This window comes from Pongo abelii, chromosome 4, assembly GCF_028885655.2.
Source record: "Pongo abelii isolate AG06213 chromosome 4, NHGRI_mPonAbe1-v2.0_pri, whole genome shotgun sequence".
NCBI classification, from domain to species: Eukaryota; Metazoa; Chordata; class Mammalia; order Primates; family Hominidae; genus Pongo; species Pongo abelii.
The window spans coordinates 65,914,704-66,203,061 of NC_071989.2; the positions used below are offsets into that span (position 1 = coordinate 65,914,704).

At 39.7% G+C, this 288,358-nt stretch overlaps 3 protein-coding genes, 1 long non-coding RNA gene and 2 pseudogenes across 12 annotated transcripts; 3 read left to right on the top strand and 3 right to left on the bottom strand.

The window, feature by feature from the left end:
- The first annotated feature begins 23,069 nt into the window (after positions 1-23,069).
- On the top strand, positions 23,070-104,568 carry MAP3K1 (mitogen-activated protein kinase kinase kinase 1). The gene is made up of 20 exons (XM_002815575.5): positions 23,070-23,576; positions 65,175-65,325; positions 68,292-68,492; positions 73,302-73,502; positions 73,908-74,024; positions 74,400-74,548; positions 80,500-80,621; positions 81,236-81,317; positions 81,429-81,612; positions 83,631-83,909; positions 87,585-87,706; positions 89,318-89,409; positions 89,690-89,879; positions 90,190-91,471; positions 92,131-92,283; positions 93,255-93,417; positions 94,525-94,656; positions 95,971-96,113; positions 96,815-96,946; positions 102,094-104,568. The coding sequence occupies exons 1-20, from the start codon at positions 23,095-23,097 to the stop codon at positions 102,241-102,243; spliced, it is 4,527 nt and encodes a 1,508-aa protein (XP_002815621.2). The 5' UTR covers positions 23,070-23,094; the 3' UTR covers positions 102,244-104,568.
- On the top strand, positions 65,715-65,826 carry LOC112133659 (small nucleolar RNA U13; annotated as a pseudogene).
- On the bottom strand, positions 82,073-118,992 carry LOC129059407 (uncharacterized). Its single transcript, XR_008525274.1, has 3 exons — positions 118,833-118,992; positions 106,789-106,835; positions 82,073-82,271 (listed from the first exon to the last, which is right to left on the bottom strand). It is a non-coding gene; the product is annotated as an uncharacterized LOC129059407 (long non-coding RNA).
- SETD9 (SET domain containing 9) lies at positions 117,737-125,983 on the top strand. Of its 7 annotated transcripts, none has more exons than XM_009240717.4 (6): positions 117,737-118,371; positions 119,818-120,185; positions 121,662-121,785; positions 122,522-122,637; positions 123,515-123,620; positions 125,462-125,830. In XM_009240717.4, the coding sequence occupies exons 1-6, from the start codon at positions 118,274-118,276 to the stop codon at positions 125,547-125,549; spliced, it is 900 nt and encodes a 299-aa protein (XP_009238992.1). In that variant the 5' UTR covers positions 117,737-118,273; the 3' UTR covers positions 125,550-125,830.
- A 2,263-nt stretch (positions 125,984-128,246) lies between these two features.
- MIER3 (MIER family member 3) lies at positions 128,247-166,165 on the bottom strand. Of its 3 annotated transcripts, none has more exons than XM_002815576.6 (13): positions 166,081-166,165; positions 164,613-164,637; positions 160,907-161,052; positions 152,890-153,024; positions 151,587-151,707; positions 149,676-149,761; positions 149,438-149,510; positions 147,270-147,421; positions 144,669-144,750; positions 142,767-142,861; positions 132,554-132,681; positions 132,330-132,472; positions 128,247-132,224 (listed from the first exon to the last, which is right to left on the bottom strand). In XM_002815576.6, the coding sequence occupies exons 1-13, from the start codon at positions 166,087-166,089 to the stop codon at positions 131,767-131,769; spliced, it is 1,653 nt and encodes a 550-aa protein (XP_002815622.2). In that variant the 5' UTR covers positions 166,090-166,165; the 3' UTR covers positions 128,247-131,766. The 3 variants fall into 3 exon arrangements, with proteins under 3 accessions (XP_002815622.2, XP_054411553.1, XP_054411555.1); XM_054555578.2 differs by lacking the exon at positions 166,081-166,165 and adding an exon at positions 165,343-165,809; XM_054555580.2 differs by lacking the exons at positions 164,613-164,637; positions 166,081-166,165 and adding an exon at positions 164,556-164,574.
- A 23,320-nt stretch (positions 166,166-189,485) lies between these two features.
- On the bottom strand, positions 189,486-190,106 carry LOC112133485 (U2 small nuclear ribonucleoprotein B''-like; annotated as a pseudogene).
- Positions 190,107-288,358: the final 98,252 nt, after the last annotated feature.

A 288,358-nucleotide genomic window follows, 5' to 3' on the forward strand; every position in this document is an offset into this window, starting at 1 on the left:
ACTACTCTTGTGCTTTGGGGCCATTATGAAGTAAAATAAAGGTGACTTGAACACAAGAAGCACTGTAATACTGAAACAGCGGATCTGATCAATGAAACAGCTCCTGACTAATGGGTGGGCCTCTACAGGCGAAACATCCCTCATAAGATAGAGCAGGACAGCTTGAGATTTCATCGTGATACTCAGAATGGTATGCAAGTGAAAACCTGTGAATGGTTTCTGGTATTTTTCATTTAATATTTTTGGACTGCAGTTTACTGTGGATTAAAAAAACACACACACAGAAAGCAAAGCACAGATGAGAAGGAACTACTGTATATGAAAAGAATCATGACAGTTACCGAGGAGAATATATATATATATATATATATCTATATATATATATATATTTTTTTTTTTTTTGAGATGGAGTTTCACTCTTGTTGCCCAGGCTGGAGTGCCATGGCATGATCTCGGCTCACCACAACTTTGGCCTCCCGGTTTCAAGCGATTCTCCTGCCTCAGCCTCCCAAGTAACTGGGATTATAGGCATGCACCACCATGCCCAGCTAATTTTTTGTATTTTTAGTAGAGATGGGGTTTCTCCATGTTGGTCAGGCTGGTCTCGAACTCCCGACCTCAGGCGGTCCACCTGCCTTGGCCTCCCAAAGTGCTGGGATTACAGGCGTGAATCACCACACCCAGCTCAGTAGAATATTAAAAAGCATAAGGTATAGGTTTTGCCCTTAGTTTGTAATTTGGTCAGCAAGAAATGCTTAAGTACATTAAAACATAAATTGCAACATAGAAAAGCAACACAAAAGCAGACAGAAGAAATGGATGACCAGTGGTCAAATCAGTAATATAAACACTAAGTAAACATAATGTGGCCGGGCATGGTGGTTCAGGCCTATAATCCCAGCACTTTGGGAGGCTGAGGCAGGCGGATCTCTTGATCTCAGGAGTTTGAGACCAGGCCGGGCAACATGATGAAACCCTGTCTCTACAAAAAATACAAAAATTAGCTGGGCGTGGTGGCATGTGCCTATATTCCCAGCTCCTTGGGAGGTTGAGTGGGGAGGATCGCTTGAATCCAGGAGGTCGAGGTTGCAGTAAGCAGAGACTGTGCCTACACACTCCAGCCTGGGTGACAGAGTAAGACCCTGTCTCAAAAACAAAGAAGCAAAAATAATGCTTTCAGAAGAGAAATCATTGCAGAGCAAAACTGTGTATGTGAAAGTTTCATTATTTAACCAAGAAACACTGAAAGAGGCAACACAGCAGCCTCACAACAGTTTGGCAAGAGTGTTCCCTTGCTCCAATGTTATGGCCAAATTTGTAGTCAAAACTATTGGGTATTTACACGTCTTTCAGATAGCGAATTAAGATCATGAATTGAAGAATGATTGGGGTAAACAAGCTATGCTTGAAAAACCAAAATGCAGAGAGCACCTTGCACACCTTCCTGAGAACAGGAGATGGGAGGAAGAAGAACAGAGATGAAAACTTAGAGCAGATTAAGGGGTACATCAGAGGATCAGTTTCTGGGAAACCTAAAATATCTATCATTTGAAATATTGACAATATGGTGCCATTGAACTCAATATGTTAAATTTATTTCCTCGCTTTTTAAATACAGGTGTCAAGAGCTGAGCTAATCATGCACCTCAGCTCACCACACAGTCCTCAGACAGTGGAAGAGCCCTTGTTTCTCTGTATTCATTTACTTATTCCCTTTTATCCCCATGTGTCACTCACTTTTCCCCCTTTCCTCATGGACAGCCATTCTACCGTGTTTAATGTGTATGGTGACATTTCCATGTTCTTACAAAATGCATATTATTGTTTTGCCTGTATTTTTTTGTAGCAGCTTCATGAAGATATCATTTACATACTACCTAATTCACTCATTTAAAGTGTACAGTTCAGGCCAGGCATGCTCACCTGTAATCCCAGCACTTTGGGAGGCCAAGGTATGAAGCTCACTTGAGCCCAGGAGTTTGAGACCACCCTGGGCAAAAGAGCAAGCAGCCATCTTTAAAAAAAAAAAAAATTAGCCAGGTATAGTGGTGGGTGCCTGTAGTTCCAGATACTCAAGAGGCTAAGGAGGGAAGATCCTTTGACCCCAGGAGGTCAAGGTTGCAGTAAGCTGTGATCGAGCCACTGCACTCTAGCCTGGGTGACAGAGTGAGACCCTGTTTCCCAAATTAAATTAAGTTAAATTAAAAAGTGTAAAATTCAGTACAGTTTAATTAAATTAAATTAAAAAGTGTACAATTCAGTATTCCCAGAATTGCACAACCATCACCACAATCAATTTTACAATATTTATATCATCGCAAAAAAAACCCTTGTGTTCACTAAGGAGCCACTCCCCATTCCCCCCTCTGCCTAAACTCTGGCAACCACTAATCTGCTTTCTGGCTCTATGGATTTGCTTATTCTGGACATTTCATATCAGTGGAATCATATATCATGTGGCCTTTTCTGTCTGTCTCCTTTCACTTAGCAAGTTTGCAAGGTTAATCCATGTTATAGCATTTATTAGTACTTCATTCCTTTTTATGGCTGAATAATATTTTATTGTATATATTTATCATATTTTACTTTATCCATTCATCAGTTAATGGACATTTGAGTTGTTTTACCTTTGGACTATTATGAATAATGCTTCTATTAACATTCATATACGAGTTTTTGTGTAGGCATATGTTTTCAGTTCTCATGGGTGTATACCTAGGAGTGGAAATTCTGGGCAATATGGTAACTCTATATTTAATAATTTGAGTAATCATCAAACTGTTTTCCAAAGTGGCTAGATGATTTACACCAGCAATTTCTTTACAATCTCACTGAGATGGACACTTACTATCTGTCCATTTTTTTCTAGCCATCATAGTGGGTATGGAATGGTATTGCATTGTGCTTTTGGTTTGTATTTGCCTGATAGGTAACAATGTCGGGCATCTTTTCACGTGCTCATTTCCATTTGTACATCTTCTTTGGAAAAATGTCCATTTCAATCTTTTGCCCATTTATAAATTTAGTTTGTATCTTTTTATTATTGAGTTGTAAGAATTCTTCGTATATTCTAGATAGAAGTCTTTTATCAGGATTGTCTTTTCAATCTCCAAATAGTGTCCTTTGAAACACAAATTATTAAAATTTTGATGAAGTCTAATTTGTCTATTTTGTTGTTATTGCTTGTGGCTTTAGTGTCAGATATAGGTTTATTTCTGGATTCCCAATTCTATTGATCTATATGTCTGTTTTTATGCCAGTACCACCCTGTCTTAATTACTGCTTTGAAAGATTGTAAGATTTGAAATCAGAAAGTGTGAGTCTTCCACTTTTTTCTTCTTTTTCAAGATAGTTTGGGTGCATATATTTTGATTTATAACATACTTTATTTTTTAACCACATGTCCTTTTTACAGTTGATTTAAATCAAAGTCCCTGTAATAATTGTATTTAAAAACTGCCTTTTCTTCTTTGTAGAGATATTCTGGCCATTTTCTTTTTGGGATTGACATAGACCCGAAGGTCCCCTTGCTAGAGCTGACTGAGGCAACACTCTTGAACAAACCCTTTCTGCAATGGTGGCAGTTCTTCCTTCTTCCTCAAAGTCTATTCTTAAACCAGGTCCCTTCTCTTGGCATTGTTTTTTTTTACTTTTAATTTTTTAAAATCTTAGACATAGAATTTTGTTAAACCTCTTGAGAGCTTCAGGACAATTGCTGTGTCTCTGATCATTCCATTTGAACTGCTCAAACTGAAACTCAGTGAATGCCTTAATAATAGACTTTTTTGGAATATATTAAAATTATATGTATATATGGCCAGGCATGGTGGCTCATGACTGTAATCCAAGCACTTTGGGAGGCCAAGGCGGGCGGATCGCTTGAGGCCAGGAGTTTGAGACCAGGCTGGGCAACATGGCGAAACCCCATGTTTCCAAAATACATGGAAATTACCCAGTCATGGTGGTGCTTGCCTGTAATCCCAGCTGCTCAGGAGGCTGAGGGACGAGAATCACTTGAACCCAGGAGACAGAGGTTGCAGTGAGCTGAGATCTTGGCACTGCACTCCAGCCTGGGTGAAAGAGAGAGACTCTGTCTCAAAAAAAAAAATTTATATATATATATACATATAATGCACACAGAGACAAGAGCACAAATCATGATATTGCTATGTACATATATATTTAATTTATGCAAATAATATTGTGAGAGACATAAATATATATATGTGTGTATATGTGTTTTCCACATACAACTCCTTTCATAACTGGCAAAATATAAATTTGATTTTGATCCCCCACAGAGTGTACATTTTAATTCCAAACAAACAGTCCCTTACCTGTTTTTTGGCACTAGGCTATCTCTGTTGACTATTTTTGTGTCTTGCGGAGCACAGGTTCCCTGGTGCTACCACAAGGGCTATGCCACCAACCCTGAGACTAGTGGCCAGCTGTTGCCTGGTACCATTTGTGATTGTCAGCTAAAATTCTGAAAGCAAAGTAACGTGTGGTGAGTGGATTTACCCAGAATGAGAGACTTTGTTGTTTTCTAAAATTTTTAACTATCCGATATATATCTCAAGAAATTATGTTTTTAAAAAATAGTAAAAATACTTTCCAAAAAACTGAAAAAAAGTGAGTAACACTTTGCTCACATAAAAATTGTGGTGTTTGGAGAGGCTCCCTCTGCCTATTTTGAACAGAGTAACAGTGTCAATGCAAGTCACCTCTATCTTTGGTGAATGGGAGTGGCCAAGGCTCTTCAGGTAACAGTGACAGAAAACTGACATGACATGACAACAGTCTAAACAAGAGACATGCTATTTATGCCCATAATAAATCACTTGCCTTATACCACTTATGAATGCCCTTCTAGTATTTTGAAAATAAATTGAGGTATTCAGTTTTTATTAGTATAACATTGATTTTTTTTTTTTCACATGCTCACTAGATGAGCATTGACCAAATATTTAGATAATACCTGTTGGGAAAGTGCTGAATTACTAGCCTGCCTGAGAATCCCACACATTTCAGTCCAAGATAACCTTCCCAAATTTTCCATCTCCCATCAGAGGAGTTGCAAAAGGGTCTGAAGAAGTTTGGATAGGGAGCCAGTGTGAACACAAGCCGAGATTTTCAGAAGGTAGCCACCGAGGCATGTTGTGGAGAGCAGTTGTTCCAGGTCTATGGAAGGGCCAAGAAGAGCACATTCAAGGGGTTGTCTGATGGCAGGGCCATTGTGATTTGCAAAGCACCCCATAGGTTTCACCAATGGACAAAGAAGGACATTTACAGATATAGACCACCTGGGAATTCTGAGTGTACAAATGCACAGATGAAGTCACTGACTTACTTGACACTTTAGAACAGTGTAAAGTGCCAGTCATGAATATTGGAAAGGATATGTTATGATACAGGGGTAATCTTGATAAATACACATTCCCAAGAACAAAACTCCTGCTGTGTATAGAGGGGTTAGGAATAAACCCTGGGCTTCTAAGGAGTGAATTAATAACCACAGAGGAGCAGAACTGGATGAAGACATTTAGAAATTGAAAACAGCAATATCACAGCTAACACTTTAGGGAAAAAAAATTGTTTTGATGGATGAATAGTGGCCATAAACATGTAAACGCTGATCCCTTACGCAACTCAAATTACAATTTAATTCTACTGGGAGGATGGGGGTAATATCTTGAGGAGGGAGGGAGGGAGGGAGGAAAGGGGACTAGATCCTCTTCTACTCTAGTGAGAAGACAACAGAGAATGACTGGAATGAAATTTAAGTGGTAACACAGTACATTAATAGACACGTAAAGATAAACATTAAAAATAAGCAGCCAAAGGAGAACAGATGACAGCGGTCATCTCTTTGGTAGGGGTGTGAGGTGGGAATGTGGGAAGGGAAGCAGAAGACCACTACTTTTTATATCAAAACTTACAGAACTATTTGAGTTCTTAAACTACTTTTATTGATAAAACTTTTTAAAAGGAGAAGGAGGAAGAACAAGAGGGGAGGGGAGAGGAATTGAGACAACAAATGAGTAAACTATCTGAATAATCCAGAAACAACTAAACTCTGGTAAAAGGATGGAATGGGGAAAAATGGAATTGAAAAGAGTTTCTTAGGAAACATGGAAAAGATTTAGTGCTTGAATGTGGAGGAGAGATGCTGAGATGGTTGAAGTCTCAAGCCAGTTTATGGGGAGAATAGGATATATTCAGAGAAAAATAAACTAACATATCACACACATTGACAATCTCATGCAATTAGTGCATCATATACTACATTGTTTTCTAATTGTGTAACTGTAGAATTTAGCACTTTATTTGTACAGGGCTATCATTTTCATGAACTACATCATAAACATGATCATTATGTAATATCCATAATTGGCGAATAGCACAGCATACCACAATGGACAGTGCAGTTCAGAGAGAGAATGTGAACGGGATTAGAAAAGAGTCAATATGAATGAAAATGATTGGGAAATAATTCCAAAGGAAAGAGAATATGAGCAGGCAATAGGTCTGTTTAACAGTCAATTTATAAAATAATCAATTTGCCAAATGACAAATTTGCTAAAATTTGTCAGAAAATTCATTTGTAGCAGTGTCACCCCAAGAGACATCCACATAGCCAGGAGCAGAAAGGGACACAGGTGTCTAAACTGTGAGATTGGTAGCCCAAATTGATAGATATTTGAGGAGTCTAACAAATCTCTAGCTACAGTGCTATAATAAAGCTTTAAGGAAACTAAAATGTGGGGAAAGTCTCCACTTAATGTGATAAATTGATGCCTCAGCAAATCAGTTTGTGGAACTGATTTTTGGTAAACTGGCTTGTGGCAAACTCACTGCGAATGAATTAATTTTTGCTATGTGGGCCTGCTTCAACATCTAGAACTGAAATGTGTAAACACTGATTCCATTCTGCAGCCCCCAACCCAATGATCTCGAAACCTTTTTTACTGCAACCTGCAGTAAGGAATACACTTTACACCATAACTACGCACACATGCACGCGTGTGCACACACACACACACGAAACAAAAGACTCACATTGTCCTTACTTCAGACAATGCACTCTGATACTTTCTATTGTATTTCTTTTCTTCTTCTCTTAAAAAAAAATACTGGCTTAAACCTGCAGTTTAGAAAACCTTATAACAGCAAACCTGTTTAAACTTTATTATAGAGTGGAAGGCCAATATTCCTATAGAACAAAACACATATGTTTAACACTTTTGGAGAAAATAATGATTGCAATTCCAATTTCGTGTTCTGTGATACAATTCTCCACTGCAATGTGCTGCGCTGCTCTAAATTCTGCTGTGGGACTGTGGGGAGATCTTGCAGCTCCAGATCCCTGGTATGCCTGCCATGGCCCGACGGGTGGCTGGTTAAGGAGCTAGGAGGGACATACCTTGATCCTAAGATACCTCACTAATTGTCCTTTTCCTTTTCTACCAAATCTACCTGTTTCACTCTCCACTGCTAAAACTTGCTATCTGCCACCTTTAGGAGCTGCACTTTTCCTTATTGGACTAATAAACCAAACACCATCTTAAGCTTCTCACTTCCTCTCCTATCCTGGAATCAAGTCACCAATCCTTTGAGGTTTCTTAAATTTTTTGCTGTATTTGCATTATCCCCTTTTTCCCCCTGGGACCCTGGAGGAAAAGATAGAATTGCACATGGATTCTGATGGTGGGTTTTCAAGTGCTGTAAAGTTGATTCATCATCATTTCAAGAAAAGCCAGACTTGGGATGTACTGACTTGGCTTTCGGGTCATCTGGTTAAAACCACTATTTTATGATGTAATTTCTAATTCAGTGACATGTTAAGTATCTGAGGGGAAAATGATTTAAAAAACATATGCCAAGTGCTATTGTATATCTCTCCATTTCACCATGCATTTAAACAAATTAGATACTGATTGTACTTCAAGTGTAAAATGCTGAAGGCCTATTCTGTCCTTTTGAGTTCAATTAAATTTTTAATTACTCAGTAAAAGGAGACACATGGGGAAGGAGAGGTGACATTTCACCAAGGATTTTCCCAAAATTAAGAGTAAGAACAATGAGATTTTCATCTGCTACTGTTCACTAATGATGAAACAATGCTTTTTTATGAGCTCATTTTGTTCCCATATTTTTTCAGTTTTGACCATTTGTCCATCTCCAAAGGACTTGTATCAGCCCTACTGGAAACTAATAGCAAAGATTAGCATCAAAGACAAAGAATAAGTAAAACCCTTGCCTGTTTTCAGGTATTCACAATTTCTGGGATTATATCCTTTGCAGCTGGAGCTCTCCATATTGGAGTCAGCCCAAAATTTAATTTAGGGAGAAAGTTTGATTAACATTCCTTCAGTTACAAGGGCTTTATAAAGCAAAGTGTTTTCTTGGCACTTTTGTTAGATTTTTTTTTTCCTTCCTTATCCATGCAAGTATTTTTAGAAGAAGGAGGAGGAAAGGATGGAGCCAAACTTTGAAACAGATTTACTAAGAAGGTGAATGTGAAGAACTTAGTTTGCAAAGCTGAGAAAATATAAAAGTGAAAGTATTATATCAGTATTTGAGTACCCTGAATACCCACTATGCATGTTGAATAATTCTAGTGAAATAGGTAAAAATCTGTGTTGAAATGCCAGTGCCCTGTTAAAACATAATTCTAATGAGGAGAGATGGCAGTTGTGCTCCCTGTTTCAGTTATTCAGGATCATTCAGAGAAATTCACTTTTGCCACCAACTAACCTTCTAATCCTAGCAAACTGCTGGGAAATTTTATGCTACTCCTTGAAATAGGACTGGTTGAAGACTGTGAGTGATTACTACACTATCGCTATTCAAAAGACCTTCAACTGCATGGTACCTGATAGGCACTTGATAAATATTTATTGACTGATTAAGCAGTGACTGATTATAGTACAAAGGATATATTTATTCCTCCTGGAAGCAGCAGCATGTAGTGACAAATACTGAATTTAGAATTAGAAGCCTATCCTACCAATTTGCCAGCTAAGTGATTTGGGAAAATATTTTTAAAACCTAAGGTTCTATTTTCAAGTCTGTAAAATGGGAAGAATTATGTCTACCTTGAAGAAGAGTTGTGGGAGAATTAAATGGGGTGACAGTATGCAAAATGCCTGACACACAGGAGTTCTCAGCAAATGCTAGTTGAATTGAATTCTAGATTACTCATTCTCGGGAAGGAGTTCGTCTCTAACTTTAGTGTTTCCATCAATAAGTTTGATACGTTTATTTTGTTTTCTGGATTATTGAGTAGTCCTCCTCCCTTCAAAAATAATCAACTCATTTTGGGCAAAGTACAGAAGCAAGTAAGAATAAAAGGAATATTAAATATTGCAATGGCAATAAAAAGAATTAAAATCTTTGTGATATGAATAAGCTCACAGAGCAGCCCAGACTTTTTGGTGTACATTGTCAAGGAAGGCAGTGAATCCAATAATGTTAATAACTTCCCTATGTAAGGGCAACTGCAGACTTTCAGAGAGAACCCAACCGATTGTAATTTTATGCCATCCTCTTATTGAGAATGGCCTCTTGAAAGTTACCTAAGCTCATATTATCATCCTTGATTAAATTAATATGAGAAGGATGACAAGTGCTGAGATACTTCCCTTCAAATAAGATGAAAACAGCATCCAAGGAATAAGGAAAAAATACAAGTGAAGAGGTCAAAAATCAGCTGAGTTAGCAGGGGCCACTCTAAACAGATGCTCAGCCTCTCAGGAGACTGACAGCTCCAGTATGTGATGGGCCAGGCAGTTTGGGAGCTGCCCCTTCCTTCTGCCAGACCAGATGATGATTAGCAACTGACACATGAATAGGAATAGCTGGGCCTGGGCCTGAAACTGCAGGGAGGGGCACTGGTTCCAGCCAACAAGCCTGCAAAGCAGTTGGAGAATAGAAAAATGCAAATGTCCTAGGTCTCCTCAGCCATCAATTCAGAATCTAAGTACTGGTATATAGTTAGCTGTTTCAGGAAGATAAAGAACTGCTTTTAGAAAAAGATAGCCATTTAAAAATCAGCTTAGGATTGTTCTTATATTTCAGAAGGTTTTTATTTCCAATAACATTCCTACAGAATATCACCCCTGAACATGTTAATATTTGAAAAAATTTTAAAAACCTAAATCTTCCTGGAATTAGGTTCTACTCATTTTGCCAATATCCTATTTCTAATGGAGGAGGTGAATCATTAAGACAAAATTTAGGGAACCTCTGAGATATCAAAAGTGATTTAAAATAACATGAAAAATTGCATTTCCATGGTCTTACTTTGCCTAACCCAATGGTTTCTTCCCTTTAAATGAGTTTGCATCCCAATGTTTTCACATATACTAATGAGCTAACAACAATACTCATGGATTTTATACTAATCTATTTAGAAATAAAGAAGATAGCCTTGTGATTTTACCAGCATTTGAAGCACTCCTCAAAGAAAAATAATTCTTAGTTTATTTTGCCTCTCTCAGACTGGGATAGGATATGACTTGCTCTGTAGTCCACGAAACAGAGTGAAGAGCTTCTGTCTCAGCTTCCACAGATTACCATGTTCTACTACAGTTGGCCCAGCAGATTCTCTGCCCACTAAATCATCTGAAGCAACAGATGGATCTCACAATTGCCAATAAATATTTGTGAAGGGGGAGGCTCTCTGCAGAGATTTCCTGTGTTTTAGAGCTTTTGCTGCAATGATTCTTTTAGTTTTTCATCTTAGAAATTATTTTTCTTTGTAATTTGAGATGGAAGTCAATGATGAGTATCATCTTAGGATGTGCAGAGCAGTACTAAATTAAAACCAAAAACCAAGATTCTCTCATCTCATGTGTTGTTTTCAGTTTGTTTTTTGAGCTTAGCACCTCACATCTTCTTGGTCTACCTTTTACTTCTGCTCTGGCGCCAGCTCGCTGTGGCCCCACAGCATCTCACTCTAGCCCCACCCTGTTATGTCTCACTTCTGCCCCAGGTGAAGGTGCCAGTGGTAAGCCGATTACCTTCTGTACAGGCACAAAGCTTGAAATGTGGAAGGGTAACACCTCCTGGCCCAGAGCTTGTCCACTGAAGACAGGAGCTGATGGGTAAATGTTACCCTACCCTCTCCCATTTCTCCAGTGTATAATGTGAGGCACCTTCCACACAGTTCCCCAGATGGGCCCAGAGGGACGGAGCCCCAACTGTCCATGACGGTGGAAATCAACTGGATAAGGCCCCCCAGGCCTGGTTTTCACCTCCCTCACTCCTGTTTCCTCATCTCAGGATTTGCTTTCAAGGGACACAGATTAAACTCCTACCAATGGTGACTGTTTCTTTTTGTCCTTAGCAAATACCAGACATTATCCACTTTTAAAAGTGTTTTCAGTCTGGCAGGAAATAAATCTCACTGTTTTCATTTGCATGTGTGACTATTAGTAAGTGAAAGAGAAAACACTTTTAAAAATCACAAGTAAACCACAATAAAAAATCACAAGTAAACCACAATAAAAATCTAAGATAAAAACCAACACTTTGTTGCCTCTTCCCCCAACCCAGATGAAGGTATTACTTTCTGATTTTCACACCACAAATATGATGCCAAGGAAACAACATACCAGAAGTCTTTTCCTACTACCTTATAGCTCTTGAAATGTTAAGACAGGACCAGGAAATGATGGGTATTATTTGAATTTGGGCCATTGTCTATATGTGACAGACTTTCATAAACTGTTAGAGATGGACTAGATGTTAAATATCACCAAGTTGAGTATCCCGGCTTAGAAAAATGGAGACACTAAGACCCAGTGAAGAGAAGTAATGGAGAGACTTGCCACCTGTGACACAGATAAGGGTAGCCCCGGCCTGGAACTCCTGACTCTTTGGTCCATTTCCTGCTAAGTCATGTTGTCCTTTCTTCAGAAATTGATCATTTGGCTTTCCCACAACATCCTCATTCGTGGTATCTTCTAAGACCACCTTTACTATTGAAATAAGAAATGTTATAATTTCACCATAAAGGCATCACAAAGAACGATTTTTTAAAGAAAAATATCCAGAGACATGATATCTTTGTAGGAAACATTATTACGGTGAGCTCCGAAGAGAGCTTTCTGAAGTGTCCCAAACTGCAATTTATTACTGGAATACTGGGATCCTAGTTCAAAGGTGACATAAAATATGAAGTCAGCATGAGTATCTAAAATACACAAAACAAAACTGAGAGTTGCTAACACAAAATCAAGACCAATAAATAGGCCAGGCACAGTGGCTCATTTCTGTAATCCCAGCACTTTGGGAGGCCGAGGCAGCAGATCACTTGAGATCAAGAGTTCAAGACCAGCTTGGCCAACATGGTGAAACCCCACCTCTACTAAAAATACAAAAATGATCTGGGTGTGGTGGCGTACGCTTGTAATCCCAGCTATTTGGGGGGCTGAGGCATGAGAACAGCTTGAACCCGGGAAGCGGAGATTGCAGTGAGCCAAGATCCCACCACTGCATTCCAGCTTGGGTGACAGAGTGAGACTCCATCTCAAAAAAAAAAAAAAAAATCAATTAATAAAAAGTGTCAGAGATCTTAAATTTTTTAGAAGCCTATACCTACCAGCAGCATAAGGGAGCCTGGACATCTAGATCTCACAAGACTACATTACAGAGTTAACTTTGTCTCTTTGGATATGTTAGAGATTTACCTTAAGTTTTCACATGTACAGTTTTTACTTATTATAATAAAACTGTTTAAAATAATGAAAGTTAAAAGTCATTGAAGGTGATTCATATATTTAGGACAAGTGCATAATTTTAAATGCATAATTTAAATTCCTATTATGGTTAGTTAACCTATAATAACTCTGTTGAGTTTGTTTCAGCCATATATTATTTCAGCTAGAGAAGAGCTAATATTTGCAAGGAACCTACTAAATTCTATGAATTTTAGATATTTTCAACTTTATTTATTGCTATCCCCTGTCCTACTTTGAGTTCCTCCAAAAGGGGACCTTCAGATGGGATTCCAGTTCAAATAGTTGACTCAGGAGGTGAAGGAAACACTGCATGGAAATGGGAAAGTGAGACAGAGAAGGCAGCCAGTAAAGGTGTTTTTCCAAACTGGCTACTACTGTGGGCGACTAGAGCCTAACCCTGCTGGAAAATAAAATCCAGAAGCTGTTGTAGAACACACCCGAGTTGTCCTACCCAAAGGGCAAGAGAGGTAGTATGTTGATCAGTTTTTAGCAGCCAGCTCTGGAAGAAGATGGGAGAGCTCTGATTTGTAGCATTTGCCAGTTTCTGTAGTGTAAATGCTCCCACCATGGCCAATTTCAAGCACCAATGAGACATCATTGAACTTAGAGTTTGGAAGAGGTATGCACTCTAGGCTCTCAAGTTGATGCAAGCCACCTCCAGCATACCATCTGCAATTCGCATCATTGGCTAAGGACTGCTTAGGATCAGGAGCAGAGCCCACTTCTAGCCGGCCATATACTCAGCAAATTGAGTGTCACAAGCCAGACAGATACAGGTGCTGCCGTGGAAATCTGGCTTATGTGCACCAAGGTAGTGGTAAGGTGAAAGGAAAAGGGCGAAGCCCCAACGGTGACTACTACATCCCTGTATTAATGATGACTGAAGTGTGTACAACTTGCCAAAAGTCACACAATCATGGAAGAGCTGAGATTCAAACACAGACCTGGCTGATAGCAAAGCCTTCTAGTCTGTGTCATGCTGTTCCTCCTATAGAAAGCTGTATATCTCACAATGCCTTAGTGAACAAATAAAACTGTATTATGTTACTTAGGGTCAATTAGTCCGCTCTAACAAGTAGATCTAAATAGGCAATGGCTTAAGACAAAGGAATTATATTTGTGGGTGGGAACTCCAGTTATCTAGGGGACTGTCCTCCATCCAGTCATTCGGGGACCCTTTCACTCTGTTTCTCTGCCATTCTCTGGGCCATGATAGTCATCTGTATTCAGCTGTGCCATTTCTTGAAATCTATGGCTCACATGCTGTTGATGAGAACTAGTCGCATGGCCATATCTAGCTGCAAGGCAGGCTGGAAAACTTAGCCACTGGCAAGGCAAGTGCTTCCCCACTACAGCTGCATGGCAATGGCTGGGGAGAAGGACTTTGGTTGGCAGCTAATCATCTCTATCACAGTTTCCCATAGAGTCTTTAGGATATTATCGTTGTCCATTTGTTTGTATAATGAATTTTAATATCTGTAGTAATTCAAAGGTAAATTTTTATGTCTAGTTTATGAAGATTTTTCAAAAATAAAATTTGAAACAGCTTGCTACTTTGGGTTACAAAAATAATGCAGAGTGTAGTATCCCTTTCTCCATTCAAAGGCGTTATGTATTGGTGAAGACCTTCATGATAATATTTTCACTTGAGAAGCTTAAGGCATTAGAGAATGAAAGCTGTATTGAAGCAAGAACACTGAAAGAACTCATAAATAGGTTTCTCACTAAGAAAATAGCAGCTAACCATAGAAAAACAACAAAGATATTTTACATATATTATGTTATCATAATGGATACACATTGCAGCTTTGAGGTTAAAAGAATGCGCTGTGGGCCCAGAATATCTAAGTTCAAATCTCACCCCACTGACTCTGAATAGTCTTGGTTAAGTTACCTAACCTCTCTGCTTCAGTTTCTTTACCTGGAAAATGGCGATGACGACAGTGCCTACCTCACAGGGTTATTGTGTTGATGAAATAAGTTAATATACATGAAGCACTTATCACTGTAATGGCACATAGTAATGTTTAATACATGTTTATATTTAATGATAATTTTAAACACCTTTTGTTCTCCAGAAACTTCCAGGATCCTCTTCCCCAAACCTTTCAGGTTTGTTTTGTGTTGCAGGTGGTACACGCACCTAGAGACATTTTTCTTTCTTTTTATGGGCTTCTATCCTAATATTCAATGCCTTTCAATTGTATGACCCCCAGCTCCACCTTGACCACTTCTCAATGGTCCACCTCTTCCCTCACTCTACCAACAATCCCTTCTCCTCACAGAGGCCCCTGAAGTGCACTTTTAAGACCTGAGTTTACTACCCCTCATTTTCTTTAAACTTTCCTGAGTCTTCATTGCAAAACTTTCTGCTTCTTTTCTGCCATTCTATTTTTCTGCCTTTTAGATTCCCAGTTTCCCTGATCCCCTATTCCCGCCAATTGCCCCCAGTAAGAGACTCAGAATATAGATAGAGATAAATTCTTACCTTTTCCTAAAACGAATGCACAATTGAATTCACAGATGAGGTAGTTTTATTTCAAGGAAGGGGAACTCCCTGTTAGGGAGAGAGTGTTGTGATTAAAGGTCAGATCCTAAGAACTCTTAGACAGTTGGTGTTTCGTAACCATCTAAATCAACTCCTGTTCACTGAGCATCTACTGCATGCGAGGCACCGAGGTAGGGACCCTGTGGAGGTGAGATGATGAAAACGAAATGGTCTCTGCTTCAGGGTCTCATAGGAATTGGAAAATGTGCACACAGACACAAGTGGCTCCAATGCAAGGCAGGCTTTGTAAATATCCGGAGGAAAAGGGCATTGTCTTGTTTTCTCTGCTCCCAGCACCTCTTATTCCTCCCAGAAAAGGGCCTGCCCCTTAGCAGGTGCTTAGCAGTACCTCCCTCGGACCTGGGCAGGAGACTACCCCTGGCCCTGTGTTTTAGAGTGTATGATGTGTCACAAATTTGGAAAGAGAAATTGACTCAAGAACACACAGCTGCCCTGATCACTGGGATCTAGTGCACAGTGATGGCTGGGCAAACATCTGCTCTGGAGATCAACACTAGTGAGCCCCAGGGAAGCGCAGCTTCACATGCTTTGCCCCAGGGCCTTCAAATGTCAAAAAGTTTTGTGGATGTTGATGCTGCCACTGATGTCGGAAACAACACCACTTTGGACACAGGGAGGACCTCACTAATAGAAGTGTTCAGTAAGAGAAGACAGAAATCCTCTAACTTGTCAAATGTCTTCCCTCACATAACAGAAACGCAATGGATTCCTGAATAACATGTCACGTCCTGGTTGTCTGAGAGTCCATGTTCTTGTTTCCCTTTGTGTTCCATTTCATGGATCCCTAACTACTCACAATATATGGGCAATATTAACAATATTTGCACACAAACACTAAGGAATATTTTGCAGTATTAAGCATTATGTGTGACTTAAGATTTGTGTTTATATAGATTTGACAAAACATTTAAAGTATGTTGTCCATACATTAGCAACTATGTGGCTCTTGAATGCTAGAAGTTCAAATAGTTTTATTTTAATAAAATATTTGATAATCAAATTTTCAAAAGTTTTAGAAGTTCAGCTTTATTTAAATCATTTTATTTAAAATTTTGATGTTTGTCAAATTTGTATTTTGAATTGATTTTTACCTTTTAATAACGATAGATCATTGGATTGTTTCAAGTGACTGAACGCAAATTATGTGAAATATCTTAATATAACAACATAATTAGTAATTTTGTTGAAATTAAAGCTAGAAAATTAATTTCATAAAAAAATTGCAAATTACGTGTCTTTATTCCTCATCCAAACATTGTCAGCCCATTGGGCTGCAATTAAATACAACTGTCTTTGATATTTTGTCATATCAGTCATATAAAACCCATAACTTTACATATAATATACAATTTTGTCTTTATAAAAGTATACTTATCAAAGTGGGAACCTAGAACATATTTTACTTGCTGTTGGCTTACATTTTAACTTTTAAATAATTAAAAATGTTGTAAGGGGCCTCTATCTGTATTCTCACCCTAACCCTGAAAACGTTAGGAAAGGGATTGGCCCAGGGATGGTTTAGTGAGGGTTTTAGGGGTGAAGTGGATCTAAGGAAGTGTTTTCAGGAGAAGAGGAAAGAGCACGATATATTCCTAACTAGGGGCAACAGATATTTGTGGCTGGAGCCCAGGCCTCAGGATAGGATGTACTATGGTGAGAATTGAACTGTCAATGGTGGAAAGTAAGGGAGATGATAGACTGGGAGTTCCACGAGGGTAAAAGTCATATCTACTTTGATCTCTAGGGTATGCACAGTGTCTAGCACATAGGAGGTAATGCACTTGATATTTGTTGAATGAATCAAAGAATGTAGATTCATACTGTATGCAATGTGGAACCATTAAAGGGTTTGAGGAGAGAGGACAGAATCAGAAATGTAGTTGAGAAAGGTAACTCCAACAATAGTGGCGAAAAGGTAGCTAGGAGAGGTGGAAAGACTAATTTTCTTAGTTATACGTTACTACAGTCATGTATCACTTAATGACTGGGATACATTTGATACATTCCCAGAAATGCATCATTAGGTGATTTTGTCATTGTGTGAACATCATAGAGTGTATGAACACAAATCTGGATAGTATAGCCTACTACACACATAAGTTATATGGTATAGCTTACTGCTCCTAGGCTACAAACCTATATAGCATGTGACTGTGCTGAATACTGTAGGCAGTGTAGCACAATGGTAGGTATTTGGGTATCCAAATATATCTAAACATAGAAAATGTACAGTAAAAATATGGCATTATAATCTTCTGGGACCACCATCATATATGTGGTCCATCATTATGCAGCACATGACTATAATTTATATCCACTGCATTTCTTCTTTATTTCCTGAACATATACATGTGGATTATTTTTCTTATTTATTAATCCTGACCTAATCAAACATTTAACAATCCATAAAACTCATTGGTGTTAGGTACTATAGTTCTAGGTCTGCACCGTCCAATACGTCAGCTACCCGTGGCCTTTGAGCACTCAAAATGTGGCTAGTCTGAATTAAGATGTTAGAAATAGTCAGTGTAAAACACACACCAGATTTCAAAGCGCCAAAAAAGAGAAACTATCTCATTCGTAATATGTTATACATTGATTACTCGTGGAAATAATTTTTTGGATACGTTATGTAAGATAAAATATATGATTGAAATTAATTTCACCTGGTTTTAAATGTATCTACTAGAAAATTTAATATTATATATGTGGCTTGCACTATATTTTGTTAGACAGCATTCTTCTAGTGCATGATAATTTTTGAAAATTTGTATTTATTTATTTATTTTTAGAGACAGGGTGTTGCTCTGTGGCCCAGGCTGGAGTGCAGTGGTGTGATTATGGTTCATTGCAGTCTGGAACTCCAGGGCATAATCCATCGTCCCATCTCAGCCTCCTGAGTACCTGAGACTACAGGCGTGTGCCACCATGCCCAGCTAATTTTTTTTTTAATTTTTGTAGCGATGAGGGTCTCACTATGTCACCCAGGCTGGCCTCAAACTCCAGGCCTCAAGTAATCCTACTGTCTCGGCCTTCCAAAGTGCTGGGATTACAGGCGTGAGCCACTGTGCCCAGCCCCATGCCAACTTTGTATACCTCTTTATAGCAGCTTTGGCCACAAAACAATGGAAATCAATTGCAAAGTGAAGGTGCAAATGTTGCAAAAGATGCAGAAGTGAACAGAGCCAGTGAAAGTGGTCCTGAACTGCTCAGGTCACATGCAAAGCCTTGTGAATGCAGGATTCAGCAGAGTTGGACCAGGAAGTTGGTAAAAGGAAGAAAAAACTGACAAGGACACTAGTCTAAAGAAAGCAATTGAGTATTACAGGAGGATCTTGGGGAAATGTATGAACCCTTCAAATATTGTTTGCAAAAATGATAGCCCTGACTAAGCCACAAAGGTCAAATGCAAAAAGAGTATCTCAGCATGCATCAAAAAACAGCAACCACGATGGCCATTCAAAGAATTCAAAGATTCAGTGCAAGATTCTAAAGTGAGAAGAATTTTGCTTACTCTGAGGCAAATTAAATTTAATAAGTTGTAGTTGTGTTCTTAAATATAAAATCCCAAGTACTTTTCATTATTTATTACAAAAATTAATTTCTGATTTTAAGAACATGCAAATACATGCAAAATGTTTAGAAGGTTTATTAATAAAAGGGAATCATATATATCTCTTAAGTATTTTACTTTAGCTTAAAACATATAAACAACGGTGTTTTGTTTTGGTTGGTTTGGGGTTTTTTTGGTCAATATTTGGCTGTAGGGCTTTAGTCTTTAGAATGTGGATTCACCGTTTAGAGTTCCATGTATCTTCACATTGTCTACAATTTTCAGTTTTAGTTTCTTTAAAGCAAAGTGACTACTGATAGATACCTGCAAAGTAAATTCTTCCCAATCTTTCACAATGGTCATACCCACAACTAATCTGACAGATTTTTTCAGTGCCTCGCCTCAATTACTTCCTATTAACATATGGTAAAGGAAGAACACCTTTTCAATTAAGCATGTCCTCTGATTATTTTTCTCTTAAAAAATCAGTGTGTCCATATGCAAATGCATAATGACAACCTGAATATTCACATAAGTGATTAAAATAAAAATGACTAGAAGCATCAAAAACTATTGGAAAGACCAGCACTTAGGTTTCCCCGTGGTGATATGTGGTGGCTGGGAAGAAGTTAGAGAATTGTTAACTAGTTGATAGTGTTGCACTGGGTACCGCCTCACTTTGATCCCCAGTTTCAATCATTTTTCTCTCAAAGCATTTCACTTCATTTTCACTGGAACAACTTTCTTTTTGCACACACATACTCATGTTTTATTAATTTAATAATCAATTGTGTAATATTTAATTAAATTTCACAAGGAACATTGTAATAGGTGGAATCAAGTTTGGGAACAAGTACAATGGATTCTCATGGGACCCATAACTCACCTAGTGGGAACAGAAGTATGCAGGTGCACACCAGCCGCTGGCCTGAGCATTTATTGTGCTGTATCACCCCTCTGCATGTTGTACATCACACAGTAATGGCTGGTATCTGTTACTGGATGAGTCAGCTAAATGGAGGCTGGTTAAGAGAACTTCTACTATAATGTCATTTACAGTGCCCTTGTAGGGAACCAATTATCCCACTGATGACAGGATTTTCTGACTTAGAACATCTGAAAACACCTGGGAAGTATGTTGTCTGGAAAGAGCAGGCAGAAACCAAATTCTAGCCCCAGCACTCCTGCAAGTATTCCATAATAAATATTTGTAAGCTTGAAAGAACACCAGCTTTTACCCTATTCTCAAGGTTATATTATTATTTTATGTTTATCTGAGGTATAGATCTCACAAACAGCCATGAATATGTGAATACATTCACATACTGATGATCTGGAATTCTACCAGTCAGCCTGATAAAACCCACTAATAAAAATATCTGTAGATCAGAATATTTTATTCATTTTTGTAGAAATGAAAAACAACAAACAATATCCTCAGAGGAGAAAAATTCCTGCATATGCACAGTAGGTGCTTACTAAATATATGATGAATGATGTACACGCTGAAATATTTCTCCCAATGTATATTATGTCTGCTCATTCTAATATTTGTGATACTTATGTACAGTGAGGAAATGCCCAGTGTCAAAGTGGATCCTCAATGTGAATATGCTGTAGGAACTGAAGTGTGATGTAGGCAGTTTCCAGAAGCACTACGTGGAGGCAGTGATCTGTAATGCACTGGTATTAAGGTTACTGAAATTGTCATGAAATTGCATGAGTGAAATCGTTGCAAGGTTTACGTCCCAGTGAGGATGGAAATGAAGAGCTTGGAAACAGGAATTGGAGCTTTCAGTCTAGAAGCAACCTTGGAAGAAATACAGGTCCCCTGAATGTTATTAAATAAATCATATTAAGAGAATTCAGAGCCTACAGTACTTGATATTTGACATCCACCTCTCTGCAGTAACATAGAGCAGGACTGAACAGCACCAAACCAGAGCTAGAGTCTTAATCACGCATAAGACTCAGAAACTTCTATTCACATATGGCAGAGAGCGAACACCCTTTTCAGTTAAGCATGTCCTTTGATTCTCTCTTTAAGAAATCAGTGTGTCCGTATGCAGATGCATAATGACAACCTGAATATTTACGTAAACAGAAAAAAAAATGACTCAAAGCAACAAAAACTGTGGGAAAATACCAACACTTAGGTTTCTCCATGGTAATATGTGGTGGATGGAGGAAGTTAGAGAATTGTAGCTAGTTGATAGTGCTGCGCTGGGTAGCCTTCTCCCTTTGATCCCCAGTTTCAACCACTGTACAAACAGTCAAAAATCAGTGTTGCTGGAATCTCCTTTTTACTTTGCTACTCTGGTTAAAGTCTTCCACTTACTTTTCTCACTTACAGGTACCTGAATATGTGCGTGCAAATTTAAGTCTTTAGATCAAAATAGGAACAATGAAAGTTTATCCGTTTCAGTTTAGGATTTGGTGGGTGTGGCAATCCGGGAAGACCTGGGAAATAACTACTGTTTGGTTTGAATGATACATTTGACTGCCATTAAAAGAGCATATAATTATAGCCTAAATGTAGACTTAATTTTTTAACAGATTCATCTGAACTTTCAAAATTTGTACCGTGGGGTGTAACGATCTAAATATATCTTATGGGAGATGTTACAGCAGTTTTCAAATCATTGAGCTAATATGAAATCTGAACTTTTTAAAACCCCTCTGATCTAACCTGGTTACGCAGTTAACATTGTATCTGGGAAAGGGGCTTTCATTTTACCTAGTCTCCAGAAGTCAATGGAATTATTCTGTAAATAGTTCAGGCTTTTGTCTAAATATGTGAAGACTGCCAAGATTATCTCCGTGAGAATCCGCACCCCCCCAACCCAACCTTCCCCCTCCTTAATCATGTTCCATAAAGTAATCTACAGACGCTCCTCCTGGGTTTTGGGAGATTCCCCATCCTAAACAAACCAGCTGGAGGAAAGAAAAGGAAGCAAGAAATAAACGCAACACAGAAGTTCTCAGGTGACAAAAGGTCAAAAATCATGAACGTGTAAATGTTGCTTTTTCCATCCCAAAGCACTTTCTCACGTAGAGTCCAGGGACTAGGAGGACTCACAACGCCGCGATAGGCAGCCGGGCCCTGCAGGAGTGGGGACAGAGGGAACCCGGCCGGTGGCCCGACCCCGCAGGGAAGAAGGACGTGCGGCGAGAAGCATCGGATTCGGGGGAGGGCCGGGACCTGGCCGAGGGTGACATTACCGAGCACTTCCTGGCACAGCGCTGGTCCCCTCCCCAAACGCGCTATATGTGGTCCTGCATGGGACTGCCTTTCCCAAAGACAGCCAAGGAAAAACTAAAGATCGACGGGGACACCCGCCTCCCTTTCTCGCCCCCACGGTTTCTCACAGGCTGTGGGGACATGGTGCGGGTAGGGGGGTAGTTGTCCCAAATCAGCAGCTTCAGGATGTAAGGTATTACAGAAACTTTGAAGTTTTGTTATATGTAGCAGAGGGACAGGGGTGGGACAATAGAGAAAAAATGTTTTCTTTTCAAAAGAAAACACAAACAAAACTTTATTTTTCTGGTTCGCGGCAGCCTGTCTGCTGAACGTTGACTTGCTTTCGCTTTGCAGCAGGCGACGGTCCCGGGCGCCACCTGCGCGTCGGTGGGAGGCTGGTCCACGCCCGGGTCCCCCGACGCCCACTGCAAAAGGCAGTGCGAATGACAGACTGTAAGCCCTCTTGCCTGCGTCCCCTTCAAGCACCAGAAACCCAAGTTGGAACCAATTCTTTCTTTCGGAAGCTGCAACTCCCCTCCGGCGAGCTCCCGCGGAGCCGCGCCGAGATTGCACAGAGGAAGCGGCGCAGCGCTGCCGCCAAGGCTCCTTCTGTCGCCGGTGCGGCGGGGACTACCTGGCGGCGCGGCGCGTGCAGCGCGCAGAGTCCAGAGCGCTCGAGCCCGAGCCCGCACCCCCGCCCTCTCCGCCTCCCAGTCCACCTCGCCCACCCGCCCTCTCGCCCGGCGGAGAGCACAGCCCACTCCCTCCCACCTGCGGCCGCGGGGCCGCCCTCCTCCCGCACCTCTGCCGCAGGCCGGACCCAGTGCGCCCGCCCGTCGGTCAGTCCAGGCCAGGCGCCCGGCGGGCCGCGCTCACGCAGTTGGCGCAGGAGGCCTTACGCTGGCGGCGCAGTGCCCGCCCCCTGCGCTCACCCCGCCCCCTCCCTCCCTCGCAGGGGCCGAGCGAATGTAGCCCGCGAGAGAAAATGGCGGCGGCGGCGGGGAATCGCGCCTCGTCGTCGGGATTCCCGGGCGCCGGGGCTGCGAGCCCTGAGGCGGGCGGTGGCGGAGGAGCCCTCAAGGCGAGCAGCGCGCCCGCGGCGGCCACGGGACTGCTGCGGGAGGCGGGCAGCGGGGGCCGCGAGCGGGCGGACTGGCGGCGGCGGCAGCTGCGCAAAGTGCGGAGTGTGGAGCTGGACCAGCTGCCTGAGCAGCCGCTCTTCCTTGCCGCCTCACCGCCGTCCTCCTCGACTTCCCCGTCGCCGGATCCCGCGGACGCAGCGCGGAGTGGGACCGGCTTCCAGCCTGTGGCGGTGCCGCCGCCCCACGGAGCCGCGAGCCGCGGCGGCGCCCACCTTGCCGAGTCGGTGGCGGCGCCGGACAGCGGCGCCTCGAGTCCCGCAGCGGCCGAGCCCGGGGAGAAGCGGGCGCCCGCCGCCGAGCCGTCTCCTGCAGCGGCCCCCGCCGGGTGAGCAGCGCGGCCGGGGTCGCGGCGGGGACTTGGAGAGCGGGCAGAGGGCAATGAATGAACCCCGGGCACCATGCACGGCGTCCCGGGGCTCAGCGCAGCTAGGCTACGCGCCGCTCGCCGGGACCCACGCCCCTGAGAACCCCTCGACCCCTTCGGAGTCGGGCGGCGCCCCGGACCCAGCCTGGGGGACCGGACGGGGACGTGCAGAAGAGTTTGTTATTGTTTGCAGACATGTGACAGGCGTGCGAGCCTCTCTGCGGGGAACCGTTGCGAAAAGGTGTAGGGGGCTACGGCTGGCTTTGTGGGACTCCTGGAATCGGGGCTCTCCGAGGAGCCCGGGGGCGAGGCACGGCCCTGCGGCGGCGGCCCCGGACGGGTGTCCCCGGGGCAAAGGCACTGGGGGGCGAGGCCCGAGCCTGAGGCGGGCGGTGGTCGGAAGAGGGGCGGGGTGGGTGGGAAGCCCGAGGTCGGGTGGGAGACTGAGAGGGCCGAAGAGAAAGTAGCAGGTCTCAGCGGCCGTGACAGGCAGAGCCCCTCGGCCCGCCTGGGACTCGAGTCCCTAGGCAGGTACCGCGGGCTGGGCCCGGACGCAGGCGGCGCGCCCCCAGCGCCGGCCGCAGTGCTCTAGGAGGACGGCTCGGTAACGCCTGTCAAAGCGGTGCGGCGGAAGGCTGCACACTCGCGGAGACTTGCAGTCTTTTAGGAAGTGCGGTTTGTCTAATTGCAGCCCCCAAGGGGCTCTGAGTGTTCCTGGGAATGCGAACTGCACTGCTAAGTCACTTGAGTGACTTCTGTTTGGAGTTTGAATTTGGCCTTTGAAGTTTGCATTTGGCGGAGTGGTGTAAGAGCCAGGACCGGATGTGTCAGCCATTCAGTTTCAAAGCGGTGGTGACTGCTCCCCGCAGCCCCTCCGGCTTGGCCCGGGGACCGCGGCGCGGGTGCAGTGCTTCCTGCTCGGTGCCCTGGCGCGGGCCGCCCGCTGAATTCCAGGGGCCACAGTGCGGTGGGCTTTGGCTCAGATGAGTCTTCTGGTGCATATGAAGTACAGTATGTGTAAGATAATTTAGACCAGCGGTTTATTGGCCTCGCCCATTTTTGGCTACTGGAAATTTTTATGTTAAAGGAAATTCTTTTAAGTGTGACAGCTACATCCTTGTTTGTTTGTTTTTTGAAAACCTGATTAACGTATGCAAAGCACAAAGTCTTGATGGGTATTTTGAGTTGCTGGAAATGTTTTTGTGATAGTCCCTCGTGGCCCTGTAGAATTCCCTGACCTTTATTATGAGAATAAAGCGTGTCATTTTGTGAGACGAATTTGACAGTAGGAGTCCTTGGTTTGGATTAATTATCTAAAGTGAGCTGGCATTTTTGGTGCACTTGATTATTTGCTTAAAATCACGATCCATTTAATATTTGGAAGTCCCCTTCCTCCCCCCAAGAACTAAAAAATATGCTTCGCACTGTACCATGGCACTACTGAGACCAAAGGAGATTTGTGACTGATACAGTTTTGTGTGCACTTGTACATGTAATTTATTCTTTCAAGAGTTATGTACCTCTATAGTTTTCCTGTTTCTGTGCAGATTGTGTTAAAACTTAACTAGAATAATTCTTTGAAGGCAACTTCTACTTTAAATGAATTCCAGATAAAAATTTTTAACCCCAAATTTAAGAAATTGTATCTATTCTTATGAGACCTTTTTGGATACAATAAATAATTTAGCAAACGTCAGCATTCTAGTCTTCTTAATGAGCTGTGAATATAGTAGAAGAGCATCCACTGTAAAAATAACGTACTGAAATTGTTTAATGTTGTCTCTTGACACAAAATAAGAGGACTAAGGTGGAGGCAGATAGAATTTAGGGACTAAGTAATCCATGCTTAGTATTTGCGTTTTATAACCGAGGTTTTTTCCCCTTTGCTTAAGGTGTAGATTATAATTGCACAGTATAAGAAAATAATGGGCTAGTAAGGATAATCTTTTTTAAAGAAATTATTTTTACTAGTCAGAATGCTGTTGGTTTATCCCAAATGTCATACGTAAAGATTTCATTTATAGTAAAATGTTGATTCCCTAACCTTATGAAATATAGTGCATTTTTTTTTCTTAACAATTGGGTTGAAATTCATTAGAATCTATTGCTATAAAACTTTGTGGGGAAAGGGCTTGTATCTTATTTGGGTGTGTATATTTTGTGTTGCATGTTGGTTATGCTACATTATTACTTACCATTTAAATTAAAGTTTTAGAAAAAACCCTTAATTATAGCCAACTCAATAAAATATCAATTGAACTTTACGTTTTACTTTTTTTTGACAGTTAAGTGACATTCATACTTCCAAGAGGCAATCTAAGATTTTGAAATATTTGAGAGTAGTTCTGTGATCTTTTTTAATTTTAGAATTTCCTTCTGATCTTTGAATGTAGAAAATATACTTTGAATTAGAAGTTATATAAATAAATAATACTCGTATTTAAATAGAAGATTTTAAGTTTGTCCCTCTTTTTCAGGATAATAGTTGAAATCAGTGAAAGTGCCTGTAAGTGGCGCCCAAGGGTTTGGAATTTTTCCTTATATTACAGAATTTAGGGGCTTTTTCTTCCTATTTACTGTCTTTGAAGAAAAATTACAGTGTTACTCTCCATTGAACAGGCTATTGTGAGTTTGGTAGATATAATTACCCCATCCTATTTTTGTAACTTAAAAAACCAAACTATCAATTTGATGGCCCCGTGAAAGAACAAGATATGCTGTACTTGTTAATGTTAGTTTTTGTTTAAAACTAAAGATATTTCACAGGCTGCTTTTATATCCTCATATAGCCCTCAGATTTCACTTCCTTTTTAAAGCTATTAGGCTAAAAATATAATTTAGTGACCTTTTACTAAAGAGGAGGTATAAGAGCATTATTACCTAAAAATTACTCTTAAAATGTTAAGTGAGTGACTTTATAAAAATAAGGGTAGTCACATAAGTTAGTCTTCCATGAATTTGTAAGTTTTTAGTTAAGGATGGTCTCAGTTTCATTTTAAATCAGGTAAGAAAATTAATGCATTCTTCAAAGATGAACCTTAATATAATTCTGGAAGAGAAATATCAGAGCTAGAATTGTTGCCAACTTTTATTTTCTTTTCATATCTGATTTTGGCAAGAGTGACTGGTTAACCAACATTCCTTAATATACGATTTCCAATACACTATAACTCCATTTTGTTAGATACGAAAAACAGGAAGTAGCCCTGTTCATTGATATTCTTTTACAACTTCCATGGCACCTCGAGCATAATATGTTGCATGTTTTAGAAATGGCCACTGACTTGTCAACTTGGAGATTTCAAAATGTGGGAAGAAAGGAGTGTTCTTTTGCTTTTAGCAAGAGCAAAAAAAAACCAGCTACAGCTTGCCTAGGCTGAGTCGGCTAATCAGTCCTTGACACTGGCTGTGTGCATCTGAAAGGAAGAAATGAGGGGGTGGCAAGGTAGTTAATGGGGAATGGATTACCATGAGGAAAAATATGGGGCATTCAGAAATGCTCTTAGGTAGAAAGCACAACTTTTGCATTTTGCACTCCAGTCATCTTGGGTTGAGGGCTGTCGGTTATACAGAAGGCGATGGGAAAATGTGTCATGGAAAAGTAGTAGTCTCTAGAGGCTGCTTAGGAACTGCATGTATATTACACCTCTAATCTTGGAATTCTTTGCTTCTATCAAATATATCAAGTATAGACTTGGTTGTTTTCCATAGTCCTGGCCTCTTTCTATATCCTAAGTTAAAAGCTAAAGCAACTTAAACATGTAAATGGTAGACTGTTAATGTGAGGAAATGGGTAAGATTAGGAGTAACCCCAAAGTTGTCTTTAAGAAATTATTTAAGAACATGTTTAATCATGAAAGAAATAATCAGGGCCGGAATTAGTAAATGGTTCATTGCAAAGCATGAGATTAGTCAGATGCTCTTTTCAGTTTGCAAAAATATATTAGGATTTTATCTGTGGCTTAAAACATACTCATTGAGCATATAGATATGCCTAGATACCTTATATATATAATCAACTTTTTCGCCTTCTGTGTGTGTGTATGATATCTATTATATGTATTATATATATGTTTATATATAATCTCATTTAATCATCACTGCAGCCCCCTAAGATAGTGTAATTTCTGTTTTCTGGAGATGCAAACTCATCTGAGATGGTAAAGCCTCATGATTACACAACTAGAAGACAGCGAGGATTCAATCCCAAGTCAGTCTGACTCCACAGTACATTTCTTTCGACTACTCTGCTTCTTCCATTTTCTTTTTCAAATTAATAATCAAATTAATTGATTATTTTTAAGGAGAAATTTGTTTTGCAGGCATTCTAATAGACCATGAGCTAGGTCTCTACTCTGTGCTAAGTTTGCCTGTTAATATGTATGATAGGTATGTTTCTGTAACCTGGCCTTGTATATGTGATACAAGTAAACTGTATTTGGATCACCCTATCATGTCAGCCAAAGAGGATTAGTCATTAGTGTTGAATGTTTCTTAGATTTATTGATTTGTGCTGTATTAAATCATAAGTGAAAGGAGATAAAGAAGCTGAAATTAACATGGTTCATTCATGGTACTCACACAGGAAGAGAAACTTTTAGTATTGCTAGACCCTACCCCTTTGTTATTGTTTTAGATTTCATCCATTCAACATTTATGAACTTCTGCAAGGTGGTGGTCTTGGGTGGTGGAGAAAAAGATCATGAGTGCACAAGCTGTTTCTGTCGATAGGTTGTGGTATGAACATGTGTCACAATACTGTGTTAAGTGCTGTAAGAGAAATGGGGATACAGAGGGGATACAACATATTAGTTTCAAACTATTTCTGCCTACTATTTTCTCATAAGAAGAATATATACAAAACTGCATGTTCAGGCATGATTTTTTTTTTTCTTCGAAGAGAAAATTAAAGAGGAGATATGGGGAGCAAGAAATTCAATATCTGCTAGTTCTGAAATTCTGTCTTTATCATTAGTAACAGCAACTCTACTAGTAACGAAAACAACATGGAGAAATATAAAATATTCTTTAGGGCATAAGATGATCAAGAAGATAGCCTTGTCTTTATTTACTCTATGTCATGTCATAGGTGATTGAGTTATGTTTGGTATGGAAGGGAGTTCTGTATTGTTAGTGATTGAGTCCTTTGGAATACCAGGCTGGTTTGATGCAGATGTTAATTTGATCGAGATGTTGTAGAATACTAAGGGGAATTGTTAAAACTCACCAAGTGTATAATTCTGCAAGTACACGTCTGTCACCTGGGAATTACTAAGCCATCGGACCTCTTGAAGACTGGAGAAAGTGCCTGGAGCCACATGGTACAGCCTACACAGTACTGTAGTTAGTGCGTTAACTAAGTTCATCACCTGTAAGCATAATGATGGATAGATGTGGAGTGAGAAGAGGGTCAGTACTGGGGTGTAGGTGGAAGCTTTGCTCTTGATAGATGTTATCATTACTTTTCTTTTTTTATTTTTAAATTAGAAATGGGTTCTCACTGTGTTGCCCAGGCTGGAACCGAACTCCTGGGCTCAGGTGATCTTTCCACATAGCTGGAACTATGGGTGCAAACCACTGTGTCTGGTTTTACTTTTATTCATGGCCTAAACAATAATTTAAGTTATATGTTATCACATAATCTTCAAACTGGTGTTATGGCATTCTGAATACTAAACATCAGTCGTTAACAGACCAGGAATTTTATCTGATTCTTTGCACTATCTCCCAGCATCTAGATTAGTGTCTGGCACCCATGAATATTAGGTGCCCAGAAATGTTAACATGAATTAATTTTCCGAAAGTGGTTAAATTAGTATATCTGAAGATTAACTTAGTGTAGTGTGATTTTAATCATGATCTAGCTTAAGACAGGTTTTGAAGGCAAGAACTGTCTTTTTTTTTTTTTTTTTTAGGAGTTTTTGTATATCGTTTGGTATTTATTTATTTGTTTTTGAGACGGAGTCTTGCTCTGTTGCCCATGCTGGAGTGCAGTGGCACAATCTCTGCTCACTGCAGCCTCTGCCTCCTAGGTTCAAGCAGTTCTCCTGTCTAGCCTCCCGAGTAGCTTGCTGGGATTACAGGCATGCCCCACTATGCCCAGTTAATTTTTGTATTTTTTTGTAGAGACAGGGTTTCACCATGTTGGCCAGGCTGGTCTTGAACTCCTGACCTCAAGTGATCCACCCACCTTGGCCTCCCAAAGTGCTGGGATTACAGGAATGAGCCACTGTGCCCAGACCATTGCGTGATGTTTAAAAGCAGTAGTTGGCATTTAGCAAGCAGTCATTCATAATATTGACCAATTTTATATAATGTGAGCCTTCTAATAATTAGTGTAGTTACAAAATAATTGGAGCCATGCTCAAACTGTCAAATATTGAGAAAATTGAATTCCTGGTATTTGAAAGTGTCTAATTATTTGAGTTAATTGGTAAGCCCTCCTGATTTTTTACTTAACCATGACACTTCTTCCATGGCGCCCATCTTCATCCTCTTGAACATTGATACTAGAAGATTCCCAGGGTGGTCCTAGGCCTTCTCTCATTCTGTCTTGTCCATCCCCACCCCAGTCTTATTAATGCCTTTAGATCAGTTATGGACCATTTACAAATGATTGCAGAGTTTATTGTCCTAACCATGACCTCTCCTAAAGTCCAGACCTACACCTGGCTACATGACACCTGCGCAGTCAGATGTCTAAAACCAAATTAAAGATCTTCCCTAAACCATCTCCTAACATGTTCCCTGCTCATTAAATGGCAGAACCAGAACCCAGGAGTCACCCTTGACACCTCCTCCTGTCACCTCCTCAGATTCAGTCCATCCTTAGGTGCTGGCAGGTTGACCTGTTATCACACCCCTAGCCAGGTGCCCGTTGTCTCTCGTTTCCACTGAGTAGCCTCCTTGCCTGATCCCTGTGTCCTTTCTCCTTTGCTGTCCGTTCCAATCTGTTCTCTATATTAGGTGGCCAGAGTGATCATTTCCAAATGTAAATCTGATCATAACTTCCTCCCTCCAGAAAAGTAAATGTAATTTAATTTTAAGATGTTCAGATGCCTTCCATTTGGATAAAGACCAGGAAATCTTTAACATGCCTGACCGAGTCCCTGCCCGGTCGGGCCCCTGTCTGCTTCTCCAGGCCCATCTCAGCTCACACTTGCCCTTGTTCCATGGCAGGGTTGCGTGCTTTCATTTCCTCAGACTCACTCACTGCCTTCTGCTATAGGGCCCTCACATGCTCCCTCTGCCAGGAACACTGTTTCTCCATAAAGTCAGCTCTTCATTGTTAAAATCTTAACTCATTGACACTTCCTCAGGGAAGCTTTCCCTGATCCGCCCAGATTAGCTTTGTAGCAAGGTGTCCCTACTGTCAGTGTTGTGCTTTTACATTTGTTAGCTCATTTGATGAATGACTGCCTTCCCTCTAGCACCTAGCAAGATGCCTGGCAGAGGGTAGACACTGCATAAATATTTGTTGAATAAATGAATGAGAGGGATAATGGCATGGCATGTTCAAATTAGTGGATCCACTGTTTTTCCTGTTTAGTCAGACGTAGTTTAGGACATAGCTGAAAAGGTGTTAAATGGCAAAAGTCTAGACTATTGGTGTTTCAACCCTGTAGATTTGTGATAGACTCATTCAGAGGTACCTGGACTTGTAGACGTGCCTAGTGGCTCGAGTGAAATAGGACAGCTTAATGTAGTAGAGAGCAAATAGCTATACTGCATGACAACTTTATAGGTAAGAAGAGTCTGCTATGTGTATATAATTATTCTGTACTTAATAGGGAGTTAAGAATGTGTGTGTATATATATGCATTTATATATTCACACATACATCTGTGTGAATAAATATACACATAAAGGCGTCATGCATTAGTATAATTCTTATTTTTAAAGTTCTCAGAATGTCATCTAAACTTAAGATATCATTTTTAGAATTCTTGTCTGATAACCCTACTTCATCCAGAATTCATTAATTTGGTCATAATTCAACTTGGGATAAATAAAATTTCACATTTCCATTGAAGAAAATATTTGTTAGGCAAGTACTCCATGAGATTGCAGAAGCCAAGAACCCATGTAACAGAAAACATTTTAAAATTTACTGTTGGTAAGTAAACCCAGAAGCCTCTCTTATCTAGAACATGGGTTAGCACTAAGAAGTAAGAAAAAATGCTCTAAGCAGCCAAAGGACCTGTAACAAAATATGTGCTTTGAAGCACTTTGATTTTACACTTAGAAGAGTTCCCAGGGCATTTGCCCAGGATTGATACTTATTTCAGATGTTGTTCATGCAGTCTTGTTCATGTGGTGTTCCTAACATGTAGCAATTAGAAGCAGCCAGTTAGAAGGGGTGGCAGTGTGAGTCCTGCAAGAGGCAGGTTCCCCAGAGGCAGCAGTGTTGGCACACCTGACAGTGAGAGGAGAGAGGGAGAATAGGACTCAAAACATTGCAATGGGGGGCTACCTAGCACTGGTACAATTAGTTCCACCTAGGGTAGCCTCTACCATTTAAAAATATACTCAGTGAAGTGAAATTGGAAAGCTTGTGTATAGATTAAGGAAAATTACTATCCAAGATAGTTACAGAAAGTGTCTTGATCTTTGAAGTGGTAAACCTCTAACTTTTCTGTAAGATGTAGTTCTGTAGCCTTGATGATACTGAATAAATATGTACTTTAGAATTACATAAAAATGGATGCTGCTTACCAAATGTCTTATCGATTATCTGTGTGGAAAAATCTTTTTTGTTATTGTTGACCTGAGTCATTTTATACCCTGCAGTTTCTTTAAAATGCTTAATAATCACCACTACCACTAATATACTGATCTTTTCCTTTTTATTTTTTATTATTATTTTTTTTTGAGACGGAGTCTTAAAGATATTTTTCTTGCTCCAAGGGTCTAGATTCTTCTTCTTCTTCTTTTTTTTTTTGAGATGACGTTTCGCTCTTGTTGCCCAGGCTGGAGTGCAATAGCACAATCTCGGCTCACCACAACCTCCGCCTCCTGGGTTCAGGCGATTCTTCTGCCTCAGCCTCCTGAGTAGCTGGGATTACAGGCCCCTGCCACCACTTCCAACTTTCTAAATTTTTGTATTTTTAGTAGAGACAGGCTTTCACCATGTTGGCCAGGCTGGTCTTGAACTCCCGACCTCAGATGATCCACCCGCCTCAGCTTCCCAAAGTGCTGGGATTACAGGTGTGAGCCACCACGCCCGACCAGGTCTAGATTCTTAAATAACCAAATTTCAAGTTTTGTACAAAGATTGAAGGAAAGCTAGTCTTTAACCAGAAAGAAAAGGGTTTGTCAGGAGATTATCAGCCGTATCTTTGCTGACTCATTGATATTGTGGTGCCTGAGACATCTTGGCTTTTGTGACAGAATCCTGCATACAACTTTCTCCAGGATAGTTCCTCCAGGAGGGACCCCTCTGCCAGGCACTGCGGCAGTCACATGTCCGGGCTGCATCTCTGCCCTGCTCAGCCTCTTCATCCTTGCATTCAGATCTCCATGTGGTTTAGGGTGCCCATCAGGGTAAACACTGCCATTGTCTCTTTAATTGCTGTGCTCTTACTCTTCTGGCTTTCACACCTTCAGCTTCCAATCAGTCACCAGTTCTTGTTATTAACACTCTCCTAGTAGCCTGAGAATCCATCCAACTTTCTCCACTGCCATGACTGCTAACCCAGGGTCAGGTCACTGTCAACCCACTGTCAACCTTTTCTTCACCCTCAGAATGAAGTCCAGACTCCGTAACGCAGTTCAGAAACCCTTAGCACTCAGGCCTCTGCTCACCCTCAGAATGGTCTGCTCCTGTCATTCGGCATCGTGCTCATAGTTTTAGTCCCTCAACTGACCCTTCTTTTTTTTTTTTAAGAAAACAATTTTTATTTAAAAATTTGTTTTATAAAAAGTATTGGCATGAATACATAGATAAGGCATTTGAAATGGCTTCTCTGGTTGGACTGTTGACCAGCTGAATTCCAGCTCTGTCCTGCAGCTGATTACCCTTCTTTCTCGGCGTGCCCAATGCTCCTACCTCTATCTAGAATACTCCTTCCAGCTCCGTGGTGAGGTTTTGTTTTGTTTTGTTTTTATTCTCTTTGCAATAAAGAATTATTGGTATTCCACTAAAAAATAAATGTGGCTTTGTAGAAATCAGTGCTATACTGTGAATTCTGCTGAACTCTGGTTTAATGTTCCTCAATATCTGAGTTAGATTTGCTACTTTTAAGCCTTTTTAGTTTTTTTTTTCTATCATTCTACATGTAGTCAGGTCTTTCTGAATGACAGTGTTTACAAAGAGATGTTTGTAAAGCACACATTATTGTAAAGTGAATCAGATTTTCTTATTTTGTGTTGAAAGTTCAGAGGTGTGGTCTCAGTGAAAAAATGTTGCTGCCAACCTACATATTACTGTCCTTGAGAATAATCCGAGGCCTTCACAGGTCAGACAACAGATATGTTTAGATACTTCAAGCAGAGAGCTTGATGACGATGTAAGCATCACAAGGTTTATGTCAGCTGCTGGACCTCCACAGACAGGGTCCCAGCAAGCTGACAGGTTGTAGGTGAGCAAGCACGTTAGATGTGCAGGTCACTCAACATCCCTTTTTGTCGGATCTATGGATGGTCTTTCCTGAGAAATGAAAGGGCAGATCAGTAAGCATGCTAGAGCGTGTGTCTTCAGTCCTGCTATCACTCCTGAGGAGGAGATGTCCATGTTTTCAGGAAACACTCAGAGCTGCCAGCCAGGCACCAAGGTGCTGGGGACACAGCAGGAGGGAAGTCTCCATCACTTGCCTGTGGAGGAGCTTACCTGATGACAGACAGTGCAGACCCCAGTCCACTGTGAGTCGGGGAGGCATCAGGCGCCTTTTTTGGGAAATGTGAGGTGGAGCATCAAGCCAAGTCCCGATAAATGTGGAGGAATGAACCAGGTGAAAGGAACTTGCATGGAGGTTTTGTAGCCTAGGGGTGGGTGGAGAACACACAGGCCCAGAAGTCAGCAGTCTTAGGATGGCATGGAGGACTGAAAATATAGTTCAGGTAAATCGGTCAGAGTGGAGGCAGGGTGCAGGGACCAAGCTGGGACACGATTTCTGGCTCTGGCCAGAGAGAGAGCCACGCAGAGCTCTCTGCCTCATATTGCCCCCACTGGCCAATCCTTGAATCTCAGCACTTAGGACAAAATAAAAAAGCCTTTATAATTCGACAGGTAACCACAGAGTGCTAGGAAGTGGATCAGGAGGCCCCAAGAAAGATTTACATCAGAGCTGGGACAAGACAGTCTGGAGTCACAAATCTGGGAGCTGTGGCTTTTGTACTTTAGTAGCTTCATGTAGTTTCAGAGCTTCACAGATTGGGAAGTGTTCTCATGGCAAAATGAATTCCATCCACTGTGGTCCTGAATTTGGTTTTGGGACTACATGTTTCCATTTCAGAGACCATGCACTGTAGTGATTAAGAACCTGGGCCTTGCTGGGCGCCGTGGCTCACGCCTGTAATCCCAGAACTTTGGGAGGCTGAGGCGGGTGGATCACCTGAAGTCAAGAGTTCGAGACCAGCCAGGCCAACATGGTGAAACCCTGTCTCTACTAAAAATACAAAAATTAGCTGGGCGTGGTGGCATGTGCCTGTGATCCCAGCTTCTCGGGAGGCTGAGGTAGGAGAATCACTTGAAACTGGAAGGCAGAGGTTGCAGTGAGCTGAGTTCGCGCCACTGCACTCCAGCCTGAGTGACATGACGAAAACTCCGTCTCAAAAAAAAAAAGAACCTGGGCACTAGGAATTAGACCTGTTAGCTACTTGGACCCCAGGGAAGTCACTTCTCTGAACCTTGAATTTCTTGTCTCTAAAATGGGGTCGTTGGTGGTATAATGAAGCACCATTCTTGATCCAGAAAAGTATTCAGTTAATACTAACTATAGATAATACTCTCGCAAGTAACTATCTATGCTCACTACTTAAACCTTTAACCTTTTAGGGTGAGGTTAAGAGCCTCCCCCAAGGTTGCTGTGCTACTTGTCACTAGATTAGCAAAGGCAGTTTGTGTAGATAATGCATCATCTTGATGACAATACATTTTCCCCTGTTATTTTGAAATGATTTACTAGAAAAATAGAAAATGGCAACTTTCAAAATTCTGTGATACGGGATAAAGCATCTCCTCAGGGTTCTCATCTCTGTGACCTAATGCAGGTTTCTTGGTCTTGTTTTCTCATCTGTGAAAAGAAAAGATTGGTTTACATAATCTCTCAGTTCCCTTCAAGCTCTAGCCACTCTCCAAAAATTTAACTTGGAAATTACTTCTTGTGGCTAAATTTAGCTGTAATTATTGAAACAACAATTAGTTTTTTGAATTTACTCTTGGAATTTTAAACCTGGGTGACAACTATGAAGAGAAATGCAAATGAGAAGCAACAAAGGCTTAGAAAAAAGAAATATTTGTCAGGCAACATTAAGTGATGAGAAAATATGTTTTTAAAAAAGCTTAATAACTGCTAGGAGAATATTATTTTGCAAATTGGAGAAAATAAATTAGGTCAAAGTCATTAGCATGTTTGTGTTTAGCAAATACTACCTTACTTAGGGGGCGATTTTTAAAGTAACTTTAATTTTTTGACAACTTTGCTATTAAAAGCTATGTTTTACTTCTCAATGTTAATTGTATAAAGAAGGGACATTCTTGGATATAACCTCTAAAAAAGCTTCTTCTTTGACTTCTTCCTATGTTTATAAAGACCTTTTTGTAAATAAACATATGTCTGCATCTTTTTTTCAAGTTAAAAATGCATCGCTTGGTAACAGTCATTGCTTCCTAATTGTGAAAATTTACATTTAATTATATTTTGGGGGTTTTTTTCATGTAATTTGGATAGAGTTGATAGCTACTAGAAAATGCAAATGCATTTCACTATTAATCCTATTATTTTGGGCTTAAGTTCTAAAAAATTATGACTTTAAAATAGACTTGGAATAAGACTAACTGATTTAATCATTGTAATTGCACCAACTTGAATCGTATTCACAGAAACCACCTTGCCTGTTGCTGTTTTTCTTCTTTTTTTTTTCCCCCCCTTTTTTCTGAGACAGGGTCTCACTCCTTCACCCAGGCTGAAATGCAGTGACATGATCATGACTCACTGCAGCTTCAGCCTTAGCGGGCTCAGTTGATCCTCTCACTTCAGCCTCTCGCGTAGCTGGGACCACAGGCGCATGCCACCATGCCCGGCAAAAATTTTTTTTGTAGTGACGGGGTTTCGCCATGTTGCCTAAGCTGGTCTCCAACTCCTGGGCTCACGCAATCCACCCGTCTTGGCCTCCCAGAATGCCAGGATTACAGGTGTGAGCCACCATGCCAAGCCCGCATTGCTGTTTTTTATACACAGAACTGAAACTGTTCATAATTCATTGCAGAGCACACAGACATTCAGCAGTAATTACTTTTTGTCTTGGATTCCTGGTAGTAAAGAATGCTTGATCCTTCCTGCTTCTACCCCAGCCCGTGCTAGTTCTTATCATTGTGATCAGTTATTAGATATTTATTTGGGGCACTTACTCTGTGCTGCTAGCACGTGATTTCCAGATAAGGCTGTGATCAGGAATAGAGCAAATCTTTTGAATCTTGGTCACCTCAGCACCATTCTCTAGCTAGTTGTGACTGATGGTGATAACTGGCTGTAGGTTTTGTTACCAGTAAATAAGGCAGCTAAGCTGTCATCTGCACAATGCAAACTGAAATTGTCCTGCAGTTTTTTAAGTGGATAGTAGGACATTCCCTCCATTGCAAGATGATTTGCTAGGAGAGTTTTAAATAGTGCTGAAGACACATGAGAACAAAGCCTTCCCTTTTTGGGCTCAGGTCCAGAAAAGCAGTTTTGGCATTAAAGAGAAAAGGTTTATGCTCAAGAATTTCTTGCTTTTTCTTCTCCCTCTTACTTCTTGGACCAAGTGTTGGTGATAAGATACAAAACCGTTAGTGTCTGAAGTACCTCTGAATCCAGCAGCCTTCTAAAGAAATGTGATCAGAATTATATTGTGTAATATAATGCTTTCTTCTTGTTGAAGATGCCCCCATAATACTGATAGATATCACAGATTTTGCAGATTTTAATTGTGAATTTAAAATTTAAAATGTCATAGATTTTCTTATCTGAGTAGAAGATACTGTTGGCCATACTCTAATCCAAAATGAAATTTTTTTTCCCCAAGTTCTGTCTCCGTTTCTTGTTTTACTTTCCCTCTCTCTTTCTTAAACACATACATATACTACCTACCCCACCCCCATACATATACAGGTCTTGCTAAATTACTGCCTTTTCACTCCACATGGCCAAGTTGTTTTGGGACTTGGTGTTCCAGGATCTTCAGTAAGCCTCTTACACTGGGTTCTGTGCTATAGAAAAGTTGCTATAGTGCTGGTACACACACATTTTCCTGTAAATTTCTCAGTTCTTTATTTAAAAATAAATATTTTATAAATCATTTATTGAGCATTGATAGGGTTTGTGTTTGTAATCAAATGCTGTCCTTCTGCTTTATACTTTGGATTACCTGCACTGTACTTTTTACACCTAGTCTGACTTCCTCTCCTTATACTATTGGGTTACTTCTGCCCCAGCTATATCATTTTGTGTGTATTTAGAGCACATGAGCTAAATCTTATATTGATTAAAGAGTTTAAAAATCTGTCACAAAATTTAGCCCAAAGACACGGCAAATTTTATGTTGTCATTTACTGGTTTTTTTTTTAAATACGTAATCTAGGATTGATTTTTTTTTTTTTTGTAATGCACTATGAGAGATTGCCTACATTAAAAGCATTGGTAACAGCACTTAAATGTTTTGTAAGAAGTTTCTGTGTAAGGAATATTATATATTTAAAATGTTAATTCATTCTTTCCCATATGCTTAGGTAGCCATGTGTGTCAGGTCTTTTCAAGTACAGTATTCTTGCATTAAAATAGCCTAGAAATGTTATTTCTGCATTCCAGTTCTGTCTTCTATAACTTTTTTTTAACCCGTGAAAATGTTGGGTTTTTTTTTTAGGATCATGTATGTGAATTTGAGGTTCAGAGACTGCAGTCACTGCAGAGACCTGAAAGCCATTACTATCTCTCCTCTGTGATTATATGTGTCCCCTGTGATTCCCACCTGCAGGATTAGGAATGGGAGGGAGAGCAGGGGGTAGAAAAGGGAAGGTGGCAGAATCCGTCGCAAACCAGTGAACTCCAAAACCTAATCAGGCTTCTTTCTAGGCAGATTCTATGAGAGAGGAAGACAGACCACAGAAAACCTAGCCCTAATTTTTTTTAACCCATGATTTCTAATGTTTATCTATTTGTTCATTTTGTAATTCGAGTTTGATCAGACCAACTATCAGGCAGACATTTAGTTTGCACTTTCAAAAATGGAAACTTACGCATTTATTAAATGATATCCAGAATCATTTCCTTTTTCTTTTAGAACATTAAACGTTAATCCTTTTGAATATTCTCATGTGTTTCAAGATACTTATGATTGCTTATGTAGGACTAATGCAAAAATTAAATGAATTCCATGAGAATTCTTTTTTGACCTCACAAGAGTTAAGGAGACCTACTTTATGTGAAAGTGAGATTTTTATAGATAATACTTTGAAAACCAAAATTACTCTGATACTAAACAGTTTACTGTGTCTGTTAAAGTAAAAAACCTAATTGAATTGCAGTTGAAATTCAAGAGTCTAGACATTCCTTGTGGGTATATTTGATTTCCTCTTTCCCCTTTTAGCTGTTGGAGAGGGAATTGCCAGGTGTCTTTAGTGGAAAGATATTTAACCTGCTGTCTGACTGCTTATTGTGGTAGATGAAGTGTTAGCACTGGCTCAGGCTTGTGAGACCGTTCTCCATTACTGTCCTAACACTTTGGCGGGATTTTGAGTAAAGTTACTTTATTTAACCTCTTTTGAGTTTGACCTCATCTATGAATTAGAAATAATGATACCCTTCGTACTTACAGAATTTGGGAAGAGCAAATGAGATGATGAATATAAAAACCTACCCTTTCAGAAGGGTAAAAATAAAATACTAGGATTTATGGTCATAGCATTTTAGAATTCAGAAGGACAACCTCCTGACTCTAAGCAGTAAAAGTGGCAAGGAAAAGGGGTTCAGCCGTTGTTGAGAGGTTTCCTACTTCAGTAGAGTGCTGGGTCTGGGACCCAGCCTCAATCATCCTAGTTCATTGTCACTCTCCTACTGTACTTATCTGAAATGGCAATAATAGTTAACTTCCTCTGTGCTTGGTACACTGGATGCCTTATATAGATTGTCTCATTTAAGTCTTACATCATCCTCGTGAATTTTGATTCCCATTTTACATATGAGAAATCAGAGACTGTGAGAGGTGAGGTATCCTGGCAAGGTGGTAGCACAGCTAGTGGGTGGCAAAGCCTGAAACTGATACCTTAGCAGTTTGACTTCAAGCCTGCATTCTTAACCTTTGTGACCATCTTTGCATTTTTTTAAATCAAGAGATAATTTTGTTTAATCAGAACACAAATTTTATTATCTTGGAAAAATTATTCATTTCTTTGTCTTAGCTTTTATTCATTCTTCACATAGTGTATTATGAAGTCAAAATCATATGTAGTGATGACTTTTTAAATTAAATTATCTATTTAGGTCTTCCAGAAATACAGAAAACATTAGTGAAGCATTTTAAGTTGTTTTTTTTTTTGTTTTTGTTTGTTTGTTTTTGAGACAGAGTCTCGCTTTGTCACCAGGCTGGAGTGCAGTGGGGCTGTCTCAGCTCACTGAAACCTCCACTCCCGGGTTCAAGTGATTCTCCTGCCTCAGCCTCCCTAGTAGCTGGGATTACAGGCATGCACCACCGCACCCAGATAATTTTTGTATTTTTAGTAGAGATGGGGTTTCACCATGTTGGCCAGGATGGTCTTGATCTCCTGACCTCTTGATCCGCCTGCCTCAGCCTCCCAAAGTGCTGGGATTACAGGTGTGAGCCACCGCGCTCTGCCATCATTTTTTTGTTTTTATATGAAGTTCTTCTAAAATAAAGCAAGTTATAAACACAAATACATTTAGATTCAGTGTTTTTACTATGCCAGGGAAGAGACGCGGCTTCAGGGAAAGATATGGTTGAACTTTGTTAATACATACATTTTTTGCCAGCAAAATTGGAGATATGCTTGGTGTGCACATACATTAAAAGCAATAATTGTTAACACTTTTGGAGTACTTCACAGAGTGCCTGCCCAGACTGTCTGACATGCTTCACATTTGGTGCCTACGCAGCCTTGCACAGTAGTAAGGAGAGAGTGAACACTCATGACCTCCTGCGGTCTATGCACACACTCCCTCCCCAACAGTGCCTCAGCTCACACCTGAGTATCTCTGTGCATGCTCCCAGGGAGCTTCCTGCAGTACCTTAGGCATTCTGAAATGTATGTCTTTACAACAAGACACACTTGTTAAAGCTCTTTACAAATGGGCCTTGGCGGGGGCGGGGAAAGCTGGTTTTCATTTCCAGTTATTTTAAATTTAGGCTTATTTCACACTTCAGCATTCTTTTAATTAATGTGTTTTAATTAAAAGAATTAATTATTCTTGGTAATTATTCTTGGTTGATAATGCCCTTTTATTAATTTGAGTAAAGATGATATCTAAGACCAGCATCTAGTATTAAATTATGCCTAGATGGACTTCTGTTCATTTATTCTGTTACTAGTGGTTGGTTGTTCTTTACTAGTGAAATAAGTTAACGAATGCCTGCCTGCCTGTCACGTGGGGCCTTTATTTTGTGTTCAGCAGGCACCTTCTTTGATAATTATAAAGGAGCTTAGTGGCTCTGAGAGAATTCAGTAATCTTCATGACCCCTATGCCTTCCCAACAAAGGAGATTATCTTTTAGTTTATAGAAAGGTCACTCAGGTAAAACTGAAATCTCCTTCAAGGCAAGATGAATATCTTTATCCTTAACTGTGTCTCTGACATGCCATTATTTTTTCTTCAATAATAATAGTTTGCTGGCCCATAAGTCTTTTATGTGAACTGCTTATGGTTGGAAACTTAAACACTCACTTCAGCTCCGTACGTGTTTATTGACATACTTTCCTATGTGTATGTACTGTGCTAGGAACTGAGTGAGCCCTAGGTAAATGCTGGAGCCAGGGGAGATAAAAAGAGAATTTAATTCTTGTGTTCTCTAGCTAGTTATTGATTAATTGTAGCTAATTTCATAAGAAACTCTTGGAGGAAACTGAAGGGTAGTTGTAGGTTCTACCTGGATATGACGGGATTCTATGTGTATGCCCAGATATGAGGACAGCTTGTTGAATACTGCCTGTTAGTTTGCTTTTGGGTGAATCACGAGGTCAGGAGTTCCAGACCAGCCTGGCCAACATGGTAAAACCCTGTCTGTACTGTACAAAAAATTAGCTGGGCATGGTGGCAGGTGCCTGTAATCCCAGCTACTCGGGAGGCTGAGGCAGAATAATCACTTGAACCCGGGAGGCGGAGGTTGCAGTGAGCTGAGATGATGCCACTGCACTCCAGCCTGGGCAACAGAGCAAGACTCCATCTCAAAACAAAGAAAGAAAAAAGATGAGAGAAATATTGTTGTGCTTTAAGAAAGCCTTTTAAATTAAAATGTGAGTTGACACCCCAGCCAGAATAAGGGTGATGGTGTCAGGCTCCTGAAAATGATTTTATTGTGTATATTTTACTTATATACAGCTTTTGAGAGAATAACTTGTATAAAATAAGATACTTAATTTTAGATATTATTACAATAATAAGTCTTACAAGTAATAAGATATAAAATTAAATATCTTATTTTATGGAAGTTAATTACTTATTAGTGGTAATTCCACCTGCAGGCTTGAAGTTTCATGGCCTCCAATGTTTCTCTCCAATGGAACCTTTGCTCCATTGAACCTTGGATGGCTTAGAATCTGGCACAGATGTTAAGGGTTGAGAAGTGAATGATAGTTCTATTGGCAATCTTAATTCCTTGATAGGCAGGCCCAGGCTCATATCCATACCTTAGAAAGGGTAGCAGGGAAATACTAGCTCAGCTTCCTCCCTGAAGAGTGCCAGTATTTCCTGGAAAAGAGCTGAAGAGGATCCTATGGAGGAGCCTGAGACCACTGCAGGTTAGGAGACAGGAAGGCAGGGAAGAGGAGACAGGGAGGCAGGGAAGAGAAGACAGGAAGGCAGGGAAGAGGAGACAGGGAGGCAGGGAAGAGGAGACAGGGAGGCAGGGAAGAGGAGACAGGGAGGCAGGGAAGAGGAGACAGGGAGGCAGGGAAGAGGAGACAGGGAGGCAGGGAAGAGGAGACAGGGAGGCAGGGAAGAGGAGACAGGGAGGCAGGGAAGAGGAGACAGGGAGGCAGGGAAGAGGAGACAGGGAGGCAGGGAAGAGGAGACAGGGAGGCAGGGAAGAGGAGACAGGGAGGCAGGGAAGAGGAGACAGGGAGGCAGGGAAGAGGAGACAGGGAGGCAGGGAAGAGGAGACAGGGAGGCAGCGAAGAGGAGACAGGGAGGCAGCGAAGAGGAGACAGGGAGGCAGGGAAGAGGAGACAGGGAGGCAGGGAAGAGGAGACAGGGAGGCAGCGAAGAGGAGACAGGGAGGCAGCGAAGAGGAGACAGGGAGGCAGCGAAGAGGAGACAGGGAGGCAGCGAAGAGGAGACAGGGAGGCAGGGAAGAGGAGACAGGGAGGCAGGGAAGAGGAGACAGGGAGGCAGGGAAGAGGAGACAGGGAGGCAGGGAAGAGGAGACAGGGAGGCAGGGAAGAGGAGACAGGGAGGCAGGGAAGAGGAGACAGGGAGGCAGCGAAGAGGAGACAGGGAGGCAGCGAAGAGGAGACAGGGAGGCAGCGAAGAGGAGACAGGGAGGCAGGGAAGAGGAGACAGGGAGGCAGGGAAGAGGAGACAGGGAGGCAGGGAAGAGGAGACAGGGAGGCAGGGAAGAGGAGACAGGGAGGCAGGGAAGAGGAGACAGGGAGGCAGGGAAGAGGAGACAGGGAGGCAGGGAAGAGGAGACAGGGAGGCAGGGAAGAGGAGACAGGGAGGCAGGGAAGAGGAGACAGGGAGGCAGGGAAGAGGAGACAGGGAGGCAGGGAAGAGGAGACAGGGAGGCAGGGAAGAGGAGACAGGGAGGCAGGGAAGAGGAGACAGGGAGGCAGGGAAGAGGAGACAGGGAGGCAGGGAAGAGTTGACAGGGAGGCAGGGAAGAGGAGACAAGGAGGCGGGGAAGAGGAGACAGGAAGGTAGGAAGAGGACTTTTTCCAAGGAACCAGTGGTCCGCAGTAGCGATGCTGCTGGTTGAGGGCTACAGAGGATGTGGGTTAGTGGAGTGATGGGAGTGGGACTTACTTTACTGAGGGATGAAGGGGGAGGTACGGAAGCATAGGCTACTTTGGAGAAACCTGGAGAAGGAGGGAGATGGGAGAGAAGTAGAAGCTAGAATGTTTGCAAAGATGAAGCATTTTGGGGTTTGGTGGTTGTTTTAAGATAAAAAGGGGAGGAATTTTACAAGCTGAAGAGATGGCACAGAGAGGAAAAAGTTTTATTTGTGGTTAAAGTAGTGAGCATGCTTTTCTGAAACGTCATTTCTCAAGGAGATGGCGGCTTGGAGGGGGTCAATTGATGGTTAATAGGAAGCCAATCTAATGAAAAGCTAGCTATACCTTTGAAATAGGAAATTTGTAGATAGAAATGTTTGTGTTCTCTTTGTTTAAATTGTAGCTTGTGGTATAACAAAACATTCACTCAACAAATTTTGTAAAGAATTGGCTATATGCAGATACTAGGAAGACGGCAGTGATGAAACAGACACAAATCCCTGCTCTCAGATAATATTCTAACAAAAACGTGTTTGTAAGTGTGCTCAGAACCCATTTCATGATTTCTGCTTGGTTTGTGGACTCGACTGAGGTTGATGTGAGCAGTTCCTGTAAAGGACCATCCCTATCCCAGGTTGTTCAGAGAATTGTTTTCTGTCCGAGCCCTCGGAGTGGCTCTTGTGTTTGTCTACCCTCTTCCTAATTGTCGCTTTTAAATACCTTGTAGAAATACTCTCTCTCCATATTTCAGCTTGGTCAGCATGTGTACCTGACTAGCAGCCAGTCAAATTTTGGTGTTGATGACATGGGTGTGGCAGTGCACGTGGGAAGGTAATTCAGGTATTACCTTTTTTTTGGTGATAGTGTCAGAGTGTTAAAGTGATTAGTTTTTAGAGAAATAATTTCGGACCTATTTAGAAATACCCATATAGATATTACTTATTCTGTTGCATACTGATAGGCTTTCTTGGATGGGGAAGGTGGTAGAGATGTGATTAATGCTTTGGCATTTGTGCGGTTTATCTTGTCTCTGCTTCAGGTCAGGGGCGACTTGTTACTGTTTACATATGGCTAGTTGTGTGGCACTCCCTAAACAGTTTATTGAAGTTTTGTCTTGTGTGTGTGACTGTCATATTATGATGGCAGAGTTGTTGAGAACAGCTGCTTCAGCCTATTGTCAAACATTTTGGCCCCATCCACCCAGCATACTTCTTTTAGGGGACTGAAGGAAAGGGACCCAGGAGTGTCCGCGCAGACTGTCATCCTAGTAATGCTTACTTGGAACAGTGAACAAAATCGATTCAAGTCTCAAGTCTTTTGATTTACCTTAATCCATTTGAATTTTGTATTTTAGCCACCTTTGTATCTTTGACATAAAACCATCACAGGGTACTCCTCTCAGAAATCTTGGAATAAAATGGACACTCTAGAAAATAGATGCTCCATTTTTTATGCTTATGCTGTGGTTTCAAATGTATCTTGCCAGCAGTATCCCCCCACCTTAAGCTAGGAGAATCTAGGTGTGAGGAATTTGGATTCGGAATTCCAGCACTGCCCCCCAGACATGCCCATTCACTGACCCCCTGAGCTAGTTCCCTTTCTTCCTCTTAGGTTGCTTCCGTAATAGGATGCACTTCATGGCTTTTGCATCTCCCCTCCCAGCCACAAGATCTTTGAATCTCTGAGGGTTTTCTTCAAGGCATTTTATTCCTACTAACCACAGGAAAAATCAACAGCCATCAACAAAATTATAGACATGGGTAAGTTCCTAAGTTAGGTTTTCACTGAAATATATATGAGTCTAGACTCACGGTTCTCAGCTTCTTTACTGACCGTCTCTTAGTCTTTTCCTGGGGTTGAAAGCTGTCATTTTTCCCAAGAGTGGTGTGGGAGCTCTTCTCTCTTTCTGCAGTGGCCCAGGACTAACAGTGGATACTTTGCATACACAAAGGCCTCAGTGAAGCTTATTTACATCTTGGAGATCTTTCTGGTGTAGAAGCTCATATTGGAAAGGCATTGCTTCCTCACAGCCTCCTATGTACAAATACTGGGCATTTGGGAGTCTGGATGAAAGATGAGTAAGACAAAGGCTTTGTTCTCAAGTAAAAGTCCAAGGGGAAAAGATTAGTCCATTATTTTATTCAGTACATATTTATTGACTACCACCCTTGTGCCAAGCTTTCTGCTGGGGCAGGAGACGTAAACTTGAGACCAATTTCTGTCCTCACGGATCTCAAAGTCAAGAGTGGGAAACAGATAAGAGGCCATTATAGCAGTGCTCTTTGCTGAGTGAGGACTGAGGAAGATTTCTTCACACTGTGTTTTAGGGGATGTGGCCAGTGGGGGAGGCTGAAGGCAGCACCTGGGATGGTTTCTCCAAGGGGACCGTAGAGCTTCAGTAATGAGGTGGACCCTACAGAGTACTGACACCAAGAAATATGCCTAGGGAAGACTAGATAAACTGGGATTTTATTTTTATTTTTTGCTGCTTCTGTATGCTAGGCAAACTCACATTTTATTTGCTGTCAGTCTGTTTTCATTTTTCAGTTTAAAAGTTTTCAGGTTGATAACTTTGGTCCAGTATCAGAGTGATGATGAATTGAGTCAAAGCTGTTCTTTTAAAAAGAATATTCATATGCATGCTTATGAAAAAGAGCTGTCTTGTTTTAAAATGGAGTAATACAATTTCTGTGTTACAAGTACAGTTCTTTGCCCCATTTCCATTCAAATTGTCATTTATATCTGAAATCATTAAAATTAGAAAACAGTTATGATGAATGTCTTTTGAAGCATATAGCAGGAAAAGTCATAAGTCAAAACCTGCCAGTTTAAAGTAAATGCAATTATTTGGTTCTATGAAATTGTAGCTTTTGCTATAGTGAAAAGAAATTGGCATATTTATGAACAACTCCAGGATCTCATTGAAATAAGGAAGACATTATTTAGGAAGACAGTAATGATTCAGACTATATTTAGGACAGGATGTTGGAGTTAATGTGCCTTCTCTTTCAAGTGATTAGTGGGCAGATGACATCTTTGATATTAATGATTGCCTGCGTTAACATTTTTAAGGAAAGAGTGCCACCTACCGAATGAAGAGCTTTTGTTTTCTTCCATTCAATTCCAAGAATCTTGTTTCACTTTGAATCCTCAGTGGGTGGCATTTGCTGGGCAGTGATCCCGTCTTCCAGTGGATTGACTAGGGTAGCTAGGATTCTTAGAGGGAGTTTATGCCCCCAAAACCAGGTGTAGAAACAAAACCTAAGCATAAACATGATTCAGCACTTGGCAAGTCTCAAAGCCTTACCATCATGTTAATGTACTTACTGGCCCAGAAGGTTTTTTGTTTTGTTTTGTTTTGAGCTAGGAGCAAATGGCTGGGAGGAGATGAACTATTCCAAAAAATAATTGAAGGGGATTGAAGAGCATATGACATTGGTCGAGATCTTCTGGGGAGACTTCATTTTCCTAGGGAATAATATTAGTATAGAGATTGCTTGATCACAACTTGGCCATAGGTCAATGGAGGGATTCCTGAGGTCAAGTTGCGAATCCAAAGGCCTACTTCAAAGTAATCCATATGGTACTCTTTTTGTAGTTCCTAACAATAATAGCTCATCAGTGAAAGGTGGAGTACATGAACAGCAGCAAACACACCAGTATCAGAATTAAAGGACATCATTTGAGAATTTCACATAGTCATTGTTTTTAGTATATTGGGACATTTTTGATGTTGTGGCTTAATTGACTACTAGACATCAGCCATCTCCAGCTTTTTCCACTTGTCGATTGGCTTATGCAAGTAATGAGTGATATTTAAAGGAGGTGGACTGTATGCTAAATTGATTTATCCTTGCTTATGTGTACAGATTAATTGTATAATCCATGAGGGGTGATTGATTAAGATCCTAAAGTGAAAAAATATATATATAGTATCAGGTATTAGCATTTATTCCACATAAAATTTTATGCTTTCTAAGCCAAATATGTCAAGTTTGTGTCCTAAACACTAGATGTTATTAACCAATGGTTAGTTGCCTTTTATTTTTCCAGTTTAGAGTATAGCAGATCCTTCAATAATGTCATTTAGTTGAACATTTTGGACAATTTTGCTAAAAAGTTGATGAGGAAAAAAAATCTCTTCTGGCAGAGGCTACTGTCAGTATGGAGTTTGTATATTCCCCCCATCTCTGGGTGGATTTTCTCTGAGTATTCTGGTTTCCCCCTGACACCCCAAAGATGTGCACGTTAGGTTCATTGGCATGTCTGCAAGGACCCAGACTGAGAGAATGTGGGTGTTTGTTAATGCACCCTGCAACGGGATGACATCCTACACAGGGCTAGTTCAAGTCTGACACCCTGAATTGTTGGGACAGGCTGTGGCCACCTGTGACCCTGAACTGGAATAAGTGGGTAAATAATCATCTTGTTATTAATGTTTCTTAAATGTATGTTATAGCTCACATTTTTTCAGTGTTTAGTGTTAGAAGTGTTTGGGGTCTCTCGAAGTTTGGTGATGTTTTTGTGACCAGAAATATGCCATAGGAACTTTCCCACTTGTTTACATCAATTGGCCTATGGTAAAGTTGGTTTTAAAGTCAAAGTTTCTCTTATTGTGTAACTTGCCATTGACATCTACTCATGTTACTTAAGTAAGGGTTTTGTTTGTTTGTTTTTGTTTGTTTGTTTTTTGTTTTTTTGAGATGGAGTCTTACTCTGTCACCCAGGCCGGAGTACGGTGCCCTGATCTCGGCTCACTGCAACCTCCACCTCCCAAGTTCAAACGATTCTCCTGCCTCAGCCTCCCAGGTAGCTGGGATTACAGGCACGTGCCACCACGCCTGGCTAATTTTTGTATTTTTAGTAGAGGCAGGGTTTCACCATGTTGGCCAGGCTGGTCTTAAACTCCAGACTTGAGGTGTTCTACCTGCTTCGGCCTCCTAAAGTGCTGGGATTACAGGCATGAGCCACCGCACCCAGCCACTCATTATTAATACAAATAATGAGTATTAATTGGCTGAATAGCAAGTATTCTCTGAAAACCTTGTTTAATAATACAAAACTTTTAGTAATACAAAAGCAAAAATATTTTAGCAATAACTGTGTTTTCAGATTTGCACTCAAAAAACTAGTATGACTTTTAATATGGTATCCCAGCTTTTCTCCTTTTTAAAAACAGAAAACCCTAACTTCTGTAACTTGACCCAGATTAAGCATATCTGATACCATTATTCCAGATTATGAGAAAAGTCAGCTGTGTGGCTACAGAGAGCTCTGGCCTGAAGTAGTTATTAATAGAATTCACATTGGGACGTAAAAACAACTGGAACTGAAACTTGGTCTGAGAGCCGCCATGTTTCATGTCTCATTTCAGGCTACTACTTTGCATCTTTTTGACTTATAGCACTTAAATATGCAAATGCAAAATTGTTAAGGTTTTTTTTTTTTTTTTTTTTTCATTTTTTAAAGATGGAGTCTCATTCTGTCTGTCACCCAGGCTGGAGTGCAGTGGCGCGTTCTCAGCTCGCTGTAACCTCCGCTTCCCGAGTTCAAGCAATTCTCCTGCCTCAGCCTCCAGAGTAGCTGGGATTACAGGCATGCACCACCATGCCCAGCTAATTTGTATGTGTTTAGTAGAGATGGGGTTTTGCCATATTGGCTGGGCACGGTGTTTCACACCTGTAATCCCAGCCCTTTGGGAGGCTGAGGCAGGCGGATCATCTGAGGTCAAAATTGTTAAGCCTTTTAAGGAAGAGAAATGTATGGCTTATTCATTTAAAAAAAAAAACAACTAGAGGGGTTAATATTTTTCATGTAAAACAATCTTAAAATCTTTGTGCTCTCTACTTTCTTGAATGTTCTGCTTGACAGTTGTCTGAACTTTCTGAGAGCTTTGATAGAGTCTTATACATAATACCTGCCTGTCTTAGTAATAAAGTTTGAATTGCTATGATAGTGAATATTGGAGGAGTCTAAAAGTTCGTAACAGTATGTCCCCCATACTGACATACTGCCTGAGTTAGTACAAGGGGTCTGCAGATCCACTTAGCTACCACATAGGTGGTAATGATGCCTTAAGAAAGGATTTTCACATTTGAAAACATGGAGAGCCACTGGATTATAGAATGACAAAGAATATTTTACTCAAAAAAATTTTGGGAAGTACTCTCCAGATTTAACAATTAAAAGGAATTTGTGGTCCTACTGAGCTTTCTATCTTCTGATGGTGTCTATCTACCTGACAGGAATAATATTGATGTGGCAGTGGTGATAAATGAATTGTATGTTCACACTGAATGACCCTAAGCTATCATCTTGTAGTCTGATCTGATTTCATAGGTTCTTAAGTTCCAAAAAGGTTGTGAATTTCTTAAGAGCATGTCATGGCTAATGGCACAATCAGGACTTGATTATGAATTTCCAGATCCCTGAATCCTGTCATTTTCCTTTAGTTCCGTGAAGCTTCCCACAGTGTGGAGTAGTAGTTCAGTGGTGCATGTTTATTTTTAAGGAAATATTTCAAGCATACGGAAAAATACAGATGGAATACATTAGATAATAGTATAATAAACAGCCAGAAAACCTTCATCTGTATTTAATAAATGTTAATATATTATTGTACTTGATGCAGTGCAGTTGGATGTGTATTTTTTAAAGGAACTAATATTAAAGAAACAGTTGAAGCCTCCTTTGTCTTCTGGCTAGAGCTTCTTCCCTCCCTCCCTACCAGCAGAAGCAGCCTTGTACAGCAGTCTTCATATTCTAGATGTTGCTAGTCAACATTGTTACCTTCTGAAACCAGAAAAAAAGTTTTATTTTGCTACTGTCATCTGTTTTTCAAATAACTTGTTAAAAGAAGTTACAATAACAGCATAGTGGAGGAGGAGGACAGGACTTTGAAGCCGTAGAGAGCTGGTTTTGAAACTCAGAATTGTCACTTACTATGTAGAGTTAATCAAACTACTTAATCTTTCTGCAGGTTTCTTTATCTGCCCAATGAAGATGAGGAGTCTTACCTTGTAGCTTTGGTGAGATGTAAAGCCACCGTATGGACAATACCTAGCGTAGTACTTAGAACGGAGGAGGCACTGCAGAGGCTAGCTTTAATAGTAGTAGTAGTAATAGTAGTAATTCAGTTTATTGTGGGCTACCATGCACTTGGTGCCATTGTAAGTACTTCATCCATGTTCAGTTAAAAAGTTGAGGTAAGAATTAACTATATGTAAAAGACTTAGAACAGGGTGTGGCAGGTAGTAGGTGGGTCATAAGTGTTAGCTATTATTGTTATCCCCATTTATAGTAGAATAAATTAATGGGAGGAACTCTAAGAAGTTAACTTTCTTCTAAGTACTTTACATATATATTAATTTGTTTAATCCTGGTAGCTACTTTATATGGTAGATACTATTATCCCCATTTTATAGTGAGGAAATTGAGGCACAAAGAAGCACTTCTACCAAGATTGCACAGCTAGTGTCAGAGCTTATATCTTACTTAACCCAGGCAGTCTCGCTCCAGAACTCATGCCCCTGATCACTGTGCCATACTTCTTGTGTATGTGGTATGGCTTCTTACCTTATCTATCCAATCCTAGGAACATATCTTTCAGGTGGTATGATCTCTGTTGACTAAGAAGTCCTTCCTGGTTTTGTTGTAGATGCAACACATTTCCTCATGTGACCCCAGCCTGTTAAAATGGGGTCATTTTGATAGAAGCTACCCAGATTTGATTCGTTTGGGTGGCTGTTGCTCCGTAAGTACCTTTAACAGTCTCTTCACCCCCCCACCCACCAATTCTTCCTGAAGTCCCCAGTGTGGGTCTTACATGTGCTGAATTTGGCCAGTGACCCAGTAGCCGTCTCTGGTCAGCACTGCTTTCTGGCCATTGCCGTCATCTCCTTCAGCCACATTGGCCTCGCCCCCTCGGACCTGCTTCACCCACCAGTCCTGCCAGTAACACCACCATCAGTGCTGAAGATGCACAGTGTTCCCACTGTGCAGAGCTCCAGGGTCTTTGCAATGAAATGAGAATCATTCCCCAGGCCCATTTATTTTGTTTTGTATTCTGGGACTTACTTGTAACCATATAGAGACCTTTAGAGAAAATAAATTATCAAGGTTTTTTGGTTTTGTTTTGTTTTGTTTCTCATGGCTTTTTTGCTTTCACCCCAGACCTAAGAGCTTGGCAGAGAATGAGTGGACTGGACCATGGGCAAATCTTTGTGACAGACTCTGGCCTCTGCTAGTGGTTGGATTGGGCCAGGCTTGAATTTCTGATGCCCTCTTCTCTTAGGATGGGTTCGTACAAGGAGACTACCCATCTCGCTGGCTGTCTAAATAATCTTTTCTCCCTATATTCATTTTGAATTATTGGAGCCTTAATTGCACTACAGACATGCTAAATTTTGTGATAGCTTAAGAAGTATTAAGACATTAAGATTCCTGGTGTTAGTTTTTTCTCTGCAGTTTTCTTAGAAATATTGACTTACTGGAGCCAGAGGGTCTGTAGAGATGAGCCAGTACAGGTTTCTTAGAGTATGTTCCAAGGAACACTGCGCTATCAAAGATGCTCTGCAAAAAAGGACTTCTATGGCAAGTGAATGTGAGGAATGCTACATACCTTGTTTTTCCCCTTGGAGATTAATGACACATGTAGGTCTTATTAGAGGCTCTGTGCTGTCCTGTGATAAATAAAGCCAACTAACTTGTTTTTATCAAGTGTTCCCTGATCTGCAGAATCATTAGATGTTTTGTATTATAGGATTTTTTTTTTTTTTTTTTTTGAGACGGAGTCTCGCTCTGTCGCCCAGGCTGGAGTGCAGTGGCGCGATCTCAGCTCACTGCAAGCTCCGCCTCCCAGGTTCACGCCATTCTCCAGCCTCAGCCTCCCGAGTAGCTGGGACTACAGGTGCCCGCCACCATGCCCGGCTATTTTTTTGTATGTTTAGTAGAGACGGGGCTTCACCGTGTTAGCCAGGATGGTCTTGATCTCCTGACCTCGTGATCCGCCTGCCTTGGCCTCCCAAAGTGTTGGGATTACAGGCGTGAGCCACCGTGCCCGGCCTAGGATATTATTTTGCCAAAGCTATGTCTTCTGTTTAGAACATCTTCTGGACTTCACCAACTCTATCTGCCAGTTCTGTTCTTTAAAATTATTCAGGCATCACCTCCTCTGTGGATCTTTTCAGGACTCTCCTAGATAAAATTAAGGATGGAGATCACTCCACCTTCACAACTGTTTATGAGATGTTAAATACTTTTATTACAGCAGAGATGACATTGTGTTTTCTTGCTTCTGCGAGACAGAACGATTGGAGGAACATAGACCCTGTTTTATTATCTTTCGTCTTTTAATTTTTCTTCTTCGCTGCCTGGCCAGTGCTTATCTGTGGTAGGTGTGCCAGCATTCATTGAATGGAGTGGTTTGCTAGCATTCAAAGCATAAAGAAGAAAAGCTGCATTTGTCAGGAAGTCATTCTTTCTCATTCTGAGCATCCCAGTTAACATGCCTTTCTACCAGCTGGAAGGAAATAGTATAGTACTAGCTGTTCTGTAGAATTTTGAAAGAAATCCTTCTCCTAGCAAAGACTAAGAGGGCTTTGTATGCTAATTCGGGGTTATCCCCTCTTCTCCATTAATCTCAGAGCATTAAAAACAATTAAGGGCTTTTTTTAAAAATAGAAGGTATTCACTCAAAATATTACATCTCTAAAACTTCTTCTTAAAATACAGAAGCTTTAAATTTTGTTAGTGGGCTAAGAATTACAGCAAGTTGTATTATGCCATAACCTACATATACTAACAGACCACTTTCGTAAGTATGTACTAGCCCTGTTGAGTTAACCACTTAGAAGTATACTCAAACTACCTTGCCGCATTTCCCCAAAGATAACAAGTAAACATAGGAGAAAACATACACTGCAGCCTTCATGTAACACTGACTTGGGATCTTTTTAATGAAAACCCAAATGGTGAAGGAACAGAGGTTTTCATTTCACTGTGCCATGCATTCTGTACCAGTGCCCCCAGATAAGGGCAGGATGCATGGCCTTGCTGAGAACACCCCTCCCCCCACCACTCCAACCTACTTCTCTAGTGTAACATCTCGCTAGGTTTATGCATCAGTTGTCTTGTAGACATTCCCAGCCCTAGATTTGTCAAGTAGCAAGGGGGGATTCTTAAAAGGAAATACACGTTTAGCCAAAAACTGTTTTGTTTTGTTTTTAAAAACATCCTTCTTACTTACTGATCTGTGTTCAACAATTAGGAAAGAGGATACTCACAATGTTTCATTTTCCCCCAAAGGTTTCTAAAGGTTTTTCCTCAAGTACCAAGGACACAACAAAGGAAAGAATAAACAGTGGAATTTTTAGCGCAGAATATCAAAAGAATACAAGCTTTTGTGGGTTTTTGTTGGAAAGGAACAAGTGGGAAATGGGACCGTATTAATTTTAAACTCCCTCTGTTGGGTGCTCAGAAAATAGTTTACATTAAGCCTGATAGATGTTCTCAGTTTCTCCCCCCAGGAAGATGGGTGAAAGAGTCCTAGTATTTAGAAGTACTGTTACAAAGCTGATTACTCTGATGAGTGATAGAAGTGTTTTAAAGCAATATTTAGTCTAAGTAGTAAATATTCCTAAGACAGACAGTAACTTTACAATTCATTTGTTTTGTCTGTCTTAAATAGCAGAACAATGTTGTTTTTCTGTCACTAACGTTTTTATATGTTTTCTAAGATGATGAATTATACAGAATCACCAAACTCATATTTCTGTTCAGGTCTGACCATTTTTACAATTTTCACTTGCCTGTGTAAATATTACCCACACATTATAGTTCATAATTTGTGATATGTCAGCAGATTTCATTGAACTTGAGTCTTAGGTCACAATAGAACTAACAAAATATTGGCTTCATTCTAGTCCAGTTTCTTTTCTTTTATGCCTATACACCAGGGGTGTTCGCTTGAAAACAAGTCTTCCTTTACCTCCTGCTTTTTCTTCTCACCTGCTCTTTAAAAAATAATTGTACCTGACTCAAATTGCTAGTCTTCTAGAATTTTCATTTGCTACCAAGTTAACTTGCTTACTAACTTGATTTGTCTTATCTCTTTTAGATTTATTTAAAATCTCTACCAATTTTAAGAGTCATTGCATGTTCTTGATTGTCTCTGCATGGCTATTTCTCCACGTCCCCCTCTCTGAATTCTGATGTATATTTGACTTGTCTGGATTATATTTCCTCCTGGCAAGTTTTGACTTCTGTTGCAGTTTGACGTTTTCTTTACCTGTCAGTGCTCGTGATGGTTTCCATGGCTTAACAAAGTGTACATATTTAGTTTCATTATTGTATAAATTTGTTCATTTTTCTGTTCATCTATTCACACATTTAGAAGGAAGAGCTGTTCTTTTTCCAAATTTGGACAGAACATCTCAATTCTGTTAGAGATGTGCTTAGTAATGTGTATTGGATTGATTTATTGTGGTACATTAATAACTTCAATGTGGTAGTTTTTGATGGAATCTACCAGCTACATTTCTGAGAGACATGAGTGTGCCAAAGAAACACCATAACCAAGCTTTTACACTGCTGCCTTATTTTCTTTCTGGAACTAGGCAGGTGTAAAGAGATGATTTAGAAAAGCTTTTTGCATTTTATCTTTTTCTTAGTATTTATCTGGGTTTCAGCTGCAAGGAATATAGCCCCTTTCGTTTGATGATATTTATCCGTATATACACATGGCCACCTGAAAGTTTAGCCTTAGTGTTTTACCTTAAATATGTCAGTGACTTTAGAGACTGTTGAAGTACATCCATAATGTTTGTATGTTAGTTTAAAAGTAAAAAAGACTTGGTCGGGCATGGTGGCTCATGCCTGTAATCCCAGTACTTTGGGAGGCCGAAGTGGGTGGATCACTTGAGGTCAGGAGTTTGAGACCAGCCTGGCCAACATGGTGAAACCCCATCTCTACTAAAAAATACAAAAATTAGCTGGGCGTTGTGTTGGGCGTCTGTAATCCCAGATACTAGGGAGGCTGAGGCTGCAGAATCGCTTGAACTTGGGAGGTGGAAGCTGCAGTGAGCTGAGATCCTGCCACTATACTCCAGCCTGGGTGACAGAGTAACACTGGGTCTCAACAAAAAAAGTAAAAAACACTTTTCCTGCAAGGCAGTTTTCTCAAATTCATATTTGAATATTCTTATGACTATTTGTGGTCAAGAAAGATGCCTTTTAATCATAAAATAATCTTGAATAGAGTTTTTAAAAAATGTACCTCATGCAAGAAGACAAATGAGAATCTTTTCGTTCACTTAATAATGTATTCTCTGCTCATAATAATGCCCTGGTCTACAGTTGTCAGTATTTTATGCAGACGTTATTTTATATGTTCCAGTGGTGTCTGAAATTTATAGCACACTGAGTTTGAGTTACCAGTAATAATTTACTTAGAAATCCCTTCAAGTTTATTCAGTATTCGGTAGAGGATCAGTTGCTTTAAATATATTCATACATTTTGAGCATGTAAGAATATTTAGTATAAGAGAACTGTACAGTTAATATACATTTTTCTTTTTGATTCACTTTTCTTCTCTAAAGGGAGATTTGGGCATGTACTTTATAGACTAAGTCAAAGGTAATTGACTGCAAAAAAAAAAAAATACAGAGTTGCCACTTTTAAGAATGATTTGATACTGGCTAGTAGCTCTCTGCCTTTTGTAAATTCCCTCTTATTATAGTTAGTTGCCTGACGATTGTTACAAATTTACTAATTTGGAAGTAATAAAAACTTTCGAATGTTCTTCCTTTTCTCATTGAAGTTCTTTACCTTTTCTCTTTGAAGTTACTTACATGTCCCTAGAGGCACTAATTTATGGTAGAAGTTGTTAAGGGCTATGTTTGTCCATTGTGAATGATGGTGTAACATCTGCATGGTGTTACTTCTTAGATCTTTGTTGATTAGAAGTGATAATCAGCGACTCTGACTCTGAATCAGGGAGTGTTTATCAAGCCCATGACATCTGTTGTTCTGGGTGCTTTGTTCTAGCTGCAGGACAAGGAAAAGGCCCTGCCCTCAAAGAATTTACCCTTTCCTTGTCTAGTTCAGCCAGTGATTGTGTGTTTATAGTATGATTATCTATTAATACATTGTCTTATTTTAATTTTGGTGAATTTTATATGTATTTTATGTTTCTATACTGTGTTCTGGTTTTCAAAATCCTATAATTGTGCTGGAGAATACTTTTAATTTTAAAACTCAAATGGAGTGGTGTTTTGATGGAAACTAATCCATGATTTAGGGTAAATGGATTTGTTGTGCATGACCATGTGGAATATGTTATAAATATGAGTCAATCAGAATCACTAAGGTGGTATTAAACTGCTTATATGTATTGTTTATAATTAGTTGTGTTATTGTCTTTGTTACTTGACTTCCATATTACTTAACTGTTGATGTGGTCAATCAGAACATGAGCTTTTTGAGGGTGAATTCTATGCCCATATCTCTCAAAGGCCTAAATAAGAAGATTTGCACACAATACTTAAAATAGTTTTTCCACTAATAAAGATTTCTGATATAGATTCAACATACTATAAAACTGATTTCAACCGGGTGCAGTGGCTCATGCCTGTAATTCTAGCACTTTGGGAGGCCAGGGCAGGCAGATTGCTTTGAGCTCAGGAGTTCAAGACCAGCCCGGACAACATGGAGAAACCCCATCTGTACAAAAAGTACAAAAAAATGAGCCAGGCATGGTGGCTTGTGCCTGTGGTCCCAGCTACTCGGGAGGCTGACGCTGGAGGATTGCTTGAGTTGGGAAGTGGAGGTTGTAGTGAGCCAAGATTGCGCCACTGCACTCCAGCCTGGGCGTCAGAGCCAAACCCTCTCTGTCTTTTTAAAAAAAAAAAAAAAAAAAAAAAAAGGAAAGAATCAATCCTTTATTGTGCTAAAGAGAGGATATTTACCCTATGGGGGGATAAAAGTAGTAGTGCCTGTTTCTTGTTATAAATAAATAGCAGTTGTGCCGTCTTTAGTCCTCGGGGTCAAACTTTACTGAATAAAATCTGGAATAAAATCTTGTGGGAACTAATTTTCAGAATGTGAGCCATTTTTATACATTGTTACTTCTTATGTAAACATACCTATGTTATAAATGGTGTGTCATATAAAGATGGAAGATTCGCCCTTCCAATGGTTTATTTAATCCTCCTTGCTTAGAAGGAATAGGCCAACAGTTGGCAAAGACAGTATGTCTCTGGAGAAACTATCTTACTGGAAAGTAGAATTGTCCTAGTATTGAGATAAAGATGGTTTGGTTTTGGTTTTGGTTTTGTTTGCAAATGCCTCAGATCTAGGTCAACAGATTGAAAGTACTTGTAGATATTCATTTTCCTTTTGTTCTTAGAAGACACAGACTGTGAAGTCACTCTCATCTGAGTGTAAGTCATAGTGTTTTTTACATATAGACTTTATCACCTTAAACATGTAACCGAACCTCCCGTATCCTTTGTCTCATCTGTAAAATGGAGTAGTAAGAGCCGCGTCTCAAGAGAATTGACTGAGTAACCCATGTGGCTGTTAGCCCTATCCATGGGAAGGAATTGTCAGCCTTTCTGTTTCATTATGCTCTCCCTATCCTCAGTTAAGTCATTTCTGTTCTTGCCTTTTACCTGGAACCTTACACTTTAAGTGTCCCACAATGGACTAGGATTGTTTTGGAAGGTCGTTCCTCCCTTGCTCTCCTCTTCCTCAGTAATAATGGCTTATGAGTTTGGTAGTGTGTGAATTTCTTCTGCTAGGAAGGCTTCACAGGTGGACCTTAATTAGTTAGCTCTGAATTGTGCCTGTCCCAAATAATGTATTTTCCTAGAGTTCCTTGAAGTTCCTTGGACACCAAGAGAATCAAGATACGGAAATCTTAATTTATACCTAAGGTTAAATCTCATTAATTTCCACAAAGGTTTTCTACGATTGTTACCGTCTTAGTTACCTCTATTGCAGTGAAATGCTCTAATAATGAAGAGAATTAATATGCTTCTTTAATTATTATAATTAATCAAATAGTCACTGTTGTAAAAACTTACAAAACTTGTTTGTATTATTATCAAATAGGTATCAGCACAGGTGCTGACTTCTTGTAAAAACAAACTCAGATTGGGCAGTGAACACTCATAGCAGCAAAGAGCACAGCTCTTGAATCAAACCTGTGGGGGTTTGAATCTGGCCCTGCCACTCACTTGCAAACTGTGTTACCCTGGGCATAACCCAGCCTCCCCAAGCCTCCGATGGAAAAGACCTCACAAGGTTGCTGGAAGGGTGCAGTAAATTCATACATGTAAAGCACCTAATCCATTGTCTGGCATGTAATATAATTTTTCTGTAATGACACTCTGGCAGTTATTTCTCCATATCGCTGGTTGTTGACAAACATATTTCCTTCCTAAAGATGAGCATTTAATAAATAACTTAAAAATTACAGTAGACTGGTAGGATTCTTTTTGTTTATTTTTTTGGACATGGAGTTTTGCTCTTGTTGCCCAGGCTGGAGTGCAATGGCGTGATCTCGGCTCACTGCAACCTCAGCCTCCTGGGTTCCTGCCTCAACCTCCCTAGTAGCTGGGATTACAGGCATGCGCCACTATGCCCGGCTAATTTTGTATTTTTAGTAGAGATGGGGTTTCTCCATGTTAGTCAGGCTGGTCTCGAACTCCCAACCTCAGTTGATCTGCCTGCCTCGGCCTCTCAAAGTGCTGGGATTACAGGCGGGAGCCACCGCACCCGGCCAAGATTCTGTTTTTGAGTGTTTATGAAATGTCCCCTGTGTGCCAGGCATTGTGCAGAACTAGAGTTTTAGTCAGACTCTTTGAGGTTGCAGGGAACAGAGATGGGTTAAAATTTATTTCATTCCAAATTAATCCACCAAGAAGTTTCCTCCATTGCAGCATGTACACTTAGCCCCTGGAGAACTAATTATTCATTATCCAGGGGTGGTATAAAAGTGGCTGTCATCATCTTAACAGCTTATCAAGGGACCTGTGTACAACTTGTTAGGTTGACTTTTGTTGCTTCTGCATCCCTGTCTTTCTTCTAATTTCTGTCTGTTCTCCCTTATTTCTGTCTCAATGTTTCTACTTATTACCTTGCTCTGTTTCCGTGTTAAGTGCCACTCTTCCTGCAGTGACACTATTTGTATGTTTTACTTTCAAACTCTGAGAGAGAGAGCTGACTCAGGCATAGTCAGTATAGAAGGTCATTGGACCAAGGAACATTCCTGGACCGGGCAGCTGTGGAAGGTGGGATGGATTCAAATGTATAAAGCACCTTAAGCATTAGCCACCACCCTTAGGGCTGGGCAGACCCTTGGCTTCCCAGAAAGGGGCAGTGCATCAGGTCACTGGGCAGTGTGATAGAACAATGAATAAGAGGTAACTTGTCCTGGAAGAGCTCACAGTGTGGAGAGGGAAGCAGATACTTAAACATATACTTAATTTTATGATATATTATAGTTAATATTTACCATGCAGGGGAGAGCAGCTAACTGCCATTAGAATGGTGGTAGGACATTCTTCACTGAAGCCATATTGAGATGGCAAAGGGTATTCCTGGCAGGGGGAAAAAAAAAGTGATCTGCAGAGACGGGAGTAAAATATCATGGTATATTTATGAAGTTTTTTTGCGCTATGAGAAGAGGGCCGTAGTTGGTATTTAAGGGGCTCCAGGAAGAAGATCTAATTTACGGTACTGATGAAGATGATTAGACACAGAACTAGGAGAAAAAGACCTCATAGAAGAGTAGAGGAGAGACCTACAAGAGAGTTAGTACAATCAACAGTGGCTGACACCACATTATAAAGGGAGGACTGACTACAGTTTCCCTGAGAATGGACCCTTTGAAGCATCTTGGTTTTTAGCAGGTGAGTTTTGTAGGTCTAGGAAGAGTCTAGGACTAGAAACCTAACCTCAGGGAGTAAGCATTCTTGAAGTTCTATGTCAGTCACAAATTCATTCTTAGGAATGTCTAGAAACCAAAACCAAGAAACCTCATGTTTCCTAAGTAAACAGGAAATGAAGATAAAGCTTGATCTGTAATAGTGCTTAAGTTTCTCTTATTTTTCTGACCACAATTTTATTTATTTTTAAGTCTTCAAGGTAGTTTCTCAAAATACATTGCTTGGCTAAAATCTGTTATTTTTTTTAAGGTCAAAAGTATATACACTATTATTTAAAATAGGTATGTTTCTGGGTAATGTTTGGCAAAAATAACTCCCCGAAACATTCATGTTTAATCAACATGAATTGGAGATGGCTCTCATCTCCCAGTGACTTCACAGCTATCTGTTTAGATTAGCTTTGGTTAAAAAAAGATTTTTTTCCTGCTATGGCTGTGATATATTAATTGCATGATAAATCACTGCTATATACATACATACATACACACACACTCATCTAGTAAAAATAAAAACCCTATATATGCCTGGTTTATGGAAGATTATATGTTAGGATTATAACAAAAACAATACAAGTATGTAAAAAAATTTTTCACAGTTTGGTTCTGTTTCAGAGAGAAATTAAACAGAGTAGATGTGATTTATTCATGGCAAATATAATAGGATTTACTATATACTTCATTGATTCAAAGATCCCAGTGGGTATAAGTTGTACCATTATTTTATATACTGTGAAGGAAATAACACCTGCCAGTTAAATTATAATAACTTTTGATTGCAAGAAGCATTCAGATTTCAGATATTAAAATGTGAAAAAATACACATTTTAGAATTAATGACATGTAATTATTACGAAAAGACTAGGAAAAACACTTTGGTTTATATTTGCAGGTTAATTTAGGAACAGTGAAAATTGTTCTGAACAACATCTAAATTGCAAATTTAGTCTTAATTAAATACAGAATTATAAAAAAAGTTAAGAATAGTCATTAAAATTTAAAACTGGAAAGGCTGTAGGACTGCCAGAGTTAATAAGTGATCATTCACTTAATATATGTTCATACTTACTATTTGAGCCAGACATGCTTAGATGTTAGGTGTATAGATGGAGATAACACGTGGTCCCCTCACTCATGGAGCTTACAGTTCATAAGAGAGGAACAGTTTGCAAACTGCATTAACCATGTTAAAGGAAAAATACAAGTGCTGTTAAAGGAAAAATACAAGTGCTGTGAAAGAATGGAACTGGGAGTTCTTAATTGAAATTGGGAAAGTCTGAGGAGTTGAGGAAAATCTAGAGAGTGGGTAGAAATTAGGTAAAAAGTAGACAGAGAAGGAAGCAGCCTGTCCAGAAGCCCTGAGTAGGAAAGATCTTGGGGTTATTGAGGCAGTGAAGAAGGGGAGGTGCAGGTCTGGTGACAGGAATTGAGGTGAGACCACATGGTGCAGGGCCACTTAGGTTGGGCTAAACATTTTGTATTTTAGTCTAAGCCCGGGGGGAACCACTAGAGGATTTTAATGGAGGAAGTAACCCTGGCTGCACTGTGAAATCTGGGTAAGATTCAAAGTTAGAGAAGCCTCATTAGGAGCCTGTTGCTAGTTCAGACCAGGTTTAAGCGCAGCTTGACCTGGATGGGAGTGTGAATGGAAGACATATTTTTTAGAAGATTATTTGCCAATATTATCAAAAGTCTTCATTTGTGTACATTTTTTACCCAGCATTTCCATTTCTGGGTGTTTATTCTAAAGAAATAATTTAGGCCGAACGTGGTGTAATCCCAGCACTTTGGGAGGCCGAGGTGGGTGGATCACCTGAGGTCAGGAGTTCGAGACTAGCCTGACCAACATGGTGAAATCTCATCTCTACTAAAAACACACAATTAGCCAGGCGTGGTGGCACATGCCTGTAATACTAGCTACTTGGAAGGCTGAGGCAGGAGAATCACTTAAACCTGGGAGGCGGAGGTTGCAGTGAGCCTATTGCGCCATTGCACTCTAGTCTGGGCAACAAGAGCTAAACTCCATCTCAAAAACAAAAGAAAAAAGAAAAAAATAATCTCATAGTCCTTAAACATAAATAAGGTAAAACGAAATTTAAAAATGAATCTCAGATGTATGTAAAAGTTCAGCTACTAGAATGCTCATCCCTATTATTTATGATAAAAGAAATTGGTCTAAAAGATGATAGTATTTTCAAACAAGTGGAAAGGAAAGAGACAAATTAAACTTTAAGGAGGCCATGCCATCCAGGAAGATTTGTGTAGACAAGGAACGTCCTTTGTGTGTGTGACTCGGGGCCAGGAACAGAAACTGAAAATCCATAGCAGAGAAGAGATACTCCTGAAACAGATTTGGGGGAAGAGAGATAGCTAGGACCAGAGGAAAGACGATCAAGCACCTTGGTCCAGGAGTGCAGGAGTTTCTGGTATAAAAATGCACTGCAGTTCCACTGTGAGGCTTATTTTTTGGAACTAGCCTGGGAACCAAACCACCTCTTGCAACATTGTTACTGGAGGGGGAAAGTGCTTTTAATACTAAAGACTTGGAAGTGAATTTTTAGTATGCAGTCACCACATAAATTCAGTTGCCTACAAAGCTGAGCCTCCTGGAATACCAACTAAGCAGGATGGATTTTTTGGAAGACACTTTATCCCCAGTGTTCTTCACCCCTACCTCTCTTTCTCTGCCTTCCTCTCCCTCCTCCTTTTTCTCCTCCTCCTTTCTTCTCTGCCTTCTTCCCTTCTCTCCATCCTCCCTTCCTCTTTCCTTCTTTCTCCTCCCTCTCTTACTTTCTTCTACACATCCCCTAACATTTATATTTTATAATCAGCATAAAAAGCAGCCAAGCACATATAAGTAAATTAGATAATCCTCCTTTTTTCATACTTTTTGAAAATCTCATGTTGCTTCTATATAACAGTATTTGTGTGTGTGTGTGTGTGTGTGTGTGTGTGTGTGTGTGTGTGTGTGTGTGTGTGTGTGTGTGTGTGTATGTGTGTGTGTGTGTGTGTGTGTGTAAGGAAATATTTTACTCTGTGGTCTTAATGCCTATTTGCAAGTTTCAAACCAAACCTTATGTATTCTTTGTATTTCTAAAAATGTCTAGGCCAGTCGCTGATACAAAGGTGTTTAATATGTTGCCTTCTACTTTCCTCACGGTCTTGATGCTTCAGTGAAACGGGTTAACCGTTTCCTTTCTAGTGAATATTTATTTTTAAGTAGTTTCTTCTTCCTTTGGCTGATTCTCTGAAGATCGTACTTCATAGTTGTGATTAGCTGGAAAATTCCTAGAGGAGTTTGAATTTGTCTTTTTAGTAAACTTGAGGTTCTTGTCTTTGGTATTTCCTTGAGTATTTCCTTTTCCTATCAGTGTATAAAAACTGTTCTCTAGCTTTATAGACTTTTCAAAATAGTTACTGAAATTAGCTTAGTATTTTTAAAGTTGTTACTAATCCCAAGGTGCAGTTGCTTTAACTGCATCCTTATAAATCAGGTTTTCAAATCTATGCATATCGTGTATGTGTGTATGCTTATGTGGATGTGGGTATATTTTAAAATTAGTGATTTTCGTGAGCTTGATCCTTTGCGTGTTAGGCTTTGTAGAGTTAATTCTCAAACGTTCTTAGTTTAGAGATTGTTTTATTCTGGTAAATCCACACTATTTTATGGAGTAAAGATCAAACGTTTGTACTGGGTAATTTTTATTCTTTATAGAGTTCCCCAAGTGCTTTGTCATGAAGTCACTGTTCTATGAAAATAAAAATTTAATCGTGTAGGCTATGAAAAATTGTTTTGGGATCATAGATGATGTAGTTAAGTTTCACTTCACTTATTAAATATTTATTGAGATTATTTCAGGTAAATCAGCATATCCACCAGATTCTATCTGTATTGATTTAATTTATTGGAAATCCTGGGATAAAAGTGTAGTAATACACCCTTCTAAATATTTGTTATATACTTGGGTGGTAGAATTGAAAACAATGCAGTCTTAGTGAATGTATTTGTTAATACAGTGCTTAATGTCTTGGGATTCATTTTGTTAACTACAGTGGAACATAGGTCTGCATGATATGTGTCAGTAGTATATAATTCAGAATCTTTTCAAGCTTTAAGTCATTTGGGGTTTTTAGCAGTTATCTTTTTTATTACATGTCAGTTGGAAGTATAAAATAGAACCATCCATTCTGTTTGTTCTTGGAAATTATTTTTCATATATAAATTTCTCATTTTCTTTGTTTCTCCCTGCATTTTAGTCGTGAAATGGAGAATAAAGAAACTCTCAAAGGGTTGCACAAGATGGACGATCGTCCAGAGGAACGAATGATCAGGGAGAAACTGAAGGCAACCTGTATGCCAGCCTGGAAGCACGAATGGTTGGAAAGGAGAAATAGGCGAGGGCCTGTGGTAAGTGGCTATGGGTTACCAGCTATAAGGAAGAAAGCATAGGAGGAAATGGAAAAGTAAGCATAAATAAATCCTCTTGTAAGCTTTTCTTCTTCATTTTAAATGTAGTAGTTTTATTTACTTGATATTGTGGTCATTTGGAAGAAACCATAATTAAAACTATGCTCATTAAACAACTTAAACTGTTCTGGGAACTTAACTGTTGCGTTTGGTGGAGGGGTAAATGCTTAAACCAAGACTGCCCTCTCATGTCAGTATCTAAAATCCTTTCATTGGAGTTTTATACTGTACTTGTAAATTTTAAAAAGAATTTTTCCAGTTTATTTTAGATGTTTTATCTCTAAGACAGGATCCAAGGATCTTAATTTCAGAAATCTTCTAGGAAAGAAAACATTTAATTGCAGTAATTCATAAGTGTAATGATTGGGTTTTCACATGCATGCATAAAATGTGCGTTTCTCCAACTTTGTTACAATGTCAGCATGTTATCCTCATTTGACATGAAAAAAATGTTTAATAGACCTGTGGGGATTAAGATATTTTAAAAATGTGTGGGGTTTGATGAAAGAAAATCTAGAGTCCTAGATTTTAAAAAGCAGGGATACTCTGTCCTTTGCTATAGGTATAAGAATATATATTCTTATAAGAATACCATCATGAAATGTGTGTCTTCATTCTTACAAAGGAAGAAGTATTACAGTATCCTAGCACTAATCTCTCTCAGCAAGTTTTTATTTTGTTCTTTTAAAACAGATAACGGCAACTTAAAATTCATCTAAGCTTTGACAAGGGTCTAAATATACCCCTGCCAAATGACTGTCTGCCCTACATTCATCCCATATGCCTATTTAAGCTTACATTTAAATTAATTAGATGTAAATAAAAGTAAAAATTTAGTTTCTCAGTCTTACCAACTACATTTCAAATGCTCAGTAACCGCATGTGGCCAATGGCTACCTTTTAGGCAGTGCAGTTTTAGCACATTTTCACTGCCTCAGAAAGCTCTCTTAGATGTGTAGTACTGACTCCTGTCTGACTTAAATAACTCAATAATCCCTGTGGCTTTCGATACCCTCATCACTGAGCTGTAGTCTGTCAGGAATATTTTACCCACTGGTTCTAATTCTAACCGATGGAATTATACAGAATAAATCTAATTGTTCCTTTCCATACCAACACTTAAGTTATTATGGGCCTATGAGTCCTTGTCTTTACAGCTAAGTTTCTATATTTCTTCCATCTATTACTCACGTGAGATGGTATGGTGGGAACCCCTCACCATTTTAGTTATTCGTGCCAGAAGATGAATATGAAGAAATTAAGGATTTATCTTAGAGAAGAGAAAGTGCTATTGAAACGTCTTGTAGAAGGTTGGCAGTTAAAAGGGCATATTATTACTCAATCAATATAAACTTTTGAACAAACAGAGCCATCTGAAGTTTGAATGTCCTGCTTTCTGAGCTCCTTTAGATGGAGGTGTTCAAACAGAGCCTAAATCTTTTGAGAATACCGTAGGGCATAAATCACAACTTTTTAAAAACGAGCCAGCCATTTGTTCTTTATTACACATGAACTAAGAATATCCAGTTCTCTAAGACAAAATTTTGGTTTTTATACTGTTCACTTTCTACCAAGTACCAAAGTACCTTGTCTGTATATAAGACATGAGTGAAGAGGGAGGAGATGTGTGGAATAAGATGCATAACACATAGTCCTTAAGCTTAATTATGCCACCCTACATTTTATGGTTTACGGATTTCATATTATCCTTAAGAAGTTTACTATTTACTTGGGAGGTCTGATTTTGTTTGTTTTTATACTTTAAGTAAGTTGTGTCAAATCATTCTTGAAACATAAAGTGTAAATATCTCCAAATGGGAAAATTAGACTTATACATAATAAATAGAGTAATACATGAAATATCACAAAGCAACTTGTGACTAGGTGCCAAATATGTGGGATGGGCAGAAGAGCAATAGGGACTTAGGAAAGAGAAAGAATGTCATGCTGGTAGACTTCAGGGAAGTTTCATAAAAGGAAGAATTTTAACTGAGCCTAGGAAGATGGGTAAGTTTTCCTCATGTGAAGGTGTACTGCCTGGGGTGCTGCAGGCTGGAGATGAGTATTAAATTAGGAGGAGAGTGAGTGAAAGCACAGGAGGAGGAAGGGTCAGGCAAGTTTGGTAACACAGCAACTAGCTATAGAACAGGAGCAGTGGGAGAAAGTCCAGAAAGGTCTGCTGAGCTTCAGTTGTACAAGGCTGTGGAGTTTGGCCTTTGGTCATGGCTAGATTAGGTCTGAAAGCCTTAATTTAAAAAAAAAAAAAAAAAAAAAAAAGGCAGGTCTTGTAAACTGCATTTCTGCTTAAGAAATTGATCTTTAAATTTGTAGTCTCTTTTGGTTTTCTGAGATACATGTCTAACCTATTATTGTAATATAACGTTGTAAAGAAACACACACACACAAAAGCAGGGTAAAATGATTGCATAGTCATCAAACTATTTGAAATTATGCCCAGTGTTGTTTCAAGGTCCTACATTTTATCAAAACAAATAAAAACATACCTAGATCTTTGATCTAGTAGTTGAATAAGTTGACTATAGAAGTTATGAGTGCTTATTTTTCACATTTGTTTAATCACCTTTGATTGTTGCTTTTGAGTGTTAAATGAGTTAGGGTATATAATAACAAATAATACCGTTTCTACAGTTTTGTATGCATTACAAAATTGTGATGGAGGAGGTTGCATTTTAACTAGTGTTAAATCCTAAATGACTGAAATTTGTGCAGGTAAAAATAGTCTTTTACATTAATAAAGTAATAATAAAAGTTGATATATTGTCTGGCATACTGGTATAATATTTCATAACAAAAACTCATTAAGTTTATTTCCTAGTCTATGATATTTACATTTACTTACCTTTTATATTTTTAAGTAATCAAAATATTGGAATACTTTGATTCAGGTGGTAAAACCAATCCCAGTTAAAGGAGATGGATCTGAAATGAATCACTTAGCAGCTGAGTCTCCAGGAGAGGCCCAGGCAAGTGCGGCTTCACCAGCTTCCAAAGGCCGACGCAGTCCTTCTCCTGGCAACTCCCCATCAGGTCGCACAGTGAAATCAGAATCTCCAGGAGTAAGGAGAAAAAGAGTTTCCCCAGTGCCTGTAAGTTAATGTTACAACAAATATGTTAGTTTTTATAATTTTTAGATTCATTTATAACAAAAGACTGGCCAGCCATCTGTTAGAACATCAGTTTTCAAAATATGATCTGCAGACCCCTGAGGATGCGGGGGTGGTTCCTAAGACCCTTTTTGGGGTCTATTAGGTCAAAACTAGTTTTGTGATAAAACTGGAATGTTGTTTGCCTCTTTCCCGCGTTGATATTTGCAGTGGTGGGTAAAGCTACTGGTGCCTTTTCCCAATTTAAGGCTACAACTGTAGAAACTATATTCATTATTGCTATGTATCAGCCATTAAAGAAAAAAATGCCAGTTACACTTGATAATGCCTTCGACAAGGAAATATAAATTAATTTTATTAAATCTTGACTCTTAGTAAATACATGCCTTTGTAATGTTGTGTGTGATGAAATGGGATGCATGCATAAAGCACTTCTACATACCAAAATCCAGTAGTTTCTAAAGGAGAAGTATTTGTGCAGTTGTTAGAGTTGCAAGCTGAACTAGTTATTTCTTTCATGAAACATGAAATGAGTGACCAACAAACTATGATTATTTAGATTTGGGTATTTGGAAGACATTTTTCTTAAGGTGAATTAAATGAGACTGTCACTTCAAGAAAAGCAACTTAAGGCTGGGAGTGGTGGCTCACACCTATAATCCCACCACTTTGGGAGGCCGAGGTGGGCGTATCACCTGAGGTCAGGAGTTCGAGACCAGCTTGGCCAACATGGTGAAACCTCATCTCTACTAAAAATACAAAAGTTAGCCAGGCATGGTGGCAGATGCCTGTAATCCCAGCTACTCGGGGGGCTGAGGCAGGAGAATTGCTTGAACCCAGGAGGCAGAGGTTGCAGTGAGCCTAGATTACACCATTGCACTCTAGCCTGGGTGACAACAGTGAAACTCCATCTCAAAAAAAAAGAAAAAAAGAAAAGCAACTTAAGTATTTTTTCACCAGTGTTAAAAGTTGAGATGTCAAAACAAAAATTAGAATTGTAGAAAGCTGCTATCCACCACTATGAGCTTGACAGCCTCCCAGTGCTTAGACATTTCTGATAAGATTGGTGATAACAAATGTGATTATTTTCATGCTGTATAATGAAATATGTGAACATTTGGAAGATCTGCGTAACTTAAGGAACCAATATTTTCCACATGATCAGTGTATGATAATAACAAAATCATTCATAGGTAAAAGATACATTCAAAGTGTAAAATACACCATTTGGATTTTTAATGTGCCAGTAGGAAAAGTTTGTTGATGTGGTTTCAGATTCCACATTACAACTGCCTTTAAGAAACCGTTTTTTGAGCTTTAGTATAGTACCAAAGAATATTCATCATTATTTGAACAGGCAGTGGCTCACACCTATAATCCTAGCACTTTGGGAGGCCAAGGTGGGCGGATCACTGGAGGTCAGGAGTTCAAGACCAGCCTGGCCAACATGGCGAAACCCCGTCTCTACTAAAAATATAAAAATTAGCCAGGCGTGGTGGCAGGCACCTGTAATCCCAGCTACTTTGGAGGCTGAAGCAGAGAGAATTGCTTGAACCTGGGAGGCAGAGGTTGCAGTGAGCCGAGATCATGCCACTGCACTCCAGCCTGGGCGACAGAGTGAGACTCCTAAAAAAAAAAAAAAAAAAAAGGCTATTAAAATACTCCTTCCTTTTATATCTACATATCTGCATGAGGCCAAACTTTCTTTCATATACTTTAATCAAAACATCATATCACAGCAGATTGAATGCAGAAGCAGCTATGAGAATCTTAGCTGTCTTCTATATTAAGCTAAACATCAAAAGAAATTTGCGAAAAGATAGGTGGTAAATTCATGTGAGAGAGAGACTTCTAGTGGTGGAAATGCATGTTAAGACTCACTTTCTAACTTTGAAGAACAAATGATTGAATGGAAAAATGGTTGAGATAGTGACCACAAGAGGAATTTGGGTTTTTTTAAAGATCTGGAGTTATTAAGGTACATAAATTCGTTAAAAAGTACATTTAAAGCAAAAACATTTTACAGTAAAACCTGGTGCCCAACAGTAGTTGTTGGCTCTATGTTAAAATACCTTTAAATTAGCTATTAATTTTTGTTAACTTAAAACAATAATCAGTTACTAGCTCACGAATCTGCAGATTGGGCAGGGCTCAGCAGGGGTGGCTTATCTCTGTTCCTCGTGACATCCTCTGAAGATGAAATGTCCAAGACTGCTTCTTCACTCACATGCCTATTGCTTCAGCTGGGATACTAGAACACTTGGGGGCCTGTTGGCATCTCTTCCTCCTAGCACGAAGACTGGGTTGCAATGAGTATTGTTTCGAGAGGCAGGTCTCAACATGCAAGCTCTTCTCAAGCCTCCACTTCATTGTGTTTGCTAATGCCTTATTGCCCAAAGCTAGTTACATGCCCAAACCCAGAATTGATGTGATAGGGAACTACACAAGAATGTAAATACTGGGCGGTATGGTTCATGGGGGCCATCAAAATGAAAGTTTACAACAAGTATAAACAGAACTGTCTTCCTTCCCCACACTCCACCCCCAAAACCTACTTTGGGCATGTATGTAGACAAAGTTACCCCCTCATTCTTTTTAACAGTTACATAGCCTTTCATTAGCTGGATAAATCATGGTTTATTTAATGAATGATATACTAATGAACATTTATAATCCTTTTAACCTTTTGTTACTGAAAACAGTGCTTCAAAAGTATTTTTATACGTGTGTCATCTTGTACATCTGTGAGCATGTATCTGTGAACATATCCATAGGCTGGATACCTAGCAGGTCAAAATGACGTGTGCATGTATAATTGGCTTTTTTTGTTTTTACTTTTTAGTAACTGCTTTTTAAAAAATAATGGCTTTATTGATGTGTAATTCATCTACTGTACAATTCACCTGTTTAGATTGTATAATTCAGTGTTTTCTAGTATATTCGCAGGGTTGTGTAGCCATTATTATGGTTGGTTTTTAAACATCTTTATCACCCCAATAAGATATCCTAGACCTATTAGCAGTATTAAAGCAAAATAGGTAGTAAGCCATTAGCCTGGGGTTGTTTCTACACCTGGAAATGAAACCAAGCTTTAGCCAATCACAAACAGCCAGCCAGCCTATTTGTTATATAACTAGGGACTTTGCATAATGCCATGCCCAAATAAGGCAAACACCTAGCTGTAGCCAATCAGCTAATTCCTTTGCTTTGCTTTGCTTTGCTTTGCGTTCAGCCTATAAAAGCTGGCTGTTCAAGGTGCTAGATCAGAGATCTCTGAACTTCTTGAGGTTTTGAGTGCCACTTGGTTCATGAATCATTCTTTGCTCAAATAAACTCTGTTAAATTTATTTTGTCTAAAGTTTTCCATTTAACAACAGTCTCTCCCAACCCTAGGCAACCACTAATCTATTTTCTCTATATATATAATTTGCCTATTCTGGACATTTCATATAAATGGGATCACTTAATAGGTGATCTTTTATGACTGGCTTCTTTCACGTAGTATCATATTTTCAAGGTTTATCCACGCTATGGCATGTGTTAGTACTCCATTTTTAATTGCAGAGCGATATTGTATGGATATACCACATTTTGTTTATCTGTTAGTTGATGGACATTTGAGCTGCTCCTATTTGGTGGCTATTATGAATAATGCTACTGTGAACATTTGTGTACAAGTTTTTATGTGGACATATATTCTCATTTCTCTTGAGTTTATACCTAGGAATGGAATTGCTGGGTAATATGTTTAACATTTTGAGGAACTGCTATACTGTTTTCCAAACCAGCTGCACATTTTACATTCTGCCAGCACTATATGAGAATTCTAATTGCTTTGTGGTCTTGCCAACATTTATTACCCTTAACTATTTAATTAGGGATCCAAAAAAACTGGAGTTTCCACTGGACATTGATGGAAAGACCAAGTTTTAGGAAAATTAGTATAGTGAGAGTGTTATATATTACCCTCACCCTAGGAGCGTTTTTGTCAGCTTCCACTAATTTGTTTTTATTGAGGAAGAGTCTGCAGAGTGTACGTTGGGAGGCATTCCACGGCAGCATTTGTAAATTTCTTGTTAAAGAAGATTAATAAAGCCTTCAATAGATCCCAGGAAGTTGGATTTTTAATTTTTACTACTAGACACAGCATTCTGCCTGCTTATGATATATACTTTTTATGCTTTTTGTTTTGGTTTATATTAGATGTTTCGAAGAACTCAAATGTTTATAGGATAATTTATAAAATTACCACATGGTTGTCTCTCTCAGCCAGATATTTATCAACATTTATGGGGATGACTGAGATTTTAAAAGTTCACCTGAGATGAGTATGTCAGACAAAATCATTTAGCCTTTGTTCCATAATATTTTAAATCTGACATTTTTTCAGACTATAATCTGCCGCATGACTGTCTTGTATGATCATCTTTGGATAATAGTTTCTTTTTTTTTTGAGACGGAGCCTCGCTCTGTTGCCCAGGCTGGAGTGCAGTGGCACAATCTTGGCTCACTGCAACCTCCATCCCAGGTTCAAGTGATTCTCCTGTCTCAGCCTCCGAGTAGCTGGGATTACAGGCATGTGCCATCACACCCAGCTGATTTTTTGTATTTTTAGTAGAGACGGGTTTCACCATGTTAACTCAGATGGTCTGGATCTCCTGACCTCGTGATCCGCCCTCCTCGGCCTCCCAAAGTGCTGGGATTACAGGCGTGAGCCACCATGCCTGACCGGATAATAGTTTCTTAATTAAGAAATGAGAAACGTACCTAATAAAAAAAAATGTTGTGAAGTTTCAGAGTGGCAGAATCACACCACCCCGAAGAGCCCCTTCACCAGATGGCTTCTCACCATATAGCCCTGAGGAAACAAACCGCCGTGTTAACAAAGTGATGCGGGCCAGACTGTACTTACTGCAGCAGATAGGGCCCAACTCTTTCCTGATTGGAGGAGACAGCCCAGACAATAAATACCGGGTGTTTATTGGGCCTCAGGTAGGACTCGACACCATTTTATATTTTATTAGTAGTAGTATATGGTACTACCTCAAATTTATATACTATAATGTTCTTAAATTTAGATCAGTTAATTCCCTATAGTAAACAAAAGTAAACTTAAAATGTATTTTAGGCTAATATTTTTCTTTAATGTATTTATGAGGTTATACTATCTTAATATACCATAGAATAGAAATTTGATCTGGTTAATAAATTCAGTGAAAATGAGAGATTAAATCATGGAAATAGCTGTAGATTTTTCTTATATACAAAGATAATGAAGAATATGAATTAATAGAAACTTTAGTATAAAAAGTTGGAAATATTGTAAAAGTGATAAATTTAGAAGTTCTTGTGAACCACAGATGTATTAACCTATAGGTTTTCTTTTTAACTCTTTAGAACTGCAGCTGTGCACGTGGAACATTCTGTATTCATCTGCTATTTGTGATGCTCCGGGTGTTTCAACTAGAACCTTCAGACCCAATGTTATGGAGAAAAACTTTAAAGAATTTTGAGGTAGTTTTTAATAAATGCTTAGAGTAAAATTGTTAGCATATTCTTATGATATATTCTTAAAATTTATCCTTCATTAAATTTAGGCAGTGACCATTTTAAAGGTGTGAAGGTATGTAAGAATTAGTTGATGCTTATAAATAGTTCTCACGAGATATTTACTAAACTTTTTTTTCTGGCTTGAAAAAAACAATAAACACTGACCTGCTGTAAGAATGTTGTCCTTAGTAAAAACTATAATGTGTTCTTATTTTTGAAGCTCTTAAATCAACTTTATAAAAAACATGCAAATAAAAGATAAATAATTCAGCCTCTAGAACTCTTCATATGTATAATTATGGCACAAATATCATTGTTACTGTCTTTTTCCAATGTTAGGTTGAGAGTTTGTTCCAGAAATATCACAGTAGGCGTAGCTCAAGGATCAAAGCTCCATCTCGTAACACCATCCAGAAGTTTGTTTCACGCATGTCAAATTCTCATACATTGTCATCATCTAGTACTTCTACGTCTAGTTCAGAAAACAGGTTAGTACTTTTTAAGGATTTCAAAGCATTAATCCAGTGTTACTTTTAATTTTAGGGGTAATTTTTTATATCTACTTGTTAAGTTGCTCTAAAATGATTTAATTATTGAATCTTGGCTTTCAAGTTAAAATCAAGGGTGAAGATACTAAAGGTTCTCTGGACATGGTGGCTCGTGCCTGTAATCCCAGCACCTTGGGAGACTGAGGCAGAAGGATTGCCTGAGCCCAGGAGTTCAAGACCAGCCTGGGCAACATAGGGATACCCCATCTCTACAGAAGTAAAATAATTAGCTGGGAGTGGTGATACCTGTAGTCCCAATTACTTGAGAGGCCAAGGCAGGAGGATCGCTTGAACCCAGGAGTTCAAGGCTCCAGTGACCTATGATCGCACCACTGCACTCCAGCCTAGATGACAGAATAAGACCCTGTCTCTTAAAAAATATGTGGGTGTGTGTATATATGTATGTTGTTAAAGATCATGTGAGAGTGTGTGTTTGTATATGGACATTTTGTGCTAAAAACTACAGTATTCATGTGAATCTTCTTTCTATTCTGTATATTGCTTTATTGGTTTTAGTGTAAAAATTAGATTTTTAAAAATTAATCCACAAAGGAGTGCTGCTTCTCTTACCAGGGCACCTTCTATATTATTCCCGAAGTGCCCAGTTTGAGAAGCATTGTTCTGAGTGGTTAAATCCTGTCTTCATCCTATTAATCTGTTAAGTATTGTTAACTACCTCAAAATTCATGAAGAATGAAAAAGTGACAGGGTCGTAACAAGGGTGCAGTGAAGAGAAGAGAGGTTCTCTTCATCTGTGGGAAAAGTAAATGTTTGAATTTTCTTAATTTTGATTAAATGAAATAATTTTAGAATCCTAGAGTTTTATGAGTTTTTAGACATTGAAGATTTTCTAGTTGGCATGTCTCAGTGACACAGCGATAAGTGAAGCCAAGAGGTTATGCAGCTCATTTGAGGAAAGGTATAACCAGAACCTGGGTATCTTTGTTTTACCCCTCATCTCTTCTAAATAAAATGAAAAAAAATAAGCTTTATTTCTCCAGCCTCCTGAACTCCTAGCCCCAAGCATTCCTCCCACCTCAGCATCCCAAAGTGCTGTGATTACAGGTGTGAGCCACCACACCCAGCTCCTTTTTCCTTTTGAGTGACATTTCTGTAACTTTTTACTGTGGAGAAAAATAACAGATGCTTAAAACCAAGTAGCCAAAATTAAAACATAAAGTTTCTCTCTGAGGTTAAATATATATATTTGGATTTGCATATCCATGGGGGGAACCACAAAAGTTATCTTGGTTATGAGATTGTACTATATATAGATAGATAGATTTTTGTTTCGTATAACCACTATTTTTGTATCTAAGATCAATAAAAAGAAAATACAGAGGAAATTTATCTGGAGATCTGATTACATACAATTTTAAATGTTATGCCCAAAACAATAATAAAATAATTAGGATAAACAAATTTAAAATTCAATTGAAAATGAAGGGCATAAAGAGAATATCCACCAAAAAAGAATTTTAAGGGGCTAAGAAACACAAAAACTGTTCAGTCAACCTAATAACCAAAGAAATGTTCATTTTTTAAAAAAAGATACCAGTTTTTATTTACCGAAATAATGGAGACTTTTTAAATGATGCAATTCAGTTATTGTAAGGATATGCTTGATCGTATGTAAAGCTGTATAGCCTTTTGAAGAAAAAAGTAATATGGCTTTTAAAAACATTTATATTCATTGATCCAGTAAATGTTCTTCTTAAGTAAAAGTTTAATCTGAGAAATGCAAAAGCCTCACATGTATCATATATGACTGTTTCTCATAGTATTATGGTGGAAAAGTAGAAACAGTTTAAATATCCAACAGCAATTGAATGATTAAATTAGCATATGCCCATGTTACGAATGTCATGTAGGCATTAAAATTATGCTTTTGGAGAACATTGAATGGCCTGGGAAAATGTCGATAAGTAAAACCAAATCTAGGTTATAATAATATATTATGCATGAACCCAGTTTTATATAGAAAAGGTATTACAAGTATGTAAACATTGGAAGGAATAAAAATTTCAGTGGTTATTAATAGGAGGTGCTATTATGGGTAACTTTTTTTAAACTTTAAATATTTTGTGGTCCATTTGGTCTCTGTTAAAACTACTCAGCTCTGCCCTTATAGCCTGAAAGTAGCCAAAGACGATATATAAATGAATGGGGATGGCTGTGTTCAGTAAAACTGTATTTACACAAGTAGTCCACAGGCTGATTTGTTTTCCTTATAAGTTCATTACTCCCTGCTCTATACTCGTAATTTTGCTTCAGAAAAACTATGCTAAAAAATATCTGAAACGTCAAAAAAAATGAGTACAAAGATGTTCGTAATGGTTTCTTTTTTTTTTTTTTTTTAGATGGAGTCTCTCTCTGTCACCCAGGCTGGAGTGCAGTGGCGTGATCTTGGCTCACTGCAAGCTCTGCCTCCCGGGTTCATGCCATTCTCCTGCCTCAGCCTCCCAGGTAGCTGGGACTGCAGGCGCCCGCCGCCATGCCCAGCTAATTTTTTGTATTTTTAGTAGTGACAGGGTTTTACCATGTTAACCAGGATAGTCTCCTGACCTCATGATCTGCCTGTCTCAGCCTCCCAAAGTGCTGGGATTACAGGCCTGAGCCACCGCTCCCGGCTGTAATGGTTTCTTAAAATGTAAAAATATGGAAACAGCTTATATGTCCAACATTAATGGATACTTAAAACAGGATCTATCTAGTCAGTGGAAAATTATGATGGCATTAAAAATTATGTGGTGGAAGCAACCCAGGTGTCCATCAGTAGATGAATGGATAAAATGTGGTGTATACACATAGTGGAATATTACTCAGCTTTACAAAGGAAGGAAGTGTGCTACAACATGGATGAACCTTTAGGACATTATGCTAAGCAAAATAAGCCAGTCACAAAAAGACAAATACTGTATAATTGCCCTTACATGAGATACTTAGTCAAAACCATAGAGACGGAAAGTAGAATGAGCCTAGGTGGGAGGATTACTTGATCCCAGGAGTTCTGACCAGCCTGGGCAACATAGTGTGACCCTGTCTCTACCAAAAAAAAAAAAAAAACAAAGGGAAAAGAAAGAAAAGAAAAATTAGCCAGGCATGGGTGGCATGCCCCCGTGGTCCCAGCTACTCAGGAGGCTGAGGCAGGAGGATCTCTTGAGCCCAGAAGTTCAAGGCTGCAGTGAGCTATACTTGTGTTGCTGTACTACAGTCTGGGTGACAGAGCAAGATCCTGTCTGAAAAATATGTAGAATGGTGGTTGCCAGAGGCTGGAGGAAGGAGATCGTGGAGAATAGTGTTTAACGGGTATAGGGTTTCAGTATTACAAGATGAAAACAATACTGGAGACACATAGTGGTGATGGTTGCACGGTTGCACAGCATGAAGGCATTTAATACCACTGAACTGTACACTTAAAAATGGTTAAGATGGTAAATTTTATGTTATGCATATGTTGCCACAACAAAAAAAAGAATTATGTATATGAAGAGTTTAAGTGCAATTTTATAATAAAAATTTTTAAAATATGAAATAGTGCATATATATACATAAATGATCTGAACAATGCTTACAAAATATGTACTTGGAAAAAAGATGGGCAGGAAATACCCCAGAATGGTATTCTTTTTGTTGCCAGAGAAGTATTTAATAAGTTGCACTTATAATTTGACTAAATTGTGAAACTTTATTTTCATCTATGAATAAGCTTAATTTTGATGTAATTATTTGAAGGGTTAGTTGACCTTGGATTATTTTTGCCATGAATATTTTTATTATAGATAGTTGTATACATCATTTCTGTAATGCTGCTGTTAATTCTTTGTTACTAATGCATGCATAGTCTGACAGTTTTTCCCCATCCTAAGTAGCTCCATAATTAGGAAAAGAGATAGGACAGGTACATCAGGAGGGACAGACTAGTGAGTGTGCCTTCATCACAGGAATCACGCATTATGACTTTGCTGACTTGTTTGACTAGCTTTTTGGAAAGCTTTTTGTGCATTTGGGGAACTGGTTATTTTGCTGGTAGTTACTCAGATCTGTTTTTCAGGGAAAAGTAATTGCCATTTTTGCCATTACTTCTAATGGCAAAATTAGAATTAAAAAAATTAGAAGTAATGGCAAAAACCGCAATTACTTTTGCACCAACCTAATAGTTTAAGATAGTAGAAGTGCAATATTGGGCCTAGCTTAGCAGACTCTGAAATTTATAGACGTTGTAAGTTTATGGCATATTCTTCTCAGATAAAAGTGTAATGGTAGATCTGTCACAAACTGATTTTGTGATTTGAGGCAACTTATTTAACATCCCAGAGCCTTGTCTTTATATTATAATGGAAATACGGCTATTGATTTTAAAAGCCATCCCTCACATCATGAAGGTTTAAATAAAAACATTTATGAAATAGAAAACTAAAGCCCTCTTTAGCCTGGCTGCACACGAAATAACTACTGTTAACTATTTAATACAACTTTTAAAAATTACATAAATCAGGGAATGAAACTCTTCTTTGCACACTCCGTACTTCAGCAAACACATGCACGCACGTTCCCCCATCCATGTTTCTCTCAACTTTCTTACTGTTTTTAAACAAATACAAAGTCATGCCATGTGTTCTGGTGTGCAATTTTCTTTTACTTTTACTTTATATATCAAGAATATTTTTCCACATCATTACCAAATTACATACTTTTTTCTTTTCATGGCTGTATAAGATTATGTTGGTACACCATAATTTATTTAGCCATTGCCTTAATTATTGTACATTAAGTACACCTCCAGTTTTTGTTTACATACTTAAAATATGTAGCAATAACATCCTAGAAAATAGGATTTTTAGGTCATGAATATATACATGTAGTATTTTAAGAAATACTAACAAAATTTCCTTCCAGAGATTTTAGTTTTTACTCCTACCAGTGGTCTATATGAGAACCTGGTTTTCTGTGCCATTGTCAGGGCCAGATGTTACCAATCTATTATTTTTTATTCCAATTGCCTTTTTATTTCCTTTGTCCATTGTACTGTTTATTAGTATTTTTCTTACTGATTTTTAAAAGTACTTTGTATATTAGAAATACTCAAGTATATGCAATATAATTAACCATTATGTTGCAATTTTGCCATAAATGGAATCATTCTATACATGGTAGTTTTATTTTGACCTCATTTATGGATCCCTCTGTTCCTTTTTAAAGGCTTCAAGGTGTCTGGGTTTGCCATAATTTGTTTAGCCTCTTTTTGGCATTCGTTTGGTTGTTTTGATTTCTTTTCGTTATTCTAAATAATACTGCAGTGGACATTTTCATACATATATCTCTATATATTTATCTTTTTATTTTCTTACGATACATTCCTAGAAGTCTAGGTGAAAGACTGTGTACACTTAAAATGTGATGTGTTCCTAGATTCGTTTCTAGGAAAGTTGGACCAGTTCATACTGCCACCAGAAATTTCTGAAATAGGCATTTAAATTTAGGATGTGGAATCTTTGAGCTCTAAGGTACGCCAGTACTTAAAATCTTGAAACTGGTACCATGTAGTATATTTTTGTACATAGTCAAACCTGTTGGTCTATTCAAAAGGTACAGTAGCAGAATTTGGGGGATACAAATGTTTCTTTCTAAGATTGCAGTCTGTGTATTGAATTGTTTTCATAGCAAAGAAGGTTAACTCACACCTACAATCTATAAGTACTCATGTGTTAATCTGATTTTAAATTACTGTATATTAATAGCGTAAATATGTGTCTCTTAGTTATACAAGATGCTCTTAAGCAAGAATTTCTAATGTATTTATATTCTAAGCAAGCAGAAAGTGTTTTTAGCATATCAGTTCTACTTTATATTCTTTAATGCTTAATACTTTTTCTTCCCCTTTTCTATAGCATAAAGGATGAAGAGGAACAGATGTGTCCTATTTGCTTATTGGGCATGCTTGATGAAGAAAGTCTTACAGTGTGTGAAGACGGCTGCAGGAACAAGCTGCACCACCACTGCATGTCAATTTGTATGTGGCTCTTTTTCTCCCTATGCTTACTCAACACAGTTGCTCTCTGAGCTGACTGTGTTATTTAAGAGTGTAACATGGCTTGAGGGGAAATTGGTGAGAGAATAAAAAAAGTATATCTAAGTCCTAAGTCCTGTGTGAAAAGTTTTCAACAAATGGGAATGTAGGATCTTTAGGTGATGACCTGTGTGAGCAAAGAAATGCAATAAAGTGTGTGTGACATATGTGATAATGGAAGAAGTGCACAGAATTAGAAACAGTTTCAATCTGGAAGGTATACGTGAAGGGAAGGAGGTGGAAGAAGACCTGAGCAGGCATTACAGAAAGGCTAGCATCAAAGTAAGGTTTGGAAGGACCTTACCCAGTAGTCAAACAGGGCAGAATGTTTTGAAAAATAGTGAGCAGAGTACATGTTATCAGAATGAATAAAACAGCATTTGCAAATCAAAATCATTTAACCTGCTGTGTTTACTTGCTTTCAGATAAATATTTAATTAGATTATTTTTGAGGTTCCTTCTATATAAATTCTATAAACTAATTATAAACAGTTATGAAATAAAAATAATGTTAAACATTTACATTTTTGTAAGATTTTGTTTCTGTAATTTTTCAGGGGCAGAAGAGTGTAGAAGAAATAGAGAACCTTTAATATGTCCCCTTTGTAGATCTAAGTGGAGATCTCATGATTTCTACAGGTAATAATTTTGAAATAATGATACATATATGTTTAATTTTTAAAAATTTCTCAAAGTGTGGTTTAAGTCTGTTAATTTTTTTAAAGCAAGTTTTGTTATTTTTCATTTTAGCCACGAGTTGTCAAGTCCTGTGGATTCCCCTTCTTCCGTCAGAGCTGCACAGCAGCAAACTGTACAGCAGCAGCCTTTGGCTGGATCACAAAGAAGGAATCAAGAGAGCAATTTTAACCTTACTCATTATGGAACTCAGCAAATCCCTCCTGCTTACAAAGATTTAGCTGAGCCATGGATTCAGGTAAGTAGTTCTTTGTTTTTCATTTCTCAAAGAAATATTTATAGATCAATTAATGTATTTGTCTCCTTCCCTCAGTTGTTTATAATTTAAAAAAACACTTTTACTTGCCTCCATCATGACCTTTATTCCACTGGAAATTTTAATGTTACTTTTCGTATTAATACTGTACTGCTTATTGTACAGTTTCAACTTCAAAACTTCTTGTGGTTTCACTTCACATAGCTAGAAACATCTCTTCCTGAACTAACAGACATACAGGATTATTCAAGGATAGAAGGATAGAAACCATAACCCTTCAATGCTAACTTTTCCCAATGTTTAATCCCCATGCCTGCCAAGAATTTTTATCGTGTTTCTTATTTGCTGCCATTTAAAATTAATTTCTCCTTTCATATCCTAATGGCATACAAATGGGTGCTTAATAATTGCAGAGGAGATGAATAAGAAAAAAATATGTGATGGTTACCTTGAGTTCATCATTTTTATTTGTAAGAACAGTTTCCCATCCCTTTACCATCTCTTCTGATTGAATGTTTTTTCATCCGCAGTAAGTAGGGCTTTTTTGTCGGTTGGTTTGTAATGATTTTCTTGGTTGTTGAATGCTCAGTCTATTATTTTTTAAATGTAGGATCTAAAACCAGACGGGTCTCCAGTAGACACTAATGAAGTAAAATAATTATTTTCAGTAATCTGTTAAATTCTGTTGAATTAAATTTGTGAACAGATGCATTAACACATTAAGCTTATATATCATGATTTGTTTCATTTTTCTTTTGTGACCATTACAGTCCTGCAGTTTTGGAATTCTCTTAGCATATTAGCAACCCATTTATGCATCTAATAAAATCTGCAAAAATATTAAACACATATTCTTGTACCTAGTTCATTAATGAAATTTAATGAACTATTAATGAACATAGGCCCTCACCTGCCCTTTCATGACCCATCAAAGAATTCTCAAGTTGATTCTGAGCTGTTAGATTTCATTCTTTCAAGCATATGGTCTAGTTTGTTTTGCCTAAGCTTTAGGTCAGACTAGGCTGTACATTCCTAGCTTTTTATTAAGCATGTTAGGTAAGACAGTTAAAACATAGGTAGTGGTACACTACTTAACAGTACCAGAAGCTCACTATATTCTAGTTGGTTCATTCTCCCATAATATCCCTTTATAACAAAACACATGTAAATAAGTATGTTATGATCTGTTTTTCCAAAAATTGTGTTTATTCATCTTTAATATTTAGACATTTTTCACATAATGAATTATCTTAGGTATTAAGCTTACTTTTAGCTAATTGGCCCATAATGTCAAGACCATTCACCCTTTCCTCACTGTAGGGACTCTGGCTTTTGGGGCATGGTATTGACGACGGTAACAGCATATACTATAATTCTACGTCTACAATTACCCTTTGCTTACTCGAACACAAGCATTTTTTCTTCAGTTGTTCGTTTTGTCCACTCCATTCATTTTACAGTCCTACCTGTTTTGTCTAGTTTTTTAAACCTTTTTGTACAGACAAAAACCAATTAAATGCGTTTTGCTTATTGCTCTTGGCTGTAAGAGAAATACTCTATGTCTCTTGAAACCTTCTCCTGGTGCCTTTTTTGATTTGTTTTTTGTTTGTTTGTTTTCTTAATCTTGCTCCAGTTTTTCTTTTTAAACTACCTTAATATGAATACAGAGTTGAGGTTTTCACAGTTTTTTGGCGTTTTGGTAAGCATGTGGGACATTAGAGGCATAGAATGTATGTATAGCCTTCTAATGACTTAATGGAGCTTATTATTAATTTTACCTGAGCTAATATTAGTGACTTTGGATAATTACCAGTTAAACTTGAGTATAAAATTCTTCCTTATGATGCTTAAGTGGCTGGATATATTTGAAGTTGTGAAGGATGGTAAAGATTTAAGAAATGTCCAGTTTTTATGTAGTAAACAAAACGATGCTGAACTGAAAATACTCTGGGTCCGTAAGCTTTTCTTTACATTGAATTCATTGTGTGTGTTTGATACAGGTGTTTGGAATGGAACTCGTTGGCTGCTTATTTTCTAGAAACTGGAATGTGAGAGAGATGGCCCTCAGGCGTCTTTCCCATGATGTCAGTGGGGCCCTGCTGTTGGCAAATGGGGAGAGCACTGGAAATTCTGGGGGCAGCAGTGGAAGCAGCCCGAGTGGGGGAGCCACCAGTGGGTCTTCCCAGACCAGTATCTCAGGAGATGTGGTGGAGGCGTGCTGCAACGTTCTGTCAATGGTCTGTGCTGACCCTGTCTACAAAGTGTACGTTGCTGCTTTAGTAAGTAGCTTTATTCCATAATCATATCATTATGGGTTTGGGGTTTTTTGATGGTTCGTAGATAGTGTTTTTAAGATACAATAAAGCTACTTTACCTAATTTTGGAAAATCCAAATTTTATTTTTATTCCATAATTCCAGGAAATTACACTTTTTCTTTTGTTTATTTGAATTTTACTGATTTTTATGATGTCCAAGATTTCTTATATAACTTTTACTTTTTAGTTTCATTGTTTTACAGGCTTTGCAGGGGTATCCAAGGGAGAGAATATAGTCATGGTTTCTTAGTTTCTGTTTCTGTTTGGGCCAGTAAAGCTCCTTCCTCATCCTCCTTTTCCACTTACCACTAGAGACAGACTAAAAACCATGGCTTCAGGCTGCTAAAGCCTAAAACAAAACAAAACAGAACAATAACAAATAGGGCGAGCTAGACAAGCTTGCTGATTTTTAAAGATTTTTTTAATGTCTTGCTGTTCATGTCTTTACATTTTTCTGAGCAGATACCTTATACATGACCTAATTCAAAATGCTTTTTGGGATGGCAGAGTCATCAACGTTATTCTGATTTTTTAAAAAAATGTATCAGATATTAAGGAAGATATGTTTTTAATAAACATTTTGATTGATTTTTAATAAACATTGTCATGTGGAGATTCAAAAGCCTATTCAAAGAAAAGGGTTCCATGACATAGATCATTGAGTTGCTTTTCCAGTTTAACCTGTTAAAAGTTCTTTCATGGGTGGAATAGAGTGACAAGGAGATAATTTAGGAGACTAACTGGACTTTCTCCATTCTGCGTATGTCTCTTTAGGGCTTCTCAACCTCAGTACTATTAACATTTGTTAGATAATTGTTTGTTGGAGGGTGGGGGGAGGGCCAGGGATGTTGTCCTGTGTGTACTGTGGCAGCATCGCTGGCCTCTACCCATTAGATACCAGGAGCAAACCCAACCCCACCCGATCATGCCTCCAGTTATGACAACCAAGAATGTCTCCAGGCATTGCCAAATGGCTCCAGTGGTCAAAACTGCCCCCAGTTGAGAATCACTACTTTAATTCTTATCTAGTCTGTTTTTAAAATTCATGAGCAGTCTGTAGGCTTCCTCCCTCAGTCTTTTTCTAATGCATCCTCTACCGATTGGGCCTAATGAATCTTCTTCTTGACAGGTAATACAGCATGACAGTTATGAACATGGGTTTGGAGTCACAATTGAGTGATCTCATAATTTATCATTCCAACCACAATGCTTGCATAATGTGCTGGTTAAAGTTGGACTAGCCTAGGCAATCTGGACACGTGATCAAGATCATAGAGACAGACCTGGATTCAAATTCTGGTTCTCCCTTTTACTAGCACAGTGGCTTTACAAAGGTTAATTAACCTCTCAAATAAACTTCAGTTTTCTCTCCCATAAAATAATGAAAATACCTCTTAGATTTGAAATTAGATTATGTAGAAACTTTCAACCATATGCCTAGCACATTGTAAGAACATTTAGTATTATGTAATAGTTATCATTATTTCTTAAACACAACTTGGATTATCCCCCAACTCATTTAGAAACCTTTAGAGGTTTCTGTTTCTTTGACATTCCTAAAGCATATTCTGTGGAAGTTTGGCAGGGTGGTGAAAAGTTCCCTGAAGAAAGAATCCTGTATTCAGTTAAGATTGGTGAACACTGGATTACACAAGGATAACTAGGTCTGTTGACTGAAAGCCTTCTGGGATCCTTCAGTAAGCTAATGTACATTGTGAACCTAAAGGGTCAAAGGATAGAATGCATTGTTTCCAGAGTTATTTTGCTACACCCTGTTTTTTCATGTAGCATCTGGAGGGACCAGCATACTATAGAATAAAGACCAATTGGCCCAATATTTTGCCTCTTACTATTTTCCAACACAAACCTTCAGGCATACTTGACTAAATAAAATCCTCTTTTTGCTAGTTCCTTTTCTGCAAAGCCTTTGCTGTGTTACTCTTTCTGTACACACCGTAACTGCCTTACTGTCGTGGTTGTTTCTTCTTAAGTTCAGACTGTTTCCCAACTAGCTTATGAGTTCCTAGAGCACAAAGATTGTATAAAGGATACCAGGCTCCATGGAGGTAGAAATGGCTCCTTCTGTTAAAGCTTACCCTTTCCCTTTCCCTTATCTCCCCTTCCTCTGTCTCTTCCTTTTTTTCCTCTCCCTCCCTTTGCATATATATTTTTTTTTTTTTTTTTTTTTGCTGAACCATTTGAGTTTTTTTTGCAGGCATCATGACACTTAAATATGTGTCTCTTAAAACCAAATACATAATTCCATTTATTCTTCCATATACAGTCAGCACATTAACATTAATCACAGTACTGTTTTGTACTATAAAGTTCATACTCAAATCTCTTCAGTTGCCCAACAGTGCCCTTCAGCTATGGCTAAACTGCAGACTTTATTCAGATTTCACCAGTTTTTCTGCTGTTGTCTTTTTTCTGTTCCAGGATCCAATCCAGGATCCCACAGTGCATTTAGTCACCATGTCCCCTTAATGTCTTCTCATCCATGACAGTTCCTCGGCCTTTCCTAGTTTTTAATGACCTTGACAGATACTTTCAAAGTATACTGGCCAGTTATTTTGTAGAATATCCCTCAGTTTGGGTTTATCTGATGTTTTCTCATGATTAGATTGAAGTTATGTATTTTTCACAAGAATGTCACAGAGGTGACAGGCCTTTCTCAGTGCATCATATCAGTGGGTACATATGCCCATGGCTTTTATTATTGGTGATGCTGTCAGTTAAGGTGATGTCTACCAAGTTTCCCTGCTGTAAAGTTAATATTCTTAAATATCTTGTGAGAGTTACTTTGAGATTATGCAAATATCCTGTTTCACCTCAAAGTTTTGTCCACTGATTTTAAAAGCATTTGTGGATCTTGCCTATAGCAGTTATTACTACACCATTGAAAATGGTGCTCTCTTGGGCACAGGGAGGGGAGCATCACACACCGGGGTCTGTTGGGGGTCGAGGGGTAGGGGAGGGATAGCATTACGAGAAATACCTAATGTAGATGATAGGTTGATGGATGCAGCAAACCACCATGGCATGTGTGTACCTATGTAACAAACCTGCATGTTCTGCACATGTATCCCAGAACTTAAAGTATAATAAAAAAAATGGTGTTCTAGTAGTGATTTTCTATTTTCCTCGTTCCTTCTACATTAATTAATTGGAATTATTCTATAAAGAAGAGCTTCTCCGTTTATATACCTATTCAATTTTTAATTTGTATTGGTGTAGGCTCCTGGGTATTCATTTTGTTCTGTGGGTTGCAACCCAATACTACCATCATTTGTTTTGTTGCTCTAATTATTCCAGCCTTGACCATTGGGAGCTCTTTCAGGTTGGCCCCTGTTCTCATTTTTCTTTTTTAAAATAATTTTTTTAACTTTTCGTCTTGAAATGAATTCAGAGTTTTAAAAATTGCAGAGAAAAGAGTTCAGAAAATTCCTTCCTGCCCCATTCATTTATTTTGTTAGTTAGTTGTATCATTACAGAAGCATGGAATTCTTATGTTATTCTATGGGTTATAATCCATTCCTGTCTTTACTTATTTTGTTGCTCAAATTGTCTCAAATTAGGCCATTATTTCTGATGCTTTTTAAGTGTACATAAACTGACCTTCAGATTTTTTTCCTTAGAAAACATTGAGAGCCATGCTGGTATATACTCCTTGCCACAGTTTAGCAGAAAGAATCAAACTTCAGAGACTTCTCCAGCCAGTTGTAGACACCATCCTAGTCAAATGTGCAGATGCCAATAGGTAAGGCTTTATTGATGAACCACTTCAAACCCTCTTGTCTTAAAAGTGCCTTGCAGCAAGCCTCACACCTAGTGTGAATATCTGATACATTTTATTAAATGAGTCTTTGAACATTGTCTTTTAATGTGAGATTTAAAATGAAAATGCAGCACTTAAAGCTCTTAAGGTCTGGCGGAAAGAACTACTGGCAAGTAAAAGCCAGGCAAACAAACTGCATGGATCTCCACATTATTGTATTGTGATTTACTCTCTTTAATAACATTCATAATCTGAAGTCCAGTCGATAAGAACAGTAGTTGACATTTATATCTATAAGTTATAATCTCATTTTAGAGTATGGGTTACACAGGATAGGAACCAGTAAGATCATTACACCTGCATATGCCTTGTTATCAGCATAAAAAATTAACAAATCCATCTCATTTTCAGTGTAATGGAATTTTACTCTACTTATGACAGTTTTGTCAAAAAATTTTTAGATTTTATATATTCCTGCAATATCCTTAAAAATTGACAGGGAACAAGAATAACCCTAACTGGAAAGAAAAATATGAAGTAGAGAATTGAGGTACAGTGACAGTAAAGATGAGTACAAGCCATGCTTTTTTCAGACCAATGGTTCTCTTTTATTTTCCCCTTCCATAAAATAGGAGGAAAAGATCAATTTTCATTTAATAATCACAGCTACCATGAACAGTTATTTGGTAGTTCCTATTTCTTTCTATCCTAGCAGGTCTTGGTTAGCAAGAAGTGTTGAATCTCCCTTCTGTTGCCTCTTCCATTTCACCCATTTAGAGCTCTCTCAGTACAACCTTTCTCTTCCTCTGCAAGTCATAATGACTTAGTTTGCACAGGATCTCAAAACTTAGGTACCTACCTTTAACGAATTTCTCATCTCATGAAGTCTGTCTTTTGCCTCTATTGTTTTCTCTATAGATTGAAAATATTGGATGTTTTCTTGTTGCTTAGAGAAAACATTGTATATCTGTAAAATATTGCAAATTAACAAGTAATTTGCAAAATGCATAGGAAAAATGTCATTTTTAAATATTAGAATACGTATATTTCTGAGAATTCAGTGTTCTCATGGTATTTGTTTTGCTGCTCACTTTTTGAAACTCTAAACTTAGGTTGTTTACCTGGTCACCTGAATGACTGAACATAAGAAATACTGTAGAGAGATTTTATAATATTCAGACCTCATTTTGGCTATGTAAGGAAATGGAGGGTTTTTGGATAGGAAGGTTTTGTTTTTAATTCAAGAGCTTCTTAGTGAAAGTTCAGAAATCAAAATATCAAGGTCCTTGTTTTTTCTTTTAACAAAATATAAGACTTTTATCTGATTTGGTATTTAAATCAATACTTGCTAAGAGCCATTGTTGAAGATTCTGTGCTTAACATAGAGGATATGTTAAATTTACGAAATTAGACCTAATAAATGAATATTACTATTTATGGTGACATTGTTAATGTGATTTTAGTGGTGGAAAAGTAAACACTCCTGAAAACATTATTTCTCCACTTTTTCACAAGGCATTGCATTACTCCTCTAATATCGTATAGTATTTTAGCCAAGATCCAGGATTGATGTTGCTTTTCCTTTGCTTTTAGCCGCACAAGTCAGCTGTCCATATCAACACTGTTGGAGCTGTGCAAAGGCCAAGCAGGAGAGTTGGCAGTTGGCAGAGAAATACTAAAAGCTGGTAATAACTTTTCACTTAAAATGAATATAGCATATTTTATCATGTTCCTGAGCAGCCTTGTCTGATCTCATAATCTCTCATGAGGCAGTTTACAGGATTTTGAAGTAATTTTATAAATTGATTCACTGTGTTACAGTTAGAAATGTGAATTACTCTGAGAGAGAAATTCTTTAAAATAGTTCAGAATATTTTTGTTGGCCTTACACCATTTAATCATGTCTTGTTTTAGATTTTAATATCACTATTTTTTAATCATTAATTTTTACTTTCCTTTTTGTAGGATCCATTGGTATTGGTGGTGTTGATTATGTCTTAAATTGTATTCTTGGAAACCAAACTGAATCAAACAATTGGCAAGAACTTCTTGGCCGCCTTTGTCTTATAGATAGACTGTTGTTGGAATTTCCTGCTGAATTTTATCCTCATATTGTCAGTACTGATGTTTCACAAGCTGAGCCTGTTGAAATCAGGTAATTTTTCTTCTGAAAATGTATTACTTGTATCTTCCTGCCCTCCTGTAATACACCCTCCTCAAGAATGACACATTTTAGATTTTTGAAAGACTCAGAAAATACAGAGCATGAATAGGTTGCTGATACCTTAATATTTGATTGACGTATGAAAACCCAAAGTCTGGGCTGTTTAATTAAAAATTTATAGATACTTTATGCTGAAATGGTTTTTGAAGTATACATGCTGTATATTACTACCATTTTTTAAGTTTCCATGTATTTTTCAGTAATTGGAACTTATATGGTAATGAATGTTTTTTTCTTTCAGGTATAAGAAGCTGCTGTCCCTCTTAACCTTTGCTTTGCAGTCCATTGATAATTCCCACTCAATGGTTGGCAAACTTTCCAGAAGGATCTACTTGAGTTCTGCAAGAATGGTTACTACAGTACCCCATGTGTTCTCAAAACTGTTAGAAATGCTGAGTGTTTCCAGTTCCACTCACTTCACCAGGATGCGTCGCCGTTTGATGGCTATTGCAGATGAGGTGGAGATTGCCGAAGCCATCCAGTTGGGTGTAGAAGACACTTTGGATGGTCAACAGGACAGCTTCTTGCAGGCATCTGTTCCCAGCAACTATCCGGAAACCACAGAGAACAATTCCCTTGAGTGCACAATCCGTTTAGAGAAAACTGGAAAAGGATTATGTGCTACAAAATTGAGTGCCAGTTCAGAGGAAATTTCTGAGAGACTGGCCAGCATTTCAGTAGGACCTTCTAGTTCAACAACAACAGAGCAACCAAAGCCAATGGTTCAAACAAAAGGCAGACCCCACAGTCAGTGTTTGAACTCCTCTCCTTTATCTCATCATTCCCAATTAATGTTTCCAGCCTTGTCAACCCCTTCTTCTTCGGCCCCATCTGTACCAGCTGGCACTGCAACAGATGTCTCTAAGCAGAGACTTCAGGGATTCGTTCCCTGCAGAATACCTTCTGCATCTCCTCAAACACAGCGCAAGTTTTCTCTACAATTCCACAGAAACTGTCCTGAAAACAAAGACTCAGATAAACTTTCCCCAGTCTTTACTCAGTCAAGACCCTTGCCCTCCAGTAACATACACAGGCCAAAGCCATCTCGACCTACCCCAGGTAATACAAGTAAACAGGGAGATCCCTCAAAAAATAGCATGACACTTGATCTGAACAGTAGTTCCAAATGTGATGACAGCTTTGGCTGTAGCAGCAATAGTAGTAATGCTGTTATACCCAGTGACGAGACAGTGTTCACCCCAGTAGAGGAGAAATGCAGATTAGATGTCAATACAGAGCTCAACTCCAGTATTGAGGACCTTCTTGAAGCATCTATGCCTTCAAGTGATACAACAGTAACTTTTAAGTCAGAAGTTGCTGTCCTGTCTCCTGAAAAGGCTGAAAACGATGATACCTACAAAGATGATGTGAATCATAATCAAAAGTGCAAAGAAAAGATGGAAGCTGAAGAAGAAGAAGCTTTAGCAATTGCCATGGCAATGTCAGCGTCTCAGGATGCCCTCCCCATAGTTCCTCAGCTGCAGGTTGAAAATGGAGAAGATATCATCATTATTCAACAGGATGTAAGTATAGATTCTTTAAGAGGTTAGAAAACTTCCTTGGGGCTGGGCACAGTGACTCATACCTGTAATTCCAGCACTTTGGGAGGCTGAGGCCGAAGGATTTCTTGAGCACAGAAGTTCGAAACTAGCCTGGTCAACAAAGCAAGACCCTGTCTCTACAAAAAATTTTAAAAATTAGCCAGGCATGATAGTGCACACCTGGGGTCCCAGCTACTCAGGAGGCTGAGGTGGGGAGGGTCACTTGAACTGGGAGTTTGAGGCTACAGTGAGCTGTGATTACACCATTGTACTCTAGCCTGAATGACAGAGCAAGACACTGTCTCACAGAGAGCTTCCTTGGACCATACTAAAATAAACCTAATTCAGAAATGCTGCTTCTGACATTTAGAAGCAGAGTTTTCCACATAAAATTACTACTTATACAACAGTAATGTTTGTACTGTTTAAACAGCAATAATTCTTGCCTGTGGGCATTTCCGGTTAATTGTATAATGGTGATCACTTTTGCATTTGCAGTCGGTCACAAATACCTTCCATTCAGAGGTCACATTTATAGGTGGTTTGGGAAGCCAGACTGAATAAGAATAATATCTTGCAGACTAATTTCACAAAATCTTACTCCTTTAACAGTAAAAAGATTGCTTTCGTTTAATATGTAGACACCAGAGACTCTCCCAGGACATACCAAAGCAAAACAACCGTATAGAGAAGACACTGAATGGCTGAAAGGTCAACAGATAGGCCTTGGAGCATTTTCTTCTTGTTATCAGGCTCAAGATGTGGGAACTGGGACTTTAATGGCTGTTAAACAGGTAAATATCTAGTGAGCATATAAATGAAATGATTCAAATCACAAAATGAAGCATGTTCAGTAAAAAGAATAAAGGATATGTCCACGTGTGTGTACTTCAGTTCTTTAAACTTTTAGAAACTTACGTTTCAAAGTAGATGTTTCTAAAGCACCAGAAACATCATGAATTCTGTTATTACTAAAAGTTGAGGCCACGCGTAATCCCAGCACTTCGGGAGGCCAAGGTGGTTGGATCATTTGATGTCAGGAGTTCAAGACCAGCCTGGCCAGCATGGTGAAACCCTACCTCTACTAAAAATACAAAAATTGGCCGGGCGTGGTGGTAGGCATCTGTAGTCTCAGCTACTCAGGAGGCTGAGACAGAAGAATTGCTTGAACTCAGGAGGTAGAGGTTGCAGTGAGCCGCGATCGCACCACTGTACTCCAGCCTGAGCGACAGAGCAAGACTGTCTCAAAAAAAATAAATAAAATAAAAGTTGAAGTATGATTATTGTAAGACTACAATATCAAGATGGGCCTTACAAAGGTTTTTTGGTTTTGCTTTTTGTAGGTAGTAGAGGTGTGGTTTTCAGGTACTACTTTCAACAGTGTACGGGTGCAGTGCCATCTTGGGGTTTCAGTGGTTTACTTTTTATAATGAGCATACTTAATCAGGATAGGAAAATTATTAAACTTTCATTTTTAAATCATCTTGATTCTTCTCCCATATTTGGGCTTTTCTCATCTTTACTCTGAGACTATTGGAATATTGACTATATCCCAATATTTTTGTCATTTTTCTGATGTTTACTGCTGCTTAAGCTAGATTCTTAGTGTTTAAAAGAGTTTGACTTGGGTTTTTTTAAAGTACATTGCATCCATGAGCATAAATGCCATCTGTTGCTAATAAAATGCTAGTTTGCATTTGTTAATTTTAGATCAGATTGCTAGTGAAAATATGCAAAACTTTGTGAACGTGTTTATTTGAAACAGGTGACTTATGTCAGAAACACATCTTCTGAGCAAGAAGAAGTAGTAGAAGCATTAAGAGAAGAGATAAGAATGATGAGCCATCTGAATCATCCAAACATCATTAGGATGTTGGGAGCCACGTGTGAGAAGAGCAATTACAATCTCTTCATTGAATGGATGGCAGGTATGTTAATGTTTTAAATTACAAAATAGTAGTACATGGATTTAACTTTCTGCAATTAAATTTAGGAAAAATCGGTTTAATTAAAATTTATTTTTATCAAATAGTTTGGGTTTCTAAAAACAAATCACCCCAGTATATTAGTATGAACCACAAATACTTCGTTTTGTATTTCATTTAATATAAATGAAATACTGACTACCTCTACCTTTTAAATTTTTCCAGTGTATTTTTAAATGATTGTGTAGCATTGTTGTTTTTAATACCTGATAGTATAAGATATGTCTATTTCCAGGTAGCCATGATAAATTGGACAGATGAGGAAGTGTTTTAACATAACAATATAAAAACAAAATTAACATATAACTTGAAAACTTATTACAAGTAAATGAGCACTGAAACATAAAGTTGAACCTTGTCATCTGCTGAAATAAATGAAGACTGAGTTTTATTTTGTATTATACAATGTATACAATAAAATTAATGACCTGATGTGATGAACAGGTTGTTTGGTTTAACTTCTTAGATTTGTGTGTGTATTTAAGAGTGCATTTCTCTTTACCAGTCAGTTCTTAAGTACATTATCTGTTGTTGGTCTTAATAAAGATTTACACTACAGTTGATAGGTTGACTACTATAAACACTTTTAAAAGCGGCTAAATTTGAGACATGTTCCAGGTCAGAGCTAGTAAATGGTAGGATATGAAGCCTAACTCTGGGTTTTCTGTTCCTCCTCCCATTCTTTCCACCTTTACTACGTAATATGTTAACATTGTTTACTTTAGTCGTTAATAAAGTTGTTTTGTGTATTTTGAGAAGACAGAGAAGTGAATTGTACATTTCAGAAATAGTTTAATCCAAAACTGTTACACTTTTACAGCTTTCTGAAATCTTGACTCTCCAATAAACTGGTTCCCTGTGGGTTCCATGAAAATGTCTCCTAATTAGTAGGTTTTTGAGATGATACAGGAATATGTTAGTTTTGAAATGTTTTTCTTCTGTTTCAGATGTGAATGTGAGTTCATGCAGTGAAAACTTTAGAAACCAAAGTGTAATAAATACTTTTAATTCCGTCTTAAGTTTATGATAATTATTTCTATTGTCTTATAGGGGGATCGGTGGCTCATTTGCTGAGTAAATATGGAGCCTTCAAAGAATCAGTAGTTATTAACTACACTGAACAGTTACTTCGTGGCCTTTCATATCTCCATGAAAACCAAATCATTCACAGAGATGTCAAAGGTGGGAATTCTTTTAATTATTATCTAATGACAATAAAAAAATTAATTTTAAAATTTGGGGCCAGGCGCAGTGGCTCACACCTGTAATCCCAGTACTTTGGGAGGTGAAGGCAGGTGGATCACTTGAGGTCAGGAGTTCGAGACCAGCCTGGCCAACATGGTGAAACCCCGTCTGTACTAAAAATACAAAAAGTAACAGGGTAAGGTGGCGCATGCCTGTAATCCTGGCTATTTGGGAGGCTGAGACAGGAGAATCGCTTGAACCCAGAAGGCAGAGGTTGAAGTGAGCCGAGATCACACCACTGCACTCTAGCCTCGGTGACAGAGCGAGACTCTGTCTCAAAGAAGAAAAAAAAAATGGACCTTTGTTGATAGTTTCTAACTATGGGATTTTTTTTCTCTCAGTAATTCAGAATATTAGAACTGAAATGAGCCTTAGGGGTCATTTAATCTGCCTTCCTCGTTTAATAGAAAAGTACATTGAATACAAGAGAGGCTGTACCTTTTCTACAGTTTTATTGCTAGTTAATGGCAGAAAGTATACAATACAGGTCTCCAGATTCCCTGTCTTGGCCTTATGATACACTGACTCCCAGAAAGTTCCTTTTCCTGGTTTTATTTAGAATAATTGGGATATTGGGATATCATCAACTTCTTTTAAGAAAAATTCCTTCAAATCCTTTGTAGTTCCCATTCTTTTTCTTATCCTTTTCTTTTTTTTGGAGACAGGTTCTCTGTCACTCAGGCTGGAGTGTAGTGTTGCAAACTTGGCACACTGTAACTTTCATTTCCTGGGCTCAAGTGATCCTCCCACCTCAGCCTCCCAAGTAGCTAGGACAACAGGTGTGCACCACCATGCCTGGCTAATTTTTTATATTTTTTGTAGAGATGGGGTTTTGCCATGTTGCCCCCAGGCTAGTCTTGAACTCCTGGGCTCAAGCGATCCGCTTGCCTCAGCCTCCCACAGTGCTGAGATTACAGGCATGAGCCACCGTACCTGGCCTCAGTTTATTTTTCTCAAGAGCAAATTTGGTTTTCTGTCATTAGTCTTTTTAGCTAGTATTTGACATAATGTGTTGAAGTAATTTTATAACGTTTTAAATTAAGCTCTAATTATGAATTTAGCGTACGCTAGAGAGAGCTGTGTGCCTTTAGCAAGAATGAAGTGAAAGGAAAAGAGAATAACTGCACCTCTGACATGTAGTTCACTTCTTTCTTTTGTCATTGTCCTAGTTCATTAGTATTGTACTGGGTTTTTTATCTGTCCTTATTTTTGTTTTTAACATACAAGGTCATTTGCTGTGTTTGTTGACAGGTGCCAATTTGCTAATTGACAGCACTGGTCAGAGACTAAGAATTGCAGATTTTGGAGCTGCAGCCAGGTTGGCATCTAAAGGAACTGGTGCAGGGGAGTTTCAGGGACAATTACTGGGGACAATTGCATTTATGGCACCTGAGGTGAGAAGCATCTTTGAATGTGATGAAAGAAAATATTTTGGAGTTCTGTGTAACAGCATTATACTAAATTATCTTGCAGGTATCCAGTATGTACTTACCAACTAGAAGTCCATGGCCCTTAAAATACGGTTTTAATAATATCTTTCAGACCCTTATTCCCGACCTTTCTTTGCCTTGGCAATATTCAAAAAATAGGTTTTAATAGATTTGCTTAAGGGCTGTTACTAATAAAGGATTTTGGGGTAATTTATAGCAGTTGTTTTGTAAAACTCAAAGTGCCCATAACAAATTTTTAAAAATATTCTCTCTCTCTTCTAAAAGGAGATGAGCATACAGAGGCAGGTCCTGTCTGTAGTGGAAGGAGTTTAAGCATTGTTCTTCTGACTCAGCCTCTTCTGTCGTGTTCATAATGCTTCATGTTCATATGTAGTAATGATTTGTTGTCCTCTTGCCACATAGTTTGCTAAGAGCAAAATTCTGTGATGTGACTCTGCTTCAGAATCTCACAATTCTCCAAAATATTTTTGTGCTACCTGGAAAATTAAGCTCATTAATGAAATAAATTAGATATTAGGTAGTCCACAGAATTGCTGTTTGTACCAGTTTTCTCCCTAAAGTAAGAAAGTAGAATCTATAACTACAAAATGGCCTTCTCTTTTTCAAATGAGTCCTATTTCCAAATTAACTCTGATTTATTTTAGGTACTAAGAGGTCAACAGTATGGAAGGAGCTGTGATGTATGGAGTGTTGGCTGTGCTATTATAGAAATGGCTTGCGCAAAACCACCATGGAATGCAGAAAAACACTCCAATCATCTTGCTTTGATATTTAAGGTAATTGTGAGATAAAAATTACTTCTTTGTGCTAAAAGGAGTACAGCAGAATTTGGCAGGAGGCAAATTTTGATGGGTTCTCCCTAACAATCTAGCATGAAGGTAAATAAGTAGTCTGTATGTTTATTCAGAGAGGACTTGATATACAAGTTTTTTACTTTAAGATGGTGCAAAAGCAATACAAATTTGGTAAAAACCATACTTTGAATTTTGATTTTTTTCTGAGCTAGCAATATGTGCTATGATACACTCTGATGATGCCAGGCAGTGGCAGCGAGTCACAGCTCCCAGTCAGCCACACAGTCATGAGAGTAAACAACCAATACTCCATAGTGGACTGTGTTGTCAGATGATTTTGCTGAACAGTAGGCTAATGTAGGTATTACAAGCACATTCAAGGTAGGCCAGACTAAGCTATAATGTTTGGTAGGTTAGGTGTATTAACTGCATTTTCAACTTAAAATATCATCAACTTAAAAGGGGTTTATCACGACATAACCTCAGCATAAGTTGAAGAGCATCTGTGTATGTGTGTATTTCCAGGAGTTGATAACGTCAGTGGTGTTGTCAGTGTTAGTGACATACATAGTCACTTCTTGTTATTTGAGGTAGTTATGCTCTGTTAAGTTGCTACAAATATTGAGTTAGCAAATACTAAAACACTGCTCCTAGAAGAAATATGTAGTGCATTTTATATGTATATGTATGTGTGTATATATATCCATCCATCACTTTAAAAACGTGAAATTCTTCATGCATTTTACATAATTCAAAAATTTTAAAATCTAATTTGCCATTTTCTTTTTGTTTGTTTTTTGTTTTTGTTTTTGAGACAGAGTCTCGCTGCAGTGCCCAGGCTGGAGTGCAATGGCACGATCTCAGCTCACTGTAGCCTCCGTTTCCCAGGTTCAGGCAATTCTCCTGCCTCAGCCTCCTGGGTAGCTGAGACTACAGGCACGCACCACCATGCCCAGCTAATTTTTGTATTTTTAGTAGAGACGGAGTTTCACCATATTGGCCAGGCTGGTCTCGAACTCCTGACCTCAAGCCCATCTCAGCCTCCCAAAGTACTGGGATTACAGGCATGAGCCACCACACCTGGCCTAATTTACTATTTTGTATATTTTAAAAATTCACACCCAAGTCAGTTCAGTCCTGTCTACCTTTCCTACCTTTTTATAACTCACAAATCCATTCTCTCCTTTTCCACCATAGAATAGGTAATGGTTGAGATTCTTAGCTTTTCAGTAGATGTGATGGTTGAAATCATGGGCTTTGGAGTCACACTGACCTAGTTTTAAACCCCGGCTCTACCCCTTAATGGCCATGTGATCATAGGAAAATTATTTTTTGTGTCTACCCTCCATTTTCTCATATGTAAAATTGGTGCAAGAACCCCATGAAGCATGTACTTCGTGGGATTACTATGAAGATAAACAAAATTACACCTAGGCCTTAGTCAAGCACTCAGCCCACACAGTCAGCTCCACCTGCTGTAACCTCCTCCAGTGCTCCCCACACTTATTATATAACCTCCTCAGTCACCTCTCTGACAATACCTGTTTCGCATTATCACCTCATTTCCTCTATTCTTTCAGACGTCCCATGTCCGTTCTCTATGTGGTTCAAATTCTTATTCTCTTTAAGGCCCACATTTTGTGCTTCTCCTGCTTGGACACCCCCTTTTTACTCCTTCCAGATTCTCATAGCATTTTAGTACATAGTTGTTTCTGACACTTTGTTTCTTGTCTGCTAGTTGTGTTCCTATCTTGCCTCCTTTTTCAAACTAAGTCTCCTTGAGGTCCATTCACATCTGATTCATTTTTTTCTTCCCAGAGTCTTATACAGAAGTTGCTCAATAAATACTCATGGCTAGGATCAATTTGAAAGTTCGATGTTATTTTAAGAGTTTTGGTGAGACCCTGGAAACAATTGTAAATAATTTTCAAATTGGCACAGTTCATATTTTAACAGATTTCATTGCATTCTCTTTCCTAGGTAGAGTTTAAAGAGAATTGTACTGTAACATTTTCAGTTTCCTTAACTTGGAGTAAATACTTTGAGGTCTTTGGAAGCACCCCAAAGCTTTCTCAAACACTTCCATACCCTGTTTATGGTAGTAAAATTGCTGTAGTGTGTTTTTTTAGAGAGTGATTTGGCAATATCTGCCAGAATTTTTAATGCACTTATTCTTTGACTCAGCTATGCCCATTGTTAGGAATTTACTCAAGATTACCTCTAGAAGTACCAAGTGCCAAGTTCAGGATTATTCACTCTACTCAAGAAAGTAATTAAATTATCCACACTATACAGAAATTAAACGAATATAAAGCTGTTGGTGTTGATTTACGAAGTGCTACAAGATACATTAATAAGTGAAAAGAGCAAGGTATATAAAGTGATCTTGGCCAAGCACAGTGGCTCATGCCTGTAATCCCAGCACTTTGGGAGGCTGAGGTGAGAACAAAACTTGAACCCAGGAGTTGGAGAGCAGCCTGGGCATAGCGAGAACCCATCTCTACCAAAAAAAAAAAAAAAATTAGCTGGGCATAGTGGCACACATCTGTGCTCCAAGGTAATCAGGAGGCTGAGGTGGGAGGATCTCTTGAGCCCAGGAGGTCAAAGCTGCAGTAAGCCATGTTCATACCACTGCACTTCAGCCTGGGTGACAGAGTGAGAGAGAGACCCTGTCTCTAAATTAAGTTTTCTCTTTTGTAGACATTTTAGAAAATCTTAAGTCTGTGAATATATTGGCCTTTTTTTCTCTCCACAAAACACACACACACACACACACAAATTGTCATCAGTAAGTTACATTTGGGGAGAAGGAAGAGGGACTTTCATTTTTTGTTTTGTATTTTTCCTTTTTGTGGTGTGTAAGATGTGTCTGTATCAGCTGAGTATATCATGATACAGGATCACAGACCTTAGAGGATTTTTCTTTATTTTACTTTGCATTTTTTAACCCAAAGCATTTATGAAATTACTGGGGTGGGGAAAAGAAAGAGTTTTCTTGTGATTAGGAGTGGGTAGGTGAGTTTAAAGTATTCAGACTTGATATTAGCCCTTTGTCAGATGAGTAGATTGCAAAAATTTTCTCCCATTCTGTAGGTTGCCTGTTCACTCTGATGGTAGTTTCTTTTGCTGTGCAGAAGCGCTTTAGTTTAATGAGATTCCATCTGTCAATTTTGGCTTTTGTTGCCATTGCTTTTGGTGTTTTAGACATGAAGTCCTTGCCCATGCCTATGTCCTGAATGGTATTGCCTAGGTTTTTTCTAGGGTTTTTATGGTTTTAGGTCTAACATTTAAGTCTTTAATCCATCTTGAATTAATTTTTGTATAAGGTGTAAGGAAGGGATCCAGTTTCAGCTTTCTACATATGGCTAGCCAGTTTTCCCAGCACCATTTCTTAAATAGGGAATCCTTTCCCCATTTCTTGTTTTTCTCAGGTTTGTCAAAGATCAGATGGTTGTAGATGTGTGGGATTATTTCTGAGGGCTCTATTCTGTTCCATTGGTCTATATTTCTGTTTTGGCACCATGCTGTTTTGGTTACTGTAGCCTTGAAGTATAGTTTGAAGTCAGGTAGCGTGATGCCTCCAGCTTTGTTCTTTTGGCTTGGGATTGACTTGGCAATATGGGCTTTTTTTTGGTTCCATATGAACTTAAGTAGTTTTTTCCAATTCTGTGAAGAAAGTCATTGGTAGCTTGATGGGGATAGCATTGAATGTATAAATTATCTTCGGCAGTGTGGCCATTTTCATGATATCGATTCTTCCTATCCATGAGCATGGAATGTTCTTCCATTTGTTTGTGTCCTCTTTTATTTCTTTGAGCAGTGGTTCTTGAAGAGGTCCTTCACATCCCTTGTAAGTTGGAATCCTAGGTATTTTATTCTCTTTTGAAGCAATTGTGAATGGGAGTTCACTCATGATTTGGCTCTCTGTCTGTTATTGGTGTATAAGAATGCTTGTGATTTTTGCACATTGATTTTGTATCCTGAGACTTTGCTGAAGTTGCTTATCAGCTTAATGAAACTGAAGAATGCTAAAGACAAGAAGTAACCAAAGAGAAAAGACAAATTACAAGAAAAAAAATTGATAACAATTGTATAGATGACAGAATACAGCAGCAACAAGAGAATTCAAAAGACAAATTGTACCTTCTAGTGACTGAAATAAAATAACAGTTAACCTAGGATTTCATAGCTAGCTAAATGATCATCAAAAAATAAGAATGAAATAGAGATATTTTCAGACACATGAGAATTGTGGAAGTTTACCTTCATCAGACACTCACCGAAAAATATTATTTTTAGGAATGCATTTCAAGAAGAAGAAAATTGATTCCACAAATAGGCAGATATGCAAGAAAGACACTGTCTGTGCCTGGAGTCAGCTCTGATTCATAATGGGTGCTCAAAAATTGTTTGTTAGAAAACTAATACATTATTTTTATATATGACTTGAAATTAAAATATGGTTATTGCAGCACAAATTTTAGAATGTAAAGAGTGTATCACAATTTAAAAATAATTATCAGATTTTGAATTTTTTTAGAAAAACTACAAATAAGACAAAATAAAATTTTTTTTCCAAAAAAAAAGTATTCAGACTTAAAACTTTTTCATAAAAAAGTCATTCTTCATAGTGTATTTGATACTAAGTATCAGAATTTGTCCAACATGGAAGGGAAAAAACAATGCAGTTGTGTTTTCTGTGTATTAAATTGACTGTTCAGTTTTATTCTTTCTTAATCTAAATAGCTCTCTATGCTGAAGAAATAGAAAACGTGCAGTAAGAACAAACCATCTCGGAGACTGAATATGAGGACAGCAGAATTCATTTGAGTGAATACTTTATCTTCCTGAACATTTTGATGTACTTAGCCTTGTTGATGTAAATAATAAGGAATAGGATATATTTGATCAAATCCTAAAATCCTAAAATTTGAAAGATTGTTAGAGAAAACCATCCAGTGGATGAATTTTTTCATAGACTTTTTGATAGCAGAAAATCCTCCCACTTCTGCTTCAGTTCCTCTGTGTTCAGGATGTAAATGTAAGGGTTATGAGGTCTATGCACATGTGTTTCTGTATCAGAAATTCCAGTTGTGCAAAGCTTCAACACTCTGGCTTTTTCTCCACAGATTGCTAGCGCAACTACTGCTCCATCGATCCCTTCACATTTGTCTCCTGGTTTACGAGATGTGGCTCTTCGTTGTTTAGAACTTCAACCTCAGGACAGACCTCCATCAAGAGAGCTACTGAAGCATCCAGTCTTTCGTACTATGTGGTAGCCAATTATGCAGATCAACTACAATAGAAACAGGATGCTCAACAAGACAAAAAAACTTGTGGGGAACCACATTGATATTCTACTGGCCATGATGCCACTGAACAGCTATGAACGAGGCCAGTGGGGAACCCTTACCTAAGTATGTGGTTGACAAATCATGATCTGTACCTAAGCTCAGTATGCAAAAGCCCACAACTAGTGCAGAAACTGTAAACCGTGCCTTTCAAAGAACTGGCCCTAGGTGAACAGGAAAACAATGAAGTTTGCATGACTAAATTGCAGAAGCATAATTTTATTTTTTTGGAGCACTTTTTCAGCAATATTAGCGGCTGAGGGGCTCAGGATCTATTTTAATATTTCAATTATTCTTCCATTTCATATAGTGATCACAAGCAGGGGGTTCTGCAATTCCGTTCAAATTTTTTGTCACTGGCTATAAAATCAGTATCTGCCTCTTTTAGGTCAGAGTATGCTATGAGTAGCAATACATACATATATTTTTAAAAGTTGATACTTCTTTATGACCCACAGTTGACCTTTATTTTCTTAAATACCAGGGCAATTGTGGCTCATTGTGCATTTTACTGTTGGCCCATTCATTTCGTTTTTAGAAATTATGGTTTTGTATTTTCATTTTTATTTACATTCATTTTTGTTTTTTCAGGGAAAGGTGATCTTTTTTTCAAACCAGAAAAAAAAAGAACTAGATATGAAGTAGAGTTCATTAAATATCTTGCTACTGTCAGAGTTTTTAAAATACAGACTTAATTTTGTTTTTTTAAATTGGAATACAATAAAGTACTACCTACATTTGGGTCAGTCACCACTCTTATTGTGCAGGTTAAGTACAAGTTAACTAAAAATTAACTGTCCTCTCTGATGCAACTCACAACCAAGATCAAGATTACCTTAAAATTTATTTGAATTTTTTAGATGTTTTGGTTGTCAAACTGTAGGAAACTTCACAACATTTAAGTCTTACTCTGTATGTAACAATCCATCATTCACCTTCACTACTGGTAATAACATATAGCTGCCATTTTCCTTTTACCATGCATCATCTCTTTACAGTAGGCCTGGCAGATCACTTTTTAAAAAGATTATTCAACTACCAATCAGTAATGTTTTTAAACAGTACATTTGCTTTGAACTTGGAAAATGTGTTCAGAAAGAAAAATAGAATTGAATTTCATTTATACACTATTTCCTTGGAGTTTGCAGTTACCTAACAGTTTTAGTCTGGAGTTAAATTCAGATGCATGGAATCCTGAAGGAAAATGGTAGCTTTTTAATCTTTGTGTGTGTGTGAGTCTTTTAAATCAAGTACTGATTAACTATCAAATACAACTTTGAGATTTTAGTTTTAACTCTTCAGAAGCCAGTGTGAAATAGAATTGGTTATTCTCAAAGACTCAGGATAAACTAAATAAGCTATATAGAGTACATTTAAAATGTACAACACAAATTGGAAATAAAATAAGTTACAAGATAAGTTTACAGGGATATATTGCTTATAATTTTTAAAAGGCAGTTTGTTTTTTATGTGAATATGTTTCTTAGTGAAATTTTACATTCCTTTGTTTTGAAGATTGGCGATATTTGAAGAGTTAAAAATAGTACAGAAATGTGAAGTTTGGTAGCTCTAAATGTGTCGTACTTGACTTTCTTTATTTTGGTTTTTTTTTTTTTTTTTTTTGATTACTTAGAATTTTCACAATTCTAATAAGATTGTTTCCAAGTCTCTCATGTGCAAGCTTTAAAGGATGCACTCTTGCCATTTTATGTACTGGAAGATCATTGGTCAGATGAATACTGTGTCTGACAAAAATGTAAACTGTATAAACTGAGGAACCTCAGCTAATCAGTATTACTTTGTAGATCACCATGCCCACCACATTTCAAACTCAAACTATCTGTAGATTTCAAAATCCATTGTGTTTGAGTTTGTTTGCAGTTCCCTCAGCTTGCTGGTAATTGTGGTGTTTTGTTTTTTGTTTTGTTTTCAATGCAAATGTGATGTAATATTCTTATTTTCTTTGGATCAAAGCTGGACTGGAAATTGTATCGTGTAATTATTTTTGTGTTCTTAATGTTATTTGGTACTCAAGTTGTAAATAACGTCTACTACTGTTTATTCCAGTTTCTACTACCTCAGGTGTCTTATAGATTTTTCTTCTACCAAAGTTCACTTTCACAATGAAATTATATTTGCTGTGTGACTATGATTCCTAAGATTTCCAGGGCTTAAGGGCTAACTTCTATTAGCACCTTACTGTGTAAGCAAATGTTACAAAAAAAAAAAAAATCTCTGGGTTAAGAAAATTTGGCTTAAATGTATCCTTTGTTATTTTAAATATATTGAGATATTTTAATTAAAATTTTTACCCCATTGAACCGATTTTATAGTATTTGTACCTATTTTGGTGTTTTTGTCTTTATAGTAAATAAAAGTTTTTGAACAAATGTTGTTACTTTTATTTATTTTGAAATAATTTCATACTTATATAAAAGTTGCAAGAATACCACAGAGAACTTCTGTATACCCTTCACTCAAAGACCCCAGTCAGGTTTCGCCAGCTGCCCATTTATGTCCTTTATAGCAAGAGGATTCAAACCAGGATCACAAGTTGCTCTCAGTTGTCATGTTTCTTCAGTCTCATTGAATAGTTCTTCCTTGACCTTAATGGCCTTAATTTTTTAAAGATTTCAGATTATTGTTTTATAGAAGCCCCTCAAATTGAGTTTGTGTGGTGCTGCTTCTTGATTAGATTCAGAGTATGCAGTTTTGGCAGGAACATCACAGAGGTGATGCTGTGCTCCTCTCGGTGTGTCATGTCAGGAGGCATACAGGTCGTTTGCCCCGTCACTGGTGATAACTGATAGTAACACTGTATAGTTACTCTTTCCTTTTATAATTAAAATCCACCTTTATAATTGAAAGTATTCTTTGGGGGTGATATTTGAGACTACATAAATATGATGTTTCTTGCCCAGTTTTAACTCTCTGCTCTTAGCTTTTTTGCCTGAATATATTACTTTGATGGTTGCCAAATGCTGATGTAGTTCCTTCACTTTTTCTTTGCAACATTTTGCTGTAAAGAAGAGCTTTCCCTTCTCCCATTTATTTATCATGTATTACCATATATTCGCTCAACTTGTTGCGGATTTGCCCAGTGGGAATGTCTGAGAGCTAGCTTCTCTATCCTTGGCAAGCCACCGTTATTTTTTGAACACTTCCATACTTTCAGCCCCGTCTAACGCAATGTCTGCTTTGGCCCTGGGATCAGCCATTTTCCCAAAGAGCCCTGATTCCTTTGATCGAGAGTGGTATTTTTAAAACCAACATCTGGGTGCTAGATAGGCTCAATTCTACTGGGTATCACCGTCCCTTGGCTCTCTTGGTAGAGCTAGAATGTATATATGAATATGCACAGTTCTGTGCACACTTGGAAAATATGCATACGTATACCTACCTACATACACACATAAAAACCATGAGCTCACACCAACCTTCCAATTGCAATCCAACACCAACAGGGTTCATTCAAGCTTTCCCTTTATCCAAATTTGTAACTTTCTTCTCAGGCAGTGAGAATCTTGACTCCGATTATTCCCAACATATTGATTTACTTGCTTAATTCTTCCTCATCTCCCTCCCCCATGTAACCAATCTCCATGCAAGATGGTTAATGTTGCTGAGTTCAGAAGCCATTTTGTTTCTCTACATTGGTTTCAAGTTTCTGTATAATTTGATTTGTTTTGTTGTTGTTTTTTTTTTTTTTTTGAGACAGTCTAGCTCTGTTGTCCACGTTGAAGTGCAGTGGCACAATCTCAGCTCACTAAAGGCTCTGCCTCCCAGGTTCAAAGGTTTCTCCTGCCTCAGCCTCCCGAGTAGCTGGGATTACAGGTGGATACCACCATGCCTGTCTAATTTTTGTATTTTTAGTAGAGACAAGTTTTCACCATGTTGGCCAGGCTGGTCTCGAATTCCTGACCTCAGGTGAACCACCTGCCTCGGCCTCCCAAAGTATAATTTGATTTTAAATGTACGTCTTTTAAATAGGTTTTGGGTAGTTTTGCAAAAGGGTACATTTCTGTCACTTAAGAAAAATATTAAGTTGGAGAAAAGTTTTTTTTCCAGATGAAGTAATAGAATCAATTCTATTGCTCCTTAATTCTATTTAAATGATATTAATAATTTTATAAAATGGGTGACAGTCTTCATGTCAGAAACCAGAAAAATGTTGGGGTATTGTGCTCATAAAATGCCGATGATTGCATTTATGAGCTGATATAAGTCATTTGTTAGAAAACAATGCATGAAATAACTACAGTGAGGGAAAACTGACTAATGGAAACTTATACAAATTGCTGTCTTTCTATGTCATGACATGGTTTGGCCGTCCTAAATTATACTATAAGCATAAATGCCAGGTTGAGCTGTGATTAAAAAGGAAAGGATGGGCCTCTTAAAGTAGGTAATGATGGATGCAGTGACTACAGGACCTGAGATACAACCTGGGTTAAATCTGGTTCTGCCACTTACCTGCTACGTGACCCCCATTTTGACTTTCTGAACCTCCATTTCTGCATCTATAAAATGAAAGTGACAGTGTCGTGAGAAGTAAGAGCCTATATAAATGGCCTAGAATAGGACCTGGCATGTAGTGAATGCACAATGTGTTTTTGTGAATGAATGACCCAAAGGTCACAGACTCAAACCACCCATGGGACTAGATCCCCAGCAAGGCTTGTGGCAGACCTAAGAGTTTGCGTCAAGTTCATGTTCAAGGGAGGTCATAGTTATCATGTCAGAATGAAAGCCCAGTATTGTCAAATCCTCTAAATTTTCAAGAGAAGCTGGAAATCTGGATTTTAGGTGCAATTCCCTGATGTTTAAACATTAAAAACTAATTTAAATCCTTATTAAGAACTATAAAAACTATTTGGGCTAGACTACTGGCCTGTGGCTGACTACCTTTTGACCTCTGATCTGTGCCCAGGCTTAGAAAACAAAAAACGTAGAAAATTAGACGGGAATCTCAGCTTTGGGAAATTGGATCTAAGACTTTTGTCTTTTTTTTTTTTTTTTTGAGACAGAGTCTCACTCTGTGACCAGGCTGGAGTGCAGTGGTGTGATCTCGGCTCACTGCAACCTCCAACTCCCTGGTTTAAGTGATTTTCCTGTCTCGGCCTCCCAAGTAGCTGGGATTACAGGCACGCGCCACCACGCCCAGCTAATTTTTTTGTATTTTTAGTAGAGACGGGGTTTCACCATGTTGGCCAGGATGGTCTCGATCTCCTGAAGTCGTGATCTGCCCACTTCAGCCTCCCAAAGTGCTGGGGTTATAGGCGTGAGCCACCATTCCTGGCCAAGAGTTTTGTCTTCTAAGATGTGAGATGAACAAAAGTGGAGATGCTGATTATAGATGCTAGAGAGCTTACCTCTGAAGAGAAAATTAATGTCTTAACTACACACACTAATGTGAAATGCTTAACCACTACAGCTCAAGTATCATGTTACAAAATATTAATATGCATATGTAGCATTCAAATATGTTATCAATGTTAGAGTTAACTTTGTAGGTTTTATTTTGCAATAGATAACTGTCTGCACAATCTGTTACCAAAAGAACTCCATCGATGACTGAAGCCAGTCTCATTAGTTGGTATGCAACCTGACATCTCTATACCCCATGCCTCATGGCCCTAGGTTGTAACTTATCAGATCTGTAGAGGTAAAACCAGCCTAAGTTGATGTGGCAAGGGATAAATCCTTCATGCCCCAAAATTCTTTTTCCCACAATGCTGAGATTCCTGTTAGAGTTTATTTTTGAGATAACTAAGTGATAGCTTCCCTTAAGGTCAATTTGCTTAATAAGATTTCTCAACATCTATGTAGACATACTGAGAGGATGAGGGTTGTAACTAGGGTGAAATGGAGAGAAAGGATAGGAGGAGAAATAAAAAGATGGGGAGATAATGAAAAATCTTTGGCAGAGAGTGGCATGACGATATTTGTGCGTTAGAAAGAGCACCCTTGCAGTATCTTGAAGAAAGAATTACATGGGCCAATACAAAAGGCAGGGAGAAAGTCAGAAGGCAATTGCAGTATCCAGAACCTAGGTGAAGGTAGCATCATGGGAATGAGGATGAAGAGACAAATCTGAGCGATATTAAACAGCAGAATTGAAAGATTGTAGAAATGATCTTGGGGGAAGGGTATGCGGAGGATGGAGAATGACATCGAGGATGCGTCTGCTATCCAGGCTTGGTCACCTGTGTGAACGCTGGTGCCATTACTGATACAAGGAAATCACAGGGGGAGTAGATTGGAGGACAAGATGTGCTTTGGACATGTTAAGATATTTGAGTTGCCTGGAGGATATCCAAGTACAAGTTTCCAGTAATACTGTATATGCACATCAGTACCTCCAGAGATACTTTGGTTGCAAATAATAAATGTGCAAGCTATTGACATACAAATGGTCACTGAAGCGATTGATATATCATTTAGGGTTGTACTCAGCTGCATGTAAAAGTGACTGGATTACATAGCCTACAAATGAGAGAAGGTAAGCAGGTCAGGGCTGGTGTATTAGGCCTAGGGTGTCATCGATGTTGCCATGCTTTATCTTTCCGCTCCACTCTTCTTAGCATGAGGCTTTCATCCTCAGGCTCCAACTCTGATCTCCAATCTACAATCAGGGAAAGAAAAAGGAGAATAAAAAGGCAGTGCCTGTGTCAGGAAGACACAAACTTTCCTAAAAATGCTTACGAGATTTTCACTCACATTTCATTTGACTAGAACTCCCTAGCTATAAGGAAGTCTGAGAAGAATGGACATCAAGCAGGCAACTCTACAGCATCTACCACAATGAGTCACAAGGGAAACGGGGGAGAATACTCAGGAGAATATGTTCAGTGAGAAAAAACCAAGACCAGAACCCCGATGAAGACCAAGATTTAAGGCATAGACAAGAAGCAGAATAGATAAAGGAGACAAGAGCTCATCTTCAGAAACTAGAAATGCACAGGGTCAGGGAAATCAAGAGAGGAGAATGTTTTAAAGAAAGGTCAGTAATTTCAAAAGCCACAGACGTCAGGTAAGATGAGAACTTAAGTCTCACAAGGTGAATGTCAAGGACCATTCCAGTGAAGCCGACTGGAAGGAAACATGATCGTAGCTGGGCAAGCATGGTCATGGAGATGATGTGCATAACCTACTTTGTCCAGAAGTCTGTCTAGGAGCAAAAGTGAAGGGAACAACGTGGAAGAATTATTTGGCCAATTATGCAACATCCAGAAGAGGGCAGCAGAGTAAAACTTTTCTTTAATTTGCACTGACTGCCAGATATCTGAAAATCAAAGTTTATCTCACCCCTTCCTCAGGAATAGAGCAGAAATCTCAGTGTTCCCCCTTAGAATACTGAAAAAAAAACTGAAAACAATCACTAAGAGTTGCATTTTTCCATTCTAAAACCTAGATTCTATGCTTATCTATTGCATAACAGGGTGTTCCTAGTCCTTCTACCCCCTTCTAACAGTCTACAACAAAAGGAGAGGCTGTAGCAAGATACTTGATGCCCTTTCCTGGTCTCTTGTTCTCAGAACCACTCTACACTCAGCTGTCAGGGTCATCCATCCATTCATCCATCCATCCATCCATCTATCCGTCCATCCATCCATCCATATCCATCCATGCATCTATCCATCCATGCATCCTGCCAACTACTGTTCCTCTGAGCTTTTCAAACTCTATTTCCAGCTAGTACTCTGCTACTAGAACATTCAATGACTACTGCTGACTACCTCAAATGTCCATGTTTTTTAATGGTCTGACGTTATTCTGCCTAAATCTTTATTTCTTACTATCCGTAATACAAAATTTCTGTTCCTCTGAGCTTTTCAAACTCTATTTCCAGCTAGTACTCTGCTACTAGAACATTCAACGACTACTGCTGACTACCTCAAATGTCCATGTTTTTTAATGGTCTGACCTTATTCTGCCTAAATCTTTATTTCTTACTATCCGTAATACAAAATTTCTGTTCTACTCCTTTCATTACATTCCTGCTCTCTGAATCCATTGTGTTCCACCCCACCTCTGCACCTTCCCTCACACCAGTGGTTTTCAAACTTTTTGTTCTCAGAGCAGTCAAGAAGTGCTGCCACAGAATCTTCCAGTTGATTCCCAAGACTGCCAAAACTAGCTGGTGTACTACATACCTATATGGGGCATGCTGCACAGTATAGTCCTAATAGATTTGTATATTTATTACATTTTTTTACAGTCGATGGCAGTAAAGTGGCCAAAGGAAAAGGTGCCTTTTGCTAATTCATACAAAGACTAGCAGAGATCATTTTCTCCTCCCTTTTATGCAATATTTTAGGTCCTGCAGCACAAAATTATTTTAAAATACTTTGTCTAATATCACCAATATGTAACATACTATTATAATTCATAGAATTGGTATTAACTACAACATTCAATGAAGTGTCACATACTTCTCAAAATTTTGAATCACAATATGTGGTTCTAACACTCAATCTCCCAAATATTTTTGTCTTCAGACCCCACTACACTTTTAAAAATGATCAGAAGCCCCCAAGGACCTTTTGTTCATGTGGTTAATAGCTGCTATTTACTGTATCAATATTAAAATTGATAAATATATAAAAATGCATTAATTCACTAGAAATAACTATTAAAACTTATTACATGTTAAATCATATAACATATCTTTATGAAAAATAGCTATACTTCCCCCCAAAAAAATAGGAGAGTGGCATGTTTTATATTTTTTAAAAATCTATATAATTTTTTTTTTTTGAGAGGGAGTCTCACTCTGTCACCCGGACAAGAGTGCAGTGGCGCCATCTCAGCTCACTGCAACCTCTGCCTCGCAGGTTCAAGCAATTCTCATGCCTCAGCCTCCCGAGTAGCTGGGATTACAGGCACCCACCACCACGCCCAGCTAATTTTTATATTTTTAATAGTGACAGGTTTTCACCATGTTGGCCAGGCTGGTCTCGAACTCCTGACCTCAAGGGATTCACCTGCCTTGGCCTCCCAAAGTGCTGGGATTACAGGCATGAGCCACTGTGCCTGGCCAAATCTATATAATTTCTAACTTAATAAAAGGCAGTTGGATCCTCATATCTGTTTGTGCATTCAATCTGTTGTTTTATCACACATCATGTAACCTCTGGAAACTCCACTGTACCCTCAAGAAAGAATGAGAGTAAAGACAAATACATCTTAGTATGATTAAGAAAATAATTTTGACCTCATAGAGCCCAGAAAAAATCCTAGGGACCCCCAGGGTCCCCAGGCCACATTTGAGAATTGCTGGCTTCTGTTAATCCCTTCCACTTCTCTTCTACTTATTTCTCCTTGAAGCACTCTCCAACTCCAGTAGCTCACACTGAAATTCTATAGTAATTAATATTTAATTTTTAGAAATTATATGTTTTCCCAAATAGACTGTAATCTTTTAAAGTTGTACCTAGGCATACAGTTTTCAATGAATAAATATTTGCCAGGTATGTTACCCACATTAGACTACATAGCTATTCAAATAGCCTACAGAATATCTGCTATCTCTAAATATTATCTCTCTTCCAGCACAGAATTGTGAAATCAAAGTTGTGTCTGCTACTTCCTCTGTCCCCCGACACCCAGTAAACACACACACACACACACACCACATTTCCTTCTCTGTGTTGGGTCATTCCCATCAACACACAAATATGCTATGAGATCTTTTATCTTACTGAATTATTCTCTGCCTTTGGCTCCATTTCTCTTCCTCTCTTTCCATAAAATTTACTGAAAGAGACACACACACTTGTTTCCCATTCCTTGCCTCACATTTGCTTCTCAACGCACTCAAACACACTCAAACCTATCACCAAAACTGCTTTTGACCAAGTTATGAGGGGTCTGCATTTATTGACAGGTGACTTCATGGTCACTGCACAATCTCTGTTCTTTGACATCTCCCTTTTCTTCCTAGGTGATCTCATCCAGTGCTCTGGCTAAAGACTCTATCATCAGCTATGGCTTCGGAGCTCCAGATGTGAGAATATTCAGCTAGATACTTGACATTTCTTGGAGGCATTTCAAAACTTCACCTTCCCATATCCAATCCATTGGCAAGTCCTGTGAGTTCCTCCAAAATAGAATCCTAATCCATCCACCCTCTCCATCTCCACAGTTACCATTCTAGTCTAAGCTACCATCATCTCTGCCTAAACTACTGTATTCGCCTCCTAATTGGCCTTACCGGTGTGGTGATTGCCCACCTTTTCACCACATGATATCCAAAGTGATCTTTTTAAAACATGAATCAGATCCTATTACCCTCCTGCTTAAAACCCTCCAGTGGCTTCCCATTACACTAAGAATCCCAACTCCTCACCAGGACCTACAGGACTTGGCATCTTCTCTTTCTCCCTGACTTCATCTTTCCCTTTTTCTTACTTACCCTGTTCCATAACCTTATTTTCCCTGCTTGAACATGTGAAGCTCCTCCCCACCCATGCTTGTCCATTTGCATTGCAATAAGGAATACCTGAGGCTGAATAATTTATAAAGAAAAGAGGTTTATTTTGCCTCACAGTTCTGCCAACTGTATGAAAAGTGTGGCGCTGGAGCATCTGCTCCTGGTGAGGCCTCAGGAAGCTTCCAATCATAGCCAAAGGCAAAGGGGGAGCTGGTGTATCACATACAGAGAGACAGAGCAAGGGAGAGAGGAGATGCCAGGCTCTTTTCAACAACCAGCTCTCGCATGAACTCACACAGCAAGAATTCACTCATTGAGGTGAGGACAGCACCAGGCCATAGGTGAGGGATCTGCCCTCATGACCCAAACACCTCCCACTAGGCACATCTCCAACACTGGAGGTCACATTTTAACATGAGATTTGGAGGGAAAAAAACATCCAAACCATATCACTACCTCAGTGCCTTTGCATTTCCCATTGGGAGAATCTCCCCATGGATATTTTCAAGTTTGTTGCCTTCTTATCATTCAGGTCTCAGCCATTCATGTCATCACCCTATCAAAAATTGATACCCCTAATCCCACACCATGTGACCCACATAAAGAGAGTGGGGTCCCAGCAGGAAACAGATAACACATGCAAATTAAGACATTTGAAAATAATTGTGTAACAGCATGGATGGAATGAAGGGAAACCACAAGGATATTATATAGAACTGTGGAGTTGGCAATAATAGGGTGCTGTTACCATCCATAGGCCTGAATGAAACCCGGAAACACAGAAGACTACATGGAGAGGACCTTAGGTTGGAATACAGCCAGTACACAGAGACCAGCACCTCACTCTCCTCTCTCCTTGCAGTTTCCTGCCAGTGCTCTCCACTGGTTGAATCCACTTGGAAGCAGGAAGATGAGGGACCTTGTTGATGTGCAAGCCAGTCAATACCCCAGGGTGTGGACAGTGGATCTGGACAGGCTACGTAAGATATCCAGCCCACTCTCTTCTCATTATCCTGCCTTATTTTCTTTATGGCATTAATCACTGTCTGACATTATTTATGTGTTTACTTAGTATCTGCCTCCTGCACTAGAGCTCGGGACATAATAGAAGTTCAATAAATTATTTAAAAATCAAGTTAATCTCATTTTGAACTCTGGAAGTTACAATCTGTCCAGGCATACATGCCTTATTTATACATATTTAGGACACTGATGTTAAAGATGATTTTACCAGCCAGGTGCAGTGCCTCACGTCTGTAATCTCAGCACTTTGGGAGGCCAACACAGGAGGACTGATTGAGCTCAGGAGTTCAAGACAAGCCTGGGCAACATAGTGAGACCCCATCTCTACAAAATTAAAAATTAAAAAATTAGCCAGGCATGGTGGTGCATGCCTGTAATCCTGGCTACTTGGGGAGGATAAGGAGGGAGGATTGCTTGAACCCAAGAGTTTGGAGGCTGCAGTGAGCTATACCCTGTCTCAAAAAAGAACATTTTTCCTACACAGTAGTTTTGTGATTTATAGCATAAATGGGTTTTAAATGGAAAACACAGCACATACATTCTTATATTCAATTGGGTAGAGTATTTGGGGAAACTGGAAACAACAGGAAGTGGGAAAAAGAGTCAGAAGAAGAGGGTAATTTTGGATAGCAGCATATCTCCGTGCCCATCATGGCCAATCTTTTGCTTGCTATCTATGATATATTATAAAACTGTCTGTCAAATTGTCATTCTTCATTCATCTGTATTTAAAATGTTATGTAAATCAATAAAGACAGATGATTTAAAAGACACTATGAACCAATGACCTACTTAATATTTATAGAACACTAAACCCAACAACTACAGAATACACATTCCTTTCAACTGAACATGGTATATTCACCAAGATAGAGTGCATGCTGGGACATAAAACAAGTCAATAAATTTAAAAGAATTGAAATCATTCATGTTTTCTGACACAACAGAATTAAACTAAACACCAGTTACAATAAGATATCTAGAAATCCAAAATATTTGGAAATTAAAAACACATTTCTAAATATTTCATGGATTAAAAACATAAATCACAAAGAAATTTAAAAAATATTTTGTATTGAATGATAATGAAAACACAACATATCAAAATTCCTGAGATTTGGCTATAGTAATGTTTGGAAGGATAGTTATAACTTTAGATGCTTCTATAGAAATGAAGGAAAGACCAAAATCAGTGACCTAATATTCTATTCTAAGAAACCAGAAAAAGAAGAGAAAAATAAACCCACTGTAAGTAGAAAACATAAAATAATAAAGATAAAAATATGACTGGTCAGGGTGACTTATGCCTGTAATTCCAATGATTTGGGAGGCATAGGCAGTTGGGTCACTTGGGGACCAGTTCAGGCAACATAGTGAGACCCCATCACTAAAAATAAAAAAAGAGAGAAAAAAGATAAGAACAGAGGTCAACAAAATAAAAAATAAGCAGAGAAAAGTAATAAAGCCAAAAGCTGTTTCTTTGAAAAGATTGACAAACCCTCAATTACAATGACGAAGAAGAGAACACAAATCACCAAAATCAGGAACAAAAATGGGCTATTACAACAGATCATACGGACATTAAAAGGCTAGTAAGACAGTATTTATAAACAACTTTATATCAAGATATTTGACAACTTAGACAAAATGAACAAATTCCATAAAAATATAACTTACCAAACAACACAAGATGAAACAGACATTATGAATAGCCCTATATCTTTAAAATAAGTTGAACTTATTATCAAAGAAAATTACAAGCCCAGATGTTTTCACAGGCAAATTCTATCTAAAACATTTTAGAACATACCTCAAAATAAATGTGGGATGACAATAGCATATATTAAAACCTACAGGATCTGACCAAAGAGGTACTCATAACTGAGTAGTTATGTCAGAAATCCAACGACGGGTCAACATTTGACAATGTGTCATCATTCACTACATGAATAAATGAATAGAAAATATATGGTCATCTCAATAAATAGAGAAAAGCATTTGATATTTATCATTCATTTAAAATTTAAAACAAAAATTTTTGGAAAGTCAAAAATAGAACTTTAAAAAACTTCATAAAGTATACCTACTAGAAAATTACAGTACATATTAAACTTGAAGGCAAAACCTCAAAAATAGAAGAATGCAGTAGACTTACACAAACCAATATGGGTAGATCTTCAAGATGCATTTTTGAGGAAATCAAAGTTGTGGATCCTTATAGTATTTTAACAATACTCACACAAAATACTATGTATTTTCTATAAAAACATACGCAGATATGTAAATACATAAAAATAAAACTGGCAGAAAACACACCCATCTGATAACTTCTGAGAAGCACCAAGGACCAGGATTGGTGGAAGTACAAGGTACAGTGTTTGGTTAAGGGTGACTTGAGCTTTAGCTACCATGTTTCTATTTGTATAACTTTAGATGCTTCCATTAGAAAAGAAGAAAAGATTAAAATTAGTGACCTAATAACCTACTTTAAGAAACTAGAAAAAGAAGGTTTTCATGAATTACTTAGCTAATCAAAATTTAATTTTAATACCATAAATATAAAAAACCCTGTAAAAATATACAAAAACTGATTTTTTTTCCTTTTTTTAGACAAGTACATTACCATAGGTAAAGATTAAACTAGTTCTTTTGGGTTCTTTGTTAAGTTTGGAGACTATAACGAAACTTTCTTCTATGCCACTTATTAATACATCCTGGAACTGAATTGACTCCATTTAGCAAGTCAGGTAAATCTAGATTATGCCAAATTATCAAACAAACACAGAGTCTGAGAGAAAAGCCTCCAGAGTTTGCTAACATTCTATATGATATGAATGAAATAGAGACATTGGTAGATACTCTGTCTTTATTTCTTTCAGAATAGAACAAATTAGTCCTGCAGCTACGGGCGATTGGCTGATTTTTTTTTTCTTTTTTTTTTGAGACGGAATCTCACTCTGTCACCCAGGCTGGAGTGCAGTGGCGGATCTCGGCTCACTGCAACCTCCGTCTCCCGGGTTCAAGCGATTCTTCTGCCTCAGCTTCCTGAGTAGCTGGGACTACAGGTACGTGCCACCAACGCCCGGCTAATTTTTGTATTTTTTTTTTTTAGTAGAGACCGGGTTTCGCCATGTTGGCCAGATTGGTCCCGAACTCCTGACCTCAGGTGATCCACCCGCCTCGGCCTCCCAAAGTGTTGGAATTACAGGCGTGAGCCACTGCGCCCGGCCTTGGCTGAGTTTTTATTAGATCTGAGCCGTTCAATTTCAACAGTTTAGGATCCAACCTCACTCTCAGGCAAAGAATAGAGGAAATGATACCAACGTATTTATCTGTCAATAAACACTTGGTGATTTGAATACGGTTAAGGGATTCCTGTAGTTTGCCCCCCTTAAAACTGAACTTTGTCCAAACCTGTTCTAAATATGTGTGTGCGTGTGCATGCATCTGGGTGTTTGGGAGGAGCAGTCGTAAAGGTCCTTTTAAATTTCACCTATAGGGGGACTACTTCCCACCTCATCCTATGAAGTCAACATTAGCCTAAATACCAAAGCCAGATTAAGACACTACAAGAAAACTACAGAACAATATCTCTCACGAACACAGATGCAGAACTTCTAGACAAAACTTTTCCAAATTGAATCCAAGAACATATTAAAAGGACAAAAGCATCTCAGTGGTTGCTTGGGGACTGGGGGAGGGGCTGGATCCCTATCTTGGTTGTGGTGTCGAAAACCTATCAAATTGTTCACTTTAAATATGTGCAGTTTATTGTATCCCAACCATTCCTCAACAAAGCTGTTTTTCAGAAACATTTGTCCATGTAGTTTTGCCTTTGAATGGTTGGGTCAATGAAGAGAAAAACGAGTGAAAACAGGGAATCATGACATTTTGTTTTTTTACGTGTAAATATTCGCAAAACGCCCCAACTGGTAACTTTGGGAACACGGGTTCACGCAGAAGGGCTGCTGTCTGGGGAGGACTGAAACTCGGGTTCCCGAAGTCGGGCTGCTCTGGGGCCACGGAGAGAGGGGGAGAGAACGTCGAGGAAGAGGCAGAGCTCAAGTGGACAGACGATGGAACACAGAGCGCGGCCGGGACAAAGGGGCAGGCCAGACCGCCGTGACAGAGAAACTAGGCGGTCCGCTCCTGGGACGCGGTCTCGGGGGCGGGTTCGCCTCTGAGGCCCGGTGACCCTTCGCCCGCAACCAGGGCTAGCGCGTGTGTGCGCCCACGGAAGCACCCGACCGACTGGAGAAAGAAAAAGGGGTCAAGGGGGCCTCCTTCCAGCTCTACGCGCCTCTCATTCAGAGAGGTGAGGTCAGGAAACGGGAAGGACGAAGCCCCAGAGCAACAGAAGTCAGGCGGTGCCAGGAACACCGAGGGCGGAGCCAGGGGAAGGCGGCCGAGCGCGGCCCCCTCTCCTCCCGGGCCGGGGCGGGCCCGAGGCCTGGATCCGCCTTCCCCGCGCGGTCTTGGTCACGGCCCCGCGGGGCAGCCATGCCTGGCCGTCTGCTGCGGGGCCTGTGGCAGCGATGGCGCCGTTACAAGTACCGCTTCGTTCCCTGGATCGCACTGAACCTAAGCCACAACCCGAGGTGAGAGGGCGGGACGGCAGAACGAAGAGCGCCGGCCTTCAGTTCCCAGACGCCACCACGGCGGCGGGACGCGAGGCGGAGAGCCTGAAGCGGAGAGCCTGAAGCGGAGAGCCTGAGGCGGACTGCCGGCCTGAGATGGGCTGGCCCGGGTGGGCAGGGACTGAGGTGGGCGGGCCGGGTGGGCGGGGACTGAGGCCGCGGAGGGGTTTATGGAACGCGGGCCAGAGGCGGGCGGGTCGGAGGTTGGTGGAGTCCGAGGCCAGCTGGAAGCCTGAAGTGGGCGGTGGCTTCAGGTGGGCGGGGCCTATGGCCTCTTTCCCAGTGTTCGCTGCGCTGCCCGGCCCGCGAGGCCGAGCTCGCCAGTCGGAGGTGTCACCTGTTCTTCCCTGTTGCGTTCGGCACTGACTGGGGAGTTTGTATCTGGGCAAAAAATGGAAACTTTTTAAAAAGACTGCTCTTACCGCGTGAGAGTGAGTGACTTTTTCTCCACCAGGGCTTAATTAGGTGCTTGAAGTTCCTCAGAAAAGCCAAGCCAGGGTTTATTTTCAGAGTTCATACAAGTACTTCACGTGGTTAAAGAAGCCCATCCCGGCTGTGAGAATAGCGTGGAGTAGCTTGCGCGTTAAGAACGGGCAGAACGCCACTCAAAAGCACGTCGGGATGGTGGGTTTCGGATTGGGGTGAGTCCCGCCGGCGTTATTAAGGGCGCACCAGTGATCAGCTCAACACCGTGCTCACCAAAGAGGCCAACCGGGCCTCCCTGAAGTCAGTGTCCGAAAAATAGGGAAACAAAGCGCTTTCCTGAAGGTTGCATGCTAGGGAAACAGGAGATCAGTTGTATCATGACTACGGAACCGTGAGGCGGGAATTACAACCTTTTTGTTGAAGTAAAAATAAGCAGTTAGTACAAAAAGATAATGATTATGGAAATAAGAGATGCAGTCATTGAAGACGTTAGTAGTCCTGGAGAGAGTGTCACAAAGTATATGATGTTGAATTTGTCTTTGAAACTACAAGGCCATTTTTAAAAAGCCATTGAATGTGAGGTCATTCATTCTCATTGTGATGACATTCAGCTTGGCTGTTGGGTGTAGTACCGGAAAGAGCTGAACTTCGTTTCTGCCTCTGGCTCTCCCACTTATTGGCTTTGGGACCTTGAGCAAGTTACCTAACAACTTTGCTTTCCTTGTCTGCAAAAATGGAATAATGTAAGGACCCCACAGCATGCGGTATAGAATGGGCCTTTCATAAGTACTGACTACTTGGGTGGGAAGTGTTGGGAGTTAGCTAACTAGAACTCCCTCAAACAATTCTTTTCTAAACTTAGTGTCCAGCCCTCCACACACAAGCTTATAGTTCCTTAAGGCCAGGAACCCAGAAGGTGTGCAGGTAAGTTTGGCTTTTATCAGTTGAAGGGTAGTGAATAGAAACTTTTCCCATTTTCAGGACCCTCCGATATGTTCCAGAGGAATCCAAAGACAAAGTTACCTCAGATGAAGATGTCCTAGGAACATTACTGAAAGTTTTCCAGGCTCTATTCTTAAATGATTTCAATAAACAATCAGAAATCTTGACTATGCTTCCAGAATCTGTTAAATCAAAATATCAAGACCTACTGGCAGTTGAACATCAAGGGGTGAAACTGCTTGAAAACAGACATCAACAGCAAAGTACCTTTAAACCAGAAGAAATTCTTTACAAGACTTTGGGTTTCAGTGTTGCCCAAGCAACTAGCTCATTGATTTCTGCTGGAAAAGGGGTCTTCGTTACTAAAGGACTGGTACCAAAAGGCGCAGTCGTATCTATGTATCCTGGTAACAGCACGATTAATATTATACTTTGCCAAGCTTCTTACGTATTGATAAACATAAGTTCAGTAAAATACCCAGCCTTGCAATCCTTAGAGTAAGGGATTAAATTGGAAACTCGAGTTTCCATAGATTTTTGCAATTCTAATTTGGAAATTAACTGTTTGTAAATTGTTTTGTGTTAGAAAGTATCCTGGAGTATTTGTTGGGATAAATGCACTTTTTCTTTCAAGGAAAGCTTTCCTGTCAATGTTTAAATTTAGAATATAGTATGACCCACTTTGACAAATTACTTAAAAAGCACTAGAGAAACATGTCAGTTTGGTTTAATTGATAGCTAAAGATAAAAATGGTATGGATAGGCTCACGCCTGTAATCCCAGCACTTTGGGAGGCCGAGGCGGGCAGATCGCAAGGGGTTCGAGACCAGTCTGGCCAACATAGTGAAACCCTGTCTCTACTGAAAATACAAGAAATTAGCCAGGTGTGGTGGTGTGCACCTGTAATCCCAGCTATTCAGGAGGCTGAGGCAGGAGAATGGCGTGAACCTGGGAGGCAGAGGTTGCAGTGAGCCGAGATTGTGCCATTGCACTCCAGCCCGGGCGACAGTGCTAGGCTCCATCTCAAAAAAAAAAAAAAAAAAAAAAAAAAAGGGTACAGATCAAAACATAAAAGATAGCATTTAAACCCATAAGTCACCGAATAAAGACCTTCCTGCCCTTTCTACACTTGGAAAGTAAGGCAATTTCTTGGCACAAGATCATTGACTAGAATGCTAAATAGACTACGTTATGTGTTAAACTAACATTATATTATTTGGTATGGTGGAAAGTGTGTGTGTGAATATTTGAGTCAGATAGACCCAGGTTTTTAAAAATTCATTCTCCTGTTTTCTAATTTTACATCCCCAAGCAAGGGAGTTTCAGTTTCCTGCTGTACAAGTACCCTAATTTTGTAAAGACTAAATAGAATAAATAAATTAATACTAAAAGAAGTTTAATAAATAGATTAACATGCCTGGAACATAGGAAGCACCCGGTAAATATTTTCTCATTTCCTCTTTTGCCAGTGAAAGGAGAAACAGCCTTAATGTCAGACTCATCTATTCCCATATGTGTCTATATTATTTAATTATTAGCAAAATAAATTTCTTCAAACTCTTTAGATGTTAAATCACATTCTACTTAAATATATATGTGTGTGTATATATATATATACACATATACATATAAATATATATATATATGACTTTGTAAAACTGAGCCTAAAATGTGATGTTCATATTATCATTAACCAAGATAGTCATATTCTGTTTTGCTGTGTGGATGAATTGGTTCTGTGCTCCATCTGCTATTGGGCGTTCACTCTTTAAAAGGGGGAAGTAACTAAAGAGAATGTGATTATATTCCAAAGAAGGGTTCTTATCGCAGTGTTTATGATTTTTCATGTTGTTATAATATTTCTTTGTCTTGTTGTGTAATAGGTACAGTATATCAGAAGTATGAGCCGATCTTTTTCCAGTCCATTGGAAATCCATTTATTTTTAGATGCCTGGATGGGGTACTCATTGATGGGAATGACAAAGGGATATCAAAAGTTGTGTACAGGTAAGTGATGCCCATGTTCAAATTTAATTATAGGAGACAGAACCGCACTTACCACAATGATTATGACTAATAGCATTTGTACTTTATTTTTTATATAAAGAGATGGGGTCTTGCTATGTTGTCCAGGCTGGTTTTGAACTCCTGGCCTCAAGCAACCCTCCCATCTCGGCCTTCCAAAGTGCTGGGATTACAGGCTTGAGCCACCACACCCAGCTCAGCATTTATGCTTCATTTTATTATTTTTTTTACTTTTTTTTGTTTTTTTGAGACAGAATCTCGCTCTGTTGCCCAGGCTGGAGTGCATCAGTGCGATCTCTGCTCACTGCAACCTCTGCCTCCCGGGTTCAAGTGATTTTCCTGCCTCAGCCTCCCAAGTAGCTGGGATTACAGGCGTGCGCCACCAGGCCCAGATAATTTTTGTATTTTTAGTAGAGATGGGGTTTCACCATGTTGGCCAAGCTGGTCTCGAACTCCAGACCTCAAGTGATCTGCCTGCCTCAGCCTCCCAAAGTGTTGGGATTACAGGCGTGAGCCACTGCGCCTGGCCAGCATTTATACTTTGAATAAAATTCGGTTTAGATAGCTGCTGTGTGACAACTCAATTGCCCTACTGATTATACAAAAGTCTTTTTTTTTTTAAGAAGAAATGCACTTGTGTAATTCTAGGGTTAATTTTGTATTTTAGAATTCTATTTTAAGATACAGATCCATTAGCTAATGCTTTCACCTGTTTCAGATCTTGCAACGGGAGGGATCGACTCGGCCCTTTAAAAATGAGTGATAGTACATGGTTAACATCAGAAATTCATAACCCTCTGGCTGTGGGACAGTATGTCAACAATTGTTCCAATGGTAAGAAGGCATCATGGGGCTGTGAGATGAGATACAGCAATGGCTAATTCTACTCCTTTGTCATATGACTGAGTGCCAAGGGCAGCTGAGTATGACATATAATAAGCTAGTCAAGTCCTTAAGCAACTCTCACTTTTGGGGGATGATATCAGAGAGAATTAGGGGAAATCATGATATACATTATTTAGAATTGTTTAATTTACTATTTTTCTTCTGATTTTGCAGTGAATACAGGCAATTGATAACTGCCCTTTGATCATTATTATTTTAGCATTTTAAAAATAGAAATTATTATGTCAGTGCTTCAATATAGCCTTATAGATTAATGGCTAGACTAGTATCTGCTTTCTGTTGCTAAGTCTGTGAGTCCCTACCTATATCTTCTTTAGGAGTTGACTTTCCCATAGGTAAAAGTTTGATTGTTTGACTACATTTAACATGGGCTTTGGCGTTAGTGAGAAACGAAGTCCAAGCCTGACTCTTTTATTAATATTTAACCTTTAACATTTCTGAGCCTCTATTTCCTGATATATAAAAAGTAAACAATAAAACATACATATATGTTTATTATGTATGTTGGTATATATTATCTAAACATATATGTTATTATATATGTTGCTTATGCAAAAAGTAAATAAACATGTTTTATATATATATCTTACTTTTTGAATATTTTATTTTATATATTTATGATTTACCATATATATCTGCAAATATATATAAGTAAATAAACTCTAACAGTGCCTGGAACATAGTAGTAATTATTTTGAGCATGTTTTGATAATTTAGAAAAACAGACATTAAGTGTCATAATTCAATTCTGTTTTCCATGACCTTGTATAATGGCTTTTTCTAAAAATGATGTACTTGTTCCTAGACAGAGCAGCTAACGTCTGTTATCAGGAATTTGATGTGCCTGCAGTTTTCCCTATAGAACTGAAGCAGTACCTTCCAAACATTGCCTACAGCTATGACAAACATAGGTTCGTTTGCTAAAAGAGCATTTCATATCTTCTGCTTATGCTGTACTTAAAAAATATAGAAGAAAAAGCTATATAGAATTAGGGGTAAAATTTTTTTTTTTTAGTGAAAAATTATAACTCAGATTTTTATGTTCACACCATAACGTGTTAATGTAGGCTTATTTGAAATTTAAAATTTTCCTTTAACCTAGCTCATTCTGTTTATTTTTACCCATTTTTATTCTATGGCAATACTTCATAAGTATCCACCTTAAAGTTTTTTCAAATGATTCTGTTGTTTTTCCTACCTACAAAATCTTCAAATATATCTTTACTTTAATCATTTATAATATCATGTTCTCTACCTTATAAGAAAGCATCCAATTGAAGAAAGAGGCCAAATTACACTGTGATTCCTTTGCCAATTTCACTATTAGGTTCTTAATAACGAACCTAAATAAAAAAGGAGTGTATTCAGAAGACACATATTTTAACGTAGCATTTATTTTCTGTTCATTCAGTGGAAAGTCTACTGAGAATATTCAAATAACAATTTTAAAATATAGGTAATTCTGGAGAGCTAAGAGTTCTTTCCTAACAGTGCTGTAGGAAGATACAATCTTTGTATTATTTTGTTGAGTTGCTAGCAAACTTTATTTTATATAGGACCTATTAAATTGTCCTTCTAAGATGAATGACATTTAAAACATGAACTATTCTTTATACTTAAAACTTGAGGCCAGACATGGTAACTCAAGCCTGTAATCTCAGCACTTTGGGAGGCCAAGGTGGGTGGATTGCTTGAGCACAGGAATTCGAAACCAGCCCAGACAACATGACAAAACCCCTTCTCTACAAAAAATACAAAAATTAGCTGGGTGTGGTGGTGTGCACCTGTAGTCCCAGCTACTTGGGAAGCTGAGGTGGGAGGATCCTTGACCTTGGGAGGTGTAGGTTGCATTGAGCTGAGATGGCACCACTGCACTGCAGCCTGGGTGACAGAGCCAGATCCTGTCCCAAAACAAGAAAAAAACAAAAACCAAAAACTTGATAACTTTTGCTTCTCTGCATGTGTATGTTTGTGTGTTTAACACTTAGCTTTTCTTAGCCATATACTCCGGGGCATGATGTTATTAGAACTTTGAATGTGTATATATAACAATATCTAGGCTGGGTGTGGTGGCTCATGCCTGTAATCCCAGCACTTTGGGAGGCCGAGGCGGGTGGATCACAAGGTCAGGAGTTTGAGACCAGCCTGGCCAACATGGTGAAACCTCATCTCTACTAAAAATACAAAAATTAGTCAGGCGTGGTGGCGCACACCTGTAATCCCAGCTACTCAGGAGGCTGAGGCAGGAGAATCGCTTGAACCCGGGAGGCAGAGGTTGCAGTGAGCCAAGATCACGCCACTGCACTCCAGCCTGGGTGACAGAGTGAGACTCCATCTCAAAAAAAACAATATCTTATGATGTCCAGAAAAAAGCATTTTTTTTTAAACTCCAACTAATTTTAAGTAATGTTTTCATTTTTCAGAATGTAAGATACAAATGAATACAAGAAAAACTATAATGTCATTTTAAAATCCTTTTTGTGATACTAGTTTTGGGGGCCTAAACTTAGAAACAGTGTTTTCAGAAGAAGTAGTCAGTTGTATAAACATTGATTTGTGATTTTTTAAATGATATACTCTTTAGAATACCCTCATCAGGGATAAGAACTATTTCCTCATGGAAATCAAATGCATAAACTAAAATGGAAGGAACCTGAGTAAAGTTACCTCTATAAAAGCCATGTTGGGTATATTAAAAATATCAGCTTATATTTGTTAATGCTCTACCTTTTGTATATCTTTCTCTTTTCAGCCCACTTCGATGTGTTGTTCTTGTCGCACTTAGGGACATCAATCAAGGAGAAGAGCTTTTTTCAAACTACTACACAATTGTCAGCTAACTGTGAATCAGAAATTATTAGGTTTTCTACTCAGCTATTAATTCTAAGTGTTTTTTGTTAATCACTTCTCTGAGTTATACCTGTAAAACAAATATTTTGAGACTTAATTGGAATAGGAATTTCTTATGTTTTTGTTGATATTATATTTATGTTCCAATTTCATGATAAAAGCTACTTGCTTCATTACAATTTCAAATTTGTAATGCAATTCCAATTTTAATTGGTTTTCACCTAAATACACAATAGCTTATTAAATTAAAACCTACTCTTTGAACTTATAATTTCAATTTTTCTTTTGTTTATTTTGTAAGCTTTGTGGTGATTTATAAAATTGTAGCCAGGCATCAGCAGTTCTTGTAGTACTGCTGATGTGTACAAACTTCTGTAAAAACTTTATTTTTACAGAATTGAGTAAAAAATATCTATTGTGTTGCCATGAGTAAATTGGTGTGTCTATGTATAATGTAAAGATTGCTCTAGCTGGGTAAGGGGAAAATGTGAGGTCATTATTACTATTTTCTTTACTCTTTGAACATTTTCACACCAAAGAAAAGGTGGAAAAAAAGTGCAAGATAGTGTTAGTGGGAGGAACACTTATTCCCCGTGTCTCATGTCTTCATGTGGAGGGCTTCCACTGGTAATGTTCCTAGTCTCTCCCTCCACCCACTGGAGGGAGAGTGACTCCCTGATTATGTTTGGAGAATAACTAGGCACCCATGTCCTATATACCCTTCTAGTTCCTTCCCTGTGGACTCTGGCTGCCAATAGAAAGAATGTGTCCTGGCAGTTCTCTGCCTTGTGCAGAGAATAGCCTGTAGCCAGCCCAGCCAGTGACAGAGTGAGTCCAGAGGTGTAATATATTGGCAGGCCAACCTGGCTGCAGTCCTGAAGCTACCTTCCCCAGTTTTATTAGCAATAGTTACTTTGACCTCCATCGACCTGACTCCAGCTCTCTCAGTTCCAAACTTGGATAGGAAGGAGGGTGTTCTTTACTGGACCCCTAAAAAATTCATGGAACCTATATGACCAGATTCTGATCACCTTCACTTCCTTACCACCAGCTTTACTCACCTAGTTTATTGCAATTTCAGTAGCCTCTCAATTGCCTTCCTTGTTTCCACTCCTGTCCCCCTTACAGAACATATCACCAAGTGTGATTCTTTTAAATGAAAGTCAGGTATTGAAATACCTCTGCTCAAAACCCTCTCCCTATCATGGAGTAAATGCTGAAGTCCTTCACATGCATAATCTGCTCATGACCTCAAGAGCTCCTCTCCTTTCTCCCCTTGCTCACTCCACCCCAACTCACACCTGCCTCCTGGCCACTCCCCAAACCTGCCAGGCACATTCCCACCCAAGGACTTTTGCACTTAGGTTCTCTCTGCCTGTAAACATCTTCCCCCAGACAGCCACACAGCTTGTTCTCTCCCTTCCTGTCACCTCACTGAGGAGCGTTGCCTCATCACCCCATTGAAATTTACAATCCCTCACTGCTCCCACCCCTGACATATTCCTCTTTCTCTTTAGCACTTACCACCAGCAAGCTCAAAAAGCATACCATAGATGGAAATTATGGCCAAAATGACTTCTAGTAACACAGATGTACTAGAGATTATCCTGCTTCCACAGGCTTTTCCGTCTCCTAAAGCCTGAAAATACTCTGAGCTCTCACATGGTGCATTGTTGCATTCTTGCTGTATTCAGAATATGTGTGCTTGTCCCTGCTCTGAAGGCACTTCTGTGCATGTGTCCACCACAGAGCCCTATGTGCTAAGGTCCTTTCGTGGCTGAGAAGGAAGGGATGTGGTTTTAGTCAAGTAACCAAAGCAGAGGAGTCAAGGTTTTTGCTTTCCTTTTATCCCCTTCTTGGCCTTGTACAAACTTTGGATATTATGGGCAATCTGATCACTGCATCTTAAAAATGGAACTACATAAAGCTCTGGTCAGAGAAAATGAAATATGGGGACAAACTTGTGAAATAAGGCCAAGATAGGAGCTTTAGCTTAAAAAGATGTTTAGCAAAGATATGACTAGGGTCAATCAAACTATGAATCGTATGGATAAGGAAGACTAGTTGACCATAAATGTAGTCTGTCAAGTAATATTTGACCAAATTTCAGATCTGTCTTCCTAAAGACAGACAGTTACCTAGAACAGCGTTTGAAACATAATAAATGTTTCCTGAATTAAACTAAAAGTATAATCCTTACTTTGGGACTTCTTTTTTTTTTTTTTTTGAGATGGATTCTCAAGTTTGTTGTCCAGGCTGGAGTGCAATGGCGGGATCTCAGCTCACTGCAACCACCACCCCCAGGGTTCATGCAATTCTCCTGCCTCAGCCTCCTGAGTAGCTGGGGTTACAGGCATGCGCCACCTCGCTCAGCTAATTTTTGTATTTTTAGTAGAGACGGGGTTTCACTATGTTGGTCAGGCTAGTCTTGAACTCCTGACCTCATGATCTGCCCGCCTCTGCCTCCCACAGTGCTGGGATTACAGGGGGACTTTTATTATAGATGGAAATTATAGAGGATTTAAGGAAAATATTTAATCTACCAACTTCACTATCTATCATATATCTTATTTACTGCATCTAAAACCAATTGGTAACAGTGGTATAATATCTACCTATTTGCTGTAGCTTAAGAGTCATTAAATAAAATATCTATTTTTGGCAAATATTCACACAAGCCAAGAAAAAAAGATTCCCAGATTTTTATTTCTGGAACTGTACACCAGGTATTAAAGTACAACAAATACAAAATAATGCTCAAAAAAATCAGCGTTTATGTACAAATATTAAAATCAATGCAATAGCAACTTCCTCTTGAACATCTGATACTGAAACTTGTTCTGATTGTCACTAATTTATCTCATACTCACAGGGTACTTATTTCAAACTGGGACAACTGGAATCACTGGTCGTCTAAGAGGAATATTAATATCTACCATATTTAACAATAAAACTAATAGTTTCCTCCATTTAGTGAAAAAATTAGGAACTTTTTAAAAAACATAGTAATGTCAATATTTTATAAATTATTTCAATTTCCATTTGTAGACAATGTGCTTTGAAACTCTGGGCAAACAATCTCCTTGGTGGTCAGGTTTATTCGTTAGTTTACATTCAAAGTTGAAATATTCACTAGAGACTTTGGTTAAATTAAATAGTATCACTATGCTCTATTAGATCTGATGTTCTCAAATATTTATGACCCTCAACATTTTAAAAATTAAAAAGGAAATGATTGCACAATTCTTTGACCTAATTGTACAAATTTTAGTATTTTTTAAACAGTATTCTACATCCTTCAAGTAAATTCAGCAGCTGACCATGACAAGAGGAAAACTAAACATTTAAAAAGCTAGCATGAAAAAGATGAAGTACAACTAACAAATGTATTGCTATAATCACAGCACCAGTTACACTTCTAAATGAATCCACTGTCCTTTTCAAATTCCCTGTACATAAAAGATATATCAGCCAACACTGCAACTGCTCACCATGAATTTTTGGTTTGTTCATAAGAAAATAATGTGGCAAAGGAAAAAAAAACAAAAAGAATTTATCACAGTTTGTTATAAGAATTGTGCTTAACACTTGATAATAAAGGCATTATTGTTGCTTCATATGATTGCAAATCAGGTTGTTTTCTTGCTTCCAAATGCAATTCTTTTAATAAACAGTAACAAATTCTCTGTTAAGATGTTTAAACTGAGAAAAAAAAACAGTAAATCCAGCTTTTAAAAGAAAATTCAATAAATAGCTATTTTACATGGATAAAGTCATAGTGGTACAATTTATGAATGTCACATCAAGCATGCACAAAAATGGTATTATACATGGCAGAAGTAGTCAGAAAATATTGAATTAGATCTAAAAAGATATGAAGAATTTACACTTATATACAAAAATCTTGCAAATTATTGCCTCATTTTAACAAGGAATTAAAAGTAAACATTACCAGCTAGTTAGCACTCTCTAAGAGGCTAAAATCAGATTGACATTTAAAAATCTATTAAACTAGCTGGAATTTATTTTTCTCTCATACCATTTTCTGGATTTTGGTCAAAAATCTTTATTTAAATAACTAAAGTGTCCATTCAACTTGCTGATAATCAAAACTTTAGATAAGAAACACTGTTTCCATCTTATATCAAGACCCCAGCAATGCATAGATAAACTGAATATATTACTGCATCAGCTACTGAGAATGGGCATGTTCATTTAAGTGCAACTGGTATTAGCATTCAGTCATCTTTGTGTAAATTATTTATACAGACCAGCCACTGTAAACCCAGAGTGAAAATTAAGGTTATAACAATGGAAGATTATGGCCAGTATCTTACTAAATTATAGAAAGTGTACTGATTTTTAATAAAAGAAATAAAGTTCAAAGTTTAGCACAACAACACAGCAATAAGAAGCTGACAACTTGGATAAAAATATAAGAAAGTAACACAGAGCCCAGGCTACCCATTATTTACTGTGTGCATACAGGAATGCTATACTTCAGATGCATAAATTAGAGACTGATTTTAAGTTATTACTTTAACTACTTTTTGTCCACTGTGCTAAACTAAATTTTATACTAATATGCTACTGCGTAAACACTTCAAAGCAATCTTCATTAAAATGCTGCAAAGAAAAACAAGAATACACATCATCCAAAACTAAGGATGTCATTGCAGTTCACAGTTTGTATAATAAATACCCTCCCTTTCAATCACTAGTTAAGATCACTACATCCTATCTACTCATCAGCACAACCTTGAAGCAACTTATACTTACAAATATTAGCAATGCAGCCAAACATTTGTTTTTTGCAAAGCAACTAGTAAAAATCAAAAATTTTAATTAAGACGGTGCAAAAAAGGTAATTCTCTATTTTAACAGTACTACAAAAGCAAAGATTACATCCTAATACTGTATTACATATTGTTTGATTCACCTTATAACTTAAAAATGCATGTTTATAGCACAAAAATGGCCAAAGTTTAGGACAATGGCTTCTCATTCACAATATTTGGAATAAAAATAAAACTGAGTTTGAGATACATCTGAACATCTATCAATTTTTAAAACTTAAAGTGGTAATGTACCATTCTATTTCAGATAGGAACTCACATTATTCTTGCCAACTGTTCAAGCTTAACAAAAAAGCTTAAATATACTTCAAGGTTCTACTGCATTAGGTATAAAATCTAGAAGTCCCTCTAAATATTAACACTTTGAACTGCAGTGCTACAAACAACTTAAAAGATGTCCCAAAATGTAAACCATTGAGTGGCAATATCCTAGGCTTTGTAGACTGTGCCTCTGCAAGTCAACTGCCTCAGGATAAACTAAATTATCGATGACTGGTATAATTTTTAAGATTACAATCTTGACAATGGTGGACAAAACCCCATCTGAGTACCACATCTTCAAATGCCAAATTTGTAGCCAATAAATGAAGTTACACAGAAATCTCCTGGCAGTAACATGACCAATTCTGTGTAAGGTAGCCCTGGTCTAGAATTTTGAAACAGGATCCAAGCAAGCGTCTTCATTATTTGCACACAGTTCCTCGTGCTGGCTTCCATAAAGATGGACTTGCTGTTTTGTAAACTGAAGTGCTCTAGTTGAATAACATGAGAGAAGTTTCCATTTTTAAAAAATCCTTGCATGTTTGTGCAGTTTAAAGAAACCTACCCCTGCTTTTATTAAGAAAATAAAACCAAAAAAATGCTACATTGAGCAGGGATCGGGATCGGTACCTGTAAACATTGTTATTCCACTGCATCCATTACGGCAAAAGGAATTTACACAAAAAGAGGCCACACCATTCAGTTCAGAACATCTGTGCTGGTTTTGAGCTGGTGGCCTCTGTCTACAGGTTTTAAAACTGGGAGTGAGGGCAGTGGGGAACAGAAAAGAATAGAAAAAGAAGGGAGTGGGGAAGAGGTATTGGGAGATGAGGAAGAGAGAAGCAGAGCTTAAAGCTGCACCACAGAGTTCAATCTTAGTTCCCAACTCTGCTGATCATAGTTCATTTCCACATTTATGGATTGAAAAATGAAAATACTCTTGATAAATCAAGATATAGTTCTATACATACTGACATCACTGATGTCATAGTGAGAAAGGTTCAAACTTCCAGTGAAAGACTATGCAAACCTGATAGCTCCCCTCAAGTTTACTGGTGCTGCACACGCAGTTCCGGGCTCCTCACTCAGGTCACTCAGAGTGTAGGGCCGCGTGCTGATGCAGAGCATGGGCACTGATGAAACCATTGGTCTCGTTGGCAGAGAGACTGCCAAAGTCAGCCACAGAAACAGCCATTTTGGCACTGGTGATGTGATGTGTGTGATTTTCAAAGTCCACACCCAGGTTATTTACAGAAACTTCATTCATAAAGGATTCAGGGACGGCAATGCCCATTTTCAATCTTTTTGCTGGTCTCTCTGACTCTTCACTGCACATGTTCATAGGGTTTAGCTCCGAGTGATAAAATCCAGTCTCAAATAAATTAAAACAATCACTTTCCCCATTGCTGGGCAGGGTGAGTAACTCTTCTGTTACAACAGGCACATGATTAACTTGTCCACGGGGTGTGTTGCCCAGTGGAGGAAAGCTATCATCCAAACAATTCACATCTGTGGGGTCGCAGACGGTTGCTACACTGTTGGTCAAAGCTAAAAAGGAATGGAAAATTGTTTAAGTAAGTGGTCCTATGACATGAAACACAGGACACAATTTTGCAACAAACTGTACTAAACACAGAAAGGTCTTCATTTTACCTGTCAAGTCACTGGCAGTGAAGGAGTTGAGAATGTTTAGCTGTTGATCAGGAATAGGCTCAGGCCGGTTAGAAGTTAAGGCTGAAGCATTTACCGTCCCACCCAAAGCTTCTGTTTCATCTACTAAACGATCCATATAGTCCCTGAAAAACACACTCCAGTAATTTTATGACTGTATATCACAGTTAAAAGTAAGTCTTTGAAGTCAAGGCCACAGTACTTACGTAACTCCAGGGTGATGGTTATATCGTTTTTTCCCAAATCTTGTCTGTTGAGCAAAGTAATCATAACGTTCAGATTTCTTCCACATATAGTAGAATGCTACACACTCAGCAACTGTCCTAGTTCTCACCTAATGAAAAAGTTGAATTTTTAAAAAACCAACAAACTCAACCATTTTTTTAAGCAACTTTTCCACAACACTACAACTTCAATCCATGGGTCTTATTTTCCCATTATATAGTTCTGAACACTTTTAATAAATTATAAAGTTCTGAACACTTTGATTAGTGGAATGCCTTTACATTTAATAATGAGGCCATTTTCAAAAGCCCAAGATTTTTTTTTTTTAAATCAGAATGTATTAGTTTATAAAACAAGTGTGTATCCAGAAATTATCTTACACCTTTACTGAAAATCTTAAACACTAGCATTCTTTACTTTTCTTCACTGAGCTCTGTGATTTTGACTACAGTGAGGGTTCTTAACTTTGGATTAACTAACCCCTGAGGGGTCCATAAATGGATTTCATTGAGATCTATTAATTCACAAAATTATATTTAGGTATACTTTTCTGGGGAGAAGGAATGCAGCCTCATCAGATTGAGTTCCACTTTCCAAAAGAGATTAAGAACCCTTGGCAAATGGATCAACGGTCTACAGCATCTGGAATTTAAGATGACTTGCTAGCTAAAGGCAGGGCTTTCTCCCTCCAGTATGTTTGGTTTTTAGATCCAACAGATTTTGGAAACAACAAGAATAAAATTTGAGCCTCACCAACTTGGCTCCACACCCAAACCAGGGTTCCTCTAACCACATACAGCCACAAATATGAATTCAGATGTATGAACAAAATTCTTCATCCTTATCCAATAAACGCTTTCTCCCTTGCTTAATCAGTACCCGATAAAGAAGTTTCAGTATCTTTAACCTGACTCCTGAGTAAGTTGTGATATAAGATTACTAATACGGGAATAAGCTTTTTAAACCAAGAAATACAGTATACCTTTCAATAAACATCATTAACTATAAGTCTTCGCAGAGAATGCAGGCTTCGTGGGGCCACAGACCTTTTCTGTCTTATTCACTGTTGTATCTCTAGTGCCTAAAACAATGTCTGGTAAGTGAAGTGGAAGGACATAACTGTTTACGGAATGAATGGATAGAGTAAATTTCATAAGTCGTTACAAAACTGATGGTTTTTTTTTACTTAAAAGGACAATCCAGACTTCTTTAAAAATGTCTTAAATTATACGCTTTATCTCATCTTTGAGAAACATTAGATTTTCAAACATACAGAAAGTGTGAAATTTTCAACATCAATACTGGAAGGTCTAGCTAATGCAGTAAGACAAGAAAAAGAAATAAAAAGTATACAGATTGGGAAGGAAGAAATAAAACTGTCTCTGTTTACAGGTGACATGACTGTCTACGTAGAAAACTCCAAAGAATCAACAAAAAATCTCCTGTAACTAATAAGCACTTATAGCAAAGTTTCAGGAGACAAGGTTAATATACAAAAGTCAACTGCTTTCCTTTTTTTTTTTTTTTTCTTTTATTATTATTATTATTATTATTATTATACTTTAGGTTTTATGGTACATGTGCGCAATGTGCAGGTAAGTTACATATGTATACATGTGCCATGCTGGTGCGCTGCACCCACCAACTCGTCATCCAGCATTAGGTATATCTCCCAACGCTATCCCTCCCCACTCCCCCCACCCCACAACAGTCCCCAGAGTGTGACGTTCCCCTTCCTGTGTCCATGTGTTCTCATTGTTCAATTCCCACCTATGAGTGAGAATATGCGGTGTTTGGTTTTTTGTTCTTGCGATAGTTTACTGAGAATGATGATTTCCAATTTCATCCATGTCCCTACAAAGGACGTGAACTCATCATTTTTTATGGCTGCATAGTATTCCATGGTGTATATGTGCCACATTTTCTTAATCCAGTCTATCATTGTTGGACATTTGGGTTGGTTCCAAGTCTTTGCTATTGTGAATAATGCGGCAATAAACATACGTGTGCATGTGTCTTTATAGCAGCATGATTTATAGTCCTTTGGGTATATACCCAGTAATGGGATGGCTGGGTCGAATGGAATTTCTAGTTCTAGATCCCTGAGGAATCGCCACACTGACTTCCACAAGGGTTGAACTAGTTTACAGTCCCACCAACAGTGTAAAAGTGTTCCTATTTCTCCACATCCTCTCCAGCACCTGTTGTTTCCTGACTTTTTAATGATTGCCATTCTAACTGGTGTGAGATGGTATCTCATTGTGGTTTTGATTTGCATTTCTCTGATGGCCAGTGATGGTGAGCATTTTTTCATGTGCTTTTTGGCTGCATAAATGTCTTCTTTTGAGAAGTGTCTGTTCATGTCCTTCGCCCACTTTTTGATGGGGTTGTTTGTTTTTTTCTTGTAAATTTGTTGGAGTTCATTGTAGATTCTGGATATTAGCCCTTTGTCAGATGAGTAGGTTGCGAAAATTTTCTCCCATTTTGTAGGTTGCCTGTTCACTATGATGGTAGTTTCTTTTGCTGTGCAGAAGCTCTTGAGTTTAATTAGATCCCATTTGTCAATTTTGGCTTTTGTTGCCATTGCTTTTGGTGTTTTAGACATGAAGTCCTTGCCCATGCCTATGTCCTGAATGGTAATGCCTAGGTTTTCTTCTAGGGTTTTTATGGTTTTAGGTCTAACATTTAAGTCTTTAATCCATCTTGAATTGATTTTTGTATAAGGTGTAAGGAAGGGATCCAGTTTCAGCTTTCTACATATGGCTAGCCAGTTTTCCCAGCACCATTTATTAAATAGGGAATCCTTTCCCCATTTCTTGTTTTTGTCAGGTTTGTCAAAGATCAGATACTTGTAGATATGTGGCATTATTTCTGACGGCTCTGTTCTGTTCCATTGATCTATATCTCTGTTTTGGTACCAGTACCATGCTGTTTTGGTTACTGTAGCCTTGTAGTATAGTTTGAAGTCAGGTAGTGTGATGCCTCCAGCTTTGTTCTTTTGGCTTAGGATTGACTTGGCGATGCGGGCTCTTTTTTGGTTCCATATGAACTTTAAAGTAGTTTTTTCCAATTCTGTGAAGAAAGTCATTGGTAGCTTGATGGGGATGGCACTGAATCTGTAAATTACCTTGGGAAGGATGGCCATTTTCATGATATTGATTCTTCCTACCCATGAGCATGGAATGTTCTTCCATTTGTTTGTATCCTCTTTTATTTCCTTGAGCAGTGGTTTGTAGTTCTCCTTGAAGAGGTCCTTCACATCCCTTGTAAGTTGGATTCCTAGGTATTTTATTCTCTTTGAAGCAATTGTGAATGGGAGTTCACTCATGATTTGGCTCTCTGTTTGTCTGTTATTGATGTATAAGAATGCTTGTGATTTTTGCACATTGATTTTGTATCCTGAGACTTTGCTGAAGTTGCTTATCAGCTTAAGGAGATTTTGGGCTGAGACAATGGGGTTTTCTAGATATACTATCATGTCATCTGCAAACAGGGACAATTTGACTTCCTCTTTTCCTAATTGAATACCCTTGATTTCCTTCTCCTGCCTAATTGCCCTGGCCAGAACTTCCAACACTATGTTGAATAGAAGTGGTGAGAGAGGGCATCCCTGTCTTGTGCCAGTTTTCAAAGGGAAGGCTTCCAGTTTTTGCCCATTCAGTATGATATTGGCTGTGGGTTTGTCATAAATAGCTCTTATTATTTTGAGATACGTCCCATCAATTCCTAATTTATTGAGAGTTTTTAGCATGAAGGGTTGTTGAATTTTGTCAAAGGCCTTTTCTGCATCTATTGAGATAATCATGTGGTTTTTGTCTTTCGTTCTGTTTATATGCTGGATTACATTTATTGATTTGTGTATATTGAACCAGCCTTGCATCCCAGGGATGAAGCCCACTTGATCATGGTGGATAAGCTTTTTGATGTGCTGCTGGATTCTGTTTGCCAGTATTTTATTGAGGATTTTTGCATCAATGTTCATCAAGGATATTGGTCTAAAATTCTCTTTTTTTGTTGTGTCTCTGCCAGGCTTTGGTATCAGGATGATGCTGGCCTCATAAAATGAGTTAGGGAGGATTCCCTCTTTTTCTATTGATTGGAATAGTTTCAGAAGGAATGGTACCAGCTCCTCCTTGTTCCTCTGGTAGAATTCGGCTGTGAATCCATCTGGTCCTGGACTTTTTTTGGTTGGTAAGCTATTGATTATTGCCACAATTTCAGCTCCTGTTATTGGTCTATTCAGAGATTCAACTTCTTCCTGGTTTAGTCTTGGGAGGGTGTATGTGTTGAGGAATTTATCCATTTCTTCTAGATTTTCTAGTTTATTTGCATAGAGGTGTTTGTAATATTCTCTGATGGTAGTTTGTATTTCTGTGGGATCGGTGGTGATATCCCCTTTATCATTTTTTATTGCATCTATTTGATTCTTCTCTCTTTTTTTATTAATCTTGCTAGCGGTCTATCAATTTTGTTGATCCTTTCAAAAAACCAGCTCCTGGATTCATTTATTTTTTGAAGGGTTTTTTGTGTCTCTATTTCCTTCAGTTCTGCTCTGATTTTAGTTATTTCTTGCCTTCTGCTAGCTTTTGAATGTGTTTGCTCTTGCTTTTCTAGTTCTTTTAATTGTGATGTTAGGGTGTCAATTTTGGATCTTTCCTGCTTTCTCTTGTGGGCATTTAGTGCTATAAATTTCCCTCTACACACTGCTTTGAATGCATCCCAGAGATTCTGGTATGTTGTGTCTTGGTTCTCGTTGGTTTCAAAGAACATCTTTATTTCTGCCTTCATTTCGTTATGTACCCAGTAGTCATTCAGGAGCAGGTTGTTCAGTTTCCACGTAGTGGAGCGGTTTTGAGTGAGATTCTTAATCCTGAGTTCTAGCTTGATTGCACTGTGATCTGAGAGACAGTTTGTTATAATTTCTGTTCTTTTACATTTATTGAGGAGAGCTTTACTTCCAAGTATATGTTCAATTTTGGAATAGGTGTGGTGTGGTGCTGAAAAAAATGTATATTCTGTTGATTTGGGGTGGAGAGTTCTGTAGATGTCTATTAGGTCCACTTGGTGCAGAGCTGAGTTCAATTCCTGGGTATCCTTGTTGACTTTCTGTCTCGTTGATCTGTCTAATGTTGATAGTGGGGTGTTAAAGTCTCCCATTATTCATGTGTGGGAGTCTAAGTCTCTTTGTAGGTCACTCAGGACTTGCTTTATGAATCTGGGTGCTCCTGTATTGGGTGCATATATATTTAGGATAGTTAGCTCTTCTTGTTGAATTAATCCCTTTACCATTATGTAATGGCCTTCTTTGTCTCTTTTGATCTTTGTTGGTTTAAAGTCTGTTTTATCAGAGACTAGGATTGCAACCCCTGCCTTTTTTTGTTTTCCATTTGCTTGGTAGATCTTCCTCCATCCTTTTATTTTGAGCCTATGTGTGTCTCTGCACGTGAGATGGGTTTCCTGAATACAGCACACTGATGGGTCTTGAGTCTTTATCCAATTTGCCAGTCTGTGTCTTTTAATTGGAGCATTTAGTCCATTTACATTTAAAGTTAATATTGTTATGTGTGAATTTGATCCTGTCATTATGATGTTAGCTGGATATTTTGCTCGTTAGTTGATGCAGTCTCTTCCTAGTCTCAATGGTCTTTACATTTCGGTATGATTTTGCAGTGGCTGGTACCGGTTGTGCCTTTCCATGTTTAGCGCTTCCTTCAGGAGCTCTTTTAGGGCAGGCCTGGTGGTGACAAAATCTCTCAGCATTTGCTTGTCTGTAAAGTATTTTATTTCTCCTTCACTTATGAAGCTTAGTTTGGCTGGATATGAAATTCTGGGTTGAAAATTCTTTTCTTTAAGAATGTTGAATATTGGCCCCCACTCTCTTCTGGCTTGTAGGGTTTCTGCCAAGAGATCCGCTGTTAGTCTGATGGGCTTCCCTTTGATGGTAACCCGACCTTTCTCTCTGGCTGCCCTTAACGTTTTTTCCTTCATTTCAACTTTGGTGAATCTGACAATTATGTGTCTTGGAGTTGCTCTTCTCGAGGAGTATCTTTGTGGCGTTCTCTGTATTTCCTGAATCTGAATGTTGGCCTGCCTTGCTAGATTGGGGAAGTTCTCCTGGATAATATCCTGCAGAGTGTTTTCCAACTTGTTTCCATTCTCCCCGTCACTTTCAGGTACACCAATCAGACGTAGATTTGGTCTTTTCACATAGTCCCACATTTCTTGGAGGCTTTGCTCGTTTCTTTTTATTCTTTTTTCTCTAAACTTCCCTTCTCGCTTCATTTCATTCATTTCATCTTCCAGGGCTGATACCCTTTCTTCCATTTGATCGCATCAGCTCCTGAGGCTTCTGCATTCTTCACGTAGTTCTCGAGCCTTGGTTTTCAGCTCCATCAGCTCCTTTAAGCACTTCTCTGTATTGGTTATTCTAGTTATACATTCTTCTAAATTTTTTTCAAAGTTTTCAACTTCTTTGACTTTGGTTTGAATATCCTCCCGTAGCTCGGAGTAATTTGATCGTCTGAAGCCTTCTTCTCTCAGCTCGTCAAAGTCATTCTCCGTCCAGCTTTGTTCCGTTGCTGGTGAGGAACTGCGTTCCTTTGGAGGAGGAGAGGTACTCTGGTTTTTAGAGTTTCCAGTTTTTCTGCTCTGTTTTTTCCCCATCTTTGTGGTTTTATCTACTTTTGGTCTTTGATGATGGTGATGTACAGATGGGTTTTTGGTGTGGATGTCCTTTCTGTTAGTTTTCCTTCTAACAGACAGAACCCTCAGCTGCAGGTCTGTTGGAGTACCTGGCCGGCTGTGTGAGGGGTCAGTCTGCCCCTGCTGGGGGGTGCCTCCCAGTTAGGCTGCTCGGGGGTCAGGGGTCAGGGAACTGCTTTCCTATATAACAGCAATGACAATTGAAATTTGAAATTTAAAACACAAGACCATTTACATTAGCACCCCAAAATTAAAATACTTGGGTATAAATATAACAAAATATATGCAAAATCTGTATGAGAAAAACTACCAAACTCTGATTAAAGAAATCAAAGAAGAACTTAACGAAGAAATATTCTACGTTCATGGATAGGAAGACACTTCATTGTTAAGACGTCAGTTCTTCCTAGCTTGACCTACCGATTTAGCGCAAACCCAATCAAAATCCCAGCAAGTGATTTTGTGGGTATCAACAAACTAATTTTATATGGAAAGGCAAAATACCCAGAATAGCCAACATAGTATTACGAAAAGATAAAATCAAAGTACTGACAGTCCCCAACTTCAAGATTTACTATAAAGCTATAGTAATCAAGACAGTATGGTATCGGGGCGGGGGGAGGGGAAGACAAATAGATTAAAGGAACAGAAGAGAGAGCCCAGAAATACACCCCACGGGTACAGTCAACTGATCTTTAACCAAAGAACAAAGGCAATTCCATGGAGGAAGAATGTCTTTTCCACAAATGATGCTAGTACAACTGGACATCCACATAAAAAAAAAGAGAAATGAATCTAGACATAGACCTTACTCCTTTCAAAAATTAACTCAAAATGGATTACAGACCTGAATGTAAATGCAAAACTATAAAGCTCTTAGAAGACAACAGTAGAAAATCTAGGTGACCTTAGGTTTGGCAATGATTTTTTTAAATAAAATGCTAAAAGCGTGAACAATCAGATGAAATTCTAAGTTGGACATCATTAAAATTAAAAACTTTTACTCTGCAAACACACTGGCAAGGGAATAAAAAGACAAGCCTCAAAATGGAAGAAAATATTTGCAAAACATATAGCTGATAAAGGACTAGAATCCAAAATATACAAATAACTCCCTAAACTCAATAAGAATACAAACTACCCAATTAAAATCTGGGCAAAAAATCTGAATGAACACCTGAAAAAAAACACACAAATGGCAAATAAGCATAAGAAAAGATGGTCAACATCATCCTCATGAGGGAATTACAAATTAAAACAATAAAGAGATGGCATTAAAAACTATTACAGTGGTGAAATCCAAAACACTGACACCACCAAATGCTGCTGAAGATGTAGAGCAACAGAACTCATTCATTACTGCTTGGAAGATAGTTTGGCAGTTTCATGCAAAATAAACACATTTTTACCATTCTATCCTGTAATCCTTACTCCTTCGTATTTAGACAAATGAATTGAAAACCTACATCCACATAAAAACCTGCACATGAATATTTATAGCTTTAATGATAATTGCCAAAACTTGGAAGCAACCAAGGTATCCTCTAATAGGTAAGTGAATAAATACACTGGTACATCCATATAATGGAATACTATTCAGTGATAAAAAAAAGAATGAGCTATCAAGCCTCAAAACAAACACAAACAAACCAACAAAAAACCCCATGGTGAAAACTTAAATGCATATTGCTAAGTCAAAGAAGCCAATCTGAAAAGGCTGCATACTGTATAATTCCAACTATATGACATTCTGAAATGGCAGCAGTACAGACAATAAAAAGATCAACGGCTGCTAGAAGTTGTTAGGGAGGAGGGGGAAGGGACAGAGGGAAGAATAAAACATGAGATTTTTAGGTCAGTGAAACTACTCTGTATGATACTATACTGGTGGATATATATCATTATATATTTGCCAAAATCAATGGACTGTACAACATGAAGAGCGAACCTTAATGTAAACTATGGACTTTAAATAATAATAATGTATCAATATTGGCTCATTAATTTTAACAAATGTGCCACACTATTAATAATAAAAGATATAATAATAACTATAGGAGTGGAAGGGACATATGGGAACTCAATACTTTCTGGTTAACTTTGCTGTAAACCTAAACTGCTCTAAAAACTAAAGTCCATTAGTTTTTATAAAAGCATAAAATACTGAGCTACCCACCCAAATGCTTCAGAACCCTGCCTTCCTTTAGGATGAAAAGAGGAAATAAACAGAGCATATTTTAATGAGAATTATTCCAAACTATTCTAATGAACATACCTATGTATTTTGAATACACTTTAGTTTTTAAGAGTAGTTTGAGGTTCACAGCAGAACTGAACAGAAAGTAGAGAGTTCCTATATATCCTGATGTTCTACTTTCAACATCCGACATTGGAATAGTATATCTGTTAAAAAAATCAATGTACCTACACTGACACATCAACACCCAAAGACCATGGTTTACATTAGGGTTTACTCTTGATGATGTACATTCTATGGGTTTTGACAAATGTGTAATTACATGTCTCTATCATTACAGTATCATCATACAGGATAGTTTCATTGCCCTGAAAATGGTCTGTGCTCTGCCTATTCACCTCTCCCTCCTGCCTCGGCCCTGGCACCAGTGATCTTTTTATTGTTTCCATAGTTTTGCTTTTTTCAGAATATCATATATTTGGAAAGCTACAGTATGGAGTCTTTTCAGATTGGCTTCCTTCACTTAATAATATGCATTTAGGATTTCACATGTCTCCTTGTGGCTTGTTAGCTCAATTTTTTTAGTGCTGAATAATAGTACAGTTTTGCAGGTGCCACAGTTTGTTTATCCTTTCACCTCAAAGGACATACAGGTTCCTTCCAAGTTTTAGCAATTATGATGAAAGCTGCTATAAACACTTTTCTGTGGACATAAGTTTTCAACGCATTTGGGTAAATGCCAAGGAACAGGATTACTTAATTATACGGTAAGACTATGGTTGGTATTATAAGAAACTTCCAAGCTATCTTCCAACGTGGCTGTACCACTTTGCATTCCTACAGGCAATGAGTAAGAGTTCCTGTTGCTTCCCATCCTTACCAGCATCTGGTGGTGTTAGAATATGTTTCTAGTTGTTTTAGTAACAATGTTTCTTCCTTCAGCAACAGCTACTCTCACTGCTGAAGACAAATTATTTTGAGGCCACAAACCTCTGAATGGCTTGATAAGAAAGGAAAGTCAAGGAGAAATGAGAGTGAGACTTCCTAAAAAATACAGTGAGTCCACTTTCTGTGTTAACTGTTTATGTGAAAAGATATGTGAATATACTATCAGCCATTCCATAAGCAGGCTGTGGCATCTCTGAGCAAATTAGTCATGTTAGAATGATATCTGAAATGCTAATGGCAAGGGAACATTAATAAGTTGTTCTTTTTTCCTACTTAAGTGACTTATAAATTAGTTGCTTACATTCACTGTAACTAGTAATTTATCTGTACTAATCTGCCTAATTTACCTTATTCTTCTGTATAAGATGAAAATCTTTTCCAAAAAGCATGAGTGCATGTTCAAAGCTTCGGCATTCTTCTTCCGTCCATGCAGTCATTCCCTCTAAAAAAAAATTTAAAATAAAATTCGTGGGCCCCCAAATTCTCTTATGTGAATCACTGATTTTCAGTATGTTTTCCCTATAAAAGGTCATAAACTCTCTCTCTCTCTCTCTCACACACACACACACACACACACACACTCTTTCTCTCTCTCTCTCTCTGTATGCAGGAGATTTCAGTTAGAATTACCAAAAGCATGCATACTACAGTTCAAGTCTAGAATACAAAAATACAAACACTGCTTTTTCTCCACTACATTATGAGATGAGAATTTAACATTTTTCTAAAACATGCCTGTTTTTCTGATTAAAAAAAAATTTTTTTAAACAATGAGCGTATTTTTCAATTAGAAAAAAAAACTCTACCTCCTTTATTGGGGGAAAGAAGCTGTTTTGGTCTTACCTCAAAACCACAAGTTCTAGCCAGATGTGGTGGCTCATGCCTGTAATCCCAGCACTCTGTGGGAAGCCAACGCAGGAGGATCACTTGAGCCCAGGAGTTTGAAATCAGCATGGGCAACATGAAAAAACCCTGTCTCTACAAAAAAACAAACTAGCCAGGCGTGGTGGCAGGCACCTATAGTTCCGGCTACTTGGGAAGCTGAGGTGGGAGGATCACCTGAGCTCAAGAGATCAAGGCTATACTAAGCTGTGATCATGCCACTTCCCTCCAGCCTGGGAGACAGAGTGAGACCCTGTCTCAAAAAAGACAAAAAACAAAACCACAAATTCTTTAATTAGCGACCATAAGTAAAGTATAATCAACACATATTTATTTGAAATTGGTGTGTGGAGTGCTATACTCTGGAAATATAAAGGAAATAAGAAACAGTCCATGCTCTCAAAATAATAAATCCCGTTCAATTTTCCAGCGGATGTTAATGTTGGTGAATTCCATATCTACTTGGGGCAGAGACCTGGAAGGTCTTCAAAAAGTCATAGCCTAGACTTAAGATTAGTTATTACTCATCTGTATCTCTGAAGTGTCTCATTTGACATGGGAGACCAGGTCCCCAAAGCCATTAATAGCAGTCCGTAATAAAGGTGAAAAATAGTTTGAACTAAAGAAGAAACCAGTATTTTGAGTTTTGAGAGCCTAAAATAATTTTTTTTCAAAGAAGCAGCTTTTCTAAGGGAGACATTTTAATAGACTATCTCAATTCATAAGTTTAAATGTATTATTTTTAGTTTTAATACCTTTCCAAGTCATCTAGTAATATTACTAAGTATTATTTTCATTCCACACATATTTAATGAAAGCTATGGTGCATGCAATCCATTTATATAATGAGAAAAAATACTGAAATAGAAGCTAACCATTTTCCTTGACACACACAAAACATAAGAACTATAAAATGTTATTACATGATTACTAAAAATACAATTCTTGAAATAAATTCAGCGGAATATATTATACATGTTTCTTTTTTAATCTTTAATCTCCTTTTCATTTCCTGTCTGGCTAAAAAAAAAAAAAAAAAAAAGGAAAAAAAACTTTTTTTCAATGAAATCATAAAACCATTCTTTTTAATTACTTTGGACATATTGTCATCTCTGGGGTCTGCTTTGTTCTGTAACTATTTCTTCCAGAAAGTAGAGGTGGCAGGGGGGTGACTAATTTGTATTTGAACAATCTCTGATACATCTAAAAATAGAGTGCAAGAAAAGGAAAAATTATTTGCTATGGAGCTGAACCAGATCTTACAAAAGTGTTACAGGATTGCTCTGTCCCTTAGGATACTTTGCTTATTCTGATCCCCAAATGACCATCCCTGTCATGTCCCTCTCTTAAACCCAAGTGTTTCTTACCTTGAGAGGCCTTTCCATTGCAGCAGTATCTTTCAATTGCTTCCTTTATATTGTGGTTACACTTGAGAAGTTCATATAATGCCTGGGATGGATATTCAATAAAAAGTATTAGAAGTTCATACCTAACAGCATTTTAAAAAACAGGTGTAAGAGTTTTGATAAATATTGGAGTCTTGATAAACACTGAAATCCTCTTTAATTTCAGGGCATTTGAAGGTATATTTGCCCAAGCATTTAGTCTATATAACTATCGTGCAGATTGACTCTGGTACCATGTGAGTTTGTTCATCCTCGCGCTACCTCTCAGAAGTCACCTGCCTGTATCATTCTTGACTTTTTTTAAAAACAAACAAACAAAAACACTAGGTCTAAGATTAGAGTTTCCCCTATTTTAGATGTTTCTTTTTCTAGTTTGGAAAAATTAGTTACAGTCTGTCCCTTGATGTCATTTCCTCCCTGTCTCTTTTAGTTTTAATATAAGGGAACAGCAGCAGGCCTGGAATAATAGGCATGGCACTTCAGACTAGGATTATAACAGTCTCAGTTATTTCCATCTACTATGAAAGGTGCCACTTTTTAAAATTAGAATATATTCCTATTAAATCTGCTTGGAATTATGAAGATAATAAACAGGAATAACAGAATTCAATTGAAAGTTAAATAATCTATCTACCTTCCCAAGTAAATTTTAAGGAAGTGAAGATGGTTCAATATTAGGAAAACTTTTAATATAATATATCAATAGCCTACATTTTAAAAAATCATCTCTAAGCTAATTACCCTGATCTGATCACTATACATTATGTGTATCAAGACATCACTGTGTACCTAAATATGTATAATTAAATTTTAATTTAAAAAAATCAAATCAACAGCTGCTTAAAAAGTATCTGATATTCATTTCTAATTTTAAAAAGACAAAAACTATAATAGTTATAAATAGATGGATATTATCTTGCTATAATAAAGACAGTAGAACCAAGGATCAGTATTATTCTTAATGTAAAAACCTTAGATGTATTACTTCCACCAAAAGCAGGCACCAAATCACTGTTATTACCAAATATCTCAGAGTTACAGCTAATGCATTAAGACATAAAGCAGGACTAATAATGTTAAGGAACAAAAGTGTAATTTAATAATGACCCAAAAACCAGAAAACCACTCCATAAATGTATGCAATTATGATGTGTCAAACAAAAATGATATTACCATAAATTTTTTAAAAAGCAAACTAGAAAACCTGAGAAACACCTGAGTCAAGTAGTTTCAACAGTTTAAGATACATTTTTTTAAAAATTGGTATTTCTCAACATCAACAATATACAATTATAAATATAATAAAGGGCCGGGCACGGTGGCTCACGCCTGTAATCCCAACATTTGGGAGGCTGAGGCAGGCAGATCACAAGGTCAAGAGTTTGAGACCAGCCTGGCTTCAAAAATTAGCCAGGCACGGTGGTGCGTGCCTGTAATCCCAGTTACTCGGGAGGCTGAGGCAGAAGAACTGCTTGAACCCAGGAGGTGGAGGTTGCAGTGAGCTGACATCGCGCCACTGCACTCCAGCCTGGGTGACAGAGCAAGACTCCATCTCAGAAAATTACATAAATAAATAAATAAATAAATAAATAAATAAATAAAATAGAGCTCCCCTTTCCAATAGCATTGAATACACACACATATAAAAGATATTGAGGAATTAGTGAGATGCATGTGATATTCAAAAAAGCAAAAACATTTGAGTTTCTAATGTTATAAAGGTTTTAATTCTTCTAAAATTAATATAGACTTGAAATATCAATACAAAAACCCAACGGAATTTCTTTTTGACAGCTAGTATGACTTCCCTATGTTACTTCAGAATTCAAGCTTGTGTCTGCCTACCTCTGAATACTTATTAGTCAGGGTTGGGGATTCTCAGTGATAAAGGCATATGAAAGAAGCAGAATGATGTCAGAGGGGCAAAACTTAGGGGTATTCGAAAAGCTTAATAGGCAACGTTCCCATCCCCCATCCCACATGTGATGAGGAGAGTATTCTGAATCTACAGGTACACAAGCGCTTAACAAACGCTCCTAAGTCAAATTTATACAGTCTTAATAGACATTACTTTTTAATCACTTCCTAAATAAAGTTGAGAATAATTCAAAGAATACACTTATAAAATCTAAAAGTCCAACCACAGAGAATGTTTAAATAAATGAATTACAAGTATAGGATAAGTACACAGTATGTTGAAATTTAGGGAAAATTTTTTTTAAAAAAAGTATAGGACAGACTATACAGACATCAAGAATGAGGTATTAAATAATTCTCAATGGCAAAGGAGAATAAGATTAATTAATTAAAAGGATATAAAATGGCATCTCAAGTAAGACATATGTAAAAGTATTTTTTAAAAGACCAGAAGAAAAGATACAAAACTACAGTGAAGTTATCTCTAGAACTCAAGGTTATGGTTTTTTAAACCAGTATTTTGCACATTTTAAAACTCTATCAGAAAAGATATCTACTTCACATGTTAAAAATATCTGTATCAAATATAAGAAATCAAGAAGATACTGTAAACTGGCTGCTGTTTCAACAGAAGTTGAAGTATACCTGTTCATTGTCCCTTGTGTGTGTTCCTGCAGAAATCCTATCCATTATTTTTTCATTGCCAGTCCTTAATGAAGTCTCAACAAGGTATTCCTTAACTTTGCTCTCCAAAACCACATCAGGACACCAAAGTAACTGGTCTTCGTTTTCATATACTGATAAAGAAAATCCCATTAACATATTAAAAATCACGAATGCACTCAAAGACGTACACAAACAATTCTTTGTCTTCCTCGATAGGCTATCCAGTGGGACAAGTAAATAACTTTGAAGACACCAGTAATCTGATTAGCCATTAAGTAGGGCCTTTCACACACAAGCGAAAATTTAACTTTATTATAGGCCCAGGATTCCAGGGGCCAAAGCAAGTAGCTTTTTTGGTGGTTGGATATACTGACCAATCTGAAGGCTCTCCATGCCTAGTAAAGTCTAATATAAAACCCCATAGTGGTTATCTTATACTCTTCTAATGAAGGGGCAAAAATAACCTGTGTAAATTCTCTAATAACCTCATTGGAATTTTCTCTTGAAATCCCTAAATTGCTCTATGAAATCTCTAGAGGTTCAAAATTGCAAATAAATAAAACCCAAAATATCTGGTAATAAGGAAATAGCTAAGAAAGGTATACTTTTTCTCCCAGCAAGATAACTTTTATTTCAAGGAGAAAGTAGATTAACCAAACCTCCCTAGGGAGGTTTTTGGGAAGAGGGAGAAACAGCAAGAAAAGTAAACTTTCCACAATCTCTTAAAGAGACTGATATATTAATGAACAAAATGTCATTAAAACAAGTTTATGTTTTATTAATGCACTCTGCCACTTTACTCAAAGCTTCTACTTTACACTATAAAGTAATATGAATGGCCCAAGTATTTAGTCCAGTGCTTCAAGTGCAATCCGTTCTTCAAGTACATAATACTGACTATAGCTAATAAAAATAATTTACTGAGAACACACTACCAGGTACCAGGGACCATGATAAGGGCATTATCATCCCAACTGTAGGAGGCAGGCATTGTCATTCCCAGTTAGCAGGAAAGTTAAAAATAAAGTGTGCCTGTGAAGCAGTAAGACTTGACTTTTGAGAGAAGTTCCTAGAACTTTCTTTACTCTTTGGTCACAAGTGAAATAGGTAAAACTATTTGGGTTTATTCCCTCAAAAGATAGAGAAAGTACACCTTCCCTCCAATCTGCAGCACTGACAGAATATCACCTCTACTATGTGTGACCTAAAGACCTACAGTTGCTGAGCATGTACTTGGCTCAAAGGCCAAGTGTTGCATTTGGGTGGTGAGGTGAGAAGGCTGGCACATCTGAACATCATCAGCTATGTTTTGCTTCCCCTGGGACAACTGTCTTTTAACACTTTGAAAGCAGTTTAGGAAAACGGTGTTCCTAGTGGCTGCCATGGCTAACAACCCCAGGGTAACCACTCCTCCCCTCCTTTAAATGGAGGATGACCTGGTATGGAGGAAAGGAAAAAGAAGGACTCAGGAAGTATTGTGTTGGGTGCTGCTTTTGCCCTTGTGACTTCACAGGGATAAATCAACTTAGGGAAAAGGCCAAACACCCATGGAAATATTCCCGAGTTCAACTAAGAAGGTGTACCTATATTTTTATATCCTACCACCTTATCCCCTCCATATTTTGAAAACCAACTACAGTTGGAATGCACCAAAAACATGAGGAAAAACTGATTACACATAATTAGGAGTATACAAGCGAAAGCAGATCCTTACATTTCACTTCCTGCTCTTTTGGGGCTGGGGAAGGAGAACTTCTTCCAGTCTCTTTTTCCCTCAAGAGTTTTCTTTCCAGAAGACTGTATCTTAACATTCTCATTATCTCAGGTGATGAGATCCTACCCACTTCTACTGAAGCAGGATGAAGGCCAAGGCACAGCACTGCGGGAGGCTCTTCACTATTCGAACAGGCACTGAGCACACTGGCTCAGCGTGTGCCTTGGGCGGGGTGGGGGGTGGGGGGAAACTCTGAGTCTAGTGATTAACTTTGATACATTTTTCCTAAGTCAGGCCTAAAAATCCTAACTCCGCATGTTTCCCAAATCTATCTATATATTGCCAAGGCTGGTATAAAGCCAGATATTTAAATAAATGTATCAAGTGGTAACCTTATCTACCAAACATTATCAAAATCAAAAGCTTTCCTTACCTTTCTCATTACCATCGTACTCTCCAAGATAAGGGGGAATCTCTGCCTGATATTGTAAACCAATCATTATTTCCTACAGGAAAATTGAGAGGTAAAAATAACTTATTAAAAAAAAAATACTGAAAAAAAGCCCCAACTCATTAATCAGTTTCTACAGGTCAGAACAACAAAATTATCATAAATCATTTCAGAAATATTTTTAAAAGCCAATTTAGTCCACTATATTAACTCAGCTTACCTTCCTCAAATCTTCAGGTGAATTACCACTGTCTGTTTCAACATCTTCAACCTCTGATTCCTTATCACCATCACATGCAGTATTTGCTTAAAAGACAAAAATTAAAAAGGTTTTTACTGCCTATTTTTGCAGAACCTGGAAGAATGCCTGTTGTATTTTACAAAATGTTGTTAAATATGTGAGATCAGCATAAGTATACTAAACCACCTGCATGTTTCTCACAATCAACATTGGTCAAAATGAGACACTGAAAATCCTAATAAAGTATATAGTATCCTGGCCAGTGCAGTGGCTCTCACGGCTGTAATCCTAGCACTTTGGGAGGCCGAGGTGGGTGGATTGCTTGAGGTCAGGAGTTTAAGACCAGCCTGGCCAACAGGCTCTACTAAAAATACAAAAAAATTAGCTGGGCGTGGTGGAGGGTGCCTGTCATCCCAGCTACTCGGGAGGCTGAGGCAGGAGAATCGCCTGAACCTGGGAGGCAAAGGTGGCAGTGAGCCAAGATCATGCCATTGCACTCCAGCCTGGGCAACAGAGTGAGACTCCATCTCAAAAAAAAAAGTGTATAGTATCCTGATAATTATTATGGTATACTATTAAATAGTTTGGGAGGTAAAAGGAAACCACTGTGGTCACCTTAAAAAGAAAGTAAAACACTGGAGTTCTGATTATACTAATCCAGGAGATACACACACAGAGTTGCATACTAGGTCCATCAAAACTGTTTTTGTACACACACGAATGCATGGATATTTGAACTTATTGACCAAACAGTTCTTCTATCATAAAAATACCTAAAAAAAAAAGTGAGATTGCATCTAAGAAATTATTTTAGTCCAAAACATTTTATTTATTTATTTTTAGAAACAGGGTCTCACTCTGTCACCCAGGCTGGAGAGCAGTAGCCTGATCATGGCTCCCTGTGACCTCAAAGTCCTGAGCTTGAGTGATCCTCCTACCTCAGCCTCCCAAATAGCTGAGACTACATGTGCATGCCACTATACCCAGCTAAGTTTTTTATTTGAAAATTTTTTTGTAGAGACAGGGTCTTGCTATGTTACCCAGGGTGGTCTAGAACTCCTGGCCTAAAGTGATCCTCTTACCTCAGCCTCCCAAAGTGTTGGGATCACACGCCCAACCCCAAAACCTTTTAAATATTACTGATAAACATTAAGAGGTAACACCAAGAACTAATAGGAAAAAGATGAATCATTAAAAGTAAAAATATCTTTTGAGCACTGATAAGTTTTCAAAACTAGGAGAGCAGGAGCCTTTTAATAGAAATTCAAAAAAGGTCTATAAAATTTTGTGGTCAAACTAAGATTGGTTATCATAGCAACAGATGAGTCTTGAGAAGGAAAATGGCCTTGTAAAAATAAAGTCAATATTTCCATTTTTATTTTATATTATTATTATTATTATTATTATCGAGACAGAATCTCTCTCTGTCACCCAGGCTGGAGTGCAGTAGCATGATCTCCAGCTGGCTGTAACCTTCACCCCCAAGGTTCAAGTGATTCTCGTGTCTCAGCCTCCCAAGTAGCTGGGATTACAAGTGCGTGCCACCACACCTGGCTAATTTTTTGTATTTCTAGTAAAGAACAGGTTTCACCACGTTAGGCTGGTCTCAAACTCCTGGCCTCAAGAGATCCGCCTGCCTCGGCCTCCCAAAGTGCTGGGATTACAGGTGTGAGCCACTGCACCTGGCCAAATATTTCAATTTTTAAATGGCATATTAGTTCACCTATACCCCAAAAGAAAGGTTATAATCTTGTTTAAATTATAGAAGTATTTTATCTCAACCACGTAAAATATTTAGAATATTCTGACACAAATTACTGAACACAATAAAATGTACTAAAGCTACAGTATCAATGTTACTATTTATCAGTAATCCACTGGGTTTCTTACATCGTAAAGGCCTAGGGAAGAAATCAGAAGTTTCATGGGAAGTCACAGATGGCGTCAGATCGTCCGCAGAAGACTGAGTTTCCTCGTCATCACCTGACAATAGGTCTTTTGCTATTTCCTCCTGGAAGAATAAGAAGGCAGTGCTAGAGTTAGAAATGATTACATCACATTAATTAAGAAAACTATCTTTTTATAACATATAATTAAGAAGCAGTTGGAACCTTATGAGAGAAATATGAAATTCTCCTATGATTTACTTCATATACATAAATATTTAATATTAGATGTTATATAATATTCAATAATATACTATTAAATGATAATCAGTGCAACTATATACTTAAACAATTGCCTAATTTGTGGGTATGCAGAGAGCTTATCTAAAGCTGTAGGCTAATTTTTAGTGAATTTACAACAAAAACAGTCTGACTTTTAAGTGGTTAACAATTATATTCATTTTCTGTCAATAATAAAACTGAAAAAATGCCTCCAACCTCCACTCTTCCAATAATTTAAAAGTCCGACTAATGAACAGCTGACTACTGACATAATTTTAAAAGAAACAAGTTTGAATTAATTTTTACGTAAGTATACAGTCATCCTTGTGCCTAGCACAAAGTAGCCACTCAATAAATACTTGTTGAATGACTATGGTCATTAAGGTCTGTGGTACATTAATATCACATTGACTTAAAAGTGGGAACAATATAACTCACAGGAAGAGGTTCCAAGATGTGGATTCCTCTCCCTGCCTGAGATCTGAAAGGCAAAGAAAGGTTCCCAGGGATCTGTTAGCAGAGGCCATGGCTGTGTCAATTTTCCTCAGCAGGGACTAGGCCTCCCCACAACCAGCCTATGTTAGAGATGGATCACCGCGGTCTTGGCTGCTGCAGCCGCTGTCACTCCCAGAGCCAAGAAAACAGAACTTCTCTCCAACCACTCCACGCCTAAGCCAGCTTGGTTTGAAGGCTTCTGGGGGATTTATTAATCAAGGCTTTTATGTGTTTATAGGATCAAAAGAAGTTAAGACAAAATCTAAGTTTAGATACAATGTGTCTACACAGGAAAGATGAAAACATTACGGGAGAATATTCAGGCATGCAAAGTACCATGAAGCTGCTATTAATACTACTCTTAACATAGTGTGATCAAAGCCAAACAAAGTTTAAATCAGCCACCGAAATAAGCACAATGGGTCAACAAGAAGTTTACATTTAAGAACTATTAAATAATACTTTAAATGGAAGTAAAAGCAGTCAATGGTAACAGACCCTGAATTTTCCTTTCAAATGCTCACACTTACTTTGTCTAGTGTCATGTCTGGTAGTTCATCTGCCAGTTCACTCGGGGAACTATTTGCACTGGAATTTGCAACTGCTGGAATTGTAGGTTCATAGCCATAGAATGCCAGTAAATCTTCTAGAGGCATGGTTCCTTCCTGTTCAAGCCAGGGCATAAACACGGACTCAGCAGATGTCACAATACTGAACTGCAGGTAAACTGTACTGTCCTTAGGTTCAGAAAGCACATTATCAAAACAGCAGAACAAATCAAAGGCAAGTTTCAGTGTTTCTTTTTGTGCTGTTGTCAGAAAACAGGACCAAACACCTAGAGCTATAATTAATGCATAAACAATAGCCTAACAATTAACACCTTAGTTTTTATTTTCCAGAAGCATTTTACTATTTTAAAAATTCCTCAAATATTTGCTTTAGTGCCTTTTTTTTTTGCTTTCAAGTTAACATAAAGATTTGCCCTGAAAACATTTCCAATTGATCAATCAATAACTTGTAATTCACAGCTTCTTTCCTTGCATTTAACAGCTGACCACTTGCTTTATTCTTCATGTTAATTAGAAGACACCCAGTAGAAAACCTTTGCTGAATGTTTACTAACATCAGCAATATTTATGTTCAAAGCACAATTATCCTTTTATATTCTTACTACATCTCATATTTTTATACCAGTTTTTTTAAAACAACTGTCTGAGGAAGATTATACTGTTATCACCATTTCACAGGTGAGAAAACTGAGGCTTAATTCTGGGTTTGAATCCCAGTTCCCCAAGTTATCTCACTGGCTGCACTGCTTTAATAAAATTACATACCCTGGCTACAGTGCTGCCTATGTTATGAATACCTATGCCATGTCTCATAGTGACACCAAGTCACTGTTTCCCTCTCAGGAATCCATGTGAAAATAAGTGTTACCATGCACTACATAACATTCAGTGCATGCAGACTGCATATACAGCCAGGCTGCATATACAACTGTGGTAGGAATAATATGCTACACCATATAGCCTAGGTGTGTAGTAGGCTACATTAACTGCTTTTGTCTAAGCATACTCTATGATGTTCACACAGCAATGAAACTGCCTAATGACGCCTTTCTCAGAATGTATTCCCTCGTTCAGTGACACATGACTATGTTTTAACTACTAAAGTGTATAGAACTATTTATCATTCAAGGCCGGTCGCAGTGGCTCATGCCTGTAATACTAGCATTTTGGGAGGCCGAGGCAGGCAGATCACTTGACGTCAGGAGTTTGACACAAGCCTAGCCAACATGGTGAAACCCCGTCTCTACTAAAAATACAAAAAAAAAAAAAGAACTATTTATCATTCAAATAAATAACCTCAAAACAATATACTCACGAACTAGTTAATCTGTTAAACATTTTTAAGATTTCTGTATCCATCAATTAAGAGATTTTTAAAATTTGCTTATGGTTTAGTTTTCCCTTTAAAATAACCCATAAAGCAAACAACATGAAAACGCTAAAGCAGAGTGTGCAAAACATGCCCACAGTTGATCACAAAGTGACCAGAGAAGAGCCAGTGATGATTCCTTAGAGGGCCAGCTGGCTGCCCACAGGGGATGCAAAAGTTTGGCCTTCACCTTTGCAGGTATGGAACTTACGTAATTTATTGTGCCTAACTAAAACAGATTTATGCTAAATGAACTTACAATCAGGTATATGATAGAACACTAACTTATAAATTTGCAGTAGTAGACATACGCCTTTCTAATGACCATAAATGATCATGAAAATCTTTTTTAGCTTGGGATTTAAATCAACCAAAACTCCTTTGGGAGCATGGAATCAGCATAAATTGAGTTGGATGGTCAGAACAGGGTGAAGTTCACCTACACCATGGGGAAACTTCAATGAATTATTTTTCTTCCAAACCAAAGAATCCATTGAAGGTAACAAGACTTGGATTTACAGTCTCTCTACAGTCCTATCTTGCTCCTTGCGGAGTCCATGCAGCCCATTCCCTTTGGCTCACATTGGTTCTAATATAAGAGGTGCCTGGGTTGCAGCCTTTGCCAAGCACCTGTCAGTAGTATTTCTTCAGAACCTCACAGTTTCAGACTCTCTCCCTGAAATGGGGAGTGGCAATTTTCACCTTTTATGCACTGATGGTCCACCTTCCCATCATTTACTCAGTTCTAAGTACTTGGCTGAAGGCTACTAGCTACTGGCTACTGGACATACAAATGAAATTTACTGAAGAATCCGTGCTCACAAGGAATTCAGTCTCAGTGGGAGAAACTGATGAGTTAGCCATTATGATACAATGTGATGGCTTCAATATTCAATTGTGAGTATAGAGAAGGGCAGACCTACACCCTAAGAATACTGGTATAGAGTATGGAGGTATGCACAGAGGGTGAAGACTGAGCTAAGTCTTGAAAGATGACAAGGCTTTTGACAATACACAAATATAGGGCTGTCAAGTTTGATGAGTGTAACAAACAAATAGAGCCCTGAGATACAGAGTAACACTCGGGGCCCACTTTCAGAGTAGCAGGGAAAGACAGTCAGCAATCTTCAGCGGAGGCCTGAAGTCTGAGAAGGCCAGTCCCATGAAGAGTATTCCAGGCAAAAAAAAAACAAAAAACGACACATGTGAGGCCTGAAGGTGGTTCCCTGCTAAGCCAAGTGGCCAAAGTTTGGTGAGGAGAATGAAGAATGGCTCAAGAGAATGGAAAGAGAGGCAGGGACAGATCACAAAGGGCCTCCGGGCCAGGGAAAGGAACTTGGACTTCATTCCCAGGGCAATAAGGAGCCATCGGAGACTCATAAAAAGGGAGTACCATGGCGTTATTTCTTCTTAAAATACTGAACACCTGCATGAAGAAAAGTTAAGAAGGGTGGAGAGATACAAGAGAAGCAGGGAAACCACTTAAAAAGCCTCATGCTAGGTGAGGGTACTGACACACAAGAGGAGAGAAGTGAAGAGACATATTCTGAGGTGGAACCAAATGGGTCACTGGACGTGGGAGGGAAAGGGAAGGAGGACTCCCCACTTTTCTATTTGAGCAATTGCCTAGATGGTGGTAACTTCTGCCAAGATAGAGAATACTAAAGGAATAAAACGTTTTTGAAGAAAAAAAAAAAATCACAAGAGTTCTGCAAAGGACACAGTTAAGTTTAAGAGGCTATGAAACATCCAACTAGAAAAGTCAGGTTGGCCAGGAGCCTGGAGCTCAGAGAACCAGGCTGGGCTAAAGATATAAATCTGGCATTCATTAGCATCTAGAAGATATTTAAAGCCACAGAAGTTGATGAGCTCACCCACGGAGAGGGTAGAGAGAAAAGAGGAGGGGATTTATGCTTATCAGAAGAACTTTCAGATGTATTACACTATGGGCAATGGGTATGTCTGAAAATTCTTAAACATGATTTGTATTTTGGAAATAATGTTCTAAGGGAAGTAGAATGAGAGCCTGAACTAAGGAGGGGGATTATTTGAGTGAAATTTAGGGAAAGATCCCTTTCTTAGGTTACTTGATAGAAGGAATGAAAGCAACATAGGAGTCTAAATGGATTGCCAGATTTCTGGCCTGAGAAGTTAGGTAACTACAGCACCACTATGAGACAGAAGCACAAGATAAACTTAAGGACAGGATGGTAACGATGAGTTTAAGGTGAAAGTTAAAGCAGTGGGTTTGAGTGAGAACACCCAGAAAAGGCACACAGAGTGAGAAGATAATAGCCAAAACCCTGGAGAATGTTAATTAAAATGCGGGCAAAGAAAGAAAAGATCATAAAATAAGAAAGAGGGAGAAGCCAGACAAATAGAACCAGGAAAAAGTAGGATTACATAAATTAAGGCAGAAACAAGTATGGATAATCAGGAATGGTCACTTGGGTCAAATTCCAAAAAGAAACTAAGCAAGAGAAAGACAATAAATCTTAGTATCTGGCAATCAGGAATTATTGGTGACCTGGGCCAGGCGCGGTAGCTGCTGCCTGTAATCCCAGCACTTTGGGACGCCAAGGTAGGATCGCTTGAGCCCAGGAGTTGGAGACCAGCCTGGGCATTGCAAGACCCCTTCTCTATAAAAAAAATGTTTTTTTAAATTAGCCAGGGTGGTGGGGTACACCAGTAATCCCTGGGCTTTGGGAGGCTGATGGGGGGGAAATTGCTTAAGCCCAGGAGGTCAAGGCTGCAGTTGGCTATGATGATACCGCTGCACTCTAGCCTGGGTGACAGAGTGAGACCATCTCTAAAAAAGTAATTATTGGTGGCCTTATAGCATGGTGGAAGAAGCCAAGCTAAGAACTGAATGCGAGGGAAGAAACTACATACATGACTTGAGACTTGGCTACAAAAGGAGAGTGACTGAGGGCAACACAAGATCAAAAGAGAATTTCTTCCAAATGTGGGATGTGCACAAGTAGGATTCTTATGTGGAAATTTATAAAAAAAAAAAAGGTAGAAGAATAAATTGAGGGCAGGAGGGATAGAATCTAGAGGTTAGCCTGGGATATCGCAGATACTTTGCAGGACAGGAGGGAAAGAATAATATAAAAGTTTGTACTTGTGAGGGAGACAGGAGGTTCCCAGCATTCACTCAAGAAAACCCCCACTTTTCTATAAAGACACAGGAATGACCATCTGTTGAGGGAGAAGATGACCATCTTTGTAGAAACCTCATTAATAAGTTCAAGGGATGACACTGGTGGCCAGAGGGCTGATGCTAAAACACAAATCATTTGTACCAAAACTTTTAAAGCAAAACTGGAAAAGGTGAATCTAGTCTCTGAGGCACTTCACAAACGAACTCTCTTTGAGAGCCTATTAATAAAGCACTTAAGTCCTTTAAAACATAAAAACAATTTTTTCAAAATTGAATTAGTAAGTCTCAAAGTCTGTAAGGATCTGTGGTAGCTAAATCAGCTTAGAAGTGTGACCCATCACCTTATCCCAGGTATAACGATTTTTCTCTTCCTTTTTTTGGGTATTTTGTTGAGCCTATTTACATTTTAAGGGACACAGCAGTCTAGTCACACTTATAAATGAACTGTTCTGTAAGTCAAAGGATTTATATCAGGAAGAGAACCAGATTTAAGGCAAAAGATCCACTAATTGCTAACCAATATCTTGGACAAATCACCTAATCCCTCTCACCTCCATTTCCTCACATACCATCATTTCCTTGATCCTACGATGCACTCCCTCACATATCAGAATCAGGATGTAGCCTGATACTAAAGTGCAAACTTCATATACAAGTGTTCCTCCACCACCTACACTGTTTGGAAATCAACAGTAGGCTGGGCGCGGTGGCTCACGCCTGTAATCCCAACACTTCGGGAGGCCGAGGCGGGCAGATCACGAGGTCAGGAGATCGAGACCATCCTGGCCAACACGGTGAAACCCCGTCTCTACTAAAAAAAAAAAAATACAAAAATAATTAGCCGGGTGTGGTGGCGGGCACCTATAGTCCCAGCTACTCAGGAAGCTGAGGCAGGAGAATGGCGTGAATCCAGGAGGCAGAGCCTGCAGTGAGCCAAGATTGCGCCACTGCACTCCAGCCTGGGCGACAGAGCAAGACTGTCTCAAAAAAAAAAAAAGAAATCAACGGTACATCCTACAATCAACAAGGCCTCTGAGCCTAGAAAAATAATGCCAGTATTCATCTGACACAACTAATGGCATTGCTGGATGGACCAAATGAGACTGTCTGAGATGCATGTCAATGTTAGTAACTAACGCCTGTCTGATACCTTAAGGCACAGGCTGCGAAACTATATACATATAATTTGTTTAAATGTCTGGTGATCTTTTTTTTTCCCAGACAGGGTCTCAGGCTGTCACATAGTCTGGAATACAGTGGCACAATCATAGCTCACTGCAACCTTGGAACTCCTGGGATGATCAAGTGATCCTCCCACCTCAGCCTCCCAAATAGCTGGGGCTACTAGCATGCACCACCACACCCAGCTAATTTTTAAATTTTTTTGGTAGAAACGGGGTCTCACTATGTGGCCCAGGCTGGTCTCAGACTCCTGGGCTCAAGCGATCGTCCCACTTCAGCCTCCCAAAGTGTTCAGATTACATGTGTGAGCCACTGCCCCCAGCCTAAATGCCTTTTTTTCTTTTAACAAAAAAGGAAAAACCTATACTAAAGTCTAAATGGTAGAAAAAGTGATATTTTACTTTCTCATTAGTGCTTTTCTGAATTTTTGAATTTTTCTCACAGTGAACATCAAGGGGGTAATTATATATTAATGAAAGTAGAAATAAGAACTCTTTAAAAAGTTCTACCAGCCAGGTGTGGTGGCTCATGCTATAATCCCAGCACTTTGGAAGGCCGAGGCAGGTGGACTGCCTGAGGTCAGGAACTCAAGATCAGCCTGGCCAACATGGCAAAACCCCGTCTCTACCAAAAATACAAAAAGTAGCTAGGTGTGGTGGTGGATGCCTGTAATCCCAACTACTCGGGAGGCTGAGGCAGGAGAATCACTTGAACCCAGGAGGCAGAGGCTGCAGTGAGCCGAGATTGTGCCACTGCACTCCAGCCTGCGGGATGGAGCAAGTCTTCGTCTCAAAAAAAAAAAAAAAAAAGTTCTACCTATAAATCTAGGTCTATTAAAAGCTCTCAGATGGCAGTAATATGCATACATTAAAATATATAAAGATATTACATAAACCCTATTTTAGTATGTTTAGTAACTAAAATCTAGCCACATATTCTATACTCAAAGAGCTACTATAAGAAAATTGCTTTAGTACTTACCTTATTTTCCATAACACATGACGTACTAAAAATTTGTAAACACCAAAATACGGGCCACATTACAGTCAACACACAACTGAGTTTATTTACTATGAACATAAAAACTTATAATTCTTGAAAATGAACATTAACATCAATCCCCTAAGACTGTTAACGTGCACCAATACCTAAATCACTATTCCACTAATAAAAGATTAAGAAAATACACTATTTCAAGTGATACAGAAATAATCAAAACATAATTTAAAATTCCTTCTAAAAGCTTGATCCTTACTCTTTATATTTGTGTCTCTACTGTTTCTTTTATTCATTTTCATGTTTCATTAAACATCAATAAAAAGAATAGAGACCACATGTATACAGTTGTACTTTACTACAGATAAGAACAACAGATCAGAGCAAGTGGGCAGTTAAGTCACTCTTCTGTTTCCCTGTGTATTAACATGAAGAAGGAAATAAAATAACACTCCACTCCTGCCTCACAAAGCTACTAAGCAGAGAAGATGATATACATAAGAATGTGCTTGCCCTTTTCAAGAAAAAGAGGTATAAGAAACTCAGGGGATAAGTATCATTTCTGGAAGCTTTTGTTATCCTGGCTGGTAAGAAATGTTCAAATATGGTTAAGTAAGCATAAATCCTACACGTTTTCAAGGTAACCCCTATAGGGACCTCTCTATATACAGTCCTGGTATAAATGCATGAAAATACAGTTCGTTTGAATTTATATTGACTTGGGGCTTAAAAAATTACAAACTACACTCACTCTTGCCAACCTTTTCAAAGATGACTTTTAAAGGAGCAGGGGATGGGATACTACCAATTTATATTTGAAAATACAGTAAATCTTTTTCAATTTTCTTAAAATATTCCACTAGATCATGAGTTATTTGAAGGAAAAGGCTTCTCTCTGTATCTACTACAGTACTTAGCCAAATTCAAGTTTGACCCTCAGCAGAATAGTATGTTACAATGGAAAGAGGGCTAGACTAGGATTCAGAAATAATCTTAGGGCCTATAGTTTTCCGTATCTCAATTTTCTCGTCTGTAAAATGCCTACGTGTACCTACTTCACTGTGCTGATATAAGCTTAAAAATTAAGTTAAGAGATACAAAATAATTTTGAAAAATTAAATGAAAACATACTTATTAGGCTATCCCCCAAAATAAGAGTGAAAAAAAAAAGGATTATGATCCTATTTTTATTTCAGGTAGATTATTTTTAAAATTACAACAGAATTTCAAAATCTTTGTAAGTTTGTATATTAAAGTAAATCTTATACCTTTTCTAAGTCTTCAATTTCCGAACTGAAGTTTTTACCCTCATCCATCATTTCCTCTTCTTCAAGAGTTCTTTCATCATCATAGTCATGGACCAACATCTCAGCAGTGGGGTCAAAATCATGATCCTCAGAAGACAAAGACCCAACTGGAATAAAACAAACTGAATCACTTTATACATTTACAAGGCTATTAACAAAAGAAAATAAAAATTTGTGTTCTTCTGCCAGTCCCTTTTCATGTTTATATGAGGGTTTTACTAAATGAATTTACTATATACTTTATAGGTTATAAATTAAGACCCTATGATTCTGAAAATATGTCTAAATCAGCAAAATAACAAGGCAAAGTTATTCACAAACACTTTTATAAGGGGTCTAGTCCACAAGAAAACATCTTATGATAACAACAAAGTGATTTAAGCAGCATGGTTTTAAAGAAACATTCTAATAGAAAAAGGAGTCAAACTTGCTTATCATTTCATCTAATACATCTGTCTAAAAACAATAGCAAAATATCAGAAGGATTAAATTTCCATGAATGGAAGATTTCACAAGAATCTACTATACACTAAGACGCACACTTCAGGATAATATAAATTTTACTCAAATTCTAACCCTCCAATAAAGACAGAAAACACAACAAAAATCTGTTTTATAAAACAAACACAAGTTTCTGTGAAGCAGTTATACAGCCATTCAGCTTTTAAAAGCATTGTATCACTTTACATGTCTCTAACAGTACTTCAAATTCCCTAGCATTAATCAGACAAGCATTAAACTGTAAGACTTTACTTTGGATTACTAACAAAGTTCTTAGGATTATGTGTAGGGAATACAGAAAATCACATCTGAAGGTTTTGGAAGATATATCCATTGCAAGTTGTTTTGGATAATTCATACTTGTTTATAAAACTATAATATCTTTTAATAGCAAATATGAAGTCAATAGGAAACTCCAAAAACCAAGAGAAGAAATGACTAAAATCCATAATCCCAAAGAAATGAAATCCAATTTATTAAAAAAACAGGATTTTGTCCACTTGTTTTACTCTAGTATCCAATTCAATTAGACCAGTAACCCTCAGAGCAAGGAAGGAAAGTATCAGAAACCGAGGTTGGGGGAAGGAAGAAGTGGATGGAAGCATACTCAGCATAAAAAGTTTAATCTGTTCTTACTCAAGCTACTGAATATTTTAAAATTTCAAACATTTCAGGACAGCGTGAGATCATTACCAAAACACTGAACTAGGCCAAAGATTTTTCACTATGGAAAAACCACACACATAATTCATTATTTTTGATTCTGGGTTCAGAGAACTCTTATCTAATTAGTTCTAAAAATACAATTTCTACAGGACTTAATTTCTTGGCAGGTTTACATTATGTTATCTTCCTTAATGTTGAAAAATATCTGCTCATTTAAAAACCTGTTGATTTACATGTGGTTTAATTTAAAAAGAAATACGGGCCAGGGGTGGTGGCTCATGCCTGTAATCCCAGCACTTTGGGAGGCCGAAGTGGGGGGATCATCTGAGGTCAGGAGTTCCAGACCAGCCTGGTCAACATAGTGAAACCCTGTCTCTACTAACAATACAAAAAAATTAGCCAGGCATGGTGGTGGGCACCTGTAATACCAGCTACGTGGGAGGCTGAGGCAGGAGAATCGCTTGAAGCTGGGAGGTCGAGGCTGTAGTGAGAGCCAAGATCACACCACTGCACTCCAGCCTGAGCAATGGAAAAAGACTCCATCTCAAAAAACAAAAAAGAAATATGAATATTTATTAATTAGCTCACATCCACCATTACAAATATTCTTTTTTTGAGGAATTCTTGGCAAGTTCCATGGCATGCCAAAGAGGCAGAAATGAAATAGATGCTGACTTTTCCACCTCTTTGGTAGCAGAGCTCCTCTGGGCTCTTCTGTTACTCCTCTATCACTTGGCACAACAGGCCTCCCCTTTAACATGGAAGGTATTCAATAAGGGTCAAAAATCGAAGGAGCTGAGGGTCTACTCCCAGCTTTGTCCTTGGCTTTTTGGGACCTAAAGGAAGTCATTTAAACTTTCTAGGTCTAGCTCCTGTCTTCCATTTGCAAAATACATGGGGATGACTGAAAGGACCTCAAAAGTCCCTTCCAGCTCTAAAATTCTCTTTTTAAAAAACTGGCTAATTAATCCCAGCACTTTGGGAGGCCGAAGTGGGCAGATCACTTGAGGTCAGGAGTTCAAGATCAGCCTAGCCAGCACGGTGAAACCCCATCTCTACTAAAAATACAAAAAAATTAGCCGGGTGTGGTGGCACATTCCTGTAGTACCTACCAGCTACCTGGGAGGCTGAGGCAGGAGAACGGCTTGAACCTCGAAGGCGGAGGTTACAGTGAGATTGCGCCATTGCACTCCAGCCTGCGTAACATCTCAAACAAACAAACAAAAAACAAAAGCAGGCTAACTGATTAAAAACAGGTTACACTGTCTTTTGGCTTATTTAGAGTGCAACTTCTTAAAAGAAGTCAGTGATACCAAATGGAAAAATTCCATTAATCCAGCTGTTTGACATCATGTATATATTTTCCTAAAATCAGTTATAACAAAAAAGTTCATCTCAAAATTAACAAAAATTTTTAGAATTTTAAAGATACAGACAGCTATTTTTAAAATAGCTGCAAATTTCTTCTACTTGGTGTTATAATACCTTAAATGACAGTCAAGTGAGGCTCTGAAGGTGGAGCAGATAGAAAAAGTAATAGTGTAAGGAAACTGACTATTCACCCTACGGAAACAAGTTGTAATGGAAGATTTAGGAGCTCATCTGTGCTCCATCACTAACGAAAGTTATTTAAAAGTCTCCTCAACTGTAAAATAATGGAGTTGGACTAGTCCAGAGGTGCCTTTCCTGTAGACTATGAGAGGGAAGAGAGCAAAGAGGTAAGCTAGAAAGGAGATGAGAAACTGAAACAAAGATACCTTACATGATTAGCACATGAGGAAAGGTCCTTATCATGGACCTGCTACAGGGATTCTACAGACCCCAGATTGTGTGTAATTATGTATATGTGCAGAGTTCTGGGACACATTCCTTGCTTTCATTAGATCCTGACAGGGGTTTCTGACCTCAGGAAAGTTAAGAAACACTGTACTAGATGACCTAAGATCATCTCAGCTCAGAAGTCGAAATCACCCTTTTTCTGTGCCAAACTTGGAAGTTCTGTCTTTTTTATTAAGGTAGCTTTACCTCTCAACTTCCAATTTTAACACAATTCACAGACATTTAATTATGAAAAAGAAACAACGTAAGAGGAGATGAAGGGTTACAGTTAGTAAAGTAGTCCCAGAGTTCTTACAAATTACTCAATCTCTAGAAGAAACCGAAGTTAAAATCTAAATTGCTAAAGTTGGTGTCAAGTTAATTTGGGATTAACTGTTTCAGGCTCGGAGGAAAAATAAGATATGCAATAATTAAAGCCATATTACTTAAAAGAACGCTTGTCTTAGCAACTTTGTAACAGTTACTTTTTCAACATGCCAAGAGAAAACAAAGAACAGTATAACTCTTCCTTCCCCAAACTTTACTAAATGCACACTGAAACTTAAAAACCAATGAAGAAAAACCTGCAGTATACATTTCTATGGGGAATCCTTTAGCAACAGACCTTTGAGCCCACATTACCCACTGGGAACCACCGAAGACCTAAGAAAATAGGACAAACCTGGGCTCGAACTTCCAAAAGAAGCCTAGGAGAGAGAGAAGAAAACGTGAGGTTAGATCGCACAGCCGGGGAAAGAGGCAGCGCCGGCAACAGGGCGCAGAGGAGGCGGAGTCGAGCGCTCCTCCGCAGCTGCCAAAAGTGCAAGACGTAGCTTCGCTCGAAATCGCTCCCGGCCCCTTTCGGGCCCCCTCTTGGCTGCCTCGCCTTCCTCCCCGAGTCCCAAGTGTACAAACTCACAGACCCGGGACGAAGCCCGGAGTCTGAGAGGCAACTCCAAGTCGCTTCTTGGAGCTCAGCAAGTTACAAAGCGGAGAAGCAAAACCCAGAGCAGTCGGCTCGCACCATCAGTCCCCCATCCCTGGCATCTCCGGAGTCCTCCAAATCCCACCCGGCTCTCCGAAGCCCCAAACAACTCGAAACGTAACACCCTTTTCTGGAACGAACTCGCGTTCTGAGCACCTGGTTCGCCCCTGGGGACCGGGAGCCCCAACTCCGAAGCCGACCTCTTCCCCTGGAGCGTAGGCCAGCTCGAATTGGACACTCGCCCCCAAACCAAAGCGCGAGCCCCCCCATCCTCTCTCTCGAGTCCAGAGATGCAGCTCCTCTCAGTTCCAGGGATGCTGGCTCCTTCCAGACTGTTCAGTCCCTCCCTGGACCGTCAGCGCGCCCCCCGCCCCAGCGAGCTCCAGCCCAGGGGCTCCTGCCACACTGCCCCCTCCCCCCAGCTCACCAGTCCCGGGGGACATGGCCGGGGCAGCTTCGCTCGCCCAGCCTTCCTTCCTCCAGCCCAGAGAAAACTGGAGCTATCAAGCCGCTCTCCTGGAGAGGGCGTCGAGGGTCTCGGTCTGCCCTTTAACCCCAGGGGCTCCAACACCTCCCGGGCTGCGGGGTGGGGAGTCCCGCTCTTCTGCGAAGCCCGGTGGCCCCGCATCCCGCTCTTCTCCGCGCCCCCAGCAAAGTGAAGCGTGCGGCTCCTTCGCGCCGCAGCCCGGGCCCGGTGGGCCGGGGGCACAGCGCACGACTCCCGCAGGGCAGTGGCGCAGCCCGCTCCCCTCTTTGCGATCCGGCCGCGGAGGGGGGGCTCGGCCGGTTTCCACCCACCCGGGCCCCGGGAAGAGGCGCGGAGGCGCCGGCGGCCCGCGTCAGCGACCGGGGACACGGCACTGTCCCGTCCCTGGGGCAGGGCTCACTGCAGCCGGCCGCCACCTCCGTCCAGCTCGGTCGCCCGGCCCGACAGGGGCCGGAGCCGCCGCGGCCTAGTCCCGGAGGGAGACCGCTCCCGCGCCCGCTCCCGCCCCCCGGCCAGCCCCGCCACGGCCAGTCCCCGCCCCGCGACCCCCGCGTCGCCACGCCGCCCCTCATGGGGCCGCGGAAAGAGCCCCGGATCCCCCAGGCTGGCTCGGGGGTCGCGGGGAGCCGCTGGGCGCCCGCTCCAGCCCGGCTGCTCCTGCCCGGTTTCCCTGCTCACCTCCGCCATATTGGTACCTTTAGGGCGAACGAGCAGCGCCGAGCCCAGTCCCCGGATGGGGCGCCTGAGCCAATCGCAGCCGCCGCCGCCACCGCCGCGGTCCGCCCGGCACCCGCCCGGCGGCGGAGGCGGCACGGCCCCTTATAGGGCAGGGCGGCCCGCGACGCCCCCGGCCCGTTCGCACGCCGACGCCGCCCGGTGCCCCTCGCCACCCCGGCGCCGGCCACAGCCGACCAGACCCGCACACGCGCGCACCGTCCTTCTCCTCCTGGCTGGTGTAAAGTTACTGCCGAATTGGAGGCAAGTGGGGGACGGACGGACGCGCGGGCGCGGGACAGACCCACGTCCAGCCAGTGGAGGCCCAAGAGCCGGCGGGCGCGTCTGGGGACCGACCCACAGACACCGCGGCGCGGGAGGGCGTGCGGGAGGCGGGCAGGAGACTTGGACTGGCAGGCGATGTGCAGGGGAACTCGACAGACTCAACTTCCCTAAGAGGAGGAGGCGATCGATGAAACAGACAGATGTGGGAGGAAGCCCTGGGAAATGGGAGAAGAGGCTGGTGGATGGCAGTCAGTCCAGAATGAGAGGTCTACAGTCAGGCACTTTGCCGTTTCCACGAAGAGACCTGCAGGAATGGGAGATGGAGACCGGTGTACACTGGCTCACGGAGTGGACAATAGAAGTAGACATTTGCCAAACAGGTTATTGACAGCACAGAAGAAAAGACAAAAGATCGACAGGGCAGAGAAATGATGTTGAATATACTTGTACAGTTCAAGAAGATGCCCAAAAAATATAAACTGTGCTGTTATCAAAAAAAAAATTAGACCAGTTCTAGGAATTGTTCATCACCAATGTGTCTTAGGGGATGACCCAGAGGTACTTGATACATCTGTTGAAGGACAGGAACAGCATATCAAAGGCCCTGAACTGAGTCTCAAAAATTCTACCCCTCACTTCTCCAAAAAGGCCAAACATTTGGGTAGGATCATAAAAGGAACCTAGTCCGCTGTGCAAGAGGATGGGTGAAAGACGGAGCATAAGGCTTAACAGGAATACCTGCTCCTACATGTTCCTTATGACCATTTGCTCTTCATTGAGGGAGATTACTCTCCGGAAGGTCCACATCCGCACTGAAAGACCTTGAGCCAAGTACACAAAAATATACACTAACGACTGATTGGAGAGTTATGTCCTGCAAGAAGTTAAAGTAAGGTATGGAGTTGCCCTGGCAAATTTGGAGGACACATTGTCCTAAAGTGGGAGGCCAGTTCTATCTGTGGAAAAGAAAGTCGGCTGTAAGGTACATGGATAAGTGAGATGCAAATACAATCAGGAATTATAGCAGGACCCCACAGGAATTTGGAGAGAGTGATTTCAGACACCAGAGCTCTTCTCTCAGCTTTTTTCTAAAACATACGTAATATTAAATGATAAAGACAAGTTTTTAGAAGCTAAAACTTTCCATACTTCATACTTTTAATCCAAACATGAAAGATCTTGATTTTAACCTGGGGTCCCTCCAATTCCTTATTGCTGGAGTGCATACTGAGTTTGAGGCTGGAGACTGGAGGTAGGGAGAGGGTTATTTTCAAATTTTTTGCCAAGGCATCTCAAAATCAAGCTTATACTACTGGTAAAAGTTATTTATGTATGGAAATTTTAGGGAAAAATCATTCCAACTATTTCTAAACATCATAAAGACATGGAAGATTACACTTTCCCTTCTGTGAAAGATATCTTTCGACGTTTTATCCAGTCAGATAACTCAAAAACAGCTAAACTTTGAAACCAGACCTTGGCACACATTGTATGTACTGTCCTCAATGAGGCGTTCAGAGTTTTGAAAGTAAAAAAAATGGCTTGAAATTAAGTACAAGTGAATAACTTTAGAAATGAGGCGGTGAGCACGCGCTGTGGACAGAGCCATGAAACAGTGCCCTGAGCAGCTGGACCACAGTCTGAGCCACGTGAAGAAAGTGTCTCCAACAACCTGCCTCATACATTACACTGGGAAAAACATTTTCTTCCCAGCAAACTTGGCTAATCCAAACTATAAATGTAGTCTTAGATTATATGTTTTGCCATGACTGAAATATACACAGATTTATTCACTTGCATTAATCTAGTAATGTTTCTGTAGACTTTCTTTATATTCAGTTGTAAAGATTTTGTATAGGCATTTGTAATTTTGATGCTTGTATGCTCCCTATTATAGTACATCGTGTAGGGAGTGTGAGTCCATGGTGTTAAATAAGGATTCAGACAAAGATAAATGAAGCTAAATTTATTAGCAGTTAAAGGAAGCAGAGCTACTTTCCCCCACCTGATCACTAAAGAAAGTTTACCACTCAGTCTTACATAACACATTCTTTTATGATAAAGTGTGTAAAGTCTACTTTATGTAGATGGAGCTCTCATTCTTTCTGATTGACGAGACTTTCATGAGTCAGTACAAATTAAAAATCCTTTTGACCCAAGGAGTTTAAATTAAAATACTATTACTTTTTACTTTTATTATCCTGTAACTATGCAATAGAGGGCATTATATAGAAAGTGCTAGATGCTAGGCACTGTGGGACCACCATAAAAATGTCCTTGTCCCCCAAAAGCTTACAATCTAAGTAATTTCCGTAGGCGGTAAATGGATAGGTGAGCAAGGAAAACTAAAAACCATAGTAACCTCCTAAGGAGAACCAAAATGTCATAGATCCTCCAGCCATCTTTAAAAAGGAAATAAATCAAGAGAGGTTTATTTATAAACATGTAATTTTAGAGGCTTCCAGTAAAATAATACAATAAAATAAAAAAGTATAAATATAAAAAAATGAGGACCAACGAAACTAACTAGACTAGGAGGTTAACACCAAAGAAAAAGTAAGGACAAGGATATGCAGGTTATGAGGTATTAACACAATACAATAGTTAAGCCATAAATGTAGAGCTTTCTGGCAGCCAAAGCAAAAAAGGTGAATGTAATCAGTTGCTTGCTTCTCATTGGAGAAGCATACAAATGTAGGAGAAATATACAAATTCTTTTGGTAACTGTCTATGAAAGTTGAGAGCACAATATGAATGACCTACTGAAAGCAGTTAATGGGGCCACAGTAATGCAACATAGATATTTAGGCTTCCGCAGATTCCATCTAACCCATGGGAAAATAATAAACTAACCAAAGTTAATGTCTCAATCTCAAATGCCCATAGTAGTCAAGCAGGCATAATGAATGAGTGAAGCAGGCTAGTGTAGACAAACGCAGGAGTAATAGCAAATTTGGAGACATGTGTCCTACTTAAACAGGGAAGCCACTACACACTACTTGGGTCAGTTTCAGCTTACTGGCCCAATGTTTCCAGTTTCAATTTTCCAAGAACAGCTGGCAAACTGAATTTTTATGTGAAACCTCCTGGTTGTAAAATTTTGTCAACTAGTTTTTTAAAAATTTAAACAGTGTAGATCAAATAAATCATGTTAAGTAAATCATGTTTAACCTGGGAGCTTCCAGTTTGCGAACTCTGATCTAGAACATCATCTTAGCATTACTTCTCAGCATAGCTTATAAGACTGTAATGCCAACAGTTAGACCTAGCATCAGGCCAAACTACTTGCATTTTTCTAAATTTATCCACTTCTCCTGTGTGATATTCAATTAAATATTTTTTGTTGGAATGAATGGCCACTCTCTGAGAAAGCTAACTGGTCATACATAGTAAGTTTTGCCTAAACAAAGATTGTTAACAAAAGAAAGATGATCTGCATGGTAACTTTAAAAAAGAGAGAGTTCTCACAGTTCAAAAAAGGTTTCAGTTAGTTTCTAAGAAGGGAACTTGGTCCATATACGTGAACATATATCCAGCCCGTGAGTCAGGGCCATTCTTAAAATGAGATGGATGCATCAGGCTGACATAGCTGTGCAAGCATACCCAATTGGAACTTCCAGTTCAATGGCTTTAAATTGCAGGAACATCCTCAAAAGAATTTGTAATAACTATATCCCTTCTTATGTATTCTAATTGACTTCTAATTTTGTCATTATAAATTTAAATAGCTGCAAAGGATATACTAACCTTTCGTAATGATGGTCATTTAAAAATAAAACCATTATATAACACTTAAAATGTATGCAATGGAATCTAAATACTATAACAATTTGATATTTCATTATTCTTTTAAAAAGACATAAACATGTTTCTTTAATGGTATGAAATTTTACGTGATTCATTTTTCTCCTTGAACTCATATTCCCATTCTACTTTCTCCAAAGAAGTGTAATATGCTTTATGCTTAGAAGTCTTTTGTTGATACCCTACAATCTTTATCTGCAACAAAAATATCCTTGTAAATTGATAGTAAAGAGAAATAATTTTCCTCCACATTGAATTATCAGTACAATTACTACTAATTTACATTTGATCTAAACAATATACATGTATTAGAAGTTTTGAGTAAAGCTTTTTGAACAAAAATTGCATTGGAAATCAATCTATTGATAAGATGAATACGATCTTTAAAAATTAATTCATGTACCCATGGATGAATATTACTTAATGCTAGAATGGGAGTTTAACATCAATTTTATTCTTAGTCTTTATTTGTATGGAAGTAAGGTTTGAGAAACCATATTCATACACAAGTAGATAGAAATGGAAGGGTTTTGTTACTAAACCATCACTCAATTTGTTGATCTCCTTAGTAATACATCATGTTATGATCTTCTATCAAACATTATTTTTAATAATCTATACACTGATGTTTTAAATGTGTTCCTTCAACTTTGTTGAAAGCTAAGAGTTAAAAGCTACCTGACTTGAAAAAGGATTTTTTACAAAGCTATTATAGCTCATCCCTATAATTCACTTCAATTTTGATGAAGATTACCAAAAAAGCCTTTGCCAAGACTTATCAAATGACTGTTAATTGTACTGTTTCACGTAGAGGCAATTATTTAACTCAACAGGCTCAGAAAAGGGAAGGAAAATGGGAGCAGTGTTAATTTTAAGACTCTCTTACAAATACAGTTTTGTTAAATAAAATGTTTATATCTTATCACACGTTTTAAATACATTTTTGTCAAAACCTTGGACTGGAGCCCTAAATCTTTCACTTGTGGAAGATGTCTGCCACATAACCTAACAAGCAAACCCTGTCCCCTTTGTCAAACCAAACTGCCAAGTCTGACTTGAAAAGTCTGATTTCATTTTTCAGTTCTAAGAAGCATATTAATTCTTATTTTGAGACATATTTGAAACCACTGAGAAATAAATTACAAAACATGTATTATAAGATAGATTACTAAAAGCATGCAATTCAAGATTAAAATGATGTCAGATCTAACCGAATTAATTTTTTCATTTTACAAGTTATAAAAAGAGTAATCAATACGCAGTTCATCACTTAGCTTGTTATAATACAATGTAGCATGTGGCTACAAGTAATGTTATGTATATTGCAAAGAATATGATAAAAGGCATGGTATTTCTTTGGTAAACAAGTGTTACAGACTGAATATTTATGTTCTCCCCAAATTCATATGTAGAAGCCCTAACCCCCAGTGTGGCTATATTTGGAGATGGGGCCTCTAAGGAAGTAATTAAGATCTCCATGCTACCTTCTTGGACTTTGCTGCTCCCATTATATTCAAACTTTGGCCACTTTCTTGGCCCCTGCTTCCTGGGTTGTCTTTGTTTTCTGGCTCTCAGCTCCCTCCTAAGTGGTAGCTGGTGCTTTGGGGGCTTAACTGTGCAAACGTTCAGCACCTTGAACTTGCCTTTCCCAGACATCTTGCCCACTGCTTCTTGAGTACTGCAAACAACACCTGCCATTAACTCTGAAGTTTGGACAGGCTTTCCAGGATGCCAGGGGCCAGAGCAGAGCAGGAAAAGGGTGACCTTGGTCCACTAGGATTAGTGTCCTTATAAGAAGGGACACTAGAAAGCTTGCTCTCTCATAGGTGCACATTGTCCCTCTCTCTCTTTCTCTGCGTACATGCATCAAGGAAAACCTGTGTGAGGACACAGTGAGAAGACAACTGTCTGCAAGCCAGGAAAAGAACCCTCACCAGAAACTGACTCTGCCGGACCTTGATCATGGACTTCTCGCCTCCAGAACTATGAGAAAATAAACGTCTGTTGTTTAAGTCACTCAGTTTGTGATTTTTTTTTATGGAAGCCCACGCAGACTAAGACAACATGTGTGCAGTATTTGCTTTTGAATCTGGTATTGCTGAACATCTGATATTTGCTTTGGAATAAAAAGAATTATGAGTAAAAATTCAGAAATACTTCATTAATTGTATTTATGTTCAAACTTTTCTTATATACACGTATCGGATGATAGTAAAATGAATATGCTGCTGCTAAAGATAATCAGTCCAGGAGTTGGCCTATCATTTTATTTTTATAAGAAGTGGAAAAATATTAATATTACAAGAGAAATCATGTAAGGATATTTATTTGTGGCTTCTATCCAGTGTTCATGGAAATGTGAAAGTCTGAAAACATTTCAAAACTATGGCCTATGGATGAGTGTGAAGACTAGTTGAAAATACTTGCTTAGATTTCAATAGTGATTAGTATTTCTTACCAATGCTGGGTTCTTCACTTTGTTCTTTCCAAACCCTTCTTCAAGAGCAATGTATTATTTGACAAAGGCTAAGAAGAAGTCATTAAATGAAAAGTGCTATCCTCTTTACTACCTTTATGACTCAATATAATATATCTGATATTGGAAAATCTCAACAAGAACTAAAATACCCCATTCCTCACACCATGCTTAACCTTTGACTAAAATATATGTAAGACAGAAAGATTTAACATGTATTAAATATGGCCTAAAACCTTACTATATTTCCTTGATTTCAAAGTGTATTTGCAAACAGCTTCTCTAAGGATTTCTTCTTATATCTCATTAACTCTAATGGTAAAAAAAGATTTACTTCTCTAAGATTGACCAAAAAGCTTGAGCCAAACAACTGTAAAAACTGACAATTACTTCATAGTTCTGTGTTGTACTGTATTAGAATGGAAGCTAGAGAGAATTTGGGAAAAGCTTCACTTGACAATTTAAGAATTTAGCACAAAGAAACTGGGGGCAACAAACACAGGTTACTGGGTTTGAGTTGGGGTATAAAGGGCAAGGATAAACAGGGAGTTCTCTCAATGAAAGATTATTAGTACCTCCAAGGCAACTATTAGCAGAACTAGACTTATTTTATGGCTGTTTAAATTATCTGGAAGAAAGAATGCACAACTTACGGGATGCCAGTGCCTCTGTTCTCCATTCCATTCAAAGAATATGCTCCAGGTTTAGCTTGAGATGGGAGACTTCAATCTTCTGTACTCTTGTTTGGCTTCTCCTAGTGTGAACATCTTGCTGCGTTGAGTGTAACTCTGGTGTTTAAAGATACACATTTTTTTTTTTTTTTGGTACAGCATGGTCTGTAAATACAAGCCAACTTCATCATCTGGTGTTCAACTAAAGAAACACCCAATACTGAAGGAAAATTGGCTGCATCAGACTTTTTGGGAGGCTGTATATTCACTTTCAATGTGGCACTTTCCTAAGGCATTTTTTAAAGTTTCATTTTTTTAAAAAATTATTATTATGAAATATTTCAGGAATAGCAAAAAGTATGCCATTTTTCTTTGTTTTTCATTTAATTTGCACAAACTAAACATAAATACAATATAATTCCATGTTATAAGTATTTATTGAGTACCTATTAAATGCATATTATTTCCTATCTCCCAGCTAGCTTGCAAGGTGAATGTTATTCTCTCCATTTTACAGATAAGGAAACTAAGCCTCAAAAGTAAAATTTAAAATTTAAAATTTACCCAGTTTAAAAATGATGAAGCTGAATTTGGACCCAAGTCTGCTTAAATTTAAAACCTGGACTCTTCTCTTAATATCAAGATGCTAATGAGTAAAACAGGAATCATTATAAAACAAAAAGATAGCATTTAAGTGAAATCTTGATTATGAATGAGAAAAAGCAATCTCATTTGGAGGAAAAATGTGCTAAACTAAAGATCCTAACTTTTGGAATAAACTGTGAAACTGGATTTTAAAAAATGTGTATCAGATAAACTTTATTGTAACAACAATACATTTAGGAAAAATAATCGGAGTTATACAGTACTTGAAAGATGGTAAGCAGAGGGAGCTATCTCAGTCCCTCCTTGCATACACTTGACCCAGCACAGTGCTTGGCAAATGTTTGTTGAATGAATGCATCAGGCTCTAGTTCAACAGCGGTCACTTCCTTGGAGAGAAATAACCCAAGGTATGGATGATGAGGACAGGCAGTGCTTCCTAATGCATCCTTAGGGAGAGTGTTATACAGGAGCAATCATCCACTTATTAATCCATTTAGAAATAATTCCTCTCCTTGGCCTTTTGTTCGGTTAGGTCTGCCCATGTGATACACGTACCAGGAAGCCTAGCCATGGATACTAGTCCTCTGGCTTCAGTGGGCAGTCAGCCCTGCTGCTCACCTCTTCTGACTTGCTCTCATCCCCTTCTCCCTCCACCTCCGATGCCTAACTCTGCTTGATGTTGCTTCACAGAGCAGTGCCCCTTGGTGCCCCCTTACTTGTCTGACTCACTAGGACACACTTCTTAGGCTTTCACTCTCAGCATTTTCTCTGGGAAATGCTTGGGTCACTTCTAACATCTCCACTCACCCCCAGCTGCAGGTTTTGCTTGGTCCACACAAGATCCATGTTGGCCACCTCAGCTCTACCTGGCCTTTCCATCTGGGATAGAAAGGGACATATTGTGCTCACTATGCTGGGATCTGTACGGGAATATATCATGCAGCCATGCTGCAAGGCAGCTCTCCTCACTCACCAACTTCTGTGACAGCTTTTGAAATAACGAAACCCCAACATTTATATGTTCATACAAATAAACCCACCCCACCACCGGGTGGATTTCTCTCCAAAATTATGATGTCAAAGTTGTATAAGAACAGGCCAATCCTTTGGAAGAACCTCTGTACATAGAAAGAAGGAATTTCAGGAACTGTTTATCTCAGAAACAACCTTTGTGCTGTACTAGTTTTCTTGGACTACCATAACAAAATACCACGCTGGGTGTCATGAACAGCAAAAATTCATTTTCTGACAGCTTTGGAGGGTAGAAGTCCAAGATGAAGGTGTCAGCAGGTCTGGATTCCTCTGAGGCCTCTCTCCTTGGCTTGCAGGCGGCTGCCCTCTTACTGCGTCTTCACATGGTCTTTTCCTCTGTGTCTGCATCTTTTGTGTCTCTTTGCGTGCCTGAATTTCCTCTTCTGATAGGACATCAGTCAGATTGGATTAGGACCCATCTTAATTTTAACCTCATTTTAACTTAATAACGTTTTTAAACACCTTCCTCCAAATAAAGTGACATTCTGAGGTACCAGGGGTTTGGACTTCAACATATGAATTTGGGGGGACAGAATTCCAGCCATAACATGTGCCCCCTCAGATTCCTTCCATCCAAACTGCCTCCCAGACTTGCAGCCTCCACCATGGATGACAGCTCTGTCCAGGCAGCTGTGTCCTAGAGTCTGGCTTCTCCTGCCTCTTCTGTACTCACACAGTATGCCAGCCTGCCAAGCATAGTACCAGGCTTCCTGAGTGACTGTCTGAAAGGGTTGGATGCTATAAGAGAAATGTGAAGACATTAACACTCTCCGAGGCAAACTTTGATGATGAGGGAAATGGAGACCGAGGGGTGCAGGTGGTTAAATTCCTTGGATCGATGACTCTGAGGCACTGTGTCTCCACACAGCCTGTCCTGAGATAGTGTAGGGGAGCAGATGTACCTGCTGAGAGACCAGCTGTCACCTGTGGCTTTGTGGTGAAGCAATGATCGGTGTGGGTAAGCATCACCTTGCATGGTTTCCCATCTTCCCCTGTTTAACTTCCCTTTTCCCTTGTGCTTGCTGCCCTGACTTTGTACCTCCCAAATACTCCCAGATACAACATCATCACTCAGTCCTTGCTTCACGCTCTACTTTCTAGGGAACCCAGGCTAGAACATTGGCATAACTGCTAACTGGAAAATAAAATTTTTTAAAAATGGAAACACCTTATTCATTACAGACAAACACTGGCAAGCAATTTTGGGGCTGATTCTGAGCTATCACTTCATCAATGACATACTCCTGCATTATGTATAATCAGATCAGAGGAATCATCATCACTCTGTGAAATACAGCACTAGACAATGTATCAGTCAGTTCCAACTAGAAAAACCAAAACCATCCTAAGAATTTAAAACAAAGGAAATTAATCCATGAATTGCCTACACAGGTCATGAAAGAGCTGAGATGCCAAACAGAGGACTGTGAAGCAATCCAGAGATTTGTAAAAGCAGAAAGTTGCTACCGCCCCTAAGCTGGAGAGATAACAGGAGGAATCAGTGTTACCAGCGGCCGGAGCCACTGGGGGAAGTTGCAACAAACCATCAAATGCCTGACTAGGTAGACCTGAAGCTATAGCTATGCTAGAGATGCAACTGGAGACACAGAGAGAGGGAGAAATATTCTGACTTCTCTCTTCTTCCCTCCAGTTTCTTGCCAGCATCTCCCATTGCCTGAACACAGAAAGAAGCTGGTTGATCTAGGAGCCTGGGAAATGCAGCCTACAGGAGTTGGCACCTCTGTCACTCAGAGCACTTCAGGGGAAGGATATTGAAAGGAATAGCACAGACTGAAGATTGGTCCAAAAAACAAGATAGGCTAACTTGGAGAAACTGTTAGATAGTCAATAACAGATAGTCAATAACAGATAGTCAAAGAAATGTACAGTGGGAGAAAAAATAGCACAGTTACAGCACAGCAGGCATCAGGATAAAACAGACCTGAGTTGAAATGGAAGATTTCCCTATTTATTGGCCATGTGACCTTAGATAAGTCATTTAATTTATCTGAACCTCAGTTTCCTTTCCTCAATCTGTGTTGTAAAGATTATATGAGATTACTTATGTAAAGTGCTTAGCATATTAGCTGGTATCTAATAAGTAATCAATGAAAGACAACTCATAATAACAAGAGACCAATATCTAGTTGGCTTAGTCTGTGATATGGTTTGACTCTGTGTCCCCACCCAAATCTCATCTCGAATTATAATCCCCATGTATCGAGAGAGGGAGGGAGGTGATTGGATCACAAGATAATTTCCCCCATGCTGTTCTTGTGATAGTGAGTTCTCACAAGATCTGATGGTTTTATAAGCATCTGGCATTTCCCCTGCTTGCACTTCTCTCTCTCCTGCCGCCATGTGAAGAAGTTCCTTGCTTCCCCTTCCACGATGATTGTCGGTTTCCTGAGGCCTTATTGGCCATGTGGACCTGTGAGTCAATTAAACCTCTTTTCTTTATAAATAACCCAGTCTCGTGTATTTCTTTATAGTAGTGTGAAAATTGACTAATACAGTCTGGTTCTTCAAAGAGCAAAGATTTGGATGAAGTAGTTTATTTGGAAGATGATCCCATTGCAAGGGAGTAGGAAACTGAAACAGAGAAGGAAGAAAGCCAACAAATGGTGTATTAATAAGAGAGTACCACTGTGGGCAACAAGGGTTCAGTCCCACAGAGGACCATCTTAGGGAATGGTGTGTAATGCCTTTGAATTGTAAAGTTTTTAAAAGGGGTGAGGTAGCTGGAATTTTAGCTACTAATTCCCATTCACAGTAAAAGCTGCTCCTGGCATTAACTCCTGGGCACTTTCGGCCTGCCCTTCATGAGGGCTAAGCCTACTGTCTCAGCCAGAGCACACCCTTAGGTAATAAGATGCAAGAACCAGGTGTGTACAGGTGCCACCCACAGGGTACCTGGGCAAACTGAGGAATATAGATTAATTATTGCTAGTTGCTACTGCTGCTGTATAGCTGAAAAAGATGTGGGATCATAGTGGGCTATGATCCCACCTAAAATCAGTACAGTTGTACTTCCGTGTTTTCCTAGACCAATACTTTTCAAACTTTTCTGACCAATATCCACAGTTAGAAATATATTTTTACATTGTGACACAGTACACATGAATGTTTATATAGTGCACATTTATACCAAAAGTTTTCTAAAATAATATTCTTTTGAAATAGCATGCACCCTAATATCTTTCTATGTCACTAGGTTTTTTAAAACAAAGATTGAAATTTCCAAAACTGATTTCAAGACCCTCTAAAAACCCTCAGTTTATTGTCCTAGCTACTGCAAGTGTGTACTGCTGCAGTGATAAGGAGCTTGAGCAAGACTGTAAATAAATGATGTCACTATGCCCTAAAGTCATTAAGTACTAAACTAATTTCAGCTGACTTTTTTTTTTATAGCAAGACATTCTCAATGAAGGAAGCAGTATGTTGATTGGTATTTTAGCACTAGGTCTTTAGTCAGAGACGGGAAACAGTTAACAAACACACACTTTGAGTAGCACTGCCCTAGACCGTACTTGAATGGGGTTTTAAAAATGGGCTTAAGACTAAAAATGGATTTTTCTAATGCTTGCCCTTCTCTGTTGTTAAAAGATCCCTAGCCTTCCACAGTCTTATTTAGTATTTCTTGGGGTCTCATAGGGTTATCTCTGATGAAGTTGCCAAACCATATTTACAGAAGGTTCCTACCTTCTCCTTAGCTTCAAAGGCTAGAATGAAAGATGAAGACCACTGCCCCCACTCTGCTCACCCCTGCAAGGAGGACCACTCAGCCCTTACTCCTGTGCTTCCTGCCTTTCCACTCCTGCTGCTGCCAGCATACTGGGAAATAAGGTTCAGGTGCCACTTCTGTGGACTAACAAAAGAAGGGAAACTGGGTCCTACACTGCAATTGTGGGCCCCCGTCCCAGGTCACAGAGGAGCTCTGTGATGCTGCTATCTTCTAGGGCAACAGTCCTCAAACTGGAGTACCCTAGGATGCTCAACCCAGGGCAGTTTTGCTCCCCCAGGTGACATTGGCAATGTCTGAAGACATTTTTGTTGTCACAACTTGAGTGGAGGAATGCTACTGACTTCTGGTAAATAGAGGTCAGAGATGTTGCTAAATATCCTACAATGCACAGACCAGCCCTCACGACAAAGAAATATTTGACCCAAAAGGTCAATAGTGCCAAGGTTGAGAAAACCTGCACTAAGGGTACACGTAGGCTTCCCAGGGACAAGTGGGCACTGGTCACTTTAAGCTGATTGGTTAACCTATCTTCCATTTCCATTTGCACCATCTCCTAAATTTGGTTTACCACACTCTGCAAGTTCTACTTTCCCACCTCCTTTTCACAGTGACCTCTCTTCCAAACCCCAAATATACTATCTGGGTATAAAAATCTTGCAGGGCAGCCGGTCGTGGTGGCTCATGCCTATAATCCCAGCACTTTGGGAGGCCAAGGCAGGCAGATTACGAAATCAGGAGATCGAGACCATCTTGGCCTGTTAACATGGTGAAACTCCGTCTCTACTAAAATAGAAAAAATTAGCCAGGTGTGGTGGTGTGTGCCTGTAACCCCAGCTACCTGGGAGGCTGAGGCATGGGAATCACTTGAACCTGGGAGGCGGTGGTTGCAGTGAGCTGAGATCGCACCACTGCTGCACTGCAGACTGGCAACAGAGCAAGACTCCATCTCAAAAAAAAAAAAAAAAATCTTGTAGGGCAAGCCAGGTGTGGTGGTGCATGCCTGTAGTCCCTGCTACTCAGGAGGCTGAGGTAGGAGGATAATTTTGAGTCTAGAGGTTCTAGATTACCATGAGCTCTGATTGTGCCATTGTATTCTAGCCTGGGTGACAGAGTGGAATCTTGCCTCTTAGGGAAAAAAAAAAAGATTTATGCCAGACATTTCTATAAACTAAATTGGATAAATCTTCAGGGCAAGGTATAATATATAAAATATGACAGGGAGTACATCCTTTGCAACTGTTTACATTTATAATAGAAATCTTTACATGTTAACTTTTTTTTTTGAGACAGAGTCTGGCTCTGTTGCCCATGCTGTAGTGCAGTGGCACAGTCTCGGCTCATTGCAACTCTGCCTCCTGGGTTTAAGCAATTCTCATGCCTTAGCCTCTCAAGTAGCTGGGATTACAGGCGCCTGCCACTGTGCCCAGCTAATTTTTGTATTTTTAGTAGAGATAGGGTTTTGCCATGTTGGCCAGGCTGGCTTCAAACTCCTGACCTAAAGTGATCTGCCCACCTCGGCCTCCCAAACTGTTGGGATTACAGGCGTGAACCACTGCACTCAGCCCTACATGTTAACATAAAAATGTAAGAGATGGAAATACATGTCAGAATAGTGGTTACCTGTGGGAAGGAGAGAGCAGGTATCAACAAGAAGGGAGCATGAAGGAACCTCTCAAGCAGCTGGAAGTGTTCTATACCTTAATCTTGGTGGTGGTAACATGCATGTATAAATATATGAAAGTTCACTAAGCCTTACACTGAAGATTTGTGTACTTTACATAAGTTATATTTCAATTTTTTAAAAGTGAGAGGGTTTTTCAAAATTATTTTGGGATAATAATCAAGCAAAAATATTTGAAGACCACTGTTCTAGGAGACTGAGAGGACTAAGTCTTCCTAGCCTTATGTCCTTGCTTTCTGGCAGCCGTGGTTTAAAACTTGTCTCTCCAGTCCTCTATCTTCAGGGCTTCCTCTTCCTAGGATGGCTCACTTTCCTCCCAGTCATGCCACCAAAGCCTCAGAAGTCAGACTCTGTGCTGGAGATTGAATGTTTGTATTCCCCCAAAATTTGTATTTGGAAACTTAATCCTCTAGGTGATAGATAGCATTAGGAGGCAAAGTTGTTGGGAGATGACTGGATCCTAAGGATAGATCCCTCATGAATGGGATTTGTGCCCTTAGAAAAGAGACCCCTGGCCGGGCATGGTGGCTCATGACTGAAATCTCAGCAATTTGGGAGGCCAAGGTAGGAGGATTCCTTGAGGCCAGGAGTTCGAGACCAGCCTGGTCAACACAGCAAGAGCCCATCTCTATTATAAAGAAAAGAAAAGAGACTGGAGAGAACTCCCTTGTCCCTTCTACCATGTGAGGACACAGGGAGAAGGTGGCCATCTGTGAACCAGGAAAAGGGCCCTCACCAAACACTGGATCTACCAGCGGCTTGATCTTGGACTTCCTAGACTCTAGAACTGTAAGAAATAAATGTTTATTTTTAAAGCTACCCAATCCATGGTCTTTCTGTTATAGTCACCCAAACAAGGACACTCTGTGATCAGTATGCCCCTTACATCTTGGACCTCTTCCCTGGGCATTTTCCTCCACCACCTGCCTTAATTGAAATCTGCCTCTTCTCCTTGATGCCCTAGGACACCATCCTTTCAGACTGCACAAGCCTCAGGCTCAGGAGGAAGGGTCTGTGTCTTGCTCCTTTGATACTAAGTCAGGATGCTTCATCTGCTAAGAATCCTAGCATTCTCTCATCCTACCTCGACTCCTGATCACTATCACTTAATGACTGCCTGGCCTGTGCCCTTCATCAATCAGAAACTTAATACCTGGATTACACACAGCCTTCTCTACTCTAAGCTCTGTTATTCAGTTAAAGTAATACTTAAAGAAAAAAAGATTTTAATTTTCATGAAGTTCAATGTATCAGTGTTTTTTCTTTTAAGGTTTCTTTTTGTAGCCTATGTATAATAATTTTTTCTTAATCCAATTTTTCAAAGATTTTTATCCTACATCTTTGTGATGGTTAATTTTAGGTGTCAAGTTGACTGGATTAAGGGATGCCTAGATAGCTAGTAAGGCATTATTTCTGGGTGCATCTGTGAGGGTGTTTCTGGAAGAGATTATCATATGAATCAGTGGACTGAACAAGGAAGATCACCCTCACCCAATCTGAGGATGGGCAGGCATTATTCAATTGGTTGAGGGCAAATATAGAATAAAAAGGCAGAAGAAAAAATGAATTCACTGTCTCTTCTGAAGCTAAGATATCCATCTGCTTCTGCTCTTGGACATCAGAACTCCAGATTCTCTGGCCTTTGGACTTAGTGACTTGTATCAAGCAGCCCCCAGGTTCTCAGGCCTTTGGCCTGAAACCAAGAGTTACACCATTGGTTCCCCAGGTTCTTAAGCCTTTAGACAGGGACTAAGCCACCTGCTCCCCTAGTTCTCCAGCTTTCAGATGGTCTATCATGGGACTTCTCAGCCTCCGTAATCATGTGAGCCCATCCTCATAATAAATTGCTTCTTATATCTGTATCTATATCTCTCCTATTGGTTCTGTTTCTCTGAAGAACCCTGACTAATACAATCTTTTTTAAGATATGCTATAGTTTTGGCAGGGGATGGTGGCTCACACCTGTAGTCCTAGCGCACTGAGAGGCCGAGGCAGGAGGATTGCTTGAGCCCAGGAATTTGAGATCAGCCTTGGTAACATAGTGAGAGTCCCATCTCTACAATACATAAATAAATAAAGTTAAATTTAAAAAGATATGTTACAGTTTTAACTTTACCATTTAGGTCTATGATCTATTTTGAATTATTAATAATTTTTATATATAGTATTAGTTAAGAGTCAAGCTTCATTTTTTCCATATAGACATACAGTCGTTCCAGCACCATTTGTTGAAAAACTTTCTCCATTAAGAAAACTCGATGCCTTTGTCAAAAATAATATATAAATTTTATTATCATATTTTAAATTTTATATTATATACATATATTTGGGGAATCCTTATTTTGTTTTATGACTCTATATGTCTGTCCATAAAACAATTCCACACTGTCTTGATGACTGTAGATTTATAATAAACCTTGAGATCAAGTGGCAAAAACCCTTCAACTTTGTTCTTTTTCAAAATTATTTTGGCTTTTTAACATCTTCATTATTTCCATATGAATTTTAGGTGAATCAGCTCATCAGTTCTATAAAATGCTTGTGGGTATTTTGATTCAGACTGCTGAATCTATAGATCCTTCTTTGTTCTGATCTTCCTGGGGAAACACATTCCATCTTTCACATTGTGGTAGTTTCGAAATACATGCATAATTTATCTAATATTCCTCCCTCAAAAAGTGGAGCCTAATTCCCCTCTTCTTGAATGCGGGCTGTAGTTAGCAACTTGCTTCTAACGAATATACTCTAGTGGAAATGATGGTATATGATCTCCAAAGACTAGATGATAAAAGGCACTGTGGCTTCCTCCTTGCTTTTTCTTTCTTTTGGATCACTTATTCTGGGGGAAGCCATGTGCCAAGCCATGAGGACACGCGAGAAACCTTATGAAAAGATCTATATGGTAAGGACAAGAGGCTTCCTACAAATAACAATTAAGGAACTGAGGCCTTCCTCCAACAGCTATGTGAATGAGCAATCTCGGAAGTAAATCTTCCAGCCCCACTCATGCCTTCAGATGACTGTGGCCCTAGCTGACATTTTGATTGCAACCTCATGAGATAACTTCAGTCAGACTCACCCAGTTAAGTGGCTCTCAAATTCCTAATCCCCAGAAATTGTGAGATGATGAGTGCTTCTTGTTTAAGCTGCTAAATTTTGGGGTAATTTGTTGCATAGCAATTGATAACCAATGCAACTATTAAGTATCATATCTCCTGTAGAAGCCCTTGTCATATTGAGAACACTCCCTTCTATTACTAGTTTGCTGAGAGTATTCATCATTAATGGGTGCTAAATTTTGTCAAGTAACTCTTCTAAATACATTGCGGTGATTATATGCTTTTTCACCTGTATTCTGGTCATATAGTGAATTATAATTATTGATTTTCAACGTTAAACCAAGCTTTCATTCCTGGGGTAAACTTTATCCTTGTGGTATATCCATGCAATGAGATAATACTGAGTAATAAAAAGGAAAAAAAAAACTGATACATGCAACAACATGGATGAATTTCAAAAACAATCTGGTTCCATTTATATTAAATTCTTGAAATGACAAAACTAATCTAGTAACAAAAGTATATTAGTGGCTGCCTGGGGCCAGAAAATAGGTAGGGATTGACAGCAAAAGGTAGAAGAAAAGGGTGATAGATATGTTTTATATCTTGATTATGATAGTAGTTACACAAATGCATAGCTCATTAATCAGTACCCTTAAAACAGGGGCACTTAAATGTATATGAATTACAATTAACAAGAGAATTCATGTTTTGAGGCCAGGCGTGATGGCTCATGCCTGTAATTCCAACACTTTGAGAGGCCAAGTTGGGTGGATCACTTGAGGTTAGGAGTTTGAGACCAGCCTGGCCAACATAGTGAAACCCCATCTCTATTAAAAATACAAAAATTAGCCAGGCGTAGTAGTGGGTACCTGTAATCCCAGCTACTTGGGAGGCTGAGGCTGGAGAATCACTTGGGCCCGGGAAGTGGAGGTTGCAGTAAGCCAAGATCGTGCCACTGCACTCCAGCCTGGGCGACAGAAAAAGACTCCATCTCAAAAAAAAAAAAAAAAGAGAATTTATGTTTTGAGGCCAGATGCGGTAGCTCATGCCTTTAATCCCAGCACTTTGGGAGGCCAAGGCGGGTGGATCACTTGAGGTTAGGCATTTGAGACCAGCATGGTCAACATAGCGAAACCCTATTTCTACTAAAAATCCAAAAAAAACCGGGCATGGTGGCACACACCTGTAATCCCAACTACTCAGGAAGCTGAGGCAGGAGAATTACTTGAACCCAGGAGGCAGAGGTTGCAGTGAACTGCGATCATGCCACTGCACTCCAGCCTGGGCAACAGAGTGAGACCCTGTCTAAAAGTAAAAAAAAAAATAAAAAGAATTTATGCTTTGAAAGTTTATACTTAAACTCTGTAAAACTAAATATTGAAAATTAGTCTTCTAGTAATGTCTGTTGAAATAAAAATGCTAAAACAATAGGTCTAGGGTGTCTTTAAATAGTTATCTGAGTTCCAACTAAAGCTAGCAATTTGGTTAATGACCACAGTAAGGGGGAAGACACTGGCCTAGTTAATGGGTTTAATCTATTCCCAAGTTTAAATGATTGTTAAGTAAAGGCTCTGCCATGCATAGAATCATTAGTTAGGAAAACATCATCACTGAGCCTGCTTTCCTGGGGTGAAATTCAAATACACTTGAGAAATCCAAACTCAAGTCAACTGTCCAAAGGAATAAACCTCTACTTAAATGATCCCAGCCTTCCAGCCTCAAAATGGAGGGTTAAAAAGAAACACAATCCATAACTTTTCTGATTTTTTTTCCTCAGCGATGACAGCATTTCTCCTTTAGCCGTGGTAATCTTCAAATCTGTCTCACCCTGAACTAGGACCCTTCAGCCTGAAACACATAGAAATGGTACAACTGCCAAGAGTTGTTACTAAATAAACAGCCATAAAAATGATGTCGTTGATAACAGAAGCAATTAATATTATCAACTGTAAATTACTGTCAGTAAAAACAGAGATTTATTCATTATTACCATGCCCAATGCTGACCCTTCTTTCTCTTATTTTTGCATTTGCAGAAAATGAAAAGATTTAAGGAAATGAGAGTCTACCTCTAAATTAGTAATTGCTGTGGTTGTGCTGTCATTCTTGTCACTTTCAGGTTGGAATTCCAGAATTGCTGCTGTCCCTAGGTCAGACCCTCCTGGATTCCTCAGCTTGTCATTCTAGCAACTAGAGCTGAAGAAAAAGAAAAGGGCTCTATTAATCAGAGTTCTCCATAAAAATAGAACCAAGAGGAGATAGATAGATAGATAGATAGATAGATAGATAGATAATAGAGATAAAGATGAGATTTATTATGGGAATTGGCTTATGCAATTATGGAGGTCAAAAAGTCCCATGATCTGCTGTCTGGGAGCTGGAGATACCGAAAAGCCAGTGATGCAACTCAGTCCAAGTACAAAGACCTGAGAACCAGGAGCTACAATGTTTGCAGGCAGTAGAAGATAGATGTTCCAGCTGCAGAAGAGAGAGATAATTCACCCTTTCTCTGCCTTTTTGTTTTATTTGGCCCTCAGTGGATTGGATGATGGCTGCCCACGTTGGAAAGGGTGAACATTTACTCAGTCTACAGACTCAAATGCCAATCTCTTCTGGAAACTCCTTATAGACACACCCAAAAATAATGTTTTACGTCCTAACTGGGCACCCCTTCTGTCAAGTTGATATATAAAACTAACTACCACAAGGGCTAAGGTAGCTGTCAGCTACATTAAGCTTTCCCCGTTCTCTATTCTTTTATTTTGGGGGTAGAATCTGAGAACCCCATTATCTGCAACCCCTATTTTCTAGTGGAGGAACCCAAGGGCTAATTCTGCCAGTGTAGTGAAAGATGACTTTCACAGGGAATCCTGAAGAGCACTGAAGCCAAGGAAGATGCCAAGTGCGTTCAGGTCGGCTAAGGTCAGCGAGTTCAGGAGGAGCTGGGAGCCAATGGCAAAAACCAAAGGATCCTAATCAAAAGGACAGATGATAACAAGAGTAGGTGAAGATATGGAATAATTGGAACCCTCATGCACTGCTGGTGGGAACGCAAAATGATCCAGCTGCTTTGGAAAACAGTCTGATAGTTTCTCAAAAGGTTAAAAGTAGAGTTAGTATACAACCCGAATATTCCATTCCTTATTATACACCCAAGATAAATGAAAACATATGTCTACACAAAAACATATACACAAATTTCATAGCAGCATTATTCATAGTCACCAAAAAATGGTAACAACCCAAATGTCCATCAACTAAAGAATGGATGAAGAAAGTATGGACCTCGTAGCTCACACCTGTAATCCCAACACTTTGGGAAGGAGGATTGCTTGAATCCAGGAGTTTGTGACCAGCCTTGGCAATATAGTGAGACCCCGTTTCTTCAAAAAAAATTTAAAAATTAGCTAAGTGTGGTGGCACACACCTGTAGTCCCAGCTACTAAAGAGGCTGAGGTGGGAAGATTGCTTAGGCCTGGGAGGTTGAGAGGTTGAGGCTACAGTGAGCCATGGTTACATCACTACACTCCAGCCTGGGTAACAGTGAGACCTTTTCTTTAAAAAAGAGAAAAAGATACATCGCTACAATGGAATATTCAACCCTAAAAAGGATACATATTACAAGATAGATAAATCTCAAAAACATTAGGCTACATGAAAGAAGCCTGTCACAAAGAACCACTTATTGTATGATTCCATTTCTATGAAATGTCCAGAATAGGCAAATCTATAGAGACAAAAAGTAGATTAGTGATTGCCTGGAACTGGGGGGTGGGGGAGGCATGGAGGGACTAGGGGTTGATGGATAAGGAGTACAATGTTTCTTTTGAGGGTGATGAAAATATTCTGAAATGGTGGCTATGCAATTATAGGAAAAGCTATTGAATTGCACACTTTAAATGTGTGAATTGTATGGCATGTGAATTATATTTCAATAAAGCCATTATGAAAACAAACAATAGAACTAGGGGACCAAGGCAGGAATGGAGAACCCAGACGTTAGCTGGAAGGCGGAAGTTGAGAGAGAGAGCAGGCAGGCAGGCAGCTTGAGGCGGTTCCTAGGCTAGCTGTTTTGTGCTGCTGCTGTGCTGGGTCTGCGCTGTGCAAAGTGAGGCACTGATAGGGCCAGCTGAATTTAAAGGGGCAGGGATAGCGTAGACATCTACTATGCAAAGAGCTGCTGTTTTTACAACAGAAGGCTGCTTTTATAGTTGCTGCTATTAAAGAATTCCAGAGAGGCTGCTCCTGCGTCATGACTATGGGGGAAGCATGAGGTGAGCACTATGTTGATTTGTTTATTTAGACCCTCAGAGTCAAGAGATTGAGTTACTCAGGCTCAGTTCAAGTCCTTTTTTTGTATATTCCTTTATTTAGTCCTTTTTACCTCCATATTCCACCTTAGCAACCATTCTAATGGGCACAGTGGTAGTCTTTTGATTTATATGTGTAGGCTTGAATATTGAGTGTTACCATTTTGTATGCATGTATATGTATCTCACATTTAGGAAATATTATTATATTGGATATCCCATTCTGTTTCTTCCTTTTTCACTCTATACTTTGTTTTAAAGACCCATCTGTGCTGTTAGGTATACATCTGCTTCTTTGCTTCTGACTGCTCACTGGTGGTGTCTACTGCACATTATCTATCCACAATCCCTGTGATTGGCATACACGTTGCCTTCCTGTCCCTGTACTCCAAATAACATGTGGAACCCATGAGACTATGCCTCATAGACCTCCAATTGCAGGAATGTAATTGACCTAAGGCTTAGCTCTGAGCTCTGAAATCTATCTCTGGGTTTCACCTGAGGCCTTGCTTCCTGTGGGCTGCTCCTAGCCAGTGACTGAGCACAGCCGGGCGACTAAGACAGGCTCATTCTTGGGAGACAGGGGACTCCTCCCATGGCTGATTAGGGCTTGAGGACTTCCTGATGGATTTGGAGAACCTTCCACCAGGTTCTTAGGATGCTTCCACCAACCTTCCTTCCCTCTCCTTCACTTGGGGTCAGACTTCATTGTGGTATGAGTTCTCCCATCCATCCCTATTTTCTCTCACAGGTATTCCCTCTAAGAAAATCTTTGTACGTTTAATTGGTTTAATCTGCATCTTGGCATCTGTTTCTTAGACGACCCATGCTAACCCTAATGCTATACCAAACATCTTTGTACATATCCCCTGAGGAGGATGTATAAAGGTTTCTTGGGGATGTACACCTAGGAGGGAAATTGCTGGGTCATAGGGTGGGGCCAGGTTGCCCCTGGAGTGGCTGCTCCCACCTGGATTCTCACCAGCAGTGCATGGGGTTCCTACATCTTTGCATCTGTGCCTATTCATGGCATTATGCTGCTAATTTATGCCTGCCTAAGAGGCATAGAGTGCCTCTTAGTTGTTTCAAATTCCTTTTCTTTGATTACTAAAATTATTGATCACTTCTTATACATATTAGTCTTTAGGGATTCCTTTTCTGTCAAAAGGAATTGCCTACTATGCACTTCAGTCATTTTTATGTTTGCATTCCTTTCTTTTACTTTTCAGTTTTAGGAATTTTTTGTATATTCTACATACAAGAGCCACAGTATCTACCACATGGCCAAACTGAGAAAACAGGGTGTGGAGGAATCTCTTCAATTCTTCTTTTTCAATTTTGTATGATCCCTTGTTGTTTTTAGATGTTGCAGGCATCTCCCAATTTGCCATCTAACAACTTTGTTCAGGATGGCTTTGAACAGAAATTCTTAGTTTTAGCGTAATTGACAGCATCATTGCGCTGGAGGAGTGGGTTGTTTGTGCATCACATTGTGGTCCAGAGCTTGAACCACGGCCAGGCACACCCAGACTTCACTCCTGGCTCACCGTGTCCTAGATGTTACCTAGTTCAGTCACTTCTCTATTTTTGTTCACTTTGACTTTCCCCATCCCTAACTATTAGAATGACCTGACCAAATGTTACTAAAACAAACACCATAAATAATATTGAGTCCTTTAATGATGACTATCCCCAGTATTACTTCTTGACACAGGTGATTTTCATGGTATGGGACAAAGTGACCTTAAATCCTTGTAAAGCTGCCCTGACAGCTCCAGCCTACTTACCGTTTTCAAATTCAACCAGAGCAATACCATGCTTCCCAGGTACAAAACGTACTTTCTTGAAACCAGGGAGTGGATTAAATAGCACAGATAACATCATCTCATGAGTCTCTGCTGGTAAATTAACTTAAAAATAAAACAGAATTCAGAGGGTAGTAAGAACCTGAGGATTTGAGTATCAGCTGAATTCAGTGTTTCCTGACCAGGCGGTTGTTGCTACCTGTTCCACAGTTTGGGCTTTTTTCTTTTCTTTTGTCAGCAAAAGTGTCACACATCTTAGAAATTATATCAGAATCTGTTTTTGCATACTGGATTTGAATTGGTTTATCATACAATGGAAATCGTTGTAACTGTCTCAAGGCATTTGTGGATGAGCCCAGTGTCCCACACCCATCTTCGTGGTCTTTAGAGGCACAATACTTACCACATGGCCAAAATGAGAAAACAGGGCATGTGGGAATCTCTTCAATCCTTCTTCTTTAATTTTGTCATTCATATTGTTGATATAAATTAAGTGATTTGGTCTGATATCCATGTTTTGGATTCAATTGTTCAAATAGCCTGAGGCCTGCACCATCTCCAGTAAGCGCTCAGTAAGTTCCCTCTCTTTGAACTTTTCATCTCAAAAACAAGGACAATATCAGAGAATCCTACTCATCTAAAGCAACTGGGAAGACAGGTAGTTGACTGATAAAAATAATCATTAAATACCATACATATATTAAACATTTTCTTTCAACTTAAAACATACAAAAATATTCACTTATTTATACATCGTTATGTAGGGCATAGGTCTTTTTTTTTGAGAATGGTCCGCTTACTGTACTTCACACTTTGTCTCTTACTTAATTTAGATTAATAGTACATTGGTGACAATTTTCAGTTTGGGATTCTTTATTTTTTAATTTTCTATTTTTTTAGAGATGAAGTTGCTCAGGCTGGTTTTAAACTCTCAGGCTCAAGCGATCCTCCTGCTTCTGCCTCCTGAGTAGCTGGGACTACTACAATAGGCATGCCCCACCATGCCTGTCCTGTTTGGTATTCATTAAAGTGTAACAAAGCTGCGCAGGATGGTGCATGCCTGTAGTTCCAGTTACTCAGGAGGCTGAGGTGGGAGGACTGCTTGAGCCCAGGAGGTTGAGGCTGCAGTAAGCTGTGATCATGTCACTGCACTCCAGCCTGGGTGACAGAGTGAGACCCCATCTCTACAAATAATGATAAAATGTAGCAAGACCTTACATCTTCTAGATTTTTATAATTTTTTCTGCCTTTTTACAGTTGTTCTTATTCAGATTTAATTGAACATAAAGTTTTTTTGATTATATCTTTCCAAAGCATTGCACTTAATTTTCTTAGGAACAACTATTTACACTTATGTTTAATCAGTTTATGTACTCTTTAATTAAATTGTACAACTATAACAAGTACAATAGGCTCAAAGCGTTTGGTAACAAACACAATTTTTTCTCATAAGCATATGACTCAACATACTCAACATGTGTTATGTTGAACAGAAGCACCCAGGCAAACCAGAGCACTTGGCTGCAAATGGTCCACACGCCCTTGGAGCTGGTCGCTATGGTTGTGGAGGAAATGGAGAGCCTTGGAGAATCTGGTGAAATGTTTAAGTAGGGCCTGCTGAGAGTTTCCATTATCAACATTTTGGCTGGTTGTGTCAAACTCTGTGCCTGGCACTTAGTAAATGCTTAGTAATTGTTAATCATTATTAACACTAGACCAGTGATTCCTAACATTGATGTCATCTGTCCTTTCCTGTGCCCCCACACCTTGGGGACATTTGGCAATGCCTGGAGACATTTTTGGTTGTCACAACTGGAGAGGTGGAAGTAGTATCTAGTGGGAAGAGGCCTATCCTAAACATCCGCCAGTACTCAGGACAGTCCCCTCATCAGAATGTCACTAGTGCCCAGGTGGAAAACCCTGCACTAGTCTAAGTGCTTCTGAACATGAACCTTATTCGTGCCTATTCATAACTGCACCTCTCGCACCTAATGCATCTCATGGTTCATAATAAAACCTCAATAAGTCTGTGTTGATGCATGCATGCACACTGACTAAATGAGTGGAAGGCCTCTGAGACAAGAGTGGCACATCTGCAGAGTGAGGCCCGGAACTTCAAAGGGGTTCAAATGAACCCTTCACAGAAAATTGATCCAGACCACTCTGTGCCTGAGCCTGTCTCCCATGTGTTACAGCTGGTCAACTGCAATTGGCTGGATCCTGATCTGTTTATACTGTTGTTGCCTGTCGTATTTACCCACTCAGAATTTTTTAATTCTTTTAATAACTGATCTCTGGCTTTGTCCCTGAACTTTGCTCCCACCCTGCAATTCCCCTGGGCCCACTGCTCTGTGCAGCCTGGCCCTCCACCCATCCACTAGTGTTCAGCTCCTCACTCTCCTGCCTGGCACCCAAGTGCTTGCTTCAGCTTCACCCCTGGCATAGAGGTGATTAGACATCTCTAAATGGGGGTTAGAGCTGGTTAGAGAGAGACTCCAAGTGAAGAGGACAAAAGAAGCCTAGCCCAGGGAAGCAGAAGAAGCAGAACTGGCTTCTCACCCTTGTTCTACTGTTTATCAGCAGTATCTTAGGTAAAATCCCATATTTGCCTTTTCTTAACCTCTGTTTTCTCATCCATAGAATGAAAACAATAATGCTTTTCAACCTATTCCACAAACTGGTTTGTAATAAAATGATAATATAAGGGTGATTTTCAGGAAGGTTTACAAATAAACAAATATCTTTGGTGATGAAGAAAAATGTTGAAGAAAACAACTTTATATATCTTTAAGACTATTGTACTCTAACAGCCATATCTGACATTTGTGTAATGCTTAAAGTTCATAAAAGGCTTTATCTTTTGATCTTCACCACCTTACAAGACAGGTAGAGAAATGCTACTCCTACGTCCCAGATGGGAAAACTGCAACCCACAAAGGTTAGTATTTTGCATGGCTTAAATAGCTAGTACATTTTAGAGAGACAAGGACCACGACCCAACCCTGTGCTCTTTTCACTATGATCTCCTGCTACTAAGTGGGTCCTTTGAAGACACATAAAAATGATTTAAATAATAATAACACGGAATAATCACATTATAAGGAAGTTTGGCATAAAGGGGAGCTGCAGAGCATATGCCTTAAGGATATTTTAATAGTCACGTTCCAGAAGGTAAAATTGGGAAATAGTAAAACTAGACAATATTTTGTCTTTTCCTTTTTAAAACATTTCACTTGGAGAGAATTTGCATGTGGCCCTGAAATTTCTCTGCTCATTCAAGTTTTGTCTCTTCCTTCTGTGGCGTGAATCTACGGAACAGCAAATGCCATAACTTCTGATTCACACATGACTGTTGCCTGTGCCACTCTGGGATTCAGCCAGGCTTAGAGATACAGAAGGGGAGGAGACACCAAGACTTGGAAGTGTCTCTGTCCCCAGAGGTAAAACTCAAGGGAGAGAGAAGGAACCACGCAGCTGCAGCTACAGTTAATTCTGGTTTGGTGCATGGTACAGGGCAAGTGCAATTGCAGAAGATTTGAGTAAGCAGTTGAGGGAGAAAAAGAGTTCCAGGAAGTATATGTAGCACAGGAATGGGGCATTCGAGGTGGATCACCCTTAAGAGTCCAGGTTGCCAAGCCAGAAGTCTGTTAAGAGTAGAGATAGTGGCCTGGCATGGTGGCTCACGCCTGTAATCCTAGCACATTGGGAGGCCGAGGTGGGAGAATCACTTGAGGTCAGGAGTTCAAGACCAGCCTGGCCAATATGGTGAAACGCTGTCTCTACTAGAAATACAAAAATTAGCCGGGTTTGGTGGTGTGCACCTGTAATCCCAGTTACTTGGGAGGCTGAGTCAGGAGAATTGCTTGAGCCCAGGAGGTGGAGGTTGCAGTGAGCTGAGATCACACCACTGCACTCCAGCCTGAGCGACAGAGCAAGACTCCGTCTCAAAAAAAAAAAAAAAAAAAAAAAAAGGAGTGGAGATAGTGGAACCAGAAAAGTTCCCTTGTCTCCCTCGCAGGGCGTGTGATGGGGGTGTGGCTCACTTCTTCAGGGCCCCACTGCTCAAACCTCTAGGGGAGCATACAGACAGGGCGCCTGTGGGGCTCCGACCCCACGGCAGTGTCTAGGGGGTATGTTTACTGCTTCTGAAGCCCCAGTGGGCATGTGTTACAGGGTGCACTTTTAGTTTTGCTCTTTAATTCTGCTGTCTACAGGTGGCTTGTATTAACCCGCTCAGTTAGACCCTCCATCTTGTCACAAGGACAGAGGGCTTTCTGTATCCCGGGTTCTTGCCTTGGTGTACCGAAGAATCAGATCACACCTGGGCTTGGAGAATGAGTGCAAGGTTTTGTTGAGTGGAAGTAGCTCTCAGCAGATGGGGGAGCCAGAAGGGAGGTGGTTTTCCCCTGGAATCCAGCTGCTCAGCAGCCCGGGCTCTCCTCTTACTGTCCCTGCCAAACTCCGTGTCGTTCTGCCGGTTGATGGCCTGCAGGCCTCTGTCGGTGTGCTCTTCCGCTAGCGTGCTCCCTTTGATGTCCCGACGTCCTCTTGCCATCCAGCCTTTTGTGTTTTCTTCCAGCTGATGTGTTCCTCTTGCCGTCCAGCAGCTTCTGTCTCTGCCTTGCTAGGGTCTCGGGTTTTTATTAGCCCAGGGTGGGGGTGCGGTGAGCCAGGGCGGTCTTGGAAAATGCAACCTTTGGGCCCAAAGGCAGAAGTGCCTGACCTCATCTATGTCCATGGGGGTAGAGCCCTAACCAGGGACCATGCAGTCCTCTACCCAGCACTTCCCTTCCTTGGTTCTGTATCATTTAAAGGGACCATGCTCTTCCCTTCCCAGCACTCCCGTATCAATAGTTGTGGGTCTGGTCCCTGGGAGCGAGACTGGCAAGACAAAGGCAGGCTCCTGTTCGAAGAGGATATGGGGACACCTTCCAGGTTAATAATGGGGATAGGCTCAAAGACTGAAGCCCAGATGCAAGAAATGAGACATGGGAAAGAAGACTGAGACTTCAAAAACAAAGTAGGCTTTGCTTAAGGATCTCTATGAGAGTCGGCTGTAGCTGAGCTGGAACCGAAAGACTTTTCTGTGGGAAAAGGAAAATAAAGAACCATGTTCCAGACAGGACAAAAAAGGCAGTGGACTAACAATGGTCAGTGTGCTGGTCAGTGGACTGTGGGATCCTTGATTGTTTCTGTGGCCCCAGAATGATCACAGTACCAGGCATGCTGTAATCCTTGGGCTCTGGAACATTCTCTTCCTGTGTGCTGCTCCTGGAGTAACCTCATAGGTGGTATCAGAGAGCTACTATTAGAGAGGTAAAGGAAAATTTGGAAAACTCTCTGGGTTGAGATTCTAAATATTTATAGTATTCTCAGCAACTGATCTTTAGTCAACTTCTTTTGCTCCCTGGTACCACTTGGCACCTGTCACCCACCCACAGAGGTCTTTCTAGGCAGCCAGCCCCGACCTCCTATGCTGGTGAAGTCTCCTTGAACACAGCCCATCAGGGACATCAAAGTGGGAGGGAGGACGGGAGGAAAAGAATATGGGAGGGAAAGAATCGGCTCTAATAGAGGTCTCAATTGGAAGGACACAGATGTAGTTTAGATATTTGTCCCCATCCAAATCTCATGTTGAGTTGTAATCCCCAATGCTGGAAGTCCGGCCTGGTGAAAGGTGTTTGCATCATGGAGGTGGATCCCCCATGGCTTGGTGCTGTCTTCACAATAGTGAGTTCTTGGGAGATACAGTCATTTAAAAGTGTGTGGAACTTCCCCCGCAACACACTCTCTCTTTCTTGCTCCTGCTTGTGCCATGCCAAGTGCCTGCTCCTGCTTCACCTTTTGCCATGAATAAAAGTTCCCTGAGGCCTCCCCAGAAGCAGATGCTGTTATGCTTTCTGTACAGCCTTCAGAACCATGAGCCAATTAAACCTCTTTTCTTATAAATCATCCAGTCTCAGATATTTCTTTATAGTAATGCAAGAACGGCGTAACACAGACACTGAAAATGAAGTGGCATAGAGAGAAAATACAGGAGACTGTCCAAGGCATTTTATGTTAGGATTGAGTCACTGTTGTGTATAAATCTTTTCAGCACCAGTCTACAAAGGAATGAATAAGTAAATGAATGGCTGAATGAACAAATCAGTGAATGATCAAAGAATCAATGGACTGAAAGATGAATTAACAATGAGGATAGTAAAATGACAATGTACCATCATCAGTTCACAGGTATAATGAGTGTGTGCCTGTGTGTGTATGAAAGAGGAAGAGCCAAAGGATTGATGGGTGTAATAGGTATACAGAGTGTTACTCCTGGCTCTTACAGAGGAATTGGTGACAAACTAAGGAGGAGTCACAATCCCCAAAGTGCCTCAGAAGCCCTCATCCCTAGAATGGCAACAGACTTGTGTAGCAGCTGCACCCTCACAGCTGACAGCTGTCATGTTTAACCCTCCCCTTCCCCCCTCCAACCACAGGGTATGGAGTAAGAAGGTCCCAAGTCAAAGGATGTTTCACTCAACCAGCCCTTTCTCTGAGAAGTCTCAATGTTTACTCTCTGACACTACGAAAGAGTCACTCACAGAGTATATAACTAATGCATTAATGCAGATGAAATCCTGTGCCTCTGAAAGACTAGGGACCCAGAATTGGCTAAAATAATACTTTATATGCACTGTACGGTGGAGTTGCAAAACTGTGGCTATACAGAATTGGGTGACCTCCGCTTGATTTCATCTAGCCAATTGATATGGTTTGGCTCTGTGTCTCCACCCAGATCTCACCTTGAATTGTAATAATACCCACGTGTCAAGGGTGGGACCAGGTGGAGGTAATTGGATCATGGGGGTGGTTTCCCCCATGCTGTTCTTGTGATAATGAGTGACTCTTACAAGATTTGATGGTTTTATAAGCATCTGGCATTTCCCCTGCTTGCACTCATTCTCTCTCCTCTCGCCCTGTGAAGAGATGCCTTCCACCATGATTGTAAGTTTCCTGAGGGCTCCCCAGCCATGTAGAACTGGGTGTTAATTAAACCTCTTTTCTTTATAAATTACCTAGTCTTGGGTAGTTCTTCATAGCAGCATGAGAAGGGACTAATGCACCAATCTATGGGAGGAAAATGTTTCCCAATGGCCTGTTGTGACTGACCTCTTCTGAGTGAATATCAAGTTCTCAAGTGATGGAGGGAAGCAAGTACCAGGATCACATAGGGAGATTTGTAGAATCTCACATGATCCAGGCATTCCAGTGCTAGAGTGGTTGGCATAAAATTATAAATTAATCAGTAAAAATAATTGTTTTCTACAAAGGGCAAAACAGCAATTTTAGGAAATTCGTCACACAATCTGATTGAAAGGAAAAGAAAAAACATGCTAAAATCACACTGTTAGGGGGTATGGGCCATGAATCTGTCCCATTGGGTTTCTGCCATCCCCATTCTGAAAAGCCCTACAGCCTACTAAGCCTTGTCTCACAACCTTAAGCTTACAAAGTGTACTAGATGTGCATGGTTTATCATAGAGGTATCATCTCCTTAGTAGGAGAAAAGGAACCAACATTGAGTGCCAGCTCAGTGCCAGGTGCTTCAAAGATTCTGGGAAAGATGTTCATTGATCAGGAAGGATTGAGATGAGATTCTGTTTTGAAACATACAATCCCAATGATGAAGACTCTCAGGACTATTATAACATCTTTTCACGCAGTAACAGCAAAGTGTCATGAACACGGCTACCAATTTTAGGGGAAAAGCTGCCTGTTACTATTGTCAAGATCCAATAAATAATTCATCATGGAAGCAGTGACATCATTTTCATTGGGCAAAGTCCAAAATAAAAACCTTGCAGGTAAGTTCTTTATAATACATCACACTCTGAAGATATATAAATAAATCGATTTGGCTTTCAGCTGTTAGAAAGTAGATTGCTGTTTTAAATGAACAAACAAATTATATACCTTTCCTACCAAGAGTAATACTTTCTATGTGGCCACAAAGAGACCTCCTAGAGAAGATACTGATGAGGCATAATCATCTTCTCACACCGTGCTTTGGTAGTTGCACAACTGGAAGGGAAATCTGATGTGGAGGGAGTGCAACTTTATCAAACAAATGACCCAGTCATTTTGTTACCCTTTTGATAGTAAAAGCCCTTTATGAAACTGGGCCTCATGAATTACTTAAATGATCTGTCTTCAGACTCTATCCCTCCATCCAAATGGCTTTAACTAAAATCATTACCATATAGACTATTTTGAAAATATTTATGTGTAATCCTGATAAAAAGTGTTTAGAGCAGCATGTTCTTAGCCACAGTATTTCCAAAAATATCTCTTGCAGATGCCAACAAATCAGTGCATAACCTGTATTATCTGTGCCTTCAACCATCTGCACTGTTCTTCATCTTTGAAGCCAGCTGTTGATAGGCATTAATCACCAGGTTATGCCCCATCCAAAGAGGATTGTTTGACAATGGCATACACAGTCATCCATGAGTTGGGCTGGTCTAATCACACTCAATACAACACACATTGCTGATAGAAGGTAAGAGTCTTTGCAACTGTGTGTGGCCTGCACAGTTGCACAATGTCAGTGAGGCCAAAAGGTGCTACCACGAGAGTAGAGAGTTGTTTTCAAAATGAAAAAATGTAAACTACTGCCTTGTTTGCCCTAAGATAGCTGATATATGAAATCTACCAGTCTGCTAAGATTTTAAAACCTTCAAATAGCAAAACTTGCAGTATACATTCTATGAGTTTATCATAAATAAATAAAATCATACCTGATCCTTCACATTCTTATCTAACTCTGGTGTTAGTTGAAATAATCAAATTTTTAGGAGGTTTTTTTTTTTTAACCAAATAATTACTCACGCAAACCTGAAAATAAAAGGCCTCTTTACCAGAGTGGTTTCTACAGAATGTTAAATGCAACTCTTAGGTTAATCTGTATCTCAGTGTGAAACCACATCCTGCCCTGCAGACCTCAGACATGGAAAAGTGTGGAAAAACAGCAATGGGCCTGTCTGCCCCAGGATGGGCTTACATCTATCTCACTCTCTAAGGAATTTCAGTTGTAACAAACTTTGGAAGAAACTTTTATTTCAAGAGACTGTGATTCAAGTTATGAGGCCTGACATTTTCTTCCTCAATTGCCTGTCATATAATGACAAATGTTAGCAAATCCTTCCTTAGGCTCACTTACAATCTATGAAATTGAAAGATGGCTGTGGTTTTGGTCAAGGCCAATGGAACCAGGCAACCCTGCACTAGTTATAAGAATAAAATGTCAGGCTGGGCGTGGTGGCTCACGCCTGTAATCCCAGCACTTTGGGAGGCCAAGGCAGGAGGATCACAAGGTCAAGAGACTGAGACCATCCTGGCCAACATGGTGAAACCCTGTCTCTGCTAAAAAAACAAAAATTAGCTGGACGTGGTGGCGTGTGCCTGTAGTACCAGCTACTTGGCAGGCTGAGTCAGGAGAATCGCTTGAACCCAGGAGGTGGAGGTTGCAATGAGCCGAGATCACACCATTGCACTCCAGCCTGGCAACAGACTGAGAGTCCACCTCAAAAAAAAAAAAAAAGAAAGAAAAGAATAAAATGTCAAATTAGCAATTCCACTTCAATAAATTTATCTTAAGAGAATAAAGATGGGAGCAAAGATTAATATACAGAGAAATTCTCAGAAGTATTTATTTTGTGGGAAAAAAATTGAGAAAAATGTTAATATTCAATAACAGTGCATTAGACAGATGGTGGTACATCCCTTTTAAATGATAATACAGGTGAAAAAAAAAATGTTTACATTGAAAGTTAAATAAGGGCCAGGCACAGTGGCTCATGTTTGCAATCCCAGCACTTTGGAAGGCTGAGGTGGGAGGATCACTTGAAGCCAGGAGTTTGAGATTAGCCTGGGTAAAACAGCAAAACCACATCTCTACAAAAAATAAAAACAAAAAAATTAGTCAGGCATGATGGCATGTAACTGTAGTCCTAGCTACTCAGAAGGCTGAGGCAGGAGGATCACTTGAGTCCAGGAGTTCAAGGATACAGTGAGCTATGATGACTCCACTGCACTCCAGCCCGGGCAACAGAGGGAGACCCTATCTAAAAATAAATAAACAAATACATGTTAAGTAATGGAAAAAGTTATAAAATAGCAAAAGCAGATGAGCTCATTTCAATGGGGAAAATGTATCTAGATATACATAGCCCAAAAGAATATATCATATAATTATGGCTTACTTTAATTTTTTTCCTTGTTTTTAATTTTTCTAGAATAAATACATAAAGACTTACTTGGATAACTTTATTTTTAAAAGTATGTTTTATTTTTTTAAAATTAAAATGTCAGAGACCAAAAATACTACTTGCCCAATGTTTGCAGTGGATACTGGTAGTTCCTCCTTCTTACTTGAAAAGTCAGGACAAGCTAACTGATGAAATAGAAAAACCCTACATCTCAGTGACTAATCCCAATTAGAGGTTGGTTTTCACAAATGCAAGGGTCTATTTTAGCTGTTCCTAGTCAGGCATTCTCTTGGGCAGCTCTTCTCTGAGCAGTGACCCAGGATCCAAGCCTCTTACAATCTAGTGGCTTCGCTGAATCTAGTGCATTAGGTCAGCAGGTGAGGGAAGAGGATTTAGAGGATTGCACTGGAGGTTTCCTCAGACAAGCCTGGAAATAACTCACAATACTTCTGCCTGATTCCATTGGCTGAAACTCAGTCCTATGACCATATCTAACTGACAGGAAGACTGATAAATATTTAGTTATGTGTCTACAAGGAAAAAGGAAATAACGTGGTAAACAACTAGCCAATTGTAGCCATACTAGTGTAACCACACTTCCACATGGCGACTCTACTTAGTTCAGGAGAGTAGGGGTAAGCATCCTTCTGAGATCGAGAAAATGAGGAAATGAAACTTAATCTAGCTGAAACCAATGCAAATATATGGAATTTATCTAATCCCCACCTATTGGAACAGTGAACAGGAGAGAATTAAATGGACATTGCAAAAGAAGGCATTCCTAACCATGCCCTATATTGCAGGACTCACTTTTCTCAACCATCGACTCATGATGACCTTGCCAGAATGGAATGGCTTCATGCTATCCATGACTACCCCCAATAGACTGCCTGAATGCACATGGCTGACGGCACCCAGGCTGAACTGGGGTGACTCAGATCTCATCTTCAGAAACATGATTATACCAACAGATCAAAGCTGTGGGACAATCAAACATTCATGTAGTCAAATATATTAACCTGAAATCTAATAGTGTGAGGCACCCTGACTGAAGAAAGAGTGCATTAATAGAAACAGACGGTCTTCAGAGAGTTTAGTAAAAAAAAAAAAAAAAAAAAAAAAAGCGAAGAGTAAGAATGTATCAGTCTATTCATCACCAGTCAGGGAGAGACATTAAATGATAATTTTAGCTAATATTCATTGAACTTCATGGCTCTCAGGCTTCTAAACATGTCACATGCATTGTATCACTTAATTTCCTAACAACTTAATGAAATAGGTTGTATGCAAATAGATGAGGTTCATCTCGACAGATGAGGAAACGGATGGTCAGGGAGTGTAACTGAACTGCTTAAGTTTTAGTTTGTAAGTGGCAGAGTCAGAAGAGAACGGACAGTGTCGGATACCAGAACCTAAGAGTAGGTGGACTCATTGCAACATGTGCAACATGAAAATTGTGGTCACCCGAGAAGTGGCTGGGTAGAGTGATTCATCATGTTCTACCCCAGCCTGGGTAAAATATTTTCCCTATCCTAAACTTGACTGGTATCCTCTGGGGGAGCTTATAAAAAATACAGTTCCCAAGCTTCATCCCAGGCCCTAGTAAATGAAAATCTCTGAGTGAGGCCCAAGGGTCCCTCTTCTTAACAAGCCCCTGTGGTGGTATTGATCTGCAGTGATGTTTGGGAATTAATATTCCAGACATTTCTTCCATTAGCTCTGGTAACACACACACTTGGAAGATTCTACTCAAAAAATTTAGTCGTGTTGACAATGGAATGTGGTCCCCTAGATGATGTACATAAAATTCCACTCAGAGGAAAACGTGTGCTCTTTTGTGAATGAATAGATTAGCTTTTAGTTTTGTATAGTAGTCTTTTGGAAACTTGATCAGCAAAAGTAGATCCTCCCAAATGTGTTCCTCTCATTTTGTGGTTTGGGTAGGGTGACCAACCCTCCTTGTTTGCCCAGGGTTTTCCTAGTTTTTCCACTAGAAGTTCCACATTCTAAGAGATTCCTCTGATCATACTGAGATGGTTGGTAGGGTTATCAACTCATCCCAGCTTGTCTGAAACTGTTCTATGTTTTAAAACTGAAGTTCCCGTATCCTGGCAATCCTCTGAGACCCAGGCAAACTGGGTCAGTTCATCACCCTAATTGGTCACCAGTCACTGCCTCCCTATGAGACTCTTATCTATGTAATCTGCTGGCCTCAGAAAAATTCTCTATTTTATCTTTTACTAAAATATATTGTCCCAAGTCTCAGTGATATCCAGAGTTTTTGGGAAGTAAGAATTGTGTTTCTAAATATAAAAACATACAACTTACAGGCCACTGTGGAAATTTATTTAGAGAAAAGAAAATGTGAGGATTATTTTCTCAAATAAGGAATGCTCTGAAATTTCCTTTCATCCTTCCCTGAATAGGGCTGAAAAAGTAAACCAGAGCTGTGTTACTATGTAGTTCTGAATATTGATAGGAAGGGATCCAAAGGCCACACCTTTGGAAATGTGATCATAGAAATTCCAGGGTCCCTGGAGCCTGCAAAAAAGACTGGCATCACCAAGCAATCCCAGTCAAAGAAGGTCCCCATGCCTCCCTCTTTGGCCTGATACCTCCCTGACTTGCAGCTCAGTCTTTATTCCCCATCTCTCAGACTGATTACATTTCAAGCGAGTGACTCAAGTGAGTTTGCCTAATAGATTTCCATTTTGTTTCTGAGACCTTTTCTTCATGCAAGAATTGGTTAGTGTTGGGTCAGTCGTTTATATATTAACACGTCTGAATATTCATAAACAGGGGCTGCTTTAGTGTTCTCAAACTGTGCTTCATGAATAATTCATATGTTTGACAGCAACTATGTTATTCAATTTATTTAAAGACTACAATCAATATAGCATGCTGCTCCAAAACATAGCAACCAGTCCTTTAACTGTAGTGTGCTTTAAAATTTTTTTCCCAGTTATTTCACCATCACATTGAACCACAAATATATGGTAATTACTAATAATTCTACCTCCATTTTGCATGTCGCCACAATCAACATATTGATTGCTTTTTGATTATAATAAATGGTTGGTTAAATTGAGGGTTTGCGATTAAGAATGTTAAACTCCGATATTTATTTAATTCAGCTGCACCAATTTAGGCTCTGCATGGTAATTTCATAAAAAGCTATTGAGAATCAGAGTAGTTATTTGAATCAAGGCCTATAAAGACAGCCCAGTTTCCCCAGGAGAATCTGGTATTTAAGTAAATTACACCAACCAGGGGTTTGGTTTTGCCTCTTGGAGCATACAAAAAACTCCAGCATTATGCTCATTTTGAAATGTAAATAGAGTGGAGAAAAACTTAGGAAATTCTTCTGTTAACTTTCTATTTTAGGATTTAAAGAAATAAGTCTCAGAGAAAGACTAAATAAAGCCTATTTACATGGAACTTTGCCCTACACATAAGCAAGGGTCTAAACTGGCTGGGTAAAGACACAAATGGGAATTATGGGGGTGAAGGAGGCAGAAGAGTCACTTTGGTAAATAATTTGAGAGATTATCTAGATTTTGGCTTACAGCCAGGAAACCCGTTTCCAAGGAATGAGAAATCTACCACATTTAAAGTCCCTCAGGAGGAGACAATCTTGTTTTTTCTGTAAACCCAGTTTTGTGATAAACAAAGATTAGACCAAACTAGAATGATCACTGTTAGGAAATCCTCACTAACATCACCCAGGCAGCTCTTTCATCTCATTTCCTCTTATTCTCTCTGAATGGCCATCTCTCAACACCTTTCTCCTTTATTCATTTAAGAAATAGAGTGTACATTCCACTCCATTAACCAGGGACATGATGAAGTTATACAGAAGCAGCTTTTGTATTTTCTTGACTAAGTCATAAATGTTTCATGTGGTAACGTTTCTGAAATCATGATGCATGATAAACATACTGTTTCCCTTCTCACCCCCTGAAAGTTGTTCTGAGTTGGGTGACCTCACAATTCACATCATCTTAGAATGGTGAAACTATGATACTGTCATTGCTCAATGGCTCGTTACACTAGAATTCTTTTAGACATATAATCTACCTGAGCTTGGACTTCTTACAGAAACCCAAGGCCCTCCTATTCATGAAGCCATTGTGGGGATACTTCTTCCAGAAACCCTGCTATGAGTGCATCCTGGTTTACTTCCTGTCAACATTGAACACCAGTCAAGATGAAACTGCTTTGCCATCTCTTCTCTCCCAGACTCTCTTCTCTACTATGTTGTCCTTCCTTTCTCCTGCCTCAACCCACTGCCTTTCCTTTTTCTCCCAAATCTGCCCATGGTGCTCCCGGGAAACCTTGTTTCCCAGATACAAACTCTGCCGAATTTTCAACATCACAAAACATTTCCTGCATCTCCTCACCTAAAGAGAAACCCGGACATTCTGAAGGAAATTGCTTGTCCTGCAATCCTCTGACCACTTGGTTCTTGCTCTCCCATACTCCATGTGTCCTTCTCAGGTAAGAGATTAGCTTAACAGCATCTTCCCTCAACAATTCTTCCCCCCTTGAGTACATCCTTTTTTTCCTTTAAGACCCATACCATAATCTGGCTTTGCTGCCCTTCTTTCCTCCTTCCTCTCACTTGTGGACCTCCTCATTACGGCTCATCATTCCCCGTAAACCCTGGCTCCTTGTCCACCATCTCCATCTTTCCCCAGATCTATTATCATTAATAGTTTCTTCAGTGTCCGTATGAAAGACCCATCCAGCACTTCTGCACCTTATTTCTTTACCTATTCAACTCCAAATGCCATCACATTCACCTACTCCAGTTGCCATACCCGAGACCTCACCGCCACCTGAAATGATTCCACCTCTAAAATCTTCAAACATTGCACTAACGATCAAAATCTCCTATCCTTATATTTCCCTTACTCTAAAATTTCCATTATCTGTTCTTGACTTTCTTTTTTCTTCATCCTCTCTGTTTCCTTTTCTATCGAATCTAGACCTCATAGCCCATTACTTCTACCACCTCCTCTCCAGTTTCCATCACTGCCTTCCCCATGGTCCTTGCATCACACCTGCCCAGCAACACTCCAGGCTTGGAGAACCAATCCACCTGCCTTCTGTGCCCCATACATAGTCTAATGGGAAGAAAAAAAAAAAAACTATGCAAACACATATAGTCAGGCCACTCTGAACTCATGGACTCCAACCAAGTCCTCGGTGGCTGCCTGACAATCCTTTTGTTATCTGGGTAGCTCACTTCTCACTCTCTACAGAAATTATTTTAAGCTTCTGTCTCCTTTTTTTTTTACCTATATCCCACCACTGCTCACTGTCTTCTCACTTGAGACTTAACCTGAAGGAAAATAGAAGCCATCATATGGAAACTCCCTCAACTTTCTGGTACCCAATGCACAAGTTTACTTGTGTCTGTAGCTCTTCTTCCTTCTTTTCCACATTGCCAAGATGAGAAAGGAGTCCTGCCTCTTAGTCTATTCTTTCTATCACATAGTGATCTCATCTGGTTCCACCATCTCTCAACATTGCTCTTCACTCTTGCCCTTACACTACCTCCTTCCTGGAAACATTTAAAAAGGCCCTAGGATCTCCCATCTTATAAAAAGAAATGCATAGAATTCATTAAAGAAAAACTCTCAAATCCAAATCCACCCTATCTTATTTTCTCCCTTTCTTAGACAAGACCCTGCAAAGGCATGTCCGCCCTCAGTATCTCCACTTCCTCATCTACACTGTATTCCTTGCCTACTTCAATCTGTGTTTCTAACTCCACTGAAGACACTGTCACTGAGACCTCCAGCCCATACTGTTAAATCTTTTGAGTCCTTATTTGACCACTGTGACTATATGAACCACATCAGCCTCTTTGAAGTTCTTTTTTTTTTTTTTTTTTTTGAGATGGAGTCTCACTCTGTCACCCAGGCTGGAGTGCAGGGGGCCAATCTTGGCTCACTGCAGCCTCTGCCTCCTGGGTTCAAGTGATTCTCCTGCCTCAGCCTCCTGAGTAGCTGGGACTATAGGCACACACCACCACTCCCGGCTAATTTTTTTTTTTTTTTGGTATTTTTAGTAGAGACAGGGTTTCATCATGTTGACCTGGCTGGTCTCGAACTCCTGACCTCGGGTGATCCGCCCGCCTCGGCCTCCCAAAGTGCTAGGATTACAGGCATGAGCCACCACGCCCAGCCTGAAGCTCCCTTTCCAGGACTTCTGTGAGGTCATGTTCTTTCGCGTTCCATCCTACTTCTTTGGCCGCTTCATCTCCATCTTTTTCTAGGAACCTCTTCTGCTGCCTATCTTGGGAACATAGGTGATCCTCAGGGTTCTGTCTGGCCTTCTTCTCTTCTCTATTGAATGATCTCTACCATGTCTATGCCTTCAATTATCAGCCACATTGTGTCAGTTCTGGCTTCCCAAGAAGCATCCATCAAGACGCACAAGAGATTTATTGGGGAAAGCACCCACGAAGGATAAAGGTGAGGGAGCAGGAGTAGGTTGGGAAAACATTCAGATCATGATGTTATTCTGACACAGGTGAAAGAAGAGGGGGAACAAAGGAGGTCTGGGTAAGAAGCGTCTCAGATTTCCAGGTAGTTCTAAGAAAGTTCCAGTCAGGCCCATCTGGAATCCTGGAGCCCAAGTTGCCTGTTAAGTCGTCCTGTGCCAGCCAGGAAGTGTTGTCTTGGTGTTAACGTGGTGCTGGATCCACAGGGAGACTGGCTGTGTTTCTCAAGGCAGGTTCTCTTGAAGGAGGTGTGAGCAGTACACTTTCATGGCTACCACACATATCAAAAAATTTTAACCTTGACAGGGCAACAGAATCCCAATAGAGCTCTTTAAAAACCTACGTTTCTAGATCCTGCCCCCTGAAAACTTTGAGATTCAGTTGGTTTGGGATGAAATCAGACCTCTTCATTTGCAAAAGGAAAAAAAAGCCCCAGAGGCAATTCTGATTCCTGACCAAGTGTGGTAACAATGATCTTCATGCTGATAACTGAAATTGTTCTATTCAGTCTAGGTCTCCATCCTGAGGTCCAGACCCATATAACCAACTGCCCACTGGCATTTCCATTTGAATGTCCCAGAATTAAAGTAAATGAAGTCTGTTCCAAGCTTGTGTCTCCTCCTGCACTCTCTGTTTCAGTGAACGTCAATTTCACCTTTCCATGTAGAAGCCCAAAACCACGGTGTTGTAACTGACTCTTTTTCCCCCCTTGTTCCTCATGGCCAGTTCATCACCAAGTCCTGTTGGTTGATTCTGCCTTCTTGATATTTTCTGAATCTCTCCCCTTAACCCAGTGCCACTATGTTAGTTCAAGTTATTCTTGCCTCCATTTTTTCTCCTTTAGTTCGTTCTTCACACTATAGCCAGACTTCCAAACCACAAGTCCAATAATATCCCTACATTAGCTCCTCATGGTTCTCAAGATAAAAGTCCAAAATTCTTTATATATTACACAAGGCTTTACACATTTGGAACCCTGTTTATCTGCCCTGTCTCATCTCTTGCCATCATCCTACCTCCTGCGGAGCTACTGGCAATTTTGGAAGATCTCCAGGCCTTTGCACCAGCTGTGTCCTCTCTCTGGAATATATTGTTCCACTTCCTTTCCTTGCTAATTCCCAGTCTCTCAAGGATCCAACTGAGTGAGTTTCCTTTGCAAGCCTTTCTTAAAGTCAGTGTCTCTTTTCACCTCCACCAAGACTGGGTTACATGCTCTGGCACTACCATAGCGTCCTATCATTGCAGGTTTCACAATGATTAATGTGATCCTTGAAGCCATGGATGTGCCTTCTTCACTGTAATATCCCCAGCACTTAGTGCAGTGCCTAGCGCAATGTAGGCACTTGTGTAAATACTTGTATATAAACGAATGAACCAATAAGTGAGTGAGTGAGTGATGTTTTGGCCTCTGTACAAGGCATTGGAGCTCTAAGCTGTGTACCAGGAGGGCTATGTGCTGCAGAACGAACACAGGCTTTGAATCCCTGCATGGCCACTTTCCGGATAATGTTGGGCAAGTACTTAACCTCTTTGGCCTTCAGTTTTTTCATCTGTAAACTGAAAAATATCCTTCTGGGTTGTTGTAATGATTAAAGGAATCATTATTTAAAGCATGGTGCCTGTCGTATGAAAGGTACACTCTAAAATTTTAGTTTCTTGACTCTCTTCACTTTGGCATTATCTCAGTTTAACTCTTCATCTAATCGAATCCAATAAGCCTTCTTCATTCTTTCCCCCTTAGAGCCGTTTCCTTCCTGTACATTACACCGTCTTCCCACAACTCATCTACATAGCCACCCTCTTCTTTTCTTTGATGTCTTCCAAGACCGATTCCTGTACCTCATTGCTGAAGCAGACACCACTAATGGTTTTTGCAGAAACTGTGGCGTCAGACACTGCATCAGATGCATAAGTTACTGCACATCCATGTGAGCAAAGGATAGTGCTTGAATTCCCAGGTGGGAAATGATAAATATAATTGCTGAAGTGGATACCGTTAATGGTTTTTGCAGAAATTGTGCTGTCAAATCCTTAATCACATGGATACTTCAACTCCCAATAGCAACCAGGATAATAAATTCTGGTGTACCAGAAGTTCTTAGACAGATCTTCTGCATTAAAACATAATCTCATGTAAGTATTTGATGAGAACAAAGCAAAAGCTAGATAACAAATCCTTCTCACACAAATGTTCTTAAGAAACTGACTTAGGACCCCAGTCCTACATAGATTAATTAACCAACTATTTAAATCTAGTATTTGCTGAGTGCCTTCTATGTACCAGACACTCTGAATGGTCTATGGATAAGTACAGTTTGGAACAGAAAGCGATTTAACACAGTAACTAATAGCATGGGCTCTAGATTCTGTCTGTCCAAACCCAAATCTAGACCGCATCATTAATTACTTGGGTGACCTTGATCATTAACTGTTCAGTACTTCATTTTTCTTGTCTGTAAATTGGAAACAACAATAGTACCTTTCTGAAAAAGTTGTAAGGAATAAGTGAATTAACACACATTAGATGTTACTGAGAACAGCGTCTGCCACTGTATACACTTAAAAATGTTAAGTACTACTATTGCGAGACACAGAGTCAGGGCATGCAGCCCAGGTTTGGGAACCAAGAAGGGCTCCCTGGAGGAAACAATGTCAACATTGAGACTGAAAAGATGAATATAGGTGAAAGAAAGAGTGTTCTAGATAGAAGGAAGCACATGTACAAACCCCACAGTACAGTGACTATGATCCAAGGTGAAAAACTGTTAGGTTGAGAGTGACTGAGTTACTGCATGTGTGTGTGTGTGTGTGTGTGTGTGTGAGTAAATGAGTGTGTGTATGTGTGTCTCTGTGTGTTGGAAGTAGGAGGGCTGCAGAGAGATGAAAAGTGTCTCCATTTGCCCCTGTAGTTATACTGTCATCCACCATGCTCTTTGCAAGCCTAAGCTGGCTTGAATGCACTACTTCAGAGGTTCCTTTGTCTACTGGCTTCTAGTTGCATTCGGCCAGTGAGAAGGCCTGAAAGGCCATGAGAGGGAAAGAGGGGAGTGAGAGTGTGATACGACTCCCCTAGTTCCCTTCCTGCAGGGTAGTAGCCCTCCTCACCCAACAGTCTTCCCCAGGCATGGTGACGAAAGCATCCCAGCCCAGGAAATTCCTGGGGAAGGACGGGCCCTGACATTCTTTGGATCTCTGGATCTTTCTACCACCCACTGGATGTTTCAATCCTTATCCCAAGTGTCAGCCCTGAGGAATAAAGAGGAGAAAGGTCTCTATTTTTCTTTTCGTAGACCCCTTTTCCCCTTAAAATCCGCTAAGACCAAAAAGTATGAAGTTCAACTTTTCACTTTCTCAGTTATGTGCTCCTTGTTGATGGTTTGCTAGAGCAGATGGCTTTATGGCCTAACCATGTGATGGGAGTGTCGTCCACTCTGCACTATGACGTAAACCTCTGTGTTCTGAATGCCTCATGAGTGGCCTGGCAATGGTATCCATGGGATGACTTCACCCCAGGGATTACTTAGCACAAATACTTTGGTTTAACATGCTCATGCTATTTTACCTGTGATGTGAAGACTAGCAATAATGTATGTAGTGTGTACTACCCAATGTATATAGTGTTTACTCCTGGCATGTAGTAAGCAGTTACCATACGGTACCTGTTATTATTTTATAAACCAGAGATGGTGCAGTGATGTGAATATTATTCCTTCTTAGGCAATGATTGTGAAGGGCTCTCTCTACTGCCCCCACACTGCAGAGCCTACTTGCAGAGCCTTTCTTATTTCATGTTTGCATTTTATGGTTTTTAACCCTGCAGCTGGGATTCTTCTGTGTTGAGCTGCAGTGTAATAGAAAAAGTTGTCTCTGTTATCACCTGCCAGGTTAATCTGTCAGTTGTTCTGGTTCCCAGCACTCCACCACTCTGCCCTTGGGAAGTACGTCTCTCTGAGAAGAAATGAGTCAGCCACTATAGCTGTCCCTGATTCCAGCTCCAGCGAAGTTCTCACCTGTGTAACTTCCGCAGGACCACTAGCAAAATAAAAATTGCCGGATATGAGGGCTACCGACAATACCAAGTTTAGCCTCTAGGAGCACTCTGATCTCTCTAGTCTCACCAGAGCTGAAGTGGTCTGGTAGAGATTATAAAAAATGGCGTCTTGGCCGGGTGCGGTGGTGCACGCCTGTAATCCCAGCACTTTGGGAGGCCGAGGCAAGTGGATCACGAGGTCAGGAGTTCGAGACCAGTCTGACCAATATGGTGAAACCCTGTCTCTACTAAAAGTACAAATAAAAATATAAAATTAGCTGGGCGTGGTGGCGCATGCCTGTAATCCCAGCTACTCAGGCGGTTGAGGCAGGAGAACACTTGAACCTTGGAGGCAGAGGTTTCAGGGAGCCAAGATCATGCCATTGCACTCCAGCCTGGGTGACAGAGTGAGACTCTGTCTCAAAAAAAAAAAAAAAAAAGGGCTCTCTTTTGGCCCGGTGCCGGGGCTCACACTTGTAAACCCAGAAGTTTGGGAGGCCGAGGCAGGTGGATCACCTGAGGTCAGGAGTTCGAGACCAGCCTGGCCAACATGGTGAAACCCCGTCTCTACTAAAAATACAAAAATTAGCCGGGTATGGTGGCATGCACCTGTAATCCCAGCTACCCAGGAGGCTGAGGCAGGAGAATCGCTGGAACCCGGGAGGCAGAGGCTGCAGTGAGCCGAGATCATGCCACTGCACTCCAGCCTGGGCGACAGAGCAAGACTCTGTCTCAAAAAAAAAAAAAAAAGGCTCTTTTACACATAGAAGCTATTGATCCTGGTGTAACTAGAAGACCTCCAGACTGGTTTGTTTGTACAACTTACAGGGTTCATAGGAACCATGTCCTTCTCTTCAATGCTGTTTCACTGGATGGTAGACCAAAGTACATGAACTCTGAGCTTAGGACAGTTTGGGGGTGGCACTATGTAAGACAGGGTGGTTTTCTAAATCTTTTCCAGAATCCTATAATCCTTTCTCTCTATAGGCTCCCAGCCCATCCTGTCTGGCACTGAGAAGCACCATACACCTACTGTATGGCAGCCCTGGTCTCTTTCTGGAGCAGGAGTGTATTCTAGCTGGTCTTGAGACTTTTCACTTTCATCTCCTGTACAGAATGAGGCCTTCTAGACACTGGAAATCCTGCCTTAGTTCGTGAGCTAGTTATTTTAATTCTGTTATTTTTACCTGACCTGAATCATTAGTTGATTGTTAGAGCTGGTTCTAGTTCTAATTCAACTCAGCATCTTTCTTCTCTTGAGATGGAGTCTTGCTCTGTCACCGAGCCTGGAGGGCAGTGGCACGATAATTGGCTCACTGCAACCTCCGCCTCCCAGGTTCAAGCGATTCTCCCACCTCAACCTCCTGAGTAGCTGGAATTACAGGCGTGCACCACCACGCCCAGCTAATTTTTGTATTTTTAGTGGAGACGGGGTTTCACCATGTAGGCCAGGCTGGTCTCGAACTCCTGACCTCAAGTGATCTGCCCACCTTGGCCTCCCAAAGTGCTGGGATTACAGGCATGAACCACCATGCCCGGCCAGCATCTTTCAAAGTATTGTCTGGGGACCAAAGACATTAGAACCACTTGGGATATTTATTAAAAACAACCATGTCCCTCACCCCAACACACACACATGCACGCACACACACACACACACACACACACACTCACCTAGATGTTAGATACAAATTTTTAGCAAATCAAATTCAACAACATATTGAAAGAATAGTACATCAAGACCAAATGGGAGTTATTCCAGGTATGCAAGGTAGGTTCAAAATTTGAAAATCAAACCATGTAATCCATCATATCAACATGCTAAAAAATAAAAAGTATATGATTATATCATTGATAAAGAATAAAAGTTTTTTAAGAGATGGGGTCTTGCTATGTTGCCCAGGCTGGTCTTGAATTCCTGGCCTCAAGCAGTTCTTCTACCTCAGCCACCTAAAATGTTGAGATTATAGGCGTGAGCCACTGCACCCAGCCAAGTAAAAAAAATTGATAAAATTCAACATCCATTCATAAAAACTCTCTTTTATCCATTGATAAAAACTCTCAATGTACTAGGAACAGAGAGGAACTTCAACTTCACAAAGAGCTCCTACAAAAAACCTACAACTAACATTACACTAAGTGATGAAAGACTGAGTGCTTTCCCCCTACGACAGGGAACAAGGCAAAGATGTCTGCTCTCATCCCTCTCATTCAATGTAGTACTGGAAGTTCCAGTCAGTGTGGTAAGGCCAGAAAAGGAAATAAAAGGTAACCATATTATAAAGAAATAAAACTGTTTCTATTTGCATGATTATCTACATAGAAAATACAAAAAAAATTTTTTAAGACTTCTTAGAATTGACAAGTGAATTTATCAAAGTCTCAGGCTACAAGAAAAACATACATACATTAATACCAGCAAAAACAAAACAAAACAAAACAAAACAAAAAAACCCCACATGGACACTGAAAGAAAAAAATACAATATCATTTAGAATTATTCAAAAACCCATGACATCCTTAGGTATAAATCTAACAAAACATGTACAGGGTTTGTATGCTGAAAACTATGAAGTGCAGATGGAAGAATTTAAAGAAGATTTAGATAAATGGAGAGGTATACCCATGTTCATGAATTGAAAAACTCAACATAATAAATATGTCAGTTCTGCTGAAATTGATGTACAAGTTTAATGCAATTCTATTCAACATCTCAGCAAGATTTTTGTAAATATAGATTATTCTAAAATGTATATAAAGAAGCAAAGCAAACTAGAACAGTGAAAAGTTTTCTTTAAAAAGAAGAGTATGTGAGAGAAATCAGTCTACTCAATTTCAAGGCTTATTATACAGCAATAGTAATCAAGACTGTGTTGTATCTGTGAAAGAATAGACATATCAATGGAACAGAATAGAGAACTCAGAAACAGACCCACACAAGTATGTCCAACCAATTTTGACAAAGGTGCAAGAGCAATTCAATGGAGGAAAGATAGTCGTTCAACAAATGGTGCTGGAGCAATTGACATCCATAGACCAAAAAAAAAAAAAAATTAACCTCAAATTTCACACCTTATGTAAAAATTAACTCAAGGTGCATCATAGACTTATACATAAAATGTATATAGAATTATAAAACTTTTTTTTTTTGAGACAGAGTCTCGCTCTGTTGCCCAGGCTGGAGTGCAATGACACAATCTTGGCCACTGCAGCTTCTACCTCCCGGGTTCAAGAGATTCTTGTGCCTCAGCCTCCTAAGCAGCTGGGCACCCACCACCACTCCAGGTTAATTTTTTCTATTTTTAGCAGAAACGGAGTTTTGCCATGTGGCCAGGCTGGTCTTGAACTGCTGACCTCAGGTGATTCAGCCACCTTGGCCTCCCAAAGTGCTGGGGTTACAGGTGTGAGCCACTGCACCTGGCCAGAATTATAAAACTTTTTTTTTTTTTTTAAGGAGAAAATCTGCAGGATCTAAGGCTAGGTAAAGAGTTCTTAGGCTTGCCAACCAAAAGCATAACCCATTAAAAAAAAAAAGGGTGTAAATTGAACCTTATTGAAATTTAAAATTTTTGCTCTGGGAAAGATTTAGTTAAGAGGATAAAAAGATAAACTACAGACTAGGAAAGAAGATTTGCTAACCTAACAACTAGTATTTAGAATATATAAAGAACATTAAAAATTTAACAGTAAAAAATTAACAATACAATTAGAAAATTAGCAAAAGACATATAGAGACATTTTACTGAGGAAGATACACAGATGGCAAATGAGCACATGAAAAGATGTTCAACAATTAGTAAAGTTCAAATTAAAACCGTAAGATATCACCACATAATATCAGTATGACTAAAATTCAAAAGACTGACAATACCAAATGCTGTCAAAGACATGGAGAAACCCAATGGCTTCTACATTACCGATAGGAAAGTAAACTGGTACAACCACTCTGGAAAGTAGTTTGGAAGTTTCTTTCAAAACTAAACGTGCACCTACTATACTACCTAGCAATTTCACTCCTAGGTTTTTATCTTGGAGAAATGACAAATTATGTTCACTGAAAACCTGTACACAAATGTTTGTAGTAGCTTTATTCATAATAGTTCCAAACTAAAAACAACCCAGATGTCCTTCAAAGGGTGAATGGTTAAACAAACTATGGTACATTCAGACCATATGACAGACACAACCAGGCAACAAAATGGGACAAACTGCTGATATGCATAACTTGAATGAATCTCCAGAGAATTATGTTGGGTGAAAAAAAAATCTAAAATGGTTACAGAATGTAACCATTTATACAACATGTTTGAAATGACAAATTAGAGATACAAAACTGCCATAGCCAGGAGCTAAGGACTGGGGTATGGGGTTAGGGAAGTAAGTATGGCTACTGTAGGGGCCAAGGGAAACTTCCCCTTCACCCTCTGAAGTTTCACTGAAAATTCAACTCACAAAAGGCAGATTAATGGGAGAAAAGGCATACAAATATTATTAATGTATATAAACAGAAAGAACCACAGAGTGATTATCCACCCCCATCAATGAGGTTCAGAAGTTTATATCCACCCTGGCGAAACAGGTTATGGGAATGGGGAGAAGAAGAATTATGTTGAGGGAATTACTAGAGAGAATGAATGGATCAGGGAATACAGATCAACTTGTACATTATCCTGTGAAAGGGTCGGTTCAGGTGTGATTACATTTTTGGTCTTACAGAGAGGGAAAGAAAAAACAATTGTTCCATTTGGTGGATCTAGATCTTAGGCAGATAAAGGAACTTTGTCCTGTGCATTGGGAGGGAAAGTTGGGGGATGAGGGGAAGGCCAGTGAGATCTTGAGGCTTCTTCACTGCACCATTGTCAAAGCATCATATGTTGGGGTATCAGTTTCTGAGCCCCAACACTACAAAAGACTACATGAGAGATCCTTGTGGTGATGGAAATGTTCTGTTCTGTACCTTGATTGTGCCAATGTCGATATCCTGGCTGTGATATTGTACTATAGTTTTGCAAGATGTTACCATTAAGGGGAAATAAGTAAAAGGAATATGAGATCTCTTTGCATTGCTCCTTAAAGCTGCATGTAAATCTATAATTATTTCTAAATAAAAAGTTTGAATACATAATGAAAAATGAAAATGTTAATTAGTATTCAACAATTGTTCAATATTGTCAGTATACCAATATTGAACGTCAGTTAGTTTGGATTTATTAGTTCGGTGAAAAATGAAAATGTTAATTAGTATTCAACAATTGTTCAATAGAGTCATCATTTACCAATATTGAACATAAGTTAGTTTGGATTTATTAGGTCGGTGCAAAAATTTAGCGTTTGCTGGAATGGCAAAAACCGCAACTACTTTTCACCAACCTAATACTTGCTATGTCCCTATTAAGCTCACTTTGCTAATTTTAAAAAATGACCAAGCTCCCTGCCTCCAACATACTCAACACACACATGTACACACAGACTTAGGTTTTAGATAATCCTAGTCTGCAGGTCTGGTATGTATCTGGAAATCTATATTTCTAGCAATCATCCCAGATAGTTCTGAAGCACATTAAACACTTCTGTAGGTGAAATTTGGCGTCTTTCCCCATCATTCTAAATTAACATGCCAACGCTATCTGTAAGTGACCGTGTGGTGTCCATGGCAGGTTGGAGCAGCAGCCCTTGAACTTTGCTATTGAAGCATCTTCCAAGGAAGTCTGGCTCCTCCTGTTTCATAGGACGTGCTTCCTTTTGGAGCAGAGCACAGCCTCCTACTCCCTGTGTGTCAAACACCTTCAGCTTTCTTCACCTCTCTGGGCTATGGCAGGTGACTCCTTTAGTTCACGTGGAGGAAAAAAACATGACATTCAGTCTTTGGGTCAAAATGAGGACTTTTTGAAAAGGGCAAATGAGCTAACTTTAAACTAAAACTCATACCTCTACATTTCCTGATCCTGCAAATGTGAAAGAATGAGAAGAGGCTGCGTGCTGTGTCTCACGCCTGTAATCCTAGCATGCCCTAATCCTAACTTTGAGAGGCCAAGGATCGAGGATCGCTTGAGCCCAGAAGTTCAAGACCAGCCTGGGGTAACATAGTGAGACCCTTGTCTCTATAATTACTTTTTTAAAAAAAAGAGAATTAGAAGAAAACCCTGGTGAAAACAATCAAAACAAAGGCTTTGGACCCCATGTACTCACACATTCCTGTCTTGGGGTGAAGGTTTACAGCCAGGCTAAGAGTTACCACTTTCTTCGAATATCTATTTAAGCCAAATGGGGATTTTTAAAAGACACACAAGTTACCTCTGATACCAAACAGGAAGAATGAAAACCTTTAGTGGACAGCTGCTGGCTTCCCAAAATGTCTTAGCAGGCTCATAGTGCCAGCTTTGCTGAAATCTGAGGAAGTGAATTCAAGAGAGAAAGATGGGGGCTATAAGAATCAGGAATTTAGAAAACCAAAGCATTCCAAGGAAAGAGGAATTTTGACTGACTAAGCAAATATTCTACACCAAATAAATCTATGTCAAAGGAGGGAAAAAAGACCAGCCGTGGTGGCTCATGCCTGTAATCTATCTCAACACTTTGGAGGCTGAGGCAGGAAGATCACTTGAGCCCAGGAGTTTGAGATCAGCCTGGGCAATAGAGTGAGACTCTGTTTCTACAAACAAACAAACAAACAAAAATTAGCTGGGAGTGGTGGTATGCCTGTAGTCCCAGCTACTCGGGAGGCTAAGATAAGAGGCCCAGGAGGTCAAGGCTGCAATGAGTCACGATTGATCACACCACTGCACCCCAGCCTGGGTGACAGAGACAGATCCTGTCTCAAAAAAAAAAAAAACAAAAAAACCCCACAAAAAACAGACAGAGAGAGAGAGAAAACCAGGAGGGAAACAATGCAATGAGGGAGGAACGTTGAGTGACTAAGACTAATCTCATGTTTACCTCCTGAGACTTGAAGACCTTTCCAGCGTATTTCACAGCCAGGGGAAGATTCGCTGTCAACCAATTAGGTTTTCTCCCAGAAGACAAAGGGATAATCTGTAAGTTTTCTTCTGTCTGTTGGAGGCAAGTAGAGGAGAATAAGCAGGCACTGAACATTACTGAAAATTCCATTTGGTTTTTGTACTGGCTAGCGGACTTGGCTACAAACAACAGAAAAAGAATTAGAGTAATAACGCAGAATAAGAATTTATCATCAGGTGGAACTGGAGACTATTGTTCTAAGTGAAGTAACTCAGGAATGGAAAACCAAACATCGTATGTTCTCACTCATATGTGGGAGCTAAGCTATGAGGACGCAAAGGTATAAGAATGATACAATGAACTTTGTGGACTAGGGGAAAGGGTGGGGAGTGGCAAGGGATAAAAGACTACACATTGGGTACAGTGTACACTGCTCAGGCAGTGGGTGCACCAAAATCTCGGAAATCACCACTAAAGAACTTATTCATGGCTGGGCACAGTGGCTCAAACCTGTAATCCCAGAACTTTGGGAGGCTGAGGCTGGTGGATCACTTGAGGTCAGGAGTTTGAGACCAGCCTGGCCAACATGGTGAAACCCCATCTCTACTAAAAATACAAAAATTAGCTGGGTGTGGTGGCACATGTCTGTGATTCCAGCTACTTGAGAGGTTGAGGCAGGAGAATTGCTTGAACCTGGGAGGCGAGGTTGCAGTGAGCTGAGATCATGCCACTGCACTCCAGCCTGGGCAACAGACCGAGACTCCATCTCAAAAAAAAAAAAAAAGAATGTATTCATGTAACCAAACACCACCTGTTCCCCCAAAACCTATAGAAATAAAAATTTTTTAAAAAACATTTTGTAAAGGAATTTATCATCAGGAAAGCTGAAGATCTAGCTCAGATAGGGAATGTGAAGCAAGGGAGGTTGAGCAGCTGAGCCAACTGCCAAGGTCATGCTGGCCTGACGGGGGGCCATTGCTGCTGCCACCGCCACCATAGCTGTGAACAGAACATTGCCAAGGCCTCTGCTGGTCCTGGGCCCTGGTGGGTACCACTGCTGTCACCATCACTAGGGGAGCTGCCTCCTCTAGGAACAGGGTGAATCAGGATGAAGAATCAGGATCCCCAGGAGATTGAATAATGAATAAGAACTTCCAGGAGTATAGCCTATACATTTGTATTTTAAAATAAATTCCCTAAGATGATTTTAAAGATCCCCCTGATTTGGGAAACAATGACTTAAATGCAGAGTATTCATCTTGTGATTGTGCTGCTCAAAGGCTTCCTGTTGGTTTCTTGTTCAAAATTATTTGATGGCATATAATTACTTATGGGAAACTAAGTTCAGGTTTCTTAGATTGGCATTCAATGCCCTCCAGGCCCTGGCTCTAGCCCATGTTTCCAGGCGTGTGTCCTCCTTTCTCCTCTGTGTACCCAATGCCCCAGTTGCACTGAACAGCCCTGGTCTTTCTGGGGCAGTGTTCCTCGTTCACACTCCCATCTTTACCTGCTGGCGCACTCTTTATTTTCAGGCCACCCCCACCAACAGCGTTCCTTAACTACCTCTCAGCTTTCTCTGAACTCTCTGTAACACTTCATCTCTCTTGGAATGTCAGATTATGACTTATGACACACGCTTTTTGCATATATGTTATTTACAGTAATAGGTGATAAGAACCTTTGCACCCCTAGGGTATATAGAATAGCACCTAACTCATAGTTGATATTCCATTAAACGTATAAACAAATGCCATCTTGGGAAATTTCACAGTCAGATTTGTAAAGTACGTTAGCCTTCTTGAATGTTCCCATTGGGAGCAGCTTAATTTTTACAGCAGCTTTTCTTATTTCATTTTAAGTCACGAACAAGGAGACTTGCTGTTACCATAGGTTTTATATGGGTGTCCTTGAACAGTAGTGTGCTTTTCAAAATTATAGACCATGATTCTTTAAAAGGAATGGATGATTACACTAACTCCCCTCAATTACAAATGTTACCTATCCTATCACTGTATTGAGTACCAATAAAACTATGGCTTCCAGAGTCAGCTCACACCCTTGCCTTCAAAAGTTAAATTTAATAGTATCTATTAACTTAAAGCAAATACTATTTTTTTTGAGACAGATTTTCACTCTTGTTGCCCAGGCTGGAGTGCAATGACATGATCTCAGCTCACCACAACCTCCACCTCCCAGGTTCAAGTGATGCTCCTGCCTCAGCCTCGCTAGTAGCTGGGATTACAGGCATGCACCACCACACCCAGCTAATTTTTGTGTTTTTAGTAGGGGCAGGATTTCTCCAAGTTGGTCAGGCTGGTCTCGAACTCCCAACCTCAGGTGATCCACCCGCCTAGGACTCCCAAAGTGTTGGAATTAAATGTGTGAGCCACCGCACCTGGCCTGGTACCCATTTTTAAGAGGCTAACTACAGAGAAAAGGTTATCTTTTTACCACTCCACAGGTAAAAGCTTGAAGGTCAAAAGTGACATGTTGACACAGCGGTGTGTGGTTAGAAGAAAGGAGGACTAAATTTTTAATTTTTTTTTTTTTTTTGAGATGGAGTTTTGCTCTTGTTGCCCAGGCTAGAGTGCAATGGCACAATCTTGGCTCACTGCAACCTCCACCTCCTGGGTTCAAGCGATTCTCCTGCCTCAGCCTCTCAAGTAGCTGGGATTACAGGCATGCGCCACCACGCCTGGCTGATTTTTTGTATTTAGTAGAGACAGGGTTTCACCATGTTGGTCAGGCTGGTCTCAAACTCCTGATCTCAGGTGATCCACCCGCCTTGGCCTCCCAAAGTGCTGGGATTACAGGTGTGACCCACCACTCCCGGCCATAAATTTTGAATTTCTTTTATGTGGTCACCTTGTATCAGAGAGTTACTACTGTAAAATTACAGTGGTGTTTGTTTTCATTTCCCTCTGTCACTTGGATGCTTCTTCTACTTTTGTATGAAAGTTACAAAACCAGGCCAGGCGTGGTGGCTCATGCCTGTGAGCCTCCCACTTTGGGAGGCCGAAGTGGGCAGATTACCTGAGGTCAGGAGTTTGAGATGAGCCTGGCCAACATGGTAAAACCATGTCTCTACTGAAAATACAAAAATTAGCTGGGCATGGTGGCTCACTCTTGTAATCCCAACTATTTGGGAGGCTGAGGTGGGAGGATCACTTGAACCTGGGAGGTGGGGGTCACAGTGAGCCGAGATCCCATCACTGCACCCCAGCCTGGGCGACACAGTGAGACTCCATCTCAAAATGAAAATAAATAAATAATTAAAAAAGAAGTTATAAAACCTAGCCAAACCAAAATGAAAAGAGAAAAAGAAAACAAAACAAAAAGCCAAGAAAGTTATTCTTTGCTTTCTCATGGCAGCCGTGACACTCTGGTCAGAGCTGCACGAATGAAGAGGTTAAATAACTGTGTGGTGGGGCTTTCTTTGTGAAACTGTGGGGCTGTCAGTGAGTTTGGAGGGTCTGTACAGAATTTAATCCAGATGCAGGAACAGATTGTGTAAGAAGGTTCGGTGTAGGATTGGTTCGTGACTCTTAATTTATTCAACAAATATTTACTGTGTGCCTGCTACTGCAGGCCTTGGGATGAGTAAGACAGACATGGTTTATTTCCTCATGAAATTTATTGTTAATGAAGGAGATGGACAGTTAACAAATGATTGTGCCACTGATTGTTTTGCTGTGGTGACAATAATTGCTATGAAGTCAATGTATACAGTGTGATCTGAAATTGTGTAACAGAGGTCCCCACCCCAACTCATTTCTTGGCCTCCAGACCTTTAGTATTTACTGCTACTGTTAGTTGTCAATTTGTGTAGCTCTTCCCTTTACTCATCATGTCAGCCTTGTCTGTTCCAGCCCATCCTCTTCTCTAGAGCTCTGGCAAATGATTAGAGCTGTGGGTCACTTTCATGCATCCAGAATTTGGAAAAATCTATAGTCCTTTTCTGTATAGCATCTTATCCTGGACATAGCTCATTAGAAGAATCATAGTCATGGATAATCTCAGAGAAGATTCTATTGATTCCTATCATTCCAAAAGTGACTCTGCATTATCCACACAATGTAGTATGGGAAACCTCCATTAAGTGACAGTCATCCATGGCCCATTTCCTCCAACAGCCCTTTCTGTTCTTTTCAGTGGCACTGGAAGTGCCACCGCTGAGATGGTATCTCAAGTGAAACCCTAGTAGTTATATTTGCATTCTGCTGCACCCTCAGGGGTGGGGAGCATTATCACTGCGCAGACATATATGACAGGTCAGTATCTACTATCTTGATGAGGTAATACAATGCTCACAAACTGAGAAAGGTCTTGATTTGTACATCTTTTTTTTTTTTTAACAATTTTATTTTAGGTCATGAATGGGGAGACCTGCTGTGAACATGGGCTTTAGGATTGTGGACATCAATTGGCGGAGAGGCAGAACTGGGAGCGAGGGAGTCAACAGAGTTGTGCTCTATCTATTCATTCATAACATTTCAATGTTTGCTCACCATTTCTAGGTACCTTGTCTGGGTTCCATGCTAACGAGGACTCAAGAGGAGAGTGATACAGGCAATAGGTTGAATTGAGCTGATATTAAAGGATCACCTTCAAACAATAATATTGCTGGGGAAAACAAAATAATTTTAATACATGGCCAGGCTTGAAAGCAAACAAGAGAAATCTCCAGATGCCAGAGGCACAAAACAGGAGTTGAAGCCAAATGTCTCAAAACAAGATCAATATAGGCCCCAGAGGCTGAAGACCGGAGTATTAGTTTTCTCATATGGATGGGAGGTGAGGCTTGGGCTTCCAAAAAAAGCCAGGGCGGCCGGGCACCATGGCTCACGCCTGTCATCCCAGCACTTTGGGAGGCCAAGGCGGGCAGATCACGAGGTCAGGAGATGGAGACCATCATGATCAACATGTTGAAATTCCGTCTCTATTAAAAATACAAAAATTAGCCAGGTGTGGTGGAGTGCGCCTGTAGTCCCAGCTACTTGGGAGGCTGAGGCAGGGGAATTGCTTGAACCCGGGAGGCAGAGCTTGCAGTGAGCAGAGATTGTGCCATTGCACTCCAGCCTGGTGACAGAGTGAGACTCTGTCTCAAAAAAAATAAATAAATAAAATAAATAAATAAATAAATAAATAATAAAAAAAGCCAGGATTCGCAGGGCTGCTCCACCCACAATAATGAAATGGAACAACACCGACCACTGTCTAGAGAAGTGTCAGCGAAGCTACTTATCTATCAGGGGAAAATGGCATCCATCAGAAATCAGAACCCCAAATCTGTGACATGAGATTTTGGGATCGGGCACAGCGGCTCATGCCTGTAATCCCAGCACTTTGGAAGGCTGAGGTGGGTGAATTGCTTGAGCCCAGGAGTTTGAGAGCAGCCTGGTCAACATGGTGAAACCTCCTCTGTACAAAAAATAGGGAAGTCAGCTGGGAATGGTGGCACATGCCTGTAGTCCCAGCTACTTGGGAAGCTGAGGTGGGAGGATCACCTGAGCCCGGGAAGTCAAGGCCGCAGTGAGCTGTGATTGTGCCACTGCACTCCAGCCTGAACCTCAGTGTGAGAAACTGTCTCAAAAAAAAAAAAAAAAAAAAAGATTTTGGGGCTACAAATTTATGCTTCCCTATGGAAGAAGAAATGCTAAAAGATTAACCTAGAAACTCTCCCAGAAGCAGTGACTCTTAGGGCTCCAGAAAAAGCATCACAAAACTATCTTGTAGACATGTCTCCCATGTGGAGGGTCCCCTAGGCCATGCCCAGGTTCAACGATTAACAGGAGGACTCACAAGACTGGGAAATAGTTCTCCCAGATGTGACTTATTACAGGGAAAGGACACAAAACACAAGGAAAGATGCATGGGTGAAGTTCCAGAGGTACCAGATACAAGTTTCCAAGAGTACCCTGCCAATGGAGTCACACAAGACACACTTAATTCTCCCAGCAAGAGTCCGTGACAATACGTGTGAAATGTTGTCTAGTTGTGAAGATTGTTAGGGACTCTGTGCCTAGGGTTTTTAATTGGGGCTTGATCATGAAGATACGTGGGTATCCTCTGCCTAACTCATAACAAAATCCAAGAATCCCAGAAGGAAAGAATGTGTTCAGCATAAACTACATTGTTTTTTGCTTTATTTATTTATTTTTTTTGGTAACAGCTTTATTGAGATATGATTCATATACCATACAACTCACCCATTTAAATTGTACAATTCAATGGTTTTTAGTATATTCACAGTGTTTTCCAATAATCACAATCAATGAACATTTCCATCACTCCAGAAAGAAACCCTGTGCCCATCAGAGTCAATCCTATTTCCCTTCCCTCAACCTCCAGAAATCACTACTCTCCTTTCTGACTCTGTGGATTTGCCCATTCTGTTCATTTCACACAAATGGAATCATATGATATGTGACCTCCAAAATAAAAATAACTAAAGAAAAGCCTAGCCAACATAGTGAGACCCTGTCTCTACAAAAAATTTAAAAAGTAGTCCAGGTGCAGTGGCTCACACCTGTAATCCTAATACTTTGGGAGGCTGAAGCGGGCGGATCACTTGAGGTCAGGAGTTGGAGACCAGACTGGGCGACATGGCGAAACCCCGTCTGTACTAAAAATATAAAAATCAGTAGGGCATGGTATCATGTGTCTGTAGTCCCAGCTACTCAGGAGGCTGAAGTGGGAGGATCAGTTGATCCTGGGGGGCGGAGGTTGCAGTAAGCTGAGATTGTGCCACTGCACTCCAGTCTGAGCTGGACAGAGTGAAACTTTGTCTCAAAAAAAAAGAAAAAAAATTAGGTGGGCATGGTTCCATGCCCCTCTGGTCCTAGCTACTTGGGAGGCTGACATGGGAAGATCACTTGAGCCCAGGAGTTCAAGGTTACACTGAAATATGATCATGACATTGCACTCTAGCCTGGGTGACAAACCAGACCCAGGCCCCATCTCTTAAAAAAAAAAAAATAATAATAAGGAAGAAAAAAAATCCACATTGTTTTTACAAACAATTTAAACATCATTCTTATCAGTTCTGAGAATAGTGGGAGCCCTCCTGAAATCTAAGTTCCCAAACTCCAGCCAAGGGCCCTACCTTGCAAGCAGACATTTCTAAGGACAGCAGTCTCAGGCCTGCTGTGTTAACTCTCTTCTGCACATTTCCACAACAAGGGCATGAGAGATTGCCAGGGAGCACAGCTCAGTGACGGTCATGTGAGAGTTACAAACTGACAAACCTCATCTTTAAGGAGGTAGAGCACAACTCCTCACTCCTTAAATGTGGGTTGTGTATAGTGATACAGTCCCTCTTGCTAAGAGAGGAACTTTACAGTGAAGAATCCTCACAAACACTGTCTCAGCCAGGCCATCACAAATACTGAGGATGTCAGTGATAAGTCATGTCGATAGCATGTACCCTTGACAGAATGTGATGAGAACGGCGCTTTACCTCTGTGGTCTTCCTCCCAAAACACATAACTCCAGTCTATTCATAAGAAAAATATCAGATAAATGCCAGTGGAGGGACAGTCTATGAAACTACTGATCAGTCATCCTCAAAACTGCCAAGAACATCAGAAATGAGGAAGGAGGCCAGTTGTAGTGGCTTACACCTATAAGCACAGCACTTTAGGAGGCCAAGGTGGGAGGATCACTTGGAGGTCAGGAGTTTGAGATGAGACTGGGCAACATAGTGAGACCCCATCTCTACAAAAAAAATAAATTAAAAATAAGGAAGGTTTGAGAAACTGTAACAGCCAAAAGGAGCCTAAGGAGACATGACAACTAAATGTGATACGGGATCCTGGATGGGACCCTGGAGCAGAAAAAGGAAATTAGGTAAAAACTAAGAAAATCTGAATAAGTTATGGACTTTAGTTAATTATAATGGATCAATATTGGCTCCTCAATTGTGACAAATGTACCATCCTAATGGAAGAGGTTCATAATCAGGGAAACCGAGTGTGAAGTACAGGGGAATTCTGTGCTATCTCTGTAATTTTTCTGTAAATCTAAACTTTTTCAAAAAATAAAGCTTATTATATTTATATTATATTATACTTTTATATTATAATATTTTATATTAAATTATAAATATTTGTAATACTTTTGTATTATATTACAAATCTCATGAGGAAATGGGCCTCCATGAAGTAGGATCAGTAGTTTAAACAAATGTGAGTTTTTTAATATCCTGAAGAACTAGTGATAATACAATTAGAGTGAATGTTTTTCTCCTTTTCTCTTTCTGGCTACTATCAGTTTGTGGCATTTCAACAGCCTCCTGTTTTGGAAGAATCACTGATTCTGTGGTAGATATTGATCACTGATATGCTGGAGGCCATGGACATTAGACGATCCCCAGAGGAGACAAGGAGGAGCTATCTTCTCTTCTTGCCATACGTGGGAGAGCCAGGCTGCCTGCTGTGTGCAGGTACCTCCTTGTAGCCCAAAGGCTTCAATGGGAGCCACTGGGCACCTCTGGGCAGTGTGTTACAAACATCCACTCTTCCCCTCTGTCTTGCTGATTCTTGCCAGTGACTGGTTCAGGAACCCATGTTCCAGATTCATATCAATCAGCCCATGGCAGCCCCCAAGTGAATGTTGAGGGGTAGGTACTTAACCAAAAATGCGCACCATTGGAGTGGAGAGAAGGACTCATACTCCTGGTTAGCAGCCATCTTGCATCCATAAGGGTATCCATCCTAAGAATAAAGTTGACATTTAAAAAGTGAAGGTAGGATCAAAAGGACCTCAGAAAAATGGAACCGAAGCCCTGATGGTATTTTCAGCTGAACTCTGCCCCACAGGGAGGGGTTTTCTTTTGAATTAGGTTTTCCATTATTTTCAAAGTCATCCACAGGCGTATGTTTTCTCCTTCTATCCCTTGAAACTTTGGATGTGGATAGATGCTGTCAGCTTAATCAATCAGATGCCACTACCCAGCATTTCTGGGTCTCAAGTTAGTGACACAAAGAAGCAGAGACAGTTCAGAAGAAAGTCATAGAAGCAGGGAGGACAGTCTGGCAGTGGCAACAGAGGTGACAAATGCCCAGTGAGGTGGTCCCAGCTGCACATCTCCATGTCACCTAGTCTCTTGGGTCCTGGACATTTCTTCTCTAGTTATACACCCTTTCCACCAATTCTACTAGGTATATTCATCTTTCTAGCAAATTCCTTCCTGCTTAAGTTATCCAAAATTGATTTCTGTTGCTTACAACCAAGATTCTTGGCCTATATAAGAACAGTCTGAAAGAGACTTTGAAATAATACATGGCCTCTGTAACCTCAAGATTTTAGCACTTGATGGGGGAAATAGACACATAGGGATCTCACTGTGCATCCTATGAAAAGTGCTATAATAGATGCACCTACGAAAGACTCTTGGGAACCCTATGGAGGGAGACTTTTCCCTCTCAGAGTGAGCATGGGCAGTCAGGACAGGCTTCACAAGGAAGTAACATGAACTGAGTCCTTAAAAGGCCATAAAATGTCATTAGACAAAGAGATGAGGAAAGGGAAAAGCATAAACAAATGTATGCTAGGAGGGAGCTGGGGCTGAGGATAAAGTAATTTAGGGTGTGAGCACAATTAGATACAAAGTTACAGAGAAAATATGGAGACTGTCTGAGGAAGGATTTGGGAAATGAAGCTGGATAAGTAGGTGGAACTAAGTTCTACGAAACCTTAAGTTCACGTTCCAAAGGTTTTGAAAATTACTCTTGCTTGAAATTCATCAGAGTAGGGATAAGCCATACTGGAACTTCAGCTGCACGAGCTGATGGGAGAAGAGGAGGTCATTGGGATAAGAAATGGATTGGGGCTAGAGAGCAATAATCCAGACGTACAGCTAGTCATTGAAAACAGGACAAAAGTAGTAAATTCTTCTAGGTTTAAAGAAGCTTTATTCAGACAAAGAAAAAAAAGACGAAACAAAAACATATGGGAAAAACAGAAAACAAATATCAAGATGATCAATTTAAATCTAAATATATCCATGATCACACCTGTAAGTGTTTATATATCCTAATTAAAAGACAGAGATGGTAAAATATCAATATTGGCTCATTAATTGTGCTATGTCCTGAATTATGTCCCCCTCAAAATCACATGTTGAAGCCCTAACACTCAGTGTGACTGTATCTGGAGATAAGGTTTTTAGGTTAAGGTAGGGTCTTAAGGTTAAATAAGGTCATAGGGTGGTTTCTCATCTGTTAAAACTGTGGCCTTATAAGAAGAGAAAGAAAAACCTCTCTCTCTCTCTACACACACACATGTGCACACACACACACACACAGGAAAGGTGACATGAGGACACAGTGAAAAAGGTGGCCAGCCACCTGCAAACCAGGAAAAGAGCCCTCATCAAAAAGTAAATAATCCAGAAAGAATTATGAGAAATAAATTTTTGTTGTTTAAGCCACCCAGTCTCTGGTATTTTTTATGGCAGCCCAAGGAAACTAAGACAAAATGTAACGAATAGACTACGCTAATGCTAATGCAAGATGTTAATGAGAGGGAAAACTAGGGTGGGGGTAGTGAGGGAGAATCCTTTGTACTTTCCACTTACTTTTTCTGTAAACTTAAAACTGCTCAAAAAAAAAAGTCTATTAATTTTTAAGGCAGAAATTGTCCAACTGGTTATAAAAGCAAGATTCACTGTAGAGGTGCCTACAAGAAACACATGTTGAATACAAAGACACAAAAAGGTTAAAAGTAAAAGGATAAAAAAAAGATATACCAAGCGAACACTAAATAAAACAAAGCTGGAGAGGCTACATTAATAGCAGACAAAAAGGATTTCGGAGCAAAGAATACCACCAGGGATAAAGAAAATAAATTCATCATGATAAAGTGTTAATCTATCAGGAAGATATAACAATCTTAAATGTTTATGCACTTAATAACAGAACTTCAAATAAATATGAAGCAAAAACTGACAGAACTGCAAGAAACAGCAGATAAATTAGCAATTACAGTCAGAGATTTCAAATACCCTGTCTCAATAATTCATACAGCAAGTAAAGAGAAAGTCAATAAGAATATAGAAGATTTGAACAATGCTATCAGCCAACATGATCTAATTTATTTTTATAGAACACACCACCCAAAAACAGTAGAACACAAAATTTTTTCAAATGTAAATGAGATATTTACCAATATACAGCATGTTCTGGGCTTCTGGGCCATAAAACAAGTCTTGGTAAATTTTAAAGGATTCATGTCATAAAATGTATATTCTCTGATTACAGTGGAATTAAATTAAAAATCAGTAACTGAAAGATCTTTGGGGAACTGGCATATGATTGGAAACTAAATAATACACATAAACAACTAGTGGGGCAAAAAAAGTCAAAATGGAAATTAGAAAGTATTTTCAACTTAGTACAAATGAAAACATAACATATCAAATTGTATGGGATGCCTTTGTGGTAGGCTGAAAAGGAGCCCCTAGATATGTCCACATTCTAATCCCCAGAATCTGTGAATGTTGCTCTACATGGCAGAAGGGATTTTACGGATGTGATTAAGTTACGAATCATGAGGTGGGGAGAGTATCCTGAATTATTGGGGTGGGCCAATAGTCCTTATAGGAGGAACCCAGGAGAAGTCAGAGTTAGAGAAGAGGGCAATGTCATTGTTATGGGTGGGACTTTGTTCTTAGAGCTCCCAAGATGGTGGCGGGCTACTCCCAAGATGGCAGCAAGCGTTTTGTTCTCTGACCTGGGGTTCTTGGCCCCACAGATTCCAAGGAAGAGAACCTTGCACCATGCAGTGAGTGTTATAGCTCTATTAGAAGTCGTGGGTCACGGAAGAGAACTGTGGAACCCAGCAACTAGTGTTCAGCTCAATTAGGATGAACCCTGGGCCCTTAGCCATGCAGGAACAATGGTGAGCCTCTAGCCCAATCAAGAGTGGCAACGGGCGCCTCGCTGGATCAGAAGCACAGCGGACACCCTGCCGGCTCTGGAGGGGTTGATGTCAGCAGTGGGTCTGCGACGGCGGCAAACAGCAGTGGTGGACGGTGAGCGAAAGCTCAGCTCAAGCCGTAACAAACACGGACCAGAAGAGTGTGCAGTTGCAAGATTTAATAGAGTGAAAACAGAGCTTCCATACAATGGGAGGAGACCCAAAGGGGGTTGCCACTCCCAGCTCAAATGCCTGGGGTTTATATCCCAATCATTATTCCTCCCCCTGTGCTCACAGGCAATAGATGATTTGATTATTTCTTTACCTCATGTTTTTAGCCTAATTAGTATGTTAGTGAGCTCTCTTTACTACCTGATTTGTCGGGTGTGAGGTGAGTTATAGGCCCCATGTTTAAAGGTGGGTGTATTCACCTTCCCCAGCTAGGCTTAGGAATTCTTAGTTGGCTTAGGAAATCCAACTAGTCCTGTCTCTCATCATGACAGAAGCACAGATTGGAGTGATGCACTTTGCAACACCTATGCTTTAGCCCAGCAAATCTGATTTTGGACTACTAACTTCTGAAACTAACAGTTGTGTTGTTTTAAGCCATTAAATTTGTGGTAATTTGTTACAGAGAAAATAAGAAACTAGTACAGCCCTTAAAAGTGTACGTAGGAGGAAATTTATGACACTAAATGCCTCAGCTTTAGCCTATGAAACTAGGAAGCAAAAATACTCAAAGTAAATCCAAAGTAAGCAGAAAAAAGGAAATAGTAAAGGTCAGAGCAGAAATCAATGAAGTAGAAAACAGAAAACAATAGAGAAAAATCAATGAAATTAAAAATTGGTTCTCTGAGAAGATCCATAAAATTGATAAACCAAATTGATTAGGAGAAAAAATAAGTAACAAATGACCAATATCAGGAATGAGAGAAATGACATCACTGCAGATTCTACAGATACTAAAAGAACAATAAGGAAATATTACAAACAACTTTGTGCCAATAAATTGAACAGCTTAGTTGATAAAATGAACAAAACCCCAAAACTACCAATGCTTACTCAGGAAGAAATAGATAATTTACATAGCCCTGTATCTATTAAAAAAATTAAATTTGTAGTGAAATACCCTCCCCCAAGAAACCTCCAGGGCCATATGTCTTTACAAAATTCTATCAAACATTTAAGGTAGAAATAATACCAATTCTATACAAACTCTGCTAGAAAATGGAAGAGAATGGAATACTCTCTTACCCATTCTATTAGACTAGCATGACCTTGATACTAAAAACAGGCAGTTAATATAAGAAAACTGTCACATGTGTCCGTGTGAAGAGAGTCCACCAACAGGCTTTGTGTGAGCAACAAGGCTGTTTATTTCACCTGGGTGCAGGCGGGCTGAGTCTGAAAAACGAGTCAGCAAAGGGTGGTGGGATTATCATTAGTTCTTATAGGTTTGGGATTGGCATACAAAGTACATTCTCAAGGGCAGGGAGAATATTACAAAGTAACTTCTTAAGGGTGGGGGAGAATATTACAAAGTACCTTCTTAAGGGCAGGAGAGACTATATCCTATCAGTTAGGGTGGGGCAGGAACAAATCACAATGGTGGAATATCATCAGTTAAGGCTATTTTCACTTCTTTTTTGGATCTTCAGTTGCTTCAGGCCATCTGGATGTATACGTGCAGGTCACGGGGGATATGATGGCTTAGCTTGCGCTCAGAGGCCTGACATTCCTGTCTTCTTATATTAATAAGAAAAACAAAACAAAATAGTGGTGAAGTGTTGGGGCAGCAAAAATTTTGGGAGGTGGTATGGAGAGATAATGGGCAATGTTTCTCAGGGCTGCTTTGAGCGGGATTAGGGGCAGCATGGGAACCTAGAGTGGGAGAGATTAAACTGAAGAAAGATTTTGGGGTAAGGGGTGATATTGTGGGGTTGTTAGAAGGAGCATTTGTCATATAGAAACTAAATGGAAGATGCAAGGTCTGAATAAGAGAAGGAGAAAAACAGGTATTAAAGGACTAAGAATTGGGAGGACCCAGGACATCCAATTAGAGAGTGCCCAAGGGGGTTCAGCATAATTATTTGCTTGGTTGGCGAGTTTTTGGGCTCTATCCTCGAGTTTTTTTATGTTGTCATATACCAGGCCAGATTGATTTAGGTAAAAAAAAAAAAAAAAAAAAAAAAAAACACCCTTCATTTAAAAATATAGAGTCCTCCTTTTTCAGCAGTGAGTAAATCGAGGCCTCAGCAATTTTGGAGGAAAGAGAAATGCAAAGCCAGCAATTGTTTGTTAAAGAAGGATTAGAAATGGCTAAGAGAGAGTGAGTGAGATTGATAGTGTGGTGGAGATATCTGGGGAGAGGTAGAGGGTGGCATAAGAACAGGAATGAGAAGAAGAGTGAGTATAAAAGTAAAGAATAGGACTCCATCAGGGTGGAAGTATTGGAGCGTGCCCTGTCAGCAAAGATCATCCTTCCACTTGTCCACTCCAAGAGGGAGTCAAGAGTGGTGGATGGGGGAGAGTACCAGGAGATATCTGCTATGATGGTTTGGAGGAAAAGTGTAAACTGGCAGTGTAAACAAGGGCAGGGCATTTATGAGTAGTTGAGAATGGTGAATAGGAGTATGACTAGAGAGAAGACAGTAGGGATGACAAGTTTTTGGGGTAAAGTCCAAGTAGCGGGGGTGACTGTGTAAAGCCCTGTTGTAAAGAGTAGGATAAGGAAGACGAGACTTAATAAAAATGAAAGGATGTATTAGGCTTATAATGGTTACTATTATCCTTTAGGAATGCGGGTGAGTTTAAGGAAAGTAAGGGTGAGTACTTGCGACTTCCAGGAGGAAGAGGAGAGATCAGGCTGGCTGTTAGACAGACACAGCTTTATTCTGGAGTGATGAACCTAATGGTGGGGGGGTTCCTGCAGACAAACAGCCACTGGGGTACTATAGATGACTAAGTGGGGTCCGGTCCACTGAGGTTGCAGAGTTTGAGAGGTCAGATTCTTAATAAGAACTGATCGTCCAGCTAGGGTGTCTTCATATGGCTGGGAATCTGTAGTAGGCAAGAGAAGATTAGCAGCCTGGCGAATTTCCTGTCTAGCCTGCTGGAGGACTTGAAGATAGTCTCTTAGAGGGCTGGAGTCTGGGACGTGGTTGGGGCCGAGCAAGAAACTGTGTCCATATAAAAGTTCAAATGGACTGTACCCTGTAGCATCTCAAGGACAGGCTCTAATTCTGAGAAGGGCAAGAGGTAAAAGTACTGTCCAGTCCTGGCCGTGAGGAATAGAAGTTGGAACGCCAGCTGCTTCTTTAGCTACCTTATCAGCATAAGCATGGCCCTGAGCAATGGGATCTGATGCCTTTTGATGGTCCTTGCAGTGAATGACTCCAGCTTCCCTTGGAAGTAAAGTGGCCTTGAGAAGAGTTTTTATTAAGGAGGCATTAATGATGGAGGAGTCTTGTGTAGTGAGGAAATTTCTTTCAGTCCATATAACAGCATGGTGGTGCAGATTTTGGAAGGCATATTTAGAGTCAGTATAAATATTGATGCATAGTCCCTTTGCAAGAGTGACGGCCCAAGTTAAGTCAATGAGTTTGGCTTGCTGAGAGGTAGTGGAGGGGGGCAGAGCAGTAGCCTCAATGATAGATGTGGAAGATACTATAGCATAGCCTGCTTTTGCTGGTGAGTGGCAATTAGGCTTGGTGGAACTGCCATCAATAAACCAAGTGTGATCAGGGTGGGGAATAGCAAAGAAGGGAATATGGGGAAATGGAGTGAATGCCAGGTGGATCAGAGAGATACAGTCATGGGGGTCAGGTGTGGTATCCGGAATAATGTAGGAGGCCAGACTGAAGTCCGGGCCAGGAACAACGGTAACTGTGGGAGACTCAACAAAGAGTGAGTATAGCTGAAGGAGCCAGGGAGCAGAAAGTATATGTGTCAGGTGTGAAGAAGAAAATAGATTTTTGAAGTTATGAGAACTGTAGAGAGTGAGTTGAGCATAGTTTGTGATTTTGAGGGCCTCTAAAATTATTAAAGCAGTGGCAGCTGCCACACATAGACATGAGGGCTAAGCTAAAAGAGTAAGGTCAAGTTGTTTGGACAGAAAGGCTATAGGGCGTGGTGCTGGCTGTTGTGTAAGAATTCCGACCACACAGCCCTGCACTTCAGCTGTGTGTAATGAAAAAGGTTGGGATGAGTTAGGGAGAGCTACTGTGGGAGCAGCTTTTAGGGCTGTTTATTAAGGAATGGAAAGGGGAGGGGGAAAAGGATTTAGGATTTACAGGGTCAGCTAGGTTTATCTAGAGCAGAATAATGGGTTGTGGAGGGAGGTATTGAGGATAGGAGAGTATATGGGTTTGGCACCACGGGGTGGATAGGCAAGACAATTTGGTTGATAAGGCACAGATCCTGAACTAACCTGTAAGACTTCTCCAGTTTTTGGACAGGTAAGATAAGGGAGCTTGTAGGCTTTAGAAGCCCATGCTGTAACAGGTGAGTGATAACAGGCTTTAATCCTCTTAAAGCCTGTTGTGGGATGGGATACTGGTGTTGAGCGGGGTAAGGGTGATTAGGTTTCAATAGGATGATAAGGGGTGCATGATCAGTCGCCAAGGAAGGAGTAGAGGTATCCCATACTTGTGGATTAAGGTAGGGAGATACAAGAGGATGATTCAAAGGAGGCTTTGAACTGGGGAAAAGGGCAGCAATGAGGTGTGGCTGTAGCCCAGGAATAGTCAGGGAAGCAGATAATTAAGTTAAAATGTCTCGATCTAGTAAGGGAGCTGGGCAGGTGGGGATAACTAAAAAGGAGTGCATAAAAGAATGTTGTCCAAGTTGGCACCAGAGTTGGGGAATTTTAAGGGGTCTAGAAGCCTGGCCGTCAATACCCACAACAGTTATGGAGGCAAGGGAAATAGGCCCTTGAAAAGAAGGTAATGTGGAGTGGGTATCCTCTGTATTGATTTAAAACGGGACAAACGTACTCTCCACTGTAAGAGTTACCCAAAGCATCTGTTATGGTCCAGGAGGCTTCCGAGGTGATCGGGCAGCATCAGTTTTCAGCCGCTAAGCTGAGAAGACCTGGGAAGGAGTCAGTCAGAAAGCCTTGGGCCAGAGTTCCAGGGACTCTGGGAGTGGCTGCCGGGTGAGTTGGACAGTCTGATTTCCAGTGGGGTCCTGCAGAGATGGGACATGGCTTAGGAGGAATCCCAGGCTGTGGTCATTCCTTGGTCCAGTGGCCAGATTTCCAGCACTTGAAGCAAAATCCTGCAGGAGGAGGTCCTGTAGGAATGCCTGACTGCTAAAGCTTAGGCGTTTTGAAGTTCTTGTGTGCTGGAGATGTGGCTGAGATTTCTCTCACAGTGGAAGCAAGGAATTGCAACTCAGAAATACGTAACTACTTGGCTGCCTCTACTCTATTATTGTACACCTTGAAGGTGAGGTTAATTAAGTTCTGTTGTGGGGTTTGAGGGCCAGAATCTAATTTTTGGAGTTTTTTTAATGTCTAGAGTGGATTGGGTAATAAAATGTATATTGAGAATAAGACAGCCTTCTGGCCTTTCTGGGTCTAGGGCAGTAAGGCATCTAAGGGTTGTTGCCAAATGGGCCATGAACTGGGTTGAGTTTTCATATTTGCTGAAAAAGAGCCTAAATGCTAACTGATTTGGGAGAGGTCAGATAAAGAAAAAGGAACATTAACCTTGACTATGCCTTCAGCTCCAGCCACCTCTCTAAGAGGAAATTGTTGGGCAGGTGGAGGAGGGCTAGTCACGAACAAAACTGTAAGCCAGACCGAGTGTGAGGAGGGGAGATAATAGAAGGGTTATAGGGTTGGGGAACAGAGGCTGAAGAAGAGTTGGGACCTGGCTCAGCCTAGCGAGGAGCACACTGGGGAGGAGGAGAAGGGTCAGATGGATTTGCAGAAAACGAGGATTCAAAGGACTCAGAGCTTGGGGTGGAGACTGAAGGAATAGACAGGAGAAAAAGATTTGGGATGAGTCTCATTGGGAGCAGAGACTAGGGAGGGACCAATGTGTAAAAGAATGCCTGGACGTCAGGCATCTCAGACCATTTGCCCATTTTTCAGCAAGAATTATCTAGATCTTGTAGGATAGACAAATCAAAAGTGCCATTCTCTGGTTACTTCGAACTACTCTTGAGTTTGTACTGGGGCCAAGCAGTATTGCAGAAGAAAATAAGATGCTTAGGTTTTAGGTCAGGTGTGAGTTGAAGAGGTTTTAAGTTTTTGAGAACACAGGCTAAGGGAGAAGAAGAAGGAATGGAGGGTGGAAGGTTGCCCATAGTGAAGGAGGCAAGCCCAGAGAAAAGAGAGGGTAGAGACACGGAGGGAAGGGTGGGGAGCAGCCCTGGGCTGCAATGTGGGTGAGCAGCCAAAGAAGGCATCCCCGCAATTGACTTGCCACCAAGGGAATGTGGGTGAATGACCAAGGCATGCGTCCCCCCGGTGATCAGACACCAATGGGGTGTGGGTGAATAATCAGGCAGGCATTCCTGCAGTGATTAAACACCAAGGGAAGACTGTCTTCCTGAGTCTGTGACTGGCGCCGGAGTTTTGGGCCAGAGACAATGTGTCTCCTTGTCTCTACTAGAGAGGAAAAAGAACTGGAATCGGAAGGACAGGGAGATTGAAGGGTAGCAAGAGAGGAAGATTGAAGGGTAGCGAGAGAGGAAGATTGAAGGGTAGCAAGAAAGGCTGGAGAAGAGTGAAAAGACCACTTACCCGATTTGAAATTGGTGAGATGTTCCTTGGGCTGGTTGGTCTGAGGACCCGAGGTTGTAGGTGGGTCTCCTCATGGAGTGAGGGTGAGGACAGGGGACCAGTCTCCAGAAGGAGTCCTCCCGTCCAAGGTCTTTGGCACCAAATGTCTCTCACATCCATGTGAAGAGACCACCAACGGGCTTTGTGTGAGCAACAAGGCTGTTTATTTCACCTGGGTGCAGGTGGGCTGAGTCCGAAAAAGGAGTCAGCAAAGGATGGTGGGATTATCATTAGTTCTTATAGGTTTGGGATAGGCATACGAAGCACATTCTCGAGGGTGGGGGAGAATATTACAAAGTACCTTCTTAAGGGCAGGGGAGAATATATCGTACGTATCAGTTAGAGTGGGGCAGGAACAAATCACAATGGTGGAATGTCATCAGTTAAGGCTATTTTCACTTCTTTTGTGGATCTTCAGTTGCTTCAGGCCATCTGGATGTATATGTGCAGGTCACAGGAGATGTGATGGCTTAGCTTGGGCTCAGAGGCCTGACAAAAACTACAGACCAATATCTGTCATGAATATGAATACAAAAATTCAAAAAAAATTTTAAGTAAATTGTACCCACCAATATATAAAAATAATACTACCGTATGATTTCATGGGGTTTATGCAAACAGTGCAAGATTAGGTCAGTGCAGTGGCTCACACCTGTAATCTCAGAACTTTGGAAGGCTGAGGCGGGCAGATCATTTGAGGTCAGGAGTTTGAGACCAGCCTGGCCAACATGATGAAACCTCATCTCTACTAAAAATACAAAAATTAGTTATGCGTGGTGGTGGGCACCTGTAGTCTCAGGTACTAGGGAGGCTGAGGCAGGAGAATTGCTTGAATCTGGGAGGTGGAGGTTGCAGTGAGCTATCATGCCACTGAACTCCAGCCTGGGCAACAGAGAGAGACTTCTTTGCCTCAAAAAAAAAAGCAAGATTAGATTAACGTTTAAATATCAATCAACATAATTTAACATACAAATTGTTTTAGTTAAAAAATAAAACAATACCCTATATGATCATTTCAATGGATGAAAAAAAGCATTTGACATCTCAAAAAAATAACAAAGAATGCAAGATTAGATCAACATTTAAATAGCAATCAACATAATTTAGCATACAAATTGTTTGCTTTTACTTAAAAAATAAAACAATATCTCATATGATCATTTCAATAGATAAAAAAAAGCATTTGGCAAAATCTATGATCAATTCTTGATTTAAAAAAAGAGAAGAATTCTCAGCAAACTGGGAATAACAGGGAACTTCCTCCATCTGATAATGTACATCTAAAAAAAAAAAAAAAACCTATGGCTAACATTGTGTTGAGTGGTGAAATACTAAATGTTCACCCCTATAAGTTCAGGAATAAGACAAGGCTGTGTTTCTTTGCCACTTCTATTCAACATTATACCAGAAGGTCTGGTATATGCACCAGTGCAATGAAGCTATAAATAAATAAGTAAATAAATAAATAAGTAAATAAATAAATAACGGCATCCAAATTAGAAAAAAAGAAATATAACTGTATTTACAGAAGGTACCATTATTTATATATAATATTAATAGAAAATTTGATAGAATATATTAAAAAGCTACTAGAACTAATAAATGAATTTAGCAATATTACAGAACTCAAGGTCAAGATATTTAAAAATCTACTGTTTCTATATACTAGCAATAAACACTTGGAAATTGAAATAAAAATAGCACTTAAAATAGCAGAAAAATATGAAATACTTAAAGATAAATCTAACAAAAGTTGTCCATATACACTGAAAACTGCAAAATGTTGCTATGAGAAATTAAGGAAGACTTTAATAAATGGAAGAGGTAAGGTGTTCATGAAAGACTCAGTATTGTTAAGATATCAGTTCTTTCCTAAATGATCTATAGTTTCAGCACAATCCCAATCAAAAGTCCAGCATGCTTTTTTTTTTTTTTTTGGTAGAAATTGACAAACTGATTCTAAAATCCATATGGCAATGCTAAGGACCTAGAACAGCCAAAATGTCTTTGAAAAAGAAAAATAAAATTGGAGAACTAATACTACCTCATCTCAAGACTTCTTATAAAGCTGCAGTAATCAAGACAGCATATTATAATGACAGACAGATCAATGAAACAGACTAGAGTCCAGAAAGAGACCTACACATACATGAACAACTGACTTTGACAAAGGTGCAAAAACAATACAGTGGGGGAAAAGACAGCCTTTTCCACATTGATGCTGGAGCATTAGATATTTATATATACAAAAATGAATTTTGATTCGTATTTTATACTATATGAAAAATTAACTCAAAATGGATTACAGACCTGACTGTAAAACAAAAAACTATCTATAAGAAAGCAGGAGAAAAATCATCATGATTTAAGGTTAGGCAAAAACATCTTAGATATAAAACCAACAAAATTAAAAATCTATAAATTTGACTTAATCAAAATTTAAAACTTCTGCTTTTTGAAAGCTACTGATAAAAAATGAAAAGAAAATTCACAGACTAGGAGAAAAAAATTGTGATTTACATTCCTGATAAAAATTTTGTATCCAGAATTTATAAAGAATACTCAAAAAATAAAGAAAGAATACTCAAATTCAATAATAAGAATTGAAAGCAGGGACTGAAAGAGATATTTGCACACCCATGTTCATGGCAGCATTATTCACAACAGCCAAAAGGAGGAGGTGAAAGTGCCCATCCATGGATGAATGGATAAACAAAATGTGGTATATAAATGTGTGGACAACATGCTATGCATTATTATTCCAGCATTAAAAAGGAAGGAAATTCTGAAATATGCTACAATGTAAAGGAACCCTGAGAACATTATGCTAAGTGAAATAATCCAGTCACAGGAAGACAAATACTGTATGATTTCACTTATATGAAGTACGTTTTTTAAAAATTATTATTATTTTTAAGAATAACAGACAGATGGAGTCTCTCTCTGTCACCCAGGCTGGAGTGCAGTGGTGTCATCACAGCTCACTGCAGCCTCAAACTCCTGGACTCCAGGGATCCTCCCTCCTCAGCCTCCTGAGTAGCTGGGATTACAGGCATGAGCCTTCATGCCCAGTGTATTAGTCCATTCTCACACTGCGACAAAAATGCTACTTGAGACTGGGTAATTTATAAACAAAGGAGGTTTAATTGACTCACAGTTCTGCATGGTTGGAAAAGCCTCAGGAAACTTACAATCATGGCAGGGGAAGCAGGCACGTCTTACATAGTGGCAGGCAAGACAGAGTGTGTGAGAGAGCAGGAAAAACTACCATTTATAAATCCATCAGATCTCATGAGAATTCACTCACTATCATGAGAACAGCACGGGGAAAACTGCCCCCATGATCCAATCACTTTCCACAAAGTCTCTCCTGAAATACCTGGAGCTTAAAATTAAAGATGAGATTTGGGTGGGGACACAAAGCCTAACCATATCACCTGGCTATATGAGATACTTAGGAGTAGTCAAATTCATAGAGATAGAAATTTGAATAGTGGCTGCCAAGGCCTGAAGGGAAGGAGAGAGGAAAGAAGAGTTATTGTATAATAGGTACAGAATTTCTGTTTTACAATGAGGGGTTCTGGAGACAGTAGCATGGTGTGAAATGGTGATGATAGTAGCACAGTGTGAAAGTACTTAATGCCACAGAGCTGCACGTATAAAGATGATTTAGACAGTAAATTTTAAGTTATGTGTATTTTACTGCAATTTTAAAAAACTCAATAATAAGAAAACAACCCAATTTTATAAATTGAGCAAAACATTTGAATAGATACTTCCCCAAAGAAAATATACAGATGGAAAATAAGCATATAAAAAGATATTCAAAATTATTAGTCGCTAGGGAAATACAAGTGAAAACAACAAGAGATCACCACAAACCTATTAGGATGGCAAAAATTAAAAAGACTGACCACACTAAGTTCTGGTAAGGATATGGAAGAATTGGGACTTTCATACAGTGCTGGTGAGAATACGAAATAGTACAGCCACTTCAGAAAATAGTTTGACAGCTTCTAAAAAAGTGAAATATACACTTACTGCATATAATCTATACCTTCCACACTGGCTGGATTTGGATTTCAGATTTTTGGATTGGGGTGCTAATCTCTTTCTCTCCCAAGAGAAATGAAAGCATATACTCATACAGAAATTTGTACAAAAATGTTTACAACATTTTGAGGCACTACAATGTCACTTCCTTTGTAGTGCCTCAAAACCAGAAATAGCCCAATGTCCATCAACAAGTGACTGGATAAACAAATAGAGGTATATCTACATGGTAGACTACTACCCAGCTCATTTTTATTACTACTCTTTTATTAAAAAAAGGAACATGAATGAATCTCAAAATAATTATGCTGAGTTAAAGAAGCCAGACAAAACAATAGAACATACTACATGATTCCATTTATATAAAATTCTAGAAAATGTGAACCGTCTATACTGACAGAAAGCAGATCAGTGACTGCCTGCGTATGGGGGAAGAAGTAGAAGGGGAGGAGGGATTACAAGGGAGCACAAGGAAACTTTTAGGGGAATGGGATGTTTTCATTACCTTGGTTGTGGTGATGGTTTCATGGGTATATATACATAAGTCCAAATTTATCGAATTACACACTTTAAATATGTGCAGCTTATTGTATGTCAATTTTACTCCAGTAAAGACAGCCGTATGAACTCAGACTTGATCTGCCTTGGCGGATTCCATCTGTTGGTGGAGATTGAGAATCATAACAATTTGGAATTTTTACTTTGGGAAACAACCAAGGAAGACAACCTGGGATGGAACAAATGTTGCTGAGCAACGTGGAGAGTTTTGAAGAGATTGAAAATGGTTCGTTTGCTCTGCATTTAATCAGCATGGAAGGCTTCAGAGTCGCAAGATATTGGAGCTAGAAGGGATCTCAGCAAGATGAAATGAAGTCCAGTTTATTTTACAGATCAGGAACTGAATCCAGTAGAGATAAATGGACTTGCCTTAGGTCACACAGTTTACAAAGCTAAAAATAAAATGTGGTTCTCTGAGGCTTAATCCAATGCTGGTTTTCTTTCTATACAGTATCTAATAGTTATAATAAACCTTAGTCTGTGGAAATATAGAATGATACCCAACAGATGCTGAGTTCCCTCATGGCTATGTGGGTGGCCTTGAAGCATTGTCAGTGCTATAGCACCACTGTCTTCCTGGCCACCCTCAGGGTCTGGGCAACCCGGAACCAACACGTAGGATTTGAACTCCTTACAGCCATGACCAGTTCTGCTGTAATGCTGGTCTTAAAAACTCAAAGTTATTGCACACATGATTGATATACAGGTTGAGCGTCCCTCATCCAAAAATCTGAAATCCAAAATGCCCCAAAATCTGAAAGTTTTTGAATGCCAACATGATGTCACAAGAGGAAAGTTTCACATCTGACCTCATGGGATGGATCACAGTCAAAACGCAGGTGCACAACATACAGTTTATTCAGCATTGCCAAGGGAAAAATAAAATTACCTTTAGGGTATGTGTATAAGGTGTATATGAAACATAAATGAACTTCGTGTTTAGACTTGGGCCCTGTCCCCCAAGATAGCTCATTATGTATATGCAGACATTACAAAATCCAAAAAAATCCAAAATCAAAAATATGTCTGGTCCCAAGCATTTCAGATAAGGGATACTCAATCTGTCTTGGGAAACAGTATGAGCATAATGCAAATTTGGCTTGGCAACGTGAGATCTTATGAATGAGAAACACTAGGTGAAAGCAGAAAACTGCTCTCAGCTGAACTGAGCTGCTTGATAATATGCAAAATGCACACACAACACACACCTCAAACATCTATTAGCTACTTCAGTTCACTATGTGTGTTATGAGTCCCACCCATCCACTTATGGTGTTACAACACTTCCATCCTAATTTTTGCCATCCTAATAGGTTTGTGGTGATCTCTTATTGTTCAGGTAACTGAATTCAGGTAAATTCCTTCCCACACTCCCCAACAAGTCACAAGCTGCAACCTTTCCAATGCCCACTTCCACAAATTTCAGATCTTATTTAAAGCAAACTGCCTTATTTGTTGTATACTTTGTGAATTTCTTAACCATTTAACTGTGTAAAACTGTTCTACCATCTTTATTAGGCTCCAATGCCTTTTTAGAAATCTGTCACTGAAGAAAATTTTGAGTGTTGTCACTCTAAGCCCATTTTTTTCCTATTGTGCATTGCATACTGACTTTTTTGAGGGCATATGTTTATTATAGCAGAAGTATATTGGGAGTGTGAAGTAGATCCTTAAAAGACTGATCTTGGGTCCAGTACTATGTGCGTACACACACACACACACACACACACACACACACACCCCTTGTTTAACTACTACTAGGCAGGTTTCCTGTCATATAGACTTGCTTCAGGGCTGATATGAGAAGTAAGTACCCTCTTCAGAGTCAGCCAACACAATGATTCTTAGTGGCAGGATATGGGTCCCTGGCTCCTCCTGACCAGTGACTGATGTAGGACAGAATAGAAACCATTAGCACTAGTCAACCAGTGGAGACAGCATTAAATCAGTTCACACATGATGGATTGCGCTTAGCAATGACCCACCCTCTTAGCATGTCAGGTGCTGGAAACAGTGTAGGTCAAAATATGTTTCTTCATGGTCAGCATCAGAATAACCTAGGGAACCAAATAGAATAAAGATTCCTGAGCCCCGAACTACTTTTTACCTAAAACAGCTGGCTCTTACTCTGTTTTATTTATCATTATTGTTCAATTACAATGGCTTTTGTCCAATTTTAGACAATTATTGTTGAGTATTTGTCATGGTGCCATGTGTTGACCTATTGTGAGGAATTGGGGATTGACAGAAAGGAAAGTGCCAGAGAGGGGCCTGGCATATTAGAGAGTGTTGTACTATAGCTGGTTCATTAGGTTCATATCCCATCTGTCTGTCAACATTTTTTTTAGAACTTTGAATTAAATTCTCTTGTGCATTCTGAAACAAAGATAGGACATCTGTAGTTTCCTAATGAATAATTTCTCCCTTCTATAATCTAGCCCTGATTAACTGGCACTAAGTTCTTTATTTGTGTACAAGATGGCTTGGGAACAAAACAGCAGTTAAAAATTACAGTGATATTATGAGTGCATTAAAATAATATAATTATTTTTCTGGAGAAGATAACCATTATTATAACGTACCATACAGTAATGCCTTGTAATCCTCAGCAACTGTTAATGTGATATTTTACATCTTTTACCTTGAAAAGTGAGTACTGTATTTTATTATCATTCAAGTCACAGGCAAAATAATCAAATATCTTAACTCCCTTCTTAATAGTTCCAAATATGTATCATAAAATAACTCTAGTGCTTAGTATGCTGGGAGGAAAAAAACAAGTTCTGACTTCTAGTATGTACAATAGGACATTGTAATAAAGATATATTTTTGAAATAAGCAATGAAGAAAATGGATATGAAAGCATTCAGAATTAAAATGGATTTGCTTTGTCTCTTTAGAAATTATTGAAACAAGAACTACCAAGACAGAATTTATTACCCATGTTTTGTAAAATAGCACCACTTATCAGAGAATCAATGTGAGAATTAGCTAAGTGCTGGAAACCATTCCCAGGAGTCATGCTGACAATTCATCTTGCTCATCCTCCCTCTAAACAAAGCTTCACTTTTCTTCTTTAAGAATTCTCTTGGTCTGGCTGGCACGGTGGCTCATATCTGTAAGCTCAGCATTTCGGGGGGCCAAGGCGAGCAGATAACTTGAGGTCAGGAGTTGAGACCAGCCTGGCCAACATGGTGAAACCTCGTCTCTGCCAAAAATACACAAATTAGCCAGGGGTGGTGGGACACGCTTGTAATCCTAGCTACTTGGGAGGCTGAGGCAGGAGAATTGCTTGAACTCTGGCGGCAGAGGTAGCGGTGAGCTGAGATCGTGCCACCGCACTCCAGCCTGGGTGACAGAGCAACAGTCCATCACACACACACACAAAAATTCCCTCGTTCTGATGGCAAGAAAAGTGTTAAACCCGGTGAAGTATTTAGGGGTAAAATGTCATAGTATTTATAACTTACTTCCGAAGGGGAATAAATAAATAAGATCACCTTCAGAGAGAGAAAAAGCAAATATGGTAAAACATTAACCACTGTTGAATCTAAGAAGGAGATATATGGATGTTCATTGAACTATTCTTTCAACTTTTCCGAATGTCTGGAAATTTTTATAATAAAAATTGGAGAGAAAGGAATGCACAGTGTAGCCATTTAAGGTCCATGAAAATATTTCCATTCACTCCAGAAACCCCTGAAAGCATATCCTAGCCTGTGAGCATGATTTAGCATGTAATTCTAGGTTTATGGCTCCGGATGCCACGCCTCTAAAATTATGGCTGAAGAAGAAGGAAGTGAAACTTGAAACTGCCCTACCCACGGTAATTCTTCTGATACTGAGTATGTTCCCCTCCAGAGGTATGACTTGTACACTGAACGTTAACAGTAGTTTTCTACCTTTAGGACTGTTGTCTTCAGATTATTTATCTTTCTATGGTTGACTAGAAACTGAATTGCTATAGTGTGGAGATCAAAATGAGGAGCTTCCACAGAGAATGATTTTCACGTAATCTTCACACTGATGAGATTTGTGAAACAGGAAAAGTTTTCTAAATAGACTTGAGTCCACAAGTAAAATTTTATTTATCAAAATAAAAGACAGTGTGGGTTTATTCATGGAGTGAAACAACAGAATCAGGATTTTCTCCTGGAAGAGTCATAGGTGTTTCTGGGTTATACATGTTTATATTTGCCACTTATATATGTTTCTGTTTCAGGAACTTGAAGCAACAGATTCATCTCAGATCTTTTCGTCTCTCCCTGTCATCATCTTTCTTCTCCAGGGCCCATTACTTCCATCTCATTCTCTCACACTTGAAGTGTGGCTCTGAGCAAAGGACCACATCTTGTCTGCAGAGTGATGAGAGGAGCTAAAGCATCTCACAGCCCTCCTGGTTCTGATATCTGCTCAGCCTAATTTTCCATCTTTCTCTCTTTCTGTTTCTTTTCTTTCTTTCTTTCTTTTTCTTTCTTTCTTTCTTCTTTCTCTCTCTTTCTTTCTCTCTCTCTCTCTCTTCCTTCCTTCCTTTCTTTCCTCTTTCTTTCTTTCCCTCCCGCCCTCCCTCCCTCTCTCTCTTTCTTTCTATCTTTCTCTCTCTCTCTTTCTTTCTTTCTCTTCTCTCTTTTTTTTTTTTTTTTTTTTTTTTTTTGACAGTCTCTGTCTTGTCACCAAGGGTGGAATGCAGTGGCACGATCTTGGCTCACTGCAACCTCTGCCTCCCAGGTTCAAGCGATTCTCAAGCCTCAGCCTCCTGAGTAGATGGGATTACATGTGTGCATCACCATGCCTAGCTTTTTTTTTTTTTTGTATTTTTAGAAGAGACGGGGTTTCATCATGTTGGCCAGGCTGGTCTTGAACTCCTGACCTCAAGTGATCTGCTGCCTTGGCCTCCCAAAGTGCTGAGATTACAGGCATGAGCCACTGCACCCAGTCCCTCATTTTCTTTCGCCAGCAAATTGTCTTGTTTACTCTTCTGACCTCCTGGGAACACACCAGCCCCAGGATCTCTCTAATCAATAAATTAAATGCCTCCTCTTCTGAAACAGGAGCAATGATATTATCTCCATTCTCTCTCACTCTCTCTCTTTCTCCTTTTCTACTAGCTTCCATTTCTGTAAGTCCAACAGATATCTACCTTCTGATTCCTAATATCAGCCATTAGGCTAGCTGACCTATTAACCTTTTCACAGTTGGCTTGCCTCTGCACCTGCTGTTTCCATCATAGTTTTACATTTCCTGGAAACCGAAAGACTCTTAAAACATGTTTAGTAAATACTGTTTCCATTCTCCTAATGATGCACATTCATGGCAAGTGACAAGTCTAATGTGCTCAGCTGGGCCTAGTCATAGTCTCTCTGAACCCCTTAGGTACAGCCCCATGACTTCCCAGTTGCCAAATATTTTCATCTCCCTCACCATGAGCATCTGGTTTCAGATGCATGGTTAAAGATATGACCAGACAGACAGAGAAGCACCTCAGCAGAGCTTCCTAAAACACCTTCGGGATGACAGGCATTGTGTATGCTCAGTCTACTGCTGCTATTATTAGAGTCACTTCATACTGACTAAGCTGTTATTGAGGAAGAAGTGGATTAAGACTTATGGAGTCTGAGTGGTAAACGCATGACGCAGGGCTTTTAGGGCAAGATCAGTGGCATGCAGTTTTATTCAGCACCACACCTCAAATGCTCAGCAGGGCAACCTGTGTTAAGGGCACTCTCTAAGCAGCAACCAGGCAGTTCAAATGTTTGAATGACTCATCCTAATTGACCTTCTACTGCAGCCCAACCAACCTCAGGGATGGGCAGTCTGGCAGCATGGTGCCACAAGATAGGAAGCATGGAGCAAAGGAGGGGAAGCAAGGCAGCTGACAAATGTCCACAGACTGGGCAGATGAGTCACATTGTCCCCCTGTGCCTCTGCTTCCCCATGAAGTTCAGGGACAAGAACACCAGCCTCCTATTTGTCTTCTGAGGTTGTTTTGAAGACTGGAGATAATGTTGGCCAACTGCTTAGAACTCCGAAAATTGCTAGAGCAGAAATACAAATGGAATGTCAAATCACAGTGGACATTTTGAACCCTAGCCTCTCCAATAGATAGAGGTGTGCCGTTTAAGTCTTTAATTAATGCAATGTCATTATGTGACAACCTAACTAGTAATTAGAGAGCCGTTAGATACAAAAAACTCAACTAAATTGTGATGTGGCTGCTTCTCAAGTAGAGTCCTGTAGATGGGGGCAGAGAAAGAAAGAGCCCTTGAGAGGTGCATGCTGGACACTGTAATTTTTTATAAATGGTATCTGTTCAGAGTGGGTATGGAAGAAGATCCCAGACCAGGTGCGGTGGCTCACACCTGTAATCCCAGCACTTTGGGAGGCCAAGGTGGGTGGGTCATTTGAGGTCCGGAGTTCAAGACCAGCCTGGCCAAACCTGTCTCTACTAAAAATACAAAAATTAGCCAGGTGTGGTGGCGTGCACCTGTAGTGTCAGCTATTCAGGAGGCTGAGGCAGGAGAATCACTTGAACCCAGGAGGCAGAGGTTGCAGTGAGCCGAGATCTTAAAAAAAAAAAAAAGAGCAAAGAAGATCCCATCACATTCCAACAGAGACAGCTGATGACAATCTACTTGATACTTGAGTTGGATCCAGAGTGGGGTGTGCACCTGCTGGCCATTTGCCATGGATCTGACTCATGGACCTGACCTGTGCCCAAGTGAACAGGGAGCAGCACTGTGGGCAAAAAGCACACCCAAGTGAAGTCCCTAGATAGAGCTGGCTTCTCCAGAGAAAGAATAAATAGCAAATAAGAAAATTAGATATCTGGGCTTTATTTATTCCTACAGGAAACAGAAAAGAAAAATTGAGAAAATTTTACATCCTTAGAAGACTGCAAAGTAACTCACCTCTCTGAAGCAGAATCAGAAAACCATAGAACAAGTTGAGGTGGAAAGGCAATGGAATGAAAGGAAAAGGGAGATGAGTGAGATGAACTTGGATAGCAGAGTTAAAATTCATAATGGAGATAATGAAGAACAGAATTGGCAATGTGGTGTCACCTTTCTCAAGGCAGTTTAGAACATGTTGCTGGGCATGGTGATGCGTGCTTGTAGTCCTAGATACTTGGGAGAATCAGCTGGGAGGATTGCTGGGAGGATTGTTGGGAGGATTGCTTGAGCCTAGAAGTTCAAGACCAGCCTGGGCAACAAAAAAGAACATGTATTATTGTCCTTAAATACATATGTGACCTTTTACCCAAGCCATTTCTAAAAATTTAATGAGAGGAAACAGCAGTACAAATTTGCAATGATATAATATATGGAATGTTAATCAGGGCTTTTACAGTAGAAAAATCAAACAGAAAAGAACCTGAGTGTCCACCAATAGAGAAGTAGTTAAATAAATTAGGGTATTAAAAGATCATAATATTAATATGAAAAATATATGAAGCAACTATTAAACTAATCTAGTTAACACAGAAAGATATTTATTTAGCACATGCTATGTTATTAAAGAGATATAATGCAGGAAACAAAATAATACATAGAGTAAGACAGTGTGCTTTTTTTTTTTAAAGTCTATGTGTGTATGAAGCATAGAAAAAGAAGTCCAGGCTGGGTGTGGTGGCTCATGCCTGTAATCTCAGCACTTTGAGAAGCTGAGGTGGGAGGATCTCTTGAGCTCAGGAGCTCAAGACCAGTTTGGGCAACATAAGAAGACTTTGTCTCTATGAAAAATAAAAAATTAGCTGGGTGTGGTGGCACGCACTGTAGTCCTAGCTGCTCAGGAGGCTAAGGTGGGAGAATTGCCTAAGCCCAGAAGGTTGAGGGTACAGTGAACTATGATTGCACACTGCACTCCAGCCTAGGCAACAAAGCAAGACCCTGTCTGAAAAAGAAGGAAAACAGAGCAAAGCAAAGCAAAGCAAGAAAGCAAAGAAGGAAGGAAGAAAGAAGGAAGAAAGAAAGAAAGGAAGGAAGGAAGAAAGAAGGAAGTCTGGAAAGATTGCATTGTTCACTTTTGCTGCATAACAAACCACCCTAAAACTCAATGGCTTAAAAAATAACAACCATTTCTTTCATTCATCATTTTGCAGGTCAGCAATTTGGGCTGTGTTCAGCTGGGCCGTTCTTCTAGTCTTAGGCTCATTCATGCATCTGTGGCCTGCAGCCGGTTGCCTGAAAACTGGTCCCACCAGTCTCTGCTCTACCTGGCCACTCATTCCCCAGAAAACAAGGCTGGCTTTGTTCACAGAGTGCCCCCCAAGGTTCTGAGAGCAAGAGTGAATCCTGAGCTGATACCTGGTGTGCTACTTCTGCCACATTCTGTTGGCCAAAGTAAGTCACAAAGCTAGCTCAGATTCAAAGTGAGAGCAAATAGACTCTTCATATCTTGTATCTCTTGATATAAGGAACTGCCAGGTCACATTGCAAAGAGGTGTGAATTCAGGAGAGGAAATAATTGTGGCCATTTTTGCATATAATCTGACACAAAGATACTATATTCTAAAATGTTAGCAGTGCATATTTGAGATATGAAATTACAGGTGATTTTTACTTTATTATTTAAATGTTTCTGTGCTAGCAAAATTTTTTATAATAAGCATGTATTACTTTTATTACCAAAATCAAGTTATTTCTATCTTAAAATTTTACTAAGAGGTTTTTTTTTGGGGGGGGTGTGAGGATTGTTTGTTTGTTTGAGCCAGTCTCACCCTTTTGCCCGGGCTGGAGTACAGTGGCACAATCTTAGCTCACTGCAACATTCACCTCCCAAGTTCAAGTGATTCTCCTGTCTCAGTCTCCCGAGTAGCCAGGACTACAGGTGCATGCCACCACACCCAGCTAATTTTTGTAGTTTTAGTAGAGACAGGGGTTTCCCCATGTTGGCCAGGCTGGTCTTGCACTCCTACCTCAGGTGGTCTGCCTGCCTCTGCCTCCCACAGTGCTGGGATTACAGGCATAAGCCACTGCACCCAGCCTAAGAGTTTTTAATGGCATTGCAAAATGATCACAATATACTCTTAAGTTCAAAAGCATGATAAAAAAATCATGAAGTATATACACAATATATCCTAAAACATTAAAGTATACAGAGAAAGGTCTATATTATAGAATATTTATATTAAAGAATTATAAAAATGTTAACAATGGGACTGTTTGGATGTAGGGCTATGAGTATTTTTATATTTTAATAAACTTTCTAAATTTTCTGCAATTAAAAGGAATTAATAATTAGAAAAAAAAGCATAAAAGCAAAAAATAAAGTTTTTTAAAAGGGACATTTAAAGAAGGCTGGGCATTAATGTTCAGAAGACATCCTGGAAACAAAAATAATATGCCACACACCGAGGATGATTAACTCATTTCTCTGCACTTACAACCTAATGATAGGAAGATATTTTTTGCTGAAAAACAATGATGAGCTGGTTTGTCTACTTATACAGAAGTATTCAGAAAATGTCACTAATGTGGATTTGAAGAAAATTACAGTGTAAATCCACATTCTCCAACACAATAGAAACTCGCTATTTTATAGTTGTTGGCACTGCCCAGTTAATAATATAGCTTCTGCTATATTGGTTTATTATATCTGTTTCCAACTGATTGGTACTCCAGGCGCAGGAGTGATTGATTGACACCATTAACCTCTAACAGAGTGATCTCAGAGAAAGGCAGACTACGGTAGGGCAAGAAAGACATCTAGGGCACAAAATTTAAGGAGGCACTCCTTTTTAAGGTCAACTCTATACTTGCATGACCCTGGGAGTGAATGTTCCCTTCAATTTTGCTTCCTAGGTATCTCTCTCTCCTCACTCTGATCCCAATCATGTCTTAGAGAGCTAGTCTTACCTTTCTTAACCAGAACAGAAGTACTCTCCAATTGTGTTTTTCATGCTACGGTACTGACAATGTCTTAGCTGAGGCTCCCGAAAAAAGAGCCTGAAGCAGAGGCCTTACGCGTGGGTGCCTTACCAGGGAATGCAATCCCAAAGAGCAAGAGTAAAGCTCCAGGGCAGAGAAGCAGAGAAGGAGAAGGGACCAATACCAAGATGATGTATCAAGCTGACCACCAATAAACACAACTGATTTCCCAAGCCATAAGATTGTACCCCTGCGAAACCACATACACACCATCTCAGCATCATCTTGGGGGAGGAAAGGAAACAAAGGAAGAATTTATCCATTGACTCTCATCTTTCATTGGTCAAAATTTCTCCCTCAGGAGCATCAACTCCCCCACACTGCCAGGTTACACTTGAGCAGTATCACTCTCAGATCCAGACAAGAAGGACCACTGCCCAGGCTTCATGCTTAGGCTGTAGATCACAAACCCTGCCTCTCATCAGTATACATACAGAGAAAAATCAAAGAGCATGTCTCACTTGGAATCCTGCCATCAGCACTGGCATGGCACAACCTCTAACCCTAAACACCTGCTACTATGAGTAACACTCTTCTGGCCCCAGGGGAATACATCTTCTCATGGCTCTTCCATCCTCCAAACAAAAGGCAGCTGTGTCAAAATACCAAGAAGATTTGTAGGGTGTTCCACCACTGACATTGGAGGCCAGTACCTTTTAGGAGTTCAGGACAGATTTGAGCAGCAGATCTGCTTAGGTAACAAAAAAGACTGATTTGTTAGTTTGTCAAATCCTTCTCAGAGAGCATGAAAGCAACAAATTTTCCATAGTGAAGCATGTCCCAATAGCACCAAGCATTCTTATTTTTTTGGTGTGTTCCAATTAATGGTTCTGGAGTAACTAATGAATTAATGCTGTATTCACAATAGCATATGGTGGCAGAGGCACATTTTGTAACACTGAATAAATCGTTTTACTCTTAAATGTGTATTATCCCTCAGATCTGAATCCACCTGTATTTTTTTTTGTGAGGCATTACTGAAGCTCTGCAAACTACGTTTTTACTTTCTGCCAATAGGGCATGCTAGAGGGAGACTGCAAGGCCAGAGAAGGGAGGGGCTGGCTCCTCCCCCTGTTTACTGGATGTTCCAGTTGGCAACACCCCCACAATAGCCCTTCAACGTGGCTGGAACTGCCACTGCTTGTCCAGTGTCCAGCTATTTTGCGCAGTCCCAGAACCAGCCTCATGACACCCCCTTGGAGACATCAGCACTACCCAGGCAATGCCTCCTGTTCAAAACCTGTGCCCCAGTTCTGCAGGGCTCTGAGCTTCTAGTTTCTTCTTTCTGCAGATGATGGCTTCTGCAGATACTATGTGCATGTACCTTCATGTCACCTTTTCATTTTTTTAGTCCTCTGATACCTGTTCAACCAATCCCTTAATTTTTGCTGTGAAAACAACTAGTGTGGCTTCTGTTTTCATAGCTGCCCAGATCAACACCGTGAATCTGAATGGGGGAAGCAAGCAAAATGACAATTCTTTACAGTGCAACTACGTGGACAGAGTGCGCTGGGATTATGAATGGCTTTATTTTACAAACTTATTTCATATAAGAACTAATTAAACTGTTAACGAATTGAATAAACTTCCATTTTATTAAAATACTTCAAGTTTGCATTTTTTATATTAATGCATTATGATTTGAATTGATTTGGTCTTCTAGTTTTAATAAATGGTCTTGAATATTTTAGAAGAAAAAATACCTTATTTTAAAAACATATTATTTTAGAGTTCCCCACAGAGAGAGAGAGACAGAAAGAGATTTATTTCAAGAAATGGGCTCAGGCGATTGCGGGGGCTGGCAAGTCTGAAATCTGTAGGTCAGGCCGGCAAAGCTGGAAGCTCTTGGGCAGGATTGATGCTGCAGTCTTGAGGCAGAATTTCTTCTTGATGGAAACCTCAGTTTTTGCTCTTTAAAGGTCTTTCAGCAGGTTGGATGAGGCCTACTAACATTATCAAGGGTCATCTCTTTTACTTAAAAGTCAACTGATTGTAGACATTAACCACATCTACACAATACCTTCACAATAACACCTAGATTAGTGTTCACTTGAATAACTGGGTAGTATAGCCTAGCCAAGATGATACATAAAATTAACCATCTCACATATATAAAATAATTTTTTATTTTTAAAAATTCACTTTATATTTTTGTAAATATATTCAAAGTTTATGTACTTGAAAACTGTTATATTTTATTTAGAAATAATACAAAAGTAGAGCTCAGAAAAAAAACAAACAGCTTACCCACACCAAAATGTTGGCCTGCTGGTTAACCTCTTCCGCCTCAACACTACCTCCTGCCTCCACAGACCCATCCCTAACATTTACAGGGCCTGAGGCAAGCGTACACCTGAAGCTTACTCACATTTTCTTTTTAATCAATAATTATAATCTCCATTTGGTACAAAATTTGAAGTTGCAGAAATTTTATCTATTTGTTCAATTTGTTTGGTTGTGTGTTTGGTGAGAATAATTTTCTTGCTCGTTTTCATTGTTTTTGATGAGTAATTAAATCTTTGTTAAACTTAAAATTGGTAATATAATGTCTTGTTTGCTAATTTTACGATGATCATACTCAACTGAAGGCTGGTTATTTTCGTTGTTTTCAGGTTTTGAAATTTAAGTAGATCACAATCTCTTTGAGGATTTTCCATTTTGGAAAATCTTGAATACCTTTGCTCAGCATGCTCTAATTTGGCAATGTCCCTTAAATATGTGGTGAACAGGGTATAAAAACATTTATGGCCCTTGGTATATTCTGTCAAATTGCTTTATAAAAACTCATAATCACTTATGTAAATACTTTCATTTATTAAGTTTTCTGGCAGATTTGGTCAACCAAATTGATGGTAGGCCAAAAATGATACCTCGTTTTTGTTTCAATTATTGGTGAGATGGGCAAAACTATTTCTCAAGTGTGTACTTAAACTGACAATATGTATCACAAGGCATATGAGTATTTATAATTCCTGACCAAGTAATTCTACCTGTCAATTTATTCTAAGGAAATCATCTGTACTAAGTATAAAAATATTTTTTTCTGGAGTTAATGATGTTGGAAAAGTGAAACCAATGTTCAATTCTTGGGAACTTATTGTTTAATTATAATAAATTTATTTATCAACTTTATGCAATCCCTAACAATTACCACTATATTAAGGCTATACACCATCATGGGGTGGCAGGGTGGAAGAAACGGACAGGGAGACTCATAAGGGGAAAACAAGAAATACAAAAAACTCAAGATACTAATTACCTGGACATTTTGAGTACAGTGAAATTTTAAAGGATGCATTAAAAAGGCTAGAAGGAAATTCATCAGAATATTACTGGCAGTTATATTTAGGGTCACAGGATTACAAGCATTTTCTTCTTCAATTGCCTTAGAAAATTTTCTATAAAAGGGTTCTATAACGTTTTCATTGGAAATAAAAGTTTTCTTTTTTAAAGACTCCTTATATCCCACCAAAACTTTTTTTTTTTTTTTTTTTTTTTTTTTTTTTTGAGACGGAGTTTTGCTCTTGTTGTCCAGGCTGCACGATCTTGGCTCATGGCAACTTTTGCCTCTGAGGTTCAAGTGACTCTCCTGCCTCAGCCTCCCAAGTAACTGGGATTACAGGCACCCACCACCACACCTGGCTAATTTTGTATTTTTAGTAGAGATGGGGGTTTCACTACGTTGGCCAGGCTGGTCTCGAACTCCTGACCTCAAGTGATCCACCCTCCTCGGCCTCCCAAAGTGCTGGAATTACGGGCGTAAGCCAACACACCTGACCCCACCAAAACTTTTGAACTCATAAAAAATCTGTATTATATAGAGCTAAATGAAATATTCAACTTTTGTCACTTTCTTAGGATAACTTTGTTTCACCGAATTATTTACTGTGAAGGTAGAGACCATGTGATGAGGACTCCATCAGATTTTCTTTAACGACCTCCAAACGTCTTTGTGTACTGGGTGGTCCGTTCTGCTGTCTTAGAGAAATATCCTGCCCATTTTCCAAAAGTAAGTCTCCCATTTCTCCTTGGTTTAACTTCCAGCTTTCTCACAAAACTTTGCACCATTAATTCTGGCCTCTCTTGTGCATTTGCCTCAATTTTCACTGGATCCTTCCCTAAAGGGTAATGATGTTGAACCTCTTCTTGTGTGCTTACTGGCCATTTGTATTTCTTCTTTAGAATCCTTTGCCCATTTTTTAATTGGGTTATTTGTCTTCTAATTTTTTAGTTGTAAGAGTTTTTAATAATTCTGGATATAAGTCCCACACTTGCCACAGCACCCTCAGCTGATCCTACAGGAAGCTCTGGAGCTGGAATAGCCCTTCAGAGTTGTTCTGTATTGAGGCAAGAGGGGTTGTGCTTCTCTAGAGGTAGGCTCTACCAGGGATGAGGGGAAGTAACCATGGCAATTCAGCTCCCTTCTGCCAGGACATTCCCCGGAAAGGGATGGAGCTGTGAGCAGTCATCAATCAACACCTCCCTCCTTCAGCTGGGGAAATGAGTGCCTCTGCCCTGAAAGGGAAATCTGGGCTGGATGGTGCATACCAAAGCAACTGCTACAGCTCGACTGTTCCAATGCCAATGCTCTGACACCAAGTGGGTGTCCTACAATTCAATTCAGTTCTGATACTAACCACCGGGAGTTGGCACAAAGTCCTTCACAAGACTGCCCCCACTTCAGACATCAGCTGAAGTCTTGGGGCCACCCCCACTTCTGACTAGCTGGCTATAACCTTGGGGGTTCTCATGACCCCCTCAGGTTCAATAACTTACGAGGATAACTCATAGAACTCCTTAGAACATTATACTGATGAGGCTGGGCGCGGTGGCCCACGCCTGTAATCTCAGCACTTTGGGAGGCGGAGACAGGCAGATCACGAGATCGAGACCATCCTGGCTAAAACGGTGAAACCCCGTCTCTATTAAAAAAATACAAAAAAAATTAGCCAGGCGTGGTAACGGGCGCCTGTAGTCCCAGCTACTCTGGAGGCTGAGGCAGGAGAATGGCGTGAACCCGGGAGGCGGAGCTTGCAGTGAGCTGAGATCACGCCACTGCACTGCAGCCTGGGCGACAGAGCGAGACTCTGTCTAAAAAAAAAAAAACATTATACTGATGATTATAGTTTTACTGTAAAGCATACAACTCAGGAAAACCAAATGAAAGAGACACACAGGGCAAGGTCTGGGGATGGCGGGGAGGACACAGCTTTGATGCCCTCTCCTCGTGGAATCTGGGCATGTCCTCCCTCCAGGACACCAGTGTTGCCAACCAGGAAGCTCCTCTGAGCATCAGAGTCCAGGGTTCTTTATTGAGGTTTCATTACACAGGCATGATGGATTAAATCACTGGCCATGTGATTGAACTCACTGTCCAGCCTTCCTCCCCTCCTTGGAGGCTGGATGGCTGAAATTTCCAGTTCCCTAATCACAGGCTTGGTTTCTCTGATCACCAGCTCCCATCCTGAGGCTATCAGGGCCCCTCTCCCTCTATCACTTGGACAATTCCAAAGATTTTTTAAATCCCTGTGTCAGGAGCAAGGGACAAAACTCAGATATTTTTTATTATGCCACAGCTCATTGGCATATTAATAATTCTGGGATACACTGCAGGTTGAAAAAATGATTTAACTTTGCTTAACCAGTTCTTCCTCAATTTATTTGACCATGGAGCCTCATTTTGTAGACCCTACTTTTTCCTCCCACACAATACCTGTTAGCACCCTTTGAAAACACTCTTTGGGGAACACTACTCAAATCCTTATTCCTCTGCGCTCTGAGGCTGCACTCCTAAGTGCCTGATGGCAGGATAGGCTACATTATGTGTAGGGCCTAGTACAAAACCAAAGTGTGGGGTTCCCTGTTCAAAAGCTACTAAGAATTTTAAGGCAGGCCAGGCATGGTGGCTTATGCTTGTAATCCCAGCACTTTGGGAGGCTAACACAGGAGGATTGCTTTAGGCCAGGAGTTCAAAACCAGCATAAGTGACATAGGGAGACCCCATCTCTTCAAAAAAAAAAAAAAAAAAAAATTCAAGGCAGGAGCAGTAGAGCATTAAGCCACTCATGGTTCCCTCTGAGCACAGATCACATGCCCGTGAAGTCAGCCCGACCTGATGGACTCTCTCCTACTGTGTTTTCTATCACAAGAATGACATCATCATCTATAGTGTCTCTGACTATCACTCTTGACTTTTCTTCTCTCTCTCCCCTCACAGCCAGTAAATCACCAGGTCCTGAATTCTCCCACTTAAATACCTCTCAAACTTGTCCACACCTCTTTATCTCCCCTGCCAGCCTTCCTAATTCAGACTGTCATCACCCTCACCTAGATTGCTTCAGCTTCCCCCACTCACTACTGCCAGCTCCCTCCTCCACTAAGGCTGCCAGGATATCTTTCTCAGGACGCAAATCTCATCATGATTCCTGCCTCCCCTCCCTATCTGTCCCACCACACTTGCAGCAACACCTCAACGATACCCCTTGCTTTGGGGATAAAGTGTAAACTCTTTAACATGGCTCATAGGATGCTTTCTGCTGACTCTTCAAGTCTCACCTCTCACCATGTCTGTCTTCCTCCTGGGGCCATTTTTTTCTCCTCTGTCCTCCATGTATCATAAGGTAGAGCCTCAGGCATAGAGTCAGACATCATTAAAAAAAAAAAAAAAGATCTCACGGGAGAATGGGACCAGCTGTACAGTAGGGACTCACTGGCTGTGGCACATGGCCTCAGGACCCACAGCTGCTCTCCTGGTGGGCATAGGGCGGGGACAAGGGCAGCACAGTGCAGTGGCTAAAAGCAGGGCTCAAGAACCAGGCTGCCAAGACACTTAACGTTTTTCCACCTCAGTTTCCTCACCTGTAAAAATGGGAATAATGAAAGTATGTACCTTAAATTAAGGATGAAATGTGGACATTCACTGGCAAGCAACCGGCCCCATGTAAGCATTTTGGCACTGCTCAAATCCATGTCTGCTTCTTTCCATTCCTGTCAGCCAACTACTTTTCCACTAGCCTTTCTCATGCTCACGTCTTCTGCTCATGGTTTCTTGCTCAGGCCTGGACTCCTCCATGGGGTCTGCATGTTGCTTTCCGTCTGTATGAGTGTTGCTTCTACTCCAATGTGTCAGCGACACAGCTCTCTCTTGAAACTTTCCAAACTCCTCAACAGAGAGAATCTGATTTGTCCAGAAAAATCACTGCAGCCCCCATGGGGCCAACCTACTGCAATCAGCTGAAGCAGGCACGTGTGGATAACAGCACGACTGAAAACCACCACCTGGGGTTGCTCCCTGCTGTGGGGTTCAGGGGAAAAACTTCTCAGAGGGCTTGGTTGGGTGGAGCTGGCATTCTGGGTCAGAACCCATTCAGCATTCCCATGGGCTTGAAGCTCTGTGCTATCTCCACCTTATATCAGTGCCTTCCCTACCATTCCAATTCTTCCCTTTATTATTTATTTATTTATTTATTATTATTTTTTTTGAGATGATGTCTCACTCTGTTGCCCAGGCCTGAGCACAATGGTGCCATCTCAGCTCACTGCAACCTCTGCCACCTTTCAGGTCCAAGTGATCCTCCTACCTCAGCATCCCCAGTAGCTGGAATTACAGGCACCCACCACCATGCCTGGCTAATTTTTGTGTTTTTAGTAGAGACAGGGTTTCGCCATGTTGACCACGCTGGTCTCAGACTCCTGGCCTCAAGTGATCCACCTGCCTCAGCCTCCCAAAGTGCTGGAATTACATGCCTGAGCCACTGCACTCAGCATTTATCTTCTTTTTAAAAATTTTGTTTTTGGCAGGACATGGTGGCTCATGCCTGTAATCCCTGCACTTTGGTGAGGCTGAGGTGGGTGAGTCACCTAATGTCAGGAATTCAAGACCAGCCTGGCCAACATGATAAAACCCCGTCTCCACTTAAAGTACAAAAAATTGGTTGAGTGTGGTGGCACGTGCCTATAATCCCACTTAGTCAGGAGGCTGAGGCAAGAGAGAATCACTTGAACCCAAGAAGTGGAGGTTGTAGTGAGCCGAGATCATGCCACTGCACTCCAGCCTGGGCAACAAGAGCAAAACTGTCTCAAAAGAAGAAAATTTTGTTTTTATATATTTTGTATAGAAAAAGCATGCATTACCTTCTTTTTAAAAATACTTCTAATCAGTCTACATTAACTTCTGTGAAAATACTTCCTGCATTTTGGGGTAAAAAAATTCTAAAAACAATTTCAGTAATATAAGAAATATCCAACTTAAATAGCAAAGAACTACATCCAAATTACTGCTGCACTAGTTATTTCCACATTTTCCATGTTTTTAAAATAACCATCTTACTTGGTACTATACACTCAAAGAGTAATTGTGAAAAGTCAGACAATTCAATATACCTCTAAAATCTCATTGAAAATGTATTGGCACTAGCTCAATTATAGGTGCACTTGCAGTAACAGAATGTGAATAAACTTGTTTTACACCATGTGAGAAAGTAAAACTTATGATTTATTAAAATATATATATACTAAATTTTAAACTACCCAGATATGCTGTTTGAAACAGAAAGTAGAAATGATTTTACGTAATAAGACATGTGTCCTTGCCAGTTCATACATTCATTTCACATCTGAATACTGAAAGACAACTAAAAAACGTATTTAGTATTACACCCTTTCATGTTTATTTCTTTCCCACACTTTTCTCTCCAAAATCTTATTATGAACAATCTCAAAAATGTAGAAAAGTGGAAAGGATCATCCAGTGATCACCCATACACTCACAGTTGATTTATCCATCCTCCTGTTGACAGACACCTGCACCATTTCCAGTTTGGGGGTACTATGAATAAAACTGCTATGAACATTCTAGTAAAAGTCTCTTTGTAGATATATTATTTTATTTTGTGCTTTGAATGAATAGGAGTTTTTTATTTTGATGAAGCCCAATGTATCAACTTTTCCTTTTTATGGTTAATTCATCTGTACCCTAGATATAAATTTTTTGCCTACCCCAATTCCATGAATATATTTTCTATATGTTTTTCTAGAAGCATTATAGTTTTGTCATTCACATTTATATCTATGATTTAATCATAAGTTCATTTTTGAGCATATTACTAGGGTCTTCCATGTAACTATTCAATTTTTTCATTTATTGAAAAAAAGTTACCATTTTCCCACTGAATTGCATTGGTGACTTTATCGTAAGCAAGTAACCACGTGTGCATGGATCTATTTCTGGAGTCTATTTCATTAAGTTGTCTGTCCTTATGCCAGTACCACAATTCCTTTACGACTCTTTTAGGCTAAGTTTCAGATTAATTCTTAAAAAAAAAAAAAGATAAGATCTTGCTATGTTGCCCATACTGGCCTTGAACTACTGGGCTCAAGCAATCTTCCTTCCTCAGCCTCCCTAGTAGCTGAGACTACAGGTGCATGTCACTGTGCCCAGTTTAGATTTCATGTCTAAGTTTGATGTCTCATGGGTTAGTCCTCCAAGTCAGTTCTCCTTCAAGATTCCTTGACTATTATAATTTTTTTTTCATATACATTTTAAAATCAGCTTGTCAAATTCCATGGTTAAAAACCTGCTGAGGCCGGGCATGGTGGCTTACGCCTGTAATCCCAGCGTTTTGGGAGGCCGAGGCAGGCAGATCACCTGAAGTCAGGAGTTCGAGACCAGCCTGGCCAACATGGTGAAACCCTGTCTCTACTAAAAATACAAAATTAGCCCAGCATAGTGGTGTACGCCTGTAGTCTCAGCTACTTGGGAGACTGAGACAGGAGAATCACTTGAACTTGGGAGGCAGGGGTTGCAGTGAGCTGAGATTTCGCCATGGCACTCCAGCCTGGGTGACAAGAGTGAAACTCCATCTCAAAAACAAAACAAAACAAAACCAAAACCTGCTGAGATTATTGTTTTAATAGAATTGTATGAAATCTATGGATCAATCTGGGGAGAATGACATCTTGAACTGAGTCTCCGAATCGTCGAAATGGTGTATCTATTTAGTTAGGCCATCTTTAATTTTTCTTGGCAATGTTTTGTAGTTTTCATTATAGAAGTTTGCATATCTTTGATTAACTTCATTCCTGAGTATTAATTAGTTCTCCAACTAATCTTGTATCCAGCCATCTTAGCTAAATTCAACTTGTTTTTTCTAGAAATGTATGTGTTGCCATGGTTGGATTTTATAAGTATATAAGCATATCATCTGCCAATAAAGACAATTTTACTTCTTCTTTTCCAGTTGTATGTTTTTCTTTTTTGTTTTTCTTTGTCCTTTTTTTTTCTTTTTTTTTTTGCATAGGCTAGGAACTCCAATACAACGTTGAAAAGAAGTGATAACCATAGATAGTCTTGTTTTGTTCCAATTTAAGTGGGAAAAATTCAATATTTTGCCATTAAAATGATATTAGCTATTGTTATGGTTGTGCTTTGTATGTGCACTGATGGTGTTCAGGACACACAACCCCAAAATATGGAAGACCCTGGCATTTGAGAAAACAACAGAAGCAGGAAGGACTCTCTTACCTTCCCCTCACCTCTTCTCCCCTGAAGTAGGTCGTAAACCTCAGCAGACTTGGATCCTCTAAAGTAGGACATACGACTGTCGTTCCAGAGGTGCCTGCTCTATACCTGGAGTAAAGGAATGCCCTTCTCTCTGAAGACACAGGGACACAGAGATTAATCTGAACAAACAGACCTTGCAGAGCTCCCCCTAGCTTATTACCATTGGATGGTAATAACCTCCCTTTGTCCAATCGTACTTCTGTGTGACTGTCCTCTCTTCATCAAACTTAAGCATAAAAATACACAGGTTTCCCCATTTCACTTCTGAAGGCTCCCAAGCTTTTCTCTTGTTGATCTGTCTTCTGTTATAGATGCCTCATCCATGAAACTAGTGATGGAGAAGAAAGGATTTCACTCTTTCTCCCCTGCAGTACCTTACCAAAATCGGCTAAATTCCCTTCCCAGCTTTAGAATGACACAAGCTTTTCATATCTTCTTTCTGACTTTCTATCTCTTCTCTCACACTGAAAATACTGATTCCTGATAATGTTATCACAGTTTTTGTTTTATGCTATAATATGCATAAAACAGTTTCAGAAATGTAATGTAATAATAATAGAATAAAAAAGAAAAAAATAGTTTCAAAATTATAATATCAATATCAATAATGAAGTTACTCCTAAATGAAGTGGAAGATTTCTTTGTCCTTTTTTTACCCTTGCATTTCACTAAGGATATATGGTCAGAGTTCTATGTTCTAAAGAGAGCTGAAATAATTCTCTTCTCTTTATAGTTGAATTACCAATTTGATACATAGTTAGATTGAGTTGTTTTATCTTTTTTCAATTTTACAGTTTTATTTATTTTCTCAAGTAAACTATCATATCATTTAGAAATAAAGACAGTTTTGCCTCTTCCTTTCCAACTTTTAACCTTCTAATTGTCTTCCACTGTGTGATTGTATAGGCTACAATCTCCTAGGCAGTTAATTTGTTGTGGAGCTGGTGATCATTCTTGCCTGAGCAACAATGTGTACAGAATTCCCCAGTAAGTAAGGTCCTGCGTTGGCAGTGACAATGTATATTTTTGTTTTTAAAAACTGTTCCCTTGGCCCAGCATGGTGGCTCACACCTGTAATCCCAGCACTTTGGAAGGCTGAGGAAGGAGGATCACTTGGGGCCAGGAGTTTGAGACCAGCCTGGCCAACATGATGAAACCCCATCTCTACTAAAAAATGCAATAATTAACCGGGCGTGGTGGCGCACACCTGTAATCCCAGCTAGTGGGAGGCTGAGGTGCGAGAATCACTTGAACCTGGGAGGCGGAGGTTGCAGTGAGCCAAGATTGTGCCACCGCACTCCACCCTGGGCAACAGAGCAAGACTTCATCTCAAAAACAACAACAACAAACAAACACATTTTAAAAACCTGCTCCCTCCTTTAGACTTCTATAAGTACTCTAACTCTGACCTTCCTTTTTTTTTTTGTGACAGAGTTTTGCTCTTGTTGTAACTGGGATTACAGGTGGGAGCCACCATGCCCGGCCCCCAACCTTCATTACAGTTTTCTCTACCTCAGCCTTCTCCTTTTCACTCTGTCTACCCTACAGGGCTGATTCGTTGTTCAAATTATTTCTGCGATTACTCCACTTGGGTGTATATTCCATAAAATGCAAACACGTTTGTTTGGCATGCGAGGCCTTCTACATGAGAAATAAGTGTTACAAGTACAGTACAAGACATGAATGGCCTGAGATTGGGTTTTGGAGGAGGCATAGGCAGGATGCAAAAACAGATATGAGGGAAATCAGAGTCATATATATGTCTGTATAGCAAGAGACAGCAAATCCCCAGTGGGGTGAGCTGCAGAATAATAACCCAGATTAAGACTGCAGCCAGAGAACAAAGGAAACGCTAGGAATTTCAACCTTTGTCTCAGGGCAAAAGACCTCTTTGAAGACCTGAGGTCCCTTCTTATTCATATTAATGAAGCAAATTTTTCTGGCTCCATACTACCTTTCCAAACTTATTTCATACTATTGCCCTTGACAAACTCGGTTAGACTTAATTACTTTCTGTGCCATTTCTGCGCTCAGGATTTCCAATTACATCCATTTTGCCTCTGGCACTTTAAATTGGTCCTTTGCAGCTATGCACCAAATATCTGCTGGCCACAAACACCAAGCCCCCTACAAAGCTCATGCACAGCACAAGAGATTTGACTGTGTTCTAGACTCTAGTTGTTCCTTCGCTCAATGCGCATCTCCTGATCACTACTCCCAGAAATGATCTCTGGCTTCTCTGAATTTATATATGGCTTTACCTGTACCTCTTTCCAGTATTGATTCCTAACGTCTGCTGTAGTTATTCAAATACAGTCTTATTTATCCTCTAAATAAACTGGAAGCTTCCTTAAGTAACTCAGGCTGATCCATCTTCAGATTCCGATAACTTCTAGAATAATGACCTGAGCCATGGTAATAAATAATCATGAATGACTGCGGTCTAATCATTACAGAAAACAATGGGCTTCAATAATCTTTTGCTGTGCTTTTATTAATACAAGCATTTGCCAGGCGGGGTGGCTCATGCCTGTAATCCCAGCACTTTAGGAGGCCGAGGCAGGTGGATTGCTTGAGGCTAGGAGTTCAAGACAAGCCTGGGCAACGTGGCAAAACCCTGTCTCTACAAAAAATACAAAAATTAGCCAGGCTGTTGTGGCAGGCACCTGTAGTGCCAGCTATTCCGGAGCCTGAGGCACGAGAATCGCTTGAACCCAGGAGGCAGAGGTTGCAATGAGCTAAGAATGCACTACTGCACTCCAGCCTGGGCGACAGAGCGAGACTCTGTCTCAAACAAACAAAAAACCAACCATTTGACTTCTTCTTTAGTGGCAAACTATTAGGTAACACAAGTTTAAAATCAACAAAACCCTTTACTGTTTTTTAAAGACTTTTCTTTTCTAGGTCTCCCTCAACTTGTATTTATGAGGCTAATCTTTACAATTTAAATGTAAACCTATAAACCCATGCCACATTTTATCTTTTGAGAGTCTATCATGTAGTCTGTGGAGATCTTGATTCCATCACCCAACCTGTAATCTGTTCTTTCAACTTTGAGTCATATTCCTATTTGCTAACCATTTTTTTAGATCTTCATCAAGGTAACTAATAAAAATATGAACAATTCATGAATCCTGCATAAAGCTATTTAAAAAAATCCTCTAAGCAAATATGGGTTGTGTAAACAGAGATGTTTGGCCACTGTTGTTAAATTAGCTAGAAATCAAGTACAGATAGTTGTTTTATTTTCCATATGACATTTCTTGGACTCATCCACAAAGATAACATAATTGTCTTTGTCGGGTATCTCACTAAACCAAGAAATAACTTTCTATAACATTCCTCTCTTCTATCAGTCTTTTGTAAATTTGGAAAATGAGGTTAGTTTGACATGCTTTGTCCTTGGTGAACCGAAGCTGGCACCTACTGCCAAATAAAAGGATTCTAATTTGTTTACCAATGTCTAACACTCACAGGATTTGTCAAGCTTGCTTGGCTCCCCCCACGTTGAAGGGAGGGTGTTACTCTTTTTTTTTTTTTTTTGAGATGGAGTCTCACTCTGCTGCCCATGCTGGAGTATAGTGGTATAATCTTGGCTCACTGCAACATCCACCACCCAGGTTCAAGCAATTCTTCTGCCTCAGCCTCCCCAGTAGCTGGGACTACATGCGCATGCCACCACTCCTGGCTAATTTTTGTGTTTTTAGTAGAGATGGAGTTTCACCGTATTGGCCAGGCTGGTCTTGAACTCCTGACCTCGTGATCTGCCCGCCTCGCCCTCCCAAAGTGCTGGGATTACAGGCATGAGCCACTGTGCCCGGCCTGGGGTGTTACTCTTATAGAAATAAAACAACTTGTTGACTCACTCACAGGAGAGAGGCTACTCCTCTTTACTGCTAATCTTAGCCTATGCACGTAAACATAAACAGCATGCATGTAAAGTAAATCAAACTGACATTACTCAGCCCCTTAGACTGCCCATAGGTGAGAAACACAAGAAGAGAGCCTCACCCGTGTTGTTTCCCAGGACACAGGCAGTCCACAGAGTTCTGCAGCACAAGACCAACCTTTCAGAAACCTGGGGATACCCTCCCAGTTAACTGTTCCTTTCCCTTTCGAATCACCAGGTCTTACTCAGAAAATTTCCACTATTAGTTGTACAACATGCATTCCTAAAGGTGTTCCCAAATATATGGGTTTTTCTGGCATGGATTTAGCCATGCTACTGTTAGCATGCTATTTTTTTCTCTGCCAGAAATTATTTTGGTGGATGGTATCTAATACATATGTATATTTGAGGCTTGATTTCCTGCTTGACCTAAATCTGTTAGTTTTTTAAAAAGGTAATTTTCAGCGGGGCAGGATGACTCACATTTATAATCTCAGCACTTCGAGAGCCCCAGAGGATGGGGGGTTTGGCTTAGGGGGTACTGGTTGCTGGCAGGGAGGGTAGGGGAGTATCGCTTGAGCCTAGGAGTTTAAGGCCAGCTTTGGCAACAAAGCAAGACTCTATCTCTACAAAAAAATTTTTTTTAAATTAGCCAGGCCTAGTAGTGCATGCCTGTAGTCCCAGTTACTCAGGAGGCTGAAATGAGGGGATCCACTTGAGCCCAGGAGTTTGAGTCTGTAGTGAGCTATGTTCGTGCCACTATACTCCAGCCCGGGCAACAAAACGAGATCCTGTCTCTAAAAATAATAACAATAAAAAGAGAATTTTAAAGTTTCAATTTGAATATATGCATTATCTATTCAAGTTAAAAGGTAATTTTTGGAAACATTTTAATAAATTTGAGTCTTTATTTTTTGGCTCTCAGCTCTCCTTTTTTTTAAATAAAAGTAATAACAATTATTTATTATTAATAGTTATGATAACTTGAATATGACTATTTGGGGATGCTTTACAAATATCTCAGCATACATAACCTCAGGCATCATCACAATCCGGTAAATTCGCCACTGTGCCTACTTTACAGATGAGAGCCGTAGACTCATGGAGGATGAGCACAAAGCAGTGACCAGGGCTGAGGCTTAAGCTAAGAGTTGGGATCACAAGTCTTTTTTGGAAATGTCACAGTGATCCTGTCTTGCTGACATTGTTTGAGATGGTTTCTCAGGGTCTCCTTTTTTGAGTGGTCTCCTGACTTTTCCTGGTCTTGCTAGAAGGATGTTTGGTGAATAAGAAGGAGGATATGACCTCCCCCAGTGTGGCTCTCCATAGAATGCAGTCCCCTCCTTCATCTTGTGGTCACACTCGGTGTCCCTGAGCTCCTCTCCATGGTTGGGGACAAGCTCCACATGATGAGCATGAGCACAGCCGCTTATGCGTGTGGACTACACAACTATTCCATGATTGTCTAGAAATTCCAATGTTTCCAGGTTCAGTGTAGTAAAAAAAAAAACAGCCTTCAGTAGATGCTTTTTATCTTTATAGCACCATCAGCTCTCCTTCTAAGCAGAGTTTATAATTCTGCTAATTCATTTGTGCATATTAAAGGAATCTTTTTATTCAGGACACCACTGTAAATTCCAACACATTCTTACAACGTCTAGATGGATGACTTCCTGCTGACCAAGAAAAAGAAAAAAAAGAAATTCTAGATTGAATTGGGTCTGTCCTTGTTACATGCACTTTCTCTAAGGAAATATAACGTGAAATACTCTATTTAATCACAACATTTTTGCATGAAAAGGGCTAGAACAAAAATAAAGTTTGTAAGTAAAGTTGTGTTTATCAGAGGAAGATTTCCAATATAAAATGGCATTCAGCTAACAAATCCTGACATATTCTTTTTAAATTTCCAATTGAAATATTTAAGAAGAAAAAAAGATAACAATCAAAATTAAAGTAAAAATTGACAACCTATGGGCAGAAGCAGGGAGCATACTCCACTAAGAATAAGACAGATGAAACCATTTAGAAAATTTTAATCCATTGCTCTATCTTCCTATGCCACTGGAGAAAAAGGATAAACCTTAGGCAAGAAAGCAGGTGGAAAGATCTTCACCTTGCCCTGATTTAAATATAAGATTATAGGCTGGGTGCAGTGGCTCACACCTGTAATCCCATCACTTTGGGAGGCCGAGGCAGGTGGATCACCTGAGGTCAGGAGTTTGAGACCAGCCTGGCCAACATGGCGAAACCCCAACTCTACTAAAAATACAAGAATTGGCCTGGCATGGTAGTGTGCGCCTGTAGTCCCAGCTACTTGAGAGGCTGAGGCAGGAGAATTGCTTGAACCCAGGAGGCGGAGGTTGCAGTGAGCCAAGATTGCACCACTGCACTCCAACCTGGGCGACAGAGTGAGACTCCATCTCGAAAGAAAAAGAAAAAAAGAAAAAAAAGAAAAAGAAAAATAAGACCGCAGCAATGAAGACCTTGGACAGCCAAATCTCCTCTTATGGGAGGCATGTTTTGAGGGAGCTGGAGTGTTCTCTCCCAATCTTCCATTCTCTTTCTAAAAACATTTAAATACTATGACAAAAACAAGGCAGGAACTGGGGTAATATTGGAGGTGTTATAGACCCCTAACTTAACACTGTAGAGACCAAAAGACAGAAAGAGCTGTGAAAGTCGTGGAATCTGCCAATTGTATGTTTCACACATCCCAGCAATCAGAAGGAGACAGAGGCAGTGGGAGCAGGAGAGGCTATCATCTAAGGCCTGGAAAGTTTCACCCAGTGAAAACCTGCAAGAGGCTGGGAATCAGGCTAGGAGCTGCACATGAGCCTGCCATCTAGTTACAGATCTGAGAAGGAATCACCCAAACAGAAACCCAAGATGCAATGGTGTGCTGGTAAACTGATTTCCACAAAAAACAGGGAAGGAGGGCTATTTTGGTTGTAGTATTTGCCAATTTCCATGTGTAAATACTACCATCATGGTGGACCTCAGCTATCAACATCACTGAACCACAAGTTGGGAAGAGATGCACACAACCCTGAGTTGGCATCAGCTGGATCCACCATGTTCCCTAGAAAATACTAAATGTGCATGGATTTACCTTCATTCTAGAATGAGTAAAGAGAGGCCCGTGAGAAACATGCCTCAAGAATGAGGAATGAGAGTGATAACAATACTTAGTAGGACTGAGCACTTACTGTTCTAAGCACTTTATACTTTACATGCAGCATCTCATTTAATCCTCAAGGCAACTCAATGAAGTAGGTCATAATATAATAACCGTAAGACAACAATCTGAAGCTTAGGAAGATAAAGTAACTTGCCCCCTCCATGCAGATATTAAATGTTAGATCTGGTCTTTGGACAGCTAAACTCCAAAACCCATACCTTTAAATGCTATGCTAAGCATAAAATAAACCTGCAATAAATGTACTGACTTCTTGACTCATAATACTGCAATAAACAAATTGTCTTATAAACTGTTGTCATTTTAAGTTTCTTCTCCTTTGAGTTAATGAGAGATTTATGTTTAGGACCTTTCAATTGCTTTTTCCTAGTTTAGAAGGAACGAGGCCTCAGAGGGGGGTGTGTGTGTGTGTGTGTGTGTGTGTGTGTGTTAGAGAATATTCAGAAAAAGGGGGATCAGCGTCCTTGGATTCTTCTCCAGGTTTCCAGAATACAATGGCTACAGACTGGAGGCTGGGACTGACACTCACAAATAAAAGCAGCCTGTCATCTATTAATCTGCTGGTATTCTTCTAAATTTGTGCCAGAGAGTCTCTTTGGTATTTGTCATGAGTCTGAGTGTTTAAACACCCACAAGGATAAGTCAGATAAGTCATCAACACCCTAACTTCATGATGGCTTGATGTACAATGACCTTTATTCCATATCGATGCCTCCTCCCATGGGCACACCTGGGGACCTTTGCACAGCTATGTGCTCCACCTCTGATATATTGAATTCCAGTAAATTACTCTCTGACCACAAGCTTCTAGCTCTCCTACATCTCACTCCTCCACTTGACCTTTGATCTGTCCAAGGCCCTACCCCTCCACCCCCTACCCAGGAACTGCCCTGTGTTTCTCTGTAACTTTCATACCCTTTTTGTCTTCCCCACTTTCTTTATTCATACTAGATCCCTGGATGCATCAGTTTAATCATGGTCTCATCAGGGACCTCCCATCTTTGCCCCTTTGCCTTCCATCGTAGCCCGGCCTTTACCCATCCAACCTCAGGGCCTGCTCTCATGCTGCTTTAGGGTAATAAGGTTCTCCAGCCTCAACTTATTCTTCTTCATAACCCAAAGTCCTTCAATGAATGCTTTGTTGGATTTTTCTCCAATTCCTCACGGCTGTTGTTCCAAACTTCCACCCTTAACTCCCCTACTCTACAGACCCCTCCTTAAGCCCAGAAGAGGACACCGACTCTACTTCACAGGTGTATTCAGAAGGAAGTGCTCTACACACTTAGGGTGTCTGGAACCACAAAGCCCTCAGTCCACAGGCCGTTTTAGCTAGAACTTCAGTATCTACTTCTTGAAGTCTCCACATTTCCTCTGAATTGTCTAAAAGCCCTAGAGGTTTTCACAGCCAAAAGGGGGTCAGTCTTCCTTCCACCCCCAAGTAGAGATGGCTCTGGAGTCTGACTGGGGCCCAGTGTCATGACTTCTGGCTAGCACACATATTGTTGACGCTTACATCGTCCAACAACGTGTTGGAACATCATCAACTGTGGCCAACTCCTTTGATGATCCTGCAGGGACTATCTCAAGTCTTCAGGGAAGAACAATCTCCCTTACACAGCATTAGTCTTTCCCAAGCCTACCCCACTCATGGACTCTCAAAATTACAGACCTAGAGCAGTGGACATTTTTAAAACATTTAAGCCCCGAATCTCTTTAAGTCAGCCTTGAATAAAACTGTACTTGTACCAGAGGTGCCGTATGTGTCAATAACAAGAACCTTGGCCAGGTGAGATGTTGACACAGGCATTTTAAGGTTACAGAATACTAAACTGGCCATTGCAGCTCGTTATAGAGATAAGGATCAAAAATGGACACTATTAACCAATCAGATATCTTGAACACATTAAAAATGTAAACGTTAGCTAGGTGGGGGTGAAGGTCTTTTCTCCACAGATTTATGTTTCTTGTCATCATGAAAATTGATTCTGACTAGTGTGCTTTTTTTTTTTTTTTTTTTTTTTTTTTGAGACAGAGTCTCACTCTGTTGCCCAGGCTGGAGTGCAGTGGCACGATCTTAGCTCACTGCAACCTCTGCCTCTCGGGTTCAAGCAATTCTTCTGCCTCAGCCTCCCGAGTAGCTGGGAGTACAGGCATGCGCCACCACACCCAGCTAATTTTTGTATTTTTAGTAGAGACAGGGTTTCACCATATTGACCAGGCTGGTCTGTAACTCCTGACCTTGTGATCCTCCTGCCTCGTCCTCCCAAAGTGCGGGGATTACAGGCGTGAGCCACCGCGCCCGGCCGTATTGTGCATTTAAGAAGTTTCCCAGCTGCATCTTGATTTTTAACTACTATGGTTTATTGTTATACAACCCTTAATTTTGAGACAATGGTGCCTGTTTTACTTGTTTGTTTTGAGAAATTTTATTTCTTCATTGTACAAAAAGTTCAATCTGAATTTCCTCATCTACATTATAACCAATCTTTATTGTAATCCAAACTCAACAAGTGTAAAGCAGTTGTCAGATTCTCTTGGAATTGGGAAAAATACATCTGTTTTCTTCCTTTCATAGGCTGTGGTTGTAAAATATGTGGTGATTATGCCTAATTCCTTTTTCAGTATTTATCGTGAAAAAACATTAACCTACACAAAAATAGACAAACATCATCCCAAAACCATCCCCCACTACCCGGTCTGTGGAAAAATTGTCTTCCATAAAATCAGTCCCTGGTGCCAAAAAGGTTGCGGACTGCTGCTTTAGTCTATAAATGGGTAAATTATATGAAAAAACTATCTGGTGTGCAACAATCTTGCATTCCTGGGCTTAAATGTTAAGATTTTCACATGTGTGCTTATAATTATATTAACCTTCTTAGGCTGACCAACTGTCCTTGTTGGCCCAGAACCATCCATCCTAGTTTTAAAACAGAGGTCTGGGCTGGGCCTGATGGCTCACATCTGTAATCCCATCACTTTGGGAGGCTGAGGCAGGTGGATCACTTGAGGTCAAGAGTTTGAGACCAGCCTGACCAACATGGTGAAACCCTGTCTCTACTAAAAATACAAAAGATTAGCCGGGCATGGTGGTGCAGGCCTGTAATCCCAGCTACTTGGGAGGCTGAGGCAGGAGAATCGCTTGAACCTGGGAGGTGGAGGTTGCGGTGAGCTGAGATCACGCCATTGCACTCCAGCCTGGGAAACAAGCGTGAAACTCCATCTCAAACAAACAAACAAAAAGAAGGTCCCACATGCCAGAAAACCCTCAGTCAAACCAGGATAGTTACTCACCTACCTATGGTTATTTTTTCTTATACTCTTTCTGTTAGGCAGAATAATCATCCCCTAAAGATGTCCACGATGTAATCCCTGGAACCTGTGAATATGTTATGTTACGTGGAAGGGGGAATTACATTTGCAGACGAAATTACGTTTACTAATTAGCTGACTTTAAAATAGAAAGATAATTTTGGATTATCTGGATGGGCCCAGTGTAAGCACAAGCGCTTCAATGTGGAAGAGGGAGATGGAAGAGTCAGGGTCAGAATAGTCCACGTGAGAAAAATTCTGCCAGCCATTCTGGCTTTGAAGAGGGAAGGAAGCTAGGAGCCAAGGAATGCAGGAAGCTTCTAGAAGCTGGAAAAGGCAAGAAAATGGATTGTCCCCTAGAGCCTTCAGAAAGAACACAGCCCTGCCAATGCCTTGATTTGAACCCAGTGAAACTCATCTCAGATTTCTGACCTCCAGAACTATAAGATAATAGATTTGTGTATTTAACCCACTAAGTATGTGGTAATCTGCTATAGCAACAAAAGACAACTAACTAATACACTGGGCTTACTCAGTTTAGGCATTAATGTTATATTTATCTCACAAAATAAGTCAAATAGCTTCCCACCCACCTAATATCATACTTTAAAAAATTACTTTTCTGAGTCAGCTTGATAAGAGAATAATTTATTTCTTAATAAAGGTGACAATATTATAGAAATCACAAGAATTGTCTGGGCCTAGTGCTTTTATGGAAGGTGGTGAAATGAAAGATATTTTTGAGTATATTTCAATCTTACTCTTAGGTATTGGTTTACTAAAGTTTATGTTTCTTTCCATCTGGTTTATTTAACTTTCTTCTAAATTGTTAGCAGATTATGCCAGTACCATTTATTATATAAAAGGTCCTTTTCCCACTTAACTGAAATGTAATCTAATATTAGGTTGGTACAGAAACAATTGGCAAAAACCACAGTTCCTTTTGCATCAACCTAGTAATACCCTATGTACACTTAGATAATTTCTATACTCTTTATACATATGTCTCTATTTCTTTACTGTTTTGATTACAGATACTTTACAATAAGTTTTACTCTCTGATAGGACAAATTCTCCTCCATAGTCTTTTATTCAAATATTTCCTAATTATTCTGGCATATATCACTCTATACAAAATTTTAAACAATTTTTTTGAGGCAGGGTCTCTGTCTGTCACCCAGGCTGGAGCGCAACGGCAAAAACATGACTCACTGCAGCCTTGACTTCCTGGGCTCAAACAATCCTCCTGCCTCAGTGTCCCCAAGTAGCTGAGACTACAAGTGTGTGCCACCATGACTGGCTTATTTATTTATTTATTTATTTATTTTGAGACGGAGTCTCACTCTGTCGCCCAGGCTGGAGTGCAGTGGCGCGATCTTGGCTCACTGCAAGCTCTGCCTCCCGGGTTCACTCCATTCTCCTGCCTCAGCCTCCTGAGTATCTGGGAATACAGGCGCCCGCCACTGCACCCGGCTAATTTTTTGCATTTTTAGTAGAGACGGGGTTTCACCGTGTTAGCCAGGATGGTCTTGATCTCCTGACCTCGTGATCTGCCGGTCTCAGCCTCCCAAAGTGCTGGGATTACAGGCGTGAGCGACTGCGCCCGGCCTAACTTTTTTTTTTTAATAGAGATAGTATTTCACCATATTGCTCAGGCTGGTCTTGAACTGCTGGGCTCAAGCAATCCTTCCACCTGGGCCTCCTAAATTGCTGAGGTTACATGAGCCCCTACACCTGAACAAATATTTTTAATTAATATAATTTTGCTTAGCTTCATTAAAAAAACAAGATTCCAATTAGAAGTCCATTAAATTTATATGTTAATTAAAGGATTGGCATTTTTATAATATCGACCCTCCCAGCCATTATTAAGCTGTATCTGACACTCCATTTTTACGCCTTTAAAATTTTAGTCTTTTAAAATTGTCCCTATTTAATTTGTTCCCTTGTATTTTATAATTTTTGCCTCTATTGTGAATGTTTTTCTTCATCTTTAATTTTCAAATGATTATTCCTAGTGTAAAGATAATAATAGATTTTTATATACTTCATTTGTATTTAACTACATTACTCAGCAGCCTCTTGTTAGTTTTAGTAGTTTTTAAATTGAATTATATTTTCTGGATGCATAATCATATTATCTTCAAATTCTGTGTCTTCTTCTTGAACATTTTTATTTTAATATTATTTATTTTATGCCTTACTCCCTCAGCTAAAACCTCCAAAACAATGCTGAATAATAATTGTGCTGGCAAGTATCTCCAGCCTGTTTCTGATATTTCTGGCAATAGCTTTCATTTTTCTTTTCTTTTCTTTCTTTCTTTCTTTTTTCTTTTGTTTTTTTTGAGACAGGGTCTCCCTCCCATCACCCAGGCTGGAGTGCAGTGGAGCAATCTTGGTTCATTACAACCTCCAGCTCCTGGGCTCAAGTGATGCTGCCATCTCAGCCTCCTGAGTAAGTAGCTAGGATCACAGGGACACACCACAACACCCAGCTAATTTTTAAATATTTTATAGAGATGAGGTCTCCCTATGTTGTTCAGGCTGGTCTCAAACTCCTAGGCTCAAGCAATCCTCCTGCCTCAGCTTCCCAAAGTGCTGGAATTACAGGAGTGAGCCAGTGCACATGACCTGAACAGTTTTTTTACGTAGTCAAATATGTTTACCTTTTCTGTTGTTGCTTCTGGGTTTCTAGTCTGGGTCAAGATCTCTCACACCCTTAGATGGTTCAGGTAGACTCTTATATTTTCTTGCAAGACTCTTCTGATTTTATTGTTTATAATTACGCCTTTGACCCAACCACAGTTTATTTTTTAATATTATAAAATACATATTTTTTAATATTATAAAATACATATTTCTCCCAATTGTACCAACACTACTTATTAAACTATCACCTTTGCCATATATTAAATTTTCATTTTATACTGTATCTATTTCTAAATTTTTCTACTTTCTTCCTTCACCAGTGCCATATGAATTTAGTTTTCTATTAGCTTTATAGTATATTCCCAATACCTGGGTAGGCAAGCCCTCCCACAATGTTCCTGTCTTTCTGTTTCTTTATTTTTTTAGAGACAGGGTCACTCTATGTTGCCTAGGCTGGAGTGCAGCAGCTATTCACAGGTGTGGTCATTGTGCACTACAGCCTGGAACTCCCAAGCAAAAGCAATCCCTCTGCCTCAGCCTCCCAATAGCTGGGACTAAGAGTTATGCCTTAGTCACATACCGCTGTGCCCGGTGTAGTTCCTTTTAAGTAAAAAAATTTTTTCCCATGCCATTTATTTGTTTAAAAATCAGGTTGCTTGTCCTACAGAATATTCCAGATTCTGAATTTGATTGATCATTTCCTTGTAGAGTTGTTTAACTTATTCCTCTTTTCTTCTCATTTTTTGTAGACTGAAAGATAGAGGCCTGATATTTGTTTAATTTTTTTGTTGTTGAGTATTTTTCATAGGTGGTGTGATATATTTCATATTGTATCACATCATGATGTTCTTAATGTCTGGTTGTTCCACTTATAGTGATATTGAGATTGATGGATGAATTCAGGTATTGTTATACCTGATCAACTCATTATAAAATTCCCCTCCCGGCTGGACACGGTGGCTCACACCTGTAATCCCAGCACTTTAGAAGGACGAGGTGGGTGGATCATTAGAGGTCAGGAGATCGAGACCAGCCTGGCCAACATAGTGAAACTCTGTCTCTATTAAAAATACAAAAAAATCATGATGGTGCGTGTCTGTAGTCCCAGCTACTCAGGAGGCTGAGGGAGGAGAATCATTTGAACCCGGGAGGCAGAGTTTGCAGTAAGACGAGATTGTGCCACTGCACTCCAGCCTGGGTGACAGAGTGAGACTCCATCTCTAAATAAATAAATAAATAAATAAATTTCCCCTCCAGCCTTTCACCTAATGGGTTTAGCAGCCATTCGTGAGCATTCCTTACAGCCCATGTTTCACCAGAGTTTGCAAAATGGTGACTTTATGTTTAATTGTTATTTTTTAGAAACAAGGTCTTGCTCTGTCACCTAGGCTGGAGTGCAGTGGTGCCATTATAGCTCACTGCAATCACAAACTCCTGGGCTCAAGCAATTCTCCTGCCACAGTCTTACAAGTATCTGGGACCACAAGTGCATGTGACCACACCTGGCTAATTTTTTTAAAACTTCCTGTAAAGATGGAGTCTCACTGTGTTGCCCAATCTGGTCTCAAACTCCCGGCCTCAAGCGATCCTCCTGCTTCTGCCTCCCAAAGTACTGGGGTTACAGGTGTGAGCCACCATGCCCTTCCTCAAAATGACCTTTCTAATCTACCCATTGCAGTCGGACATGGTGTCTTATGCCTGTAATCCCAGCACTTTGGGAGGCCGAGGCATGAGAATCACTTGAGATCAGGAGTTGGAGACCAGCCTGGCCAACATGGAGAAACCCCATCTCTACTAAAAATACAAAAATTAGCTGTGTCTGGTGGCACATGCCTGTAATCCCAGCTACTTGGGAGGTTGAGGCATGAGCATGGCTTGAATCTGGGAGGCAGAGGTTGCAGTGAGCTGAGATCCTGCGACTGCACTCCAGCCTGGGCAACACAGCAAGACTCTCTCTTAAAAAAAAAAAAAAGAAAGTACTCATTTGATGTCACTTTTTTGCTTAAAAGAATAGGACACGTCATAGGATACATGAGTATCTACAAATCTGTTCAAACTCCTTAATATGATTGTACTAGTTTCTAAGGGCTGCCATAACAAATTACCACAGAGACAACATAGTAGAAATTTATTCTTTCACAGTTCTGGAGGCTAGAAGTCTGAAATCAAAGTGTTCGGCAGAGCCATCCTCCCTCCAAAGGCTCTGGGGAAGACTCCTTCCTTACTGCTTTCTAGTTTCTCATGGCTCCCTGAAATCCTTGGCATTCTTTAGCTTGTAGCTGCATTGCTCTAGTCTCTGATTCAGTCTTAACATGGCCTTCTCTGTATCTCTTTGAGGCTTTTTTTCTTTTTTTCTGAGACATAGTCTCACTCTGTCTCCCAGGCTGGAGTGCAGTGGTGCGATCTTGGCTCACTGCAACTTGCGACTCCCAGGTTCAAGTGATTCTTCTGCCTCAGCCTCCAGAGTAGCTGGGATTACAGGTGCTTGCCACCATGCCTGGCTAATTTTTGTATTTTTAGTAGAGACAGGGTTTCACCATGTTGGCCAGGCTGGTCTCAAACTCCTGACCTCAAGGGATCCACCCACCTCAGCCTCCTAAAGTGCTGGTATTACAGGCATGAACATCGCACCCGGCCAGAGTCTTTTCTTCTTATAAAACCAGGAATCACTGGATTTAGGACCCACCTTAAGATGACTTTTTATCTTGAGACTCTCAATTAATTACATCTGCAAAGACTATTTCCAAATAAGGTCGCATTCTGAGATTCCAAGGGGACATGAATTTTGGAGGGACAATATTCAACCCATTACAATTGCCTACAGGTCTTTTATGATGTGATACCAACTCACTTCTCCAGCCTCATCTCTTACCACTCTCCACCTCTCATTCCAAGCTAGTTGTATTAAGCCACTTGCAGTTCAGGGACCATAAGGTGCTCTTTCTCATTTCTAGATCTTTGTGTTTTCTGCCCACCTCTGTTTGCCATCTCCTTTTGCCTGGCTCTTACTATTTTGCAGATTCAGCTGCTCTAGGAAATTTTCCCAAATCCCATCTAGCATTGCTGTATTCCTTCCCCCTCCCATCTCTCTCTCGCATCCTAGGTTTAGCTCTATCACAGCATGTATCTCACTGTTTAATAATTTTAGTTGATGTCCCGCTTCTTTCCTAAGTCTCTTTCTCCAACTCTTTGCCATCCAAATAATCAATAAGGGACAAATCATTTTTTGTCTTATTGTGATTTACTTTTGTATTCTTAGTGCTTAACATGGTTCCTAACAGGCAGTCTACAAATGATTATAGAATACGCGAACAAATGAATGTCTTTGAAATGTAGTTCACATGTGGTAAGAATTTCCAGGTGCTAAAATTGATAGGCAGCAGCATCTGTGGTGGTTTTTTTATTCATATTTGTCCTGTATAGAGAAGAATAACTTTGAAGAAATTGAGGGAAGTATTCCATGACTGTTGAATATTATATTAGACAGTATTAAATTACCTCATTTAGTTTTGTTGTTGCATGTGTTGAAAACTCACTTTGATCTGACCATAGCTCTATTCATTTTTATTATCCTTAGATCAAATAATGTAAGATTCTCAATACAGCCATAAATTTGAATAATGGAATTACCATATGAATGGATTTGAATTTCATATTAACTTTAAAGAAAATGATGTGGGTTTTTTTGAAGAGAGAAAAGCCTCTATTGAAATCAGAAAATGTATATAGCTACAAGTGAAAGAACTAGAAATAAGAAAAGAGAAAAGTTAAGGTAGATAGTGTTGATTATCTTCAGATAACTTGCCATTCTCATCACCAATAGAATTTAAATTATGCATCTTGAATAAAATGAGGACAGAAAGCTGTTGTTAGAAAGACCACATTTCTTTTAGTGAATCATTTTTGGAATAAAAGGCTTCCAAGATTCCTGAATGTTTTCCTTTTTGGTTGACACAACATCAAGGACTATAGAAGTATGTAGCATGCTGGCTGGGTTGACCGGAAGAAAAGGACCTGCAAGCTAGTGGGTTGAAGCACATCAACAAGAAGGACATCAACTGTGGGGACAGTCCTGGAGGTTCTTGGCCTTTGGAGCAACTCTGTGGCCCAGTCAGTAGAATGGATAAATAAATGGTGATGTGCAGCAATCAAGATGGATAAGCTTTCAGCTACATGGAGCAACAAGGATGAATCTTAGGCTGTTGCACGACAGAAACAGGACACAAAAGAACACGGACAGTATGGCTGTATCTACATAAAATTAAAAAGCAAGCAAAACTAAGCTATATTATTTAAGGGATGTATACGTAGAGAGTATGTATCCATAGCCTGGGTGTGGTGGCTTACGCTTGTAATACCAGCAACTTGGGAGGCCAAGGCGGGTGGATCGCCTGAGGTTAGGAGTTCAAGACTAGCCTGGTCAACACGGTGAAACCCTGTCTCTACTAAAAATACAAAAATTAGCCAGGTGTGGTGGTGCGTGCCTGTGATCCTAGCCTCGGGAGGCTGAAGCATGAGAATCCCTTGAACCTGGGAAGCGGAGATTGCAGTGAACAGTGATTGCACCGTTGTGCTCCAGCCTGGGAGACAGTGAGACTAAAAAAAAAAAAAAAAAAAAAGTATGTATCTATACTTTTTTAGATAGCTAGAGCGAAAAATCAGGAGAGAAGTTAGCTCTGGGAGAGATGAGAGGGGGTGTCAGGGGAAGAGTTACAAAGCTGGTGGATACTTCAGGGGTGTTACTATTGTCTTATTTCTTGCTTTGGAGGATGATTACACTACTGTTTGTTTTTTCTTTTCCTAGTTGAATGGTTATACTTGTATTTGCTTTACAATTATGGGGTGTACATTTGTATTTCACATTACACAATATACATTTGTGTTTCTGTAACACTTCACAGTTGTTTAAATAGCTAAGCAAACTAAATACCATTGCTGTATGCAGGGTTGCCAAGAGGTGAAGGGATCAATTTTGACAGTCTTGGAGTCTCTAGTTCCTGGCACAGTATCTAGTCCTAGGCAGGGGATCTATAAATGTTGGCTGAACTAAATTGGCCCAGGCAATGTGGCATGATTCAAAGGAAGAAACATCATGCAGAGCCCACAGTCTGCATCTAAAATTCTCATATTCACTCCATGTCAGACAAGATGCTGTTGGGGTTCTGTGGTTCTGATGATCTTACTATGCATCATTAATTTCTACTGAGAAAAAATAATTACTATTCCCTTTGGGGACACGAAGTGTTTTTAATTGGTTTGTTTATTTAACTTAGTATTGACTTTTAATTTCTTTTTTTCATAAAAATTTTATATATTTAAGGTGTACAACATGAGGTTTTGATATACATATATATAGTGAGTGGTTATTACAGTCAAGCAAATTACATATCTGATATGGTTTGGATCTGTGTCCCCACCAAATCTCATGTTGAATTGTAATCCTCAGTGTTGCAGGTGGGGCCTGGTGGGAGGTGGTTGGATTGTGAGGGTGGATTCTCATGAATGGATTAGCACCATCCCCTCGGTGCCGTTGTCATGATAGTGAGTGAGTTCTCAAGAGTTCTGGTCATTTAAAAGTGTGCTGCTGTCACTCTCTCTTGCTCCTGCTCCCACCATGTGAGATGTTTTGCTCCGCATTTGTCTTCTGCCATGATTGGAAGCTTCCTGAGGCCGCCCCAGAAACAGAAACCGCTATGCTTCCTGTACATCCTGCAGAGCTGTGAGCCAATTAAACCTCTTTTCTTTATAAATTACCCAGTTTCAGGTATTTCTTTATAGCAGAGCAAGAACAAACTAATACAGTATCCATCTCCTCATGTAGTTACCTTCTGTGTGTGTGTATAGTTACCTTCTGTGTGTGTGTATAGTTACCTTCTGTTACTTTCTGTGTGTGTGCGGTAAGAGCACCTGAAACCTACTTCTAGCATATTCCCAATATAGTGTTACTAACTATACAGAATGATTACGATACAACATTATTAACTGTACTCATCATGCTGTTTATTAGATCTCTAGACTGATTCATCCTAACTAACTGCAACCTTGTACCCTTTGACCAATGTCTCTCCATTCCGTTCTACTTTGTTTCCATGTATTCAACTTTTTTAGAGTTCACATATAAGTGAGATCATACAGTATTTTTCTTTCTGTGTCTGGCTTATTTCACTTTGCATAGTGTCCTCTAGGTTCACCCATGTTGTCAAAAATGGCAGGATCTAGCCAGGCGCAATGGCTCATGCCCGTAATCCCAGCACTTTGGGAGGCCAAGGCCGGTGGATCACCTGAGGTCGGGAGTTCAAGACCAGCTTGGCCAACATGGTGAAACCCCATCTCTACTAAAAATACAAAAATTACCCAGGCGTGGTGGCACACACCTGTAGTCCCAGCTACTGGGGAGGCTGAGACAGGAGAATCACTTGAACCCAGGAGGTGGAGGCTGTCGTGAGCCGAGATCATGCCACTGCACTCCAGCCTGGGCAACAGAGCAAGACTCCATCTCAAAAAACAAACAAAAAAAGACAGGATCTACTCCTCTTTTGAGGCTGAATAATATGCCATTGTGTATATGTACCACAATTTCTTTTTCCATTCATCTGTCAATGGACTTTAGGTTAATTCCACATCTTGGCTATCATGATTAATGTTGCAATGAATATGAGAGCACAGATACCTCCTTAAGGTACTAATTTTGTTTCCTTCAGGTACACTTGGAAGACGAATTGCTGAATCACACGGTAGTTCTGTTTTTAATTTTTTTGAGAAACTTCTGCACTGTTTTCTATAATGGCCGTACCAGTTTAAATATCCACCAACAGAGTACAAGGGTTTCCCTTCCTTCCTCCCTCCTCCTCCTCCTCCTTTTCTTTCCTTCTTTCCTTCTTTCTTTTCTTTTCTCTTCCTTCCTTTCCTTTCCTTTCTCTCCCTCCCTCCCTCTCTCTCTCTCTTTCTTTCTTTCTCTCTTTCTTTCTTAGGTCTGGCTCTCTCATCCAGGTTAGAGTGCAGTGGCACAATCACAGCTCACTGCAGCCTCAATCTCCCAGCCTCAACAATCCTCCCACCTCAGCCTCCCGCAGAGCTGGAATTACAGGCACACACCACCACACCACACCCAGCTATTTTTAAATTATTATTTGTTGTAGAGACAAGGTCTCACTATGTTGCCCAGACTGGTCTCAAGCTCCAGTGATCCTCCTGCCTTGGCCTCCCAAAGTGCTGAGATTACAGGTGCCCAGCCAAGGGTTCCTTGTTCTTCACACCCTCACCAACACTTTTTTTTTGTCTCTTTGATAATAGCTTTTTTTTTTTTTAGACCAAGTTTCACTCTTGTTGCCCAGGCTGGAGCACAATGGCATGATCTCAGCTCACCGCAACGTCTGCTTCCCAGGTTCAAGCGATTCTCCTGCCTCAGCCTCCCTAGTAGCTGGGATTACAGGCACCTACCACCATGCCTGACTAATTTTTGTATTTTTAGTAGAGATGGGGTTTCCCCATGTTGGTCAGGCTGATCTCAAACTCCCAACCTCAGGTGATCTGCCCACCTCAGCCTCCCAAAGTGCTGGGATTACAGGTGTGAGCCACTGCACCTGGCCTGATGATAGCTATTCTAACAGGTATGAGGTGATAGCTCATTGTGGTTTTGATTTGCATTTTCCTGATGATTGTTGACGTTGAGCACCTCTTCATATACTTGTTGGTCATTTGTATGTCTTCTTTGGAAAAATGTCTATTCATTTCTTTTGCCCATTTTTCAATCAGTTTATTTCTTTTTTTGTGGTTAAGTTGTAGGAGTTCTGTACGTATTTTGGTGATTAACACCTTATCCAAAATATTTTTAGTTTGCAAATATTTTTTCCCAGTCCATAGGTTACTTTTTCATTTTGTTGGTTGTTTTCTTTGCTGTGCAGAGACTTTTTGGTTTGATGTAATCCCACTTGTTTATTTTTACTTTTGTTACCAGAGCTCTTGGTGTTAAAGTAGTCCCTCTTTATCTGTTGTTTCTCTCTTCGTTCAGTTACCCATGGTCCACCGGGGTCCAAACATATTAAATGGAAAATTCCAGAGATGCACAATTCATAAGTTTTAAATTGTATACTATTCTGAGTAGCATAATGAAATCTTGTGTTGTCCCACCCAGGCCGTAAATCATTCCTTTGTCCAACCGATTCACACTGTCTGTGTGACCCACACAAAAGTCATTTCGTAGCCTTCTCAGTTATTAGATCTACTGTGGTATCATATTGCTTGTGTTCAAGTCACCCTTATTTTACTTAAAAATGGACCAAAGCACAAGAGGAGTGATGCTGCCAATTCAGATATGCCAAAGAGCAAAAATAAAGTACTTCCTTAAGTGAAAAGGTGAAAGTTCTCAACCTAATAAGGAAAGCAAAAAAAAAAAAAATTGTATGCTGAGGTTGCTAAGATCTATAGTTGGAACAAACAGTAGCTTGGCGGGAATCACATCTCAGACTCCAAAAGTTACATCCAATGTGCGATAAGTGCTTAACTAAGATAGAAAAGGCATTAAATTTATCCGCGAAATACATAAACAGAAATGTGTTCCTGTTCATGGCAATTGGGTTTGGTACTATCCATGGTTTCAGGCATCCACTGGTGAAAGGAGTTAGCTAGCTTACTTTAGGAAGATAGTAAGGGAAGGGCCCCCAGACAATCTCCAACCTGCCCCACAAGTGTTTATACCAGATGTTTTGTGCAGATAAGGGAAGCTGCACAAGGGGCTTGCCTAAACATGTCCACAGTGGAAAATTCCATTCCTTAACAAACATACAGTAAGGGGAAATACATCAATATGGAGTGGCTCAGATTAAAACCCCCCACGCACACTGGAAGGACAAAGTGGAGCCACCAGAAATTCATGCCTTATACAAATAGGGAACCCAGCCCCATGAGCTTGGATAAAAAAAGCTCTTGTATTCAACTGTGAAGGGGGACAACTAGAAACCTGCTTTCAGGACCCTGTTCTTTACTGAGAATTTTCCTTTTGGTTAATAAATTCTACTCCACTCACTCTTCAATGTCCACATGCCCAATTTTTCCTGGTCATGAGACAAGAACCTGGGTTTAGCTGAGCTAAGGAGCAGAAAAATCCTACATTACTAGGAGTCTTGGAACATCTTCCAGAGATGAGTGGGGACTACTTTATATCCAAGAAATCATTGCCAGTGACAGTGTCAAGGAGCTTTTCCTCTATGTTTTCTTCTAGGAGTTTTACAGTTTCAGTATTGACCTTTAATTTCAAACCTCACAGAAAATTTTCTAGATTGAGATAGAATAATGGACATGAATCTCTAGCAGAGCCAAACACTGAAAGTTTGGGAATATAGACACATAGTATATGTATGCTACTGATTTTTCCTGTTTCTCCCAAAAGAGATCAACCAAAGAAAACTCTATCTGTAGACTTATTTTCTGCTAATTGAGAATTTACTATTAATGTATTCGGTGGCATGCAACTATATTAAAATTTTTATTATTCACTTTAGATAATAACTATATCTTTCTCATAGTCAACAACTAATAAGATGTTTACCTGCTTTAATTCCATCTATGTTAATAACCAATTCTCTGAAAATTATAGTCCCAGATGCAATTACAAAAATGTTGAGACAGGCTGGGCGCGGTGGCTCACGCCATAATCCCAGCACTTTGGGAGGCTGAGGTGGGCAGATCACGAGGTCAGGAGATCGAGACCATCCTGACTAACATGGTGAAACCCTGTCTCTACTAAAAATACCAAAAATTAGCCTGGCATGGTGGCAGGTGCCTGTAGTCCCAGCTACTCGGGAGGCTGAGGCAGGAGAATGGCATGAACCTGGGAGGCGGAGCTTGCAGTGAGCCGAGATAGCGCCACTGCAGTCCGGCCTGGGTGAAAGAGTGAGACTCTGTCTCAAAAAAAAAAAATGTTGAGACATTATACTGGTTTTCAATGCTTTTAAACATGGAACTAATTGAAGAAAATATTTTAATTTACATATACATTATAACATAGTTTTTTTCAATAGCTCAATTTTATTCATTTATCGTACATGATGGCTATAACAGCCTTAACATAAATTGAAATAAAAGAAAATTTCACCCATAATTCTAATATCACCATAAATCAAACTGTTCTCAGTTTTAATTATACTGTAGACAAAATTCGATTTTCTACTTTTTAAATTAATGTTATTTTAGCCTGTGCTCTTTTATAAACTAGAAAAAAATTTCATGTTTTTCATTTTCCTATTTAGTTCAAGTTACCTGTGTTATAAATAAATTTTTGGTGCCACCAAAGAAATAGCACTCAAACATAAATTTAATTTTCTCGGCAAGGCAATTTTTACTTCTATAGAAGGGTGCAACTTGCAGATGGAGCAATGGCGAGAGCACATGTGAACAAGGGAGGGGAAGGGGTTCTTATTCCTGATGCAGGTAGCCCCTGCTGCTGTGTCATTTCCCTATTGGCTAGGGTTGGACTGCACAGTCTAGGCTAATTCCAATTGGCTATTTTAAAGAAAGCAGGGGTATGAGCCAGAGTGGTGGGGTGAGCAGTTTGGCAGGAAAGACGGTTACAGAACAGGTAACTAAAGGTGACTTAAATCATAGCAGGTGACCGGGGTGACTCAGGTCAAAGCAGGTGACCAGTATGAGTCAGGACAGAGCAGGTGACCCGGGGAACAGATGTGAACTGCTGATTAAAACTGGTGGAAAAGGTTGTTTACTGAAACTATGAGGAAGTTAAACTTTAAAATGGAGGACAAAGAACTGAACATAATGACATACTGATTCTTTGAAGAGAAATTTAGAACTCACAGTATCCAACATCTGAAGGATTCACAACAAATGCTAAAAACTATGCATTCTCTTTTACCCCAGTGTATAAATTGTTCTAAGTGCATTCACCTGTATGAAAAAGATATGAAATAAAACATATCAAATATAAACTAAAATGAATAAGTGACTATATTCATCTCATGTAAACTCTGGAAGCAATATGTATATTCTAAGTTGTAGTGTGCTCTCATAATGTATCTTTGTATCTTCTTTTCAATTATTGAATATAAATAACATTTATTTAACATTATAGAAGGCACTAGGATATGAACCCTGACAATCTAACTCCAGAGCTTATCTTCTTAATGTCTCAGGTACCTGAGTGTTCATCACCTATTTTTAGGAACTGGCTTCTTAGAGGGGGTCTGTAGGATCGTGATCTCCTTTAATCAGATAGCTCTGTAGACAAGGAGGAAGGATCAGAACTTTGGGGAGTGTGAGCATGGGTCAAGCCTAAGAAACCAAGGTGACCAAGATGACTGAAAATCTTCCTTATTGAATCCTGGACAATGCAATCCTTTTCTTTATAAGGTGTCCTAAACTGGTTTTCCTACAGAGTGAGAAGAACAAATGTGAGTGTGAAGCCACCCAATCAGAAAGTCTTTGGAGAGGGCAATGGATTAATGCATCAGAGTAAGGAGTGAAGGAACCATCCTCGAATACAAGCTCTGATTGATCAGTGAAGACAAAATCAGCCCCTCCACAATAAAAGAGAGCAAATGGTGGCATTGAGAGAATGAGAGTTGAAGTCTCAATCAAATGGTGAATCATTTTTTTCCATTCATTGTGTTTTATTTTTTCTAGAGACAAGGCCTCACTATGTTGCCCAGGCTGATCTCAAACTCCTGCCCTCAAGTGATCTTCCCACCTCAGCCTCCCAAGGTGCTGAGATTACAGGTGTGAGCCACTGTACCTGACCTAGACAAAGGAGTTTCTATATCATTTTAACAAAGGATGATAAATTGTAGAGAAGTGACTAGATAAAGTAAACGAAGTTTTGGCTTCTAGGGGTGAAAAATTGTGGAAAAGTGTCTAGGCAATATATGGGGGAAACTAATGAAAGATAAGAGTTATTTGAGTAAGGTTTGTTTCTGCAAACTTATCTCAGTGCTAGTTCTCTGTTTGATGATAAGAGTTTTTCTCTTCATCCTGGTACAGGAGTGCTGGGGGAGATTTATGCCAACTTCGCAAAAGAAAATGTATGCCCTGCTTTTAGGCAGATGGAGGAAGGGCAGAGTCTCTTCCTGCATCTGTTATTTCTCAATTGCTTTCAGCTCAAAATAATACCTATACCAAAGTGGTATATTTGGGGATGGTATATTCTGGACCCCTTCATCTACAAAATAGATGTTATCCTAGACTATATTGTAGGGTTATTTTCAGGGTTAAATGAGTTAATGTACATAAAATACTTGGAATAGTGCCTACCAAGTGTTAGCTATTATTATTTTTTCTCAAATATTGTCACTAATTGTTGGTCATTCTTCACTATTGTCATAATCCCTCCCCAGAGGTTTACCTTGTGATAATGAAATATCTGCAGCCTCTTGCACATTATCGGAGGTTGCTCTTAACCCCCAGCTTTGGGTTGTGCTGACCAGTGGATCAAGGTCTTTAGCTGGTCAGTCAAATCCAATTTCATTTTTTCTCCTCCTTTCTCTCTAGCTTTATTGTTTTCCAAAGTTTTCCTCTTGTTGAGTAGTTTGTTAGCTTCATCGATAACCCACCTCCCATCCCCAGACATTTATCTTTATGTTTGATTTCTTTGGTACTTAGAACCATACTTTCTCCAGTCTTTTTTTTTAAGATGGAGTCTCGCTCTGTCACCCAGGCTGGAGTGCAGTGGTGTGATCTCGGCTCACTGCAACCTCCGCCTCCCGGGTTCAAGTGATTCTCCTGCCTCAGCCTCCTGAGTATCTGGGATTACAGGCGTGCGCCACCACACCTGGCTAATTTTGGTATTTTTAGTAGAGATGGGGTTTCACCATGTTGGTCAGGCTGGTCTTGAACTCCTGCCCTTGTGATCCACCTGCCTCGGCCTCTCAAAGTTCTGGGATTTCAGGTGTGAGCCACCACGCCCAGCCACCACCAGTCTTTTTATATTTGTTGCCTGTCTTGTTTTTCCTAACTTCTTTTTGACACCATCTTAGGCATTATAATAGTATTTTCTAAGGGCTCCTCAAGTGTAGCCAGGGTTGAGAACCTGTGAAAGAAACTGACTCTTGCACATGCATAAATTGGAATGCAGATTCAAGTGTTTCATGAAAATAATTATCTCTGATGAAAATAGAAGAATCATTAAGAACCATTAAGCTCTGACATTGGTCGTTGACGAAAGCAATCAACTTTCTTTCCCAGAAAATACTTAAAGAAGAATTAGATTTACAACTATTTAGGAATCTAAGTAGTAAATTTCAGTTAGAGAGTCTAAAGCTAGGAGGAAGATCTAAATGGTCAGTGGTCTTTGATGAATCTAACATATTTTTTAACTTTTCATTGAGATATAACATTGACGTAACATTGATGTAGCTTGATGTATTTGTTTGTTTGCTTTTCAGATGGGTGTTTCACTATGTCGTTCAGGCTGGCTCAAACTCCTGGGCTCGAGCAATTCTTTCACCTCAGCCTCCCAAGTAGCTGGGACTACAGTCATCCACCACCACGTCCAGTCTAATTTTAAAGACTGATGTCAGTCTGGAAGAGAAATATCTGCATCCAATGTAATGTTTCTGTATGCATTCCTCACCTGCTTATTCCTATCAAGAAATAAAGGAACATTTTCTCTGGACTTTATTTCTCTCGGGCTTGACCTGACCTGGGATGGAAAGAATGGGAGGAATTTAGGGAATCTTTGTCAGAGTACAGGGAAGAGGAAGAGGGAGGAAAGGAGGGGTCACTGAGGCTAGGAATGCCTAGGTCTTCCTCAATAGCAGAAGTGGAGCCAGAAGGACACACAAGTTGAGGGAGGTGCTCGCTGGGTGGGATCATATAGAATTTTCCTTGAGAGGTTTCCATCAGCACACTCATATCTCAAAAGGAAGAGTTGTCTGTCTTATCTTGCAAAAAACTTTGGTCATGAATGTAAGTAACTAGAAAATATACTTTCAAGTTATGTTATGTTAAAACAATGTATAGGTCTCTGAGAAGGAAATATAATAATTGGTGTAGGCCGGATGCAGTGGCTCACACCTGTAATCCCAGCACTTTGGGAGGCCAAGGTGGGCAGATCACCTGAGGTCAGGAGTTCGAGAACAACCTGACCAACATGGTGAAACCCTGTCTCTACTAAAAATACAAAAAATTAGCCGGGTGTGGTGGCACACGCCTGTAAT

What these genes read in the sequence shown, in the direction of transcription:
- MAP3K1 (XM_002815575.5), top strand. Translation starts at nt 23,095, where the DNA reads ATGGCGGCGGCGGCGGGGAATCGCGCCTCGTCGTCGGGATTCCCGGGC. An exon ending in AGATCTCATGATTTCTACAG is followed by an intron (nt 81,318 to 81,428) that starts GTAATAATTTTG and finishes TTTTCATTTTAG; the next exon opens with CCACGAGTTGTCAAGTCCTG. An exon ending in AAGTGTACGTTGCTGCTTTA is followed by an intron (nt 83,910 to 87,584) that starts GTAAGTAGCTTT and finishes TTTTTTCCTTAG; the next exon opens with AAAACATTGAGAGCCATGCT.
- SETD9 (XM_009240717.4), top strand. Translation starts at nt 118,274, where the DNA reads ATGCCTGGCCGTCTGCTGCGGGGCCTGTGGCAGCGATGGCGCCGTTAC. An exon ending in TGTCAACAATTGTTCCAATG is followed by an intron (nt 122,638 to 123,514) that starts GTAAGAAGGCAT and finishes ACTTGTTCCTAG; the next exon opens with ACAGAGCAGCTAACGTCTGT. An exon ending in TACAGCTATGACAAACATAG is followed by an intron (nt 123,621 to 125,461) that starts GTTCGTTTGCTA and finishes TTCTCTTTTCAG; the next exon opens with CCCACTTCGATGTGTTGTTC.
- MIER3 (XM_054555578.2), bottom strand. Translation starts at nt 165,543, where the DNA reads ATGCGGGGCCACCGGGCTTCGCAGAAGAGCGGGACTCCCCACCCCGCA. An exon ending in GGCCATGTCCCCCGGGACTG is followed by an intron (nt 164,638 to 165,342) that starts GTGAGCTGGGGG and finishes TCTCTCTCCTAG; the next exon opens with GCTTCTTTTGGAAGTTCGAG. An exon ending in CACTGCCAGTGACTTGACAG is followed by an intron (nt 132,225 to 132,329) that starts GTAAAATGAAGA and finishes ATTCCTTTTTAG; the next exon opens with CTTTGACCAACAGTGTAGCA.